Genomic DNA, 285,336 nt, shown 5'->3' on the forward strand with positions numbered 1-285,336 from the left:
CACACTGTTTCTAGACCAGAGAAATGCGCAGGGAGCTGATTCTCTGGCAAACACAGAGTGAGCTGTAAATGTATCAACTGACGCCAGTAAGTCAGCCGGATCCCACCGAAGCCGACCAGAGGTGCCCAGCGCAGCGGTGCAAAATTGATTTGAATGGGCACCAACCTACACAGAATTTCACCTTTGTTAACAAGTCCTTCCTCAGTAATTCCTCCTTCCAATGTATAAATTAACAACACAGTGTTGTTAATACAATATATAGACACTTGTGCACATACAGTATACAGACTCACATACCTTATACACAGTCATTCACATACAGTATAACCTCAAACACATACACTATAAAGTCATTCACATACAGTATACACAGTCATTCACATTACAGTATACAGAATTGGCAATCTCTCCTTAAGGAGATCACATACTGTCTGACCCTAGTCAATAGCCTTTCACACAGTCAAACTAGTTCCCTACACTGTACTGAGGAGACCCAATCAGGTCGAAAGAGTGCTGTCTACAGTTGGGAGTCTGTTCCTTCTGCAATAGATATACTGGTTTGCTTTTATCCCACGTCATGTTATTAGACTTCTTGTAGGTCATACTTGGTGTTGAGGGGGCTGCCTTTCAAGGTAGAAAAATGAGCCATTGTTTTCTATTTAACACCTTGGAAAACATATTTGCATACTTCACAGTATACACAGCCATTTACATACAGTATACACAGTAATTTCCGTACAGTATACAGACACAGTCATTCACATAAAGAATACAGAGTCATTTACATACAATATACACAGATATTCACATACAGTTTATACAATCATTCTCATACAGTATACACAGTCATTCACATACAGACAAAACTCACACATACAAAATCTTCATGAAGTCACTGCAGCTTTCAATAATACCCCCTCCCCCATCTCTATCACTATATCCCATTAACGACCAAAGGAAGCTCGATCAATGTGTAAATAGTTTGCCCCACCATACCCTTCAGCACTGATATAGAATCTCCAGCCGGCGCCATACAGTACTACACTGCTGCCAGGTAATGTGCAGGGGCGCAGGAAGTGATGCTGTAAGCAATGAGAAGTGGGCCTTACAGACATAGACACAATTGATTACTTTGCACAGCCGGGATTGCGGCTCCTAAGCCAGGTAGCAGGGTAGTATCCGAGGCTATCGCCTGCCATCGCCTATCCGTCGTCCCGGCCCTGCTCAAGACATACAATAAAAACAATACAACTAATAGAATATGGATCTCAAGATGGTATTCAATGATGTTCAACAGGCAGCAAGTTCCTTGTTATAAAGTGCAATAGTGAACGGGATAAAAGACCCATGATATCGCTCTGTGCAAATGGACTCAAATAAAGGATGATCTGGGTTATTAATAATTGCCTCGCATTTTATCAAAACCCTTCTCTCGGTTACACATTAAAAACTTGAGTGCTTAGTCCCGACACCACTGGCCCTTCTGATAACCTAATCCAATTTGTTAATGTCCCTAGATACTAGTCTATTGCAGTGATTTTCAACCTTTTTTGAGCCGCGGGACACTTTTTATACTTAGAAAATCCTGGGGCACACCACCAACCAAAATAGCACTAAAATGACACTAAAACAGTCATATTATACATATAGTTAATAATATAGATTCCAAATGTATTTTACTCACTCATTGTGAAACCTGGGCCTGTTTTGATAAACACAAAAGGGATATCCTGGCAGGAATGGTGGAAAGATGCCAGTGGCGTAACTAGGAGAGGCTGGGCCCCACAGCAGATTTCTGCAAGGGACCCCCCTTCACCTTAAAATATATATATACATATTTGTAAAATCACGCACATTTATATACTTATACACACGCATAAAGTTTTACTCTCATACACACATTAATACACTCTTACAGAGGACCTGTCACCAATAAAAAAGGCACTAGAAGCTGCTTACTAAAGTAACATAAAATCATACACATAGTATATATACACACACCATACATCATATACACACACATCTGCGGCATATACAAACACACATACAGTATTTACACATCATACATCATTTACACACAGATACATACACACATACAGTATATACACACTCAGCATATATATAAACACACATACAGTATATACACACCATGCATCATTTACTCACACAGATACAGACACACATACAGTATATACACCTCATACATCATTTACACACACATATACATACACATATATAGTATATACACATCATACATCATTTACACGCAGATACAGACACACATACAGTATATACACCTCATACATCATTTACACACAGATACAGACACACATACAGTATATACACATCATACATCATTTACACACACAGATATAGACACACACAGTATATACACATCATACATCATTTACACACACAGATATAGACACACACAGTATATACACATCATACATCATTTACACACACAGATATAGACACACACAGTATATACACATCATACATCATTTACACACACAGATATAGACACACACAGTATATACACATCATACATCATTTGCACACAGTTATAGACACACATATAGTATATACACATCATACATCATTTACATGCACATATACAGCATATACAAACACACATACAGTATATACACATCATACATCATTTACACACACAGATATAGACACACACAGTATATACACATCATACATCATTTGCACACACAGTTATAGACACACATATAGTATATACACATCATACATCATTTACATGCACATATACAGCATATACAAACACACATACAGTATATACACATCATACATCTGCAACATCCCCCACCGGGGCCTAGCCTTTTCTCGGGGCCTGGAGTCAGCCGGGGCCCGCAGTACCTGAGTGGCTGGCGGTTGCGGCCTAGGCACACTAGTGTCACGGTGCTTGGTATGGGGAGCCGGAGGGCTGTTCTACAGCCTGGCAGGTTTCCAGCAGGGTGGTGTTGGCAAGAAATGATGAGGGAGAGGCTGTTATAGCGGATCTCCCTGGGGCAACCCTTTGGTGTCTAGAGTATGAGTCTCTGTGTGGTGGACAGGGTGCCTGTGATGATGGCAGCTGTAGTAGCAGGGACCAGACGGAGGCAGAGGTTGAACAAAACAACTTACAGTTCTTTATTGGAACCGACAGGAACCGCAGCAACGTGCCTTTAACAGAATAGTGGAGTGTTGAGATGCAAGTTGGAGGAAGCCACAGGAGGTAGATCGCCAGCCTGGATGCAGAGGACAGGCTGGGAGGTAGCTGTGTCCTAATAGGAAGCTTCAGCTTGTCCTGGAGTGCTTCAGGTATCACCCTTGAAGGTAGGATGATACCCCTTTTCTCACTAACTCTTAGCTATTAGCTTCACTCTTCAGGCAGGGGCTAGGCTCACCTGCTCTTGGTCTGGTGTGCTGACTGCACTGACTCCTCTGAGTCTATAATCTGAGAGAGTGAACTCTCTCCTCACACTGCACTCTCTTCTGAGAGAGGACTAACTTCTTCTGGAAGTTTCCAGGGATCTTGTTACTCCCCTGGTCAGGTGGTGGCTACTCCTCCAATTACATCTCAGCTCACAGCTCAGCTCACAGAGACAAAGTATAACACCTGTGATTGGCTGACACATATGACATCACATAAAGCAATTAACTCCTGCCTTACCAGGCAGGATCTACCACTGCAGAGTTCATCTGTGTTATGTAGTGACATGCTGTGAGGCTAATCAGACCCAACACAGGCTGCAAGCTACATGGTGGGACGTATTCGCAACCACTCCTCTGCCTTGCATCGGGTGTTGCATACCCCCGGGGCAATTGAAAGAGCCGCCCTCGGCTTGACTACGGATTGGGGCGCAGAGGTAGATAAGGGCACTTCTGGGAAGTGCAGGCTATCGGATATGTAGGGACAAACCGCCCATGGCCCTGGAGACAGGCACCTGGGTTGGTGTCGGACTAAAGCAACGACATGTAAATGTGAGGTATGACAGTTGGTCGCTAACGCCATTAAACCGAACTGTACAGTAGGAAAGGTGTGGTGTCATGTCCTGTAATCCACTCCTTGCACCAGGGCCTGTATATTTGTTATGTAAACACTTCTTCCCTGGCGACAAATATATAGTGTGTATATGCATTACATTGGCATATGTGACACAATTAAACATTATACAAATGTATAAGTACCTGCCGACTGACATTCTTACCCTTGTATGAGTGGCATCCAGGTGCTATCTCTGTAACACCCCCGGTCCCCTAAGGACCCGCAGTTTACGGACTACCCCCACGTGCAAACCTCGGTTTGAGGGATAAGATAGCGGTCAGGGTTTTACATAGAGACGGTCCGACACAGCCAGACTACAATCTGAAAAGCCTATAAAAGGTTAGTGCAAACTACTGGCATAAATTGACAGTGTGCAAACATTTTGGTAAATTCTCATTGGCTTAGGGTACACATCTTAAAACGTTACAAACGTTACAGAGGTAGGCTACTCAGGGTAGCAGGATAAAATGTCTCTTTACCTGAAAAGGAAAAGGCATAAAAGTGCATGCAGAATGTCCATACCTAAAAGGAAGGCATTAAGTGCAATATAAAAATAAGTCAATGACATAGCAACTTTTCCTTGGAGTTGGCAAGTGTCTCACAGAAGGTCTTTAATAGTAAAGTTCATCTTCTGGGTACAGCCCTTGATGTGGGGAAAAGTGCAATAAAGATGCAAAGGGTCTCCTCTTTGTGTAGAGGGACAGAGTCCTTTGTAGGAATCTTCTGCTGTGGCAGAGGAAGGGGTGCTATCATAGCACATGACAGTAGGCAGTTCAAGGAGAGTCTCTTGACTGAGATAAATAAGGGTGAGAGTCTCAGGAAAGTCTCTGGCTCTATAGGGTTAGCGTAAATAATATTTACATATGTACACAGTATTCACAGTACCTGAAGTGGGCTACAGCCCATCAGGGGTTACTCAGTATCTTCTTCGGTGGTAAGTACTTCGGTGTCAGAAAAGCGTACCTGCCTCCTCCTTCTGTGTGACACCAGTTGGTACTCCTGCAGGTACGCAGGAGCTTTACCTTTAGTCTCCCTTTGAGACCTCCGAAGTTCCGGCCTGGAGAAGATAACAACCTCCTCTGAGTCAGGCGCTGGAGTCGGAGTCTCAGCTGCCTCTGATGCTTCAGGGGTTGCAGACACTGGAGCCGGATCATCCTCCACCGGCAGCAGTATTGGAGACTGCGGTGGGGATGATGGTCTCTCTGGGGTACCTCTTACTAAAGTGGAAACAAAACAGAGTTGAGGCACAGTCACAAGTTCTAAGAAACTGGGGGTAGGTGAACACAAGGAGGTCTGTAAGTTGGGGGTCGAGGTGAGAGGTGTAGACATAGGGGCAAAAGGACGAAGACATCTCTTCAGCCGGTTCCTATGTACCCGGAGTAGTGGACGGTCTCCTCTTGAAATCTCGTAGACTTCAGGGGAGAGACTGTCCCTAACTAGGTATGGCTCACGCTCCCAACGCCCATCTAGCTTACTGGTGGGATGGTTGTTGCGCAGCCACACTCGATCTCCTGGGGCAAGAGGCTCGGCACAGGCATTACGATCGAAGTCCCTTTTTTGTTTCTCTCGGGCCTCTTCCAACCACAGATCCACAACTTCTCTGGCATCCGCCAGGCGCCTCTGGTGTTCGTGAACCCAGTCAGTCTGGGGGAGTAAAGACTGGGAATCAGGGGACTCCATGTCCCAGGTCATATCAGCAGGGAGATGGCCGTGTCTCCAGAACATCAGATAATACGGGGTGTATCCTGTGGAGCAATGAGTGGTATTGTTGTACAGGTACACTAATTCGGGCAACAGTTTTGGCCAGTCAGCCCTTTTTGCAGGGGTCAGAGTCCTTAGCATGTTGATTAGAGTCTGATTCATCTTTTCGCAAAGCCCGTTGCCTTGGGGATGATAGGCTGTGGTCCTCAGCTTTTTGCAGCCATATAGAGTGCACAGCTCCTGGAAGACTTGGGACTCAAATGCTGTTCCTTGGTCTGTAAGGATCTGGTCCGGACAGCCATAGGGGAGGATGAAGCTCTTCCACAGGGCCGCTGCAGTGGTCCTTGCAGATAGATCTCTGACAGGTACTGCAACCACAAATTTGGTATAGTGGTCGATGATCGTGAGAGCATAACTGTGACCGGATCTGCTGGGCTCCAACTTCATATGATCCAATGCCAGGATCTCTAAGGGCCGTTGGCTCACAATGGGATGTAGAGGGGCCCTTTGAATGTGTCGCTCTCCTCGAGCGATGGCGTAGGCTGGGCATTCCCGACACCAGGCTTCGATGTCGGGCTTCATGTTGACCCAGTAGAAGCGTCTTCGGAGGGTGGCTTCCGTCTTCTGAGCGCCAAAGTGTCCGGACTGGTCATGGTACATTTCCAGTACTATCTTGGCATCCCTCCTGGGAATCACAATCTGGTACAGCCGGTCATAAGTGATAGGGTCCAGAGTTCTTCTCTTTAGCAGACCCTGATGCATGTTCAGAGTCTTTCTCTGGCGCCACAATTGAGACAGTTCTCCATCAGCTCTTCTGCGGCGGATTCTTTCAGGCACTCGCCCACTAGAAAGATAGTCCATTACTTCTCCTATGGCGCGGCTATCAGCCTGAAGACTTATCCAGAGGTCCTTTTCCGCAGGGGGCTCTGACTCTTCTTGAGGAGTAGCTGGCGCTGCCTCTGACGGTAAGGAGTAAACTCTCTGGGCATCTTGACGCACAAACCGGGCATAGAACGCTGGCATCTCCACATCTTCCCACTGAGCATCCGTGGAGGGTCGGCGTTGTCATTGGTCTTACCAGCCCGGTACTTGATGGTAAAGTTGAAGTTGGCAAGTCTGGAGGCCCACCGTTGTTCCAGTGCTCCAAGACGAGCGGTGTTCAGATGCGCCAAGGGATTATTGTCTGTGAAGACAGTGAAGAATGATGCAGCCAGGTAGTCCTTGAACTTTTCGGTCACAGCCCAGACTAACGCCAGAAACTCCAACTTGAAGGAACTGTAGTTCTGGTCGTTTTGCTCCGGCTCTCGGAGGGAACGGCTGGCGTAGGCTATGACCCTTTCAGTTCCGTTTTGGAGCTGGGATAGTACAGCCCCTAGGCCTTGCTTGCTGGCATCAGTGTATAGGGTGAAAGGCAGACTGTAGTCTGGATATCCCAACACCAGAGGCTCAGTCAACCGTTGCTTGAGCATCTGGAAGGCAGCTTCTCGTTCGGCCGTCCACTCAATGGATACTCGGGAACGTTGGCTCTCTTTTGGCAGGCCCCTTAGAAGCTCTTGCAGGAGAGCTGCCAGCTGGGCAAACTTCGGGATGAAGCGCCTGTAATAACTGGCAAATCCCAGGAAGCTTTTGATGTCCCGTACGGTTGATGGGGTAGGCCAGTCGTGGACAGCTGCAATCTTCTCTGGATCTGGCTCAATTCCATGAGCGCTCACCACATGTCCCAGGTACTTGACGCTAGGTTGTAGCAGGTGGCACTTGGATGGCTTGACCTTCAACCCATGTTGGGTCAGGATTTGGAAGACTTCAGCCAGATGGTGGAGGTGGTCTTCATAAGTCTTGGAGTAGATGATGATGTCGTCCAAATATAGCAGGACGGTCTCAAAGTTGCGATGACCCAAACATCTCTCCATCAGCCGTTGAAATGTGCCTGGGGCGTTGCATAGCCCGAACGGCATGTTATTGAACTCGAACAGGCCCATTGGGGCGGTGAAAGCCGTCTTCTCTCTGTCTTCCGGCGCCATGGCCACTTGCCAGTAGCCACTGGTCAGGTCCAGGGTAGAGAAGTAGGCAGCTGACCCTAGGGCTGCGAGGGATTCCTCGAATCGAGGCAGAGGATAGGCCTCCTTGTGGGTGATATTGTTAATCTTCCTATAGTCAACACAGAATCGAAGGGTTCCATCCTTCTTTTTCACAAGGACCAGCGGGGCAGCCCATGGGCTGTGACTTTCCTGGATAACATTGGCTGTCTTCATCTCTTGTACCAGTTTCTTCACCTCTTGGTAGCGGGCTGGAGGTATGGGCCGGTATCGCTCCTTGATAGGAGGATGAGAGCCAGTAGGGATGGTATGTTGGATCAGGGTAGTCTGCCCAAAATCCAGTGGGTGTTTGCTGAAGGCCTGGTGGTGCTTCATAACGACATCCAGGACACCTTGCACTTGGTCTGCAGGAGTAAAATCGTCGTCTCCAATATTGAGCTCAAGCCACCAGGATTGCTCGGCAGGCTCACCTTCAGCACTTTGCTTCAGTTCCAACTGTTGGGAGGCAGACAGAGAGGTTTCCACCAAGTCTTCAGGATGGACGCTGAAGAGAGTGGCTACGGCTTGGTACTTTCTCAGATCCACTGGGGAGTCTCCCACATTTAGTAATCGAATGGGTACTTGTCCTCGAGATACAGTGACTAGGCTCCTGGCGGCTAGAATGGGCAGGTCTTCATCAGCTGGTAGAGGTTCTACTATCGCCTGGTAGTCTTGACCTTGGACGCCCATGCAGGCTCGAAACCATACTAACGTCTCAGTCCCAGGTTGAAGGCGGACAGGTTGGGGATCCTTGATCCGGGCTCTGCAGATTTCTCCATTAGGGCCAGCAAACTTCTGTTGTGCCGCTAGAACCTGCATAGTCTCCTGAATTACCTTCCGGGAACCGTTGGGCATTGTTGGCAGGGAGTCGTGGAGAGCCTTCAGCCCTTCAGGGTAGCAGTTGCGGAGGACATTGGTACCCAGTACCAGGGAGAAGTTACCGTTTTCGGGCACTCGTGTCACCACTACGCCCTGTCTGGTTAACTCAGTGTCTCCAATGGTTAGCGTGGGCTCCCAGTAGCCGCGGATGGGTACGGGTTTTCCGTTCGTAGCAATAATGTTCAAGTAAGCCTTTGGAGGCTGGACTAAGGATGCTCCTCCTCGGCATTTCTTGAAGGCAGCACTCCGGAGGGTGGTCACTTGAGAGCCGGTATCAATTAAGGCCGGTAGGGTAACTCCGTTGATGGTTACATGAACCATGGGGCGAGTCCCCACGAACCTAGGCATCCAGTTAGCATCTCGGGGACTTACAGGTTCTTCCCTTGGAGGTCGTCCCTTAGCTCCAAGGGTTTGTCGTTTAACTGACGACATCCATCCTCTTCATGCCCATATTTATGGCAGTAGCTGCACCGCTGGTGGGGTTTCTTCTGACTCCAGGTGCTTAACGACTTCGCTTCTCTTGGGCGCTGTTTGGCCGGGGAGTCACGAGGGGTAGCTGACCGTACAGAGTTCTCTGGAGGTTTCTTCCTCATAGCGGAGACAGTCACTTCCAACTGGGTCAACCGATATAGTATTTTATGCAGGGTGTCCGCCAGATTAGAGACCTGTCCTGCTAAGTCAGCAACTTCCGTAGCCGCAGGAGTAGGTGATGTCGACTGCGTTGGATAGCAAGCTAGAGCAGATTCCTCCATTTCCACGGATTCAGGCTCTTTCTGCGGTCCAGTAGGCGGTCGGTCCCCTAATATGTCAATGGCAATTTCCTTAAACTCAAGAAAGGAGGCCTGGGCATGTTGAGAAGAGATGATCTTTAGTTGACACCTTTGATTTCTATCAACAAGTCCATTAATGAATTGTTCCCTCAGGGTTTGGTCAGAGGTTTCAGCGTCTTTGGGATCAAGACGGGTTATGGCTTTCCATGTCTCCTGCAGGGAGAGGGCAAAGTCTCGGAGGGACTCTTGGGGCTTCTGTCTTTTCCCGAAGAACTGCTGCTTTAACTCTGAGGCAGTACACTTGTCAAAGGTGTTGCGCAGCCTATCAAGAATTTGGACCACATTCTGACACTGTTCTCGGGGCCAAGACTTGACTTCCCAGAGAGCGGGTCCTTTCAACTGCCCGGTTAGGATGCCCACTTTCTGTTCCTCTGTGAACGGGCACAGGGCGAAGGTGGCTAACAATTTGTCTCTGAATTCAGAGAGAGTGTGTGATTCTCCCTCGTAGTGGGGTAACCAGGGGGCCCCCGGATAGTAGGGCATAGTCAGAGGCATCATGGTGGGAGTCCCAGGGACACTAGCTGTAGCAGGGCTGAAGGGACTCTCTGGAGGACTTAACATGCTCCGGTACCCTGAGGAGGGACCAGGGGACAGGACTTGCTCCAGTCCCGTATCTTCGTCCTTGGCGGACATGACTGGCCTATCTGAGGGAAGTCTGTAGGGTTACACACTGTCCGTTGCTATGGGCGATGGCTAGAATGGGACGTGGGCACTTTAAGACACAGTCACTATTCCCTGGGAAGTGAGCCAATAACCTAGCATCGGAAACAATCTCTACCCCCCTTTAACTTCCCCAGCGGTACTCACTCAGGATCAGCCGCGGTGCACGAAGGACTCCGTTCCCGATGTCCGGCAGGCAGCAGAGGCACGGTGATGCTCAGCGGTGTTCTCCTCCAGTCGCAGGACACGTGCGCCGGAACTCCGGATGAGGCGCACGCTGCTGGCAGGCTTCAGGCGCGGCCTGCGCCGAAATCCAAGATAGCCGATTAACCCTCTTCGTTGCCGGCCGCACACGCTCCAGCTCCTCCTCCACGGTACTTCGCGCCACTCGCGCAGGGGGCGGAGCCTAGCGATGACTCTGGAGTTCCCGCCAGTGAGGATTTGGCGGGCTGGAAATACTTGCTGCGCCACACGCCTCTGAGGTAAATGCTTCAGGCGCAGCAGCGCCGGATGTAGCAGAGCTGGCAAAGTTCTTTGCAGGGATTAACCTCTTGAGTGCTGGAGCGGAGCTCGACAGCACGTGGCAGCAGTATAACACAGTTCAAAGTAGTAATGCACACAATCACTTGGGCCTAAACCCGGATGGCAGCGGGGTTAGGCAGCACAGTCTTTGTAATAAAGTACAGTCTATAGTGCCAGAATAAGGCACAGAAGTATATATCCTGTGGTTTGTGACGCCACTTGCAACATCCCCCACCGGGGCCTAGCCTTTTCTCGGGGCCTGGAGTCAGCCGGGGCCCGCAGTACCTGAGTGGCTGGCGGTTGCGGCCTAGGCACGCTAGTGTCACGGTGCTTGGTATGGGGAACCGGAGGGCTGTTCTACAGCCTGGCAGGTTTCCAGCAGGGTGGTGTTGGCAAGAAATGATGAGGGAGAGGCTGCTATAGCGGATCTCCCTGGGGCAACCCTTTGGTGTCTAGAGTATGAGTCTCTGTGTGGTGGACAGGGTGCCTGTGATGATGGCAGCTGTAGTAGCAGGGACCAGACGGAGGCAGAGGTTGAACAAAACAACTTACAGTTCTTTATTGGAACCGACAGGAACCGCAGCAACGTGCCTTTAACAGAATAGTGGAGTGCTGAGATGCAAGTTGGAGGAAGCCACAAGAGGTAGATCGCCAGCCTGGATGCAGAGGGCAGGCTGGGAGGTAGCTGTGTCCTAATAGGAAGCTTCAGCTTGTCCTGGAGTGCTTCAGGTATCACCCTTGAAGGTAGGATGATACCCCTTTTCTCACTAACTCTTAGCTATTAGCTTCACTCTTCAGGCAGGGGCTAGGCTCACCTGCTCTTGGTCTGGTGTGCTGACTGCACTGACTCCTCTGAGTCTATAATCTGAGAGAGTGAACTCTCTCCTCACACTGCACTCTCTTCTGAGAGAGGACTAACTTCTTCTGGAAGTTTCCAGGGATCTTGTTACTCCCCTGGTCAGGTGGTGGCTACTCCTCCAATTACATCTCAGCTCACAGCTCAGCTCACAGTATAACACCTGTGATTGGCTGACACATATGACATCACATAAAGCAATTAACTCCTGCCTTACCAGGTAGGATCTACCACTGCAGAGTTCATCTGTGTTATGTAGTGACATGCTGTGAGGCTAATCAGACCCTACACAGGCTGCAAGCTACATGGTGGGACGTTGCATCGGCGAGGGTGTTGCACATCATTTACACACACAGATACAGACACACATACAGTATATACACATCATATATAATTTACAGACACAGTTATAGACACACATATAGTATATACACATCATACATCATTTACACGCACATATACAGCATATACATACACACATACAGTATATACACATCATATATCATTTACACACACAGATACAGACACACATACAGTATATACACATCATATATCATTTACTCACACAGATACAGACACACATACAGTATATACACCTCATACATCATTTACACACACATATACATACACATATATAGTATATACACATCATACATCATTTACACGCAGATACAGACACACATACAGTATATACACCTCATACATCATTTACACACAGATACAGACACACATACAGTATATACACATCATACATCATTTACACACAGATACAGACACACATACAGTATATACACATCATACATCATTTACACACACAGTTATAGACACACATACAGTATATACACATCATACATCATTTACACGCACATATACAGCATATACAAACACACATACAGTATATACACATCATACATCATTTACACACACAGATACAGACACACATACAGTATATACACCTCATACATCATTTACACACAGATACAGACACACATATAGTATATACACATCATACATCATTTATACACAGATACAGACACACATATAGTATATACACCTCATACATCATTTACACACAGATACAGACACACATACAGTATATACACATCATATATCATTTACAGACACAGTTATAGACACACATATAGTATATACACATCATACATCATTTACACAGATACAGACACACACACACACATACAGTATATAGACATCATACATCATTTACACAGATACAGACACACACACACATACAGTATATAGACATCATACATCATTTACACAGATACAGACACACATACAGTATATACACATCATACATCATTTACAATATATACACATCATACACACACATATATATATAGCATATACAGACACACATACAGTATATACACATCATACATCATTTACACACACATATACAGCATATACAGACACACATACAGTATATACACATCATACATCATTTACAGTATATACACATCATACATCATACACACACATATATAGCATATACAGACACACATACAGTATATACACCTCATACATCATTTACACACAGATACAGACACACATACAGTATATACACATCATATATCATTTACAGACACAGTTATAGACACACATATAGTATACACACATCATACATCAATTACACACACAGATACAGACACACATATAGTATATACACATCATACATCATTTACACACACATATATAACATATACATACACACACTTACAAATATACTTACCAGAAGATGTTTACTCTCTGCAGCCTCCTCCGATGATAGTTTGTGCTGCTCGGGAACTCCCTCCTCCTGGAGCCTAGTCTCTCTGCTCCTCAGTCCCCGGGAGCCCATAGTTCTCTGCCCGGCCTGTGTTACCTGCTGTCTCCCTGGGGCTGCTGCTTCCTCGAGGCCCCAGAGGCGCAGCAGCACTTTATCTATACAGTCCAGCAGGGAGCTGTGTCCACACAGTGCAGCAGGGAGAAGCCCGGGCATCGCTACTGCTGTATGAGCACTGGCTGGGAGAACAGTACTCTAGGGAGAAGAGCCGACTGGAGGAACTCACGGGGACTTTCAGGGTACGGACCGCCGGACCTGTGCCAATGTATGTGGCTATCATCCACCTCTGCCTGAGGCTAGAGGTGGCGCACTCCCTTCTCCTCTCTTTGGTGGATCCCAAATTGAAGTTGCGGCACAGTCAGGCGGGGGAGCGCGGGCCCCTGGACCTCCCAGGCCCCGTAGCAACCGCTACGGCTGCTACTGCTGTAGTTACGCCACTGAAAGATGCACACAAAGCTCTTCCTCAACAATTCTCAGTTTCTCCCTGTTTTTAGTATATGGTGCTGATTATTATGTGGCTCATATACTGCAAAATAAAGGGGTACAATGAGAAGTACTATGGCCATGGGGCCAGAGTACAAGTGCCAGCTCATATACTCCGCATATGAGCTGGTACTTGTAGTACTCCAGCCTCATGACTATAGTATTTCTCATTTTACATTTCTCATTGTTATATGCAGTATACTGCTGGAGTACTAAAAGTACCAGCTCATATGCTGAGTATTCAGTTCATATACTCCGGCAAAATCTCATATAGTCAGCATTATTGGTGGGCATTACCTTGGCGGTGGGCAAATGCAGGAGTCTCTCCTCTCTCAGGATGATGCGCCGGCCTCGGTGACGTCATTTTGTCGCGCTAGGTTCAAAGCTTGCGCATGTGTTATTGTACACGTCTCCTACATTGTAAGAAGCCGTGACTGCGCATCGCCGGGAAACAAAACACAGGGGGCACCATAGTTCTGGGAACTTTCCCCGCGGCACACCCGACCATGCGTCGCGGCACACTAGTGTGCCATGGCACACTGGTTGAAAATCACTGGTCTATTGTATCACCTCATTATGAAAGTAGGAGCGCTCACCCCATTCCATCTCCCCTAGGCCAGAAAACTTCCCTGGTTGTGTGGAGATATTTAAAGCATGTTTACGTAAAAGCAATGTTAGGTAGCTCGCATTCATAGTTTTCATTAACATTGAATTTACATTGCTTTTACATAAACATGATTTAAATAAACACAACTTTAACACAATTTTTAGACCACCTTTAAATCAAACGCTATATAAAAGCAATATTAGCCTGCATTCCCACACTTTTTCCCACGTTTAACGCATACGTTTAAAAACGCATTCCAACAGCTAAAGAGAGAGTTGCCTAATTAAACAGCTGTTAACACTTGCGTTTACAAAACGCTAATGTTAACACTAGCATTAACGCATGTGTTAACAATGCTTTAATAAATGCATGCATCAACGCAATGTTGACGCACACGTTAACAATGCGTTGAGTCACATTTTGTAAACGCAAGTGTTAACAGCTGTCTAATTAGGCAAATCCCTTTTCAGCTGTTGCAATGCGTTTTAATCGCATGTGCTAAACGCAATGTGTGACCGCACCCTTACACATTAACGTAAACCGTGTGTAGGTCAATGCAAATTGATCACGTTTACACTGCATTTATGTAAACGAAGTAGCCAGTAGCCAGTTTGTATGTTACGGCTCAGCCCTTTTTTTTTTTTTTTTTTTTTACCAGTGTTTCTTCCTGTGGTAATATCTTTTCAACACTTTTTGAGATTGTTTTCTCATGACACATTGTAGTTTATGTTCAATAAAAATGTTCAAAGTTTCAAATGTTCTACTTTTTATACAAAACCACAATTTTAGTTTTGTAGAAATCTTTTTCCATTTGTCTTCTTTGTATTTCCATAATTTGGTTTACGTTTTTTAACTATGTTTACCTAAGATTTATAGTTTTAGTAGCAGGCTCTCCGATTTTCAAGAGATTTGAAAAAAAATAAAGTGCCCTATATAGTGCTTATGTACTATAAACCCCCACAAGTCACACCATTTTATGAAAGTAACATCTCAAACTATTAAAATCGACATTAGGGAACTCATTAACCCTTTCATTCTTTCTCAGGAATCAAACAAAAATGAATTGGAAATGTTTACATTTTAATTTTGTATACGATTATTATAATTTAGCCCTAAAATGTACACATTCAGAAGGTATTAGAGCTAAAAATTACATCCCAAAAATGTTGGCCTTTTTTTTTTTTTACGAGTACGGCAATACCTGACATGTGGGTGTCAACTGCTGTTTTGCGTACAGTGATGTCCAGAACAGAGTTAGTGCTATTGGGTTTTTGGCAGGTCAATTTTGCTACAAATGTTTTGTGCTATAGCACACTTGAAGAGCCCTTAAAGAACCCCCAAAGATGACATAATTCACCAGAGGCGACAGGGCTTTTTACTATGAGAATGGTCAATCTGTGGAATAACCTGCCTCAGGCGCTGGTTACAGCAGGGACAGCAGAGAGCATCAAGAAGAGTCTAGATGCCTTTTTACACCTAAATAACATTGATGGTTGTGTTATATAGAATTGTTTCCCCTAAATCCCTTCCTCATGCAATCCCTTCCCTTCCTTGGTTGAACTTGATAGACAAGTGTCTTTTTTTCAACCGTATAAACTATGATACTATGAATACCCCACATGTGCCAATAACAGACAGACACAGCATGGCTGAGAAGGGAACGAGCGAAATTTTGCTTTTGGAACTCTGTTTTCACTAGTTTGGTTTGGAGTCCCATGTCATGTTAGCAGAGCCGCTGAGGTACCACTACAATAGAAACCCCCCTCAAAGAATTTATCTGGGGTTGAGTTGAGCATTTCTACCCCCAACATGCTAGCCAAAATCTAATACAAATTAAATTGTTAAAATTGCATTTTTTTCCCTCAAATATGCCATTTTAGCAACAAAAGTATTAAGACCAACTTATGCCACTGGAGACAAACACCCCAAAAATCATTCTGGTTATTCCGGGTATGTCAATACTCCATATGTGGCAATAATCTACAGGCTGGGGACACAGCAGGGCTGAGAAGGGACAAGCAAAAATTAGCTTTAAGAGCCCCCTTTTCACTAGATTGGTGTTGGGCTGCCCCTGAGGTACCACTGCAAAAGAAACCCCCAGATAAGGGACCCTAATTTGGAGAGGGCACCCCTCAAAGAATTTATCTGAGGTTGTATGAGCATTTTAACCCTTGAAATGCTGACCCAAATTTAATATAATGTGAATGGGACAGGGCAAAATTAGCTTTTCTTTTATCAAATGTGCCATTTTAGCAATGTATTCAGCCCAACTCATGCCACTGTGGACAAACACCAAAAAAATTATTCTGTGGGTTATTCTGGATATGGAAATACCTCATATGTGGCAATAATCTACAGTCTGGGTACACAGCAGGGGTCAGACATTTTACTTTTTTTTTGGCATCCTAAAGCATTTGTAGATTCCCTTAGGACCCTGTACAGTAGAAAATCCTACAAACTGACCCTATTTTGGAATTTAATGAATTTTTAGTGGTGTAGTGAACATTTTAACCCTAAAAGGTAGACCCCAAAGATAAAGCATAATGGATAGTGCCCAGTAAAAAGTATCCATTATGGCATCCTGTGCCCAGGTCACCCCAAAAAACATTATTGTTGTCCTGGGTACGGCAATAAGCCATACGTGGCAATAATCTACAGGCTGGACAGACAACAGGGCTTAGAAGAGAATGTGTAAGCTGTGAATCAGGGTAAAATGTACATGTAAATGTCCAGAGATGTATGGTATATACAAAAGCATTCCTTTATACATAGTCCTGGTTTTTTCGGAGTATGTTTTGTAATGGTGCCCTTCTGAATTGGCAACAGCTGAAGGATACCAGCAGGCTTCAGACGAGATGGCTTATTTCGGGCACAGAAAGGCTTCTCTGTGTTGGGTCGTACAAGAACTTTGGCTGAAGCAAAGGCAGACTAACTTAGTGAAGGCTGCTTCTGCTGCTGAAGGCCAGAGTCACGGGTTGGCACCCTTGTTGGTGAGCTTCACAATAGGAGACACCAGAGAGGATAAGTGCGGGATGAACTGCCGGTAGTAATTTGCAAAGCCCAGAAACCTCTGTATAACACGTAGTACTACAGGCCGATTCCATTGAAGAACAGCAGATAGCTTGGCAGCATCCATCTGAAAACCTCTGTCGGGGCAAATATAGCCGAGGAAAGGAAGACTCTGCTGTTGAAATTGGCACTTCTCAAGTTGGCACAGGATCAACGTCAGAGGCAAAGCATAATGTCAAGGCTGACAGAGGAGGAGCAAAAACGAAAACAGGTCCGGGGTCACAACGGGAAATCAGTACACGAGCATGAGGCAACAATACTACCTTTCTCAGAGGCATGAAGCACAAAGATCCAGCAGGGTGTGCAGGGAGAGTCAGGCTTAAATGGTCTTCTGGGAAATGGCCACCGTCAATAAATGGCGCGCTGGCCCTTTAAATCTTCTGAAGCCGTGACGGTTTGCGCCCTAGGAGTCAGGGATGCACGTGCATGGCCGAAGGAGCGGAGACAGGACAGGTAAGGAGCATGAGCCTGCGACCCACGATATAGAATGTATAAAACCTATGGCACCTTCTCGGGGGTTCTTCCAGGTCATTGGAAGAGGTGAAAGAGGTAAAAGGGTTCATCATCCCGCTAGAGTCAGAGGCCAGCATGTTCTATAACTCCAACATGGCATATGTTTTCAGAGACATTGTACACTGATTATGTTGCACACAGAGAGTACAGACACACCAAACAGATAGCACAGAGAACATTTTGATAAAGTGCACCAAACTATACGGACTAACCACAAAGATGGCACACAGAAAAATTAGATAATGTGCACCAAACCACATGGATAAATGGCACACAGAAAAATTTGATAATGTGCACCAAACTAATATATACGAACCGTACAAATGGCATACACAAAAATTAGATAATGTGCACCAAACTGCATGGCCGAACTGCCCAGATGGCACACAGAAAAATGAGATAACGTACACCAAACTGCATGGATGAACCGCACAGGTGGCACAAACAAAAATTATATGATGTGCACCAAACTAATACGGACGAACTGCACAGATGGCACACAGAAAATTTTGATAAAGTGCACCAAACTACATGGATGGGACGCACAGATGGCACATAAAAAAAATTAGATAATGCGCACCAAACTATATAGATGAACAGCACAAATGGTACACAGAAAATTAGATAACGTGCACTAAACTAATATGGATAAACCGCACAGATGTACTATAAAAAAACGTATGGACCACAGAGATGTGCTATAAAAATACTGCAATTGGGCAGTCCGATTTGACTGGCCAATCACAGTGATCGCCAGGGCGGGACCAATCTGATTGGCCAGGTTGAGTGGCAGGAGGTTCTGCTGCCTCCATCACATGAATTTCATCGCAATAACACCATGACACATGTGACACAGTGAGATCTGATGTACAAATATCGCTCACGTCATTCTAGTGCCTGTGCCAAACCAGTATGGTGCGAAGCGTGAAGCAGTTAACATTGCAGATTTAATCAGTATTTATGAAAACACAATGTGAACACCAAGCTTACACCACATGTCCCTAAACAGTTGTATCCAAGGACAACTATCATTTTCTAAGGAACAAAATGGTGACATGTATGAGAATTTTTTTTTTTGAGGTTAAGAATGGATTTTTGTAAGAAAGCATCTAAACCAGGATTGGAAAACAAAATAAGAGGAACAGCATCTCTATTATATGCTCTCACCCACTCCTGCTACAAAACTGAATCAGAAAACTTGCATCAGAATGAAGCCTGACAGTGATGGTTATGTGTTTGGAAACACTAAGATTTCTCACTTACTGTATATACTCGAGTATAAGCCGAGTTTTTAAGCAAAAAAAAAAATTGCTGAAATCCCCAGACTCGGCTTATACTCGAGTAAAAAAAAATGTAAAAAGGTCAATACTCACCTTTCCAATGCCCCCGCAGGTCCTCTCTTTGATCCATATTGTTTGTGCAGCCAGCACACACTATGTGCGCCGAACGGGCCTGCCACTGCCAGGCGGATCAGGGGGCAGTGGAAAGGTGAGTATTGACTTTCGTTTTATGAATTGAGCAAACTGGGGCTGACTTTATAAAGGGGCAGGGGGCTGGCTATATAGAGGGGGAATGCTGGTCAGCTATATATTGGGGCCATGGGGCTGGTAGGCTATACACTGGGAGGAGACTGTGACCAATGCATTTCCCACCCTAGGCTTATACTTGTGTCAACAGTTTACCCAGATTTTTTTGTGGTAAGTATGCTGTGACAGCCGGTTATATTGAGCCACAGCTTATACTCACAAACGGTAACTGTAGTAATTCTTGTGTATATCACAATGCTACTGATGGGGGTATACGATGGCCTTAGAGGGTATATTTTGGCCTAGGCCACTTTATACCTCGGTTATATTCTGGGCTGGGGGTATACTCTGGCCTGTTACACCGGTCAAACCTTAGTTTTCCTTTTTCCCTTACCTTTAAACACCTGATCGAAAGAGGCTCCAATCAGTCTTCTAGGTTCATTGTAGCAATAACTGCTTTGAGAACTCATCTGTATCCTCCATGGGACATAATGGTTGGCCTGTGAAGTGTTCCCGATCTGACTCCCTTAGACTTTTTTCTTTGGGGTCATCAGAAAGCAATTGTTTATGCTGTGCAGCATCTGAAACAACGGATACTGAAAGGCTGTGCAAGCTTTTCTTCTGCAGTGTTTATATCAGTGTGTCAAGAGTGACTATCCAACACAATAGGCAGTACTTTGAAAACATTTTATAAGTGGTCATAAACTTGTAAATATCTCATGAAAGAATAAAGTTACTTTAAAATCATGCACACCATTTTTCTTGTGAAATTCTCAATAAGTTTATGTGTTATATGACCCTCTTCCCATTAGGTTATAATTTTTTAATTAAGGTGTATCCATATTTATGGCCAACCCTGTATATTTACTAATATCCCAGCTACCCATTCCTGACCCTGTGTATCCCTGCCTGAGCTGCAACCATGCGTAACCCCAGTGACTTGTGGTACTCATGTTTGTTTTTCTGTTCCCTGTTACCCATTCCTGGCCTTGAGTATCTCTGCCTGAGCTGGAGCACTGTGTACCCCCAACCTGAGCCAATATATCCTATCTATTCTCCCGCCTGTTTTTGAAATCCAGTACATGTCTTGTACCCTGTTCTGAACTCACCTAGATCCTGTGTCTGTTTCCTAAAGCAGAGTAGGGAATGTCAACACAAGGTCTCTGACCATTAGGGTGTGCAGGCCTTTTAGGTAGGTGACAGGGGCTGTGGGAAAGTTTAGGGCCTTCATCCCCTTGCCCTACCATGGAAAAATTACCAACCATCATCCTGCTGTTGAGGGTGTTGAGAGTTCAGTGGTCCTCCATAAAGTCGGGCTACCATTAGAACTAATTCTGAATTTTCTGATCTCACCCAGGGCTGTTATTGCAAAGTTGTCTGTTCTCAGGAAAGATGGGTGGTCTCATTGTCTATTGCAGGGCCAGTCAGTTGCTGGGGGTAGCAGTCAAAGGGTGGATAAATTGCTAATGCTCTACTTACTCAGGGCTGGTTATTGTTTCTTATTGTTAAATGTGGTACGTCTGCATGTTTCATGTCCCACATCCCATATCTCATCATATCTGTACTTCTTATTTGTTCTTATACAGATGGAACCAGGAATATATAAAAAGTAACATTTAGTTTTCCTCACATATGCATGTTTTTATCATCAGACATGAAATCAAAATAAGGAATACCAAAATAGTTTTTTCTAGTTGCCAAATGCAAGAATGAGAGGGGGAATTTTGTAAGGCATTTTTATCAGTATCTGCAAAGTCAAAAGTTTACATATATTTCATTATGTTCTTGATATCCTTCTTACAATAAATAGTATAGATTTTGGCCAATTCCTCCCGACAGAATTGGTGTATCTGAGCCATGATTGTAGGCTTCCTTGCTGGCACCTGCCTTTTTAGTTTTGCCCATAAAATTTCAATAGGATTGAGATCAGGGCTTTGTGATGGCCATTCCAAAACATTGACTTTGTTATCATTAAAGGGGTTGTCCGTGATTCCAAAAAATTAGGAGTTGGGCTTGGGCGGGCTTTCTAAAAAGAATAAGCTGCTTACAGCCCCTTAGCAAACACAGGCATGACCTCTGTAGGCATGCCTATGATTGCTCAGGCTGGACATGAGATTCTTCAGTATAAGAGCAGGGTCACATGTCCAGCATTACTCAAAAGAGACAAGCTAGGGAGTGGTAATTGTTCATAATAGGGTCAGTGAGATGGGCAAAGACATGGGAAAAAAAGAGGTGTCTACAGGAGGTTCCTGTAAATAGGGACAGGTGGAAATCATCCAGCCTCATGGTCCCTGATTGCTAATAATAAAATTATTTAAATTTTTTTGAATCTATATAATTTTTTTTACTTTTTGATATTTATTTATTTTTTACTATTTTTCAGACTCCTTAGGGTACTTTAACTACCATACTACAGTATGGCAGTATATGGGGATTTTGGACACCATGTGTTATAATGTGCAAATGGCACATTGTATTAGATAGCCTAAAACATGATAGCCTCAGATCTTTGTGTGACCCGAGGCTGTCATGGCAATGGATCGCCGCTCCCCGATGACGTCATGGGGATCGACGATCAGAGCCGACATGGAGGCGCCCACGCGGGTGTCAGCGACGGGGGTTTGCTTTATTGTGAAGCAAGCACCTGCTTGTGAGCCCTCTTCGTACTCCCCCATGCGCAAAGAGATGTAAGGGTACCTCTTATTGCGCTATGGAGTTAAATCCACTTTATATATAATTAGTTCATTTTATTTTTACCATACTTTATTATTGTTTATGCATTTATTTCTAACTTTTACAGATTCTCATCTCATCTTAATATGAAATTTCCTTTGTAATCAAAAACATTGCAACCTCAGGTGTTTTATTTAATATTCAATGGCTTTCATGATGTAGTATCTTCTGGTCCTAAATTCTTCCTCTTACCTCAAAAAGGTGTTAGATCTTATTACTTCAGGGCATGCTTTGCAGCTAATCAAATTAAATATACCTCTGTCTATTTAGCTTTGTTCCTTCCTTTTTTGGTGTTGTTTAGTGGCTCCGGACTATGGTGCAGATTTGTTGCCATGACAACTAGGAGTATATGTAATACTTTATTGGATAAGCATTTAGACCTGACACAATAGACCTGAAATAATAGTAATTTTATCAAGAAAATACATCAACTTACAGTCACAAAAAGGCTATAATATAAATATTTAAAATTTATTAAAGTATGTAATGTACAGTTACACATTAAACAATGGCATAATCCCATATTTTACCACAAGTTTTAAATGGCAAGTGTGAGTTAAACTTGAAGATAAGTGTGTCACAATATTACAACCAAAGCATGAGGTCCATATACCAACTCATATGGCACCTTCTCATTAATAACTTCTATGGATCATGCTAGTGATTTCAAAAACATCTTATGGTATTGTACACACTTATATTTTAAAGTGATGGGTGCAAATAAAGCGACATTGTTCAATAACTTTAATAACAATAATTTTTTAAAACCTGGAGTTATCAGTTCAAAGGATAAAGGTTATATTATAAATGTATTTAATAATTCACCAATTCCTGTTTAAAGTAAATTATAGTAAAGTATATTTAAATGAAATACCTACATTCTTATAGAAACTAGATTTCTATTTTGTAAATACAACTCTGTTGCCACATGTAACATGGTCAAATGCATATCTTGTGTGGTTGGCATCATAGTTTGACACAAGTTTAAAAAGCAAATATAAGATTCACAATAGAGTCATATATAGTGGTTTATAATATCCAACAAATTAAAGAAGTAAATATTTAATACATGTTTATGGGTGCATTTGGCAATTATCCAACATGTATAAAGGTAGTAGTCCTAGTATACTGTGACATCTCTACTGAATTTCTCTAACAGCTCACATGGCAAAGTCATCAGTTCTAAAATATTTATAACTCCTGTTGAATAAAAAATAATTAGTACCTTTTTAGTAGATTTTCTAGATATATTAAGCATAACTATCAGCAGTCATATCATAACTAACATCAGTATTTACATAACACTACATAAAACAATGTAACAGAGTAATTTTCTTATGTCCTCATGACAAATATAGTCACACATTCCTGCCTCTAGACTTCAATGTTAACTGGTCACAAAAACATTATTCTAGAGTCAAACAGTAAATACTAGAGGTAACTAGAAGCATCTCTCCCACAGTAATTTGGTGAGCCTGAATGCTGAGTGAATGAGTCTGAAACAGCAAGTAAGAAATATTTGACCGGTTCAGAGCACATAGCACAGCTCTTAACTCATCACACCATAGAATTACCACCCGCTTAAGTGATAATAAAGATTTAAAAAAAATAAAAAAAAAAAAAAAAAGGGAGTTGAGCGCATTCCTGGTCCCCCTATATACCATCCCCTACATCCAACATATTGTACACAACATTCTTTTTAACATTTTCAACATTTATTCACAAAAACCTCCTAGTAAGTCCTCAAAAAGGTTGGTGTGGAGGTGGTAGAGCATGTGCATTTCTACTTTATACACCTTTACCAGAGACATAATTAACAGGAAGCACAAATTACCATACAGAGAGAACACAGTGACTGCTCACTTATTAAATGGGCCATACTTATTCTCATTAAATAACCATTAATACTGCATATTCACCTTTAACATAGAATGCATTTTATAAAGTACATTTCACTCTTTTTTCACTTTGTTAAGTCTTGACTACAGATAAGTAGACCCAAAAGTTTAGGTCTGGGGTTCTGGTGCACTCCGCACAACCTGGACATATTGCCGGATTGGTGGCTGTGCTGGGTCCTGTGAAATGCACCCAGGCTCCAGACCCGAACTTAAAAATCAATCTTGCTCATCAGTAGTGACCTTGTGCAAAAATAACCATAAATGTTTCCCCTCATAATTCTGCCCTCAATAATGGTAAATCATTTCAGAAAGTTTACTATCCCTGCAGCACATTAGCTATCTGAGGTTTAGGATGTGACAGGGGTAAAAAAAAGCTTCTCCTCAGTCATATTGGAAATGGTGTCTGGAGTTTGTAAACAAAAAGTACCTAAAGGACTTTCAGACTGACAATCTAGATCCATACATCTAATGAAGCCAAAACTTTGTGTCCTCAATTCTGTGACATGTCTAGGAGAATCAACTGACCCAGTTGCTAAGTTTGGTATTGAGTGCAGATGAATGCATATTTTATCTATTTATTTTAGATAAGACTAAGACAAAGGGTTAAAGGGTCTGAATAGCGTCTCAATGAATGGCAAGTTGCACATTTCATAAACTGTAGTGTGGCATTTATGCATTGATGACAAACCATAATGTAAAGTATTTTCTTTTAATGAATACCACTAAAAACAGGTACATGAAGAGTAGCAACACTAGTAACAGAATATTCAGGTTCAGACTAGAAAAAGGTTTGCCAAAAACATTTTACAGTAAAAATATTTTTGAAAGCAGATAATGAATATGCAGGTCTGCTATATTAATGACTACATTATTCTAAACTGGTATTTGATCATCTAAAAAATGCTTATTTTAGGTCAGAATTAAACCACTAAAAGTTAAAAAAAGCTTTGTTCTATAGCTTTTAAAGTTATTGACCAGTGAAAAGCATTGTGTCAGTAACTGTTGCTGGCTATTATTCTTCTGTTAAAATATATCACACATAGAACAAAACTGATGCTAATATATAAAAAGAGAACAAAGCTGATGCTAATATATAAAAAGAGTCTAAAACAAAACAGTCTTGGTTCTTCTCGGCAACATTCAAAGTTTTTCTAAAGCAATGTAAGAAAAAAGAAGCTATTAGCTATTTGATCTGTTACTTTAGGCAACAATGACAGTTTTCTTTAGGGCCATTTAAAACTGTTTTTAAAAGGGATATTTCATTTCCGCAAATAAAAGTTATTGTTTGTATAATGAAACGTTATACAATTTTACAATAAACATTCTTTATCAATTCCTCATTTTCTATATCATTCTGTCGTTCTATGGGAAGCTTCACTATTTACTTCCTTTGGAAAAAGACAGTTCATAGTTATGTAATGTCACACAGGTACACGGCTCCTTATAAGACACAGCATCTGTGTGACAACACATGACCATATCCTGTTTTTTATCAACAGGAAGTAAATAATGAAGCTTGAGTGACAGCAAGCAGAGATGTAGAAAACCTAGAGGAGTAGATATAGAAACTATATTAGAAAATTATATTAAAAACGTTTCGTTATACAAGCATTCACATTTATTTGCTGAAACTTGATAACTCATTTAATTTAATGCATTTCAGTCCTTTTAGAAGCCTAAAAAGCCCAGATGAATGTTGGATAACAGAGAGCATTTCATTTAATCAATGTATACATTACTTACAATAGCTTCTTTAGGGAGGTTGCATTGCACACATGATATAAAAATGAACACTAATAAGCACATTTTAACACTTACTAACTTTGTGAAACTTCAGTAACAACAAATATAAAAAGTTCTATGTAATAAGTATCATATTAAAACATACAACTAGTTGTAAAGCTGCATGGTTGCTAAAGAGTCGCTGAGATTTCAATGCGGTTATCACATAGTAAAATATGTCATTTAAAAAAATTGATATATATATATCAATTAATCAATTAATATATGTCAATTAATCTTCTACAAGGAATGGACTGCAACGCAATAGAAAGCCAAACACACAGTTTTTCAAAGATGACTTCTTATCAGCCAACAGGATCCAAGAAGGATTTTTAATTTTTATCTAGAATAGCAGAAAAGAAAAAAAACAAAAATATACATAAATGCACAATACAGTTAAATGAAAACTAAATGTAAAACATAAACTAAAGAGAGATCAATAATTCCAGAGCCTCTTGCTGCAGCCAGATTTTTTTTTTATTATTTAGTCTTTGGGGATCTGATTGCTCGTACAATATACTGCAATATAACTTTGCTGTGAGGGAGATTTATCAGAGAGCAAGACTGCTCTAGTTGCTTATGGCAACCAATCGGAGCTCAGCTTTCAAGGGCAACCTGCCTCTGCTCTCCTGTGTGTATTTGAATATTTTTCAACTGTTTTCAAACAGTTCCTGTGGTCTGCCTATAATTTTCTATTAGAACTAGTTGCATTGACAGCTTATCTATCCCTGCTCGGAATGTGTATCACTTTCAGCTAAATAGAGACTGTTAGACAAAAATATACACAAAAGAAAGTAGATACATCGAGCCAGCTCTATATCAATATCCACTTGCACAGACACAAACACAAACAATACAGGCTCTCCATGGCTACCTTCAGTTACAATGTTTCCAAAGAGAGAGAGAGAGAGAAATGTTTCTAAACACATCTAACACAATATTTAAATATGTGAAATAGCATTTACACTTTAATTGTGAAATTTTGTAAAATGTCACAACAGAGTTTTTCTTTAAGTTTTTAGTCATTGTGTTAAATGCAAACTGTCAAAATGCAACTTTAAAAAGATAAACTTTAAAATTGTGAATTCAATAAAAGTATTATCAATCTAATTGTAAACATTATTAAGACAAACTAAATAAATGTGTATTGGGTCAATGATATTTACACAAAAGGAATGACAAAACTTAAAATATTAATGCATTTGTAGGAATTGCACATCTTAAATGCTTTGCTTCAAAGTCTAATAATTTGCTAAAAAGATAATGCCAAAAAGTTAAGATATTTGACATATTAAACCTTTCAACAACTGTCATTAACCACATAAGTAGAGGGCAGAACTTAAATGGAAGTGGCAGTGACCAAGCTTGTAAGAAAACAAGCCTTCCTTTACATAAATAGTTATGGCAGTTCTTGAAAGTTAAGTGACCTTATATTTCAAATGATGGAGGTATTTAAAGAGCTTGTTTAGTGATCTCCCCTCCTTCAATGTAGAGAGAGAGTCTACTCATGGCTCCAACATTGTTTTTGAGAAGCCCTAAACTATTTTACGCAATTTTTATATCTTTCCCAGCTGGGTTTTGAACTCAAGAATCCTGGTGTCAAAGGCAGCAAAGTAGGTAAACACATTTGATTAAAGTACTGTGTATACTCGAGTATAAGCCAAGTTTTTCAGCACAAACAATGTGCTGAAAACCCCTACTCACCGTGTACTCACCTTCCGACGCCCCATCACCAGCAGGTCCTCTTCAATTGATCAATGCTCCGATATCTTCTCCGTGTCCCCACGCCGTCCGCTCGCTGACTTTCTACTTTGTGCGCTGGCACACAGTATGAGATCAGCTAGCGGCTAACGTCACGATCCCTGCAACGGACCGCACGGGGACACGGAGAAGATACTCCAGGGGGCTGCCAGGCTATACACTTCCAGGGGGCGGGCTGCCAGGCTATACACTTCCAGGGGGCGGGCTGCCAGGCTATACACTCCCAGGGGGCGGGCTGCCAGGCTATACACTCCCAGGGGGCGGGCTGCCAGGCTATACACTCCCAGGGGGCGGGCTGCCAGGCTATACACTCCCAAGAGGCGGGCTGCCAGGCTATACACTCCCAGGGGGCGGGCTGCCAGGCTAAACCCTTCCAGGGGGCGGGCTGCCAGGCTATACCCTTCCAGGGGGCGGGCTGCCAGGCTATACACTTCCAGGGGGCGGGCTGCCAGGCTATACCCTTCCAGGGGGCGGGCTGCCAGGCTATACACTTCCAGGGGGCGGGCTGCCAGGCTATACACTTCCAGGGGGCGGGCTGCCAGGCTATACACTTCCAGGGGGCTGCCAGGCTATACACTACCAGGGGGCTGGCAGGCTATACACTTCCAGTGGGCTGCCAGGCTATACACTCCAGGGGGCTGGCAAGCTATACACTACAGGGGACTGGCAGGCTATACACTACAGGGGGCTGGCAGGCTATAAACTCCAGGGGGCTATATTATACAGGGGAGGCTATGACCAATGCATTTTCCACCCTTGGCTTATACTCGAGTCATTAGATTTTCCCAGTTTTTTGTGTTAAAATTAGGGGTCACAGCTTATACTCGGGTTGGCTTATATTTGCTTACCATTTGCTTAAAAGCCTCAATAGTAAAGTTCTCTCTACCAACACAAAGTATGTGCAGAAATTTTTCACTCACTTTGATAAGGTACTAGAAAATGCAGATATATTACTCAAGAAATATTATATAAATTATACTTCATGCTAACAGACATCTCAGGGGTAGCATAAAAGTACTGGTAGGTGGAAATAGAAGGTCTCTAAACAGCTAAGTGTTAAAGAGAAGCTTGCTTACAGGAAACTAATAAGATGTTAGAATGTAAGATGACAAAATCTGAGAAAAATGATTATAAGTCAAAAACCTATTATGAGCAAACATTTCCTGCGCAAGTCCCTCTTTGAGAACACCATATGCAAAACTGGACATTTAAACAGAGAAATAACTGCTTCTAGCAAAAACTAACTTTGTTTGTCCTTCTTTGTGGGTTTCAAGTCCTTCATGGTTCAATTGTCTTAGCCTTGCCTGGACATCCTCATCTGAACAATTAACAGAAATTGGTAAATATTAGTTCAAAATAAATTTGATTATGACTACGGTGAAAGCTACAAAGGATACAAAGTCAACATGTTAGTTATCTAGAATAGCCACAGTTAGGTTAATAAATATTTGGACAAACACAACATTTTTCTAATTTCATTTCTGTACTTAAATTCAATGGGTTGAACAAAATGATTGCATAAAAAGCATTTTTTAAACACAATCTCTTCATTTTCGGGCACAAAAGTAATTGGTAAATTAAATAATTGTACATAAAGTGTTAATATCTTATACTTGGTTGAAAACCCTTTGTTTGCAATGACTGTCTGAAGTCTTGAACTCATGGGCATCACCAGATACTATATGGCAGATTTATAAAAAGTGTCCTAAGGTTAGACAGTGCAGAATTAGACTAGACAGTCTTCTTCTGCACCAGATTTATAAAAGTGTCAGTTTTTTAGTGCAAACTTCAACAGAATGATGTAATGGACAGATTAATAAATCTCCCCCGATGTTTCTTCCTTTTTAATTCTCCCCCAGAAATTTGTGCAGCGGTCATTGGTGATTCAATAATATTCTACTTCTTTACTTTAATTAACTCCTGGGTTGCTCGTGCATTCGGTTTTGGGTCACTGTAGCTGCTACAGCTACCTACAGCCACCTGACCTGCCACAGTAAAGAATGGAGGAGGTCCACTGTTTTATAGATATTGTGATGCACATTGTACAGCATAATATGTATATAACAGTACACATCTTCCTCAGTAAACAGCTGAGCCTGCAGGTCAGATGAGAAAAGTCGGGGGAGGGGACAGCAAGATTGCAGGGCTAGGCATATCTCATCTCAACATTGTGCCATCTAATTTCCCCGCGTGGTTTGAGGATACTGGGCTGCATTAGCCAATTTAAGGACAAAGTGGGGGATATTTATGAAAGTGTCTATGAATAGACCAATGCAGAGTTATACTACACAGTAGTTTTCTGCACCAGATAAATCAAGCTAGATGCCTTATTTGGAGTTTGTGAAGTCTACTTTATATCAAGCTATTAGTTGTTTGCCCTGAATTTTCTGGCATGCAGACTAGGCCATGTCCCCTTTTCCCGAGTCTGAAACTCTTCGTATGATTCTGAAACTGTCCAACACTTATCTAAAACCCTTTATAAATGTGGCACAATGCGGCACAATGCATTTTAGGTGAAGATTACTCCAGAATTCTAACATAGAAATATTGATAAATCTTCCCAAGTAAGTCTCTGAATACCTCAGAATTTAATTAGATGCTCCTGTCCATCATCAATAAACACTAGTACAGATGATGTGGTATGCTCTGAATCAAAATCTACAGTATATCACACTTTCACAATGCTTTTTTACTTTACATCATTTTGGTTGAGGTATATAATGGAGAATGTTGTTCACTTGGTTGGCTGCTGTGAAGGGGTTTCTCTTCACCATTGAAATTATTCAGCAATCAATCACAACTGATGTCTTCTGTGGGTGCCCAGGTCTTTTTGCATTGATGATTACACAGGTTTCACGAGATTTCTTTCTTTCTACAAACTGTAGATTCTGACACTGCTAATAACATTGTAGCAATTTCTTGGATGGGTTTATTCTGTTTTTGCAGCTTATTTCATCTGCATGGAGAGCCCCTTCCACCACATTTTTTCATCATGGCAAAATCTTCCACGTGCAAGTACCATACCTCAAATCAACTCCAGGCCTTTTATCTGCTTAATTGAGAATGACATAAGGAAGGAACTGCCCACACCTGCCCACTAAACAGCATTTGAATAAGCTGCCCAATTACTTAAGGAGCTGAAACTCCTAAACCCTTCATCAAATTTTAATGCTGACCTTATGTCCATTATGCAACAATAAATTGAATACGTTTCAGTCAATAGGTACATAAAAAATCTAAAATTTTCGTCAGTGTCCAAATATTTATGGACATAATTGTATATTCAATGGAAACACAATGTAAAGCAGACCTTTCTTCATCTTTACCAACCTTAACACTTTGCATTTTAGGATTCATTCCACCAATTGTGGCATGGATTCAATACTATCTCTAGTACCTACAATCAATGAAAATTTTTTGTCTCTCATAAATCATACACAACGGCTTCTAGTATTGTTAGGAGTTCCTCACGCTTCACAGTCCATCATAAAGCCAAACCAAACTACCGACGCCAAGTACCAAGTATATTTAGCAAAAATATTCTTTATATCATTATCCTTTTTATGTACAACACATATTCTGACAATGCATTTGCCTTTATGTGACTCGCAGTGTCCATATATCAATTCAATGTAATACTTTTTACTTATCTTCTGGCGTTCCGCAAAATCCAGGACACATGGGCCAACACCTACAGAACGGCATACACCTGCGACCTCCAAAATGTCACAGGTGTTTGCCATTCTGTAGGTCTTAGCCCGTGTGTGTATTACATTGAATTGATATATAAAAAATTGAATCACACAATGGCATATGCATTGTCAGAATATGTGTTGTACGTGAAATGGATAATGATATAAAGAATATTTTTGGCAAATATACCTTGTTGTGTTGTCGGTAGTTTGGTTTAGCTTTATGAATTTTTGTCTCTCTATATCCAGGAGGGCAGGTTCAAATCATCTACTCCAGATCACCTATGTGACAATAAAGAGGCTAATTAAAGAAAATCTACCATCAAAATAAAACATGATACATCAGCGGCACTTACTCATAGATCCAGGAACTGTGGTAATCTTCTTATATTTATTACCCATATCCTCCTAAAATCAATATTGGTTTAATTATGCTAATAATGAAGGTCTTACCAGAGCCCTAACCGTACTACAGATTCACTATCAGTTCCAGTGTGCAAGGATGACTTCCCCTCCTGCTCTGTGCTGAAATTTCCTCTGCTGCAGTGAAATTACAGCAGGCAGAGAGAGTGGGGGAATGCTGCGGGAGCAGAGGGGGAGGCAGTGAAACCACCTACAAAGTTGAAGCACTGAGGCACTCTTTAGCAAAATCTTCAAAGCTATTTTTAGAAGGAAGGAGACCATGTATAACAAATATAAGAAGATTATCAGACTCACAGTATATGGATCTATGAGTAAGTGCCCCTTGTTTACCATGCTTGATTTTGTTGTTAGATTTCCTTTAAAGGGAACCGGTCACCCAACCAACCTCCCTAATCCCACAAACAGCACCTTCTTCTGTATTATGTACATCCTCTGAAGGTCCTTTTTTACCAATTCTGTTTTTATTGGTTTTAATTGCATAACAAGTACACTTACATTTTTTTTTGATATATCAACATATCCACATATGTTTACATGCATTATGAATTTTGTGAAATGTTTATACATTAGGTTGTTTCTCTCTGTCCAAAGGTTCAAGCCGTGTACAAACTCTAAACTGAGAACTTAAATAACATGGGGAAGTGAGGGGGGGGGGGGGGGTTGTCAGATCTCCAGAACCTAAAAGGAATTTCTATTTTTCGCTCTACTTTTTAATTATTACTCTGATTGGCAGGTTTATTGATTTGCCTTCCCATTACATATTCCTTCCAAGGTGCCCACATGTCCTCAAAGGAGTCATGTGTACCGGATGCCCAGCTGGATAATTCCTCCATTCTATATACCTGGGTCACCTTCTCTCTCCAAACTTCCATTTGTGGTGTTTCCGGCTTTAGCCAGAATATCGGTATCAGTGTCTTTGCTGCAGCCAGTAAATGTGTGACTAGTTTATTTGCATGTAGCCTCACCCCTCCCGGGGTTAATCCCAGGCTTATAAGAGGGAGATCTATTGTGATGTTGGAAGAGCAAATTGTTCTGATTTCCCTTTGAATCTCTATCCAGAAGTTTGAGATCAAAGGGCAGCTCCACCATATGTGTTCAAAGGATCCCTTTTCTCTGTTACACCTCCAGCAGTTACCTGTAGGATGTATACCCCATTTTTGTAAACTTTCTGGCGTTTTGTACCATCTAGACAGTAATTTATAGTGATTTTCCTGCAGCCTCACACATCTGGAGAAGCCATAGGAGTGATTAAAGAGAACCCGTCATGCAAAATAACCCCCCTAAACTAAATATATTTTCATAAACTGCCATTAGAGAGCATTGCCTCTATCCCTTCATTATCCCTCTACATGCCTGTACACCTAAGCAATGAGGTCCTAAAGCTGTATGCAAATGACCTGTGAAATGTCCAATGAAGCATTAGCATATTCAAGCTGTCCACTCTATTCATGAGTGGGAGGCACAGCCACACCCCCAGTGCATGACTGACAGCCTGTATAATGGTGTGAGGCTGTATAATGATGTGCTTCCTGGTGCTGGCGCCCCCTGCAGCCTGTGTGTGCATGTGTGTGTGTTTAGCAGAGATACAGCAGCTCCAGGCAGCCATGTTACAGCAGAACATGTCAGATTCATGTGTAGCTGATGTCTGTGTCTCTCACCTGTATATTAGGAGGATGCATCATGTCAGCAGAAACAGTGCACACACACTAGCCATGCTTTACTACACATTACACACAGACATGAGCAGGGGGGGAGAGGGGAGGGGGAACAGGGGTGACATCACTGCCTCTGACCATGTGACCAGCCTCATTTAAATAATAAAGAAATGATGATTTTACAATGATTAATGTATGAAATAACTAGATAAAGGCTGGGATGGGATCCTTGTGAGCTGCTCCAACAGGTAGTGGTGACAGGACTAGTGGCAGAGACCTGATGACAGGTGTCCTTTAAGTATCCAAATTTTGTCTCTTTCTGGCAATTTAACTTTTAACTCCGCCTCCCACGCTTGCAAGTATAACGGTTCTGCCGGTGATCGGTTTGTTAACATACAATCATATATGTAAGATATAGTATTTGCCTTCACAGCTCCCACAGCACTTGCTATTTCGAAAGGCGTGGCAGCTCTAGGGGTGCCAAATTTCTTAATAAAGGCTTTACATGCCGATTGTAACTGTAGGGATATGAACTGGATTGATCCTTTGTTTTGTAATTTGGAGATCAATGACTCCTCTAAAGGGTGTAAGGTTTTCTGCAATAGTTCTTTAATTGTCAATTTCTCCAGTGCTCCCCACCATGTCGGTATATCCCCCCAATTCTGTGACAGTGTCATAGGGAGGAAACACGCTGGCATGAGAGGTGAAGGGTATGGGGAAAGTTCTGTTTTCAGATTGGCCCTATGCCAAATCTGCAGGATCTGTTTAGTGGATTCATTTACCTTCTCCAATGATTTCCCCCAAGGCGGTGGAACCCATGCTCCGCATCTTATTAAGTGACCCATCTCGCCCCCTTCTAACGTGAGAAGTGATTTCTTTCCCCCCTCATTTCTTAACGGTAGTACTCTTGCCACCTGTGCTGCCCAGAAGTATAGGTGTGTATCTGGAAGTCCCATTCCACCTCTCTGTTTTTTCCTTGTCAGCAGTGTGTGAGCTTGTCTGGGTCTCTTGCCTCTCCACAAATATTTAGAAAACATTTTACGAAGTTCCATAAAAAACTTCTTCGGTATCTGCAGGGGGAGCATAGCGATTGGGTGCATCACCCTAGGAAAAATATATGCTTTCAGCACGTTTTTCCTTCCTATCCAGGAAATCGTAGGTAGGTCGTATTCATTCAGTAGTTGCTTGACTGAGTATAATATGGGTGGGAAATTTATCCTGTATATATTTTTGGGGTCAGCTGGGAGCTTGATACCCAGATATTTTATTGCTTCTGGCTGCCACATGAACGGGGAAAGGGGTTTTACTTCTGCCACCGTCCGTGGGTCTAATGATATATTTAAAATTTCCGATTTGGTCAGATTTATTTTCAAGTTTGTCAGCTGGTTTAGTCTCTCGAAAGTGTTACATATTACTGGTAGAGCCTCTTTTGGGTTAGTGATTAGAAATACCAAGTCATCCGCAAACGCTGCCAAATGTATGATTTTTGTACCCATCTGCAGAGGGTGGATGCATGGATCTTGCCTTATGTGCTGCACTGTTGCTTCTAGGCTGAGAATAAATAATGACGGGGAAAGGGGGCACCCCTGCCTAGTGCCATTCCTAATCTGAAATGAAGGAGAAAGTACTCCATTTACTCTAACCTGAGCTGTGGGGTTTGTATACAAGGTGAGTGTAGCCTTTACAAATGCCTCTGGGAAGCCAAATTTCCTCATAGTCCCTGCCATAAATTCCCAGTCAACACGATCGAATGCTTTCTCGGCATCTGTGCCGAGAAGGATCAAAGGTGTTTTTGTCCTTCTTGCATGGTGGATGGCTCTCAACAACCTCCCTGAATTATCTTTCCCCTCCCTCCCCTTCACAAATCCCGTCTGCTCTGAGGATATAATATCTGGTAGCATAGGTTGCATTCTGCTGGCCAGTAATTTCGCCCAAATTTTTAGTTCAACGTTGAGGAGCGACATTGGCCTATAGTTGCTTGTTAACTCTGGGTCTCTACCTTCCTTATGTAGAATTGTGATGTGGGCTCTCAACATATGTGGATGCGGCAATTTCCCTTGTAAGAGGGCATTGCATGCTTCAGTCAGAAAGGGTAGCACTATCTCGCCTAGTTTTTTATAAAACGCTATCGAAAATCAGTCCGGGCCTGGACTCTTTCCACTTGGTACGGAGTCAACTATTTTTTTCACTTCCTCAACCGTAATTGGTTTCAATAGACTTTCTTTTTGTTCCTCAGATAGAGAAGGTAAAGATAAATTCTCTAAAAAGTCTCCAATCTCCCTTTCCCTAGACTCCTCCTTTCGGTCTTTTACTTCAGGTCTCAAGTTGTACAGCCCTTCATAATATTCTCGGAATACTTTCGGTGTCTTAATTCCAGAGACAAACATCTTCCCTTGAGCTTTCCTTAGAAGGGCAGACATTACCTTGCTACATCTAACTCCATGTGCGTAAAACTTATGTTTTGCTCTCATGTATATTTTTGCAGTTTGCACATTAAGTGCATCTTTGAGCTGCTCTCTTGTGTTGAGCAGTTCTTCCTTTGTCGCCAGTGCTTGCGATCTTTTGTAACACCTCTCTAACGAGGATAATTTCAGCAGTAGGTCCCTGATCTTCCCTTTCCTCTTTTTCTGAACTCTAGCCCCCATTTCCATCAATAGACCCCTTGCTAATAATTTCAGAGCTTCCCACTTCATCAAGGGTTCCAGTCCCTGTGTGCTATTTAAGTTTATCAATACGGGTAGCTTGTCTTTTAGCTCTTTTAGTAAGTCCCTGTCTCCTAGCAATGTTTCGTTCAGCCTCCACGTCCAGTCCCTGACTGGTAACTGTGGAGTGGAGATATCTATCGTGACTGGGGCATGGTCAGAAATGGAGAGGACACCTATTTCCGAAGAAATCGTAAGATTCAGGTGTCTGCTTTGCATAAAAACATAGTCTAGTCTCTGGAAGGACCCATGAGCGCCCGAATGAAAAGTAAAATCCTTAGTTTGGGGATTGTGGTATCTCCATATGTCTATTAGCTGCATATCATGTAGCGCTATCTTCGCCTTGCGCAAAGCTCTGAAGGATATAGCTGAGTGACCTGTAGAGGAGTCTAGAAGCGGGTCTAACGTGATATTGATATCCCCGCCTACTATAAGAGTGCCTTCTGAGAACTGTTTTAATACCCCTAATACGTTGCCGAGCCATATACACTGTCCTTTGTTAGTACCGTAAATTGACGCAAAAGTGTAGATTATTCCTCCTATTTCTCCTTTAGCAAAGATCGCCCTTCCCTCCGCATCTGCGTATTTGTCTTTCAGAACAAACGGTATATCTTTGTGTATTCCTATACTGGTTCCCTTAGATGCTGAAGTGGGATGACAGCTATGAAACCACTTGTCAAAAGTAGATGTGGGGAGTTTTGGTGTCTTTTTTTCTTTAAAATGGGTCTCCTGTAACAAAATTATTGAGGCTTTCATTTGCTTCAAGAGGAGAAGGAGTTGAGTTCTCTTTGCTGGGGTATTAATCCCCCTTACATGTAATTATTCTAATATCTGCCATTTAATAATCGTGTGACCTAACTCGTTGGAGCGAGTCCCTCTATACTCGTATGCTTGAGTGAGATCTGTCAAGGGAACCATAATAGGGGGTAGTGAGCATAACAAGTTGAATGAAATGAACAAGTTATAAATACAACTTTTAAAACTAGTGTTGGGTATCCTCGTGTAGCACCCATAAGGTGATCCACGTCGACCCTTTTTACCTAAGCGCCTTTCATGCGCAGGGGGTAAGAAACAACAGCCCATGGCTGAAAGCACATTCGGTACCGATGAACTCCTATTCTCTCTCCTTTCTTAGATGTAACTTTGACCTTTTAAGAACGTTCCTAGGATATTAATATCTTAACTATTACAAATAGAGGTATCTCAAACATCCCATTAGGATTATATGTAACGTTAGAACGTAAACTAAAAAACAATGTTATATACTCATGGTTTATACGAAGTCCGCTATTCGTGGAACCCTGGAAATGTCCAATCTTCCGATTATATAATAATAGCCGACCGCACATCCAGATGTCAGTTCCAGGATGTTAGCATCTTGTCTTGTCTTTGGTTTGGCTCACGTCATTCTTCTTCTCTCCTGGGAGACCTCTTCTTGTTCTTTTGTTGTTTCCATGTGCCTGTAGTATTCCACGGCTGTAATGACTTTAGTTGGGGGAGAGTGGTATCCTCCAACGTCGGCAGCCATGATTTGATGTCCAGTGGAGCCATGTCTAGGCATTTCCAGGCGTTGCCCAGATCCCTCGGGTGTCTTATGATCACATGTTTTGAGCCCTTAGTGAAGTGGAGGCCAAAAGGAAACAGCCATTTATATGGTATGTCTTGCTCCCTAAGTTTGATCAGCAACGGTCTCAGATTTCGTCGCTTGGCTAAAGTAGAAGGAGCTAGGTCTTGGAAGATGGCCAATTTTGCTCCCTCATATTGCAGCTCCTGTTCCCTTGCTTTCTGCATGATCTCCGCAGTGTCCTTATAGCTGAGCAATCCGCATACTATATCCCGGGGTGGCTCTGACGCTGCCGGTTTCGGCTTCAAGGCACGATGTACTCTTTCTATAACCACTTCCCCCGCTCTTTCTGCTCCCATCAGTGTAGTAAATATCTGGGCCATAACATCTGGCAATGCTACCGGGGCCCATGTCTCAGGAAGACCTTTTATCCTAATGTTCTTCCTCCTGCTTCGGTTCTCTTGGTCTTCTAGTAGTGACATTGTGTGATTCAGCTGCTCATCTTTCTCGCTGAGTTTCTGACGCACTGCCTCTGCGAACCCGGTGAGTTCTTCTTGGGCACATTCTAGTACTTCTACCCTGTGGCCAATATGTCGAACGTCAGTTTTTCTCTCGTTCAACTCCTGCATCACTGGTTTTAATGCTGAGGTAATAATATTCTTGAGAACAGTTCTGGACATACCGAGTACGTCTGTGTCACTCACTGTCTCGAAGCGCTCATCTTCCTCTCCCGACTGGTCTGCCACCTCAGTATCTCCAGCGGCGGGAAGCGCCATCTTGGCTCTCGGTGCTGGCGCTCCTGCTTTGTCTCCGTTGGTGCCGGATTTGGTTCTTTTATCAAGCCGAGGTGAGCTCTGATGATTACTGCGGCTACTACCTCCGTATTTTACCATTTTTTGGTGCTTAAGTCTCTTTAAAAGGAGTTCATCGGTGTCTGTGCCCGGAGCTCTCGATCTATGCTGCCATCTCGTGCAGTGGCAAGCTCCGCCCCCCCTCTGAAGGTCCTTTTAGCATGTTTCTAGGTAGCAGCATGAATGAAAAATCATCTTTTATTCTTTTGTACAATGCAGTCAGGTAGTTATGTAACCTGCCTCCTGCCTCCGGTCACTCTGCCCACTCCATGGATCCAGCATCCCAGCCCTGCTTCCTAATTGTGACGACATTCTCCAGCTATCTGGAGACCTGACACTTGTGCAGCGCACCTGTGATCTTGGAGCCAGAACTGGGAGCAAAGGTGACCAAAGCCTGCACCACTTTGCATGACATGTTAGGAGTTGCATGAGCTCTCCAGATAGACAGAAAATAACATTGCAATAAGGAGGCAGAGCTGGGGCACCAGATGCCTGAAGAGGGGAGAGCAAATTGACTGCAGAAGCCGGGGTTGCCTGATTTTTGATTCATGCTGCAACAACATTTCCAGGGGACGTGCATATTAGAGAAGAAGGGACTGTTTGTGGTCTTTGGAAGGGGGGGTTAGCATGGTGACAAGTTCCCTTTAACATAGTTTTAGGATAGTTTCAGTACCAAACATGCAAATTAGGCACTTTACTGTAAAATGTGTGGTCTGAAAATAACACCAATGCTCATTTATTGCTTCAGAACAGTGGCGGTTAGATAGAAAAGTCAAACTATTCTGTAGTCAGTGCAGTAGCAAATAGTTAGAGTTGATGGAGGTGGTGAAAGGTCCTTTTTAAGAAGAAGGTGTCATGAGAAAATGACCTGTTGCTTAAAGGGAGTCTACCATACAAAACTGCATATTAAACCGCTTCAGAGACCCTTCTCTCTAATATCCAAGAAGCCTGCTACTTCTCATATCTAGAGCAGAGGGAAGGGGCTGGAAGTACACAGAAGAGATCTCCCACAGGAGTGCACATTACTGCTCAAATTCCAGAATTGGTATATTAATGCATTACTATGGCTGCTAACAACACAAATGTATAAATGCACAGCTTCTAATGGGTGCTACCAATCACATATATGGTCAAAACTGCTGGTAGGTTCCCTTTAAATAATTTATATCAATTTGTGACATATAACATACATACATTAAAGGGAACCTGTCACCAGGAGCTCTATTTTTGGCTCCCCCCATATCCCCACAGAGAATAGTCTATACATTATCAAAGATTTTTTGTAGTGAAAAAAAAAGCATTTACTGAAAAGAAGATAACTTAGATCAAAATGTACCTGTACTGTATGCAGAGACTAGTCCCTTGGGCGTGGCTAGAAAGGATCGGATCCCTTCACCCTCGTGAAACCATGTGTCCTTTTCAAATAAAAATCCATCTCCTACTTAGCTCTGCCCCCGACGCTTCACCCCTGCGGATGTCATACATACAATGCCCAGCCGTCGTCACCTCTTCTCCCTGACCGCGTCAAGCAATTCTCGCGCCTGCGTGGTCAGCAACTGTCTTAATATGCAGCCTTACATGTGCAGATAAAGCTGACTATAGAGACGGCAGCAACGCCAGCTCCTGCATTCACTGCATAGCACTTCAGAAATATGCAATGAAAAATGTAGAAGGCGGTAATAGACACATCAGCTGCTGAAGAACCTCAATACACACCTCATCAGCTACATGGCCTCATAGTACACACCACAGCGAAATCTTGCATGAAGCTCCTGACCAAGGAAAATTCACTTCTGCAAATCCTAGTAATACAAACACCAGCTTCTGCAGAACCTAATAATAGACACCTCAGCTAATACCAATCCTCAAAATATACTTCATCTTCTACAGAAACTCATAATATACACCTCAGGTGCTGCAGAACCCCATGATACACATTTCAGGACCTGCAGAAAGCTATGATATACACAACAGCTGCTGCATAACCCATTGATACACAACTCAGCTACGGTAGAAACTCAGAATACACACCTCAGCTGCTGCAGAAAATCATAAAAGATACCTAAGCTGCTGCAGAAAATCATAATAGACACCCAAGCTGCTGCAGAAAATCATAATAGACGCCTAAGCTGCTGCAGAAAATCCTAATAGACGCCAAAGCTGCTGCAGAAAATCCTAATAGACGCCAAAGCTGCTGCAGAAAATCATAATAGATGCCTAAGCTACTGCAGAACTTCATAAGGCACACATCAGCTACTACTGAACCGGATTAAAAACACCCCAGCTCCAGCAGAATATGAAAATACACACATGAGCTACCTCATAATACACACCTCAACTTCACAATACAGGTGGTCCCCTACTTAAGAACACTCGACTTACAGACGACCCCTAGTTACAAACGGCCCTCTGGATGTTGGCAAGTTACTGTACTTTAGCCTTAGGCTACAATAAACAGCTATAACAGTTATCACCGGTGTCTGTAATGAAGATTTATTGTTAATCTTATGACAATCCAACATTTTTAAAATCCAATTGTCACAGAGACCTAAAAATATTTGGCTGGGGCTACAATTCTAAAATATACAGTTCCGACTTACATACAAATTCAACTTAAAGGAAACCTACCACTTGTAGTGGCAGGTTTCCGATGGAAATACCGGGCACCAGCTCAGGGTGAGCTGGTGCCGGAGCTTATCTTAGTTAGTGTTTTAAACCGCGGTATCGCGGTTTAAAACACTTTTTAAACGTTATAGCCGGCGCAGGCAGGTACGCGCTCGGCGCTTACCGTGCACGCGGCTCTCATTCACTTCCTATGTAGCCGCGTGCACGGTAAGCGCCGAGCGCGTACCTGCCTGCGCCGGCTATAACGTTTAAAAAGTGTTTTAAACCGCGATACCGCGGTTTAAAACACTAACTAAAATAAGCTCCGGCACCAGCTCACCCTGAGCTGGTGCCCGGTATTGTCATCGGAAACCTGCCACTACAAGTGGTAGGTTTCCTTTAAGAACAAACCTACAGGACCTATCTTGTACGTAACCCGGGGACTGCCTGTACACTTTTCGGCTTCTCACACCTCCACTTGGACAGAGCCTCTTCTCCTTTTGCCATGGTCCCTAACACCCCTTGGAGAACACACAGCTTCACTCATAAAGCTTACATTTGCTCGGCTTCGAGACCTGAAGCAGAGATCGTACAGGGGTTCCCTGTACTATATAGGCATCTTCAGTATCTGAAAAATTATACTGCTGATAATATGGCCGGAGTAGGAAAAAAAAAAAAAAAAAGAAATGCTTGAGACCCCTTTCTGCTGCTCACTGGTGGAGGCCCCAGCCTTATGCAATTTTGTCCTTGGAGTTAGGCAGCTTTTTGGTCTGGGCCATAGTGCAGCGGTGATTTGAGTATGTGGACTGATGTCTTTCCTACAGGTAACAAACTGGTGCAAGTAATGCAAGAGATGCATTAATGTGTTTTTAGACCAGTTCAGAGTAGTACTAGACAGTTATCTGCTGCACCAGATTAATCATTCTGCTGCTGGATAGTGAGTTGTACTTTGCAGCTTTTATTAAAAAAAAAACAACTCAGTGTGCATTTGTAACGCATTGTAAATTTGAGCACAGTATTACAATTTGAGCACAGCAGGACTTTAGTTATTTTATTGCCGTAGATAACAAATACATTTATACGGAAGTCTGGTTTTAAAAAATATATAATTTTCTGGACAAAATAATCAGCTGAAAGAACAATCATTAACTTAAAAGATGGAACAAAAAATAAATAAATAAAAAATCAATGAATACAGTAAAGCTTAAGGCTCTTTCACATACCCATTTTTTCGGTTTCAGTGATACTTAACCATTCTTTTCTATGTGTAATTTAAATTTCTGGATTTTATTCACTGATCTGTGGGAAAAAAGCCTTCCCTATTTTTTTATATTTGCTGTCCGTTTTCACTGAAAGTCATTTTTGTTCACAGTCAGTTTTTTTTTCCCCACTGATGATGCTGGGAAACCAGGTGTTATAACTTTTAGCCAATGTGAAAACATGTGGAACAATGGAATTTACCAGTAAAAAAAAAGCATTTTTTTTAAATTCACGTTTGCAAAAAACTGACTTTAAATTCCGTAGAAGGCATAATACCTGGTTTTACAGCATCCTCAGTGTAAATAAAACTTGAAACATTACAGCAAACGTGAAAAAATAGAGCAGGCTTTAAAAGTTTTCCACTGATCACAGATAAGTGAAACCACATAGGAAGTAATGGTTCTCTAAGACATCATTCAGGAAAAGAAAATGGATCCGTGAACAAGCCCTGACTTAAGCTGTCAGTGAAAATCACAGATTCCATGCTGAGAAAACTACCCATATGTTCAGTTTCAGCCCTTGTGTAGTTCCTTTTCTAATGAACCTAATAACTATTAATGTCCTCTCAGACTAAGGGTGCTCTATCATGCTCTATCTTTTTGCGGTGAGTGCCCCGATTCGGTGCCACGCATCGCCGCCGTGCCGCTATTGCCGTCTATGGGGACGTACATGCGACCGCATGTACGTCTCGGCAGACGGCCATGTGAATGAACCCTAAAGAAAGCATAAAGGTTAAATATCCAAAAATAAAGTGCTTATCCGCAATGTATGAGGGAACATTTGTTCCTGTTCAAATTATTTGTTTCATAACACCAATATTCTTTGTATTAAAACTTACCACATGAATGTCCTTCAATATCATCCAATAGATTTGCTGTGGAGGCTGCTGTTCCAAGACTGGAGTTATGTTAAAGATAAAACTGTCATAGATGTCATAGGCAGTTTGTTTTTTGTTCAGTTTGGTGTAAGCCATCATTCTAACTCAAGATTAGTCAGTGGTAAAACTCAGATTCTTTAACAAAATATTCCTCTACTCAGTGCCCGTTTACTACAAATAACCACAGGTTGCCCCACATTACTTCCTAAAAAAGCATTTCAATCCTGTTTATTTATTTACATCCTTCATCATCCAAACAATTACCATTTTCATACATTTACTCTGACCATTTAACATAGAGGAGTCAAAATGTTAACTTGCCACATCGTTGTTGCAAGAAGCAATCCAGGAAAATCATTGCCTGCCATTACCACTAATTTTCATTCAAGTATACTGCACCTATATGCCTGCAATCAAGTTTCTACTAGTAAATATCCTTCCCTCTGCATCCTAAAACATCTTATAGACTATAGGTATATAGTTATATAGGTAGCATCAGTTTATTCTAAGGAGTAGTTAGTTATAGAACCTTGTGCTTTCTGTTTGTGCACACGACCACATGAGAAGCGAGTCGGACGCTGTTATAGTGTGACCAATTGGTAAGGGGTTAAATATACTGTACAAAAAGATTTAATAAAAGTTCATTAGTATTATATAGTTGTATTATATAGTCAATCCAAAATTGTGCTGATAAATTTAGTTTCACAAAAAAACAAGATCCCATCTTGGTCATTATGGTCGAAAACAGGAATGAAATATAAAAAAAGACAGATAGGATCAGATTGGGGTGCTTAGGGACTACCAGTACAATTGATTCTGGGGGTCCACCTACTGCCACATAAAAATATTATCTACATTACAAGTTTAAGTGAGAAGTCCGGGACTGGTGGAGGAAGCAGAGAAATAAAGAAAAAAGTAATACCTTTTTCCTCCAGTGCACGCCTCTTGGTTTCTAGGCAATGACTGCAGTGGTGGGTTAAGTTGGGGATGTTATATGTTGGGGTGCTTTCTGCTGCTGGCTAGGCTATGGTTAAGGATGCGTCAGCGCCAAAGTTAAGAATTGGATAATGCTGACAACCTTTCTATTAACTGATGACAATAATTTCACAACCCATTCAGAGGACAGACTTCGCTCGTGACTGTGGTCACGGTAACTGAAGCTAGACATGCTGAGAGTTGTCTCAAAATCTAGATGATGAGACAGTTTTGATTAGATCCAGGTAGAATTGGAAATTTAGTAGCTGATGATCTTCTCGTTCGGGTCCAGAAGTGCATGAAGACTTATACCTGTCATGAATTTACACTCGAGAATTTTTCACCAGATGTCTTTGGCTTCTTGCAGCACATCTCCACACTGCACACTTAAAGATACCACAGTCATAACAGTATAATGGTACCTGGATTACAGATGTGTAATCTGTTTATATATACCCTGAAAAAATAATATAATTAAATACATTTATTAAGAAAATGTATTGAGTCTATCAATCCTGGCACCACATAGATGTCTCTACTCTGTGTCAGTCACTGCACCGGCTGCCCATCACCTTCCGTATTCAATTCAAATTAATCACATCATCCATGAATCTCTACACAGTGCTGCACCTCCCTACCTCTCTGCTCAGATCTCAGTCCATCTCCCAGCCCATGCTCTTCATTCCTTCAGTGATCAAACATACTTTCCTCCTTAATTGGAACCTCCGACCCATGTCTCCATGACTTCCCCTGAGCTGCACCCATTCTCTGGAATGCATTTCATCATTAAATGATATGAACTATGTGTTGGTTTTAACATGATCAAATAAAGTTGAAAAATTTCACTATGGAATAACATTTGAGAGGTCAGTAGCTGGATCAGGCTGTAATAATATTGTGCTGGAGCAATGATCCACGTGTGTACGCTTTGGAACTCCACGTGGGTGAGCTGGAATCTCTATTTTGAATTGTATATACAAAATGTATAGGGGGCACAGTATATGCATGTATAGGAGAACAGTAATTAAAAGGTGTCCCCAATACATTCAGGGACTATTCCCCCTCTTACAATTATATTCTATGGCCCCCTATACATTGGGCACCATCACATTGATATACTATGTCTCCTATACATTGGGCTCATTGATTTGTCCCTGCAGCAGTAGCCTTTTAAAAACAAGCTACAGAAATCAATTACTTAGTTGCATCTTTTGTCTTCTAGCTGCTGCTGCGGCAGTCGGGACAGAAGGGAACAGGATGTGCAGCTGTGTTATGCATGATGTCATCATCACAAGCCACCCATCCAGGGTCACAGTATGACATGTGTCGGGGAAGTCGTCCAGCCATGTCGCACTTAAAAAGTTAATGGCATCTGCTATCAATCACAAATGTCCATGACTGCCGTGGTTTGATGAGCCAGTTCCTACCACGTCAAGTACTATTATTATAACTGGCCAGGTGTGGGCTAACCCACATGGGCCATTCTGTGACAAGAGTTCCTTTTAAAATCCATTGACAAATAATCCCCAGCTTTTATTTATGTGTGAAAAGGGAATTTTACCTGCTATTTTAAGCGACGGGTATTGAGTGTTATATTACAAACATTATAGGATACACTTGGTGTTTGAGTAAATGTTTTCTTCGAGATTTTCTCATCTTTGTTTTCTCAGAAAATGATCTGGCAATCTCCAGCAATTTCTTTCTGGTTGCTGAAAAAAAAAAATAGGAATAAAGTCAGTTTCATGCCAAGAGAACAGAACATAGAAAAGAGAGATTTTGCAAAGATGCCCAGCAATGCTCTAGAACTTTCCCAGGCTGTAACACTTTATTTTTGTCTTAATGGGGATAACTCCTTTAGGCTTTTTTATAGTTCAAAAGTTGTCCTTATTTTATTTTGTTGTAAGAAGAATACCACAAACAACAAAATATGAAGTACAAAACACGGGTTGAGATAGACATCCAGCACATTTACATTTATGTGATAAAACAAACCATGATTGGGGAGCATAATTAACACATTGGACTTGATCCAGGTGCACAAACCAAAAGGAAATTCCTCTCTTTGTCCTTAGACAATGGAACAACAACACATTATAAATGGTCAGCACGCCAATGTCTGAAAAAAATCTGCATTCATCTTTATTCGTCACAATGACAGCAATAAAAGCAGTACAGACAATCTGACACATTTCTGAAAGTGTGATCTATGATTAAAGGGGTTTTCCCATCTCAGCAAAAAAAATGTTCCTGTGGGAAGATCATTTCTCAATTGCAGCCATGTTGTCCCTTAGAAACGAGATAGCGTCCTTGGATACGACCACCTCACATTTAGGCAGCAGTGGCCAGACGCTATTGAGCCCTGCCTGACCTCCCTGCTTCAGCAATCATTACCACAGGAAAGCTGTGGATTATGCAGTAACTCCCAGACATTTCCTATACAAACACCCTTTGTGTCTTTAAGCAATCCCTCCAGAATAGGTGGCTGTATCCAAGGACACAGTCTTGTTTCTAAGGGACCATATCCCTACATTTATGGGAAATTATCTTCACACAGGAACAATTTTTTTTAATACCATCTAATTCAAGAAATTTTTATATATAGCAGATTAATGAAATTGAATAAGGATGCCGAGATGAGAATACCCCTTTAAGAACCTTGATGGTCAGAAACGGCTTTTTCAAGTGCAGACCTTCTTAAACCCCTTATGGACTTAGCCAGTTTTTGCGTTAAGGCTCAGCCCTTTTTTGAAAAAATCTGACCATTGTCTCTCCCTGTGGTAATAACTTTTCAACACTTATAAATATCCCTTTGATATTTAGATGGTTTTCAGTTGAGATATTGTAGTTTATGTTAGTAGTATAATTTCGCTGATCATTTAGTTTTTTGGGGGGTAAAAATTCAATAATTTAGGAAAAATGTAAAAATTACAATTTTCAAAGTTTGAAATGTTCTACTTTTTAGACAAAAAGTCATACCGCAATTTTTTGGTTGAAACCTTTTGCCTTTTTTGTATTTCCATCATTTGTTTTACTTTTCCTGTTTTTTTTTTTTTTTTTTTACAGATGTTAGAAGGTGTGTAGATTCAGATTTTCCAGGGATTTGAAAAAAAGCTACATTTTTGGTAACCAATTTAGTTGGAAGTGCCCTATAAAGGCTTATGAACTTCTCATCTCAAACTAATCAACATTTGGGAACTCTGTTATAGCCCTTTAGTTCTTTCTCAGAAAACAAACAAAAATGGATTGAACATTTTAACATTTCAATTTTTGTACAACAATATTCTCATATAGCCCTAAATGTAAACATTCAGAAGGTACTAGAGGAAAATATACATCCTAAAATGTTTGGCCTCTTTCTTGGGTGTACGGCAATACCTGACGTGTGGATGTCAACTGCTGTTTCGCCGCACAACAATGTCCAGAACAGAGTTAGTGCTATTAGGTTTTTGCCCGGCTGATTTGGTTACAAATGTTTTGTGGTGCCACAGCATACAGTCATAGCCAAAAGTTGAGAGCCAAACAGTCATAGCCAAAAGCCAAGACAATGATACAAATGTTAATTTTTACAAAGTCTACTGCACCAGGTTTTTTAATGGAAATTTGCATATACTCTAGAACAGGGGTAGGGAACCTATGGCTCGGGAGCCAGATGTGGCTCTTTTGTTGGCTGCATCTGGCTCTCAGACAGATCTCTAATAAATAGTGATGGCTGCTGTTAGACTGATCACAGGACACAGGCAGTGATGTTACCGCTGCTCACGTCCTTTTTACGACCCACGTGCCATCGCCGCCATAGTCTAAGCCTGGGTCAAAGAGAAGAGCATGGGAGCAATGAGGAGCTGGCTGCAGGGAGCGCTGGTAACTGAATATTTTTTTTCAGCTGTAACAATCTATCTAGTGGGGGGCATGTGCTGTGGCTACCTATCTAGTGGGGGGCATGTGCTGTGGCTACCTATCTACTGAGGGTATGTGCTGTGGCTACCTATGTACTGGGAGGCATGTACTGTGACTACCTATATACTGAGAGGCATGTGCTGTGGCTACCTATTTACTTGGGGGCATGTGCTGTGGCTACCTATTTACTTGGGGGCATGTGCTGTGGCTACCTATCTACTGGGGGTATGTGCTGTGGCTACCTATGTACTGGGAGGCATGTACTGTGACTACCTATATACTGGGAGGCATGTGCTGTGACTACCTATATACTGGGAGGCATGTGCTGTGACTACCTATCTACTGGGGGGCATGTGCTGTGGCTACCTATGTACTGGGAGGCATGTACTGTGACTACCTATATACTGGGAGGCATGTGCTGTGACTACCTATATACTGGGAGGCATGTGCTGTGACTACCTATCTACTGGGGGGCATGTGCTGTGGCTACCTATTTACTTGGGGGCATGTGCTGTGGCTACTTATATACTGGAGGACATGTACTGTGACTACCTATATACTGGGAGGCATGTGCTGTGAGTGATTCACCGAGCAGCTTGTACTATACAATGATCAGGAAACACATCACATCGAGAGATATGGGGATATTTCCCTGACACTGGGGGGGCATGTGCTGTGGCTACCTATCTACTTGGGGGCATGTGCTGTGGCTACTTATATACTGGGGGACATGTGCTATGGCTACCTAGCTGGTAGCCGCCGGTCTTTATAGGAACCCGGGAAGTGAGCAGCGGCAATCAGCGGCGCACTGGCCCTTTAAATCCGTGAGTGCCGGCGTGCACGCTGGCCAGGACAGGAACCGGAAAGTGGTGTGTTGAGTGAGCTGAGAGAGGGGCATGGGTGTGCATCCGCGACACTGGGACTACCTATCTACTGGGGGGCATGTGCATATGGTACGGCTCTTACAGAATAACATTTTAAAATATGTGGCGTTCATGGCTCTCTCAGCCAAAAAGGTTCCTGACCCCTGCTCTAGAATGTTATAAAGAGTGATCAGCTTAACAGCAATTAATTGCAAAGTCAATATTTGCATAGAAAATGAACTTTTTCCCCCAAAACACATTTCAACTTCATTGCAGGCCAGCCTTAAAAGGAGCAGCTAACATCATTTCAGTGATTGCTACATTAACACAGGTGTGGGTGTTGATGAGGACAGCGAGAGGAAAGGAATGCACGGTCCAGCGAGGCTCCAAACACCGAAAATTTCTTTATTTAATGCATATTCATAAATCTAACGCTCCACTCAGAAAGGTAGATAAAAATTCCTACGCGTTTCGGACAGTTGCCCTGTCCTTAGTCACGTAATTATAATGCGTTCTCTCACTGGGCACCACATTTATGTCAAAAATCCAATATACCTTATATACTCGAGTATAAGCCTAGTTTTTCAGCACAAAAAATGTGCTGAAAAGCCCAAACTCGGCTTATACTCGAGTCAAAAAATAAATAAATCAAAACTCGCCTTTCTGGCGGCACCCGTAGATCTTCTGTGCGATCCATCCAGTATTGTTGTGCTGCACGACGGGGAAGGGGGGGGGCTATATACACTGGGGCAGGGGCTGGCAGGCTATATACACTGGGGCAGGGGCAGGCAAGCTATACACACTGGGGCAGGGGCTGGCAAGCTATACACACTGGGGCAGGGGCTGGCAAGCTATACACACTGGGGCAGGGGCTGGCAAGCTATACACACTGGGGCAGGGGCTGGCTGGCTACATATTGGAGAGGCTGTGACCAATGCATTTCCCACCATCGGCTTATACTCGAGTCAATAGGTTTTCCCAGTTTTTTGTGGTAAAATTAGGGGCCTCGGCTTATACTCGGGTCGGCTTATACTCGAGTATATACGGTAATTGTGGCGCACACCCGTTAAACTGAATGCACCAAAAAAAAAAATAATAATAATAATGGTGCACTCAGTTAAGCGTGACTGGAACGTGCAAGATGTGCCAGATTATTGAAGACCTTGTATGGATGTGCAGCCGACAAATCTGCGGCAACTGTGTGATGCCATCATGTCAATATGGACCAAAATCTCTGAGGAATGCTTCCAACGCCGTGTTGAGTCTATGCCACGAAGAATTGAGTCAGTTCTGAAGGCAAAGGGGGGGTCCAACCCGTTACTAGCATGGTGTACCTAATAAAGTGGCCGGTGAGTGTATGTCCCCCATACATGTGTGTGAATGCAGCCTAAGAAGTACAATTTGTTACACAAAAAACAGATCCCGATACAGCTCTGTGCACAGAAAAATAAAAAAGTTATGGATTTTTAAAATTGGGGTATTAAAATGGAAATGCAATAAAAAAATGGCCCGGTTTTTAAACAGGTAAATACATTTTCTTGGACTGACATAATAGTCTATAGCAAAACAGCAATAACCAACAAATGAATCAACTTTAGCAACTGGGTTTTAGCTTAGAATGTTTATCAAAATGAGAACAACAATTATACATTGTGCCAGTTATATATCAGTTATCTGTGGTTGCAAGAAATGCTCCAAGAGAATTCCAGATAAATAGTGGAGGCAGCATATTAAATAAATTCTGTTCTTGCTTCTTTTTTTTTATTAACCTCTTAACGCTCAGCGTCCGATATATCGGACGCTGAGCTCAATGACTTAGCGCTCAGCGTCCGATATATCAGACGCTGAGCCCATGCCGGTTCAGCTCAACATCTGAGCCGAACCGGCATCGGGAAACACGGGGTGCCGGCTGTGACTGATAGCCGGCACCCCAGTGTAACACCCGCGATCGGAGTTGACTCCGATCGCGGGTGCTTAACCCGTTAAATGCCGCGGTCAGCGCGACCGCGGCATCTAACATGCCTCTGGGGGTTCTTTCCCCCACGATCGGCCCCCCCGAACCGTTTTCGGGGGGCGCCGATCGTTGCTATAGCAACTCTGGGATCCGATCTGGACCCCAGAGTTACCTGCAAGAATTGCCGGTAAGATGGCGTCTGTGACGTCATCTTACTGGCACAGTGCCAGCCTATGCAAGTGTATAGGCTGACACTGATAATACTCTGCAATACATGAGTATTGCAGAATATTATCATGAAGAAGCAATCAGAAGATTGCTTGTTCATGTCCCATGGTATAAAAGTGAAAAAGTAAAAAAAAAAGTTATTCAATAAAAAAATAAAGTAATAAATCACTAAAAATGCCCAAAACCCCCAAAACATATAAAGAGACATATAACTAAAAAAAAAGTCTAAATCATAACACAAACCCCACATATATAGTATCACCGCGTCCGTAACAACCCGTAGAATAAAAGTAAATCATTATTGAACCCCCACGATAAACGCCGTAAAAAAAACTGCTATAAACCTTCCAAAAATTATGATTTTTAGCTATTCAAAAAATGCTATAAAATGTGATCAAAAAACCATGTGTACTCCGACATGATACTGGTGCAAAGTACAACATGTCCCGCAAAAAATAAGCCATCAACCAGCTCCGTAGCCAAAAAAGTAACAATGTTATGCCACTTGGAAGACGGCAACACATAAATGATAGATTTTTCCCCACATTAGGGTTTTGTTTGACAAAATTAGTAAAACGTAAGAAAATATATTCAAGTCTGGTATCCCCGTAATCGTATCGACCCATAGAATAAAGATAACATGATTATTAGTCTATACGGTGAACAGCAAAAAAAAAAAAAAGAGTAAAAAATCCAGTACAGAATTGATGCTTTTCTACTCCTGCCCTCAAAAAAAGTTCCTAAATTTTCAACAATAGGTGATACCAACCCCAAAATGGTAACAATGGAAAAAGCATCTCATCGCGCAAAAAAATGGCATCACATGGCCCAAATAACGAAAAAGCGGAAATTTTATAGCCTTCAAAAGGGGCCAATGAGGAAACTAAAATCCTGGCAGCTGCAGGGCTCTCCTTCCCTTCTGCACCTCACTGTGCGCCCATAAAACAAGTAATGGCCACATGTGGGGGGTCTTTGTACTCAGGAGAAATTGCAGAACAAATTGTATGGTGGGTTTTCTCTTTTTATATTTTGGAAATGTGTAAATTTTAGTGCTAAATGAACGTATAAGGGAACAATTTGACCATTCTAAATTTCACCTCCATTTTGATTCAATTACTATGAAGATCTCAAGGGGTTAACAATCTTCGTAAAAGCGGTTTCTGATAGCTTGAGGGGTGCAGATCTGAAAATGGGTTGGTTATATAGGGGGTTTTGATGCTAAATATGTAAAATTTCATTCAAAACTGTATTTATCCCCAAAATAGTCAATTCTGAAAATCCGGAAAAGCGATATTCTTTTTGTAAGCCGCGTGACATCAAAATAAATTATCCAGACATTTCAGAAATTATGAAAATGTAAAGTAGACAAATGGGAAATGTTATTCAGCAACTTATTTAGGTGGTAAATCTATCTGCCTGAAAACACAATGATTTTGAATTTCGAAAATGGCAAATTTTTCAAAAAATTTATCATATTTTCTTTTTTTTTGTAAATAAACGCAAAACTTATCAGGCAAAATTTACCACTAAAATGAAGTACAACATGTGGGGAAAAAACAATCTCAGAATCGTTTTGATAAGTAACAGTGTTCAAAAGTTAGAAACCATATAAATCGACGCAGGTCAGAATCCAAAAAATCGGGCTGAGCCTTAACCTGCAAAATGGCTGCGTCCTTAAGGGGTTAATCACAAGTTTGATATGATTATTCCTCAAATAAAAGACCAGATCCACTTGTTAGATAAAATATTCTCTGATTTACCAGAACAACCGACACACAACTTTTGCACTCAAGACACTTCCCTCTGCAGTTTATCATTTTTGTTTCAGTAATGAACTTTTATGCCATCCTGAGACAAATCCTTGGAAGTAAATAAAACACAATGATTTGCTATTTTCATTTCCATCCTTCATCTTATCTTTTAGGTAACTGTTTATCTGGTGCTTATTTTAAACAAACAGATGTGACAACCATGAAATCATTTTCTACTGAACTTCCTGGCAGTTTCCTTCTCAGAGAATAATTGTGTCAAAGTGTTACAGGCATGATATAGTTTTCAGATAAAATGGCTCAAAGCAACAGTACAGATGCAGCAGTAAATTTATGGGCCCACAAGCAAAGGTTTTTTTTTTTTTTTTACAGCAGACTCCTAATGCACAACTCCACTCCAAATGTCTCTATTGCTACCTTATCTGCCCTAGCTTTAAACTGTGTTGCCTTCCCATGGACATGTGTGTGCTTACCCCCAAACTCCAGGGCACCAACGTCGGTTTATGGGTAATCCACCCCTCTACATATGTCAGCAGAAGCCATTAGGTTCCAGTGTAGTTCTGTACAAGAAGCCTGCTAAAAGTTCAACATTCCTTTGTGTAAAATCAATATTGACATGCACCAGGTAAGGACCCTTGCACACATGGCCATGAGCTTCCCGTATTAAAACATTTTACTGTACAGCCACATTGACTTCAATGGTAGATATGGTCATCCATTTGAATTGCCGTATTACACACTGTACCGTGTCAGAGCTGTGTGGCCACACTGAAAAATATAAGCCACCCAGTTTCCTATGATTTGAAAAAGCATAGACATACAGAAATAAAAGAAACAGCTTTCTCTCTAAGCTCAGTGAAGGAGTGGTAATCAAAATAAAAAGTGTGTATTTCATTCTGTATTCAATTCAAACATTATTTTGGATTCAAGAAACTTAAATCATGGGGGGGGGGGGGGGGGCAGAACAAATGTCGAAAAGAGGCAAAGCCCCAGAATCAAAGACATACATAAAAAATAAATAAACATAGGCAGAATTTTTCCCTACCCTTTGACCCAGTGAACAGAGGAGAAAGGGCAAACCCGTACACCAGGGGTCAGGGAACTTTTTGGCTGAATGCCACATATTTTAAAATGTTAATCCTTAAGAGCCCTATCATATGCACATGCAACCCACATAGAAAGGTAGCCCCAGCACATGCCCCAAGTAGGTAGGTAGCCACAGCACACGCCCCCAAGTGTATATATATATATATATATATATATATATATATAGCCAGCCGGCCCCCTGTGGTCTACAGCCAGCCTGCCCCCTGTAGTATACAGCCTGCCCCCTATAGTATACAGCCTGCCCCCTGTAGTATATATATATATATATATATATATATATATATATATATATATATACACACATATATATACACTAATTTTACCACCAAAAACTGGGAAAACCTATTGACTCGAGTATAAGCCGAGGGTGTGAAATGCATTGGTCACAGACCCCCCCCAGTATATAGCCAGCACTGCCCCCTATAATATACAGCACTGCCCCCAGTAGTATACAGCACTGCCCCCAGTAGTATACAGCACTGCCCCCAGAAGTATACAGCACTGCCCCCAGAAGTATAAAGCACTGCCCCCAGAAGTATAAAGCACTGCCCCCAGTAGTATACAGCACTGCCCCCAGTAGTATACAGCACTGCCCCCAGTAGTATACAGCACTGCCCCCAGTAGTATACAGCACTGCCCCCAGTAGTATACAGCACTGCCCCCAGTAGTATACAGCACTGCCCCCAGAAGTATACAGCACTGCCCCCAGAAGTATACAGCACTGCCCCCAGTAGTATACAGCCGTGCCCCCAGTACTATACAGCCGTGCCCCCAGTAGTGTACAGCACTGCCCCCAGTAGTATACAGCACTGCCCCCTATAGTATACATATATATATATATATATATATATATATATATACACTAATTTTACCACCAAAAACTGGGAAAACCTATCGACTCGAGTATAAGCCGAGGGTGTGAAATGCATTGGTCACAGACCCCCCCCCAGTATATAGCCAGCACTGCCCCCTATAATATACAGCACTGCCCCCAGTAGTATACAGCACTGCCCCCAGAAGTATACAGCACTGCCCCCAGTAGTATACAGCACTGCCCCCAGTAGTATACAGCACTGCCCCCAGTAGTATACAGCCGTGCCCCAAGTAGTATACAGCCGTGCCCCCAGTAGTATACAGCCGTGCCCCCAGTAGTATACAGCACTGCCCCCAGTAGTATACAGCACTGCCCCCAGTAGTATACAGCACTGCCCCCAGTAGTATACAGCACTGCCCCCAGTAGTATACAGCCTGCCCCCTATAGTATACATATATATATATATATATACACTAATTTTACCACCAAAAACTGGGAAAACCTATCGACTCGAGTATAAGCCGAGGGTGTGAAATGCATTGGTCACAGACCCCCCCCCCAGTATATAGCCAGCACTGCCCCCTATAATATACAGCACTGCCCCCAGTAGTATACAGCACTGCCCCCAGAAGTATACAGCACTGCCCCCAGTAGTATACAGCACTGCCCCCAGTAGTATACAGCACTGCCCCCAGTAGTATACAGCCGTGCCCCAAGTAGTATACAGCCGTGCCCCCAGTAGTATACAGCCGTGCCCCCTGTAGTATACAGCCGTGCCCCCAGTAGTATACAGCACTGCCCCCAGTAGTATACAGCACTGCCCCCAGTAGTATACATATATATATATATATATATATATATATATATATATATATATATATATACATACACACTAATTTTACCACCAAAAACTGGGAAAACATATCGACTCGAGTATAAGCCGAGGGTGTGAAATGCATTGGTCACAACCCCCCCCCAGTATATAGCCAGCACTGCCCCCTATAATATACAGCACTGCCCCCAGAAGTATACAGCACTGCCCCCAGAAGTATACAGCACTGCCCCCAGTAGTATACAGCACTGCCCCCAGTAGTATACAGCACTGCCCCCAGTAGTATACAGCACTGCCCCCAGTAGTATACAGCACTGCCCCCAGAAGTATACAGCACTGCCCCCAGTAGTATACAGCACTGCCCCCAGTAGTATACAGCACTGCCCCCAGTAGTATACAGCACTGCCCCCAGTAGTATACAGCACTGCCCCCAGTAGTATACAGCACTGCCCCCAGTAGTATACAGCACTGCCCCCAGTAGTATACAGCCGTGCCCCCAGTAGTATACAGCCGTGCCCCCAGTAGTATACAGCCGTGCCCCCAGTAGTATACAGCACAGCAAAGAATAAAAAAATAAACTTATATACTCACCCTCCGGTGGCCCCGATGCGCAGCGCTGCTCCCCCGATGTCATCGCGGCTCCTCTTCTGGCTTCCCGGCTCCTCTTCTGGCTTCCCAGCTGCTCTTCTTGCTTCAGCGTGCTGGGCGCCGCCATTGTTCTCTCCCGGGCACGCTGAAGCAAGAAGAGCAGCCGGGAAGCCAGAAGAGGAGCCGCGATGACATCGGGGGAGCAGCGCTGCGCATCGGGGCCACCGGAGGGTGAGTATATAAGTTTATTATTTTTTTAGTCCATTTTTAATTAGTTTTTGGTAGTAGTGACTCGTGTATAAGCCGAGGGGACGTTTTTCAGCACATTTTTTTGTGCTGAAAAACTCGGCTTATACACGAGTATATACGGTACATTTCTCAACAAATGAGTTTTGTATTCTGCAAAACAAGGCAACCATAAAAAGCTATATAAATTGTAATTGTAATCGTGGTGACCTATAGAATAAAGATAACGTGATTTTTATGGTACAGTAAACGGCCTAAAAAGAAAAAACTAAAAACCATAAACCAGAATTAATGATGTTCTAACATCACCAAGAAAGAGTTAATAAAATCTCAACAATTAGCTATTGAACCCCTCTAAATCATGAACCTGAAAAGTGTCTCTCATCCCGGAAATTATAAGCCACATTATCCACGTTACAAAATAAATAAAAAATTTTTAGCATGTAAAATAAGATAATGCAACTCTGCTCTGAATGGTGCCTCCTTCCCTTCTATGCCCTGCCGTACAGCAGTTTACCACCACATATGGGGTATCGGCATACTCGGGAGAAATTGGGTATCCAACTTTGTGGAGCTTTCTGTCATTTAATCCAATTTTTAATTTTGGGCCAAAATTAATGTATTGTCCAAAAAAATTACAAATTGTCAATTTCACCTCCATTTTGCTTGTACCCCTGTAAAACACCTAAAGGGTTAACAAACTTCTTAAAGTTGGTTTCTCATACATTGACGCTTGTTGTTTCTATAATAAGGTAATTTATGTGGTTTTACTATTCTCAGGCCTCTCAAAGTCACTTGAAAACTGTAAATATGAAAAATTGCACCAACAATTCTAAGCCTCATAGCAACCTAGAAAAATGAGAGAATGGAGAAAAATCCATACCAACATAAAAGTGGACATTCAGGAAATGTTATGTATAAAGTTATTTGGGTGCTAGGACTATCTTCTTGAAAAGCAAAGAATTTAAAATTTTGAACATTTTTCTAAATTTTATGACAAATTTCTATTTATTTCATAATTTAATGTAAAAGATATCACCTAATTATTTCCACTAATTTGAAGTACAATATGTGACAAGTAAAAAATCTCAAAATTACTTGGATATGTTAAGGCATTTAATTGTTAGAATCATTTATAGTGAAACAGGGCACATTTAAAAAAAAAAAAAAAAAAAAATAAGGCTTGGTCTAAAAGCCCTAACGTGGCTTGCTCCTTAAAGTGGACCTGTCACCCCATTTATCGGCACTAGGAGCTGCTTACTAATAACACTGTGGCGGGGTACAGTGTAATCATCGGACAGCTTGCAAAGCTGTCCGATGTATTCATGAGGGGGCGATCCGAGGCGCTGCCTCTAACCCGGACCGCCCCGCTCGCTCCATAGGCCGGCATTGACTGACGCGCGCTAGGCGGCAGTCACCGCCCCTAGTCACGCCCCAACCCCATCTCAACCCCGCCTCCTCAGCTTTGCGAGCCGTCCGACAATTACACTATACCCTGCCGCAGTGGTTTCCGGTAACGCTATCACTCTAACACTGCGGTGTTTGTTCAAGCACTAGAAGCTGCTTACTTTAGTGGGGTGACAGGTCCTCTTTAAGGGTTTAATTACCAAAGGTATGTTTGAAGTAAGTTCTTTAGTTCTATCTGGTGAAAACCTCTAACACATTCAGGGCCGGATTAAGGTTGGTGGGTCCCATGGGGGAAAAAAGCTGGTGGGGGGCCCTGAAAATTGTACTTGTTAAACAAAGGGCAAACCTTTAATTAAAAAAACTGAGCTTCTGCAGAACCTAATCATAAACACTCCCCCAGTTGCAGAATATGATAATTCATTGTTTTATCAGTACAGTACCTCGAAGTACTACATGACTCAGCTGCTGCAAAACATCACAGTACAACTCCTGGAAAGCCTCATAATACAAACCTCGATTTAAATAGGTTGTCTGTGTTGGATGTGCGGTGGCCAGTAATAGTCTGCAAACAGAGACACTGAGCTACAGGAACTAAAGTAGCAGCCTTAAATGCCACAGTGGGGGAGATTTATCAAGACTTATCAAGTTTTATAGAGTGCAAGGCCAGGAATCACTATTATTTATGCAGAAAAAAAAAATCGATATTCTGCACAAAATTTACAGATCATGTCAAGCAAGGGCTGCAGCACACACATGCTCATCTGAGAATCATAGACCATATGATGGCCGCATGTCGCAAACCAAAACCAGTGTTTATTTTTGTGAAATATGGCAACCACACAGTCTGTGAAAAAGCCATGTTCATGTGAATAAGCCCCATCTTTAAAACCCCTTAAAGGCCACACCATTTTGCGTTTCCAGTTTTCACTCGCCAACTTTTATTTTTGTTTACAGAGCTATTTCTGTTTTTGTAGAGGGCTTGTTTATACTTCCTAGAGAGAGCATTAAATATTCCATGCTGTGCACTAGTTAGCTGGAAAAAATTCCAAATTCAATGAAATTGTAGAAAAACCGCATTTACACAATATTCTTGTCGACCCATTTTCAACGGCTTGCACTGTGCACATGACACCTCGGCTAATGGACCTTTATAAGGTGTCCTTTTTTGTGGGACCTGATGACATTTACATTGCTACCATTTTGGGGACTGTATGACTTTTTATTAAATGTTTTGCTGTTTCAAAATGAGGAAAATGTGCTGTTTCAGCCATTTGTGCGCCATTTTCCATTATGGGGTTTACCTCAAGGAATAACTGTTCTAGGGAAAGGGGAGTGATTATAATTTTACTACTTATTCCCCCCCCCCCCCCCCCCCAAAGTGTACTTTAACCTTTGGAGGTCTGATCATTCCTACCACACAGTACTGCAATACTATGGTATTGAAGTATATGCAGAATTTCCTAGGGATCTTTAACACTGTGCTCTGGCACATCCTGCATCCTGCCCAATGACAGGTGCCAAGGGAACAGATTGTCGCTCCCCAATGACATCACGGGAAGCGACGATCCAAACCAAAATGGTGGCATTTACCTCCTGCCAGCGCCAGGTAAATAGTTAATACACAAAATCAGTGCCAGTAGTTGGTTTTGGCTCCCGTGAGCCTCCTACATTCATCCTTAACGCCGGACCGCTCTCAAAACTCGATAGGGCAGCGGTGACTGCCGCGTGTCCCCGAGATTATGCCAACAGTTGAACGAGAGAAAAATGTGTTATATGCATCCGCGATACTATGCACACCTTTATGTATCCATATGCCTCTGATGACACAATACCCATATAATGGGAATGTAGAAACGCGTCAGTCGTAGAATGTATAGGCAGATTAGGATAACTGACCACCAATGTCTTTCAGTACCCATTCTAAAACTACTACCTGGCAGAGTGCTATCACCCGAAACAGGATGAGTGTACAGCACCACAATCATTATATAGTAGCACTTTAGTTCAGTAGTGTAGGGGGTGACAAAACAGAGTAAGATTGTGGAGATATCCATATCCTGAACTATCCCATACACATACTGAAAGCCTGAATAAATTTATGATTTAGTGGCTGAAGAGTGGCATTTATTTTAAGGTTTATAAAATTTAGATTTTAAAGTGTTCTAATTTCAGGCAGATTTACTGTATTTTCACCAGAACATAAATTTCCTATCCATTCTTTCATTTTTATGGGTATACAGTATAGAACCTGCAATGGGAAGGGAATTCAATGTAATATCTTTCTGTAAACCTACTAATGTACAAACATTAGCAACGCTGTGCCATTTTATATGAGAGGGCCAGAGATTTCTAATTTTACTCCTTAACCTCATCTGACTCCAGCATACATGAGATCAAGACTGATGTATGAAATGCCAGGTTTGATAAATCTCCCTCTTTACCCTGCTGGTTTACTGGTAGACGGGCACATTGTATGTCACCGGGTCAGTAAGACCTAGACCGTCACTAAACCTACCATAACATTTTCTACAAATTTACCACACAATAAACTTTGAATCTGAAACTGTAAAGTGTATCATATCAATAGTTTAATATGTGGATAAATGTTAATATGTATATACATAAATGAATATCTGAATCTGATGAAATCCAGCCTTTTAGTTTCTCTGGATAAGGCTGCTATTTTATTTGTAGGGTCTACACCCTAAACTTACATCAATTAAGGTTTATAACTTAATACAATTAATCAGGATGAGGCTGAGATGAGCTATGTGCATCTATTTAATTAGATTTACGGAAAGTAACTGGCTGCAAAAGAAAGTACAACATTACTGCCATCTGCTGGTTTAACTTTGCAGCTACAGTCAGAACGCTGACAAGAGCCAGATTGGTCTGTAGAATGACAATTAGTTAACAGTTGACCAAGTCAATGGCATCTCAACAGGCAATTTCTTCCATGGGGCAGGCGACTGCCCTGAGTGCCACCCTGTGGAGGAAAAGAGGCGCACCGTCAGCTGTCCACTGCCCCCAGCAAAAAAACCCCCAAAAACTCATTACTCACCTTCCAGATGCTTCCCATGGTTCCTCTTCTCTCCTCTTCTTTCGCAGCAATGCAGGCAGAGCCAGCTCCGTGAGCTTTGCCCTCTGCACACTATGGGGCTTATTTACTAAAGGTCACGGAAAGCACTTTTGTGGGACTTTAGGGATTTGCGCAGCTTCGATAGGTATTTAACAGGGTTTTGCGCTGGGATTGTGTAGCATGCGATCAGATTGTGTCGCAACTACGCTGGTTTCCATGCGACAGAAATCCGTGGGCGTGCCATCGGACGATCCGACTGATTCGGATTGAGCGCGGGATTTAAGATTCAAATTGTGTCGCAAGACAATGCATTTACATACACCAGGAAGAAGAAGGTGAACTCTGTCAGACCTGAACGGGAAAGCGACACATGCAGGATATCGGGTGCACAATATTAGTGAATCGAGGCACAGTGCATTTTTGGACATTTGTCGGACACTGCACTTTCTCTGGGGGAATGGGTAAGTAAAGGTGCCCCTATGACTTGGTGGGTTGCCGCCTCATGACGTCATAGTGTGCTCTTGGGCCGAGCGCAAGGAACTGATTCTGTTGCCACTGCTACAAAAGGAAAGGAGAGAAGAGGAGCCGCGGGGAGAACCTGGAAGGTAATTCATTAGTTTTTTTTTTTTATGACAGTGTGCTGGGGCTACCTCTATACTGGTGGGGGGAGGGGAGATAGTATGCAAGGGTTCCCTATATACATAATCTCCAATGTGATTTTCTGGATTTCTTTTTAGATTCTGGTCTAATTGAGGTATACCTATAATAAAACTTGCAAAATCAGTCTAGGATCAAATACCTATTTCCCCCACTACATATCTCTACCATACTATTTGTAATGTTCAGTAAGTGGGAAGAACATGTAGCTTAAAGGGGTTTGCCCATGAAATAAAGTTCTCAAATTTTAACCCTCTAATGATGTTTAATAATAATTCCTTTATTTAAATAGAGCCAACATATTCCACAGCGCTGCACAGAGCTTGCCAAATCAGTCCCTGTCCCCATGGACACAATAATCATCATTTTTACTCCCTTGCTTTACAATTTTACACAGTTTTATTGCTGTTTTAGCTCCTATAACTCAGTGATGGTCAATGCAAAATTCTAGAGTGTGGATGGGGACTCTCTAAGTAGACACATTGGGGGTCATTTACTAAGGGCCCGATTCGCGGTTTCCCGACGTGTTACCCGAATATTTACGATTTGCGCCGATTTTCCCTGAATTGCCCCGGGTTTTTGTCACACGCGATCGGATTGTGTTGCATCGGTGACGGAAGTCGGGGGACGTGGCCGAATGAAAACCCGACGGATTCGGAGAAACCGCCGCATTTTAAAAAAATAAAAAGTGTCGCTGGACACGCACTTACCTTCACTCGGTCCAGCTTGGTGAAGATCAGTGCATTCCGAGGAACTTCAGCGCAGCAGCGACACCTGGTGGACGTCGGAGGAACTACCTTAGTGAATCCCGGCCGGACCCGAATCCACCGCAGAGATCATTATGAACATTACCAGAGTACATGTTTATCTACACTTTTATTTAGATTCTAAACATTCACTAGTATCTGACACATAGAATAAGAGAGATGACACATAATGAGATTCATGAGATGGATATAAAATACAGTGACACTCTCCAGCACTGCTAATTCAGCTTTATCACACACACAGTTAGCTCTGCTACATGCCTCCTTCCCCTGATCTTATCTTGCCTGTAGCTTGTAGATTTACCCCGTTTGCCAGCAGGAAATGTGAAAGTCTGTATGTATGTGAGATATTGTCTTGGAATGCAGGGACCAAAACCTAGACACTGCAGTGTGATACAGATGAAGATTTTAATTAGAAGAATCTGGCAACCTACCGGGTGAAACTTTAGGCAGGATATTATCACTCTTGGGAATGACCATTTTTATTTAATACTTTGCTTCGTTCTAGTTTTAGTCTATTATTCTTTTAGAACAAAATATCAATGCTGCTTCTATGAACTCTGGTTGTAATTTTTGGGTCCTGTTTATTTCTAGTTCCCCTGGAGGTCTATCTTTGGCTTTATTTTGTTTTGCAGTTTTCTGCTTCAGGTCTGTTTATCTGCTAAAGGTGGTTCCCTTTCCTATACGATTAGTTTTTCTTCAGGTCTGCATACCTATACCTTTTTTGATAGTTCCAACTAATGTTATATGTTTTCCTTCAGTTCTGCCCGTTTTCTAAGAGGCCTGACCCAATTATATTATGCAAATCCAGTTGGCCCTTCTGTATTTTAATAAAGAGAACTTATGGTTTGAACCACGTTGACTGTCGATTTATATATGTCGTCTTGTTTTTATTGGACTTCATAAAAGCTAAATTTAATGAATTTATGAATTTAAACTTTAGCAGATTTGTTTTTCAGTACTGCAAAACTTCAGTGACGGTCTCTAAGCCATCTCTAAAATCATGTCTTATCTCTTCTTGAAACTTGTCCCTCCAATATGAAACTTATCGTCTTTCCATGGTCTACTAACCGACCTAACCCTAACCTCTCCATTTTGGTCTAGAATGTCATCATAACCCGAGGCAGCAGGCCGCTGTCTTCGGGTTGTGCTGGATTCTGACCTCTCCTTTGCACCATATATTCAATCTCTTGCTTGCTCTTGCCGGACGCAGCTTAAAAACATTTCTAGTAAACAATCACTTGTTACAACTGAAACCTCTAAAACATTAATTGTCGCACTGATTCACTCTCGTCTTGACTACTGCAACTCCCCAAACTAAACTAAACTCTCTCCTCTACAATCCCTCCACCAATCAAATGCAACAGCCAGACTTGTTTTTGTAAATGAGATAATTGTAAAAGAACATGGATCAAAATTAGAAAAAACTTTCAGATGCATATATTGGGGTTAAACTGGCACCTGGTGCTAATGTCCTTTGTTATTTGCCAAACTCTATTCAACTGGCAGCCTAAATTTTCAGTTTTCACTGATGTGCCATTGTAAAGTGACTAAAACCCTCTGGCAGCAGGTTGTCCAGGTTGCACCCTATCAGCCACAGCAAGAGAAATTGGTTGTTCCAATTTTCTGTGATTTATAGGATAGTGCATCTTTACAACATTAAACTTATTCAAATTCCCTGGAAGGCTGATCGCCCAAGAAAGAGAGGACAGGATAATGTTGAGAATCTCTTTGGGTAATGGTTTCAACACCATTTAATAGCATTAGGAATGAAAGGCCACTTTGAGGTGAATAAATCTCTCATTATTAAAAAGAATCAAAATGCTGGACTCATCTTTGCCGAGAAACATATCATGTGGACAGAGAAGTGGTTCACAGTTAATTTCAAGTTGCTTTCAAGTGATGAAACCAAGACAGCAAAAATGGACCAACGTCACAACAGGGCAGTGTGAGAGACTAGTGATATCCTGTGGCTACGGATGTGCTGAAGTCATCCAAAGCATAAAGATCTGTACACTTCCTACTGATTGGTGACTACTGGAACTTCCAGAGAATATACTGTATATACTCGAGTATAAGCACAAAAATGTGCTGAAAAAAAAAAATTTGGCTTATACTCAAGTCTATTGAAAAAGAAAAGCCAATACTCGCTTTCCGATGCCCCCCGCAGGTCTTCTTTCTTCCAGCAGCAAGTCTGTGTGTTCTGGCGGCGTACAGGCAGCTGACATCATAGTCTATAGTGCACCTGCTGCTGGAAGAAAGAAGAGAACCTGCATGGGGGGCATCAGAAAGGCGAGTAGTGAGTTTATTTTTATGTGTGTCTAGTATATTTATATGTCTCTCTTAGGGGTGGGGGGTGCGGGCTGGCAGGCTACATACTGGGGCATGAGCTTGCAGGCTACATACTGGGGCATGAGCTGGCAGGCTACATACTGGGCCATGAGCTGGCAGGCTACATACTGGGCCATGAGCTGGCAGGCTACATACTGGGCCATGAGCTGGCAGGCTACATACTGGGCCATGAGCTGGCAGACATTACTCAGATAACATGCTGTAAACACAGACCTAAATATATAATATACACAGTCACACATATACTCATTGGTTAAGAGAGTAGTATTACGTGGCAACCTAGGTGGCCAAGGGGTAGATATTGACCACGTGTGGAGAAGAGTTTCGGAAGTGCTGGGCTGCATCGTAACCTGTGTCCGTCAGTATGTAGCAGACGGAATAGCAACTGACTGTATGAAATTAATGAAAATTACAGGTTTTTGTGTACGTGCTGTCCCTGAGACTAAAATGGATGACGATTAAGTGAAAGAAAGTTTTTATTTAAATAATTTTTTCGGACAATGTGTATTGAGGACGGATACACCACAGGATGCAGTACGATCCCCTGGCTTGTCATTACATTGGCTGATATCTTACTAAACTCCCTGCACAAGGTTTACAATACCCACACTGTGCCTTCCATTTGTTATCTCTTCATCTCACCCTACTGCTCCCAGTGTATATTATTTTATACTGGACCTGATGAAGAGGATGTTCCCTCGAAACGCGTTGTCCCAAAAAATTATTTAAATAAAAACTTTCTTTCACTTGATCGTCATCCATTCTAGTCTCAAGGACAGCTTGTACACAAAAACCTGTAATTATTATGAATTTTCTACTCATATACTCACATCATACACATGTACACATACATACAACATTCAAGTACATTTGCATACTTACGTCTCCTGTTGATAAGCTGTAGTTGGACCTCTGTCTTCCCAGGAGGACATAAGAGCAGATTCACAGCCACTAGTGCAGATGTCACAGGGGGGAAATGCTCCAGCACCTTAGTGCTGGAGCACTCCTGCACTGCTGCTTCCTCACCTCCCGAAGGCCAGCTCCTGGTGTTACATTACAGGCACAGGGCCTGTAACATGTGCTCCAGGCTTGTGGGGGCCTTATGCTGCCAGGAAGAGTGTAGTACAGGCCACTTTCTGGCAGCTACACAGATGGCATGGGCTGCTGGGCAGGGCCTCCATTATGAAAGGAGGAAATGGCTAGAGGGAGGTAATACAGGGAGGTGGATCATTCCAATGCTACAGCATAGGCACTGCTCTCTGCAGAATTATTACATTTAACTCCCCTGCCTCGAGTGGGCCCTCCCAGCAGCTGTGGGCCCCAGCACTTGCCCATGTATGCCGTGTGCTGGCGCCGGCCCTGGTTTGAGTCCTTTAACACCTTGCCAATATTGTCCTCATGCAGCAAAGGGTGTATGGAGAGAGCTCACGAGCTGAGCTCTCTCCATAGACACCGGGTAATGGCTGTATAAAACAGCCAACACCCGCCTGTCTATGCCACCCGCCTGTCGATCGGTGCCAGCACCTAACTTACCTGACCGCTGCACCTAACTTACCGTTATAGGCGATCGGTTGCTATGGCAGACTAGAGTCTCATTGAGATTTGTAGGCTTGCCATGTGTAATGATTTATAATAGCCAGCAGAGGGCAGGCTATTAAAAATCATTGTTAAATAGTTATATACTGCAATACAGTAGTATTGCAGTAAATAGTATTAGCAATCGGACCCTGCAGGGTTAAATTACCCTGGAGGATCTAAAATAATGGTAAAAAAAATATTTAAAAAAATATGAAAAAAATTGTAAAAAAGTAAAAGTTTAAATCACCCCCCTTTCCCTAGAACTGATATAAATATAAATAAACAGTAAAAATCATAAACACTAAGTATCATCGCATCGCATCCCAAAAAGTCCGATCTCTCAAAATCTATTAGCAAATTTTTCCGGCATTTAACCCTGTAAGTTGAAAATGCCACTTTTTTGCCATTTTGAAAAATATAAAAAATTCTATAAAAAGTGATCAAAAGCCCATAGAGTCCTCAAAATGATAGCATTAAAAACGTCATCAAAAGCCGCAAAAAATTACATCACCCATACACTGAAGTATGAAAAAGTTATTAGTGCCAGAACATGGCAAAATGAAGAATTTTTATTTTTTTACAAAAGGTTTAAATTTTTTTAAATGTATGAAAACATTATAAAACCTATACAAATTTGGTATCCCAGATTTGGGGCGCTCAGTGAAAGCGGTAAAATCCAAGCCCACAAGAAAACGGCGCAAATGCGCTTTTCCATCATTTTAACTGCATTCTTAATTTTTTTACCGCTTCCCAGTACACGGCATGGAATGATAAATACCATCACTATGAAGTGTAATTTGTTACGCCGAAAACAAGCCCAAACAGAGCTCTGTAAATGGAAAAATAAAAAAGTTACAGATTTTTGAAGGTGGGGAGTGAAAAATGAAAATGCAAAAACTAAAAAGGGCCACGTCCTGAAGGTGTTTACAAAGAATTTGTTTTCTCCTAATATTGTGCTAAATTAACAAAGATTTCATAATACTATGTACGTAAAGGTACAGAAGCTTGTATTTCAGTGAATTGTTATTTTAGCACTGAAAAGCAATAAAAGCTGCAGATGCTGGGAAAATCCCTATGATTAAAGAGGGAAATAGGAAAGTGCTGTTCTTCGAAAAGATTTTTGTTTCCTGCAAGTATTTGTAAGTGGTTATTAACTGTTTGAATATAAGCACTGCTATGTAAGTATGAACAAATGTACACTTTGAATATGGGGTTGCTTGGAAAACATACAAAATATATAAAGTATTCAATTCTAACAAACTTAACCCCTTAATGACCGCCCTATCGGCTTTTTACGGCGGTCATTAAGGGTACTTCTTCTGACGCGACGCCTTTCTACGGCGCCGCGTCAGAAGAAGTTTTCGGGACACCGAGTTATTATAGTGCCGGGCTGTGATATCACAGCCCAGACCCGGCACTAACACCCGGGATCGGAAAAACTCAGATCCCGGGTGTTTAACCCCTTACACGCCGCGGTCAAGCATGACCGCGGCGTGCAAGTTTGTCCCCTGTGGATCGGACCCCCCCGGTGTGCTTACCGGGGGATCCGTTCCCTCCTGCCTCAGCCCCGGGTTCCGACGAGTGACCCGGGGCTGTCGGCTCCTCTCTGTGCCGGGTTCCGCCTCCTGGCAGGACCCGGCTGTGTGTAACTGAGCATGCTCAGCATGCTCAGTTACTTACAGTATCAGGGTCGGATTAAGGATGGTGGGGGCCCCTGGGCGCAAAATCTGGTGGAGGCCCCCACTAAGTGTAGCGTACACACAAGTCCTCCTGCTTCCTTCCCACTATCCCAGCAGTAACACAGCTACATACAGCCGCCTCATCCCCAGTAACACAGCTACATACAGCCGCCTCATCCCCAGTAACACAGCTACATACAGCCGCCTCATCCCCAGTAACACAGCTACATACAGCCGCCTCATCCCCAGTAACACAGCTACATACAGCCGCCCCGACCCCAGTAACACAGCTACATACAGCCGCCTCATCCCCAGTAACACAGCTACATACAGCCGCCTCACCCCCAGTAACACAGCTACATACAGCCGCCTCATCCCCAGTAACACAGCTACATACAGCCGCCTCATCCCCAGTAACACAGCTACATACAGCCGCCTCATCCCCAGTAACACAGCTACATACAGCCGCCTCATCCCCAGTAACACAGCTACATACAGCCGCCTCATCCCCAGTAACACAGCTACATACAGCCGCCTCATCCCCAGTAACACAGCTACATACAGCCGCCTCACCCCCAGTAACACAGCTACATACAGCCGCCTCATCCCCAGTAACACAGCTACATACAGCCGCCTCATCCTCAGTAACACAGCTAAATACAGCCGCCTCATCCCCAGTAACACTTCTAGATACAGCCGCCTCACCCCCAGTAACACTTCTAGATACAGCCACTTCACCCCCAGTAACACAGCTACATACAGCCGCCTCATCCTCAGTAACACAGCTACATACAGCCGCCTCATCCCCAGTAACACAGCTACATACAGCCGCCTCATCCCCAGTAACACAGCTACATACAGCCCCCTCGCCCCCAGTAACACAGCTACATACAGCCGCATCACCCTCAGTAACACAGCTACATACAGCCCCCTCGCCCCCAGTAACACAGCTACATACAGCCGCCTCACCCTCAGTAACACAGCTACATACAGCCGCCTCATCCCCAGTAACACAGCTACATACAGCCGCCTCATCCCCAGTAACACAGCTACATACAGCCGCCTCATCCCCAGTAACACAGCTACATACAGCCGCCTCATCCTCAGTAACACAGCTACATACAGCAGCCTCATCCCCAGTAACACTTCTAGATACAGCCGCCTCACCCCCAGTAACACTTCTAGATACAGCCACTTCACCCCCAGTAACACAGCTACATACAGCCGCCTCATCCTCAGTAACACAGCTACATACAGCCGCCTCATCCCCAGTAACACAGCTACATACAGCCGCCTCATCCCCAGTAACACAGCTACATACAGCCCCCTCGCCCCCAGTAACACAGCTACATACAGCCGCCTCACCCTCAGTAACACAGCTACATACAGCCGCCTCATCCCCAGTAACACAGCTACATACAGCCGCCTCACCCTCAGTAACACAGCTACATACAGCCGCCTCATCCCCAGTAACACAGCTACATACAGCCGCCTCATCCTCAGTAACACAGCTACATACAGCCACCTCATCCCCAGTAACACAGCTACATACAGCCGCCTCACCCCTGTCAAACAGCTACATACAGCCGCCTCATCCCCAGTAACACTTCTAGATACAGCCGCCTCACCCCCAGTAACACTTCTAGATACAGCCACTTCACCCCCAGTAACACAGCTACATACAGCCGCCTCATCCTCAGTAACACAGCTACATACAGCCGCCTCATCCCCAGTAACACAGCTACATACAGCCGCCTCATCCCCAGTAACACAGCTACATACAGCCGCCTCATCCTCAGTAACACAGCTACATACAGCAGCCTCATCCCCAGTAACACAGCTACATACAGCCGCCTCGCCCCAAGTAACACTTCTAGATACAGCCGCCTCACCCCCAGTAACACTTCTAGATACAGCCACTTCACCCCCAGTAACACAGCTACATACAGCCGCCTCATCCTCAGTAACACAGCTACATACAGCCGCCTCATCCCCAGTAACACAGCTACATACAGCCGCCTCATCCCCAGTAACACAGCTACATACAGCCCCCTCGCCCCCAGTAACACAGCTACATACAGCCGCCTCACCCTCAGTAACACAGCTACATACAGCCGCCTCATCCCCAGTAACACAGCTACATACAGCCGCCTCACCCTCAGTAACACAGCTACATACAGCCGCCTCATCCCCAGTAACACAGCTACATACAGCCGCCTCATCCTCAGTAACACAGCTACATACAGCCACCTCATCCCCAGTAACACAGCTACATACAGCCGCCTCACCCCTGTCAAACAGCTACATACAGCCGCCTCATCCCCAGTAACACTTCTAGATACAGCCGCCTCACCCCCAGTAACACTTCTAGATACAGCCAATTCACCCCCAGTAACACAGCTACATACAGCCGCCTCATCCTCAGTAACACAGCTACATACAGCCGCCTCATCCCCAGTAACACAGCTACATACAGCCACCTCATCCCCAGTAACACAGCTACATACAGCCGCCTCATCCTCAGTAACACAGCTACATACAGCCACCTCATCCCCAGTAACACAGCTACATACAGCCGCCTCACCCCTGTCACACAGCTACATACAGCCGCCTCGCCCCCCAGTAACACAGCTACATACAGCCGCCTCATCCCCAGTAACACCGCTACATACAGCCGCCTCATCCCCAGTAACACAGCTACATACAGCCGCCTCGCCCCCAGTGTATGTATACACTGATACATAAACGCCTTTATATACTTACACACATAAAGTTCTACACTCGAATACTTGCATATATTATCACAAGTATAGACTTATACACACACATTTGTGCACATTTATATACATTTATACACCTTAGTGATGCGACGTTTCGTCTTTTCAATCAATTGTCTTGATTGAAAAGACGAAACGTCGCATCACTAAGGTGGAATAAATTCACTTGACTTTATCTTACGGAGTCGCAATTTTTTCCTACATATATACACAGTAGATGCCTATATACGCATATACACACTGTATATACATAAATACACATATACACACTGTATATACACTGTAATACACATATGCACACTGTATATACATAAATACACATATACACACTGTATATACACTGTAATACACATATGCACACTGTATATACATAAATACACATATACACACTGTATATACACTGTAATACACATATGCACACTGTATATACACTGTAATACACATATGCACACTGTATATACATAAAAACACATATGCACACTGTATATACATAAATACACATATACACACTGTATATACACTGTAATACACATATACACACTGTATATACATAAATACACATATGCACACTGTATATACACTGTAATACACATATACACACTGTATATACATAAATACACATATGCACACTGTATATACACTGTAATACACATATGCACACTGTATATACATAAATACACATATACACACTGTATATACACTGTAATACACATATGCACACTGTATATACATAAATACACATATACACACTGTATATACACTGTAATACACATATATACACTGTATATACACATATACACACTGTATATACACATATACACACTGTATATACACTGTAATACACATATATACACTGTATATACACTGTAATACACATATATACACTGTAATACACATATATACACTGTATGTACACATATACACACTGTATATACGCATATACACACTGTATATACACTGTATATACACATACACACTGTATATACATAAATACACATATACACACTGTATATACACTGTAATACACATATATACACTGTATATACACATATACACACTGTATATACACTGTAATACACATATATACACATATACACACTGTATATACACTGTATATACACATATACACACTGTATATACACTGTATATACACACTGTATATACACATATACACACTGTATATACACTGTATATACACTGTATATACACTGTATATACACACTGTATATACACTGTATATACACACTAAATACACTGTATATACACATATACACACTGTATATACACTGTATATACACATATACACACTGTATATACACATATACACACTGTATATACACATATACACACTGTATATACACATATACACACTGTATATACACATATACACACTGTATATACACTGTATATACACATATACACACTGCATATACACATATACACACTGTATATACACATATACACACTGTATATACTTAAATACACATATACACACTGTATATACATAAATAAACACACATAAATACATATGTATATACTTACCTTTTATGATGACCGGGTGTCTGTTTGGGCGGGTGGGTGGTCTTGCCGGTGCTTGTTCGCCGGGGGGGGGGGGGGGCGAGGGTCCTTTGTTTGCTTGTTTGGCCGGGAATGGGGGGTTGGCGGTGCTTGTTCGAGCGGGGAGCGGGGGGCGGGTGGGGGTTTGAGCGCGGAGCGGTAGGGGGCGGTGGGGGTTTGAGCGCTGACCGGGGGGCGGGTGGGGGTTTGAGCGCGGAGCGGTAGGGGGCGGTGGGGGTTTGAGCGCTGACCGGGGGGCGGGTGGGGGTTTGAGCGCAGAGCCGTAGGGGGCGGTGGGGGTTTGAGCGCTGACCGGGGGGCGGGTGGGGGTTTGAGCGCGGAGCGGAAGGGGGCGGTGGGGGTTTGAGCGGGTTGCGGTGCCGAGCAGGGGGCGGGGTCGAGCGGGGGGCGGGGTCGAGCGGTGTCGCTTGTTTGTGTGGGCCGGCTCGGGTATACACGGCGCCGGGATGGGCGGGCCAGGAAGCCATCACCTGTGCCGGGGGAGGGGGGGCCTGCGCGGAGGCGTAGGCGGAGTCGCCTGTGCCGAAGTGCGGACGGCTTAGAATGCAGCAGGATGGGTGGGCGGGGAGTCCATGCAGGGGGGTGGATGAGCTGGGACGCGGCACGGTCGTTCATAGAGATGGCCGGGAGGCTGCGGACGGCATGCGGCTCATAAGGGGGTAGCGGGAGGCGCGATCTGGTGGGGGCCCCTAGGGGGGGCAAGATGGTGGGGGCCCCGGGGCTTGAGCCCCGGGAGCCCCGCCTATAATCCGGCCCTGTACAGTATACACTGCAATACAAGTGTATTGCAGTGTAAAGGCTTGAATAAGCGATCGGATGATCGCTTATTCAAGCCAAGAAGTAGAAAGTGTAAAAAAAAAGTTAAAAAAAAAAATTAAATCTTTTTATAATATAATTAAATAAATAAAATAAAAGTCCCATAATCTCCCCAGTAACACATAAAATGCAAATAAAGTAAATAAAACACAAAAACACGTACATATTTGGTATCACCGCGTTCGTATTAATCTGTACAATAAATCTAAATCAATATTGAACCCGCTCGGTGAACTACGTAAAAAAAAACTCGAAAAACTTCCCATAATATACAATTTTCCATCAAACACCATCACAAAAAATGTTCTAAAAAGTGATCAAAAAAAGTTACGTTCCCTAATATGATACGACTGAAAAGAACAACTGTTTTCGCAAAAAATAAGCCCTCAACCAGATCTGACAACAGAAAACTACAGAAGTTATGGCCCTGAAAAGTTGTCAATAGTAAAAACAATGCGATTTTCTCCAATATTGGTTTTGCTCAGGAAAATTGAGCAAAAATAAGAAAAACTATATAAATGAGGTATCACCGCAATCGTAGTGAACCAGAGAATAAAGATAAAATATTATTTTTACGTTACGGTGAGCGGGGGGGAAAAAATGCTAACAATCCAAAATAAAAATTGATGATTTTGTTTGTGTCCCCCTTGAAATAGTTAATAAAATCTCATGAATTAGCTTTAGACTCCCAAAATAAATTATCTATACATTGTAGCTCATCCCGTACATAATAATCCCTCATATGTTCGCATTACCAAAAAGAAAAAAATGTATAGGTCGTACAATGTGACAATACAAATCTGCTGTACATTGCGCCTCCATTCATTCTATACTCGGCCGTGCGCCCGTACAGCAGTCACCACCACATATGGGGTATCAGTAAACTCGGGAGGAATTGGGCATCAAGCGTTGCAGTGCGTTTCATCATTTAATTTATTCTGAAAATGTCAGTTTTGGCCTAAATGAATGTATTTTCCAAAAAAAATTCTATAGTTTCTAAATCGCAGGTCCATATTTTTTAACCCATGTGAAACACTTAAAGGGTTAATGGACTTAATAGAAGTTGTTTTACATATGTTGAGGGGTGAAGTTTCTATAGTGGGGTAATTTATGGGGTTTTACTATTATTAAGGCCTCTCAAAGTCACCTGAAAGTTGAGTTTTCCCTCAAAATGTGAGTTTTGGCAATTTTCATGAAAATAAGAAAAATCGCACCTTAAGTTCTGCGCCTCATAACATCCTAGAAAAATGACTGGAAGCATAAAATATCATCCGAACATAAAGCAGATATTCTGTAAATGTTAATTATCAAACTTTTTGGGTAGTTTTACATCTTGTCTGGAAACCAGAACATTTCAAACTTGGAAAATGAAGAATTTTTACAAACTTTTGCCAAATTTTCACTTTTTTTCAGAACGAAACGCAAAACGTATCACTTAAATTTTATAACTAACATGAAGTACAATGTGTCACGAGAAAACATTCTCAAAATCACGCGGATATGTTAAAGCGTTCCAAAGTTATAACCAATTATCGTGAGACATGTCAGATTTGAAAAATCGAGTCTGGTCATTGAGCTGAAAACTAGTGTCGGTGATAAGGGGTTAATGTAGATAGTTCATATTACCTCCCCGAATTTACCTTATATACTCGAGTATAAGCCTAGTTTTTCAGCACAAAAAATGTGCTGAAAAGCCCAAACTCGGCTTATACTCGAGTCAAAAAAATAAATAAATCAAAACTCGCCTTTCTGGCGGCACCCGTAGATCTTCTGTGCGATCCGGTATTGTTGTGCTGCACGACGGGGAAGGGGGGGGGAATATACACTGGGGCAGGGGCTGGCAGGCTATATACACTGGGGCAGGGGCAGGCAAGCTATATACACTGGGGCAGGGGCTGGCAGGCTATATACACTGGGGCAGGGGCAGGCAAGCTATACACACTGGGGCAGGGGCAGGCAAGCTATACACACTGGGGCAGGGGCTGGCTGGCTACATATTGGAGAGGCTGTGACCAATGCATTTCCCACCATCGGCTTATACTCGAGTCAATAGGTTTTCCCAGTTTTTTGTGGTAAAATTAGGGGCCTTGGCTTATACTCGGGTCGGCTTATACTCGAGTATATACGGTATCATATTTTAATTTAGTTACCCCAAATGAGTGAATAAATGCATTGCCTACTGTACATTATTTTTTGTTGGAGTTCATGTTCATAAATGTAATGGGTAAATTTAAAGCATAACAGTTTTTTTCTATAGCTGCAATAGCTTAAAACTAACATTTTTTTCAATAGACTTATTACCTTTTGTAGCTGTTTCTCTGCTATCATCTCAGCCCTCTCCCGTCAGCCTAGCATTCTGGTTGCTAAGAACGATCCACAGAATGAAAGAGAAGGGAAGAGGAGATGCAGTGTATGGACAGAGGGATCACAAAGAGGTCAGTGGATGTGAATATGCACTGAGCCAGTTCTGGTCTCTGCTCAGTAATTAGAGAAAGTAGAAGCAGTTCCCTCATCTTACTTCTGTCTGCTATATCTCCTCCATTCCTGTACTCCCTCCACCACTGGCCTGGGGGAAGGGGATGGCTTTAGCCTCTGCTGAACAGCCTGGCTGATATCAGTGTGTATAGTAGTCCAGTGGTGTAACTTGAGGCTGATGGGCCCCGGTGCAAAGTTTGTGCGAGGGCCCCGACTATAATGTATGGTTTATTGTACTAATCTTCTCATATGGGAAAGTGAGACCTTATGGGCCCCAAAGCCTCTTGGGCCAGGTTAAGACTGCACCCTCTGCACCCCCTCAAGTTACGCCCCTGCAGTAGTCATAAGTCTGTATTAGATTATCTGACTCTCTCTGTAATAGTGCATATGTGTGTATAATAATATGTGTGCTAGAACTGCTAGTGGTAGATGGGAGAGATGAGCATTATGGAAAGTGAGGGAAGCTGCTCTGACCTCAGTGCCCTTAGTGGATATCACAACCATGTACTGCCACCCACTTCAAGTGAAGCTGAATATGATTTTTAAGAAGGGCTGCTGGACACATCAGGATGCATCGCAGCTTAGTAGAAGCCAGCAGTATAAATATTGTCGGAATGATATTTAAAGGCTCTCTCCACGTACACTTTACACTTACACTTTATAGAGGTTGCCTGAATTTAAAAAAATGTTATATATCTGTTGGAGGACAAAAAACACTTCCGGCACTCCCGTTTACCCATAGTGCAGTCTGTCATTGCAGGGTCTTTGTCTGTTTAAAGAAATCAGTATTACCATCAGGTAACAGCCTGATGGAGGAGTATAAGTGATCTACCATTTTTATAGCCTCCCCACCCCCTCCCCAAGCCATATATAAGATTTTTTTCTAATATATACGACAACCCATAAATTCTATTTATTTTAAAAAAATAAAGTTTCCTTAAGCATTTTTTTATGCCCCCATAAAGGCATACAGTGGAGACGGTAGTCCACTGATTTCTACTTTAAAATATACAGTATATATTTCTTTCTAGGATCCACCTGTAGTATAAACCATTGTCAGCCAAATATTTCTATAGTATATAAAGTAAACAAAACAAATGGAACATTCATTATATATCAAACCGACCATAACCACAGATTGAACGGCATCTTAGCTGCAACATAAAATGCTACATTCACACCTAAACTTTTTATACATTCACCCTGTGTGCCAGGTAAGTTTCTGGCCGATACACTGAGCCTGTAAAGGGAGACAGGTGCATACTTTTTGCTTCTTCCTGCACAGGATGGTAAGACCCAGCAAGCTTCTCAGTGAAGGCTGGAAAAGCATATAGAGGACGGATGTAAAGTATTGCGTTCATTCCCCTCCTCCACTGAGTGTGCAATATAAGAACAGTTACATTACTAGAAAAACACTGAATTACATTACATTACTCTGAACACTTGGGAAAACAGTATTAATATAATTATTTTTATGATGTTTGAGTTTTGTGGCATATACTTACATTTGCCCATGTGTTTTAATTTATCCCTAAATAAGGCATCTTCAGATACAGCACTGTTAGAATCGCAGCCACCAGAAACCGAATGGGACACATCAGCTTTAAAATAACACAAAACAAGTTTAACATTGAAAACATCTAGTTAATGGAGACCTACTACAAATCTAGAGACTAAAATGAGTTAAAAATGTAGAAATATATATGTATACATTGTATATATATTACAGTGAGAAAATCCACAGCAGCACAGTGTCACTTACATCAGGGGGGTGAAGCAGCACTCCAAATCCAAAATGGTCAAAAACGGGGCTGAGTTTATTCTGCGAGCAGACCACCCAGAAGGCTACTTAATGCTGATGCCGGCACATAGTTTTGTTAGGCTCGGCGAACTTTAGTTTAGCTAAAAAAAACTATTTTCTTACATATTTAAATGAGCCCTCTGGTGCTACCCTGCGCCACCTTCGGGCTGGCGATGGCTTCCGATGTTTAATTATTCCTCCTTCAGGTGCCGAGAGCCATGACGTCACCAAGCTCTCGGCACCTACCGCCGGCCGGCTGTGCGAGACTTAGTGTCTGCGCATGCACGATAGGTGCCAAGAGCTTGGTGACGTCACGGCTCTCGGCACCTGAAGGAGGAATAATTAAACATCGGAAGCCACCACCAGCCCGAAGATGGCACAGGGTAGCACCGGAGGGCTCATTTAAATATGTAAGAAAATAGTTTTTTTAGCTAAACTAAAGTTCGCCGAGCCTAACAAAACTATGTGCCGGCATCAGCATTAAGTAGTCTAACAGGTGGTTTGCTCGCATGATTTCATCATGCGAGCAGTGGTAGGTTTCCTTTAAAGGAAGCCTACTACCACGGATCTACCTATTAAGGTAGATCCGGTGGCATGTTTCTCTTATCTAATATAGTAATATAGCCCTTTTAAGGGCAAATTCTTTAGTGGCCCAAATCTTTATAAATTTTATGCCCCTAATATGCTAATTTATTAAAGAGGATTTGTACACTTCTCCTTAATAGGTAGATCCATGGTGGTAGGTTTCCTTTAAGTAGAAACCTAATGTGATATTCGGCCATACTAGTAGACAATCAGCAAAACAAAATAGCTGTGGCTGAAGCCATTATATATTTTTTACCCTCGTACATTGACCAAGTCTCACAATAAAACAAAAAAAAAAAGGTTGAAAGGCCATACAATGAATATTTCTTGTGAAATGTTTACAACATGGATATTACAGAACACTTTTCTGTAACATTATGGCTATATTTTTTATAAAAAAAAACAAAAAGTGAGTGAAAATAATTATTTTATTGTGACTAGTGTTAAGGAGATTCCACAAATAATCTAGTAAAAATTTACAAAACTACTAAAATGTACACCAAAAAATGTCCAACTACGTAATACAGGAAGAAATCCCTAATTCCAGAAATAATTTAGAAGGATTAACTATACATATGTAAACACAATGAAAAAGCATTAATCTACAAGGTATGAGTGAATGCAGAAAAGCTATTGATTTTTTCCCCGGTGTCATTTGTCCTTACTTGATATTGAAGGGCAAAAACTGAAATTATTATTCGTCGCCATACCGCTAGACTTGGATTTCTTTGACTCGTATTTCAAACGATCTGTAAAACAAAAAAAACAGACTTTGGTTTTGAGCACAGTGGAAGAATAGTGTGTTCAGCACACAGGAGCAGAATATATCTATTTACCTACGGTCTTCATATTTTCAGTTTTACCAGACTGTGTTACTTTTTGAAATATTGCTATAGGAAAGCCTCGCTAGAAGGGACCCTCCCTGGATTTTATACAAAGGCTCTCATAAACAAACTCTAAGGGCACATTCACATGGCCGTCTGCGGGGACGTACATGCGGCCGCAAATTTGCGGCCGCATGTACGTCCCCATAGACGGCAATGGCGGCGCGGCGCAGATGCAGATCCGGCCCACACAGCGGAAAAAGATAGAGCATGCTCTATCTTTTGGCGTGTGTGCGGCCGTGCGCCGCTATTCTCTATGGAAGGAGGAGGGGCCGCCTCCTCCTCTCCAGCACACGGCGGTATGAATGTACCCTTACACAGGGAAGGGCCCTCATTCCTGTTGTTTCATAAGACTGTTGTTACTCTGCAATGTGTTATTTCTACATGTTCCCCAGAATCTGTAATGCACTACAGAATTTGGTGCTATATAAATAAAGTTTATTATAATTATTATTATTAACTTGACATAAATAATAACAGGAGAGAGCTTGGAATATACCCTACAGATCATCTCGGTGCTGCAGTAGCTGCTTCCTCTGCCTATGCTGACAATCCCTGTGAATCCATAGTTTGTTTTTCTGTTGGCCTCCTGGGAGGAGCTGCTGCTGCTCCCTGCTCACAGAGAAGGTGGTCATGTGACACAGCTCTCTGTGTCTATAGCAGAGCTGGATGTGTTCAGAGGATACAGACGTGTCTTGCACAGAATAGTGAGGTACACGATCTCACTTGTTCCCCATCAGTCCCTCCATCCCATTCTGTGATTCTGCATAACTTTCTCTGTATTTCTCTTCACCTCATGCTGCAGCCTTCCCTCACCTTGCAGTCAGCACTTTGCACAGATAAGTTATTAACCCTCACACAGCACAGGCTATTCACTTCATGTACTTATGATTTCTTTCACTTATTACATGTTCCCTGCTTCTTCATGTAATGGAAAGTGCCAGGCTGGCCACCATAAACACCCTGTATGTGCACTGTGCAGTGTTACATGGATTTACTTGTGGGAAACTGCTACTTTAATTTAATGTATCAAGGCATCATGGGATCTGTGGGCAATCTAACCAGACACAGCTTGACAGCATAGACAGACAGACATTAGTCTACAACCACTTCACTAGGGTAAGAAGATTTTTGTCAGAACAGAAAATGCCATAACTGTGGAAATAAAAGTGCAAGTAGCACAATATGGGCATCATTCTGTTTGTTTTTAAAGGGGGAATCACATATAATTATTTGATAAAATAATTATAACTTTACACATATGCTTTAACTACTTCACAACTGTCTTACAGCTATATACATGATAAAATCCAATATCCTATGCAGAGCGCACATCTATTGACGTCAGGGCAGTTACACACTTCAAAAGAGCTATACTGTCTGTTTTGGTAAAATTTTAAAAAGTATAATATCTCTGGATAATGCGGCTTCAGTGGCACCGAGAAACACAATCCTGGTGAGATATTTAAGAACTGTGGGACAGATCTACTTACCCGGTCCTGTCGCGACCCAGCGGTGTGTTCTCAGTGGAGGATTCGGGTCTTCCGGCGATTAATTAAGGTAGTGCGATGTCCACTAGGTATCGCTTCTGCGCTGAATTCCGTCGGAGTTCACCGAAGTTCACCAAGCTACCCTGGGTGCAGGTAAGCGCGTGTCAAGCGACACTTTTTTTTTTTTTTTTTTTTTTTTTTTTTTAACTACGGCGGTTTTTCCAAATCCGTCAGGTTTTCTTACGTAAACCCCCATTCCCGATTTCCGGCGCATGCATGCCGGCGCCGATGCACCACAATCCGATCGCGTGCGCCAAAATCCCGGGGCAATTCAGGGAAAATCGGCGCAAATCAGAACTATTCGGGTAACGCTATGGAAAAACGCGATTCGGCCCTTAGTAAATGACCCCCTGTGTTTCTAGGTAGCTCAGTTCCAAAAAAAATAGCAAGAAAGATCTGATAGTTTGCAGTAAATGCGACTGAACCTGGGGTAGAGTGATAGATTGACATCATACATCAGGTACTAATGAACCTTAATTGTGATAGGGTTAAATTAAGGGACTGTGGCCATTAATTTATGATTTTTTTTTTCCTCAGATATGCTTGTACAGATTCACAAATCATCAATAGAACCTCACTCATCAAAATCTCTGACGAACAACCATGATTTGTCAAACATCTTTTTAAATGTACCCATTAAGCATTACACAATAATCAATCAAAGAGGTTCTCTAGGTAATAGATATTGATGACCGATCCTTAGTTTATGAATATCAGACTGATGGCAGATACAATTCCCTGAACCACCACAATAAGCTATTTGTGGCTACCTCCAGTAATGCAAGTATACAGTGGAGGGAACTGGAAAAAGATTGGAAAATGCTATATCTTAACTATATCTTTTGAGATATCTAGCAGATCTACAACACCGAGGTTGTGCAGTAGTACAATCTATATACTGTATTAAAGGGAACCTGTCACCAGGAGACCCATTTTTAGCACTCCCCCAGTCCCCACAGAGCATAGTACATACGCTGCCAAAGTGTTTTTGTATAAAAAATAGGTTTTAAAGAAAAAAAGATATGTCATATTGTACCTTTCATAAGCTTCTGCTGTGTGACTAGGCAGTTGCCTTTTGGGAGGGGCTGGAAAGGAGCAGTTCCCCCCCACCTTTGGGAAATTGCTTCTCCATGTGACCTTTCAAATATATGAAAACACCCATCACTTGGCTTAGCGACGCCCCCTGCTCCTCTACAGCCAATCCCAAGTTTGGGGAGTTATTCATATATTTGAAAAGGTCACATGTTTCGTAAGGGTGGGGGGGGGGACTGCTCCTTTCCAGCCCCTCCCATTTGGCAACTGCCTAGTCACACATGCTAATGAAAGGTACAATATAACCTACAATATCTTTTTTCTGTAAAACCTATTTTTTTTATACAAAAACACTTTGGCAGTGTATGTACTATGCTCTGTGAGGACTGGGGGAGTGCTAAAAATGGGTCTCCTGGTGACAGGTTCCCTTTAAGTGGTGTCAATTAGTGGTTTGCAGAGGATATCCGAACTTTAAATAGATGCATTAAGACAAATCTAATTTGCAGTACATTCTCTGTATTGAGCAAGCAATCTTTTTTTAATGAATGGCAACACAAAACTGAGACATGCAACCATATTTAACCCCTTAAAAGACACATTCTAAAATGGCCTTCAGGACTCATTTCTTCTTTTTTCCATGCTCAACTTCCAACAGACATAACTTTTTTTTCTTTTAAATCTGTGCTTGTTTTTTGTATTTTCCAATGGGTTCCTTTTAATGGAAAAATAGAAAAGATAATTATGATTTATTACATTTTTAGAAGGCAGAAAACCCAAAAATCTCTGCATAACCAAGGTTGCCACAGAAGCTGCAATACCCATTTCACTGGGTGAGAGTTTTTTTTTTATTTTTTACACACTATATAATTACATATAGAGATATTATTTGTAGTGTTTATTTCTTAATAATACTCCACTTTTTTTTTTTTTTTACAGACCCACCGGGGGACTCTCACTTGAGATACCCTTGATCCCTCCTACAATAAAATATACAAAATAGGGACCAATGGCAAGTGGTTAATAGTGTGCTGCCTCTTACCTGGACTTATAATTGTGACCCTTGCCAAAGGATCTACGGCTTTGCACCCTAAGCAACTTGTGTTACTTTGGATTTTTTCCATTGTTTATGTATATTTATACACACAGCCCTGCTACATCCATTCATACACACACACAAACACAATCAGTACTTTTATACACTCACACAGGAATACACTGGGCACTGCTATACACACACAATGACTGGGCACTGCTACGCACAAAAAGACATACACACCTTTTCTTCTTACCCTGGGACAGGGTATCTTCCACCAGGATGAATGACTGTATGCAAATGAGCCTAAGGGGCTCCAGGCTCCATAGGTGTTAATAGAGCCTGGAGCCCCTCAGGCTCATTTGCATACAGTCTTTCATCCTGGTGGTAGATGTCCTTTGACTTCTCTGCCCCATCCCTGGCAGCATGTAGACCTTGAGTAATGAAGGTAGCATGTGATCAGTCACATGCTTCTGATATCACTCCAGGTCCTGTTCAGTCGGGACACTAGGAGAGGGAGAGAGCAGTGCGGAGGCTCTGGTCTCTGGAAGATTGGGTAAAGGCGCAATGGCAGCACCTCACCCGATCTCCATTACAGTGTTAAGGAGGGTCTGGCAGTGCTGGATCCTTCGAACTTTCAAACTAAGATGCATGCACTTTTTAGCAAGATCATTTTCTTGCTAAAAATGTGTCTTGTAGTCCGGAAAATATGGTATCTTATGGCATTTTACTTACTTATACAGAGAAAGTAAATATTTCTGAAGCTGCTATTGCCATGAAATTTTAACGAGATGACTTCTGGCAAATAAATTATACCAAAGACGTCAATATATAAGGTAATCTGCAATAATGAGAAATGACCATGGGAAAAAGAATTGAACACGATTACTGAAATGTATTAAATACTTTGTACAGAAGGTAATGGTGATGGCATCTATATTTATATACAAACTAGTCGTATGCATTGTGTACGTGTGATTTTGGTCCATTCTTTCACACAAACACTCTTCAAATCCTGAAGGTTCTGTGGGTTCTTTCTATGAACTCTTAGCTTTAGTTCTTTTTATAGATTTTCTATTGGATTCAGGTCAGGCCATTCTTGCAGCGTTATTTTCTTTCTCTGAAACCAGTGAGAGTTTTCATGGCTGTGTATTTGGGATTCTTGTCTTTCTGAAATGCACAACCTCCATTTATCTTCACCATCTCAGTAGACGGCAGCTGAATTTCAGCAGGAATGTCTCGATATAGCTATCTTTCCATCAATCATATAAACCGTACCAGTGTATTACATTGAAAAACAGACCCTCATCATGATGGAATTTTGTTGTCCCATAAAAAACAAACTTGGTGCCTCCCCATCCCAGCGCACACATTACAGTTTACCAATGTGAACAATATGACAAGTCATACACTAGAATATTAGACAGTAATGATCAGACACAGGTAGAGGAGGCAAGTGGTAATTTACAGGTGATGATTTGCTCTTTTGAGTACAGAACTTCATGGTTAGTTCTCTTGGTTGTGACTTATTGCAGTTGTATTAGTCTCCAGATGTAACTAAAAATACCAGTCAGCTACAGTATAATATCAGCTGGTTAATTGCTGCGTCAGGCACTATGCTCCCAAGGAAGGGTCGGATTCCCTAATGGACAAATGGGACATCTAATACATTCTATTTTGAGTTTAAGTAACCTTGCTGAAATGGGTTCCGCGATGGGAAACGGTCTCCAATTTAGTGAAACAATATTTGGATCTTTTTGGCCCTGGTGGATTCTCTGCATCATTTTGTTATCTAGCATAACTGGGTTGGGGATAGGAACCAATTTATGTAATCAAATCCAAGTTGTTTCACTTGCCAGAAGACGAGTTGGACATGTTTAACATGTTTCTCATGGAAGAAATTGTAGAATGTATTAAAAAAAAGGTTTAAAAAAAATGTCAGCAGAATTATGCAGACTTTTGTAGTTTACCCTCTTGTCCGATTCCAGTATCTATATTTTTTTGGCAGGAATGTAAAGTAACTGGTACAGATTTTCAGTTCACGGAAGCGGCTTGGCCATTGGGTTTTGGTCTTTGTGGTGTCTTGGGGTAAACTGGGCTTGTTGGTGCTCATCTAATGTATGTCCGATGCATGGTTGGTGCTTGAATTCCTCTTTTCTCAGCAGATCCTTAAGCCCTTAACGTCAAAGCCACTTCACCTTCCTGACATGGCCCATTTTTTCAAATCTGCCCTGTGTCACTATAAATGGTTATAACTTTGAAACGCTTTAACATATCCAAGTGATTTTAAAATTGTTTTCTCGTGACACATTGTACTTCATGTTAGTTGAAAAATTTTGGTGGTATGTTTTGCATTTATTTATGAGATTTATTTGGAAAAATTCTCGATTTTCGAACTTCAAAATGTTCTACTTTTTCCACACATAGTCATAACAGCAAGAAAACTTAATAACTAACATTCGATGAATGTCTACATTATGTGGACATGGTTTTTTATGCATACTCTTATTTTTGTAGGATGTTATGGGCCTTTGAACATTAGGTGCAATTTTTCACTGTCAGGCTTACGGGATATGGATCCACTGGACCACTGCAGACGATGACTCAAGCCACTATCTGGGACCGGATTCTAAGTGGTACCCGGTTTTCACCAGAGCCCGCCGCAAAGCGCGTTAGACAAGCTGCGGCGTGGTACCACCAGGTCGTTCCTCAGGCGTGACTTGTCTGCAGTGGCGGCCAAGGTTGAAGTACAGAAACAGCAGTCAAACTCGAGGTCACAGTCCAGGCACAGGGTCAGGGCAGGCGGCAGAGATGCAACGTCAGAGTCCAATCCGGGGTCAGCAACAGGAGGTCCAAGCAGAAGCGTACGGGAACACAGCACACACGACAGCAGCACGGAGGAACACTGGTACACAGAGGAGGTCAGGTAACACGAAGGGAGTAAGGAACGCAGGAGACACTGGAGCGCAGGAGACACTGGAGCGCAGGAGACACTGGAGCGCAGGAGACACTGGAACGCAGGCAAATCACAACAGAGCTTTCTCTAAGGCTGTGGGGCACAAAGATCCGGCAGGGTTAGATGGGAGAGGCAGATATAAATAGCCTCCTGGGAAATGACCAGCGCCAATCAATGACGCGCTGGCCCTTTAAATTTCGTAGATGTGCCGCGCGCGCGCCCTTAGGCACGGGCCGCGCGCACACGGAGCAAGGCCGGGACTCGAGAGCGGGGAGAGGCAAGACGTGCTGGCGCGAGAGGCACGGGTGAGCCCGCGACCCGCGATGTGGGTCGCGGGTCCAACTGTGACATTCACATTTTCTGAAAAAAGCAAAATACTGCTATTGAGGGACCTGCTCAGGTTTCAAGTCACTTCGAGAGGTCTAAATAAAAGTAAAACCCCATAAATTACCCCATTATAGAAACTACACCCCTCAACGTACGTAAAGCAACTTTTATGAAGTTTGTTAACCCTTTAATTGTTTCACATTTACATTTTCAAAAAATGTACAAATTCTCAGTGGATAAAATACCAAAACACTCCACAAAATTTGATACCCAATCCCACCCGCATATAACAATACCCCATATGTGGTGGTAACCTGCTGTATGGGCACACGCAGGGCATCGAAGGGAGCTGCGCCATTCAGAGCAGATTATTCCCATGTCACTTTTTATTGGTTATACAATCTATTTTTTTTGCAATTTGGACATATAAGGGCTTTGTTTTTGCGACATGAGATGCACTTTACAAATACTTCATTTTAGTGGGTCATTAGCTTATTGATGAGATTTTATTAACTCTTGAATGTATGGATGAAAAGAAAATTGTAAATTTTGGTTTAATTTCTTTTTGTATATTTTGGGGGTCGTACACCGTACACTAAAAATAGTATATTATCTTTATTCTACAGATCACTACGATTACGGTGATACCTCATTTATATAGTTTTTCTTTTATTTTTTACAATTTTACTGGAAAAAAACTAATATAGAGGAAATCTCATTTGTTTTTGCATCGCCATCTTTTCGGAGACTTAACTTTAATATTTTTGGTTTACAGAACTAGTTTAGGGCTTATTTTTTACCTGTTGAGTTGTCCTTTCAATTGGTAACATTTTGGCGCACATAACTTTTTTGATCACTTTTTAGAACATTTTTGTGAAGAGATTTTATGAAAAATGTACATTTTTGGTGAGTTTTGTTTTTACGGCGTTCACCGAGCGGGCCGATAATGTTTCTGAGTTATTGTACTGATTGTTACGGACCCGCCGATACCAAATATGTGTTTTTTTGGGGGATTTTGTGTTTTTTTGTACTTTATTACATGTGTATAGGGAATGTTTGTCCTGATCGCAGTCCCAGGGCTGCGGACCCCCTCCCCCCCCCCCAGGTAAGCGCCTCGGGGGGGGTCTGATTCTTGTGAAATGCCCCTAACATGCCGCGGTCAGCGGAAATCTCCGATCACGGGTGTTAGAGGCAGGTGTCGGCTGGAATATACAGCTGACACCCGCAGCTTCTGGCCCTGGCTCCGTTCAGGAGCTGCATTTTGCGGGAACGCACATCCCGCGATGCAGTACTATTACGTCAAATGTCGGGAAGGGGTTAATGTTACAGCAGATTTCTTGGGTTATAATGTTGCTAATAAATCAAGGAATTGATGGGCAATTCTTTGTTGAGACATCTGGTGCTACGTCTTCTCCAGCATAATGTTAATTTTAAGGCCAAGTCATGCCCTATTATCAATGGCATGTTTTTTTATTCCCTCTGTTCGCATGTGGACCCAGAGTGAACCCCAATTAGCTATGTGGGAGGAAAGCTTCCCACTTAAAAAAAAACGCTCTCTGGTCCCATCTATATGGAGTAGGCAAAGCAAAAAAGTGGCAGGAGGGCCAGATGACTGTGGCAGAGTTTGGGGCTAAAGGCAATATGTGCTGTGTTTATCTGCATAGTGCTTTTCAGACATATTACATTTTACACAGCTAGTTGGCTGTGAGTGCTTTTTGTTCCTTCAGCAAGCACTAAAGAAATAAAGAAATGGGGTAGTTCGTCATAAGGCTTGTTGTCCATTCTGTTTTCCCATTTTGTTAAAACTCTTATTTCAAAAGCCTGCGTATGCAGTGGTGTAACAAGAGTCCTGTGGGCCCTGGGGCCATATTTCTAATGGGCCTCCCCACCATTAACAATAGACTTGCAAGCATGAAAAGTTACCTTTCGTAATGCTTCTGCTTATTTTTATATTAAAATAGTGAAAGAATAACTAAATGGAACCCTTAATTCATACATATCTACGGTTAATGATGGTGAAGTGCTTCCATTCACCCCAAACATTTGATTTCCGTTATTCTCCTCCATAGTAGAAGAGGATAATGAAATACAAAGGTGATGTATACAGTATCTGGAAGCAGTTAGTCAGTCCTGCCCCCCACTATATTACAGCGCACATTAGAAATTACCAGTGTGCAGCACATGACATACCAATGCACATTTGGAGGTTACTCATTGACTAAAGTACAGATAAGACACAGGTAAAAGTGTTATCTTGTAACTTACAGATGATGAGCTTCTCTGTTCGGTACAAAAACATGGTGACTTGTCCCAGCTGCTGCATTCACACCCCCCCCCCCCCCTTTCCCCTGTGTCTTCAGCTCCGTGCAGTACATCTCTATACTGTGCAACTATGACAGTAACTTACTGTATAATGTCACCCATATAAACATACTGTGCCCCTAAATAATGCTTACACCACACCTGACCACACTGTGCTCCCCAGAAATACATTTTGGACCAAATAAAAACTTTTATTTTATGCAGTGTCCCGCGTAATTATATTACAAATCACAGGGCATCCAATTACTTTCCGCCAGCTTCTGCTTCCTTCAGTTCGGTCCGGGCCGGCGACAGTGAGGTCATGATGCAAGCCATGGCATATCTACATCTCAAAAAAAAGAAGGAGGGGCGGGACCTGCCTCCTGTCACCTCATCACAAGCGCATGGTGCTGGCCAATGACACCATATCTATCTAATATCTCATATCTATTTATCTGTGTATATCCTATCTATTTATCTGTGTATATCCTATCTATTTATCTGTGTATATCCTATCTATTTATCTGTGTATATCCTATCTATTTATCTGTGTATATCCTATCTATTTATATGTGTATATCATATCTATTTATCTGTGTCTATCCTATCTATCTGTGTCTATCCTATCTATCTGTGTCTATCCTATCTATCTGTGTCTATCCTATCTATCTGTGTCTATCCTATCTATCTGTCTGTGTATATGCTATCCATATATCTGTGTATATCCTATCAATCTATCTATCTGTGTCTATCCTATCTATCTCATATCCATCTATGTATGTACCTATCTATCTTTGTATCTACCTATCTGTCTACCTACCTAAGTAAAACTTCAGCACAGCACATGAGGGGGGGAGACTTGGAGAGACTCTCCTGCCACTTCCTGCTGTGGAATGTGAGGTGATGGGGGAGGGGTGATTATTTGTTTATACACATGTGTAGGGAAAGCTGAGGGAGAGATAAGAGTGTAGGTGTTTTGTTTCTACATTAGTTAGGGCTTCTCTCTGCACATGACAGTGTTGGAGCAGTGAGACATGAGGTAAATCAGCTATGAAGGCAGAATGTGCCTAGCAACAGCCATATGAGAGATCACTGACATCTAGGGGAAGTCTGCAGAATACAAGAAGAAGGAGCAAGATCCGGATAACTAATTCAATTGCAAAAGGGCTTATAATTACCTGCCCTACAACATAATCAAAAGTTTTTTGAAATAAGGGTTACACTTTAAACAAAGAGAATAGTGTTATACAAGTATATAACTACATGTAATATAACTGTTGATACATGGTGGAGTCTCCTGAGCTACCAGCCTCATTCTTCCTTTGTGTATCCTTCATATCCACCCTTGTTTCTATCCATCTACTCAACTATCCACACCCTATAACGTTTAGACTTCAAGTATTCATACACCATATATCCTCTTTATATACAGCATCTACATAACCCATTTATATTCATAATATACATATATATAGCTTTATATTGTCACTCCAGTAGGCTGATTCCACAATCCACTGTTCCACTCTCTTTTCCATTCTTCACATTACATCTGTTCTCTTCATACTTGAACACACCATACACTTCTACTGATCGTGTTTTACACGATTTATCCACTCCATACAACTCCCTGTTACAGATTCAGATTACCTCTCTATAAGGCTCATTTCATTACTAACCTACTTTTTCCATTATCTACACACACAGTTATTTCAAGTCTTCACGCATGCGCACCTTGTGACACCTCATACTGACCGCAATATATCCTACTAGGCACATGCAGAGTTCTCCCGAGCACCCTCGAAGCGTACACACATCACCATTGATCACACCCCTTTACAGAGTTGTGGCTTCTCCACGGTTGGCTCCAAGTATCAGTAGGCCTCTGGGCGACAGAGTCTCAGTGGCCCATTTGCAATGAACTCACGTCGGCATGCGAGTTCACTGCAAATATTACCTAGTTTATCATTCCAAACAGCTCATGGTTTTTTATATAAAGTCCACCTCACCCACTATGAATTCATTATATAAAGAACCCCTCACCCCCACTGACTCCTTATGTACAGCCTTATTTGGGCCCCGCCCCCCAGGGCCCTGCCACTTCCCCAGGTATGCCCAGTACTGGCGCCAGCCCTGGGCTTCCCATACTCGGCTCCAGACTAAGCCTCAGGCACTCAGTACACACTCATCCCCTCCCTTGATTGGTCACACCACCCCATGGGGTGTGGCTTTCTGTTTATATACTATCCTGTTCAAGGAGTTGGCCAGCGCAACTCAGGCAGCACAGATATATTTTTCATATAGTGCTACACTTCAACTCTCTCTCCTTACAGGGAACCTGTCACCACATTTGCACATATACAGCCAGTAACAGGTTCCTATAGAGCTCTATTAACTGACAGACACCCTTCTGTTAGCTAAAAATAGTTTAGCTTACATGCACATAAATCACCTTTCATCTTATATTACCTGGCATGAGAGGGGGCGTGTCCTGCCCAGCCGGCCCCTCCCATCTACTCCTCCTCATTCCTTATGCCCCCTTACTATTAGGTCTATTAGCCTTTTAACAATAAACTGTAGCTCACAGCTACTGTGATTTTATGTAATCAGATACATGGTGTAGTTTGCTATTCTTAGAAGGCTGAAAGACCTGCGGTGATGTCACTGGTCACATGTCATGAATGTCATGTCATGAAAGTAAAAAACTGAGACAATATTTCCCATCTGTACATAGAACTTTATATGTCTGTAGCCCCTAAGTGCAAGGAGGTAGAGCAGGGATTTGAAGAGACATAGAGCTGCCAGTCAGAATAATGGGGTTCACTGCCAGCCTATCAGAAAAAATGTCTCTAATTAAAGTACAGTGCCCCACTGGCAGCTAGTATTAGGTGATATGGGGAGGAATTGTAACCCTTTATCAGCAGGCATTGTTAGTCAGGGTGGTCAATTTCTGCTGACAGGTCCTCTTTCACCCTTTAACACTCTGCGCCGTAGCTCTATGGCGCAGAGGTATAGGTGATGTATGAAGAGGGCTCACGGGCTCACAGTCCTCTTCATACAAGGGTGGGGGTTGTTGCATATTGCAGCAAACCCCCACCGCTAATAACCGCGGCTATTAACCCGTCCGTTGCCGCCGGCAAAGTCGCCGGTGGCATTTAAAAGACGGAGGCGCGCGGGCTCCGCCATCTTTATTACGATCGCCGCGCCCCTGAACGGTATCGGGGGGCGGCGATCGGTTGCCATGGTAGCCTCGGGTCTTAGTTTGACCCAAGGCTGAATGGCTTCTGCAGATTCGTTACAATGAGCCAGCGGCTCATTGTAATGAATGAGCTGCAAAAATGCCATATATTGCAATACAGAAGTATTGCAGTATATGGTAGGAACGATCTGACCATCTAGGGTTAATGTACCCTAGATTGTCTAAGAATTAGTGAAAAAAAAAAGAAAAAAAAAAGTTTAAAAAAAATTAATAAAATATTAAAAATTCAAATCACCCCCCTTTCGCTAGAACTGATATAAAACATAATAAACAGTAAAAATCACAAACATATTAAGTATCGCCGCGTCCAAAAATGCCCGATTAATCAAAATATAAAAACGGTTACGGCCGGCGGTGACCTCCGAGACGGGAAATGGTGCCCAAATGTCCGAAATGCGACTTACACCTTTTTATATCACATAAAAAATGGAATAAAAAATGATCGGCTTATTTTGCAAAAAATGATACCTCACACAGCTCCGTGCACCAAAGTCTGAAAAATTTATTAGCTTCAGAAGATGGCAAAAAATTTTTTTTCTTTTTTTGTACACATTCGTTTAATTTTTGAAAATGTATTAAAACACAATAAAACCTATATAAATTTGGTATCACCGCGATCGCACCGAACCAAAGAATAAAGCTGAGGTGTTATTTGCATGTGCAGTTTTTTTTCAATTTTTCCACATTTGCAATTTTTTTCAGCTTCGCAGTACACGGCATGATAAAATAAATAACATTACGGGAAAGTAAAATTTGTTACGCACAAAATAAGCCCTCACACAGGTCTGTACACGTAAAAATGAAAAAGTTATGGATTTTTGAAGGTGGAGAGCGAGAAATGTGCGAAAAAACCCTGCGTCCATAAGGGGTTAAGTGGCTCATGGTAGGTTAACTCTATACTTATAGTGTGGGTGGTGCAAAGTTTTTCCAATATTTTCCAGTATATTTCCCAGACTCTTATCCACATATTAGATGACCGGATGGTGCCCATCTTTAATGTTTATACCAGTTCTCTCAGGTTTAATACATGTTTAGGATATGCTGTACTTCTCATGTTTTCACTGTGTAAGCTATGTATACTTGTGATCACTATGGTTGCTTGATATTCCCCAGGACATTAATTCATTAATTCATTAATTCATTTCGTGCACCTTGTGTACATTATGTACATTTTTGTAAATACACTTATACTTTATATATTTTGTTATAGTTTGACAAAGGGAAGTTTTGCTGAAACGTTACAAAATTTTCTGGTCACACTAATAAACAAGCAATTTTTTGGGTATTGGGTCCTAGCGCCCTAATGACGGCAGAGAGGACATGCAGGGTATTTTGTGATCGTATGTTCTATCATAGAATTTAAACTTAGTGTGGTACAGTGACAAGCCTATACTATTTGAATAACACAGGCCTAATCTTCTATGACAACAATGCACAACCTCATCATGGTTGATTCATTAGCGAACGGTTGCTGGAGACTTTTTTTTTTTTTTTTTTTTTTTTTTTAGAACCAATGAAAACCTATAGGATAAGCTGTGTCACCTCATGAGCTAGTAACTGAATTACCTGAGGGCTGCCCTTTAAGAAAAGTGGGCTACCATGCTTAATCAGACAATCAGTCGATTAAGGTCAAGCTGTAAATGATGCTCAAAGCCACATGTTAAAAGGTACTGAAACATTATGGCAGCATGAACTTTTTAAAGGAAATCAACCACTGCAAAAACATCAAAAAAACCTACAAATGCTCTCCTCTACATCTTGATCTCGGCGCTGTCCGTCACTAGTCTTGTCACACTGTGATCAACTAGAAAACCATCTTCTAATTAGCAGCCCAGAGTAGATATACGGCGCTCTGGGCTGCTAATTATGCACCTCCCTCTCCCATGCTCCTAGCACCTCTGTGCTGCCAATTATAAGTTTGTTTTCTAGGTGATCCCGGTGTGTCAAGACTAGCAACGAACCAACGAGCGGAGGTGAGTATTTGTGTGTTTTATTATGTTTTTATAGTTGTTGATTTCCTTTAAATTATTCATAAATTTCACCCTAAAGACAAATACCTTTTTGTGAGTAGTGTATATCTGGGCCACAGACAAGTTTGGTTTATATATATCTCCTGAAAGAAAACCTTGTAATTACATACGGCCTAATTAAATCTGCTTCCATCGGGAATTTTCTTTTTTATCTTACTGTACTTTGATCATATAACTTAACTTTTTTACCTCTTTCAAGTGCAAGGAGAAAGTCCCTGTTTCTTTGAAGCTCTCTCATGAACTCTTCATTCTGTAAGAAAAGTGCAATTCGCTCGTCTTGTAAATACTGCTTCAGCTTTCGCTCCTGGTCCACATTGCCAAGCTCTTTTTTTGAGTCTTCTTGGCGTTTTGAAGGAGGTCCACGTTTGCAGTTCTGTTAAATATGAAATTCAATGCATTATTTTATGGAACTTCTTAAAGGAAACCTGTCACTAAAGACAGAAGCCTATCACACCTACATTGCAAATCTGCCTTTCTGCCTTTTCTAAGCATTTGCATTGCAATATAATTGTGCGTTTTAACTTACCAGATAAAATCCTCTATTTTGTTGCAGAGGTTGCATTTCAAAAATAAAACATGACTTGTCTGTGCTGCTCACTCCGCAGCTCTCAGTCCCCCACTTTTGTGCTTCTATACAGCTCCTCTCTCCACCACTGATGTCTTGTGAACATTTCTCAGCTTCTTTAGGAAGACAGACGGCTCTCTCTGTGAGGCAATTAGATCATCTTTTGATGTTCCACATAGTGAAATATATCATTGCCTGCAGATGTGGCACGCTTTTCTGGCTCAGTTCCCTCTGGTAGAGACGCCTTTTCTCCTCTTTCCCACTTATTGGTGTCTGGTGTCTTATCTATACCCACCTCCTTTCTGAGCTGTTGGTGGGTCCCCCTCTGCCAGTCAGAGCTCACTGGGAAGCTCTCATTCCCTCACTAGCTGATGAAGACTGAGGGGTGGCCCAGAAGTCTCACGCCTCAGTATCACCGGCAGCCAATAATAATCAATTGAAGAAATTGGTTAATTTGAATCTACCATATAAGAATATAGTGTACAAACACTGCTGCTGCCAGGATACTCTTCCCCAGACACCCTTTTTAATGCCGTAGTCTCATAGAGTCTCTCACCCCTTTTCAATGAGTGTGTTACAATTCTTATAACGTGATACAATATAATGCTAACTGAGTAACGGGCAACCTTCCTGTACCCCTCTGCACATTGTTGACAGGAGGGATTTCTCAATTTATAGAAAGACACACCCCAGTCAGAAAAATACAGTATATTTTCATATATCAGACATTTTGGGATGTGATATATGAACTGGAAAGAAGAAAGAGGAATGTGCCGTATGACAATACAAGAGTAAACCTTTATTCAATACAAAACAAAGCAAATCTCCCAGCATAGGGATGATAGAAGACATAAAAACATTTAAAAATGTACCAAGTACATATCAAACCATATAATTGGTACTGCCAGGTAAGGCAGTCCAACAAACCATTTCCTCCACCGACAAAAAGGAGGTATAAGAACCACCCTTGATGGTATATAGGTCAAACAAATAATATCTTAGTAGGCACACAATACAAGCTCTAATACAGATAATACAGTAGTAGAAATATCACAATGGTCTTAAAAGCAATGTGCTATCCCTATTGTATCTAAAGGTAAGTCAAGAAGAGCATATATGTGAAGTGTCCATACATTACAAGTCAGTAAGACAGGTCAGGAGGCTGTGTGGGACAAAGTCCCATGCTGTCCACAGTCAGGGTGGTTCGGTCGGTGGATTGGAAAGGGAGCCCTTTTTTATTAATACTCTTGTATTGTCATACGGCACATTCCTCTTTCTTCTTTCCAGTTCATATATTGCTATATATGTGCCGATAGACATTGTATAAAGTTTAGGTTGTGCTAGGTCCCCTACATATTTTCATACATTTTGGGATGTGGCAATACCAAACATGTTAATCATTTTTACTGTTTATTTCTGTATCAATTATAGGGAAAAAGGGGTGGTTTGAATATTTAGGTTTTTTTTTACTTTTTGAAAATTATTTTTTACCCCTCCCCCCCTCCCTATGGTACTTTAACCCTATGGGGGTTTTTTTGGGTTTTTTTTTAATTTATTTTTATTTTTTAGTATTTTTTACTGCCTATTACATTCATTACATTGTATCCAGTCTATATCATAATTGTATGTATCATTTAATATTGCATATGCTCAAGTCCTTTTATTTATCAGTTGCAATATTTATGCATTTGATCTGACTGTATACTTGTAGACTTGTATCCAGTATTGTTCTAATTTCATGTATCGTCAAATATTGCATTCACATTCTTTTTTATCTGATCTACTATTTATACATTTTATCTAAGTTATTTTTATATATTGGAGTGATTCTGTATATCCCGTATGTATTTCTGATTTGGTTTCACCTTTCTATTAGCCACCACAATTTTATGCCTTTCTTTGCACCCATTTATATTTATTTATTTTGTCTGATGTTTTTTAGTGTATGTTGCCTTTTGGACCTGAGGAAGGGGACAATTCGTCCTCGAAACGCGTCATCCATAAAAATAAAGCCTTTAACACACATCTTGGACTTTACTGTTACATTTTAGCTCTAGGGGCAGCGCGCACCTATATACCTGTGTTTTTTGCACTTACTTTTCTATTGTTCCTTACACCAGCAGTGTCCCACTGCGGATCACGGGAGACGCTGCAGCCCGGCAGATTTACCACTAACCTATTCCACCAGTTCATCTGAACGCCATCAATCTTCCCATCATCTTTAGCATCAGGCGCCACGTGTTCACTCCTTTAAACTACTTAACCCTATGTTGTCTGATTGATCCTATCATACTACAATATGGCAGTATAAGTGGATTTTACCGCTGCCAGCAGCGATTGCGGGTGTTTCCAGCGGGTGTTACACTCACTTATTATGGAGAGGGCTCAGCCTGTGAACTCTCTCCATACACCTGCAGCCGATGTGTGACGTACTAATATGTCACACATTGGTAAGGGGTTAAAGAAAATCTACCATAAAAATCCAACAGGATAAACCAGGGACTCATAGATCCTTACTCCTTAATAGATACTTAGTCATAGATCCAGGCACTGTAACTGTGGTAATCCTCTTATATTTGTTATCCATAGTCTTCTTCCTTCTAATATCAACATTTAAAATAATGATAATGAGTCTAGTGGGTGTTAGCAAAGCCCCTCAGTGCTGCAGAGTCAAAGACCATTACAATGAGCAGAATGTGTCTAACCCAAACCCCTATGTTTGGCACTATGATGTGGTGGCAGTATAAGTGGCACTATAGTGTGATGGCAGTAGTTGGCACATTTTATGGCCCGATAGGGAATAAAAGTATCCTGAAGGTTCTTGCTTGAATTGCTATGAGGACCACAACACTATTACTCTTATAGGAACCTTGTGGTTTGCCATGTTTTGCTGGTGCTAGGGAGACATTATTTTGCGAGTATAAGTTTGTTACGAGGGTGCTATGATAGTCCGTTTAATCTTTGCAACTTACTTCTGAGGGTTATGCACAGACATAAGAGACATATTAGGGCAAAGAATATTTCATAAATGTCTTGGTTTGTATCCACGTAATAAATGTTGGCCCAATGCTCTATCCATGTAGGAAGACTGGTTCTGGTAACATATCTATGTAGTAAGGTTGAAGGTCCCACTCACTTTGTCCCATATAAACTTCTGACACTTATGGACCATCAGCATATACTTATTACTTATTTACTATTTTTTTAAAAATTTTCAATAGATGTCCATCAGTTATTAATCTTAAAGTAGCCTCCGCTGTGCCCCCTTTTCATTATCATATCCCATAGACATGATGACGCGGCTGGCTTTAGAGCACAGCGTCGGGCCTTTACTTATATCAGGGAAGAATTAGTAAATGCCATTATCTCGCATACTCAGTTTCCTATAGTGGTAGGATGTAGTATATATGCGGTACGCACCTCAATAAGGTCCAGGCATGCGTGATTGTGCTACAGACTCGAGATCATCAGAGTGCAACATGTAAATTTGGCGTTTTACTTCTTGAATATCCAAAGGTGGAAGGTAACCTCACAAGCTATTCACTATTCACTTTTTTTTATACAAGGTTGTACACATTATATTTATAAATCTATTCATGTTTACACTGCACTGTATAAAACACATGTGATTATAAATTGAATGATCATGTTGAACTATGTATATGATATTTTATTGTGAGTTTTGGTTTAATTGATGAACTGATGATGCAATTATGTATTTCCTTTTTATATGTGAAGCTATGAAAATTGTATTGCTCAATACTGCTGTGTGGGATATGTGAAAATTGCTCATCTGGAAGCCAAGATTCTGGTTCTAAATGAGCAAGACTCAAGCCTGCGGGCAATTGACAATATGGAGCGAAGTTTGCTGCTTCTGGAGCACAAACTCTCTGGGGAAGATGGGTTTGGGGATGGAGGTATGGAGGTGCAGATTGAGGAGGCAGCTAGTTGGGTAACACGTTGAAGGCGGGGTAGAGGGAAGAGTTGCAGGGAGTATAGTCCTGATCTGGTGCACCCCAATAAGTTTGCCAGGCTGGTGGATGAGGGGGATATATTAGCTCTGGGGTAGCAATGCTGCAGCAAGACGTAACCTCTTGCAACCAGAGGACTGTCTGCTCTAGTAAGAAGGGTAATGGGAGCACAGGCAAGGTCAGACAGGTGCTGGTAGTGGGAGATTCGATTATTAGGGGAACACACAGGGCAATCTGTCACAAAGACCATGCATAACGAACAGTGTGTTTGCTTGGTGCTCGGCATGTTGCGGATCGGATTAACAGATTACTGGGAGGGGCTGGTGAGGATCCAGCGGTCATGGTCCACATTGGCAATAATGACAAAGTAAGAGGTAGGTGGAAGGTCCTTAAAAATGATTTCAGGGATTTAGACCATAAGCTCAGGACAAGGACCTCAAAGGTATTTTTCTCCAAAATACTATCTGCACCACGTGCCACACCAGAAAGGCAGCAGGAGATAAAGGAGGTTAATTTAGTGGCTCAAAAGTTGGTGTAGGAAGTAGGGCTTTGGGTTCATGGAGAACTGGGCTGACTTTTCTGTCGACTACAGGCTCTACAGTAGGGATGGGCTGCACCTCAATGGGGAGGTTGCAGCTGTTTGGGGGAAAATATGGCTAGAAGGTTGGAGGAGTGTTTAAACTAGAGACCTGGGGGGGGGGGCAACTACACTTGTGCAGGGCAAATAGACAGTGTAGATAGAGAGCTGGCAAGAGTCACAGTCCATGGGGAGGAAGGGGGGCTGGAATAAGATTGGGGAATAAGAAGTAAAGGAATAGGGATAGGGAAAACCATGTAAAGTGTATGTACACAAATGCCAGAAGCCTCACAAACAAAATGGAGGAACTGGAACTCTTAATGTTGGAGCGCAAATATGATATAGTGGGTATCAGCGAGACATGGCTGGACAGTAGCTATGACTGGGCTGTTACTATAGATGGTTATAGTCTTTTTAGAAATGATCGTATAAATAAAAAAGGGGGAGAGGTTGTTTATATTTGAATTCTTGCCTCAAGCCTGTCCTGCAAGATGACATGTGGAGACCGTATGGGTGGAGATAAGGGGAGGAAAAAAGAATAGAATAGAGGCAGCAGAGGAAATGCTGATAATTCAAATGGATGCGGCTTCAAAGCATGGTGATGTATTTATCATGGGGGACTTCAATTACCCAGATATTGACTGGGGGGCAGAAACCTGCAGGTTTTTGTCGACAACAAAAGACAAATTACCTGTCGCAACTAGCCCTGGGGGGGGCACTGCTGGACCTTATCCTAACCAACAGACTTGACAGGGTATCAAAATTACAGGTTGGGCGGAACCTGGGTAATAGTGATCATAATATCATTGATTTTGTATTATGCTTTACTAAGAGTAATAGTGGAGGAGCAACCAACACTAAACTTCAGGAGGGCATATTTTCAGCAACTAAGGGAAAACCTTATAGGCATAAACTGGGACAATGTTCTCAAAGACAAAAGCCCCCACAAAAATGGGACTTTTTCACAAATATTCTAAAAAAAGACCTGTGAGCAAAGCCAATATGGCTAACTAGTCTTGTAACAAAAGCAATAAGCGATAAAGATAGGGCGTTTAAGGTGTAAGAATGTAGCAATGAGGTGTTACAGGATTATAGAGAAATATAAATCCTGTAAAAAGCAGATAAAGGTCGCAAAAATAGAGACAGAGTATACTTTAAAGTATATAAATGATAAGAAACTAGATCTGAGCTCCACCACATCCCCACTGTTCCTCAGCTCCAGCCCACTACAAATAGGTCCAGATTGCCCCAAAAGGGGAGGAACCCCTTGCAGCATAAAGGAGCGATATCTCTTGCAAAGCGGACAGAAATCGAAACAGTACACTTGGACCCGCCACTTTAGATGGCACCTCTAGAGTCCCTTATGATGACATCTTCTTTTTCGCGTAGAAACCCAAACGCGGGAAACTGGAGGCAAAGATTACTAGTTTCTAGCCCGTGAAGTGGCAAAATGCTTACAATCGGACTTCAGCCCTACATGGGAAGATCAGCATAAAGGTGAAAAAACAGAAACATGACTTGCACCTGACCGAGATGGAATAGAGCTTAGAAGGGGCCACTAAAAATGCTGCGGCCACAGAGTCTCCATACCATTCCTTAGAAATTCATTCCTCAAAAGTTATTGGACCGTATAGAAGACCAGGAAAAAAGGTTTGGTAAGGATACCAGAAGCCTACAGAACTGTGGGCTCTTTATGAAGATGTACTACTGAGTCAGGAAAGTGCTGGAGCTTCATAAGATGCTTCTCTGTGTCCGAGGCACATAATAGCGAAATTCCTCAACTATTCAAAGAGAACTTTCTGAAGGCGTACCCCAATTTGCAAGTCACTCTACTGCTGAAGGGACCTAGGAATGGATGTAATATGACCTCTTAAGGAGACTCTGCCATATAAACCCGCCTTTGCAGGTGTGTGGAGACATACAGATATTGATGCTTCGCTGGGAAATTATGGTTAATATGGAAATACGATTTCCAAGATAGGACAAGGAAAACATTGCCTCTTGACTACCTTGCAAGGAAGCCCATTATTTCAATCCCCTAGTGATGTTTACACAATAAAGATAATTTTTACCCCCTTACTTTACAATTATACTCAGTTTTATTGCTGGTTTGGCTCCCTTAACGGGGACTCTTTAAGCAGACACATTATGCTTCATCTACGCTGTGCTGTGAGATGCTGTGTTCTGACAATGTGGTTAGATTATCAGAGTCCAGGTTTATCTATACTTTCATTCAGCTTCTGAACATTCACTGACACATAGGAAAAAAAATGAGACAGATAAGAGATGAGAGATGATGAGATCCATGAGATGCATATGACACATTACTTTACTATCACAGGCATAACATACACAGCTCTGCTATATCTCACCTATAACACATACTGCCAGATCTGCTGTGCCTCCCCCTCCCCTGGATAAAGATCTTATCTATCTGTAGCTTTACTCTCCTCACGTGGCACTAGCAGGAAGTCTCTGTGTGAGCTCATCCAGAAATGCAAGGGTGGGGGCTAGAGGCAGAGGGCAACTCAGCACAGACAGAAGAGCAAGAATGTGAAGGAACTACAGTCCCCCTCACAAATGGATGAAGATTCTTAGATACTCAAGCACTTACACAGATCTAGTGCTACTCCAGTAAATGTACTTGATTTGTAGTTAATTGTCTGACTTTTCCTGTATGTGTAAATTGTGGGTAGGCAAAGTGTATGGCTCTCCAGCAATTAATGGTAAAGTGAGTGTTTTTAGAAAAATTTTCCACATGAGATACACTCAATTGACTTAGACAGTGAAGGATCATTAATTTGAAAGTACGGACATCATCTGGGATAATTAGTGTCTACAGCATTTATGCCCAAAACGCGGATCAACAACCTTTCTTCAACTTTATGACCACCCAACTCCTGACAGTTTGCCTATGGAGTGTGCAGAGTGTGCCACATTAATAAAAACTGGAAGTGTGCACCATTTTTGGTGCACTTTGTTCATGCTGCAGAATTGTGACGCACATCAGTAATAAATGTGGCGCAAACACCAACTAAGCACTAACACACCAAATCCAATCCAAGTCTCGGAGGACTTGTTTCACTTCTACGAGCATAAATGGTTGACCAGAAAGGAGCTAACTGCAAAATACAATTTGAAGGGCATGCAGATTTTACAACATGCACAGGTTACAAATTTCATATGGATAACTTGTCCCAGGTGAGAATGTTAATACTCCAGGGACCGTTTGATAGACTACAGTCTATGCAGGGATTTCCATGTTATACAGATCACAAAAGGCGTTGCTCACTAACGAGACTTGATGAAGCCCAGGTCGAGGGAAAAGTCATTACAGGAATGGCAAACACATAAGAATTCAGTCCTATCATAGAGTGTTATATGCCTTCAACTTCCTTCCTGAATCATCATTTGAGGGATTCCATCACTAAGAAATTTTGGGGGTTGCATACATAAAATTATGGGGAAGGGAGATTCCTATGGATCCACTTACTTATTTCATTTTGTACGGTCAGGTTGTCTCGTAGCCACCAGATGCCTGCTACAGCAATGGCAGGAACCAGAAGTCCCCTTAAATGCTAGTGTAATCCAGCAACTAAAGGAACTGTTTCATACAGAACGAATAAAGCAGGAGTGCAAAAAAAAAAATAACTAACCTCTAAGCTGTTCAAAAAATGCTGCTGTTTTTTCTGTAAAGTAGCCTGGGAGAAAAGTTATAGCTTATTTGTCCATTTAGGTTGACCCAATGGTATCTAATGACAGTTGCGTGGTGCCCTTCAGGGATGGGTGATCTGTCCCAGCTAAGATCATTATTATCCTGTTGTCTTTTTATATGCCAAATCCAACATGATAACATTCATATCTGCTTTTCTAATGCTCACAACACTTATAATTATTAATGTTCACAACACTTTTTTTCATATGTATTACTTTGTTTTTTTGTGTGTTATTGAACCAAATGTAAAACTGTCAAATGGCAGCTGTGACAATTTTTTTTTTGCCACCTGGGCGTAACCTTGTATGTTGTATTGTCTTAAAACAATAAAGCATTAAAATTATCATTATTTTTTTTTAAATGTGTAGGACTCGTGAAAAAATGTTTTAAAATAAAAAATCAATAAAAATTCCCCATAATCCCACATAATGTACATGGGCGAGCATGTGTAGCTGGCGTCCTCTGTAATATATTATATGCACAGTTTTAAAGTATATTTTGATGAAAGACACCCAATTTTAAGAACATACTACGCTATTTGTGTGAATATTTTCTTCTAGTGGTCTGCTATGGTTAATGGTGGAATCGAGGAAAGAAAACCACACTAAAAATGTACTGAATGGTGGTCTATTCCCGCTGGAAGTCGTTTGCTTACACAAATTGTGTGGAGAAATTTTCTTCTTTCTTTTGAGTAAAAAGCGGAGAAATGTCTTAAAAGGAGGAACAATCACAATATTCAGAGCTCCGGTCAGAGTGTATAACTATTTTGTCAACGCAAACAGCATGTGAATGCAAATAGCAGGTAAACACAAATGCCACCTGAACTCAAATGCGCCACAAACGCTTATTAAATGCAAAATTTTCTCCTTCTGGTAGACTCCACTGCAGAACGAGCGCACATGTATGTATATAAGCATGCTAGATGTTTCAACATGTTCATTTTCCTTTTTTACTGTAGAGACGATCAGTCTATGGTAGCAGGCCAAGTATGCACATTGTGTAACTATATGCGGTTTCCCGTGCCGTACTCATCGTGTACATTGTATCTGCAAATGCCCTTTAATAAAAGTTTATTGTTCATTTAAAAAAATGCACCACAAAGGCTGAATAAACACAAATGCAACATAAACGTGAAACAAACACCATGTAAATGGAAATGCAAAAGTCACGTGCATGCAAATGCAATGCAAACACCAGGCAAATGCAGACGTCACTTAACACTAATGTAACATGAACGCCATTTGAAGGCTATGTAAAACGCAAATGCTATGGGCGTACATGCATGCATATATACTCATAAGCGATGAAAGTGCAAAAATGGTGTAAGTGTAAACATTATGACTGTACAAATGTAATGTAAATACCTTTACATCACTTTTGGAGTAACATTGCATTTTGGGTCTACGCTCACATCACGTTCACATCATGTCACCATTTGCATTTACATCACGTTTGTGGAATATTAGCAGAATGTGTGTGAACATAGCCTCTATAGAGTAATCACAGCTCACTATTGTCCATAGTAGCTTCTCAGACATTGCCTGCTGCTGATTGGACAGGATTGGATTAGCGTAACACATTTCTCCAGCACCTCTTCTCAGAAAGAAAATAAATTACAGTGATCAGGTATCAGTACTGATATTTCCACAACCGTAGAAAGAAAATTCAAAGTGCCCCTGAATCTGTGTAGCAGCCCCTACAGTATGGTATGCTAATTTCCATATGAGAGAGGTGCTGAAATGTCCTCTTTAACACTTCTATCTGAAAAGCAGATTTTTGGTTATTTCAGTTTTGTGATGATTTATTCATGTGGGCATATGAGGTATCAAAAACCTCTACACATGTTCATCTATAACATTTAGGAGGTGTGAAGCTAAATATTTTTGGATTTTTAATACAAATTTACAATTTGAAACAAATTACATGAAGGTGCACATGTCTAAACTCCTTAATGGAATTCTGAAAATAGGGCAAGTGTCTGCTTTCAGAAAATATATGGTTTCCTGGGGTTTAGTATAATTCTTAATGCTATAACTTCAGTTTTATTTGTACATACAAAACTCTAAAAACTTTTCTTGCCATTAATGCAACACAATTTCCAGAAAGGCCTTGCAGTAAAAGGGTTAAAGCTTTTGGGTTTAATGACTCTCATATGCTTGCTTCCTGTAACTGAGGTATAGCTGGTAATCCCTGCAAGGGCTCAGAGACTCATAAACTAAAGACTTTAGTCATGAATTAATAGACTCATGCATACATGCTCTACACTATAAATCGGGATATCATGGTTAGAGAAACCCATGATACCTATATGCTGTTTAATGCACACCTGGAAGTGACAGTTATTATATGCTGTTATATGCATACATCTACACCGATGCACATGGAATGTGGTTGAATGGTCAGCTCACCTGATGGGAAGCAATCTGTCAAAAAGAAGTTCTGCTCAAATGTGCTGGCAATAGGCTATTGCCGTAAAGGAAAGTTAATTGGTGGATCCAGGCAGATGATGCGTGCATCGTGGATGGGCAGATATTAATAAAAGGCTGACGTATAGAGTGACCAATAATAGAGTCAGCATGCTACTGAGCTAGAGAGTCAGACTTGCCAGTGCTTTATTGTAAAGCTAGCCTAGGCAGTTAAGAGAATGTGCCTACAAACCAGGTCAAAGAGATGAGAATCCAATGCTGCTAGGTAGGATTAGTCTCTGATTTCTAGGAGTTCAAAGCACCTTCGAGGAGGCTCCCAAAGAAAATACAGGCGGTGATAAAAAGCGCATGGTGTTAAATAAATCATTAGATGTATGGGCCCACACTTTATTGCCCCCGGTGAATATTCACCTCTGAAACCAGCTCATATTAAGAAGATAGGAGAATTAGTATGCTGAGGAAGAAATAGAAGCAAACTGCTTAACAGATATATTTATTACCCCCGTCTGCTGATCATTTAGACAATATACAGGCATTCCCCAGGTTACCTACAAGATGGGTTCTGTAGGTTTGTTCTTAAATTGAGTTTGTATATAAGTCGGAACTGTACATTTAATCATTGTAATCCCAGCCAAATTTTTTTTTAACTCTGTAACAATTGGATTTTAAAAATGTTGTGTTGTCATAAGAACCAAGATTACCAATAAAGCTTCATTACAGACACCTGTTACAGCTGATTATCGTAGCCCAGGGCTAAAGTACAGTAAATTACCAACATCCAGAGGTATAGAGCCGTTTGTAACTAGGAATCTTCTGTAAGTCAAGTGTTCTTAAGTCGGAAACACCCACTAGAGCCCCTAAGGCTCATAAGCATCATTTTAGAAGGAAGGAGGCCATGGATAACAAAAATAAAAAGATTACCACAGTCATATTGCCAAGTGCCCCTGGTTTTCCATACTTGATTTTGATATTAGATTTCCTTGAAGAGCATGTGGACTAAAAGCCCACTCTGCAGTGGCCAAACCTCACGGGGAGCGACGGTCCTCGGAAAGATGGCGGCACCCATGAACCGCCATCTTTTTTAAACCACCGGCAATGCTGGGACCGATCGCTGGTGTTACCGGTAAGCATTTGCTGCAATATGCAGCAAAGACTTACTGTCTATGGAGAGGGCTCGGCCCGCGAGCCCTCTCCATGCACCGGGACCCAGCATGTGACGTAATACTACGTCACATGTCGGTAAGGGGTTAATCATCCAGGACAATGCTCCCTGTCACACAGCCAAATGGTTAAAGCAGTTCCTTGAAACAATGAAATGGCCAGCCCAAAGTCCTAATCTGAACCAAATAGAAAATCTGTGGAAAATCCTTTTACAGCAAATAAACCCTCAACACTAATTATGCTCATCACATTTTTTTGCAAAATAAAGGTCAATCAAGTGAGAATACATTGTTCTCTAATTTTGAGCTTTATTGTATATATATTTTACACCAAATTTGCAAATGAACTCACGCCATCTACTGGGCTACAGTGGTTATTGCAACCTACAATAACTTCATCAGCAGGAAATAGGATAACTACTACCCCTGCTGACAGTACAACAGCTTAAAACAATACATCCACCAGATCATTTGGTCCATCACAGTGAGGAATATTTACTCATTTACTCTCCAGTGAATTAGCAGTCTTAAACCATATACCACCATAGATACTATCAATATGATTGGACTATACACTGCGCAGGTGTATTAACCAATAGGGAAGCCGTAACCATGTCTGACAGGAAGTTGTCAGTGCGGGTACCCTTTAACATTGTGCTGGACGCTGCTATGTTTTTCTCCCGGGCGGCGCCTAGTATGACTCGTCATACTAGGCGCCGCCCGGGAGAGAACAATGGCGGCGCCCAGCACGATGTTAAAGAAGACAGAAGACGGGCGCTGAAGCAAGAAGAGGAGCCAGGAAGCCAGAAGAGGAGCCGCGATGACATTGGGGGAGCAGCGCTGCGCAACGGGGCCACCAGAGGGTGAGTATATAAGTTTTTTAAAGGGGTTATCCGGGTTTAAATTTTTTTTTATGGCCGGGCTGGGGAGGGCTAGTTAAACATAATAAACATGGACTTACCCCCTCCGGCGCCGCCGATGTCCCGCGCCACGGTCACTTCGATCCGTGCCCCTGTAAACAAACAGGGGCACGGAAGCAGCGCACAGGGAGCTTCCGGTCCGCGATGTGGACGGCTCCTCCCATCCGTCCCTATGTCTCAGCGTTGTAAGTGCTGGGAGATGGTGCGCATGGGAGCTTCCGGCCGGCCGGAAGCTCCCTGTGCGCCGTGTAATGAAACCGGCGCACGGAGAAGACAGGCCGCGGCGCGGGACATCGGCAGCACCGGAGGAGGTAAGTAGATGTTTATTATGTTTAAATAGCCCTCCCCAGCCCGGACATTAAAACATTTTTAAACCCGGATAACCCCTTTAATTCTGGGCTGACAGTATACTACTGGGGGCAGTCTGTATACTACTGGGGGCAGGCTGGGGTGGCTGTATACTACTGGGGGCAGGCTGTACACTACTGGGGGCAGGCTGTATACTACTGGGGGCAGGCTGTATATTATAGGGGGCTTGCTAAATACTGGGGGGGTCTGTGACCAATGCATTTAGCACCCTCTGCTTATACTGAAGTTAATAGGTTTTGTAATGTAACCAATGATTATCAATAAAGCTTCATTACAGACACTTTACAGCTGATTATTGCAATCTAGGACTATAGTAAATAATCCAGAGAGTTTAAACAGAGGTCAGTAGTGGATGGGGGAGTCCATATCTAGCATGGATAGAGTGTTTTGGAGAAAACTCCCCCTGACAAAGCACGGTGGGAGTGCACGCTTGATATACGCTCCACTCCTCCACTAAAGATCTAGTATACAGGCAGTCCCCGGATTACGTACAAGATAGGTTCTGTAGGCTTGTTCTTAAGTTGAGTTTGTATGCAAGTCGGAATTGTATACTTTATTATTATAACCCCAGTTAAACTTTTTTTGGTCACTGCGACAATTGGATTTTAAAAATGTTGGGTTGTCATAAGAACCAGACACCTGTGATAACTGTTATAGCTGTTTATTGTACCCTAGGACTAAAGTACAGCAAATTACCAAAATCCAAAGGTCCGTTTGTAACTAGGGGTCGTATGTAAGTCAGGTGTTCTTAAGTAGGGGACCGCCTGTATATTGTTGTCTGTTTTAGTTGTATCTCTTTGGAAAACTTAGCACTGGTCTTATTACCTTGCTATACATCTGCTTGATAAGTGATATATAAAAGGGGAAAATATCTGTCCCATACAGAGCTGTTATCATTTAGATGACGAGTCGTTTGACAAATGTTTTTTGCTTACTGTATATAATACTAGTCTTAAATTTGTGAAGGGTGTCCTATCCATGCCATGCAGTTTCATGGGTTGTGCCCTCCATTAGGTCCTATCCAATTTTTTCATATACTGTTGAGTTTTAATTAAAAAATGACACATTTTTAAAATTACACCTCAACTGTAGTACTGGTATTATCCCACCATCATTTTTTGTTTTGGTTTGCTAGTCTTCTTTAGAGGATCCAGACAGTCATTTGGCAACATAGTAATGTGTATGTGCCTTTTTTCTTTCTGTTGCTGAGCCCTTCAGCCCTGTATGTGAGGTATTGAACTGTACAGGCCCTCAACAACCAGAATGATTCCCTCCAGGACATTTACATCCTTTTGAGCACGTCAACAGTGACCCATGGGTAGGATGGTAAAGTCACTATAAAGGGGACGAAGAACTGCCCCTAAATAAAGGCAGGCGTTTCTATGAAAGACCAAAACAGCTGACCTTCTTTTTTATGGGGGTATGTCTAGTTCCTTATGGACTTTAGGCAAAGGCAAGTACATTAAGGGAGCAGCATACTCAATGCAATTAATTACTCTTACCTGCACACTGTCCATCTGCTGGGGTAAGATCCGAAGAAAATCATCAGGCAACTTTCCCAGTAGAGGCGGCCTCCAGTTCCTGCACAGCTTTGGTACCTGAGAGCCACTGACTGGCAACACGTCAGTCCTAATTTAAAATAAAAATAATTTTTATAACAAAAACGGATAATCAATTAACAATATTTTCGGTTTATAGGTTCAAAGGCATTACATGATGAACACAGTTATAAATTGAAGTCACATGGGATGAACATGTACTGCTGAAAATCCCTTAAAATTCAGATGTGCATAATCCTTAAAGCATAAACGTCATTTGAAATCATTTTTATATAGTGTATGGCAGGATCTTTTGAATATTTTTCTAATACACTTTATTAAAAAATTTTGCTTTGTTTGTAAATAAAACAAAAAAAATAAAGTACTCCCTCCCATAGGAATTCCAATATGTAACAGTGTGTGTGTCTATGGAGGCTGCATGAGTTCACATCTGATCTCCCGGTGTTTGGTTAAACAACTCTGGTAGTGAGGATTAATTCCTTTTACTTTCAGCTTGATGTTTGAAAATTATGCTTAAAGCATACTGCAGCAAGGGTTAACACTCACAACTCTGTAGAAAACAGGAGAGAAGAGAGAGATCTGTCTTCAATACTGTAGATGTATTTTCCCTAGCAACGTAAAAGTAACATTGTAACTAGGGGGCACTTTGCACTTTACAAACTAAGCAGAATTCGTTAATGAAGTATATTAGAAAAATGTTCACAACTGCCCCCTCCCCACTATATCAAAATAACACTCTCATAACATGGTAAGGACTACATTGTTTTTGAGAGGTGGTCTTGTTACTTATTTTAACTGCACAAGATGCTTTGTTCAATATATACTAAAACCATTACTATGTGGACGATCCTATTTATTCGCTATCAGTTTATCTTGATTCATATATCATTTGCCTCCTACTTATGTCCGGGTACGATTGTTTTGTCTGTGGATCATTATCTGTTTTTGTATTTTGTTTACCACAATGATTAAACCTATGCGCATTCTATTTTTGTATTTTATTGTGCGAATAAAGATTAATACATAATTTTTTATTGCAAATGTCTACAGTTATGCCTTTTTTTACATTTGGGTATGTAGGAGCAGTTCTTTGCCATTGGCCTGGGTGCTACTTTTTGTTGGGGGTGACATGTCATACAGCTGTATTCAGCCCCCCCCCATATCTGTTCCTAATTTTTTATATATATTGCAGTATATGGTAGATTTACTATTTACTGTAACAGTGTGCAGCTGACACACTGTTGCTGATCTGCATAAATTATAGATCCTGGAGTCTGGCTGTTACTGAGACAGATTATTGTTCCCCATTGAGTCACTAGTACTGATGAGCTTTGTCAATAGGGCATCTTTGATTGATGCCAGCATTAATCGCAGGTATGTGGTTGTGTGGAGAGGGCTCAGCTGTAAACCATTTCCATACTCCCATTACAGCCTGCCAACTACAATTATGGCAGCTTGGACCAAAATTAGAGAACAATATATGATCACTTGATTTTTTCATATATAAAACAATCTCCATTGATCAACATTTGAAGGATTTTTTTGGAAGGGGTACACCAGGTCGCCAGAACAGTGTTTTACAAATTATATAAAAATCACTATGAAACCTTTATTTTGCAAAAAATGTGATGATCATAATTGGAGAACAGCAATGACTAGCACAAAGATTATAATTATATTTTTTTATGTAATTTTGAATAAAGGCAATAAAAAGTGATCAACAAAACATATGTACTCCAGAATGATACTGTTGCAAAGTACAAAAAAACAAACCATCAACCAGCTTGGAAGACAGCGATGCAAAAATGATAGATTTTTCCCACATTAGGGTTTTATTTGGCAAATTTAGTAAAACATAAGAAAAAATATTCAAGTCTGGTATCCCAGTAATCGTATTGACCCATAGAATAAAGATAACATGATTAACATGATAACAGAATTGATGCTTTTCTACTCCTGACCTCAAAAAAAGTTCCTACATTTTCAACAATAGGGGATACCAACCCCAATATGGTAACACTGGAAAAAGCCGTCACACAGCCCCAATAACGAAAAAGCGAAAATTTTATAGCCTGCAAAATGGGCCAATGAGGAAACTAAAATCCTGGCAGCTGCAGGTCCCGCCTTCCCTTCTATGCCTCGCTCTTCCCCCATAAAACAAGTAACAGCCACATATGGGGGGGGGGGTCTCAGTACTCGGGAGAAATTGCATAACAAATTGTATGGTGGGTTTTCTCTTTTTATCTTTTGAAAATGTGTAAATTTTTAGGGCTAAATGAATGTATAACCGCTAAATTTTCACCTCCATTTTGATTCAATTACTATGAAGCTCTCAAGGGGTTAACAATCAAAATTTTGAAACTCCAATTGTCACTGTGGCAAAAAAAAATTGTCTGCAAAAACCTGCAAACAGAGGGTGTATCCTTTTGCACTTTCAAGAGGACGGGGAGTATCACCAAGTGCTCACAGGTGTAAGGATTTCCTTCAAAACACACTTGCCGCATGGACTTTTCTTTTAAACTCATACAATATATACACACACATATCAACATAGAGACACACACATAACAGCATATACAAAGCATACACACTCATACAGCATATACACACTAATAGACTCTATAAACACACATACAGTATATAGACATCACACACATAATATATACACACCATACATCACATACAAACACACACACACACACACATACACATACATACATGCACAGCATAGCATAGCATAGCATAGCTGAAGAGGAGTGCAAATCCGTAGACCCGTGGAATGGGACTCCAATATAATCCAAAAAAGACAGCAGCACTACAAATAGTGTAAAATGTTTTCTTTATTCCAGTGATTTTCAACCTTTTTTGAACTGCGGCACACTTTTTATACTTAGAAAATCCAGGGGAACACCACCAACCAAAATAGCACAAAATGACACTAAAACAGTCATATTGTACATATTGTTAACCCCTTAACGCTGAAGCCACTTTTCACCTTCCTGACACGGCCCATTTTTTCAAATCTGCCCTGTGTGACTACAAATGGTTATAACTTTGAAACGCTTTAACATATCCAAGTGATTTTAAAATTGTTTTCTCGTGACACTTTGTACTTCATGTTAGCTGAAAAATTTTGGTGGTATGTTTTGCATTTATTTATGAGAAAATCAGATATTTGGTGAAAATTTGGAAAAATTCTCGATTTTCAAACTTCAAAATGTTCTACTTTTTTCACACATAGTCATAACAGCAAAAAAATGTAATAACTAACATTAACCGAATGTCTACTTTATGTGGACATGTTTTTTTATGCATACTCTTATTTTTGTAAGATGTTATGGGCCTTTGAACATTAGGTGCGATTTTTCACATTTTCATAAAAACCGCAAAATCCTGCTACTGAGGGACCTGCTCAGGTTTCAAATCACTTTGAGAGACCTAAATAAAAGTAAAACCCCTTAAATTACCCCATTATATAAACTACACCCCTCAACGTACATAAAACAACTTTTATGAAGTTTATTAACCCTTTAATTGTTTTACAGGGGTTAAAACAAAATCGGATACAATTTTGAAAGTACATTTTTTTTGGCTAAATTAATGTGTTTTTCAAACAATGTACAAATTCTCAGTGGATAAAATACCAAAACGCTCCACAAAATTTGATACCCAATCCCTCCCGCATATAACAATCCCCCATATTTGGTGGTGACTGCTGTATGGGCATCAAAGAGAAGCTGCGCCATTCAGAGCAGATTATGCATTGTCACTTTTTATTGGCTATACAATCTTTATTTTTTTGGACATATAAGGGCTTATTTTTTGCGACATGAGATGCACTTTACAAATACTTTATTTTAGTGGGTTATTAGCTTATTGATGAGATTTTATTAACTCTTGAATGTATGGGTGAAAAGAAAATAGTCAATTTTGGTTTCCTTTCTTTTTGTTTTTTTTGGTGTTCGTACACCCTATACAAAAAATACTATATTATCTTTATTCTATAGGTCACTATGATTACGGTGATAGCTCATTTATATAGTTTTTCATTTATTTTTCCAATTTTATTGGAAAAAAAGGAATATAGAGGAAATGTCATTTGTTTTTGCATCGCCATCTTTTCGGGGACATAACTTTAATATTTTTTTGTTGACAGAGCTGGTTTAGGGCTTATTTTTTGCGGGTTGAGTTATCCTTTCAATTGATACCATTTTGGCGCACATAACTTTTTTTGATCACTTTTTAGAACATTTTTGTGAAGAGGAGGACCCGGCTCACGGAGGAGGATCGCGCAGCCCCGGGCACCGTCAGCGCGACCGCGGCGTGTTAGGGGTTAACACCCGCGATCGGAGAAATCTCCGATCGCAGGTGTTAGAGGCGGGTGTCAGCTATAATATATAGCCGACACCCGCAGCTTCTGGCCCCGTCTCCGTTCAGGAGCCAGGGCCAGAAGCTTGACGTAATAGTACTGCATTTTGCGGGAACGCACCTCCCGCCATGCAGTACTATTACGTCAAATGTCGGGAAAGGGTTAATAATATAGATTCTAAATTTATTTTTCTCACTCAGTGTGAAACCTGGGCCTGTTTCGATGAACACAAAAGGCATATGAGCTGGTACTTGTAGTACTCCAGCCTCATGACTATAGTATTTCTCATTTTACATTTCTCTGGGAAACAAAACACAGGTGGCACCATAGTTTGGGGAACTTCCCCGCGGCACACCCGACCATGTGTCGCGGCACACTGGTTGAAAATCACTGCTTTATTCCATGATGTCACGTTTTGGTGAACAAACCACCTTTTTCAATTATATGAGGTAGGCGACACGCGTCGGGTCCTTTCTTGCAGACGTAGGTTGGGTTTTTGACTTATTGTGTTTTCACCTCACTATGTGCTATATTATGTCTTATACTGCTTATTTACCAGCATCTTGATATTTTGTCTAGCAAACCCTATGGAGACAAATATAACAGTTTCACATTTATACTCATATTGATTATCGGTTGTCCTTGTCGGGACTTTATTGTAAACATTAGTTATTTTTTGGTCTCTCTGTATATATAAGCTAAATATCATAAATATCACTAATGTATGCACATAAGTATTTATATATCTTTTTATAACCCCCATACTACTGTCTGATTGTCACTGTGTTATGCCCGCTTTAGGGCTTTTTAATGGCTTTTAACTTTGTTTATGTGTTTGTCATACAATAAAAGTATTATTTTGTTGAACCCACACATATGCATCCTCCTTTCTTTCCTTTTCCTAAATTCCTATGACTTATTGGATGCAGACAAATGTTTGACTTTGACCCTACTAAGACATGATACATCTACAGAGGGTATTAACTTACCTAGTAAAAGTGGAGATTGTCTCTTCTTCACTTCATATCTCTTTTCCCAAATGACGACAGTAAGTAGCTCCTTGAAGTTCCGATCATGGTTGCAGTTGTGGTTTGCGGTTGTAATTACACTTCTGCAAGCTTAGGTGGCTAGCACAGTACTGCTGGTAATGTGGGCTCCTGGGCTGCTGGTTACTCCTTACTTGTTAAGGTAGTCTTGTCATTATTGGGGGGCTCTTGGTAGTCTGTGTGGACTGTCACTTCCTTTCCTCAGCCAGCCAAAAATTCTGTGGAGCCTTGCAGATCTGTTTTAGGGAGGCGCCTCTTCTTTCAGTCCAAGAAGCCGACATGGCCCGAGTAGAGTGAGCCTTCAGGTTAGTAGGAACCTCTTTCCCTTGTTCTATATAGCAGGTGGTGATAGCTGTTCTCAGCCATCTTGCAACCGATGTCTTGAAAGCTTTCTTCCCCTTATTCTTCCCCAGGAACTGAACAAACAGATTATGGTTTATGCGCCAAACGTCTGTGGCCTGTAAATAAGCTAAGATGGAACGCCTTACATCAAGACAATGCCACTAGGATTCCCTGCTTCTCGCAAAAGGACAGAAGAGCGATCTCCTGGTTTCTGCAGAATTTGGATACCACTTTGGGGCTGAATCTTGGATCTAAAGAATAATCTGGAAAGGGTGTCTAGGACCAAAGTGAGATCCCAGGTTGGAATCCGCTTAAGCATCTCAGGTCTGATTCTAGAAGTGGCTAAAATAAATCTCTTGACCCACCTGTGATCCGCAAGGGGGTGATTGAAAAAAAGCATGAGGGCTGAAACCTGGACCTTCAGGGTGCTGGTAGATAACCCTAGCTCCAGGCTCTTCTGCAGGAAGTCCAGAAGCTGAAAAATATGTGGGTTAGCCTGAGAAAGGGTATTATCCCTGCAAAAAGTCACAAACCTTTTCCATATCTTGTGGTATATGGTGTAGGTAACCTTTTCCCTACTTGCCTTGAGAGTAGCTACTACGATCCAAGGCCCTGAGATCCAAGGAAATGGAATCAGGATCCAAGCTGCCAGCTGAAGCTTCCCTGGGTCTGGATGGAGAATGGGTCCCTAGTACAGGAGGTCCTTTCATAGAGGCAGTATTATTGGCTGTTGTAGGGACAAAGACATTAGCAGGGGATACAAGCTTTTCTTTGGCAAGTTTGGGCAGATAAAGATCCCCCTTGCCTGATCCATGAAGATCTTTTTGAGGACCCTCGCAATCAAGGGAATAGGGGGAAAGGCGAAAGAGAGAGGTTGGTTCCATGGGTGACTAAAGGAATCCAGCTGCTCTCTCTTCTTGTTTGCCTCCAAAGAGTAGTAGAGAAGACATTTTGAGTTTTCCCTTGTGGTGAACAAGTCGATTTGAGGTCTGCCCCAGAGGCTGGTCAGCTGAAGGAAGACCTTCTTATTGATGCACCATTTGTTGGGTGAGACTTCCCTCCTGCTGAGGGTGTCTGCTTCCCTGTTTAGGGCTCCTCTCAGATAGGTGGCTGACAGGGAGAGGATTTTCTCTTCTGTACAGGAGAAAAAGGTGCGAGCTAAGGCGGAAAGGACCGGAGCCCCTGTCTTCTCAGGTAGGATGCGGCCGTGGTGTTGTCCGACAAGATGTGGACGTGGTGATCTGTTAGGTGAAGGGAATTTGCCCTCAAGGCTTCCCAAATTGCCCTTAACTCACGGTAGTTTGACAGTTTCCTTGACTGGGAAGGGGTCCAGTATCTTTGGACGAAATGAGAAGGGAAGACTGCTCACCAAACTACATTGCTTGCGTCGGTCATGATGGTGACCCACGGGAGGCAGTGCCAAGGAACTCCTTTCCCCAGGTTTTCCGCCTTTAGCCAGCATTGGAGGTCCCTGTTCACAGAGGACGGGATGGTGGTATGGTGACACACACTTTTGTCCAGGCCTGAAGACCTTCTGTTCCACAACCGGAGGATCCAACCCTGCAGGACACGAGAGTGGCTCTGGCTCCAGGCTACCGATAGAAGGCAGGCAGTAAGAAGGCCCACGATTTTAATCTCCCCCCGAGCAGATATGGAAGCCTTCCTCCTGGAGAATTTAATCTGACATCTTATGCTTGCTTTTTCCGGAGGGAGGAAAGACATCTGATGAGCAGAATTCAACAATACTCCAAGAAATTACTTGTGGGTGGAAGGTGTTAAATCTGACTTCTGTGTGTTGACTAAGAACCCCAGATCTAACAGTTTCTTTAAGGTAAGATCTCTCTGACAATTAGATCTGGTTTTTCTTTCCCCACTATTAGATCGTCTAAACATGGAATGATAGAGACATTCTGTAGCCTCAGAAAGGCCACGACCACCACCATAACCTTTGTAAACACTCTCAGAGCTGAGGGAAGGGCAAAAAAAACTGAAAATGGAGAGTAGAACCCTCTGGAGAGATGACTGAGAATCTAAGAAATCTTTGAGATAAGGGGTGAATTGGGACATGATAGTAAGCATCCCGAAGATCTATGGGGCACATAGAGAAATTGGTGTAAGTTGAGTAGCGGATCTTACCGAGTCCATATGAAACTTCCTGTAGATAATGTTGTTTAGAAGCTTCATGTTTATGATCAGCCAGTTTGATCCATTGGGCTTCCAGACCAGGAACAGTGGAGAGTAGAAACCCGACCAACCTTGCTCGTGAGGAACTGGAATCACCATGCCCAAGTGGATGAGGGATGAGACTTCCTGCCAGATAAGAGAATGAGTGGAGGGCGAGGCAGAACATAAGGGAGGAACAAATCTTGAGGGGAGGGGCACATTGAACTCTATTCTGTATTCAACCTGGATAATGTTCAGGACCAACGGTTTGATGCAATATTCGACCACTGAGGTGCAAACCCTAGGAGTCACCCCCCCTCTGGCGTGACTGGTTCTTGCCTTCCGTACTGTCAAATGGGTTGGCAAAGAGGAAGCCCCCTCCTCTTTCTCCTTTAGGGTAGCTCCAGCAACCCTGTTTACCTTTCCCACAAAAGGAATCCTTGGGATTCTTGTAGGGACGAAAGGAAGCTTTCTTGGTAACTGCCCCATTCTCAGGAAACCCATTCTTATTGGAAGCCTTCTCTAGGATGGGGTCCAATTCTGGACCAAAGACAAAACTGCCGGTGACGGGAACACTGCAGATTTTGGATCTGGCGCGTATGTCCCCTCCTCATTGATTCAGCCACAGGGCCATTCTTTTCAGTTAGGACGCCCTCCTTAGCTGCAAACCGAATAGCATCAGCTAGGAAAGCAGTAGCTGATCTCAAAAGGTGGATACTTTCAAGGAGAGCCGCTCTGGGAGTTCCCTCCCAGATGTGAGACTCTAGTTCCTTTAGCCAGAAAAAGAGAGTCCTTGCTACTGAAGTGGCGGACAAGTTGGACTTAAGGCTGAGCATGGAAGTCTCCCAGGCTTTTTTAAGAAGATCCTCAAAGGGAAGGTCCGTTTTCTTGAATACTTTAGTCATCTGGACTCCCAATCTACCAAGGGGTCCCAATCCTTAGAGACTTCCTGGTCGAAAACAAGACGTCTCCTAAAATTCTTATAAATTATGATCTTCTTCTTGGGATCTTTCCACTCCTCTGTGATCAACCCCTTTAAGGTATCATTCACTGAAAAAAACATTGCCAAGGCCCCGAGGCCGCCAAACAGCTCGTCTTCCCGAGACATAGAGGGAACCTCGTCTTCAATTTTAAGGGTCTTACGTATAGCCTTCAGGAGATTATCTAGCTCATCACCATGAAACAGGTGACGGGATTCTAGCTTCTGACCTAACTCTTGAGAATCCTGTTTCTCAGGAGCAAAAGAACATGAAGGGGAACAAGTGTCATGTGTCAGCAAAAGAACATGAAGGGGAATCAGATTCTTCTTTATCAGAGGAAGAAATGACTGCCAGTCTGGAGGGGGATCTTTCTGCGTTGCCGAAGCGACAGATGAAACCCCCTTTTCCTCTATAAAGAATTTTAATTCGTCCATGAAGGACGTCTTCTCTTCATGAATAAAATTCTCAATACAGGATCTGCATATGGTGTTCTTATATGAGTCAGGCATGGAATGAAGACACATATTACATTTCTTAGCAGCGGTCCTACTCTTCTCAGATCACTCAGACTTGCAAGTTTTTTCGGATCTTTCCGATCTGTCTACTTTACCTTTCCCCTTAGACCCTTGATCTTTCTCCTAAGGGAGTAGGTAAGGAAGATACTAACTTTACTAACATTAGAACTTGCCGTCAGCACCACTTACATGAATAGGCGGGTGGAGTAGGCCCAAGTCTGCATCATCAGCCATGATATGCCTGGGACGGCAAGGAACGTACTTTGCGTGCACACCCATAGACCTCAGATCAACAAGACTACCAGCTATATGTGTTTAAATACCTTATCAGGGAGCCCATCCCCCATGTTGGAAGTCATCACGGAGCACAAAGGATGCCTGGGAACGGAGCCCAGCGGAGTCGTGCCTCCTCGCTTAGTCCGCAACCTGCATCGCCGCTGGAGAGGACGGAACGTCGGATCGAGGGGGGGGGGGCCAGGGAAGCACAAGCTGTACGAGGACCCGGGGGAACCACGGTCTGCGGAAGCCAGCATAACCCCAGGTAAGCCTGCGACGTACCCCACCCCAACTTAGGAGGAGAGAGACCCTCTCTTGACCTGACCCCTGTAGGGACAGAAAGAACACTGGCGGGAGGATGCGGGTGGGAGGCCTTTAACCTCTCTTCTCCCTGTCCCTACAGAGGTCAAGGGGCATCCTCCAAGTGGGTCGTCATGGGAGGACATTATGGAAAATTCGAATTAAAAAAACAAAAACTTCAAATCACCCCCCTTTCCCTAGAACTGATATAAGTATAAATAAACAGTAAAAATCATAAACATATTAGGTATCGCCGTGTCCGAAAAGGCCCAATCACTGCCTATAACCCTGTAACAAAAAATAGCACCCACAGTCGAAATTGCACTTTTTGCCATTTTGAAAAATATAAATTACTATGAAAAGTGATCAAAAGGTCGTACTGTCCTAAGTATGGTAGCATTGAAAATGTCATCAAAAGTTGCACAAAATGACACCACCCACAGCTCCGTACACTGAAGTATTAAAAAGTTATTGGCACCAGAAGATGGCAAAATAAAAAAATAAAAATTTTACAGGTGGTTTTAATTTTTGTAAATGTATGGAACATAAAACCTATACAAATGTGTTATCCCCATGATCGCTCCGATCGAAAGAATAAAGTCATTTAGGGCACAGAGTGAAAGCCGTAAAATCCCAGCCCACAAGAAAACGCAGCAAATGCGGTTTTTCACCATTTTCCCTGCATTTGGAATTTTTTTCCCCGCTTCCAGTATACGGCATGGAATACTGAATATCAGCACTATGAAGGCCAATTTGTTATGCAGAAAACAAGACCTCACACAGCTCTCTACATGGAAAAATTAAAAAGAAATGGATTTTTGAAGGTGGGGAGTGAAAAATGGAAGTGAAATAAAAAACAAAAAGGGGCCAGGTGGGTTTAAAATACTAGGATCCCTGAGACGCTCGGGTGACCTAGCCTGAGTGTCCAAGGCTAATTTGCGTAACTTTTGTAACTCTATATTTCCACAGGATATAGTGTTATAATAAAGAGAAGTCCTGAGGAACACTAAACTAATGGTACATGTCCTTTTAAGCTGGAGCTCCAACAAAATATACTCTTTTTAATTCATGGAAAAATTTTGGATTGTTTAGATGTTAGTTTTGAATTCCCAGAAAAAACATGTATTTTGAATGCTTTTGAAAGCGACTCAGTAAAATGTTATGTAGTCATATGTAGACTTTACTGTATGTTACCTACTAAGGTGTTCTTTGCTCGAAATCGGATGAGTGAGATTTCTCTTAACATATCTCAATGGGAAAAATTGGTCATTAAGGTGACTAAATATGAAAAGATCTATTATAAAAATACAGGACAGTTAAAGAAGTGGGAAGATATTTGGTTTGATTGGTGTAAAGGAATGCATAGTTTAGTTAGAATTTTTTTTTTTGCCCTGGCCAGCCTTATTGATTGGTGGGATAAGAGGGTAGGGAGGAAATGAATGGAGGGGAAGAGTATTGAAAATTCAATATAAGCTATGACATTGCTTATAGGACAGAATTTGTCAGTTAACAGGGATATGTGCAATTTTTGTATATGTTATTATTGCTAATCTATCGGGCTGTTGTAATCGCGCTGTATTGGTGCAAAAGTTGATTGCATAAAAAGAAAATTTATTTCAGATCCTGTAAGGAAGGCTAGATAACTTTCTTGTTGTTTTGTACTGTATTTCTATTCATGTTTCTTTACACATGAATGCCTTTTTGAAGAGTAAAAGTTTTCTATGGAAATAAAAAAAAAAACCCTTCTCATAACTAAACAAATCTACGGTAATCATTTTACTTTTCCCTTGTAACGGAGGTCCTCTTCAACATTGCATTAAAAAATAGGCCACTTATAGCTGCACTTTAAAAGTATAAAAATGTTCAGCATTCATTACCTACTGCTCAGTGCCAAAACAGCAGTTGTGGCTTTATTGTATGTGGAATATATCACTTAAAGCGTAACTAAGCTTTCAAACTAATTTTAATTTTTTTAAAGTACAAGTCCTAATAATAATGTTTTTAACACTTTTTAGACTGTGTATATCTGTTTTGTAAGTTTGAAACATCTTGATCATATTTTATTAGGACTTCTTAGTACAATCTTGCTGCTAACATATGGGCAGCAAAGTGGCTCAGTGGTTAGCACTACAGCCTTGCAGCACTGGGGTCATGGGTTAAAATCCCGTCAAAAGTCTGCAAACAGTTTGTATGTTCTCCCAGTGTTTGCGTGGGTCTCCTCTGGGTCCTCCGGTTTCTTCCCACACTCCAAGTCATACTGGTAGATTGATTAGATTGTGAGCCCCATTGGGGGCAGGGTTTGATTTGGCAAGCTCTGTGCAGCGCTGCGGAATCTGTGTGCGCTACATAAATAAAGGAATTATAATTTAATTTATGCCTTAGTACAAGTCAATGCTGTGCTGTGATTTCAGCTGCTTGCAATGGAAAGATTTAGTTCCAAAATAAATACATGAACTTCTACAGTCTTACACCAGGTGGCAGAATCTTACGCACACACTGGAGGAAGTTTATCAACACTGCTGTGCTAATTATTGGGCCTTATTTTACTAGCACATCTGCACATTACTGCATCTTTCAGAAATATGTTGACTGACATATACACTTGCCAGTATGATTACTACTAAGTGGTCCTGAGCTACAAGTGACAGTACAAATTTAATCTATATCCTCATACGGTCAAGACTAGGGAGAGGGGGCTGCTGGAGATAAAGTGTATGCTGATATGCTGCTATGGTATAGGACCAGCAACAGTACAGGCAGTCCTGGGTTCTTTAGGTTTGTTGTTAAGTTTGTATGCAAGTCAGAACTGTATATCTTATAATTGTAACTCCAGGAAAAAACAATTTTGTCCCAGTGAATATCGGATTTTTACATTTTTTTGTTTTAATGGTACCAAGGATTAAGAATAAAGCTTCATTACAGACACCTTACAGCTGATAATTGAAGTCTGAGCCTAAAGTAAAGCATCCAAAGAGAATCACCAGTGGTCACAGGGGCAGAGGTCCGTCTGTAAATGGTCTAAATGGTACTATAGTGACGATACCTACATTTATATATGCATACCGTTCAACAGCGCAGTGAGAGTAGCTACCTTTTTTTTTTTACAGAAATGTTTTTTTTAACCCCTACACACACCAGGACGTTATAGATACTCACAGACTGAGCCGGCACCAGAAGCAGGGGCTGTCAGCTGTCTATTACAAGCATGACAGCGGTTTGTAAGGGTCTTCCCACTATGGATCGGATCCCCTGTGCCGCTTACCGGTGTATCCGATCCTCTTCTGTGCAGCCCCGAGGTCTGCCCAGTGCCCCGGGGCTGCCCGATGCCCTGAGCAGTCAGACCTCTACCGGGTCTGACTGTAAACTGTCTGCGCATGCGTCTGCACAGTTTACACTGCTCTACAATGAATAAGTATTGTAGAGCAGTGTATTGAACTTGAACCAGCGATCAGAGTATCGCTGGTTCAAGTTCAAGTATGTATAAGTAAAAAAAAAAAAATTAAAAACACTAAAAGTTTAAACATAAGAATAAATAAAAAATAAATACATAAAAATATAAGCCCCTAAAATGTCACTTTCCCATAAAAACACTTAATAAAGTATAAAAACCACACAAATACACAAACCCCCAACACACACACAGATATTTGGTATTGCCGCATCCGTAACAACCTGTATAATAAAACAGAATCATTACTGTACCAGCGCGGTAAACGCTGGAAAAAAAAAAATCGCTAAAAGTGTTCCGAAAAAAGATAATTATTAATTAATACTTTTTAAAAAATGCTCTAAAAAGTGATTTAAAAAGTGTTACTCACTCTAAAATAAGACCACTAAAAAGAACAACTCTTTACGCAAAAAAATAAGCCCTTAACCAGATTCATCAGCTGAAAAATAAAAAAGTTCTCCATATGAAAATACATAAAACCCCCACATATTTGGTATCCCTAGGTCCGTGACAATCGGCATAATAAAACAGAATCGCTATTGGACCCCCTAATGCATATGAAAAGACTGTGATGCTAAAATTAACGTTTTCGCCAAATTACTTTTTATTCAGTAAAATTTGGGACATTTTTTTAAAAAATCTATATAAATGAGGTATTTTCTTAATCCTGCCGACCCATAATATACTAATTTTATGGTATGGTAAACGGCCCAAAAAAAAAAAAAAACCAAAAAACTTCCAAAAAATTGATGATTTTCATTTCCTCCACCAACAAAGAGTTAATAGAATCTCACCAATTAGCTATAGATGCCCCAAAATTATGTAACAGAAAAAATCATCTCATGTGGTAAAAAAATATGTCCCATTAAAAAAAGAAAAAAATTATAACCTCTACAATGTGACAATACAAATCTGCTCTGGATGGCGTCTCCTTCCCTTCTATTCCCGTTCGTGCGCCCATACAGCAGGTTACCACTACATATCAGTGTATCAGGGCATCAGTGTACTGGGTATCAAAATTTGTGGAGCCTTTTTTCATTTAATCCATTTCAAATGTTTAATTTTCGATCCAAAATGAGTGTATTGTCAAAAACAACAATTTGTAGATCGCACCTTTGTTTTGTTTTAGCCCCTAAAAAACCTAAAGGGTTAAACAAACTTCTTAAAAGTGGTTTTTCATACATTGAGGGGTGTAGTTTCCATAATGTGGTAATTTACGATTCTAGCTACTATTTAGGCCAGTGATGGCAAACCTTTTAGGGACTGAGTGCCGAAACTATAAACAGAATCCACCTATTTTTCACAAAGTGCCAAATGCCAATTTAAAGTAACTAAAGCAACTCACAGGTTTCAAACATCTTGGCGTCCTGAGGACACCAATACAATAGAAAGAAGTAGAAATTTGTATTATTATTGTAGTTTCCCTCTAAAGCCCCCTTAACAGGATGAATCACAGATCTGGAGAAGGATCTATAATCATAATGTGGCATGTCCTGGGCTGGCTGTGAATGAAGGCCATAAAGTTTAAAAAAAAGTGTTTTAAACCGCGATACAGCGGTTTAAAACACTAACAAAAATAAGCTCCGGCACCAGCTCACCCTGAGCTGGTGCTCGGTAGTTCCTTTTTATACCTGCCACTTCAAGTGGTGGGTTTCCTTTAAATGAATTTGAAGTACAATGTGTCACGAGAAAACAATCTTAAAATCCCCTGGATATCTTATAGCGTTCCAAAGCTATTAGCACTTATAGCGACAAAGGGCAGGTTTAAAAAATGAGACCGTGTCCTGCAGGCTAAAATAGGCTGAGTCCTGTAGGGGTTAATTACATGCAAAGTCAGTTAAAAATGGTAGCCTCAGTTTCTACCTCTTTCCTGACTGATTGTCCTTCATGGATTCCCTGGTGCGCCCAGCCTTGAGCTGTCACTAAGTCCTCAACATCAAACGGGAACCCTGTCACTAGGTCTTTTCTCTCATAGCCCTATAAGATGCAGTGGGGGAAAAAAAATAGGTCCCTCCTCTCATTTCCATAATAAACACAATGGGGGGTGGGAGGGTTGGACAGTCCCTATCCTTAACAGAACTTTTTTTTCTAGCAAGAAAAGGATAAATATGGTGGCACTGACTATGACATCATCAGTACCTGCCATACTGGTGACATATTGGAAGCACTGCAGCACGGCACAAATGTAGGTTAAGTGACTTTATCTTACGAGGATGTTCTTTAAGTGGAATTCCATTATTGCCCACTGCTACTCACACTCTTTCCAGTGTATGAAAATTGGAATTCAACTTGGTTGGTACATCGCATTTGAGGCAGTGGGTGGTCAACTTTCCTACAGGAAAACAACCATAGCAGCAGAGGGAGCCTCAGGAATTTCAATATTTTTTCTGGAGTGTCATCCACTGCAGCTCAAGTTTCATTTTTGCTGCAGCTGCTTGGTCATACACGTAGTGTTTAGATTGTTTCTTGAAAAAATGCCACGTCATGGAGATCTTCTGTGTGCACAGTCCCTGGGAATGGTGGGCAGTAGCAACCAACGTCAGGGCTATGGGCTGGTCGATGCCCTTTTTTCTCGTGCACATCTTCTGCTGGCTACAGGCCTTGTCACCACCACCATCTATCTTCTCCAAACTTTCATTGCTTTTGATCCATGTGGGGTCTAGGATATTGTCATCACTCCTCAGTTCATCTTTCACCAAGCCCTTACAGCTGCCCTCCTAGACAATCATAACAGACTTGCAGTTTTTGTCACTGTGCTATAAGATGGTAAGGGAATACTTACAAGGTACTTTACACTGCCATGAAAAGACTACTTTAAAATTTCTAGCTGAGGAGAACATTTTTTTAGCTTCACTGTTGCCCATCTACTAACAAAAAAAGACCTTCAAAGCCAAATGCAAATAGATGAAGATGACTTCCATTGCCCATATATAAATGCCGTATATACTCGAGTATAAGCCGATGTACCTAATTTTATCACCAAAAACTGGTAAAACCTATTGACTCGAGTACAAGCCGAGGGTCGTAAATGCATTGGTCACAGCCTCCCCAGTATATAGCCAGCCCCCTGTAATATATAGCCTGCCAGCCCCCTGTAATATATAGCCTGCCAGCCCCCTGTAATAAATAGCCTGCCAGCCCCCTGTAATAAATAGCCTGCCAGCCCCCTGTAATAAATAGCCTGCCAGCCCCCTGTAATAAATAGCCTGCCAGCCCCCTGTAATATATAAGAAAATCCTATTAAAGCAAAATATGAACCATAAAGAATAATATGAGTACCAGCAATGTTGCTACAGTAAAGTAGGGCACTGAAAGTATAAAAAATGTTACGCTCGAAAAGCAAACAATTGCCAAAAAAAGAGGATAAAGTGAGCATACGTTACTAAAAAATATATAAAGTTTATTGGTATACACTAAAAATAGAACATCACATAAATCTGGGTAGTTGCATGGCAAAAGCCAACAAGGCGCTGGGCAGCGAACATTATACAATTAGGCATAGTGTTACATAACATCATAAAGTGCACAGTGCAAGGCCCAAAATAAGATCCATCCTGAATAAATAAGGGAAAATAGTTTCAGCGCGAAGAGACAGATCACAATGTCTACCTGAAAGTTAAGACGTAGTAAGGCGCATAGAGGGAGAGCTGCCCAGCACCTCCCCGACACGTGTTTCGTCCACACAGGACTTTGTCAAGGGGTCTGTCTCTTAGCGCTGCAACTAGTTTCCCTTATTTATTCAGGATGGATTTTATTTTGGGCTTTGCACTGTGCACTTTATGATGTTATGTAACACTATGCCTAATGTCCATTGTATAATGTTTGCTGCCCAGCACCTTGTTGGCTTTTGCCATGCAACTACTCTGTAATATATAGCCTGCCAGCTCCCTGTAATATATAGCCTGCCAGCCCCCTGTAATATATAGACTGCCAGCCCCCCTGTAATATATAGCCTGCCAGCCCACTGTAGCGTATAGCTTCCCCGTAAAAAAAAATAAACTGAGTACTTACCATTCTGACATCCCGGTCAGCTCCTCTTCTATCTTCATGCCGGCTGCAGATCCGCAACAGCTCCATGCGCACTGTCCGGCCGATGCACAACTGTGATGTCAGTCGCTGCTGTCATCAAAGAGCGCGCCGGCTGGGCCGTGCTCACAGAGCAGTCGCGGACCTGGCACCGGCATGAAGAAAGAAGAGCTGATGCCCATGGAGCAGTTACGGTCCTGCTGGGCACATGAAAATAGAAGAGGAGTTGCCTGGGTCGTCGGAATGGTGAGTACTCCGTTTATTTTTTTTATATACCAGAGTATATACCTGCACAATCTAACATCACGGCGCGCGCTCTTTAAAAGCCGCGGCACTAGGGATCATATCAGAGAACCCACTGGTCTCCCTAGGCTCTTACCGAGAGGTTATACACCTCACAAGCCATCCACTGCCTGGCTACCACGCACTTGCCCCCACGAGGGACAAGGTAAGATCACTTACTAAACATGTACTGAGTCTATATTGTACACACAGGTTATGATGGTCTTACACTGCATGTATTCCTTATCGCTTGTTTTCAGGCTGTTTCTTTTGCATGAACCCAACAATCCTCTGATGAGCCCAAAGGACGAAACAAGTCTTGTCGGGACATGGGATTCAGTTCTCAGCCATGACATACTTTTCATAAATCACAGGGGGTCAGAATATATACTATATTGACTCTCCTCTGACGCTATATCTGACGTTACCTGCTATAGTAGGCCAATAACAGGGCCAGTTATTGCAGGGTCAGGTTCCAGTCGGGACTGCGGTTAAAAAGGACCCCAGTTCCGAGGCTAGGCCTTCAGGGTGTGATAGACTTATAGTCCATATCAGGGATTTGTATAGGGTAACATTACACGACCACTGAGTCTTATACACCCTAAACCCTACTGGACATTATCTCTTAACTACTCTGTTTTTTCTTTGCGCATTTCTATGTGTACTCCCTACGGGTCCTTTCTGTACCCTTCTATGTCCACAAACTGACCTCCGTCGCACACTGGAGCACCAGCGTTTTGGACACCATCTTCAAAGGAGTTACACAAATGCCCCTATTGGGAGATCTGAGCGGTATTCTACTCCTGAGGTGAGCCCTCTCCTGCATTAATTTTCATTAAGCTACTCACATAGCCGAGGACACCCCAGGCCTACTCTCATACTCCCTATTTTCTCATTTACTTGTAGATTGGTCATCCCTGCCATGGAATTCTATATCCTTACAGCAAAGATTCATTTTTACGTGTCGATATTAACTTCTGTAAATAAACGCACACTCAAATAGTTTCATTAATCACTAGTTGTACTCCTTTCTTATATTACCTTAGTGATTTACTAGGGACATCTCAGTAGCCCCTCTGAGCTCTCCCACCCATAACCTTCTTGTATATACCAGAGTATAAGCCAAGTGGGGAATTTTCAGCACAAAAATTTGTGCTGAAAAACTCGGCTTATACTCGAGTGTATACAGTGGGGACTTTCTTTTTAAAATTAGGATTTATAAAACAAATATTCTATTACACAGTAACGGAGGCTACTGTACTTAGGAAAATTATAGTTAAAGGGTTTTTCCACTTTCAGCAAATAACTAATACGGTTTGTGTAAGTAATAGTTATACAATAATCCAATATACTTTCTCTATCACTTCCCCACAGGTTTCTAGATCTCTGCTTCCTGTCATTCTATAGAATGCTTGTATGTTTAGATAGAAATCTGTCAATAGTAATATGATGTCACACAGGTGCATGGCTCGTTAGTATCAGAGTAATCAGAGCTTGTGTTATAACGGCTCGTGCACCTGTGTGACATCACATGACCATGGACAGATTTCTATCAACTGGAAGTAAACATAGAAGCTTTACTTTGCAGGACAGAAAGAAATCTGGAAAACAATGAGGAATTGATACAGAAACTATATTTTAAAATTGTTTGACTTTTCATTACACAATACATAAGAATTATTTGCTGAAAGTGGACAACCCCTTAAAAGGTCTCATGCCCATGTTTTGAGGCCATGTGTTGGCTTTTTTTTTAAGTTGCTAGCACACCGTGCCATTATTTTTTATAGGCTCATGCAAGAGCTGTGCATTCCATCTGTTTGTGGTTCGTGCTATTGGACTACCCAGTTTCCACAAAAATAAGACATCCACAGAAAATAAGAACTAGTGCAATTTTTTGCAAGTTTAGAAATAAAAGCCCTCACCTGAAAATTAGACCTAATGGCAGCCATTGCAACAGCTTACCCAATGTCATATATTAATATTAGTAGATCATTAAGATTGTAACAAGAGATTGTAACAATGGTGAATAATTCATGGGATAAATCTATGACAGTTCCATTGAAAAAGCGCTATGAGCGGCTACCTGGACAGGAAGTGATCATTGAAGGAAAATGCTACTGCTATACATGAGAGACTGGGGATAATTATTGTAATAGAAATTTAGTTGCATAAATGTAGGGTTCGAAGAGTTAAGGAAGTTGTTGACATGATAGTCTTTAGGAACAAAAATATAAGACAGTCTTATTTTTGGAGAAATACAGTAGCATGCTCAATACCTGTGACATGTATACCAGCCACCTCATTTATAGACTGAAGTCCTTGTTTTTCAGTAGTTACACATTGAACAAGACTTGGGCTCTCTGTTTGAGTGTGATGCTGAAGAATGCTCTACCATGATGTCTCTTGCTAAGTGTTGTGTACCACATTAGGCTAGAATCCGCAATGGTGTAATATACTTTCTGGTCTACTCGCTCATTGTAATTGGTCTTCAACAATTTTAGCAACTTTAAAAAAAAGTTGCCCATTTTCAAACACTTTTCAAGGATGGACTGACTTTTGTACACATTTTGGAGGAAATTAGCTCAAAAAGTCAAAAACTTTACTTTAAACTCTGGCTTAAAAAGTTGCAAAGTGCAGGGCTTGATAACTTTCTCACACAGTGCGTATATATAATCGCATGTGTGGTCTTCTCAAAAGGGTTGGTCCGTTCATGGAGGAGCAAGAAGTTTTACACATATCAATTTCATATACAGGTGGTCCCCTACTTAAGAACACTCGACTTACATACGACCCCTAGTTACAAACGGACCACTGGATATTGGTAATTTATTGTACTTTAGTCCTAGGCTACAATAATCAGCTGTAACAGTTATCAAATGTGTCTAATGAAGCTTTAGTGTTAATCCTGATTCTTATAACAACACAACATTTTTAAAATCCAATTGTCACAGAGACCAAAAAAGTTCTGGCTGGGATTACAATGATAAAATATACAGTTCCGACTTGCATACAAATTCAACTTAAGGACAGACCTACAGTCCCTATCTTGTATGTAACCCGGGGACTGCCTGTATATGAAATGTATTCACATAGATTATATATATACAGGCAGTCCCCGGGTTGCGTACAAGATAGGGTCCAGAGGTTTGTTCTTAACTTGAATTTGTATGTAAGTCTGGGTCAGTGCCCAGATGTGAGGCACACACTAGCACATGTTCAGGCCATTTTGCAGACTTCATTAATGACCATATGAGTCATCGAGAGGAGGCATGGCAGAAGGTCATGTGTTCAGATGAGAACTCACCTTGTTGGAGGAAGGAGTGCAAACCCCCAAAACACTATCCCACCCTGTAAAAGTCAGTGGCATAACATGACTCACAGAACAGAGTAGTTGCATAACATGCAATGACTGTTCTCGGCATGGAAAATCAATTGCTATAAATTTCACATGTTCAGTTTTGCAAACATCAGTTTTCTCTATATGAATAAGGAACGGTTTACACTTCCAATATGGGGTTACCATCTGTTTATTGAGGCAACAATATGTTTAACAGCAATGATATTACAATATGCAATGCTTTTCTTGCATTCATAAATAACAGAACTCGTGCAAAATGCATATTCTGTTATCCATAAATGTATCATTACTTTGTGTACAGAGCTTTGTAACGTGCCATTTTTTGCGGGACAAGACAATTTCAGTAATAATTTCTTAAGAAATGTACTTTTGACAACTTATGTTTAATTTTATAAACCGAAAAAGTACAGTAGTTATACCAGCTTTATCCATCACTTTGCAAAACCACATAAAAAGACCCAAGAATTCCTGCCAAGACTCTTGGATTTCTACATAAAATAACATACCGGGGAGATGGGGTAGGTGGGGCTTGTTGATGAGGTCTATCAGACAAATGCACATCATAGGTAGGAGGTGAATACACAGGAGGAGGTTCCTCATCAGAACTGTCTGGCTCTAGAGTCCTTTCCAGAATCTGAAAAAAAAAAATTGGCAACAAAAACAAATGACATGCAGAACTTATTGTTTGTGGGTTAAGTTCAGAAATGGTAAAATGTGAAGTCTTCCTAGCGTCTAAGAAATAAAATAATTTCTCATATGATATTCTGGTTTCATTTAAAGGTAAAATCCAGTCACTACACACCATATCTTATCCACAGGATAGGTGATAACTTACTGATCAAGGGGCTCCCAGCAGTGTGTACTCAACAGGTCAAAAGAACAATTAAAAATAAAATAAAGCTACATCACAAAAATGTATAACTATCCAGGACAACATCACACATATTAGCCCCTTAACGACCTGGCCCTTTTTTGATTTTTCATTTCCATTTTTCACTCCCCATCTTCAAAAATTACTATTACTGTATATACTGGTGTATAAGACTACTTTTTAACCCCTTAAAATAATGGCTACAGTGGGGGGTCGTCTTATACGCCGGATATACGGGGGCCGCACTGTGTGAGGTGTTTTTTTCCCCCGTCAGCGCGCAGAGAGCCGCTTCCTGGGGCCGCCGCGCATGCGCGGCAGTCCGCCTCTCACAGTCATTAGAAGTGGCTTAGTACGCGCTGACAGGGCGGCGCGCTGTATGCTAATGCAGCCGCCCTGTCACAGCGGTCGGCGTCACAGAGCTGGGGGTCACAGGCGGCACTTACAGAAGCATGTTGGATCTTCATTAATATCGCAGTTTACAGTTATGATCACCAGGCACTTGCTCTCTTGTTTGTTTTGCAAAGTTTTAAGCAGACTTTTTTTCATTTGGGAGAGGGGTAGTCTTATACAGTGAGTATATACCAAATTCTATATTTTTAGGGCAGAAGTTGGGGGTCGTCTTATACGCCCAGTCGTCTTATACGCCGGCATATACGGTACTTTTTTATTTACATGTAAAGAGCTCTGTAACAGCTTGTGTCCTGTGTAACAAATTGTGCTTCATAGTGATGGCGTTTAATATTCCATGCCATGTACTGGGAAGCAGGATAAAATTCCAAATGCATTGAAAATGTTGAAAAAACGCATTTGTGCCAAACTTTTTCCTTTGGGCTTGGATTTTATGGCTTTCACTGTGCGCCCAAAATGACATGTCTACTTCATTCTTTTGGTTGGTACGATTACGGGGATACCAAATTTGTATAGGTTTTATAATGTTTTCATACATTTACAAAAATTGAAACCTCCTGTACAAAAAGAATTATAATAATTTTTTTTCCATCTTCTGGTGCTAATAACTTTTTTATGCTTTGGTGTACGGAGGTGGTGTAATTTTTTTGTGACTTTTGATGACGTTTTCAATGCTACCATTTTTAGGACTGTATGAACTTTTGATCACTTTTTATAGAATTTTATATATATTTTAAAATGGCAAAAAAGTGCCATTTTTTACTTTGGGTGCTATTTTCAGTGCTAGCACCAATCGAGGGTGTTACTGGTAAGTCTTTGCTGCAATATGCAGCCCGTGAGCCCTCTCCATGCACCGGGACCCGATGTGCGCCGTACTACTACGGCGTGCAACGGTAAGGGGTTAAATGGAAGTGGGAAGGGACTTGTTTTTAATGTGAGGTAATTTGTTTAGGTTTATAAAGTTGCCTCTGATTCCATACTCATAAATCAAACATGATCATGTGACCTTTGGGACATTAGGAAGCTTTCAATTTTATAGTACACATTATTTATCATACTTGATTTATTTACTTGTCAGCTGTACAGAAATTGTGGACTTATACATTTTTAAATATATAGATAGAATAGGAGTTGAATTTGACCAGTGCTCACACAGAAGAACCAGTTCTCCATCAGCTCTTGGAACGAATGACAATGATGCCGATGAGCTACAGACTGTAGGTTATTATATGATGAACCATTTAAGACTAAACCCGAGACTGCTCAGAATTTGTGAATTGATGTTCGGTCTTTGAAGAAAAGTGAAGGCGATACATGTTTTAGGTTATTTGAGTATATTTGATGGTGAGCTTTCGAGAATACTAGTTCTCTTTGTCAGATATGATGGTATGCATGAAACAGAAAAAGGATATTTTTAAAAAACTCTAAAACAACAGATTGATAAATACAGGGACATCTTATTTACGACGGAACGGTAATAAAAACAGTAAAAACCTGTGAGGCGAGACATAACAGCCCTGGCTCTTATCTGCTTGTTGCATCCGGGTCAGAGGTAGGAGGTCATGAAGCTGGCATGAATGTTAAGACCACTTAGTAAGGGTGTTAAATCTCCTCATTAATTTATACTCCCATTCTTTCCTTTCCCTCTGTGTCTTAAAATATCCCATTTAAATAGTAATCTGCAAGTCTTCCACAGTGTGGTCCTCTCTGGAGAAATGTTATGCATGAAACAGAAAATTCACAGCATTTTATAAACACTATACAAACTAAATTTTCTGTTTCGTGCATAACATCATGTCTGACTAAGAGAACTAGTATTCTCGAAATGGCTACGTATTTGACAAAATTTTAGGGAAAGCAGCAGAGCACAAGAAAGCATACACCTACTCCATGTCTTGATCCTGTAATTTATCCTGTTTTCTAGGAAGACCTTATGCAATTGCGAACCCTAGAGTCTTAAGGTTCCAGTTATGCGGCATCCTGAAACCAGGAGCTCTTTTACTGCTGCAGTTCAGCAGAGCACTACATTTGCATGTATTTTGAAATTGCCCTTAGTGTTGTTCTCTAGTTTCCTATAGATCCGGGGAGCATGTTGGCTCAGTAGTTAGCACTACATCCTTGCAGCACTGGGGTTCTGGGCTCAAGTCCCATCTAGGTCAACATCTGCAAAGAGTTTGTATGTTCTCTCCCTGTTTGCATGGGTTTCCACCAGGTCCTCCGTTTTTTTCCCACACTCCAAAAACATTACTGGTAGGTAGGCTGATTAGATTGTGAGACCCATTAAGACAGTGACCAATATGGCAAGCTCTGTGCACCGCTGCAGAATCTGTAGGCACCATATAAATAAAGGAATTATTATTATTATAAAGGCTACATACACATTGACGTATGCCCGCACAGCTACGCCCAGGCATACGTCAGCTGCAATGGAGAGAAGGAGGGGTGCACCGCCCATAACATGGGGAAAGATACCTTTTCCCAGTGTACTGAGAGGCACCATATTATATAAGTATGTATGGCCGTACATACGTCCCCCATATGCTTGTGTAAATGCAACCTAAGAGATAACACTCTAAATGGATGGTTGGATCTCAGGGCAATTAGTCAAATGGGAACAGGGCTCTTTGGGCGGTGTATTGCTTTCTCTAAACTTGTTAACACAATTGATATCAACTGATATTTTTGATTTTGCCGAGTTTTTCTGTAGTTCTGATATCTATGCTTCTTCCTCTGTACTTCACTGTGATATTCAGTTGACCCCTAAGTATTAATGTCCTTAAAGGAGACAATCTCTCAGGACCAAAACATCTCTCATTGATATATAAAATACAAGAGAGCCTAAAGAAGGGACATATAAGAAGAACTTAGCCTCTATCCGATTAAAAAAAGAACAAAAAAACAATACAGGCAGTCCCCGGGTTACGTATAAGATAGGGTCCGGGCTGTTTTGTTCTTAAGTTGAATTTGTATAAGTCGAAACTGTATATTTAATCATTGAAGTTCTCGACAATTTTTTTTTTTTTTGCCCCAGTGAAAATTGGAGTTTAAAAATTTTTTGGTGTAATGGGAGCAAGGGTTAACAATAAAACTTCATTACAGACACCTTACAGCTGACAGTCTGGGGCTATAGTAAAGCTTCCAGAGAGCTTCACCAGAGGTCACAGGGGGCAGAGGGGTCCGTCTGTAACTAAGGGTCGTCTGTAAGTCAGGTGTCCTTAAGTAGGGGACTGCCTTTACGCTCTTCCCCTTATTATTATTTGTTAAACCAGTTATAGATAGGAGTGGTTTTGTCCCAAGGCCCTTGTACACTTGCCAATCTCTAACCTTGTTGCTTCTGCAAAAAGTTTCCTGCACTCTTTAAAAAATAACAATAATTTGCCAATAAATTGAGTGTTTTTGATAATGGGTTCACTTACTGTAAGGGGTTAGCCTTCAAGTTGCTAGAATAACTGATTATAATAAGATTATGTACCTGCAGTTCACAAAACGATTGGATTACTGGCACCAATCCATCTCCATTTTCTATGTTCAGAGACAGAGGCAGCGGTTGCATGTACTACTTTAAAAAGTGTCTTCTGCAGCTCCATCTGCTTTTTGCCAGCAGGTTAGAGAGAAGCTCACTTCAAATGGTCAAATCTCCTGAACCCTGGCTCCTAGAAAGACAATTCTGTTGTCTTGTTAAAGAGAATACAACCTTTAATAAATATCAGGATTGTGTTTCTTTGTAAAACAGAAATGTAGATATTATAATCAAGGTCTGTATTTAAAAATCACATATTTTATAAATTTAACAGTGGATATATCCAGTTTGGTTTCACTTAGAAACACAATCCTATTAATATATTAAACAGGAGAGTCTCCCCTTTAATGGAACAGCAAAATGTGTGTTTCTAGGTAATATGGTTCAGAATATATGACCATTTAAATTTTGACACTGTAATGATGTTTATATACATACTGTCTGCACGGGGCTTTTACAAATAGGACGTATTTAGTATGGCAGTTGTGAAAGGGTTAACCTATGTGACGGTGCCCTTGGCTAGCTAAAACAACACACATATTTGAGGATTTACAAATAAAGTCTGAAAGCAAAACTGGAAAACAAACGTAACCTCTGGGGGAATGCTGTCATCAGAATCTGAACTGTCATCAAATCCGCCATCATCCAAATTCATTTGTAGTAATTGGTCAATTGTGGCATCCACTGCTCCATTGTTTGCCCTTAAAACACACTCAATGATGTCATATTCCATGTTAGGAAACATGGTTTTAAAATCCTCCATAGCTTGATTAAACTCCAATCTGCGCACAGGGCGGCTGTTGTTAAGTTCCTGACTTGAAGAGCTTCCTCTTGGATTTCCATTGCTGTTGCTTCTTCGAAATAGGCTTGTCATTTTTGACAACCGTTTCTGAAAAATGTTTCAAATTTAGAGATGTTCACCGACAGAAGGAAAAGAAGGGTCTTGGTACATGGTTCCTGTCATGAGGTTATGGTAGCCTTTTTGTTGTAATCCAGACATGGGTATTTGCTATTCATAAGCAGTTCTTTAACTTTGTACAGTATCCCAAAAGCTTTTATCTGTGGATAAAAAAGATCTATTGAAATGAATTGCAATATTCTCCCATTACACCATTTTAGACACTACTTGTTACATTGCTTTTCCATCAATAACATTGAACTACATATCAATTTGTAAAATTCAAATTAAAAATAAGCTGCAGAAATAAGAAAATGTAAAGAGATCTGTGGCACAACTGTACACACAGATTGCCACGCTAGTAACAGTGGCTTCCTCACCCACTACTGCTACGTATAAATGTAAGGGAAGAAAGTTTAATATACGATAAAGATTTTAAAAAAGGCGACCGAAACTGCTTCAGATATAAAAGATTAAAAAGTGTTTATACTGCGATACAACGGTTTATTTTTTTATTTATTTAACAAAAATGTTAGTAAGTTGTCTATATCCAAAATTCCAAACAGACAGGAGAGAGGTGTAGCTGGTATAGTGACCAAGAATACCCTGCCCAATATTTCCAATACTTCTTTCCAAAGATTTTCCAACTCCCCACATCATGTGTAGGATACCCGCTTCCTCACACCCACACCTAGGGCAAATTGAGTCTCCACGGACCCCTATTTGGTGTAGCAACTGTGGTGATCTATATGTCCTATGTAGCATGAGGAGATGGGACATTCTATAAGCCTCACTTAGAGATAAAGTGGGCACAATCTCTAGGCAATCTGACCATTGCTCATCAGATATAGGACCTATATCTCTTTCCTATTTAATGCGGCTTTTAATTTGTTCAACAGAACCACATTATAAAAAGAGATCAGTCCTTTGGTTGTAGTGGTTGTCAATGCTCTATTAAGGGCTCCACAAGGCCCTAGTATTATTGGACTTGCAGGGTTTTGAGTGTCATATACATGTCACAACTAGAGGTATTGGTAGAACCATGCCTGTGGTAGTTGATGGGTGTTACTCAAGTCCTCAAATGTTTTACACATACCGTTAGAGCATAGATCCTCTATAGTAATGACACCTTTGTTTTCCCACGGTGAAAAACCTTCTAAGCGGAAAATCTCGGGTAAAGCAGGATTTCTCCATATAGGACTAAAGGGGGTATATTTGGGGACTCCCAGAATAGCTTTCACCTTGGTCCATATCTTCTCCATTAATACCAAAGTAAGTTTCTTACTTAACTGACCACCTCCAAAGCTGGCTTCTAGGGCATGTGCTGGGGTGGGGAACCCGGTCCATGACATAATCAGTCTGCCAGCTGAGTTAACTCCCTCCTTCCTACCCCAGCCCGCAAAATGCTGAATCTGCGAGGCCAAAAAGTATAACCATGGACTAGGAATAGCAAGTCCACCATCTGTTTTACTCCGCTAAAGCGTATCTAAGCCAATCCGCCCCTGCTGTCCCTTCCAAATCAATTTGCGAAACAGCCCTGGAATTTTGTGGAAATATGACTGCGCTATCCAGACCGGAGAATTGTGTAGGATATACAAAAGCTGCGGCATTAGGACCATTTTAACTAAATTGCCTCTGTCTATCGGGGAGAGAGGTAATTTACACCACATCTGAATCTTAGTCAAAAAACGAGAAAGTAGCGGTTCTAAGTTGTCCTTTATATAATCCTTTGGTTGCTTAGTTACCATTACCCCTAAGTATTTGATCTTAGATTCCACCTGTAGAGAACCCAGAGTATAAGGGTCCCCCGGGATAGGATCAAGAGGAAGTAGGACTGATTTGTTCCAGTTAATACTGAATCCTGAGTATAATCCAAAAGTATTAATTGTATCTATTGCTCCTGTGAGGGACCTATCTGTGTCGCCAAGATATATCAACAGGTCGTCAGCATAAAGGGAGACACGTTCCTCCCTGTCTCCACCTGCAAATCCCTGCAATTCTGTGGTGTTTCTAAGTAGGGCCACTAAAGGTTCTATTGATACAGCGGTTTATGACAATAACGAAAATAAGCTCCGGCACCAACTCACCCTGAGCTGGTGCTCGGTATTTGCAGCTTACACCTACTATTTCACGTGGTAGGTTTCCTTTTAAAAAAAAACGTATGTACTCACCCTCCGGCGACCCTGATGCGCAGCGCGGCTCCCCGATGTCAGTGCGGCTCCTCCTTCTGTCTTCCACGCCTGTCTTTTTTCTTCTGTAACAGCCTGCAGGGCACGGCCATGTTTCTGCCGGCTGGGAGGAGACATGGCCGCGCCCTGCAGGCTATTACAGAAGAAAGAAGACAGGCGTGGAAGACAGAAGGAGGAGCCGCACTGACATCGGGGAGCTGCGCATCGCGGCCACCGGAGGGCAAGTACATACAGTTTTTTTTGTTTTTTTTAGTGCTGGGCTGGCTGTATACTACAGAGGGCAGGCTGGGCTGGCTGTATACTACAGGGGGCAGGCTGGGCTGGCTGTATACTACAGGGGGCAGGCTGGGCTGGCTGTATACAACAGGGGGCAGGCTGGGCTGGCTGTATACTACAGGGGGAAGGCTGGGCTGGCTGTATACTACAGGGGGCAAGCTGGGCTGGCTGTATACTACAGGGGGCAAGCTGGGCTGGCTGTATACTACAGGGGGCAAGCTGGGCTGGCTGTATACTACAGGGGGAAGGCTGGGCTGGCTGTATACTACAGGGGGCAGGCTGGGCTGGCTGTATACTACAGGGGGCAGGCTGGGCTGGCTGTATACTACAGGGGGCAGGCTGGGCTGGCTGTATACTACAGGGGGCAGGCTGGGCTGGCTGTATACTACAGGGGGCAGGCTGGGCTGGCTGTATACTACAGGAGGCAGGCTGGGCTGGCTGTATACTACAGGGGGCAGGCTGGGCTGGCTATATACTACAGGGGGCAGGCTGGGCTGGCTGTATACTACAGGGGGCAGGCTGGGCTTGCTGTATACTACTGGGGGAAGGCTGGGCTGGCTGTATACTAATGGAGGCAGGCTGGCTGTATACTACTGGGACAGGCTAGCTGTATACTATAGGGGGCTGGCTATATACTACTGGGGGCTTGCTGGCTATATATTGGGGGTGTCTGTGACCAATGCATTTCCCACCCTCAGCCCTCGAGTCAATAGGTTTTCCCAGTTTTTGGTGGTAAAATTAGGGCTCTCGCTTATACTTGGGTGGGCTCATACTCGAGTATATACGGTACATGCATTTGTAGATGAAGTTGGGGAAAGGGTGATGGAAATATGATGCACATATTTATAACATATTTTTGATTACAGAAAACCTTGTAGCCATTTATTGGCCAATTTTAAAAAGAAAATGTAATTAATAAAACTATCCTATCAAGTTATAGCATAACTAAGTCATGCTGCTGGCTTCTTCCGAGCCTGAGATATATTCCATGTTGTGAGATCAGCTCAGAGCAATGAAGCCAAAAAAGGAAAGCAGGTTTGTAATTGGCTGATCCAAAGCATGTGATGACATGTTTGTGGCATACAGTATCATATGGCAACCAGAAAGCATGGCAAATGGAGATTAACCTGGGGGCAAGGTAAAATCTCTGCTAAACAGCTGCAGATAGCCAATTATAGTAAATTAAAGAATTGCTTTTTTTGTTAAGTGCAGAGTTAGGCAAAAGTTTTTATACCTTACAGTTGTACTTTAAAGTATCACATGCCACTAAAATTTTAAATTGTAAAAATTGTTTTGATACGGTCATTTGGCCAAGAGAATCACAATTTCAAAATTGTACCTCCATTGTGTTTTAACTGCTGTGAAATACTTATAGGGGTTGTCCACTTCAGAAAATAATTTATATGGTTTGTGTAAGGAAAATTGGGCACTTTCTCTTTGGTGGACGATCACTGGTAATATCCTCTATGCATTAGGCTGTATAACAAAACTACTGCTCATGTGTTGCTTCATCCTATTGTATATTATTGCACTTGCATTGGGTTAACTTTAGTGTTTTGACTTACCTACCTTCTCTTTTCATGGCATTTACCCACATATATCTCTTCATACACTAATAAGTTTTTCCCTTTTATTTATTGTATCCCTGTCTTTATATATGGAGCTCGCATTCTACATTTTATGCTGCATCTTCGTCCACACACAGTGGGTATTTGTACCTGGATTTGTGTTTTTAATTGTTTTTAAATACTTGATTCTTTGTTTGCTCAATAAAATTATCTGACCTTCTATACACATCCTCTTTTCTCTTTCTCTATATACCGAATATACTCGTGTATAAGCAGAGTTTTTCAGCACAAAAAATGTGCTGAAAAACATCCCCTCGGCTTATACACGAGTCAATGCAGAGTAAAAAAATACTTAAAAAATAATAAACTTATATACTCACCCTCCGGTGGCCCCGATGTGCAGTGCTGCTCCCCCGATGTCCGTGCGGCTCCTCTTCTAGCTTCCGCACCAGTCTTCTTTCTTCTGCTGGGCGCCGCCATGTTTCTCCCCCGGGCGGCGCCTAGTATGACATCAGCAGCGGGGGGAAAGCTAGTGGCCGCGCCCAGCAGAGGAAAGAAGACTGGCGTGGAAGCAAGAAGAGGAGCCGCGCGGACCTCGGGGGAGCAGCGCTGCACATTAGGGCCACCGGAGGGTGACTATATAAGTTTATTTCTTTTTTTAATGCTGGGCAGGCTCGGCTGTGCTGTATACTACTGGGGGCAGACTGGGCTGTGCTGTATACTACTGGGGGCTGGCTGTATACTACTGAGGGCTGGCTGTATACTACTGGGGGCTGGCTGTATACTACTGGGGGCTGGCTGTATACTACTGGGGGCTGGCTGTATACTACTGGGGGCCGGCTGTATACTACTGGGGGCCGGCTGTATACTACTGGAGGCAAGCTGTATACTACTGGGGGCAGGCTGGGGTGGCTGTATACTACTGGGGGCAAGCTGTATACTACCGGGGGCAGGTTGTATACTACCGGGGGCAGGCTGGGCTGGCTGTATACTACTGGGGGCAGGCTGGGCTGGCTGTATACTACTGGGGGCAGGCTGGGCTTGCTGTATACTACTGGGGGCAGGCTGGGCAGGCTGTATACTACTGGGAGAAAGCTGGGCAGGCTGTATACTACTGGGGGCAAGCTGGGCAGGCTGTATACTAGTGGGGGCAAGCTGTATACTACAGGGGGCTGGCTGGCTATATACTGGGGGGGGGGGGTCTGTGACCAATGCATTTCCCACCCTCAGCTTATACTCGAGTCAATAGGTTTTCCCAGTTTTTGGTGGTAAAAGCTTATACTCGGGTCGGCTTATACTCGAGTATATACGGTACATATTTGATTCAGATGCGAATTGAGTTATTTGCTCACCCATTATCGCGTACTCGGTAAGGAAAATTTATACCGCACTGCTCCGATTACTCTGTGATACCAACAAGCCATGCACCTGAGTGAAATCACATGACCATGGACAGATTTCTATCCATTGGAAGTAAACATCAAAGCTTTCTATAGAATGACAGGAAGCAGATATATAGAAAACCATTAGGAATTGATACAGAAAGCATATTGGAAAATTGTATAACTTTTCCTTAAACCATATCACTTATTTGCTGGAAGTGGACAACCCCTTTAACCGGTTCGCGACCGCCCGCCGTGTATTCACGGCGGCGGTCGCGTCGCGCTGTATGGAGAGGGCTCATGGGCTGAGCCCTCTCCATAGCCGGTAAGTCTTTGCTGCATATTGCAGCAAAGGCTTACCGGTAACATCCGCGATCGGTGCTAGCACCGATCGCGGGTGTTTTCACAGCAGGGTGTTTTCACAGCATGGGCGCCGCCATCTTACCTGTGATCGCCGCTCCCCGTGACATCATCGGGGGGCGGCGATCCGTCTCCATGGTAGCCTCGGGTCTTCCGAAGACCCAAGGCTATTTCGTTTTAACCCCTTCATTACAATGTGCTGATAGCACATTGTAATGAATGAGGAAGAAAATCCCCATATACTGCCATACTGTAGTATGGCAGTATATGATAGGATCGATCAGACAACCTAGGGTTAAAGTACCCATTTTAAAAAGAAAATGTAATTAATAAAACTATCCTATCAAGTTATAGCATAACTAAGTCATGCTGCTGGCTTCTTTCGAGCCTGAGATATATTCCATGTTGTGAGATCAGCTCAGAGCAATGAAGCCAAAAAAGGAAAGCAGGTTTGTAATTGGCTGATCCAAAGCATGTGATGACATGTTTGTGGCATACAGTATCATATGGCAACCAGAAAGCATGGCAAATGGAGATTAACCTGGGGGCAAGGTAAAATCTCTGCTAGCTGCTAAACAGCTGCAGATAGCCAATTATAGTAAATTAAAGAATTGCTTATTTTGTTAAGTGCAGAGTTAGGCAGTATATGATAGGATCGATCAGACAACCTAGGGTTAAAGTACCCTAGGGAGTCTGAAAAATAGTATAAATAAAAATAAAAAAAGTTAAAAAAAAATTATAATAAAAAAACCTAAAATTTCAAATCACCCCCCTTTCCCTAGAACTGACATAAATATAGATAAACAGGAAAAATCATAAAACATCAGGTATCGAAGCGTCCGAAAATGCCCGATCTATCAAAATATGATAACGGTTTTTCAATGCGTTTAACCCCGTAACGGAAAATAGCGCCCAAAGTCGAAAATGGCACTTTTTTGCCATTTTGAAAAATCTAAAAAAAATCTATAAAAAGTGATCAAAAGGTCGTACAGTCCTAAAAATGATATCATTGAACATATTATCAAATTTCGCAAAAAATGACACCACCCACAGCTCCGTACACCATAGTATAAAAAAGTTATTAGCGCCAGAAGTTGGCAAAATCAAAAAAATTATTTTTGTACAGGAGGTTTTAATTTTTGTAAATGTATGAAAACATTATAAAACCTATACAAATCCCCTTAATTGTACCGACCCAAAGAATAAAGTAGACATGTAATTTGGGGTGCTCAATGAAAGACGTAATATCCAAGCCCACAAGAAAATGGCGCAAATATGTTTTTTCACCATTTTCATTGCATTTGGAATTTTTTTCCCGCTTCCGAGTACATGGCATGGAATATTTAATACCATCATTATGAAGTGCAATTTGTTACGCAGAAAACAAGTAGTCACACAGCTCTTTACGTGTAAAAATAAAAAAGTTATAGATTTTTGAAGGTGGGGAGTGAAAAATGGACAGTGAAAAAACAGGGGAGTGAAAAAACAGGAAAGGGCCCGGTCCTTAACCGGTTAAACCTCTACCACCAGAATACCTAACCCCTTCCCATTGCAGCATTTTTTGGTAAATTTTTTGCTCCCCACTTTCAAAATCGATAACTTTTAACCCCTTCCCGACATTTGACGTAATAGTACTGCATGGCGGGAGGTGCGTTCCCGCAAAATGCAGTATTATTACGTCAAGCTTCTGGCACCGGCTCCTGAACGGAGCCGGCGCCAGAAGCTGCGGGTGTCGGCTATATATTATAGCCGACACCTGCCTCTAACACCCGCGATCGGAGCATGCTCAGTGTCTTACATTACACAGTGCAATACATCTGTATTGCACTGTGTAACCTGTAAAAAAGCTTGAACAAGTGATCAGAAGATCACTTGTTCAAGCTTAGATGTCATTACCTGTAAAAAAAGTAAAAATAAATAAACGTTTTTTACAATAAAAATAAATAATAAAAGAAAGTGAAAGTCCCCCCAAACACCACATTTCCCTTTACACAAGTAATAAAGTATAAAAAACACAAAATCACGAAAAACCCCCACTTATTTGGTATCGCTGCGTCCGTAACAATCTGTACAATAAATCCTAATCATAATTGGACCCGCTCGGTGAACGTGGTAAAAAAAAAAACCCAAAAACTTGCCAAAAATTAAAACTTTTTATCAAATTGCTTTACAAAAAATGTTCTAAAAAGTGATCCGAAAAAGTTACAAGCACCAAAATGATACCAATAAAAAGAGCAACTTGTCACGCAAAATACTATAATTATGCCGCTATAAAAATGGCAATACTAAAACAAATGCAATTTTTTCTATTCTAGTTTTCCTTCAATAAAATTGGACAAATAAAAATAAAACTATATAAATGAGGTATCACCGTAATCGTAGTGATCCGTAGAATAAAGATAATATATTATTGTTATGCTACAGTGAACACCCCCCCAAAAAATGCTAAATATCCAAAACAAGAATTGATGATTTTATTTTCCTCCACACGTAAAAAGTTAATAAAATTGCTTCAATAAGCTAAAAACCCACTAAAATTAAGTTTTTTTTACAGTGCATCTCGTCTCGCAAAAAATAAGCCCTTATTTGTCTAAATTGCTTAAAAAATAAATAAAGATTGTATAGCCTATTCCCAACGAGCGTTGTTATAGAACGGTGCGGCGGGTAGTGACTTTCCAACACCGGTCAGGGTAAGACGGCGGCTGTTCACTGATCGGGGTAAGACGGCGGCTGTTCACTGATCGGGGTAAGACGGTGGTTGTTCCTGACAGCCATCCATCCTGCCCCATGGACCAGAAGGGTTACGTCCCCCCCACACACCCCCAGTTTATTATCGCTGCTATTGGCTCATCAATTCAGACAAGCCAATAGCAGTGAATTTACTTATGACGTCTGTAATACCGGTCACCATGTCTGTAGACACGGTGATCGGGGCAGGATGGCGGCTGTTCCTGACAGCCACCAATTTTGCCTTGCGGTCCAGAGGGGTTTTGTTGCCCCCCTCTGTCCATGTTTGTCGCTATTGGCTGGTCGATTTGGTCCAGCCAAAAGCAGCAATATTCGTCACAATGGGCATCGCTAAGGTGAATAAGAGCAACACTTGGCTATAATTTCCCTACTAAAACGAAGATATGGTACAAAAGCGCTGGCCGTGCACAATGTACAGATTATGGTATACAACTCTTACGAGCTGTTCCAATGTGCAGGTCCTGCCGTATCATTTCTCAGTTTTCAAGAGGAAGATATTAGGAAACTAATATTGGGACAAGAAGGACGCGGCCCCAGTATCTCTGGTTTAGATGTTCCTGTGTTTTGCCAGGACAGCATTTTCCCGGTGAATTCTGCTGCTTCTAATGGTAGGACTCAATAAAGAGTCTGTTCCAAAAGAGAAGTTAGGATGGACACTACATACTACTAAGAGACCTGCGACAACTCCAGAGTGACAAAAGTTTAGTTGGTCCCCTGGTATATTCTACCTCCTTATACGCAACACATTCACAATTCACGCCCAAGCTGTTGTGAATTAATTTCGGTAAAATGAATAATTGTAACAACTGTTAGGTCCCTTTGCTCCCTATACCCCTCCATTATTTCATAAGGGGCGCCACATAACGGGCACTGAACTTTCCAGAAATAATTGAAATTTCCATCTTGGACTCCATTGCACATCGTATTTGGAAACCACCTATATGTTCAAAATGCTCATTTCACCATGTGTATTACACTACACCACATATTACACCTTGCTATATTCCCCAAGGGGTGTACATTCAACAATTAGGGTCACTTTTCGGGTTTTCCTCTGTTTTGGTACCACTACGGCTCTCCAAATGTATCCTGACACATGTGAAGGATTTCTTGCAAATTTGGCCTCTAAAAGCAAACATCCCTCTTTTACTCTACTGTGCGCCCATAAAGCATTTTATATGCACATGTGGGGTACTTCTACACTCGGGAGAAATAGTTTTACACCTTTTTCGGGGTTATTTAATATATTATCCCTTGTGGCTTACAAAAATTAGGGGCAAAGTGACATTTATAGGAAAATTTTCACCTTTTTAATGTTTAGGGCCTAATTGGATCATTCACCTGTAGGGGCAAATACATATATTACACATTGCAAAATTCTCTAAGGGGTGTGCGTTCAAAAATTAGGGACACTTTTTGGATTCTTCTCTGTTTTATACCACTAGGGTTCTCCAAATGCATGTCAAACATTTCTGTCAAATTTGGCTTCTAAAAGGCAAACATTCCCCTTTCCTTTTACTGTGCGCCCATACAACATTTTATATACACGTGTGGGGTACTTCTACACTTGAGAGAAATAGGTTTACACATTTTGGGGGGTTATTACATTTTTTTATCCCTTGTGGCTATAAAAAAGTAGGGGTACAATGACCTTTATAAGAAAATGTTCACCTTTTATCTATTTAAGTCCTAATTAAATCAAACACCTTTACGGACAAATACACATATTACACCTTGCTTAATTCTCTAAGGGGTGTGCTTTCCAAAATGGTGATACTTGTTGGGGTTCCGCTCTGTTTTGGTACCACTACGGCTCTCTAAATGCATCCTGACACATGTAAAGGATGTCTGTCAAATTTGGCTTTAAAAGGCCAACGCCCCTCTTTCCCTTCTGAGCTTCACTGCGTACCCATACAACATTTAATTTGCATGTGTGGGGCAATTTTATACTCGGGAGAAATGCTAGTACACATTTTTTGGGGTTGTTTCATCTTTAATGCCTTATGGGATACAAAAATTAGCCGTAAAAGTGACTTTTTTGGGAAAATGTTCACCTTTTTCCTTTTAGGGACCTAATTGAAGCAAACACCTGTAGGGGAAAATACACGTATTACACCTTGCTGAATTCTCCAAAGGGTGCACTTTCCAAAATGGTGACACTTGTTGGGGTTCCCCTCTGTTTTGGTACCACTAGGGCTCTCCAAATGCATCCTGACACATGTAAAGGATGATTGTCAAATCTGACTTCTAAAAGGCCAAAGCCCCTCTTTCCCTTCTGAGCCCCACTGTGCACCCATACAACACTTTATATGCAAAAGTGGTGCAGTTCTGTGCTTAGGAGAAATAGTTTTACACATTTATGGGGTTGTTTCATCTTTTATCCCTTGTGTCTTACAAAAATTTGGGGTAAAAGTGACTTTTTTGAGAAAATTTTCACCTTTTTTCCCTTTTGGGGCCTAATTGAATCAAACACCTGTTGGGGAAAATACACAAATTACACGTTGCTAAACTCTCCAAGGGGTGTACTTTCCAAAATGGTGTCTCATGTTGGGGCTTTCCTCTGTTTTGGTACCATTATGGCTTTCCAAATGCATCCTGACACATGAAAACTTTTTCAGCCATATTTGCCCTGCAAAAACGAAACAACGCTCTTTCCATTCCAAGTGCCCCCCTGTGCCCGTACAGCAGGGTACAGTGACAAAATGGGTAATGGCATGCTCAGGAGGAATTGCCCTAAACATTGTAAAATGCATTTTCCTTTTTAACCCATTGTGAAGGTGCAAATTTTAGTGTTCAATGAATTTATAGTAAGATAAAATTACATTTCTCTAATTTCACTTTCATTTATCTTTCACCCTCATGAAACACTAATAGGGTTAACAAAATTCCCAAAGGTTGTTTTGAATATTTTGAGTGGTGTAGTTTCTAAAATGGTGTCATTTGTGGGGGTTTTCTGTCATGTAGGCCTTATAAAATCACTTCTAACTAAATTGACCCTCCAAAAGTAGGTTTTGATGACTTTCGTGAAAATCTGAAAAATTGCACCTAAAGTTATAAGCCTCCTAACATCCTAAATAAAGGAAAAGATGTTTGAAAAATGATGCCAAGTTAAAGCAGACATATGGAAAATGTTAGTTATCAAGTTATTTTAGTGATATGACCAACTTTACAAAAAGTAGAAAATTTGGAATTTGGAAAACATTGTTTTTTTCAAAATTTTTGCCAAATTTCCATTTATTTCATAAATAAATACTAAATATATTGATTAAATTTCTCAACCAGCATGAAGTACAATGTGTCACGAAAAAACAATCTCAAAATCAACTGGATATGTTAAAGCGTTCCAAAGTTATAACCACTTAAATAGGCACATGTCAGATTTTAAAAAATGGGCCGTGTCAGGAAGGTGAAAAGTGGCTTCAGCGTTAAGGGGTTAAATTTTTCTATTACAGAGCTGTGTGAGGACTTATTTTCTGCATAAGAAATTTTACTCATCAGTGACGTTATTTATTACTCCATGCCGTGTACTGGGAAGCTGGGAAAAAATATTGCAAATGTACGTCTACTTTATTCTTTGGTTCGGAACAATCACAGTGATACCAAATTTATAAACTGTGTATACTTGACTAGAAGTCGAGTTTTTCAGCACAAAACTTGGCTTATACTCAAGTTAAAAAAAAAAAAAGTCAAAACTCATCCTTCCAACGACAGACATATGACATTTTAATTGCTACCATTTTGAGCGACCTCTGGATCACTTTTAACGAAATTTTTTTCATGTGATGAAATTTGGCCGCCATTTTCCGTTAAGCGGTTCATCGCCAGGAATAAATCTTTTATATTTTCATAGATTGGGCATTTTGGGATACCCAACATTTTGTGATTTTTATTGTTTATATCTTTATATCAGTTCTTGGGAAAGGGGGGTAATTTGAATTTTTAGGGTTATTATTATTTTTTTTTAGACCCTTAGGTACTTTAACCATAGGTGGTTCGATAGTACTTACCATATACTGAGTATTGCAGTATATGGCGTATTTAGATAGGATTTATTACAATGTGCCACTGGCCATGAAGTGCCATGCAGCAAACCCCACTTCTGTATGACGAGGGCTCACCCTTTGAGCCCTCTTCATCCAGTGTTAGCAGCTCTCCGCCAGCGATAAGAGGATAAACTTGTTTTAGCTTCTTATACCCTTTTTTTTTTCTTTTTACAAAAACAGGCTTTAAGAATTACACAAATGACCCTGAAGGGCTCCAGACTCCATAGATGCTGATAGAGACCCCCAGACTCATTTGCATAATTATAAAGACCTTTTTTCTAAAAAAACAAGGGTATAGGAAGCGTACAGAAGAGTTGATCATGACAGAGTGGGCACACACCAGTATGTCAGTGTGTTTGGTTTACAATCCTTGATCCCGAAACATTTAATAAATAAGTCCTGTCTAGTTCTAACTAAAACTAATATAAAAGTTTATCTGCCTCGCTCTATTCTGCAGTCTCCAAGTCTGTGAAGCCAGGAGTTCTACACATGAGCAGCATCTCCGAGAGCTGCGTGCTAAAGGAAGGATGGTAGGAGGGATCAAGAGGGGCTACAGCGATGTGGAATAGCTGAAGCCTGCTCCAAAGTGCGGCTACTCAACATACCAGTAGCTCTTTAAAGAAAATTTGCAAAAAAATAAATTGTTTTTTACTATGTTCTCCTAGATAAAAAATGTAAACAAAATAAGGATGGGGCTGGGGCTTTTGTAAAGTCACCAACCATTGACTAACTTATTATGTAGATTCCAGATGGCAGGTTTCCTTTAACCCCTCAACACCACTCCCTTTTTCGGTTTCCATTTTTTTGTTCCCCACCCTCAAAATTCCATTACTCTATTTTTCTGTGTATAGTTGCATGAAGGCTTGATTTTTTCCGCAACAAAATTGTCGTTCCTTGTGACGCTATTTAATACTCCATACTGTGTACTGGGAAGCTGGCAAAAAAAATTCCAAATGTTGTGAAAAAAAACACACTTGAGTCAATTTCTTGTGGTCTCCGTTTTTACAACTTCTATTTTGCACACCTCAAATTCAGTATTTAAGTCGGTACATAGATACCATATTTATAGAGGTTTTATTAAATTAAAAAAAATAAAAAGCTTTAGTACAAAAAATAATCTTGATTTTTCCTTATTTTGGCTATTAACTTTTTCATACTTTTGTGTACGGACCAATGTAAGGTGTCATTTTTTGCAGGAGGAGATGATGTTTCATTGATACCATTTACTATATTTTTAGACCCCCTAGGGTACTTGAACCTTAGGAGGTCTGATCACTCCCACCTTATACTGCAATATTACTGTATTGCAGTATATGGGGATTTTGCAGTCCATCTGTATTAGATACTGCCCAGTGAGAAGCCTGGGAGTTTAACACAAACTCCCTACTGGTTGCACAATGCATCGAAATCTCGGTACTTGTGCGATACTTTCAAAGCCAGAACGGTTGAATACAAGGTTTCTGTTATGTGCGGTACTGACTTCCATAGACTCTACAGACTTCTTGTATCTGTGTGCAGAGCAGATATCGGGCAGGGAAACCTTTTGATAGATGTGTCGGGAGAGCGGCAGAGCAGGGACCACGTCATCAGGGAGACATCACCATCTGTCCATATATGGGTCTCCACATCTCCCTGGTTGATTGATTTAACCCCTTAACGATCTGCGCCGTAGGGAATGTATGAAGAGGGCTCACGGGCTGAGTCCTCTTCATACAAAAGATGGGGGTTGTTGCATATTGCAGCAAACCCCCACCGCTAATAACCGCGGTCGGTGCTTGCACCGATCACGGCTATTAACCCTTTGATTGCCACCGGCAAAGTCGCTGGCGGCATTTAAAAGACGGCGGCGCGCGGGCGCCGCCATCTTTATTCTGATCGCCGCGCCCCGAACGTCATCGGGGGATGGCGATCGGTTGCCATGGTAGCCTCGGGTCTTCGTTTGACCCGAGGCTTAATGGCTTCTGCAGATTCGTTACAATGAGACTGCAGAAATGCCATATATTGCAATACAGAAGTATTGCAGTATATGGTAGGAACGATCTGACCATCTAGGGTTAATGTACCCTAGATGGTCTAAGAATTAGTGAAAAAAAAAAGGTTTAAAAAATAAAAAAAATTTATGAAATATAAAAAATTCAAATCACCCCCCTTTCGCTAAAACTGATATAAAACATAATAAACAGTAAAAATCACAGACACATTAGGTATCGCCGCGTCCCAAAATGCCCGATCTATCAAAATATAAAAACGGTCACCTCCGAGACGGAAAATGCCGCCCAAATGTCCAAAATGCGACTTTTACACCTTTTAACATCACATAAAAAATGGAATAAAAAATTATCAAAATGTCGCACAGACCTCAAAATGGTAGCAATGCAAACGTCGGCTCATTTTGCAATAAATGACACCTCACAGCTCCGTGCACCAAAGTATGAAAAAGTTATTAGCTTCAGAAGATGGCAATTTTTTTTTTCCTTTTTGTACACATTCGTTTAATTTTTGAAAATGTATTAAAACACAATAAAATCTATATAAATTTGGTATCACCGCGATCGCACCGAACCAAAGAATAAAGCTGAGGTGTTATTTTGAGTGCACAGTCAAATTTGGAAAAACTGAGCCCACAAGAACGTGGCCTTTTTTTTTTTAAATTTTTCCACATTTGGAATTTTTTTTCAGCTTCGCAATACACGGCATGTTAAAATAAATAACATTACGGGAAAGTAAAATTTGTTACGCACAAAATAAGCCCTCACACAGGTCTGTACACGTAAAAATGAAATAGTTATGGATTTTTGAAGGTGAAGAGCGAGAAATGAGCGAAAAAACCCTGCGTCCTTAAGGGGTTAATTCAATCACATACATTTTTGGCCAGCGCCGAATTTGAACCCAGAACCTCCACACTCCACTAAGCCTCTATCCCACTAGGCTATGGGCTTAGTGGTAATCAATGGGAGGATTTTATCTAACCAAGAGCTTCACTGTTACACAGGCTCCATGCACTGGTATATAGAGAGGGATCTTCTCAGAGATTATTTTTGATAATGATTGAGATTGATGATTGAGATTGATGAATATTGATAATGATGGAGATTGATAATGATGGATATTGATAATGATGGATATTGATGATGATGTATGCTTGTATCTGTACACTAAGTCTCTTTTAATAATAATAATTCTTTATTATCTATATATAGCGCACAGATTACACAGCACTAAACAGAGCTTGCCAAATAGGTCCCTGTCTACATTGGGGCTCATAATCTAATCAACCTACCTGTAGGTTTTGGAGTGTGGGAGGAAACCCACGCAAACACTGAGAGAATATGCAAACCCTTTGCAGATGTTGACCCTGGGATTTGGACCCAGGTCCCCAGCGCTGCAAGACTGTCATGCTAACTGGCTGCCCCCTGGATTATTCAGAGCTTTAGGATCCCTAGTTTCAAGCTGTAAAATGGGAGCCACAAGAAGTTGCATTGCAGCCTTATTTTATATATAAGTCCAGGTCCTCGTGTATACGCCATGGTTCATCAGACGGTCCCTTTAATGCGCCAAAGGCAGCTGCATCTCAGTCCTCAACCAATCTTATATGGATCACGTTATGAATATCAATAACGAAGAAAATCTCTTAAAAGAAGGGCTCAGCTTGCTCTAGTGGCCTCGGAAAATGAGTTATACAGAACTCTCAGTGGGATCATTGGAAGTATTTAATGTCTGTTCTCAACAGACAGCTGGATCCCAGGACCTCCCATTGAGAAGCTAGAACTCATCTGAGGTCCTGGATCTGATCCACGGTGGGATGCTCTATAGAGACACCCAGGGAGTGTCAATGGGTGTTTCAACAGATAATGCCACCCCTTTAGCCCATTGTCTTTTGCCTGGGGGATTTAATTTATCATCACATCAAGAGCAGGAAAGGATCTTCAAGTGTGAACTAACCTCTCTCCCCAGTTAGTCCAGCAGAAGGTGCTGGAACTGAATTGCTTGTCCTTTTAGTCCTACACTTGTAATCTACACTCTAGATTATGGAAATTAAATATTAATTTGGAAAATAAAATGGATTGTTGTTTTATCACAATCCACAAATCCCTACATCCATGCCTCGGTTATATACATGCTACCCTGGGGTTGACTCATTGACTGTTACAAATTAGGCTTATATCAAACGGGTTGGTGGCAGTCTATAGTGCTGATAAGTCTCCATTTCACTGAGGCTAGTGAAAGGGCACTTGCAGCAATTCAGGGTTGTGGGTTAGTGTTGCGCCATACCGGAGCACCATTTCCCACAGCTCCCTGAACCCCTGCTTTCAGGGAGGGGGGGGGGGTCTATAAAAACAACAATGTATTAACCTTACATACCCTTTCGGGGTCCTAAAGGTCACAAAAGGCGAGATTTTATTATGAAAAATAATGTCATAGTCAATACACAAATAGTACCTCAGTACTAAAACAGCAAACTTGAAGGGACGCCATTCTGCAAGTAGTTACACAACAGCAAATGCATTATGCTCATTAATTAAAGGGTTTAAAATTGAACTTCCTCCAAAGCTGTGGTTTACTTTGCTCTTTGGGGCTTTGTTCTTAAGCAAATATATTATGACATTTTATCTTTGCCATATTCATACTTCCCGGGACCTTAGCTCAAAGATTCTTTTATGTTTACTCTATTCAATACAGACTATAGGGGAGATTTAACAAAAGTGCCAGAGCAAATGTGTTCTAGAATCTCAAGGTAACCAGGGCTCAGCTTTAAATTTCCCTGAGCATCCATTTGTCAAAAAAACTAAATTTTGCAGGGATCCCTGCTCACTGAAATTCTGAAAAACAAATACAGTATAGAACATTAAACCTGATAGTAGATTCCTTCTGCCTGCCTCTGCCCTGATCTATAATGCAATAATCCCAGAATCTAACCTGTTAAAAACTTTAGTAGCTTTAGTTCCCAGTGCCAGGCCAGACTAGTACAAGGCCCCGTGGCTTCTGCAGTTAATTTACATATTACCAACATTTTAAAATATACGTTTTAAACAAGTTGGGTTACGTTCCAGGATTATTAAATTACAGATTAGGGCAGAGGCAGGAGGAATCTACCATCACATCTATTCTGATAGTAGAATCCTCATGTAGGTTTCCCTAAGCTCTGGGAAGATAGATACGTTGAGGAATATACTGGTTTGAGAACTATACAGTACAAACCTCTATCACCCCTTAAAATGGTGATTGATAAGCATTTATACAGAACAGTCATACATAATCCTTAAGTGGTGGAGGCATGCTATGCTGAATAATTAGGCATGCTATGCTTAATTAATATCGCTAGACCTAAGTGGATTGTGGATTATTTGGGCATTGCTGGCAGCCAAATACAACATTGGACAAGTTTACCTACAAACATTTGCGACTTACAAACAATATGCTCCTTCTACTGTATTGAGCAGCATATCGATTATGATAGATCCATATTTTGCCATCTACTCTTTAGAGTAATCAAGCTGTGTCAACGTCTTTCAACAAGATGCTGTTCTCCTGTACCTTGGGAAAAATCATTATACAGGTGGTCCCCTACTTAAGGACACCCGACTTACAGACAACCCATAGTTACAGACAGACCCCTCTGACCTCTGGTGACCTCTCTGGATACATTACTATAGTCCCAGGCTGCAATGATCAGCTGTAAGGTGTCTGTAATGAAGCTTTATTGATAATCCTTGGTCCAATTACAGCAAAAAATGTTTAAACCCCAATTGTCACTGGGGCCAAAATTTTTTTTGTCTGGTTCTACAATTATAAAATATACAGTTTCGACTTACATACAAATTCAACTTAAGAACAAACCTCCAGACCCTATCTTGTACGTAACCCGGGGACTGCCTGTAGTATGATATAAATATTTACAGCATTGTATCTGATTTCCCATCAGTAACTGCCGCAACCTTGAATTTTATCTATCTATCTATAATGCCTCAGTACAAGGGCATAAGAATTATTTTTTATAAATCCATCGGTTGACAGCTACAGCAGGTGAATTGAGTGTTCACCTAAATTAAGTTGCACCCTGTCACAAGCTTACCTTCAGCTGACCTATCCGTCTATACTCCAGCTCCCTTAGGGCATGGAAGGCGCCTCTCTCCCCTTTATACGCACTCAGCTTATACTCCAGTATATTAAAAAAAAATGAACTGAGTACTCACCTTTCCAACCCCCTGGGCAGGTCCCCTTCTTACTTCATGCGCGCCGGCTCCTGGTCAGTGACAGGCCCATGTGCACAGACTATTATGTCAGCAAATGGCTGACATCGTATTGTGTGCGTTGCCGGCGTGCAGACAGCTGGTGCACGCGCATCTCCAATGTAACATGCATAGTAAGTCTGGCTTTGTTTGTCTGTTTTTTTTGGGGAGCTTTCTTGGCTCAGGTGTATCTTAGAGGTTTTTCTTTATCGATATATGTGGTGTTTGGTCTTTAGGGAATTTGCAACTTTTTAAAACAAATGTTGCAAAAAGTCTCCAAAAGTCACTTTCAATTCAAAGCGAAATTATACCAAATACCAGGGGTAGCCGTAGTTCTGTACCAAAATGTGTGACTTTTAAAAAAAAAAAAAATAATCTGTAGCTTTCACATCTGGATTCAAGAAACACTGCAGAAAAAAACTAGACATTAGCAAATTTTGAAGGGAGACGCAAACGTTTTAGGTGCAAAAAGAGTCACAAATTAGCACAAGCATCATGAAAAGTCTCAAAAATTAAAGAAAAAGGCAAGACAAAAGTTTGATACATGTACCTCAATGCTAACTTAAAGGGAACTTTTTACCAGCTGCACAGCTGGTAAACCCACAAATATACCTGATAGGGGCTATTAAGTGTTGTCAAGGCTCCCGTACTCCCTAACCCTATCCTATCCCCTAGGCAGCCCTACTTACCCGTCCACGGCACACAATCCTGGGGCATCATATGCTGATGCTGTGGACTGTACACTGCACTTGCCTACTTTGCACCAGGGGTCCCCAGTTTGTGCACCTCACCTGGCACTGCACTGATCCTCCATAGGCCCTGTGTACCCCTCTCTTGCTGGGATCCATTTATATATTATCCCTCTCGGTCCTGACTGTGGCTATGGGTAACAGGAGGAGGACGGCCTCCCTCTTTGATGGCTCCCAAAGTCTGCCACAGCTTGTGAGCTTTGAGATTACTACTGACCAGACCGCGGTGCTGGAATGCAAGTTCGCATGTGGTAGTCTAAACTTGTTACCAAAGTGGATGAGCGAGGGCAGGACTTTTTAAACTGAGAAACGACGTCCATAGAGCCAAAAACCGCATTAGAGAAACAGAGCGCAGAATATCTGAGGTCAAGGATGTGCAGAGGCCTATGCCAACCCAGATCAGCGAGCTTCAGCTTCAAATGTCTGCATCAAAGATAGAGCCGACAATCTTGAGAACCATCGACCAAGACAGAACAACATCCGGGTGGTCGGCCTCCCTGATAATGTCGAGGGGTTGGACCCTGTATCCTCCTGTACCACCAGAAACGTTTTCTCCTTTTTTCACAGTTGAAAGGGCTCATCAGGTCGCCACCCTGCCCTGGCCCACCAGGGGGCAACCCAAGACCCTTTCTGGCCCGACTGCTGCATTTCAAATCCTTTGGGCGGTCCGCACTAAGGTTGAAATTCGGTATGCTGATAATAGAGTGTCCTTTTATCCTGACATATCAGTAAGAAAGCAGAGGTCCCAGTTCACGGAAGACTGTGCTTCCCTGCGAAACAAGGGATATAAATACTCCATGATATATCCTTCAAGGCTCCGTATTGTGGATGGTCAAAAGACCCAATTCTTCACCTCTCCGAAGCCCTTCACTGGGTTGACCCGCCCCTCAGGCAGCTGCTGGGAGGCCCCCGCCTCCTGAATAATAGTGGACCGAAATCCTTTTGAGTTTACCTTTATGCTACAGACCTTGACGCATATTTGATTGTTAGAGGGACTCCTGTCCTCCTGCAGTTCCTGTGCTATTATTACCAATGGGGGACATGTACAATCACCGGCCACTTTATTAGGTACACCATGCTAGTAACGGGTTGGACCCCCTTTTGCCTTCAGAACTGCCTCAATTCTTCGTGGCATAGATTCAACAAGGTGCTGGAAGCATTCCTCAGAGATTTTGGTCCAAATTGACATGATGGCATCACACAGTTGCCGCAGATTTGTCGGCTGGACATCCATGATGCAAATCTCCCGTTCCACCACATCCCAAAGATGCTCTATTGGATTGAGATCTGGTGACTGTGGAGGCCATTTGAGTACAGTGAACTCATTGTCATGTTCAAAAAACCAGTCTGAGATTATTCCAGCTTTATGACATGGCGCATTATCCTGCTGAAGGAAGCCATCAGATGTTGGGTACATTGTGGTCATAAAGGGATGGACATGGTCAGCAACAATACTCAGGTAGGCTGTGGCGTTGCAACGATGCTCAATTGGTACCAAGGGGCCCAAAGAGTGCCAAGAAAATATTCCCCACACCATGACACCACCACCACCAGCCTGAACCGTTGATACAAGGCAGGATAGATCCATGCTTTCATGATGTTGACGCCAAATTCTGACCCTACCATCCGAATGTCGCAGCAGAAATCGAGACTCCTCAGACCAGGCAACGTTTTTCCAATCTTCTACTGTCCAATTTCGATGAGCTTGTGCAAATTGTAGCCTCAGTTTCCTGTTCTTAGTTGAAAGGAGTGGCACCCGGTGTGGTCTTCTGCTGCTGTAGCCCATCTGCCTCAAAGTTCGACGTACTGTGCGTTCAGAGATGCTCTTCTGCCTACCTTGGTTGTAACGGGTGGCGATTTGAGTCACTGTTGTCTTTCTATCAGTTCGAACCAGTCTGCCCATTCTCCTCTGACCTCTGGCATCAACAAGGCATTTCCGCCCACAGAACTGCCGCTCACTGGATGTTTTTTCTTTTTCGGACCATTCTCTGTAAACCCTAGAGATGGTTGTGCGTGAAAATCCCAGTAGATCAGCAGTTTCTGAAATACTCAGACCAGCCCTTCTGGCACCAACAACCATGCCACGTTCAAAGGCACTCAAATCACCTTTCTTCCCCATACTGATGCTCGGTTTGAACTGTAGGAGATTGTCTTGACCATGTCTACATGCCTAAATGCACTGAGTTGCCGACATGTGATTGGCTGATTAGAAATTAAGTGTTAACGAGCAGTTGGACAGGTGTACCTAATAAAGTGGCCGGTGAGTGTATATTGAATACTGCTCTTGTTTTCAAGGCTGTTTGCCTCTCTGGTCAATATGGCCTGTTGTGAGTGGTATGGTTTGGGTACCTACCCGCCTCCTCCCTCCCTTTTCCCCTCCTCTGTTCTTTAAATCTGGCTGCCTCAAAAATCCTGATGATATATATGTATTAACGGGTTAGGGTTCCGGGACAAACAGTGTAGGATTGTCTTAGGTTAGGCTGTTCTGCTACTTTGTTGGTTCGAGGATATAGGTCTATACTACTGCTATTAGGATGTTAGACAGTGGGTTTTGGGTTTTAATCTTGGGGTTGTTTACTCTGTTCTGGTAGTACTTGTCATATTTTTGGTTGTCTAGGGCTATGAAAGGATGAATGTATGGTTGCTCAAGTCTCCTTCCCCACATGCATTTCCCTTCCGCTAATATGACTTCCCTCAAAATTATGAGTTGGAATGTTAGGGGCCTCAACTTTAAATTTAAGCGAGCCTTAATCTTGGATGTCATTAAGCAGCAAGCCCCTCATATTGTGTGCATTCAAGTAACCCATCTGACAGGCAGAAGGTCCTCTCCCTGAAGCGGGCATGGATGGCCAGAAGTTACCACTCCTCATATTCTGTTTACGCCAGGGGAGTATCCATACTCCTGCCTAAACATTTTGGCTGCGACGTGGTCCTGCACCGTGCCATGTGGGAATTCATCTTCATAATAGCGTTAGTCTATTTCGCTCCTTCCTTCGACCCAGCTAACCTACACCTAGTATCCGGTAAACAGGCAGCTATGCCCCCAGGTCTGGTAATCTGCATTGGAGACTTTAATGCAGTCCCCAACCCCTCCTTAGATCGCACAAGCGGCCTAGACGAGGCCTTGGTCCACCTGGATGAGTGGCTCTTATCTCTGGATCTAACGGACATCTGGCGTAGTAAATACTCTCAGGAGAGAGAATATTCCTCTGTACACAGAAGTTTTTCTCGTATTGACCTGGCTTTTGTCTCCTTCGATATGTTACCCCATGTCAACTAAGTGTCACACTGCCTGCACTGCGCCTTGGACCACTCCGCTATGCTCAACCGTCTCCTTGCAGGTCCTCCTAGTGGCTCCTGTGGCGCTTGCACCCGGCTTGGCTTCAATTCCCAGCAGTTCAGAATGCGGTTAAGGCAGCCTATAGTGAGTTCTGGGATACGCACTCTGCACACCCTGACCCTATTCTAGTTTGGGATTCATATAAATTTTCAGTTAGGGGTGCGTTTATCTCAGGTGTAGCAGGCCATAGAAATATCCTGAATGCGCAGGAGGGGCTATCAGCTACGTTGGTTACCGCAGAGAAGCGATACCAGCACCCCACTCCGGAAAAAAAGAGAGCTTGGGCGCAAGCACAAAGGAATCATCTGGCAGCGGTAAAAGAGCGCACCAGCAGGCGCTTATTTGCCTGGGAGGCATCCATATTTGAGTTTGGAGATAACAACGGGAAGCTGCTGGCATACCTGTCAAGGGAGGAGCAGCCTTGTGCCTCGGTACCTTCAATCCTGGATGACAGCAGAACCCTGGTTACAGAACCCCTATCCATAAACGCGATGTTCCGTGAATTTTATTCTTCTCTAAGTTAGTTTTACCTAAGCCAGGTAAGGATCCCCTGCTTCCGACTCATTACCATTACCGAAAAAGTATCCATTTACGCTGATGACACACTTGTGTACCTTGGGGATGTGGGCCTCTCTCTGGTATCTCTCTGATCCCTGATTGACCATATGGGGGGTTCTCGGGTCTCCAAGTTAAAAGGACAAATCGGTCCTTTTTCCCCTATCGGCTAAAGGTGTAAACTCCCTTCCCCTCCCAGTCCCGATTCAGGTGCTGTCTAATTTTAAGTACTTAGGGGTCCAGGTATCATGCAAGATTCAGGCTTACACTGAACTAAATATTCATCCACTGATAACTGCTACTGAGTCTCACCTGAAGGCTTGGTCTACTCTCCCACTATCCCTATATGGTCGTATTAATATCTTCAAGACGATCTTCCTTCCCAAATTTCTATATTTATTCCATGCCTGTCCGATACTGCTCCCCAAGAGCTTGTTCAAGCGCATGGATGGTATTCTTTGGCCCTACTGGCAGGTGGTGCCCCACGCTTTAGTTTAGCACTGCTCCAGACAGCTCCTGATTTATACTTATATTATTTGGCCGCCCAGATGGTATACGCCCAATGGTTGATAGATATTGATAGAGGCAATGCCAGTACAGCGCTGGCTGGGTCCTTAGTGGGTTCCTATGAAGGCCTTACAAATTTACTGTATAGATACAAGTCCCCTTCTGATACTCCACTTCCTATGCGTACGGTTGCGGTGTGCTGGCGCAGGGCGCAAATCTTGGTGTGTGGGGGGACTCCCCCCCTCTCTCACCAAGGACTCCATTATGGCTCAATCCTTGGCTTTCACACTTCCTCTCCTTCCCGAGTTGTACAATGTTGTGGGCAGCAGGGGTGAAATTCATTGGTCAGCTCCTATCTGCAGATGCAGAATTACTTAGCTTTAATGAGATAAAAGATAGATATACAGTACTCGCTACTGCTAGTTTCCATTGTACACAATTACGCCATGCCTTCATGGCCTTAGCCTGACAGTGGGATTCTCCAAACTGGAAGCTTTGATGAACACCCTGGACCTCCCAAAACCCAGGTCTATGCCCTGTTGCAAGAACAAAGGTTTAGACCATTTGATAGGGCCATTGAACAATGGAGGACTGATGTCTCTGACCTATCGGAGGATGACTGGAGGGAGGTTGAACTGTCCTACTTCACATCTGTGGCGAGTGTGAGGGCTTTCCTGATTCAGTCCAAATTTCTCCACCGTGTGTATTTCACCCCTGCAAAATTATTTTGTATGGGGTAATGCCCAACTATCTAGGTTTCCGCTGTCAGGCCGAAGTTGGTTCCTTCCTGCACTGCGTGTGGTCCTGCCCTAGGATCCATATTTTCTGGTCTGAAGTGCTGGAATTCCTTAATCAACATTTTTAATTCAGTGTGTCTCCTTGGCATTATGAATGAGGCTATCAACAGCCACTACGATAAAATCTTCTTCTGGTTAACCCTGTACTACGCCCGGAACGTAGCGGTGATGTCATGGAAGGACCAGGACCCCCCCCCCCCCCAAAAAAAAACAATGGAAACTTCTCGTTAGTGTCATTTCCCACTACCGTTCCCTGTATGTTAAAGGAAACCTACCACTTGAAGTGGCAGGTTTCAGATGGAAATACCAAGCACCAGCTCAGGGTGAGCTGGTGCCGGAGCTGATTTTTGTTAGTGTTTTCAACCGCCGTATTGCCGTTTAAAACATTTTTTAAACTTTATAGCCGGCGCAGGGAGGTACGCGCTCGGCTCTTACCATGCGCGCGACCGTGCGCGCAGCTACATAGGAAGTGAAGGAGAGCCGCGCGCATGGTAAGCGCCGAGCGCGTACCTCCCTGCGCCGGCTATAAAGTTTAAAAAGTGTTTTAAACCGCAATACAGCGGTTTAAAACACTAACAAAAATCAGCTCCGGCACCAGCTTACCCTGAGCTGGTCCTCGGTATTTCCATCTGAAACCTGCCACTTCAAGTGGTAGGTTTCCTTTAACAGGAAGTGCCCCCAGAAGTTGAGCTCATCTGGTCCAGATGGTGTGTGAATCTCCATACGACTTTATAAATCCATCAGTTCTTTATGTAGTACTGTAAGGAAGGAGAAAGAGTGTATTGGTAGGTGTGTGTGACAGTCTGATTGTCTAGGTTACTTAATGTTTTAACAAGTGGACTGTCTACAATATCTAGCTTTCCCTCTTGAAGCTTGTACAATATACCACCTGTAATGTATGGGAAATGTAATACCCTGACTGCTACCTCTCGATGACAATTGCTACTCCTGTAATGTGGTGATGAGTGAGCAATAGCCAGTAATCTTTATATTTAATTTTGTTTATTATACTTGTACAAAAATTTCAAAAAACTTACAAAAATAAAATCTATAAAAAAAAAAAAAAAAAAAGTGTTGTCTTGGCATGTCCTTTTAATGCTTCAAAGCTGGCTTGACCCCGAAATATACAGTTTATATTTCAGCATCAAGCCAGCTTTGAAGCATTGTAGAGGGCAAGCCCGGAAAACCTGTAATAATAGTAATAGACCTTACACGGTATGTTTGTGGGTTTATAATCCGTGCGGCTGGTGACAGGTTTGCTTTAAGTCTGAGTTATGACATTATATCCTGGATTAAGCAGCCTTAGAATTTGTCATTAATATAGTGATGAGATCGGTCACTCAAAGTGGATAAAGTAAATGAACAGACATAGCATCCATGACTGATTCTCACAACCACCCTGATAACTGGGGAAAAGCAGGATGGTCCATGGGAAGATCATGAAGTTGGCTCTGACAAGGACCGATCTTCTGAAAGTTGGTGGCGGCGTTGAAGGCAGTTTTCAAAAGATCTTGCAGTGCTGAATGAAAGATCCATGAGATTTGGTGAATAAGCAAGGGTGAACCTGACCTGGTTATTGTAAAGTTCTGTACAGATCGGTGCAAAGGCCTTTCTTTTTCTGGTTACCTCAATAGAGTAGTCCCCAAATACGAGAAGGCCGTGGAAAACTGAGCTTCCCAGAATCATCAATACCAAATTGTTCCTCCTAGAATGATTCTCCAATTCCTCTATTTTCTTTTGTAATTAAATGGGTGAAAAAATGGGGAATTCTAGAAAGGACATACCCATACCCTATTAGTTTAATGGGGAAAAATCCAGAAACCGATTCTCAGTAAAGGGAACCTTTCAACAAGAATTCTTAGCTGTTGACAAGTTCCAATAGACAATGCTGTGCCGTTTTTATTTATTTATTTTTTTAATTCAACATCCTGAATCATTTATGCTTTTTCTATAAAACTTTATTTGACATTACTCAGCTTCTGCGGTGAGTGTGTTGAATGAATCAGAAGTACTTAAATAATTCGTAATCCTCAAAAGGCAATTTTAAAATCAGCATAGCATAGGTTACTTAAACCTGTCACCAACAAAAAGTGACATTCCTGGTGATAGGTTCTCTAAGTTAATTAGCAAAAAAAAAAAAAAATCAATGCCATGTTTTTCCAGCACATTTCAAAAATGCTCGGCTTCTAAACTGGGAAGTTTAGAGGCCAAATTGACTCAAGGTTTCCCAAATGAACATTGTTTGGAGCCTCATGTTGCTTTTAGTCTCATAACACTATGATTCTGCTACTACAGCATGGGACATATACAAAAGGCACAGATATGTGTTAAGACATCCACCACAATAAGGCCTTTAATACTTCAGGAGATGGTGGCATCTCCTGTAAAGTGGTTTGTAGATGCCAAAAGCTATCCAGTTTCAATAGATTACATTACAGTAAGGCAATGGTTTTAAAATTATGCAGCAGCAATGCTGGGTTCTATTTGTAAGCTAAAAAAGCAAAATATGAAATGTATTTTGTATTATCTGGCTGAGTGACCTAGAGCCATTCCGCAGAAAGAGTGGAATCATTGTTTCACTGAAGAAAAAAAGCAGCTGCAAAAAAGAAGCAGTTAAAGACAGTTGACATTTAGAATGCCCATTTCCTTCCTTTTTTGTTTCAGAACAAAAGACGTAGGAAATACACAGAATTTGTCTGAATTCACACAACTGTTGGGGGGACGTATATATGGCCGCAAGCTGGCGGCTGTACATACGTCCCCCATAGATGGCAATGGCCACACGGAGCGATACGGTACCGTTCCGCTCTGTACACAGGGAAAAGATAGGACATGTCCTATCTTTCCCCGTGTTACGGCTGCATGCATCGCTACTGAGAGGGGAGGGTCACCCCTCCTCCTCTCCATCGTGGCGAATGTATGCTTGCCGGGCTACGGCCAGGCGGGCATACTTTTGTGTGAATGCAGCCTAAATAAAAAAACAAGTATTCCTAAACCCAGCCAAACTCTGAGAACTGTAGATGGATCCCAACTAAAAAGTATACAGTTAAATTTTTGTGTAAATTCTACATATTTTACTGCACATTTACTCTTCTCTACTTCATATAAAAATGTTTTCTACAAAAATCAAATTGTAATAGCTTAAGTAATAGGCTGAGAGATTTTTAAACTTCTGAAGAAACTCCTGATTTTTGTTCAGCTTTTGAAGCAAGAAACATAATACTTTTTTCTATTTACCTATGTCCATAATTTCAGAACTGTCGAAAACCCACCGATTCTGGTTGGACACCCAAGAATCAAAACAACGACTAATTCTGTAGGGATAAGTTAAGGCACTTGGCATTTCTGAGTAAATAATACAATGCAAGTTACCAAATAAGGCAACAATGTGAAAACAAATCTCTGTTCCAGCCAGCTGCAGTGTGACACAGTAAACCGAAGCTATCCAAAATACATGTTAGAGAGATCAAGTTCCAGACAGATAGACATACCAGCCCAATAACAGATATTTCCTGAATGTTTGTTTTCTCCAAACACATTTTAATTCAAGTAAGTTGCATGGTCATACCACCCAAACATCTTAATTTGGTTCTGGAGGTGAGCCACACAAATTCAGTGAGTGCAGTTCTTGAACCCCTTAACGATGCATTCCGTAATAGAACGGCACGGCGGGAAGTGAATTAACGCTGTTCAAAGCCGGCACCACCGAACAGATTGGGTGTCCGTTGCATACCGCAGCTGATACCAGTGTGTAACGCCAGCAACCAGAGGGTTCTCTGATTGCGGGTGTTAACCCCCTTACACGACCGCAGAATATAAAGGGCTTTTGACATGGATCGGACCCCCCCAGCGGCGCTTACCGGTGGGGGGTCCGATTCTCAGCTTGAACACGTGATTTATTTGAAAAAAAAAAAAAATGTTAAAATAATAAAGGGTTTTTTTTAAATAAAATTAAATTCAAGAAAGTGAAAGTCTCCCAAACACCACAATTCCCTATACACAAGTAATAAAGTACAAAAACACTAAATCACAAAAAAAAAAAAAAAACACATATCTGGTATCGCCGCGTAATAAATCATTACCATAATAGGACCCGCTTGGTGAACACTGTAAACAATTAAAATAAAATGAAAACCTTGCCAAAAATGTACATTTAAACCAAATCACTTTACAAAAATGTGTTGTAAAAAGTAATCATAAAAAGTTACAAGCACCAAAATGGTATGGGCCAGCTTAGTGGTTAGCATTACAGCCCTGCAGCACTACATTACAGGGTCGACATCTGCAAAGAGTTTGTATGTTCTCTGGGTTTCCTCCGGTTTCTTCCTACACTCCAAAAACATAGTGGTAGGTTGATTAGATTCGGGGACAGGGACTGATTTTTTCAAACTCTGCGCAGTGCTGCGTTATCTGTGTGCACTATACAAATAGAGAAATTATTAATGTTACCACCGAAAAGAACAACTTGTCACGCAAAAAATAAGCCCACAACCAGCTCCGTCAACCAAAAAATGCTAAAGTTATGCCGCTGCAAAAATGCAATTTTATGTATTCTAGTTTTTCTTCAATAAAATTGGACAAATATAAATAAAACTATATAAATGAGGCATCACTATAATTGTAGTGATCCAAAGAATAAAGATAATATATTATTTTTAAGCTACAGTGCTCCCCCCCCCCCAAAAAAAAGGCTAAAAATCCGAAACAAGAATTGATCTCGTCTCCCAAAAAAATAAGCCCTTATTTGTCCAAATTGCCCAAAAAATAAATAAGACTGTATAGCCTATAAACCCCTTACCGATGTGCGCTGTCATAGTATGGTGCAGCGGGAAAAGAATTGCCAACACGGTTCAGACACAGAGATCAGGGCAAGATGCCGGCTATTCCTGACGGCCATCCATCCTGTTGCCCCCCCCCCTCCCCCTAGTTCATGATCGCTGCTATTGGCTGATTAATGCAGACAAACCAATAGCAGCAGTTGCTACGGGGCCCGGCAGGGTCATGGGCCCGTACTCGGCCGTGTGTCCCGGGCTCCTCTCTCCCTCTGGCTGTAGTTACACCCCTGTAATGAGAAGCTGTATTTAGGGGCGGGCACCGTCCTTCTGCTCTGTACACGGAGGATCTTGCCCAGGAGGGAGAGAGGGAGGGGAGGAGACAGTCTGCAGCCAATCCCTGCTCTGCCTGTCAGCAGCGCGGAAGACTCAACTTGACAGAGATGTTGGCACCTGAAGAAGCAGCAGCCTCCTCCATAGCAGCCAGGAAGCAGCCAGAGCTAAGTCCTCCCTCCCCCAGTGTCTCCTCTCACTGTTCCTTAACCCCTTAGTGTACTGTGTGTAGGAGCAGCTAAGAAGCTCCTGAGTGTCCCTTACAGACCCCTCTGCATCATCCCCTCATATCTTCCCCCACCATTTCTACATTAATATGATGTACTGCAGCAGCTGTTGTGTAGGAGTCGGTGATAAATGTGGAGCAGTCAGTGATAAATGTGGAGCAGTCAGTGATAAATGTGGAGCAGTCAGTGATAAATGTGGAGCAGTCAGTGATAAATGTGGAGCAGTCAGTGATAAATGTGGAGCAGTCAGTGATAAATGTGGAGCAGTCAGTGATAAATGTGGAGCAGTCAGTGATAAATGTGGAGCAGTCAGTGATAAATGTGGAGCAGTCAGTGATAAATGTGGTGGCTCGTGTATTGGGGGGTTCTGCAGCAGCTGGCTCATGTATTGGGGGGTTCTGCAGCAGCTGCAACTCTTACCCTGCTTTCTTGCGGCTAATGGCTACTCAGACAAGCAGTGTTTGGGTTAAACCTCCTGACTAGTCAGTGATGAGGACACATGGCCCATACACTCACAGGCCACTTTATTAGGTACACCTGTCCAACTGCTCGTTAACACTTAATTTCTAATCAGCCAATCACATGGCGGCAACTCAGTGCATTTAGGCATGTAGACATGGTCAAGACAATCTCCTGCAGTTCAAACCGAGCATCAGTATGGGGAAGAAAGGTGATTTGAGTGCCTTTGAACGTGGCATGGTTGTTGGTGCCAGAAGGGCTGGTCTGAGTATTTCAGAAACTGCTGATCTACTGGGATTTTCACGCACAACCATCTCTAGGGTTTACAGAGAATGGTCCGAAAAAGAAAAAACATCCAGTGAGCGGCAGTTCTGTGGGCGGAAATGCCTTGTATCAACAAGGTGCCAGAGGAGAATGGGCAGACTGGTTCGAGCTGATAGAAAGGCAACAGTGACTCAAATCGCCACCCGTTACAACCAAGGTAGGCAGAAGAGCATCTCTGAACGCACAGAACGTCGAACTTTGAGGCAGATGGGCTACAGCAGCAGAAGACCACACCGGGTGCCACTCCTTTCAGCTAAGAACAGGAAACTGAGGCTACAATTTGCACAAGCTCATCGAAATTGGACAGTAGAAGATTGGAAAAACGTTGCCTGGTCTGAGGAGTCTCGATTTCTGCTGCGACATTCGGATGGTAGGGTCAGAATTTGGCGTCAACAACATGAAAGCATGGATCCATCCTGCCTTGTATCAACGGTTCAGGCTGGTGGTGGTGGTGTCATGGTGTGGGGAATATTTTCTTGGCACTCTTTGGGCCCCATTGGTACCAATTGAGCATCGTTGCAACGCCACAGCCTACCTGAGTATTGTTGCTGACCATGTCCATCCCTTTATGACCACAATGTACCCAACATCTGATGGCTACTTTCAGCAGGATAATGCGCCATGTCATAAAGCTGGAATAATCTCAGACTGGTTTCTTGAACATGACAATGAGTTCACTGTACTCAAATGGCCTCCACAGTTACCAGATCTCAATCCAATAGAGCATCTTTGGGATGTGGTGGAACGGGAGATTCGCATCATTTATGTGCAGCCGACAAATCTGCGGCAACTGTGTGATGCCATCATGTCAATTTGGACCAAAATCTCTGAGGAATGCTTCCAGCACCTTGTTGAATCTATGCCACGAAGAATTGAGGCAGTTCTGAAGGCAAAAGGGGGTCCAACCCGTTACTAGCATGGTGTACCTAATAAAGTGGCCGGTGAGTGTACACTGATACCGAGCAGGAGCGGCCATACTGATGATTCTCACCACCATCAAGGGTTTCCATTATCTTCTTCCATTATGGAGAATAACAGAGACCGTCAGTAAATAGAAGCCCCTTCCCCCAGCGCCACAACTGTTACCGTTACTTATAACAGAATAACATGAGCAGCCAGCATTATTATTACAGCTATTAATACAGTAGACGGGGTATAAGGAAACCTCCTGCAGAGCTTCATCTACTGTTATACTGTTACTGTTATTCCCCTCCATTATAGAAAAAGATAGTGGAAACCCATGTAACACTGAGGACCTATGGTTGGAGGCTATTGGCTATGGGGCCCACTCATTCCTAGTTACGCCACTGCTTTGACGTCAGTAATACCGATCACCAGGTCTGTAGACACGGTGATCGGGGTAAGGTGGCAGATGTTCCTAACAGCCATCTATTTTGCTTTGCGGTCCAGAAGGGATTTGCTGTCCCCCCTTTCCATGTTTGACACTACTGGCTGGTCAATCCAGACCAGCCAATAGCAGCAATATTCGGCACAATGGCCATTGCTGGGGTGAATGAGAGCAACTCACAGCAACAATTGTTGCTGTTTAGGACAGCACCAGTCATCAGTGGAAGGGGCTGATGGCTTCATGCCATCTCCCAGAGAGCTCCGATTGACCGATCTGTGCACCCACTGCTGGATCAAGGTTACCACTTGTATGTGGATAACTTTTATCCCAGCGTTCCACTATTGCTATCCCTCAGTTCCAGCCTGCGGCACTGTAAACTGCGGAACAAAAGCGATGTCCTTGTTCTGACCACAATTCATGGGGACTCCAGCACCCTCACCCCTGTACAGGGTACCACCACTGCTTCCCCCAAGCCAGACAGCATCCTTGCTTACAATAAATACATGGGTTGGTTTGATCTGTCAGATCAAGTACTGAGACCGTACAGCACCCTACAGAAAATGAAGATATGGCCGTGTACATTGTAAAGATGATGCTGTACAACTCTTCCGTGCTGTTCCAATATGCAGGGCATGCCGGTGAATTCCGCTGCTTCTAAGGGAAAGACTCAGAAAAGAGTCTGTTCCAAAAAAGGAGTTAGGATGGACACAATATACTACCAAAAGACCTGCAAGAACACCAGATTGACAAAACTTTAGTTGGTCCCCTGGTATATTCCGCCACCTTATATGCAACACATTCGCAATTCACATCCAACCTTTGTTGTGAATTAAATGTACGTGAAAGTAATTATTGTAACAACTGTCAGGTCAATTTGATCACCTTACCCCTCGATTATTTCCTTGTGGGATTAAGTTTGCAAACTAGGGTCACTTGTTGGTTTTATTTTTTTTTTATTTAGGTTTTCTATTTCACCTCCAAGCCTCTGGATTTGTTAGCAGATCCTTCATAATTCTCCAAGTTCTTTATTTATTATTATTTATTTATATTCCGAGTGCTTTATTATTCCGGAGCCCTGCTGTATTTTCTGGCTAGCGTTTAGGATCACATGTAGGGTCTTTCTCACATCAGAAAACACGGCTTCCTAATCAGAGAGTTGACATTTCACAGTGGCACAAACTGGGCGTCACATAACGAGCAGAACATACAGGGTATCTCATAACTGGCACTGAACTTTCCAGAAATAATTCTAATTTCCATATTTAGCATCCATTGCACATCATATTCGGAAACCACCTGTATGTTCAAAATGCTCATTTCACCATGTGTATTACTCTACACCACATATTACACCTTGCTTAATTCTCTAAGGGGTGTGCATTCAACAATGAGGGTTACTTCTTTGGGTTTTTCTCTGTTTTATACCAGTAGGTAGCTCCCCAAATGCATCCTGAAACATATCAGATTTCTGTCAAATTTGGCTTCTAAAAGGCAAACAACCCATGTGCGCCAATACAACATTTTATATACACATGTGGGGTACTTCCACACTTGGGATAAATAGTTTTACACATTTTGAGGGTTATTTAATCTTATAGTTCTTGTGGCTATAAAAAAAAAAATAGGGTTAAAATTTATAGGAAGAATTTCACATTTTTCCTTTTAGGGGCCTAATTGAATCAAACACCTGTAGAGGCAAATACACGTATTGCACCATGCTAAATTCTCCAAAGGGTGTGCTTTGTAAAATGCATTTTCCTTTTTAACACATTGTGAAGGTGCAAATTTTAGTGTTCAATGAATATATTGGGGCAAATTTATCAAGCTGTCTGAACGTCAGAATATTCTTAGTTGCCCTTGGCAACCAATTACAGCTCAGCTTTCTTTTTACCAGTGCTCATGAATATTTTAAAAGGGAGCTGTGGTTGGTTGCCATGGGCAACTAAGAATATTCTGACTTTCAGACAGCTTGATAAATCTGCCCCATTGTGAGATAAAATTACATTTCTGTAATTTAACTTCCATTTATTTTTCACCCTCATGAAACGCTTGTAGGGTTAACAAACTTCCCAAATGTTGTTTTAAATATTTTGAGAGGTGCAGTTTCTAAAGGTATCATTTGTGGTGGTTTTCTTTCATTTAGGTCTTATAAAGTCACTTCTAACTAAATTGGCCCTTCAAAAATAGGTTTTGATGATTTTCTGGAAAATCTGAAAAATCACACCTTAAGTTATAAGCCTCCTAACATCCTAAAAAAAGGAAAGGATGATTGAAAATTGATGACAAGTTAAAGCAGACATATGGAAACATGAAGTACAATGTGTCACAAAAAAATCTAAAAATCACCTGGATATGTTACAGCATTCCAAAGTTATGACCACTTATAGTGACATATGTCAGATTTAAAAAAAGGGCCGTGTCAGGAAAGTGCAAAATGGCCAAGTCGTTAAAGGACACCTGTCATCAGGACTGTGTCACTTGTCCTGTCACTACTACATGTTGGAGCAGCTCACAAGGATTCCATCACAGCCTTTATCTAGTTATTTCATACATTAATCATTGTAAAATTATAATTTCTTTATTATGTAAATGAGGCTGGTCACATGGTCAAAGGCAGTGATGTCACCCCTGTTACCACACCCCTCTACTCCCCCTGCTCATGTCTGTGTGTAATGTATAGTAAAGCATTGCTAGTGTGTGTGCTGCATCTGCTGACATGCTGCATCCTCCTAATACACAGAGACACAAACATCAGCTATATGAGTACCTGACATGTTCTGGTATACACATGGCTGCAGCCTGGAGCTGATGCATCTTTCACATACACATACATATGCACTCACAGGCTGAAGGGGGCGTGGCCTAAAGCATGCACATGGAGGAGACATTACACCATTATACAGGCTGTCAGTCAAGCACTGGGGGTGTGGCTGTGCCTCCCACTCATGAATAAGTGTGTGAATTTCCCCACTGTGGGACTAATAAAGGATTATCTTATCTTATCTTAAGCTGGACAGCTTGAATATGCTAATGGCTCATTGGACATTTCACAGGTCATTTGCATACAGCTTTAGGACCTCATTGCTTAAGTTTACAGGCATGTAGAGGGACAATGAAGGGATAGAAGCAATGCTTCCTAATGGCAGTTTATGAAAATATATTTAGTTTAGGGGGTTATTTTGCCATGAGTGGGAGGTACAGCCACACCCCCAGTGCTTGACTGACTTGTATAATGGTGTAATAACTGCTCCATGTGCTTGCTGGTGGCCACGCCTCCTGCAGCCTGTGTGTTTGTGAAAGATACAACAGCTCCAGGATGCAGCCATGTTATAGCAGAACACGTCAGGTACTTGTGTGCATGGGAGGACAGCATGTCAGCGGGTAAAGCACAAACACTAGCAATGCTTTACCATACATTACACAGACATGAGCAGGGGGAGGAGAAGGGTAACAGGAGTGACATCACTGCCTCTGACCATGTGACCAGCCTTATTTACATAATAAAGAATAGATGATTTTATAATGATTAATGTATGAAATAACTAGATAAAGGCTGGGATGGATCCTTGTGAGCTGCTCCAACAGGTAGAGGTGACAGAAATAGTGACAGAGACCTGATGACAGGTGTACTTTAACCCTAGGTTATTTGATTGAACTTCCTCATTTATTACAATGCGCAAATCACACATTGTAATTAATTGGTTAAAAACAGACAGTCTCGGGTTTTTGGAAGACCCGAGGCTGTCATGGCTAGTGCTAAGCCCATAAGCCCTCTCCATACCCCCGCAGCCGGCATGTGACGTAATAGTATGTCACATGTCTGTAAGGGGTTAAATAGCAAGTTGGTCCAAAATATATCTGTAGAAATTTTTAATTCTCATAAAAAATTCTCATATTGGAGGGACACACAGAAAGCATCACGGTGTCAATAGCAAAACGAGAGTCCGCTAAGTAAAGTTTGATCTAACCCATCTTCTTTTCTGAAATACCCAGTGTTACTATAGAAAAAAAAACTTTGTCAGTGTGCACTCCATTCTCTATAGGGGACATGGTGGAACCAAAAAAGGGCTCCTGGTTACAGGTTCCCTTTAAACAGCATCTTGAACAAATTACCTAAGGACCTAAAGGAAATTCAAAAAAATGTATTAGGTAAATTATCAATAGTATCATTTAAGAAATATTTATAGAAAATGGTGGAGGGAGATTAATCGTAAAACTGAAAATGAAGGAAATTTACCTATTCCCTCAGATACTTCTTTCTACAGTTTTTTCCCTAACAACCACTTTACAAGGTCTTAAAAGGCAAAACACTCATTTATGCAACACGTAAATCAATGAAGAGCAATATCGATACTGCCTACAACGATCTGATATTTGAGGGGGAACATCTTTAAACCACCATCCCATTTTATAATGAACAGCAAATTATTGATTTAAAAGCTCATAATACGACAGCCAAACCATTTCTCCAAAATGTTAACACGTTGCTAAAAAGATATCGATATGCTTGAATGTGTCAACTACATCACCTCAAAATCTTCAACATAAAACTGAAGAATGAGTTTAAAATGCTTGAAGCGGTTACAAAAATAAATAAAAATAAAATAAACATTTTGTTTTTTTTCCCAATCTCATCATCAACCTGTTATATTTCTCACCAAAGAGATAGAGAATAAATTAATAACTTCACATTTTTTTCTAACACATCTAGCTAAATGATAACCCAGAGGATGTAACTCACAAATCATCACTACCAGACCTCCTAAACGCCTTTCTCAAGTGCTCTAGTGTTTTTACTCAAAGGGTTAAACCCCTTTCTCCTCACCAGCCCAAGCAGCACCCACTCTCTCTTTTACTGCCTGGCTTCACCCACAAATATAAACATTAATAACATCAATCCCTGCATAACAGAAACATCACAGCAGCATAAGACAAGTGACTGCTCACAGGCTCACCCTCCTCTCTGCAGCTGTGGTGCTCTCTCCTTCACTCCTCTATCTCGCTGGCCCCAGGGATCTTCTCTTGCCTGATGAACTCCTCCTCGTCGTCACCAGGGGAGGAGGGTATATTCCAGGAGCTCTTCTGCGCCTCTTACTTGATCCTAGCACTTCCTTCTCTTCACCTTCCGGCTCCTGAGTGATGACGGCTTCCTCTTCTGAGGCGTCCTTCTCCTAGCCAGACTGGCCGCCTCCCTCACACTCCTAAGACTCGAGGGGCTTCAGTTACACGTATCCTCAGTTACTCTTCACATCCTTTGTCTTCTGCTTATTCAAGCAGTTGTCTCACAAGTTGCTCTATAACTGTAGGCTGCTCGTCAGTTTGTTTGAGGTAAAATGACACGACAGCTGCTCTTTTAGAAAATGTAATAACTTTTTAACTCTTCATGATACAAACCATAACATTTATTTTCTAAAACTGGTCAACCCATTTAGGATGCAGCTGTACGTTAAAGGGGTTGTGCACTCTTGTGTAAAAAAAAAAGTTATACAGTTTTAAAATACTTTCTGTATCAATTCCTCACCTTTTTCTAGATCTTTGCTTGCTGTTCTTCTGTAGAAAGTTTCTGGGGCACATTTAAGGCTACATTTAGACAATGTATGCCCGCTGCACTGGGGACAGGAGAAGGGGATGAGCACCACTCGCCCCCGTCTCTCTCTATAGCAGTGCCGTACTTCGGATAAAGATGGGACATGTCCTATCTTTCTCTTCTGCACGTGTGGGCGCTGTGAGACCATTGCCGTGTATGGGGGACGTATATACGTCCCCCATAAGTTTGTGTGAATATAGCCTAAGAGCCATACGCCAGTTTTCTGTCAGACTTTGCACATTCTTTCTAGTGCAAACTGCTTGCGCAGGTATTTACCCCCTTAACTACGTGTACCTTAATAGTACGACAAGTGGCGGGTGGGTGCATGGAGAGGCCTCACTGGCTGAGACCTCTCCATAGCCGGTAAGTCTTTGCTGCATATTGCAGCAAACACTTACTGGTAACATCAATGATCTGTGCTATCCTGTCCACAGCTTCAAACTGATTGCGGCGCAAGGGCTCAGTTAGGATCGTCGCTCCCCATGACATCTGTGCCATGAGCGCCTCAAGTCTTCCGAAGTGACCAGACTGTCTCATTTTAACCCATTCATTACATGGGGGTCTGAAAAATAGTAAAAATAAAATACAGTTAAAAAAATATATATATAAAAAAAACCCTAAAAATTCAAATCACCCCCCTTTCCCTAGAAGTCATATAAATATAAATAAACAGTAAAAATCATAAAAACATTAGGTATCGCCGTGTCCGAAAATGCCCAATATATCAAAATATAATAACGGTTTTCACTGTATTTAACCCGGTAACAGAAAATAGCGCCCAAAGTCGAAATTGCCATTTCGAAAATATATATTTTGAAAATATAAAAAACTCTATAAAAAGTGATCAAAAGGTCATACAGTCTTACGAATGGTAGCATTGAAAACGTCATCAAAGTCGTAAAACATTACACCAGCCACAACTCCATACACTGAAGTGAGAAAAAGTTAGTAGCGCCAGAAGATGGCAAAATGAAAAATTAGTATGAAAACATTATAAAACCTATACAAATGTGTTATCCCTGTGATCTCACCAACCCAAAGAATAAAGTAGACATGTCATTTGGGGAGCACAGTGAAAGCTGTAAAATCCAAGCCCACAAGAAAACGTCGCAAATGCGTTTTTTCACCATTTTAACTGCATTTGGATTTTTTTTCCTCTTCTCAGTACACGGCATGGAATATTAAATACCATCACTATAAAGTACAATTTGTTACACAAAAAACATGCCCTTACAGAGCTCTTTACGTTTAAAAAAGTTATTGATTTTTAATGGTGGAGAGTGAATAATGGAAATGAAAAAAACAGAAAATGTTCCATAGGACCTAACTTGCTGATCAGTGGGGGTCTTAGTGCTGGGACCCCCGCAGATCGCAAAAACGGACCCCTCGCCGCTACCCAGACTAATGGAGTAGACGGCTCTTTTTTGCAACCTGTAGGCTGCTCCCCACTGATCAGCAAGTTAGGCCCTATCCCGTGGGAAAACCCCTTTATGGGGTTAAGAAGTGTCTGTGTCACATTTGTGGCACGGCTGCACTACGCATCGTGTAACAAATTAGGGGATGTTCCACTACTCAGTCAGAAGGTGCGCCAGATTTAACATGGATAGTCCAACAGATTGTGTCACACGCCCATGTTAAAGGTGCACCCAAAAAAAGAGGTGCACTCTGTGCAGAGGACGCCAGATTCATGAAGAACGTGCAACAGAAATCCTGAACCTGGCGCCTTCTGCACACCACATAGGCAAACTGCATATAGTGCAGTTTGCATTTGCAACACCCCTGCCAATGCATAGTGAAGGTGGTAGTTGTGAACAGCTCCTTCTCCATGTCAGGAGCTGTGTGGGAGACTGATCACCTCTCTAGGAGGTCTCTAAGTGCTGGAGAACTGATTAATTGCAGCTGTAGCCACTGCCTGGTAAGGCAAGAGTTAACACTGTGAGATGTTACTATTGTTGTTCTGATAAAACAAATTGGAAGCTGAGTGGAGGAATGCTATCACCTGACCAGGGAAGTATATAAACTGCAGCTAGGTGGAAGCACATTGTCTGTCTGTCTGCAGAGTCTAGTGAGAGTGAGCAGCACATGTAAGTGCTTCCACAGTCAGCGTCCTAATACCAAGAACCACAAGTGCCTCAGGGCCCTGCCTAGAACCGAGGGCAAGTTCAGAGACTTTCAGGGGTTTTCCCACAAAAGAAAATTCTCAAATTTCAATCCCCTAGCCCAGAGGTCCCCAACCGCCGGTCCGCGGACCAGGACCGGGCCGTTGGAGATTATCAGCCGGTTCGCGGTGCCGCGCCTGGTCAGTGGCGCGGCTCCCGGTACCGGTGTTCAGTGTGTAGCGCTGCTAAGCAGCAGCGCTACACACTGACGCTCAATGTAAACTGCTGCCAATTACAGAATGTGCTCCGGCAGGAGCAGGGACAACCAGGTCACGTGTGTCCAGCGCTCCTTTCCCTCCTGCTAGCTGCGAGTTGGAGGGGGAGGAGCTCTGGATGCTAATGGATATGACTTCAAGTGTTTCACCCTTATGACTTATGACTGTAGCTGTGTTCTGGTGTCGTGCGGCCCAGCAGCAGATTTTCTGGTAAGCAAATAACAGTGAAAATTCATAGCAGCAGTGGCTGTGTCCAGTAGCAGCAGTAGTCGTCATCATTATCAGTGCCCGTCTCCAGTAGCAGCAGTAGTGGTCATCATCAGTGCCCGTCTCCAGTAGCAGCCGTAGTGGTCATCATCATCAGTGCCCGTCTCCAGTAGCAGCAATAGTGGTCATCATCATCAGTGCCCGTCTCCAGTAGCAGCAGTAGTGGTCATCATCATCAGTGCCCATCTCCAGTAGCAGCAGTAGTGGTCATCATCATCAGTGCCCGTCTCCAGTAGCAGCAGTAGTGGCCATCATCATCAGTGCCCGTCTCCAGTAGCAGCAGTAGTGGTCATCATCATCAGTACCCGTCTCCAGTAGCAGCAGTAGTGGTCATCATCATCAGTGCCCGTCTCCAGTAGCAGCAGTAGTGGTCATCATCATCAGTGCCCGTCTCCAGTAGCAGCAGTAGTGGTCATCATCATCAGTGCCCGTCTCCAGTAGCAGCAGTAGTGGTCATCATCATCATCAGTGCCCGTCTCCAGTAGCAGCAGTAGTGGTCATCATCATCAGTGCCCGTCTCCAGTAGCAGCAGTAGTGGTCATCATCATCAGTGCCCGTCTCCAGTAGCAGCAGTAGTGGTCATCATCATCAGTGCCCGTCTCCAGTAGCAGCAGTAGTGGTCATCATCATCATCAGTGCCTGTCTTCAGTAGCAATAGCCATCTTTCTGTGTTAGGGGCCCACTACGCCTTCACCTCTAACCCTTGTAAAATGAGTAAAAAACAAACATCACTGAAGAGCTTCTTTGAAAAGGAAGAAAGACCCAATGAGACAGATGAAGACTCCATGACTGCTAAAAAAAAGAAAGCTGCATTTAAAAGAAAATACAATGAGTGCTACTTATATGGGTTCATCGCAGCTGGCGATTCACATGCCCCAAGCCCACTCTGTCTGATATGTGCCTGCTGCTAAGGACATTTGCCAGGAACTTTTAGGAGACATCGAGGTACAATTGTTGGAAAGGATTAATGCGTCACCATGGTACGCAATCCAGGTCGACGAGTCTACTGACGTTGACAACAAGGCAATGATGCTTGTTTATGTGCGATATATTTTTCAAGAGGATGTGCATGAGGATATGTTATGTGCATTATTGTTGCCAGCCAACACCACAGGTGCAGAACTATTCAAGTCTTTGGATGATTACATATCAGGAAACCTAAACTGGTCATTTTGTGTCGGCATATGCACAGACGGAGCAGCTGCCATGACTGGACGACTTTCAGGTTTAACTACCCGGGTCAAGGAGGTTGCGTCTGAATGCGACTCTACGCACTGTGTCATCCATAGAGAAATGCTGGCAAGCCGAAAAATGTCACCTGAACTTAACAGTGTTTTGCAAGATGTGATTAAAGTTATTAATCACATAAAAGCACATGCCCTTAACTCACGTCTGTTCGAGCAGCTCTGTGAGGAGATGGACGCGGAGCACAAACGTCTTCTCCTACACACAGAAGTCAGATGGCTTTCTAAAGGTAAAGCACTGGCCAGAGTTTTTGAGTTACGAGACCCGCTTTATAGATTTCTTTTAGAAAAAGAATCGCCACTTGCAGCACATTTCAGTAGTAAGGAATGGGTCACAAAACTTGCTTACTAATGTGACATATTCAACTTTTTGAACGAACTTAATCTGTCACTTCAGGGGAGAATGACAACTGCCTTCAAGTTGGCAGATAAAGTTGCTGCCTGAGCCTGAGCCTTCATTCTCCCAGCTGGTACATGATCACCTATCTCAGCTTTCAGAAGAGTTTGAGCACTATTTTCCGACCACAAAAGACCCACGAACTAGGAAGGAATGGATTTGCAACCCATTTGTGAACAAGCCAGGTGAATCGACCTTGTCCGTGCTTGAAGAAGACCAATTGCTTGAGATTGCAAATGATGGTAGCCTTAAAAGTATGTTTGAGACTTCAAATCTCCCAACATTCTGGATTAAAGTCCAGGCTGAATATCCTGGGATCGCCACCAAAGCACTGAAAACTCTGCTTCCTTTTCCAACATCCTATCTTTGTGAAACTGGGTTTTCTGCCATGGCAACAGCAAAAACGAGATTACGGAGTAGACTGGACATAAGGAACACACTTCGGGTTCCACTGTCTCCCATCACCCCTAGATGGGACCGTCTTGTTGCAGGAAAACAAGCCCAGTGCTCCCACTGATTCAAGGAAACAAGCCTGGTGCTCCCACTCATTCTGAACCTATGGTAAGTTGAATCACATTCTCATTATAAATGTCATAATTAGGAGCCAGGTGTTCAGCATATACAGGCAAATTTCGGGCAAAACAGTGACCGCTTGCCCAGATGTGGCCCTTCTCTCGGTTCTTCCTGGTCAAATCGGAGCTCAAAAGAAGGACATACTACGTTTTTGCTTAATTGCAGCCAGGGCGGTAATACCATGCCACTGGCGGTCCACCACATGCCCCTCCCTCGCCGAATGGGCCACAGAAATGTCTCACTTGTTCCGCATGGAGGAACTAGCTATCTTAACACCTGAAGCCCATGAAAAGTTTCTTCACGTTTGGTCTCCTTGGATGAGCTTTAGGGACTCCCAGGACTTTAAGGCCCTTTTCGAAGAGCAGGCCCCAGGATAGACTTCCCTAAAGCCTCTATAGTGGCATTTATATATAGCCTCACCGCGGAAGACGGGGAACCCCTGAAGCTTCTCCTCCCACCGTTCGGAATGCACTCCACAGGATTCCTCCTCCTTGTGTATGTCATCCTTTTTGTATCTGTCTAATTATCTGTCTTGTCGTGTTTTGTGTTTTAGTCTTAATAACATGCCCATTCCAGGCGCGCAGTTCACTGCAACTCAGGAAACGAAAAGACCATTGTACTCTTTCAGGATGTCACTAGAGACATAGGGGCAGATTTATCAAGCAGTCTGAAAGTCAGAATATTTCCAGTTGCCCATGGCAACCAAACACAGCTCAGCTTTCATTTCACCAGTGCTCATGAATATTTTAAAGGTGAGCTGTTATTGGTTGCCATGGGCAACTGGAAATATTCTGACTTTCAGACTGCTTGATAAATCTGCCCCATAATGTGTGACCTGGATATATGCCTATGTTTACCATACATTGTATTCTTTACACTGTTTATTGTAGGCTTCTGTCTACTGTTTTGTGAGTTCTTGTTCTACAATGTTCAATAAAAATGATTCAACATAAATGTCATAATTATATGATAAGTATGCACCCCTCCATAACCCCACCCCATATGACCAAAGCCCCGCCCCCGCCCCCACCGGGACATGGAAAACTGGTCTAGCTTAAAGCCGGTCCCTGGTGCAAAAAAGGTTGGGGACCACCACCCTAGCCGATGTCCCTCGGCTGCTCATTGCAAAATCCCAGGGTATGGGCGGGACCTCTGTAAGCAGACACATTACTGTTTTATCCATCTAGTTCTGTGGGGTGACAATGTGGTTACATTATCAGGGTACAGGTGTATATACTCTTTCATCTGGCTTCTGACATTGTACTAACTACGAGATAGATAGATTCTTTAGGAAAGTGTAGGCAGCACACAATGGAAAGGGGAACGGTGGGTGCAGGCACAATAGGACCAGGCCTCAGGTCCTTCACAAATAGAGCAGAGGAAAAAAGGCAGCACTCCAAAATATCCAGTATAAGGTGTAAAAAAGTGGGTTCTGTTTTATTCCATGTTTCAAGGTACAGCAACGTTTCGGTTCACTTGGAGCCTTTTTCAAGCCAAATAACAAGAGTGAACATCATATATTGTGGGGATTTGGCCCAGTAGAGACCGTGGGAGCGGGGTGCTAGGATGCAGTTCAAGACAGGGACACCAGGGTACAGTCCAAACAGGTCTCGCCTGCGTTTATTGCAGCAAAATAAAACCAGCCTTTGCATACAGGTATTTGAATAAACAAAAGAAAACCTACCCGTCAGGGTGCTAACTATACAATTCGTCCACTAGCTCACACTAAACAAAGTTCACGTGGCTGCTCCAGACACACAGGTCAGAGCTGTGTCCTCTCAGCCTCCTTCCACAGAGAGACAACCCACTCAACTCTGCTGAGTCATTTTATCCAGGCTAATTAGGCTGTTCCCATCACCTGTGTCCAAGGTGCTGGACAAACCCACCTCAGCACTAAGGCCTTGCATAGAAGCAAAACCTAGGGGAAACATACCGCCCATCCACAGTTAACCCCTTCAGTGTCTCACATACCCTCCCCCTCTGTTTGACCCTGTGGGGACGAACACTTTTGGCCATCAGACAGTGGGTACGGGATAGGGCATCGGCATTCCCATGCAATTTTCCTGCTCGATGTTCCACCGTGAATTTAAAATTCTGGAGCATTAGGAACCACCTTGTGACCCTGGCGTTCCTCTCCTTGGCCTGACTCATCCAGGTTAGGGGAGAGTGATCGGTCACCAGTGTAAACTGCCGCCCTACCAAATAATACCTCAGGGATTCCAGAGCCCATTTGATCGCCAAGCACTCCCTCTCAACTATACTATAGTTCTTTTCAGGAGGTGTGAGCTTGCGGCTCAGGAATGTTACAGGATGTTCCTCACCCTCCACTACTTGGGACAGGACAGCCCCCAAGCCCACGTCAGAAGCGTCAGTCTGCACAATAAAGGTCTTGGTGAAGTTAGGGGTGATCAGTATCGGTCCCTCACACAAAACCGTCTTAAGTCGCTGAAACGCCCCCTCAGCCTCTTCACTCCACTTTACCATCACCGCCCTGCTACCCTTAGTCAGGTCAGTCAGAGGTGCCGCTATTGTCGCAAAATCGGGGATAAATCGGCGATAATAGCCCACTATGCCCAAAAAAGCCCTCACTTGCTTCTTGCTCAAAGGTCGTGGCCACTGCTGGATCGCCTCTACTTTGTTTACTTGGGGTTTGATGACCCCTCGCCCAATACGGTACCCCAGGTAACGGGCCTCTTCCAGACCCAGTGCACACTTTTGGGGGTTCGCTGTCAGCCCTGCTGCCCTCAGGGAGTCTACCACTGCTTGTACTTTGGCTAGATGACTCTCCCAGTCGTTACTATAGACTATAATATCATCTAAGTAGGCCGAGGCATAACTCCGGTGAGGTTTTAGCACGAGATCCATTAACCTCTGGAATGTGGCGGGAGCCCCATGTAGCCCAAAGGGGAGTACCACGTACTGAAAAAGCCCATCAGGGGTAACAAAAGCGGTCTTCTCTTTAGCCCTGTCAGTCAGGGGTACCTGCCAATACCCTTTCGTCAGGTCAAGGGTGGAGAAGAACCTAGCCTGTCCAAGTCGTTCTATCAACTCGTCAACCCTGGGCATGGGATAGGAATCAAATTTGGACACCTCGTTCAACTTCCTAAAATCATTGCAGAACCGTAGGGAACCATCCGGTTTGGGAATCAACACAATAGGACTCGACCAGTCACTTTTAGACTCCTCGATAACCCCCAGGTCTAACATCTGCCTGACTTCTTCGGATATGGCAAGCCGGCGCGCTTCAGGGACCCGGTAAGGTTTTTGGTGTACCCGGATGTGGGGTTCGGTTATGATGTCATGCTTGATGACTGAAGTACGTCCCGGTAACTTAGAGAACACATCCATATTTCGGAGCACAAACTCCTTCGCTTCCTGAATCTGGGCCCTGGAGAGGGACTCCGAGATCCGTACTTCAGGCACCTTGGCAACGGGTACACCTACCTCCGGTGTCCCCTTCTTGGAGACAGACGCCTTCTCTACTCCCATGGCCATCAGGGACTCTCTTTCCCTCCATGGCTTTAGGAGGTTCACGTGGTATATCTGTTCGGGTTTCCTCCTCCCCGGCTGAGATACCCTGTAGGTTACCTTCCCCACTCTCTCCATGACCTCATATGGCCCTTGCCATTTGGCCAAGAACTTGCTCTCCACGGTGGGCACTAGAACTAGCACTCTGTCGCCTGGGTTAAAGGTCCTGAGTCTGGCTGACCTATTGTAGACCCTAGACTGGGCCTCTTGTGCCCTTGTCATGTGCTCCTTTACCAGGGGCATTACCGCCGCTATGCGGTCCTGCATAAGGGAGACGTGTTCTATCACACTACGGTGGGGGGTCCTCTCCTGCTCCCAGGTCTCCTTGGCTACATCCAAAAGCCCACGTGGAGAACGGCCATATAACAGCTCAAAGGGTGAGAAACCCGTGGAGGACTGGGGAACTTCACGTATGGCAAACATCAAATAGGGCAACAAACAATCCCAGTCCTTCCCATCTTTGCTGACCACCCTCTTAAGCATCCCCTTCAAGGTCTTATTAAACCTCTCGACCAGGCCATCTGTCTGAGGATGATACACAGAGGTGCGGAGCTGTTTTACCTGTAGTAACTTGCACATCTCCTTCATTACCCTAGACATGAATGGGGTACCCTGGTCAGTCAAGATTTCCTTGGGGAGGCCTGTGCGTGAGAACACCTGGAACAGCTCCCTAGCAATATTTTTGGAGGAGGTGTTCCTAAGTGGAACCGCCTCGGGGTACCGCGTAGCGTAGTCCAGGATAACTAGGATGTATTGGTGCCCCCTGGAGGATTTGACTATGGGGCCAACCAGATCCATTGCAATCCGTTCAAAGGGCACTTCTATGATCGGTAGCGGGACCAAAGGACTCCTGAAGTGGGAGAGCGGGGCAGTAAGTTGACACTCAGGGCAGGAGCTACAATACCGGTTTACCTCCTCCGATACCCCGGGCCAGAAAAATCGCTGCAGGATCCTCTCTCGGGTCTTCTCAGCCCCTAAGTGCCCTCCCAGCACATGTTTGTGTGCCAACTCTAGCACCAGCCTACGGTGAGATTGGGGTACTACAAGTTGCTCAACCTCCTCACCCCGTATCTGGTCGACCCTGTACAACAGTTCCCCAATAATCGCCATTCGGGGGTATATTTTATCAGCCCCTGGTATTTGGAGTACCCCATTTATCACCTTGACATTCTCCCGTGCTTTAACCAAGGTAGGGTCCTGTAGCTGTGCAGCCCCAAAATTGTCACGGGAAATCTCAAGGTCCAGCATGTCGGCCACCTCCTCGTGGCCCTCGACCTCACCAGCTAGGACCTCTAGGGGAGAGAATTCATCACATGGGGTCACCCCTACTGCTGGTGTGGGTACATCGGCCTCAAAGGGTTCAGGGGCCAAGGCCGGACATACCTGTTGTCCATTATCTGCAACAGCACCTGAGGTGGGTCTTCGTCTCCAGAGGTCCCAAAACACCGGTAAGTCTCTGCCGATAATAGCCTCATGAAAAAGGGTCCCCACCACCCCCACTTCATGGGTAACAGAACCACAAGGGGTATGTAGGTTGATGACAGCAGTGGGATATTCGCGAGTGTCCCCATGTATACACAACACTCCCACTTTCCGCCCGCTGTACAGTCCAGGATCAACCAAAGTTCCCCGCACCAGGGTGACCAGACTCCCTGAGTCTAGCAAGGCTTCCACTGTGTGACCACCGATTGTGACCATGCATACTTGGGGTTCTGCATCCGTGACTGACTCTGCCGACAGAACTGGCCGGGCAAACAGTGACACTCGCCGGGTCTGGTTGCAGTCCATTGGCTCCACTGACAGTGGACAGTTGGCAGCAATATGGCCCATTTCATGGCACCGCCAGCACTGGATACGGCCATGACCTCTGTCACGAGCCTCACTGGGTTTCTGGGTATCCACGCCCCCCAATGAACCCCCTCCCAACCTGACATGTCTCCCCTTTTCCGCAGTAGCAGTCTTACCAGCTGGTTTGGTGACCCTGTCACTGGCACTGCTTCGTGTCGGAGAGGTAAGTAGAAGGTCCTCCGTAGCCCGATACCTCTCTACAAGGGACACAAGATCCTCAGCTTTTGTGGGACCGGCCTGTCCAACCCACCGCTGGAGCCGAGAGGGCAGAGAACGGGTGAATTTGTCGAGGACCACTCTCTCTACCATCTGTGCGGGGGTGCAGTCCTCTGGTTGCAGCCACTTCCGGACAAGATGGATCAGGTCATGCATTTGGGAGCGTGGGGGTAATTTTTCTGAGTAAGCCCACTGGTGGACCCGGCTGGAGCGAACCTGAACGGTGACCCCAAGACGAGCCAGAATCTCCGCCTTTAGCTGGGGGTACTCACGGGCCTCCGTTTCACTCAGGTCGTAGTAAGCCTTCTGCGACTCGCCGGTCAGGAACGGTGCCAGGACATCTGCCCACTGCTCAGCCGGTAACTCCTCTCGCTCAGCTACTCGTTCGAACACAGTGAGATACGCCTCCACGTCGTCGGTCGTCGCCATTTTTTGTAAAGCCTTTTGTACTGCAGCCCGTGCGGAATGCTGGACAACCGGGTACCCTTGCAGACCAGTACGGAACCCCTCAGTAGTCGTCGCTTGCGGTGCTGCCATCATGCCAGAAAACTTCTCCATCATCAGCTGGAACATGGCTCGGGATTCTTCCTGCTGCTGGCGGGACCTCTCCTCCTGCAGCTGAAACATGGCTTGCTGCTGGCGGGACCTCTCCTCCTGCTGCTGGAGCATGGCTTGCTGCAGCTGCCGATTAGCCAGGGACTCTTCCTGCTGCTGCTGCCGATTAGCTCTGGCCTCCTCCTGCTGCTGGCGGGATCTCTCCTCCTGCTGCTGGAGCATGGCTTTAATAAAGTCCTCCATCTTGGCTGTATCCTGCACTTTGCCTGCTGCTTTCACCCAGGCCATGCAATGTTGCAGGATGTAGCGAGCCTTTCGGGTGTATGTCTTTTTGAACTGCCCGCATCCTCCACCATATGTGGGGATTTGGCCCAGTAGAGACCGTGGGAGCGGGGTGCTAGGATGCAGTTCAAGACAGGGACACCAGGGTACAGTCCAAACAGGTCTCGCCTGCGTTTATTGCAGCAAAATAAAACCAGCCTTTACATACAGGTATTTGAATAAACAAAAGAAAACCTACCCGTCAGGGTGCTAACTATACAATTCGTCCACTAGCTCACACTAAACAAAGTTCACGTGGCTGCTCCAGACACACAGGTCAGAGCTGTGTCCTCTCAGCCTCCTTCCACAGAGAGACAACCCACTCAACTCTGCTGAGTCATTTTATCCAGGCTAATTAGGCTGTTCCCATCACCTGTGTCCAAGGTGCTGGACAAACCCACCTCAGCACTAAGGCCTTGCATAGAAGCAAAACCTAGGGGAAACATACCGCCCATCCACAGTTAACCCCTTCAGTGTCTCACAATATATATATATATATATATATATATATATATACCCCATCCGGGTGATCATGTGATACACTTGTACCCACCCCCTAATTAGCATATTACATTATCATAGTCAAATTTCATAGTGAACAACAGGTAAAAACACACAATTTTGGAATAAAAAGTATTGCATTCAGCGTTATAAAGTGCAAGTGCATACATATTGCAGAGAATAGCGAATATATGACACCAAATGTGCTCGTGTCAATAAAGTGCTAGATCAGTGAGTAAACACAATTAGACAAAGCAATTCGAGCAAGTTTAAAATAAACACAGGGATCTCACCACCTCATCCACCATCTATGTCCGATTGCCCGCTAGCGTGTAGCTGGCTTGGCGCGCCGGTGTCTTGAGGGCTTGACATGCATTCGTGTAACGCAAGCCCGGTAATGCTCAAATGCGCATGTGCTGAAGGGTCCTGTAGTCAGGGAGATGGCTTGCGTCATTTGTAAACAAGCGATCCATTCGCTGGGTTTGTGGTAAGTTGACAGTAATGTCACAAGACAAGGTATATCCTGCCGAAAAATGTGTCAAAAGCGGTGGCTACTGGCACAGCATGGAGTATGCAGGTAAATGGCAAATGTAAATAAAGAAACTCATCAACGGGGAAGTGGATATGATATTAACCCCCGATATACGGGGAAGGCATAAACCGAAGATGTCTGTTCCCAAATGGTCCAATAAGGGCCCTCTAGGGATAAATGATGGTGGAATCGCTAAATCCCCGCGAAGTTCCGTAGGTTGGTGCGAAAATTCCCATTGGCACAAAGTGTAGCCACCAGTCTGAGTATGCAGAATAGTGAAAAATTAGCAACATTGCAAAAAGGGAGGGAGGAAAAAAAAAGGGGAAAAAAGGAGAAAATGGCGGCAAAGGATCATGAGTAGCACGGGGTATGGTGGAAAGAACTGGTGAGAGTGTTCCCGGTGTGGCTTTCTTAAGTTCATACAATCTGAAAAAACAAAGAAAGATTGTAATTAGTAATATGATAGCATATCATGTGTATAGGGTGTTTATTGTTACTAAAAAGCCTACAACAAATGTCAGATGGAGCGTATAAGGATAGCAACGGCTGGACAAGATATGCATTAGATATTACTGAGTTTGAAATCCACATTAAGTCCATTCGGACGTAAAGTATTCAAGGTAAAAATCCACTGTGATTCTTTTGTTTTGAGGATTTTTTTCTCTGTCTCTTCCCCTATGTAGGGGGGGCACATGGTCAATTAATTGAATTTTCAGATCTCTTTCGGTGTGGCCTGCTTCAGTGAAATGTTTAGATATAGGTAAGTCACGTCTGTTGTTACGAATGGTGTAACGGTGCTGATTGAACCTCGTTTTCAATTCTAAGGTTGTTTCACCTATATTTCTAAAAGGCCACAAGGGCAGCTAAGCATGTAAATGACAAAACAGCTATCACAATTCAAGTAATATTTGATTTTATACTCAACATTATTGTGAGAGAAGGAACCACCTCTGTTAATTTGTTTACAGTTTATACAGCTGCGGCACGGAAAAGAGCCTTTATTGAGTTGCCCAAAAATGCCTTTATGAGGGTCACTAGTGATCCGTTTAACTCTGAGGAGTTGGCTGTATGGTAGACTTTTAATCATGGCGCGTGGGTAGTGGCTCTCAAATCTAAGTAAGGTGTTCCTATCAGTTGGCTTCACATATAGATAAGTTTCTATGTTGGCATCCTTAAGTGACACAAGAACATCTAAAAATTGTATCTCACTTCTGGAGTGGATCAAAGTAAATTTTATAGTATTATCTATCGTGTTCAGATATGTGTGGAACTCTAGGAGTTCCTGTTGAGTGCCAGATCATAGAAGGAAGACGTCATCTATGTACCTCCACCACCGCAGGCAATGCCTGAAGTGGGTGAAGGCATAGATGGCGTCCTCCTCCAGGACCTCCATGACGATATTGGCATATGTGGGTGCCATATTGGCACCCATTGCGACCCCCATTAGCTGTAAAAAGAAATCATCACCGAATAGAAATCAATTGTTTTTCAAAATCATTTCCAACAATTCAACGATAAATGTTTGCGTGGGTAATGTGTATTCGCTGTACAGCGATACAACATCGAAAGACGCCAAGATGTTGTTGTCCGTGATTAATGTGCCTACTTCAGTGATTTTGTTAATAAAATCAGTTGTATCTTGAATGTAAGATGGCCCAGAGATAGAGAATTTCCGTAGTACCTTATCCAAAAAGGTGGCAACATTGGAGAAAAAAGAGCCCTGCCCGGACACTATTGGCCTCCCTGGGGGGGATGTGAGGTTTTTATGAATCTTTGGTAACGTATATAATACCGGAGTGGTGGGGTTTGTTATCACCAGAAACTTATACATGTCATTAGCTATAATATTGTCAGCCTTAGCTTTTTCTAATATTTGTTTGATTTTCTTGCTTAAGGTGAATTTGGGATCACCCGAGATCCTCTGGTACACTGTGGTGTCTGACAATTGCTTGTGTATTTCAGCTAGGTAAGCTCTAGTGTCCATGACGACGACAGCTCCGCCTTTGTCGGCGGGCTTGATGGTAATGTCGCCGTCATGGACCAACTCCTCTAGTGCACCTAGAGGTTAGGGTTATAAGGTTAGGATGAAGAAGGATATCATTTGCGCTCATTTGACGCAATGTGTGTATCTCATTTTTCACCGCGGACATAAACGCATCAATATGTGGTGCGTTAACGTCAGGGGTGAAATGACTCATGTTGCGTAAGTGGAACTGTTTAAGAGAAAGCTCGGTGTTGTTCGACACATCAATATTAGTTTTCACAGATTGATTACAGAAATAATGCTTAAGCTTTATGGATTTCTCATCGAAATCTTTAACTGTTGATCAAATGTCTGTGTTATCAAAGGGATTGTCTTTTTGTATCTCATCAAAACCTGATTGGTTCCAAATTGAAGTGGACTTACAACACTTTTTCAGGTCCATAAAGCTTAAGCATGTGTGTCGAACAACACCGAGCTTTCTCTTAAACAGTTCCACTTACGCAACATGAGTCATTTCACCCCTGACGTTAACGCACCACATATTGATGCGTTTATGTCCGCGGTGAAAAATGAGATACACACATTGCGTCAAATGAGCGCAAATGATAGCCTTCTTCATCCTAACCTTACACATACTGAAATAGGTGCACTAGAGGAGTTGGTCCATGATGGCGACATTACCATCAAGCCCGCCGACAAAGGCGGAGCTGTCGTCGTCATGGACACTAGTGCTTACCTAGCTGAAATACACAAGCAATTGTCAGACACCACAGTGTACCAGAGGATCTCGGGTGATCCCAAATTCACCTTAAGCAAGAAAATCAAACAAAAAAAAATTAGAAAAAGCTAAGGCTGACAATATTATAGATAATGACATGTATAAGTTTCTGGTGATACCACACCCCACCACTCCGGTATTATATACGTTACCAAAGATTCATAAAAACATCACATCCCCCCCTGGGAGGCCAATAGTGGCCAATCTCTGGGCCATCTTACATTCAAGATACAACTGATTTTATTAACAAAATCACTGAAGTAGGCACATTAATCACAGACAACACCATCTTGGCGTCTTTCGATGATGTATCGCTGTACACATCGATCAATCACGAAAGGGGTATTAATGCAGTAAGACGCAAATTGACAAACAGCGAATACACATTACCCACGCAAACATTTATCGTTAAATTGTTGGAAATGATTTTGAAAAACAATTGATTTCTATTTGGTGATGATTTCTTTTTACAGCTAATGGGGGTCGCAATGGGTGCCAATATGGCACCCACATATGCCAATATCGTCATGGAGGTCCTGGAGGAGGACGCCATCTATGCCTTCACCCACTTCAGGCATTGCCTGCGGTGGTGGAGGTACATAGATGACGTCTTCCTCCTATGGTCTGGCACTGAACAGGAACTCCTAGAGTTCCACAGATATCTGAACACGATAGATAATACTATAAAATTTACTTTGATCCACTCCAGAAGTGAGATACAATTTTTAGATGTTCTTGTGTCACTTAAGGATGCCAACATAGAAACTTATCTATATGTGAAGCCAACTGATAGGAACACCTTACTTAGATTTGAGAGCCACCACCCATACAGCCAACTCCTCAGAGTTAAACGGATCACTAGTGACCCTCATAAAGTTACCAAAAATTTGAACAACATGCTTAACAAATTTGCACAACGCGGCTACCCCCGCAGAATTATCAACAAAAATTTGGACAAGGTACAACACATTGACAGAGCCAATGCATTATCTCCCACAACTGAAAAAACAGATATGGTTAAAATTCCATTTGTATCCACTTACAGTGAATACAGTAATCCCATTGCTAAAATCATTCGTAGGCATTGGTCTAAATTATCAGGCAACCCTGCCTCTGCCCCTGAATTTAACAACCCCCCTATCTTCTCATATCGGAGATCTCAATCTGTAAGAGACCACATAGACCACACCGAAAGAGATCTGAAATTTCAATTAATTGACCATGTGCCCCCCCTACGTAGGGGAGGAGACAGAGAAAAAATCCTCAAACGAAAAGAATCACAGTGGATTTTTACCTTGAATACTTTACGTCTGAATGGACTTAATGTGGATTTCAAACTCAGTAATATCTAATGCATATCTTGTCCAGCTGTTGCTATCCTTATACGTTCCATCTGACATTTGTTGTAGGCTTTTTAGTAACAAGAAACACCCTATACACATGATATGCTATCATATTACTAATTACAACCTTTCTTTGTTTTTTCAGATTGTATGAACTTAAGAAAGCCACACCGGGAACACTCTCACCAGTTCTTTCCACCATACCCCGTCCTACTCATGATCCTTTGCCGCCATGTTCTCCTTTTTTCCCCTTTTTTTTCCTCCCTCCTCATTTTTTGCCATGTTGCTAATTTTTCACTATTCTGCATACTCAGACTGGTGGCTACACTTTGTGCCAATGGGAGTTTTTGCACCAACCTACGGAACTTCACGGGGATTTAGCAATTCCACCATCATTTATCCCTATAGGGCCCTTATTGGACCATTTGGGAACATACATCTTCAGTTTATGCCTTCCCCATATATATCGGGGGTTAATATCATATCCGCTTCCCCGTTGATGAGTTTCTTTATTTACATTTGCCATTTACCTGCATACTCCGTGCTGTGCCAGTAGCCACTGCTTTTGACACATTTTTCGGCAGGATATGCCTTGTCTTGTGACATTACTGTCAACTTACTGCAAACCCAGCGAATGGATCGCTTGTTTACAAATGACGCAAGCCGTCTCCCTGACTACAGGACCCTTCAGCACATGCGCATTTGAGCATTACTGGGCTTGTGTTCCATGAATGCGTGTCAAGCCCTTAAGACACCGGCGTGCCAAGCCAGCTACACGCTAGCGGGCAATCGGACCTTTTTTGCACATAGATGGTGGACGAGGTGGTGAGATCCCCGTGTTTATTTTAAACTTGCTCGAATTGCTTTGTCTAATTGTGTTTACTCACTGATCTAGCACTTTATTGACACAAGCACATTTGGTGTCATATATTCGCTATTCTCTGCAATATGTATGCACTGTGTGTTTTTACCTGTTGTTCACTATGGAATTTGACTATGATAATGTAATATGCTAATTACGGGGTGGGTACAAGTGTATCACATGATCACCCAGATGGGGTACATATATATGATGTTCACTCTTGTTATTTGGCTTGAAAAAGGCTCCAAGTGAGCCGAAACATTGCTGTACTTTGCTGTACCTTGAAACATGGAATGAAACAGAGCCCACTTTTTTACACCTTATACTGGATATTTTGGAGTGCTGCCTTTTTTCCTCTGCTCTAGATAGATAGATAGATAGATAGATAGATAGATAGATAGATAGATACGGGATAGAAAGATATGAGATAGATATATAGATACGAGATATATATATATACGGAGATTGATAGATAGATACCAGATAGATAGATCAATACGAGATAGATAGATACGAAATGGATAGATACGAGATAGATAGATACAAGAAAGATAGATACGAAATAGATGGATACGACATAGATAGATAGATACGAGATAAATAGATACAAGATAGATAGATACGAGATATATATAAGATAGATATAGATACGAGATAGATAGATCGATACAAGATAGATAGATACGAGATAGATACAAAATAGATACATAGATACGAGACAGATAGATACGAAATGGATAGATACAAGATAGATAATGTTAATGATCTATTCCTCTACAGCGGCCATCTTGGACCAAGAGAACCAAACAGCGGCCATTTTAAGTATTAGCCGGGGGTCATGCTGACCACTTTCCATCTAATGTCATGATTCAGCCATTTTTGTGTAACCTGCCTGTAAAAGTTTCTCCCTGACACTTGTTATAGATGATTGCCCTTCGGCATGTTCTTCTCCTTATCATGTTTTGATTAGCAAGAAGCTTCTGGAGTCATTGATAGTAAATCTGTAGCTGGGACAATATAAACATGTCTCAACAAGGGACTGAAATTGTTTTTCACATGAAGGGAAAAGATGCACAGACAGAAGGTTGGTTGTTGAGTTAAGTAGGACTGTTGGAAAAGTGCAAAGTTGATATAATGGAACATAAGGGCTGGTAGCATTGTGGTGAAAAGAAAAGTAGTAGTGAAGGTTTTGGGATGTGTCAGAGGATCTGATGATTGTACAAGTGAGAAAACTTGATCAGATTTGCAAACAGACACTTAGAGCCTCTGGCTTTGACGGACGGACCAGGACAGAGTGACAGAAATCTTTCAGAGTGCCTATTGAAGAAACAGACAGGCAATAAGGGACATTTCAAAGTTTTGATGTGGAGAGAATTTGAGAAAGAAGAGATTATATTTTCCTCCGTGGAAAAAAGGAAAATAACATGGCGTCTGGAATTTAGAAGACGACACGCCCTGCCACCCATCAGTAGTGGCCATCTTCGAACAGTTTATTTTTCAGTGGCGGCCATCTTAGGACAATTATATTCCCTTCAAGTCCCTGAAGTTAATTCCCTATGATTATACTCTGTTGGAAGCCATAAAGGCTTGTTGAGGATAATAGTTGTAGAAAACAACTGGTTTTTGTTGTGGTTTAGCAGCTGAGCATCCTGATGTCTAGTATAAACACCGGCAACAGGTGATTTCACCTAAATTCCAGATCTCTGCTTGAATTATTCTTGGAGTGTGAAGTTGTTGATTATGGTCCAGTTAAAACTTATTTGATCCTGACGATTGTAGAAAAATTACTATAAAAAGTGTCGCAATGTCTTCGGTACCTGCTTTCTGGCATTTAACCCCTTAACGACTTGGCCTTTTTTAGTTTTTTCACACCCCACCTTCAAATATCTATAACTTTTTTATTTTTTCCACATAAAGAGCTCTGTGATGGCTTATTTTCTGCGTAACAAATTGCACTTCGTAGTGACGGTATTTAATATTCCATGGCGTGTACTGGGAAGCGGGAAAAAAATTCCAAATGCAGTGAAAATGGTGAAAAAACACATTTGCGACGTTTTATTTTTTCCACATAAAGAGCTCTGTGATGGCTTATTTTCTGCGTAACAAATTGCACTTCGTAGTGACGGTATTTAATATTCCATGGCGTGTACTGGGAAGCGGGAAAAAAATTCCAAATGCAGTGAAAATGGTGAAAAAACACATTTGCGACGTTTTCTTGTGGGCTTGGATTTTACAGCTTTCACTGTGTGCCCCAAATGACAGGCCTACTTTATTCTTTGGGTTGCTACGATCACAGGGATACCACATTTGTACAGGTTTTATAATGTTTTCATACATTTAAAAAAATTAAAACCTCCTGTACAAAAATTTTTTTTTTTTATTTTGCCATCTTCTGGCGCTAATAACTTTTTCATACTTTGGTGTACGGAGCTGTGGGTGGTGTCATTTTTTGCGACTTTTGATGGCGTTTTCATTGCTGTCACTGTTAGGACTGTGCTAACTTTTGATCACTTTTTATAAAATTTTTTATATTTTCCAAAATGGCAAAAAAATGTCATTTTTGACTTTGGACGCTATTTTCCGTTACGGGGTTAAACGCAGTGAAAAACCGTTATTATATTTTGATAGATCGGACATTTTCGGACGCGGTGATACCTAATGTGTTTATGATTTTTACTGTTTATTAATATTAATATCAGTTCTAGGGAAAGGGGGGTGATTTGAATTTTTATTTTTTTTTTCATATAATTTTTTTTTTTAAAACTTTTTTTTACTTTTACTATTTTTCAGACTCCCTAGGGTACTTTATCCCTAGGTTGTCTGATCGATCCTACCATATACTGCCATACTGCAATATGGCAGTATATGGGGATTTTACTCCTCATTCATTACAATGTACTGATAGCACATTGTAATAAATGGGTTAAAACGAGACAGCTTCGGGCCTTCGTGAGACCCGATGCTGTCATGGCAACGGATCACCGCTCCCCGTGACGTCATCGGGGAGCGAAGATCCGTGCCAAGATGGGCGCCGCCATCTTATTGAAGCCTCCGGCAGCATTGCCGGCGGCGATCGCGGTGAAAGCACCCGCGATCGGTGCTAGCACCGATCGCGGGTGTTACCGGTAAGCCTTTGCTGCAATATGCTATGCTATGGAGAGGGCTCGGGCCGCGAGCCCTCTCCATGCACCGGGACCCGGCGCGCGCCGTACTAGTACGGCGAAGGGGTTAAAGTGTTTATGAGGGACAGCGATGGGCATGAATCTGCATTTTGTTATGCTTAGACCTGACAGGAAAGTGGCCTTGAAGTCTAAGATATAGCAGAATTTCTCCATAGAGCTGCTTGGAATCTGTGTTTTGTTATCACGTAGCTCACAGGCAGTGGTAATGCAGTATGCAACAACGAAAACAAAGGAAAGTTTCAGGCTCGCTCACCACCAGGTGCTCAATCCAAAGAGGGTCTCCACTCTTGTAGCAGGCAATAGGAAAAAAGCAAAGGAAGGTAGATCGGCACTCACTGGGTCCGTTTTAAAATTCTTCAGAGGTTTTATTAATCCAAGATAAGGGCAATACACATAACGGCAGGTACAAAAATAAGGTGCTGTACACAGATTACATCTTACGCGTTTCAGACCATTAGGTCCTTAATCATAGATCAATCATAGATTAAGGACCTAATGGTCTGAAACGCGTAAGATGTAATCTGTGTACAGCACCTTATTTTTGTACCTGCCGTTATGTGTATTGCCCTTATCTTGGATTAATAAAACCTCTGAAGAATTTTAAAACGGACCCAGTGAGTGCCGATCTACCTTCCTTTGCTTTTTTCGTAATGCAGTATGCCCTGTATGCCACGTAATGTGCTGTTGATGTCCCCCTGTGTACTCCACGAACAGACTAAGTGAGGACAAGCCCCCCCAGTCCTATGAGCCTTTGACATATGTCTAGATGAGATAAAGCGGAGACGTAAACGGTCATGGAAGAGTTCCACTGGAAATGTTTACAGCTTTTGGACACATGGGGTATGACCTGACAGTGTAGTGTACATCTAGTGCTGTTTTGTATCGGGTTGTTACCAATGGTATTACCGAACTAGAGACATCTCTGCCAGACTTGTGTACAGAGGGACTGATAAGACTGACAGAAAGCCAGGAAGAACAGAGACTAGTTTCACAGACCACGCCAAAGTGAGACTGTTCACAGTTCCGGAAGTCTCATCTGACAGACCCAAGTGGGCTTGCTTCAACTGTGGGGAGGAGACATTACTGAATGGACTGAAGTAAGTGGCCACATTTTAGGACATGGAGACGCCCCTGAAAGGACAGCAAATACACCCCCCCCCCAGAGTTAGCTCCTCTCATTATAGAACTGAAGTTTGACTCCTCCCCTGCTAGCCCAGTGAAGATTTAACTCTTTCCCAGTCAAGAAAAAGACCCAGAAAGAACAGCCGGATACATGTAGGATGGTCCATGACCTCCAAGCTGCCAATGAGTGTACTGAAGCCCAGTGGTTCCTACCCCACAAATCCCACACTGGTAGCAGTCCCTGAGAGTGACATATTAATCACTGATTTGGCAAATGTTTTCCTCTTTGTTCCCCTACTTAAAGATTGACAGTACCTATTTGCCTTTACCAGTTCAGTAATACAGTATCCAGTAATCCCCAGTGGCCGACTGTTATGCCCGGTTAGACTCATGAGGGGAGCCCCTCATGTGTTAGTAGCCGCAGCCAGCAATCTGCTTAGCTAGGCCAGTGAGTTGATCCCAGATCACTCAGTTACTGTATAAACCCCACATGACTTGCATAGTGTCCTCACCCAGGTACAGCCCAAGCATCTGAGCAAAGGCCAGACAGCTCAGACTCCAGTATACACTCCTGAATGGAGTATACACTCCACTGAAAATGTGCACAACTCAGAATTCTACCATTCTATCGCCAGTTTTACAGGATTCAGAGGGGGAGGGGAGAGAAGAGTGTTGAACCCAGATGTTGAATTTTTTTCTCATAAATTGCTCCAGGTCTGCAGGAGAAGACAGACGGTTCTACACTGGATATGCAGTGGTCAGTGGCACACTTAAGGTAGTACAAGCAGAACCATTGCCTCCACACAGGTCAGCGCTGGAGGTGGAGTTGATGGCACTCAGGGAAGTGCTACAGCTGGTGGAAGGTAAAAGGGCAAACATCTATACTCAAGGTGTAGTTTTGGGGTCTAAACACGACTACGAACCCATATGGAAGGCTAGAGATTTCCTCACCTCTGCAGGGACCCCTTCTAAGCACGGCACACTGATTAAAGAGCTCATGGATGCTCTCTTACTTCCACAGGAGGTGGGGATAGTAAAAGTAAAAGCACACACAATTTGGTAACTCCATAAGCCAAGGGCAAGGATGTGGCTGACAGGGTGGCGAAGGCAGCTGCACAGATGGAACCCGGAGACTGTCCTGAAGTCTCAGCGGTGAGTTCTGAGCTAAAAGGTTTGATCCACAGGTGTTCCAGTCCCTGGTGGCCCGAGTGTCATCGGAAGAGAAGGAAGTGTGGAGGAAAGCTGGAGCCCAAATGCCGATGGGACATGGATGCTGGGAGAGAGGGTGTGCCTACCCAGAGCCCTGCACCCGGCAGTAAGTCAAGTAGCCCACGGACGCACACACATATCCAAAATGGCCATGCTAGTGCTCATAAACCGCCAGTGGTTTTCCCCGAGCATTGCTACCCCTTTCACTAGACTAGTGAAATCCTGTATAGTCTGTGCCCGCCACAACCCTGGTAAGGTATAAAGACCCCACAGAAGGTGACACCCAAGCTGTTGTATCCCTTCCAGAGACTGCAGATGGATTTTATCCAGCTACCAAAAAGTGGTACATATGAATACGTGCTTGTGTGGATTGATTTCTTTCCAGGGTGGCCGGAAGCTTTTCCTATGACCAAGCCTACTGCCAGAGTTGCAGCCAAGAAGTTGGTGAGTGAGATTTTTGTGCAGGTTTGGACTTCCAGAGACCATAGAGTCCGGTCGCAGAACCCACTTCACTGGACAGGTAAAGACTCAAACCATGTCCCTCCTGAGTGTAAAACAATTCCTACACACCCCTTACCATCCCCAAGTTAGTGGTGGGATTGAAAGACTAAACGGCATTCTTAAGTTAGAGATCCGAGAGACGATTGAAGTAACAGGGAAACAGTGTCTTCCTGCTGCCCTCTATTTAGTTAGGACCATCCTTAACATAAAAATGGGATTGCCCCCTTTGAGGATACTTTTTGGCTGTGCACCCAGACTAGGCCCCTACTTCCTACAGACCCTATAGCTGATGGCAGGAAACCAGGTGGAACATGCCATACAGTTGAGCCAGCCTTGGAAAAGGTTCGCAAAAGTGTTTCTGATTCTTTTCCAGATGCAGACAGAGACCTCAGGATGCATAACCTGAAGCCTGGAGACTACGTGGTGGTAAAGAGAGAAAGAGTCTGGAGCCTCGCTATGAAAATCCTTTCCAAGTCCTAACGAAGTCTGTGACCCGCACCTGTGGGCTATACAGAAACCCTGGACCGAAGCCCGGATGGAGTAGGAGTCCCACTACCAGCCTACCCCTACTCCATAATAAGCAAGCCCAGGACGAACATTACAAAGGTACCATGTGCTTTTTATCTGTCTGTAGGGCAGAAAGCGGTTCTCCCACACGACACCTCTCACTTTCTCACAATAGATAGATACAAGATAGATAGATTCGAGATAGATCAATACGAGATAGATAAATAGAAGATAGATAGGATAGATAAAAGATTAGGAAATTTTGCTTGCCGAAATTTTTGTTTCCTGTAGTACGAAGGCAGCACTGAATGGGTTAAGCCTATGTTCTTCCAACAATTAATTAGCAATAGTGATTGGTAGGCTGACTCCCTATAAGAAAGCCCCAAGGCAATGAGCACTCGTGTTCTTAATGTAGCAATATTAACATTTATTAGGGGGGGGATTACATATGCTGCCTTCCGACTACAGGAAACAAACATTTTGGTGAGAAAATTTTCAAAATTCCTGGTCATCTGCAGGCAGCACTAATTGGGAAGTGAGAAGCAATAAAAAGAGAAAGGTTAGGGTTAACTTGAGGCAGCCGTACTAAGCACTCTTTTGCCGAAGGCTGAGCCTACCCCGGAGACTACATCCAGCCCGGGTGTTTTACGGCGGCTTTACATATCTTCTCCAGTGTAATCTTCGCCATCTCAGCCCAGAATTTTCCCTCTGACCTGACTAGGAGCAGAGAGAACCATGACCTTGTTGGCCAATAGGGTATTATGGCCAGCATAAGCGTTTTCTCTCTCTTGATCTTTTGAGGTACCTTCGTAATGAGCTGGTAGGGTAGAAACACGTACTGGAACCAGTTTTCTCAGCTGGTGTTACTTCTTGTTCACAGAAGAAAAAAAATGTGTCTCATTGCCTTGGGGCTTACTTATAGGGAGTCAGCCTGCCAATCACTATTGCTAATTAAATATCTTCTGTCCAATAGAAGAACATAGAGTTAACCCATTCAGTGCTGCCTGAGGATGACCAGGAAAGATAGATACGAAATAGACACAAGATAAATATGAGATAGATAGATACAAGATAGATAGATAGAGACGAGATAGACAGATAGATACGAGATAGAAAAGAGATAGGTAGGTAGTGTAAAAGATCTTTATCTAGGGCTTAAACCGCCCTGCAGTTGTAAGATGACTTTCTAATTAACCCTTTTTTGACCAGTACCGGGATGACCACAGAATCTGCTCAGGGGCGTGAAAAGGTGATAAAATACTACAATGCTATTGGCCATAATGAATATACCAGAACATCCTCTTTAAAACATTCTTCCAAAATGTTGATGAACTATGCACAGTTTCTTCCAGAGGCCTTGTTCTCATATAAACAGAATGTTTATACCAATTGTCCTTGTGTTAGCTCCGTATAAGTCGCAACATGGCCTTTAAGCAGAGAAGCTGCAAAAAAGATAAAGTACCAATAGCAAAGACAGTAATTTCTAAACAGGTCACACAAAATGAAGTTTGAATCATGACATGACTGGACAGTGGTCAGCATAACCTCCGGTTAAGACTAAAATGGTGTCCGCTTGCTCCAAAATGGCGCCTGTAGAGGAATATTTCTCTCACAGTAGGTAGATATATATATATGATGTCATTGGTCAGCAGCACACACTTGTGATGAGGTGACAGGAGGCAGGTCCCGCTCCTCCTTCATGCTGATTGTAGTTTTTTTGAGAGCTGGAAACCGTGGTTGCTATGGACCATTTTGCTCATATTGACGGCTACACTTTAAAGGCAGGTGGTGCATGAATGATTTTTGCTGAGGCTAATAGATAAGATGACGGATAAGGAACAATTAAAGGAATATTTAGAGTATAATAAGGGGTCTGTGGCAAGAGTGGTACTATGTGATTCCATGAAAATGTTCCTACAGGGATCTCTAGCCAGGGAAATCAAAAAGGTAAAAAGTAGATCTAGACAAATGGGATGGGACTTACAGACTAGGCTAAGGGAAGCAGATGAACAACATTTTCGGAGCAGAACACAGGAGACAAAGATGGGGTGGGTAGAAGCACAGAAACCACTGATGGCGCACATGATGGAACAGGCAGAGAATAAACTCATGTTCTTGAAGGAACAGTTCTATGCCGAGGGTGAACAAACAGGGAAGCTCCTGGCCAGGATGGCAAGTGCCCATAAAGCAAACTCATTAATTTATGGGATAAGAGATGCAGATGGAAGGGAAGTCATGGACACATAGGATATACTGGTGGTTTTAAGTACCTTTAATAGACAACTGTACTCTTCTAGAGCCGATAATTCAAGGTCACAACTGAACTCTTCCTTAAAAGGGGTAAATATGCCTAAACTGAGTGTGGAAGCAAGGGAAATGCTGGGGACCCCAATCTCTTTAGAGGAGCTGAAACAGGTGTTGGGGTGTATGGCCAATAATAAGACGCCAGGGATGAATAGTCTCCCAATAGAGGCGTTTAAAGAGTTTTGGGAAATATTAATGCTGCAGTGTCTGGAAACGATGAAAGAAAGTTTTGAACAAGGCAGCTTACCAGCTTGCTGTTACGAGGCGTTGATAGTGGTGCCCAGCTACCAGAGTCGTATAGACCAGTGTCTCTTTTAACGGCAGATATACACTCACCGGCCACTTTATTAGGTACACCTGTCCAACTGCTCATTAACAATTTCTAATCAGCCAATCACATGGCGGCAACTCAGTGCATTTAGGCATGTAGACATGGTCAAGACAATCTCCTGCAGTTCAAACCGAGCATCAGTATGGGGAAGAAAGGTGATTTGAGTGCCTTTGAACGTGGCATGGTTGTTGGTGCCAGAAGGGCTGGTCTGAGTATTTCAGAAACTGCTGATCTACTGGGATTTTCACGCACAACCATCTCTAGGGTTTACAGAGAATGGTCCGAAAAAGAAAAAAACATCCAGTGAGCGGCAGTTCTGTGGGCGGAAATGCCTTGTTGATGCCAGAGGTCAGAGGAGAATGGGCAGACTGGTTCGAGCTGATAGAAAGGCAACAGTGACTCAAATCGCCACCCGTTACAACCAAGGTAGGCAGAAGAGCATCTCTGAACGCACAGTACGTCGAACTTTGAGGCAGATGGGCTACAGCAGCAGAAGACCACACCGGGTGCCACTCCTTTCAGCTAAGAACAGGAAACTGAGGCTACAATTTGCACAAGCTCATCGAAATTGGACAGTAGAAGATTGGAAAAATGTTGCCTGGTCTGATGAGTCTCGATTTCTGCTGCGACATTCGGATGGTAGGGTCAGAATTTGGCGTCAACAACATGAAAGCATGGATCCTTCCTGCCTTGTATCAATGGTTCAGGCCGGTGGTGGTGGTGTCATGGTGTGGGGAATATTTTCTTGGCACTCTTTGGGCCCCTTGGTACCAATTGAGCATCGTTGCAACGCCACAGCCTACCTGAGTATTGTTGCTGACCATGTCCATCCCTTTATGACCACAATGTACCCAACATCTGATGGCTACTTTCAGCAGGATAATGCGCCATGTCATAAAGTTGGAATCATCTCAGACTGGTTTCTTGAACATGACAATGAGTTCACTGTACTCAAATGGCCTCCACAGTCACCAGATCTCAATCCAATAGAGAATCTTTGGGATGTGGTGGAACGGGAGATTCGCATCATGGATGTGCAGCCGACAAATCTGCGGCAACTGTTTGATGCCATCATGTCAATATGGACCAAAATCTCTGAGGAATGCTTCCAGAACCTTGGTGAATCTATGCCACGAAGAATTGAGGCAGTTCTGAAGGCAAAAGGGGGTCCAACCCGTTACTAGCATGGTGTACCTCATAAAGTGGCCGGTGAGTGTAAAATTACTAGCAAAGGTCTTGGCCAACCGGCTGGGGACAGTGGTAGGGACGGTGGTGCACCATGACCAGTCCGGGTATATCTTCTATAAGTCGACGGCAATAAACCTCTGACGACTCTTTCTGAACCTACAGGCTACAGCGGAGAATAGGGATGAAGCCATGGTGTTATCATTAGATGCCGCCAAGGCTTTTGATAGCATAGAATGGGAGTTTATATGGGCAGTACTGGGTAAGCTGGGTTTTGGCCCTAACTTCATACACTGGGTTCATATAATATATATATATATATATATATATAGCAAATGCGAGGGTGAACTGAGGTGTATCAGAACAATTTGATCTTCAAACGGGCACCCTCTGTCACCCCTTCTATTTGCACTGGCCATTGAGCCTTTGGCTTGCATGGTCTGTCAACACCCAGGTATAAAAGGGTTTAGGTAAAAAGGAGGGGGGGGGGATAGAGGATCGCACTATACGCGGACAATGTCGTATTATTCTTGTCTGATGCCTAGAATACGCTACCAGTGGTAATAGAGGTCCTAGAGGACTTCAGGCGGTACGGTGGTCTCAGGATTAACTGGACGAAATCAGCAATATTACCATTATTTTAGAACTATCTGGCACAGTTGCAGGAGGGAGGAATCCCGATCGTGGAGGTGTTTAAATACCACCAGATCGGTGCCAGACTAAATTGATCTGAACCTACCACCTATAGTAAAATAGGCACGCTCTTGGATCTAGGTCTGGAGTAAGCTACCTATAACAGCCTTAGGTCGCACAAACTTAATTAAGATGGCGTTGATGCCGCAATTCCTATATATTTGGCACAATGGATGCCAATTGGATACCAAAGTTCTGGTTCAGGAGGATCCAGAGCCTATTCAGGGACTTATGGAAACAGGGAGTCCTCAGGATAAAATTAGAAAAACTGCAACTGCCCAAAAATAACGGGGGCTGGCGGTCACGGATGCATGGGTGTATTATTTGACTGCCCAGTGTCAGCACTTTGGGGGATGGGCAAGGAGACGTGGTGTCCAGTGGTGGTTCATCATTTTGGAGATGCGCTGGAACCGGTGGCTGCACTAGAGGGTATGGAAGGTTTACAAACAGGTTATTTGCCTACTCGAGAATCTCTTAAGCGGGTGGGTGGGGACTTTAACAATGTCATTAACTCATTGGAAAATGAAAGGGGGGGGGGTGTAAGTGCTCTTTCCACAAGATGTGGCTTTCAGACCTGATTAAAGCTCTCTCTAGAGGATGTGTGACGACTATCCCATCCTCATGGCAAGAATATACATATTATTATTATTACATAATATTATGGGCCTATCACAATGGATCTGGTAGACATACAGTAAACCCCAAAGGCACTGATTATAGATGGAGGTTCCTTCCCTTCCTCGCAAAAGACAAGAACTGCATAGATATGCAACAAGGATGGTGAATCGAATACACTAGAGGGAACAGTTGTCACACTATGGACTTTTCTCTATTAGGAGGCAGGGAAGGTAGTTGTTAAGAGGTCAGATTATGGACCATGTGAAGGCTTTGAAACGGACTGCAAAAAACCCAGTAAATGTGCCAGTGAGGTCCTACCTAAAACATATACCGATTTTTTGACACATCCCACTTCCCTGTACAAGGAGGTTTGTTCCAAGGCACTGCTCTATGGGCAGAAAGGAAAGCTTTGTGCGCTCCATGTTAGGCCCCTTTCACACTTTTGTTGTAGCTCACGTCAGAGTGCATGCAAGAAAAACTGATATCTTTGCGGATTTTTGGTTGCTGAACCTGGGAGGGTGACGGAGACTTTGGAGACCTTTTATAAGCAGGTGTATTATGATACTTTCAAGTCAGACTTGCAAGGTTAAAGATTCTTGAGACCTTTTGTTACTCAAACTCACAGCAGCAGAACTATCCATCCTAAACGCCCCTATTTCGTCTGAGAAGGTCCAGAACACCATCAAATCATTACACAGGGGATTTCTACAAAATCATTCAAACACAGCTCTCACCAGTCCAACATGATTTTAGCAGGGGTCCCTTTGTCCTTAAGAGGGAAAAGACGTCATCCTGTCTAAAATCATGGCCAAAATACTAGCACAAGTCATGCCATATTTTCTTTAAATCATAACTTTCTCCCACCTAGGGGATTTTGGTGCCTTTTCAGAATTTTCGGATGAACTAATCAAAGTGTGAAATTTGTTCCTAGGCCAACACCGAGGCAACATCTCACCAGTTGTCTATCTGCGTCATTTCAGTGGCCAAATCTTAAGTTAGCTATTTGGGTATAAAGATAATATTGTCAAAAAGTAAACAGGACCTTGAGCCCTGGAAAAACCTTCCCATTTTGCTATTAGGCCGCAAGCACCTGCTCAACATGATGAACGTTTTCAAGTTACTCTTTTTTGAGGGCTGGGCAAACCAGTAGGGTGACCCACGGATTCAGAAGTTGTTGCATTCTTGTCTGAAACATGGAAAGAACTTTTATGGAAAATTAAAATTGGACCAAACCAAAGGAGGAATATGGTGTTCTGTAGCTTATAAAATATATATATAGTAAGCTATGTAAGAGAATACAATTGTTTCAAATAAGGTATCCACTTCCATAAAGATGAACAAAGAAAACTCTCTACATTTTGTTTATTGAGACAAACTAATTAAAAAGGCACAAACATGGGGCATGTGTTTACATGGACAATATAACAAACATATACATTAAAAGTGTAGGAATGTGGCTTCTTTCTGCTAAACAGAAAGTACCTAAGCTTTCATATATACAAAAGATGTACAGTTTATGTCCTACGGTATAAAAGATCAGTTATAAAATATCTTTACACTGAATTTTATTTATTGTATATATCAAGCCCCTACACTGTGAATTTTTTCTATCCAAAGTCTTCTCATATGAGAAGAGTCATCTTTTAAAGCATGCCATTTTATCTAATGTAATGGCTGTATAGGCCTTTATTTTTAGAATATGTGATCTATTTGAATCCACTGATCCCATTTGCTGCTAGCATAAAATAAAATTAATGCCGTAGAAAATAGGTTGAAATGTATAAATAAGAATTACTCTTAATTAGATAAAGTAAATGTAGAGTTTTTTTTCCTTTTTTAGTATCGCTAAACTGAATGGCTGAAACAGTTTGCAACACATTGCTTATAAAATGTGTTTGCTAATATCTACAGCAATTCAAGAATTTAATGTATATCTATACTGAAAAAAAAAAAAAAAAAAAAAAAGGTTCAGCTCACATGATGCTCTAAAGGCAGAAATCTTTTGGTTTACTACAGTACGGGTAACATTTCTGAAGGGAAATAAAGTAAAAACAAAAAATAAAAAAACAGCTGAGTGATAAATGAGGTGTTCTCAAGTGTGTAATCTGACCAAAAAGCAAGTGCTATTGGGGACAGACCAGAGGAGGCAACGTCCCACTGTCGCTAAAAGAATACTAGCAAGAACAAGGATTTGAGTATAAAAAAAATGCTAACATATTTACACATTAAACACATTTCTACAGCACACCATTAAAAAATTTCATAAAAAGAAAAAAAAAAACAAAAAAACACAAAACAAAAACCACAAATATATCTTGATATAATCTTGGCTTGTCTTGTGGGGCTCACTATCTAGTTAGTGGTTAGAAAACAAACTGTATACATTTTTTTTTTAAAGAAGACATCAGTTCCTTTTCAGCTTTCTGACCCATCAGCAATCCAATTAGGAAAACAAAACATTCAGTCCTTGTGCTTCTACACCGGTCAGATCATTTTTTTTTGTTTCTTTATGTATTATTTTTTTGGGAAAGGCATCCCATTCACTTCATGCTTGTCAATGTGCTGTTCATGGTTATAATAAAAACATTTCATCAAGCAAAACCTGCTAGTAATGCTTCAGAGAACATCCTGAGTGATTTTGATATAACCACCAGCTTCAGAAGTACATCCAACTTTTCAACCCAAAGTCATTCCGAATAATTGACTATAGATCAAGAAGATGCCTCTTATTTGCAGTTCTCCACCAAAAAGGTTGGCTAAAATACAAACCAAATACTCTCAGGTTATGCATTTAAACAATATTTACATTCCAAATGCTGAAGATTCAGGAAGCAAAAAGAGACAAAAACCTCTTGTATTCTTTTTCACTTTTTGAATTGTTCTTTTATAATACCAGGCGTTATTATTGATTTGCTCAATGTGAGGCAGGCCAGATTTCTGTATGTGCTTTCCAGCCCAGTGTAGGAAATTTCCATCTTCATATGGAATACGGTCTGCAAACGTGATTCATCACTGTGAAATGCAGAATCACATAAAGACAATTTCCTGAGCAATTTACAGGTTTCATTTACTTGGAATACTAACAGATAAGCGCACAGTGTGCCTAAACAAACATTAAACGTAGTGATTTAAAAAGGAAAAAATGTACCCAAATAATTGGCATACAAATGAAGAATAATAAAAGGAATATCTTGCTAGTGTTATTAAAATAATCAATAATCAGATAAAATACTAATACAATTTCTTAAAAAATCTGTCAAACAGTCTTCTAGCCTATATTCAGTCTTCAGTTATGGTTATCCTTTCTTCTCCTTTATCGAGTGTGGTCCAGGAAAAAAAAAAAAAAAAAAAGAAAATACTAAAAATTATCAATTTATCTCCTCCTTCTCTTGCTTGTAGAGAACTACAAAATAACTCCATAATACTGTTGTAAATTCATGTCTAAATCCGTTTTCTCTTTACCAAGGTGATGTGGATGGTAGAGCTTGAGATAAGAATGGCATACTCTCAACTGGTCTCATTGCTATATTTAACGGGGCAGCTAAAGTCATTGGTGTTGGGAGGTTCATAGGGCTTGTTATAGTGACTGGATGTGCTATGTTTACTGGAGCAGTAACTGGTGTAGGCAAATTAACTGGCGATGTCAAGGACAATGGTGAAGTCATTGAAATTGGTGTAGTTATGGTCACTGGATGTCCCAAATTCATAGATGAAGTGATATTAACAGGACTAGAGACATTGACAGGACTTCTCATAGTCATGGCTGCTGCCACAGTTACTGGGTTGGTCAAGGTTCCTGATGCTGCCACAGAGGATGTAATATTGAAGGGAGAGGTAAGTGTTACAGATGTCTGAGGTGCAGAAGAAGTTTGGCACATGTTGCTAGTATCTGGAAGAAAAAACAGAAAAGGTTTAGAAAAGCAAAATACTGCCGCAACCTTAAAACAAGGTAACAACTACCCTAGCATACATTAATCTATATATACACATAACTACTAATCACATACACTATTTAAAAGAAGACCTGAAATTAATATAAAAATATGGTGCCATTTGGCTTAGGAAGCAACTGATATGAAGACATACAATCACCTATAGAAAAGGTCCTATGATTCTGATCCACAGCACAAAAGAGTGAGTCTGAAGCTGAAATAGGAGGAAAATATATCAAAGTCTTAACAATGTTTATTTTAATACATTAAAACAACACAAACTTTACACACACATAGCCTGATTTTTCTTCATGTGCAATTATATGTACTACAATTTACTATAATAATAATAATAATAATAATAATAATAATAATAATAATAAAAGATTATAAGCAGTCCCCGGGTTATGTACAAGATAGGTTCCATAGGTTTGTTCTAAGTGGAAACTGTATATTTTACAATTGTAGATCCAGAACAATTTTTTTTTTTTTTTGCCCCAGTGACAATTGGAGTTTCAACATTTTTTGCTGTAATGGGACAAAGGAATATCAATAAAGCTTCATTATAGACACTTTACAGCTGAAGCAAGATTCAATAAGCTGCCCCCTGCAACAAACACCCACCCCTAACCGCTAGCACTGACTGTGGGTGCTGATCCCTTCAATGCGTGGGCGCCGCCAGCTTGGTTTAAATCAGTGCTCCCTGTGATGTCATCGAGGAGCGACAATCTGTCGCCATGACAGCCACGGGTCTCTATTTCTGCTCATTAGTTATAATGTGCCAGTGGAACTTTTAATAAATGATCAGTAAAATCCCCATATACTGCCATACTGTAGTATATGGTAGAATCAATCACACAACCCAGGGTTTAAGTACCCTAGGGAGGCTAACCCCCCCCCCCCCCACAAAAAAAAAAAAAACCCCTCACAAATCGCACATTGTAATAGATAGCCTAAAACATGGTAGCCTTGGATCTTTGAGTGACCCAAGGCTGTCATGGCAACGGATCGCCACTCCCCCCATGATGTCACAGGGAGCGATGATTGGTGCCAAGATGGCAGTGCCCATGCGCCGCTGATCAAAGGTTTAGCACCCGCAATCGATCACGGGTGTTAGCGACGGGTGTTTGTTTCATTGTCAAACAAACACCCTGTGAGTATGAAGAGGGCTCAGCCCGTGACCCCTCTTCATAGCCCCCCCACGCAACAAGATGTACAGATACGTCTTTTTGCACTATGGGGGTTAAAAAGCATTGCCCTTATCACTAAAATGGTTTCTTTCCATGGCTGCAATGGTACAAAAATCTGTTTGTAAACATGTACCCAAATCACCTGATGTGGGTCATTCACACTGTGCCAGTCACGCAAATTAAAAGTTATGTGCATTGCCCTTCCTCCTTGATCCTAATTGACTGGCTTTTATGATCTTACCCTGTTACATCATTAGGCACTAAAAGTCATGTGACCAGGATGACAATATCTAAGCTCCTGTGACAGCTTCCATAGGAACCGGTCACTAGCTGTATATGTAAAAATGTGGCAACTAGTTCTTTTTAAAATGTTCTCTTGAATGTAAAGTACTGGGGACAACGTTCACAGTTCACTAGATGTTTACATTACGAAAACATAATGTGTAACAATATGTGTATTTCAAATATATATTTACAAAGGACCACAAAAAAAAAAATTCAAATAATAGCCACTGGCACCAATTCCCCAGACATGTATCATGTAAATATATACAACTACAAGGACACAGCAGATGTAGTTGCCCAGAGTATCATTTACATCTGCAAATCAGCAGCAACATCCAGGGACCAAAAATAGCCCTAATTTAATTCGTGAAACACATCCAGGCCCCCAGTCACTACTGGTCATGGCACCTATGATGAGTGAACAAAAGGAGGTTTATACAACGTATGCTGTAAAAAAGACAGGATGGAGAGATGTAGAAAACTAAGTCTTTCCATTCTGATAGGCAATACAAGCATATGGGGAGCTGAGGCAGAGTACTGCATCCCTCCTCCAGGCCTGCTGAACAGAAAAATTGCTCAGCAGTAAGGGGTACCCAGTGATTTCACTTTCCATATAAGGACAGTGACATCACCCAGTATAAGAACAGAGTGGGATACATCTGCCATGCATTGTAACAAAACATTGGGAATCCGCCTGAAGTATCCTTACATAATATGGCAAAAACTAAAATGTTAACCCGGCCTAACTGTTCTTGTTATACTAGAACACAATAGAATACATCCCTTAAAAATCATGGGGTACAGTAAGCATTTAGACCTCCCAGGTGTTGCAAAGTATTGCTGAAAAGTAATACGCAGTGAATAGTACAGAGTAAAAACGATACAAGCACCTAGCATTTAAATGGTTAACACCTGCAATCTGTGAAATCGCCAGGTGCTGAGAGCATTTCAACCCTACAGTTGGTTACCCAAAGATATTGCACAATGCATGGTGCAGAGTAAAAATTTTTCTCAATTTTGCATTTTAGTTGCAAATAGCTTGTTCCCTGCCTATGCCACTGAAGACAAACACTCCAAAAATGATTAGTTGGATTCTCCTGGGTATGGGAATACCAAAAGGATGTGTCAATATTCTGTCTAGGTCAATGTAAGGGTGCAGCCACAGGTTCAGTTTTTCTGATGCAGTTTTTGAAGCCAAAAGCAGGTGTGGATCATAATGGGTGAGAACATATAATTGAGAAGTTACTCGTCCTCTATTTTAACTCCACTCCTGGTTTGTGCATCAAAAACTGGAATCTGAAAAAATAAACGTGTGGTCAAAACCTAAGGGTTCAGAAGGGTTTATGTATAATCTGGGCTTCATAACTATCTTTATAACCAACTCCAGGAAAATTCCACTTTGGCCTGCACATAAAATGTAACGCATATTCATTATATAATGCCAACTGCATGATGTGCACAGCAAGCTTCTTGTACCATACCCTAAATTTCTGCAAGGCGCTATAGGGTCTAAGCATCTGCTCCGACAAGTCAACCCCTCACATGTTTTATTGTAGTCAGGTTTGTTAGTATGAAGTTCCCATGCAGAAATTAAGACAGGGAATATGTTGTGCTCATGTATGGTTGACTCGTCCTGCATAGTGCTCATGATTCTATGTTATGCAGATTGTACAACATTGTACTAGGTTTTCTGTCTTTTTTTGGTTGGCTGCTGGGCAATAAATGAAATGATATTATTGGCTGGCCTAGCTCCGTTACGGAAACACTGATTATACACAGAATACATAAGGAACTATACGGTAATGGCTGTATTTATAAGCCGTGTGTAATCCGTATTTTACGCCGGTAAAGGCTGTATGTCCGTAAAGTTGGTCTGTGTGTAATCTTCCTTTCTCCAATTGTGCCATGTCAGTCGGAAAGGCCCAGCAACCAATGCCAAAACGTCCAGAACGGCTAGTACAACCCTCTGCAAGACATTTTTTTTTATCTTTTGTAGCAGTCTCACAGGCCGTAGCATCAAGCACCTGAAGAAAAATTGATTGTGTGCAGCGGGTCTTATTCTCTTTTCTTGTTAGTGGATGTTTGGCACATGTTTTCCATTCCTCCCATCTTTCCTTTGTGTTTGCATTATTTTTCTGTCTACAATGCTTTCTGCATTCATTTATTGCACATCCTAATGCTAAATCTATGGAGTGCCATTTTCTAATTTAGTGTCCAGGACTGCGTCCCACCTATTCAGACTACTCTGTCTCTTTTTCTTTTGCAGATGCTGAATATGTTTATCACATGCTTAGATACTGTCAGACACAGCTACTAGATCATCACCTCTGAAGAGCAGAGATGAAGCCAGAAGGACAGATTAGAATGCTGCCACATGGTAGCCGCCATAATAGTCACTTGTCCAGGGTTTGCACACTTAACGGTTTATAGGCTCCCTCACCGCAGCACATACAGTCACATTCCATAATGCTCCCAGATACTCTACAAAATGTTTTCATGCAATAGAATATTACGTTAAAAGTGGCCAACAAAATGAAAATAAAGAATTACCTTCATATTTGATTCTACAATGAACAGGAGTTTGAAGCTCATGAAGTTGTCCTATGAAAAATCCAAAAAACATGATGTCACGTGCAGAAAGGAGACCAGTCATATTCAGTTTCACTAAACATACTAAATTTAAAAAGACAGTTTCATGGCTCCTTGAACTAAAGAATAAATAAATAACAAAGGTTCCTAAAAGGAATTCATGGAAAACCTACTTGGGGACATAAATCAAGTACAGTATTCTAACCCTGCTTCAGATTGCATGTCACACTGGTACTTCCATTTAAGCAAAATCCCATGGTGGCCCAGGAAGGCCATGGATTGGCTGAAGCAGGTCCTTTGAAATCACAACAAAATGCAGGTGCCAAAAAAATTAATCCCTTCCCATCAAGGCCCTTTTTCGTTTTTGCGTTTTCATTTTTCACTCCCCACCTTTAAAAAACTAACTTTTTTATTTTTCCATGTACAGAGCTTTGTGATTGCTTGTTTTCTTCAGAGTGATGGTATTTAACCCCTTCCTGACATTTGACTTAATAGTACTTCATCGCGGGAGGTGTGTTGCATGTTGCAGTACTATTACATCAAGCTTCTGGCACAGGTTTTGTGTTTTTTTTTGTCATCTTCTGGCGCTAATAACTTTTTCATACTTCAGTGTACAGAGCTGTGGGTGGGATCATATTTTCCGACTTTTGATGTGGTTTTCAATGCTACCATTTTTAGGACTGTACAATCTTTTGATTGAATTTTTTATATTTTTCAAAGTGGCAAAAAAGTTTCTTTTTAGACTTTGGGCACTATTTTCTGTTACGGGGTTGAACGTAGTGAAAAAACTTATATTTTGATAGATCGGACATTTTCGGAAGCGGCGATATATAATGATTTTTACTCTTTATTTTGTTTATATTAGTTCTAGGGAAAGGGGGGCGATTAGAATTTTTAGGTTTTTTAAACTTAACTTTTACTATTTTTCAGACAATGTAGGGTACTTTAACCCTAGGTTGTCTGATCGATCCTACCATATACTGCCATACAACAGTATGGCAGTATATGGGCATTTTCCTCCCGATTCATTACAATGTGATAATCGACCCGAGGCCGACAAAACGAGCGTTAACCCCCCCCCCCAATGACGTCATGGGGAGCGCCAATCTTCACCAAGATGGCGGTGCCCATGGGCACCGCCATCTTTTTTTAAGCCGCCGGTGGATGGGTTAATATCCGCAATCAGTGCTAGCATTGATCGCGGGTGTTACCGGTTAGTGTTTGCTGCAATATATAGCAAAGACTAACTGGCTATGGAGAGGGCTCAGCCCATGAGTCCTCTCCATGCACCCGCACCAGATGTGTGCATACTATTATGTCACACGTCGGGAAGGGTTTAAATTACCGACACAAAGTGGGAACCTGAGCAGCACAAGTACACTTGTTTTTATTTTTGCCATGCCTCCCCATATATGGTCGGTAATTAACCCCTTAACGCTCTACGGCGCAGAGGTATAAGGAGTGTATGAAGAGGGCTCACGGTCTGAGTCCTCTTCATACAAAGGTGGGGGTTTTTGCATATTGCAGAAAACCCCCACCGCTAATAACCACGGTCGGTGCTTGCACCGAATGCGGCTATTAACCCGTCCGTTGCTGGCGGCATTTAAAAGACGGCGGCGCGCGGGCGCCGCCATCTTTGTTACGGTCGCCGCGCCCCCGAATGTCATCGCGGTCTTCGTTTGACCCGAGACTATCTGGCATCTGCAGATTCGTTACAATGAGCCAGTGGCTCATTGTAATGAATGTGCTGCAAAAATGCCATGTATTGCAATACAGAAGTATTGCAGTATATGGTAGCAGCGATCTGACCATCTAGGGTTAATGTACCCTAGATGGTCTAAAAAATAGTGGAAAAAAAAAAAAAGATGCCAGGAGATTAGCCCTTCCGTAGGCTATAAAATGTTTGCCTTTTCTTTATTGGGGCCATGTGGTGGCTTTTTTTTTTACGGGATGAGATGCTTTTTCCAGTGTTACCATTTTGGGATTGGTATCCCCCATTGTTGAAAATTTATGAATTGTGTGCTCGAATTTTTCTTTTTGTGTCAATTGTGTACTGGAATTTTTCTTTTTGTGTTCACCATATAGCCTAATAGTCATGTAATCTTTGTTCTATGGGTCAATATGATTAAGGGTATACCATACATGGATATTATTTTCTTCCGTTTTACTAAATTTACCAAATAAAACCCCAACGTCGGGAAAAATCTATAATTTTTGCATTGCCGTCTTCCAAGTGGCATAACATTTTTACTTTTTGGCTATGGAGCTGGATGATGGCTTGTTTTTTGCTGGCCATTTTGGCATACATGTTTTTTTGATCACTTTTTATTGCATTTTTTGCAAGGAACAAAGACCCCCAGAAGGCAGTTTAAAGGCCCGCAATTGGAGCCAACTCTGACCTCTGGTGTTACACTGGAATGTCGGCTATTAATTACAACCACCATCCTGTAGTATATCCCGATGCTGTCTCAGTTCCGGCAGTCTATACCATTTTATTTTACATTTTAGTTAATTGTTTTCGAGTAACATTCTCTTACAGTCAGAAAACAGAACATTATTATAGTGTTTGGTAACACAAATTTTGATATATCACGTCTGTTTTAGGTTGGCACAACTGACTGCAGTCAAATACTTGGTTTACTGCATGTTCCCAGCAGCGCCACAATAGCCTTAGGCCCTATGCACACAATCGTATAAAACCGTCCGTATATACAGCTGGAATATGGTCCCATGCATTCCAATGGGCGATACGGCCATCCATATACATGGCAGTATTGTCCACCATACAATAAGTAAGCCGTATAAAAATAGAGAATGTCCCATTTTCTACCGCATTTTCGTTCCATATGGCCCATAGAAGTCAATGGGAACGTATAAAATATGGGCTAAATACATGCTGCATACGAATGTATACGTGCAGTATCCAGAACCAGTGGGAGGTCAGCAAGCCAATAGTCAGCCATCCATCATCTGCCAGCAAACTATTTTATACGGATACAGTGCAATACTATGCTATACTGTTGCAATAAGTCCCGTATTTACAGCCAGAATACAGAAGACCAAACGATTGTGTGCATGAGGCCTTAGACCTTCATCGGAGCAATGAAAGCATATGTGCTGCCCTGTGTCTGTGTACAAGAATTTAAAAATGGTTAGGAGAACATTACAAATAACACTCCTGTCCACTGGGTGAAGGAGGACCTTGGTGTAAATAAGTTTGACTCAACAGTTTTAGATAATTTTACATTGAGAAAGCAAATCAAAATAAAGTCAGATGAGCTATGGTAATAAACATATAGACACTCCAGGTTTCCACCACTAAGTTTTTTTTTAAATAACATTACAATCTAAGTGCTGAAACTGTAGTTTAAAAATATATTAAACTGTAGTTTTAGAATTTTTTTTTTTTTAAAGTTAGAAAATGTAACTAACTGGTAAAACTGGTATTTGCTACTGAATGTGGCTATTCGATTTTTAAAACCAAAAGACAGGAGAAACAAGGATATCAGAAAGATGAGTTTGGCTTATTTTACTTTTTCCTATGCCGTTACTTATTCAGATTTCTCAATGGGCAACCTCTTTAATATACTACCATAACAAAAATTGGTATGGTATATATGGAAATATATAGGCAAAGGTGATCATCTTTGCAAAATACTCAATACATAACATTAATACAGGCAGTCCCCAGGTTACGTAAAAAGTTCTGCAGGTTTGAATTTGTATGCAAGTCGGAACAGTTTTTTTTATAATTGTAACCCCAGCCAAATTTTCTTTATTGATACCTTATGGTTTCTTTTAGATCTCTGAAAACTTCTATGTTTATTTCCAGTGAACAGAAATCTGACCCTGGTCACACGGGTGCTCGGCTCATCATATCACAGACAGTAATCACAGCTGTGTTATATAATGAGCCGTGCACCTGTGTGACCATGGTCTGATTTCTGTCCACTGGAGGTAAACATAGAAGCTTTCTAAAGAATGACAGCAAGCAGAGATCTAGAAAAGTGAAAAGAAACGATACAAGAAATAGAAAACTGGATAACTATTCACTACGCCAATCATATCAATTATTTGCTGAAACGGGAACACCCCTTTAATTGCAGACACCTTTGATACCAGTTATAGCTGTTTTTTGTAGCCTATGGCTAAAGTACAGTAAATTATCAACATCCAGATGGTCAGTGGTTATTAAGTAGGGGACCGCCTGTATAGCCAAGTTATTGTATTTGTAAATACACAGCTGCCTTGCCAAGGCAACTGTATACTTGCTAAAAAAATAAGGTGTAAAAGCATAAACCACAGTAACTATTAGACAACAAGTCCTAAAAAATTATATCTGATGGAATATAAAAAAATAAAGAAATCTTTACCTTGAAACTTTTTACCTTGCTTACAAGTATTACAGTTAATACTTTGGCTTTGGCCATGTGTCTTTAGGTGACTGGTGATGTAGGCTGGACTAAGAAGCTTTCCGCATACATTGCATGAAACCTTTCCTTCATGGCGCACCATGTGTGTCCTCAGCCTATCTTTCGTGGCAAAGGCAGCAGTACATGTCTAATAAAAACAATTAAAATGTTTATTAAAAAAACAATAGACAAATGCAGAAATACATTTAAAATAATTGTGTTTATAATATTCCAATAAAGACTTATTAAAATGTTGAACAAAAACCAAAAGAAATTAGAAGCAAACATTTTAAAATGTTAAATTCCAGCTAACTTGGGTCACAACATTTAAAGTTGTTTTGCTGGTTTAAAAATTATCCCCTATTCACAAAATAAACCATTAAAAAAAAAATAGTCTGTCTGTTTGGCCCCTAAAACCAAAGCAATTTTTACTATTTAAATGTATACAATAAAAATGAAATTACACTATAAAGAATTATTCTACACCCCATTAAACGCACTTGTCCCATTTTCAAAATCGCATATATAAAGACTTGGGCACCACAATTTATGATGTGTGAATTTCAAAAAAAAATTTTGTTTTGCACCTTCTAAGGGTTCATTCATTAGGGTATTTTGACATTAGTATGCTAATAGCTTTTTGTGCGAATACCATCCTGACCGATTGTTTTCTATAGGTCTGTGCACATGACTGATCTGCAGACCATGTGTATACAATATACCATGCCCCTTTTTTTTCCCTCACATGAAGTCCGGAGACCTCCATATAAGTCACGGGATCTGAAACAAAAAAAAAAAAAAAACACACACACACACACACACACACACACACACACACACACACACACACACACAAATACTTGTGTCAGTGCACAAATTGATCCATCAAACAACAAATATGACAATAAATTTTGTTCACTTATATGTCAATTTAAAACTGAAAAAAACAAAAGGGGGTGACAAAACCAACACATTTCGACTGGTGTGGTCTTAAACAGGGTATGATCATGATTACAACCAAACCAGTCGAAATGTGTTGCTTAGGTCACAATCTTTATGTTTTTCTTTTTTAAAATGCGAACAAAGATATACTATCATATTTGTTGGATCAATCTTTGGACCGATATTGAAGTACTGACGTCCTTTACCCTAAATGGATACTGTGCACTAGGACATTTAGAAATAATGATGTAAAATAAGTCAGTAAAGTGAGAAGAGATATAGATATAAATAGATTGTATATAATACATATGTTTATATATTTATACATAATTATATACACATGTATATATAATATTATATACATATATACACACACACACACCATTATATTTATCAAAAAGAATTTACGCTCACAAAAATGTCAAAATAAAAGCCATGCAAAACGTTTGTAATCCACAAATGTGTTGAGACACATACATACATAAAAACGCACAAAGCAAAAAGCTTCTATCAAAATCGCACACAACCCCTTTGTGAAATTTTGAACTGGCAAAATACAAAAATTACATGAAATTTTAGATTTTCCGCTTAAATATGTAAAATCCACTACTTTTAAAAAGAAAAAGTACTTTCCCAAATACAATAAGAGGTGAGGAGTTTATACATACCCTCTACGGTTCTCTGGCAACTAGAAACAATCTGTAAATCTAAGGCCGGAGCCACACGTGGCGCTTTGTCTGCGCTTGCAAACACAGACAACGCCGATGCAATCGGGCCGAGGCCCGCCCCGGTGGGCGCGACTTTGTCTGCGTTTGCAAGCGCAGACAAAGCGCCACCTGTGGCGCCGGCCTAAATTTCACCTAAGGTTGAGGCTGTTAGTATCCAGGACATATTAGATTTGTCCTTGGCCAATGAGGTGCCACCCTGTAAGGACATATTAGATACGCCAATTGCAATAAATAAAGGCCGTCAAGAAGGAAGCCTAATGTGGCTGCAGGTTTATTGCAACCAGCAATAAACAGAAAAATAGTCGTTTAAGAAAATTCTGCTTTGCAACCTAGCAACTTATCTTTCAATGCTAGCAAAAGGAAAGCTGAACTATAAGCAACTAAGAGTGTTTTAACCCTTTCATGACCCGTGACGAAATAGCACGTTACCGGTCTTCCCGAAGACCTGAGGCTGTCTCGTTTGTGCTATCAGCACATTGTAATGAATGAGTAGGAAAATCCCCATATACAGCCACACTGTTTTCTAGGATCGATCAAACAACTTAGGGTTAAAGAGTCTGAAAAATAGTAAAAGTAAAAATTAAATAAAAAGTTCTGTACACCGAAGTATAAAAATAAAAAAGTTATTCGCGCCAGAAAATGGCAAAACAAAAAAAAAATTAAAAAATTCTACACAAGCTTTTAAATTTTTTTAAATGTATGAAAACATAAAATCTGGATGAGGTCCTTAAAGGGTTAATAAATCTTCCCATTTTAAAGGGGTATCCCCACGAAGCCAAGCCCGCCCCCCCTGTGGTATGTATACAGCCAGCCCAGCCCGCCTCCCTGTGGCATGTATACAGCCAGCCGAGCCCGCCCCCCCTGTGGTATGCATACAGCCAGCCCAGCCCGCCCCCCCTGTGGTATGCATAAAAAATAATAAACTCATATACTCGCCCTACGGCGGCCCCGATGCGCAGCGGTTCCTCTTCTGGCTTCCCTACGGCTCTTTGGTCTTCTGTAACAGCCCGCAGGACGCGGCCATGTTATCTGCTGGCAGGCGCATACTATGACGCGGCCGCTGCTGATGTCACAGTATGCGCTGGTCAGGACAGCCTGCAGGCTGTTACAGAAGAAAGGAGAGGAGCCCCGGAAAAGCCAGAAGAGGAGCCATGCTGCGCATCGGGGCCGCCGGAGGGTGACTGTTTAAGTTTACTATTTTTATTGACTCGTCTATAAGAAGAGGTGAGGTTTTTCAGCATATTTTTTGTACAACATGTGAGGAAAAATTGCTTTGATAATTAAGTGTTCAAAAGTTATAATCATACAAAGCAGCGGATGCGAGAATACAAAAAATGATGGGGCTGAGCCTTAAGCTACAAAATGGTTGCATCCTGAAGGGGTTAAAGGTAAACAAAACCAAAAACAGCCTGTTGTACACAAAAAAATTTGTTCAGAAGAATTTAAAAGTTCCTGCATTCAATAATTCTACATTTGGACTAGTAAATTCTGTAAACACACAAGAAAAAAACTTTTATACAACTAATCTAAGGATTTTTCACATGGCAAGTATTTTGTATTATGTATAACCAAACACAAGGCGTGTGTCCACAATACTAAAAAGTTGAAAAAAAAAAACAAAAGAACTTTACATTATACTTTGCTATTTTGTTTAAAATACTGATGCAAAATATTGCCGAGTGAAAGTGGCCTGTGTATAAGCAAAACCCTTTGCATCTGGTACAATGACGATTTAGTGCAGTTTCCATCACATAATGAAAAATCTACAGTATATTCTAAATGGACATACCTCAAACATTCACACAAGCCAATCCTCAGCATTGTAAAATGGGGGATCAACTGCTAGCTGGTAATTTGGCACTCTATTACAGCTGGAAATAGGCTAGTCTATGAGAATTAAATTCCCAATATAATGGAACATAGCCATGCAGTATGTTGCATCAGTGATCAGACCCCTTAAAGTTTAAACACCAAAGGAGGCCTAATAAAACAATTATTATACACACACGATGTTAATACAGGCTCAGCATCAAGGGGTTAAAGCACATCCTCAGAAGCATAAAAATAGTTTGAATTATTTATAGAGACATTAAAAATAATTGATATGTTTCCTGATTCACAGATCGGAATCAGTGTTTACTTGACCAAAAGCCATAATTTGAAAATTGATTTATTTCGCTGGACAACTTCTTAAATTTGTCCAGTGCCTATTACAGAGCAAGAGATGTTCACAGATCTATATACAATATAAAACCAATATAAGAATGTAACAAAATAAAAACACTGCAATGGTAAAACGTAACAATTTCTTCTCTTACTTGGCATTTGAAGGGTCTTTCAGTTGAATGTACATGCTTCACATGACAACTTAAGTGGTCTGGTCTGTCAGAGAAAATAATGCTTAATCAATATGAGTAACAAAAAAAAAAAAAAAAACACCTTATAGACATTATACAGAACCTTCCTTAGAACAAAAGTAAAATTTAAACATTTCCCGTTTAGAAGACATTTTAGAGGAGTTTATGTGATGCCTGCTGGTTCACAAGTTTTTCTTTTTTTATTTCTTGACCAACCTGTTCCTTTACACAATGGGTCACATCTTCTATTGAGAAAAGGAGTAAGAAAGAGGGTGCACCATTAGCTACAGGAAGTATCTGATACACTGCCAATTTTCAATGTTTTCTCACCTACAAAGAATGTAGAGCTCTGAAATTTTATCGTAGGTATACTTCAACTGAGAGGTAATTTAAAAAAAAAACAACAGAAAATCACATTGTATGATATTTAATTAATTTGCATTTTATTGCATGAAATTAATATTTGATTCAAAACAGAACCTAATATTTAGTACAGAAACCTCGGTTTGCAAATACAGAGTTTAGACCTTTCCTGTATTTCTTGTTTGCACATAATGCAGCAGGGATTCTGTCCCGCCCCTCCATACAGATCTTTCCCAAATCTTTAAGATTTTGGGGCTGTTGGTGGGCAACATTGAGTTTCAGCTCCCTCTAAAAAAATTCTGATTGGATGCAGGTCTGGATACTGGCTCAGCCATTCCAGACCATGAAATACTGTTCACCAAGTCACACCTCAGTTGCCCTGGCTGTGAGTTTCAGGTCATCGTCATGCTGGAAAAACCAGCCACGACCCATCTTCAATGCTTTTCCTGAGGGAAGGAGGTTGTTAGCCAAAATCTTGCAACAAACGGACTCACATCCTTACTCCCTTCAATATGATGCAGTCGTCCTGTCCCCTTTGCAGAAGAGCAACACCCAAAGTATGTTGTTTCCGCCCCCATGCGTCACGGTTGGAACGCTGTTCTTGGGGTTGTACTGTACTCATCATTCGTTCTACAAACATGGCAATTTGAATGTATACCAAAAAGTTTTATTTTGGTCAAATCTGATCACATAACCTTCTCTCATGCCTCCTCTGGATCATCTAGATCAGTGATGGCAAACCTTTTAGATAACGAATGCCCAAACTACAACCAAAAGCCACGTATTTTTGACAACATGCCAATGCGACAATTTAAGCAGCAACTTAATACTCCCTGAACTTTCAGAGGCTTGAATTGTATAGGCACCTGAGGACACCAATACAGTAGAAAGAAGGAGAAGAAGTTTGGATCTTCATTGTAGCTTCCTTCTAGGGTCCTGGGCTGCCTGGGACTGCAAGAGGCCTTGAGTCCTGTCTGGCAAACCCTGCCCTGGGGTGATGGCAAGGGTGCCCATAGAGAGGGCTCTGAGTGCCACAGCTGGCACCCGTGCCATAGGTTCACCACCACTGATCTAGATGGTCAGTGAAGAACTTAAAACAGACTTGAGCAAGTGCTGGCGTGAGCACGGGGACGTTGCTAGCCCTGATGGTGTAATCCATGATGGTGTGTTTCTAACTGTAATCTTTAACACTGTGTTCCCAGCTGGCTTCAGGTCATTGACCAGTTCCTCCTGTGTGGTTCTGGACAGATGGTTCTGGATAGGTTTCATTTTTACATGGAACATGTTCATAGCGTTCTATAGTAGGAGGAGCTTCTGTCTCAGACCTTTTAGTTTTTATTTTAGAAATCTTGCTGTTTGTTAGATTATTAACTACTTTATTTCATGCAATAAATGAAAATGGTTTCAAAATCATAAAATGTGATTCTAGGATAAAGATTACAGACTTTGCAAGTTTTCCCACCTACAAAGAATGGTTAGGGTGTCAAATACTTATTTTCTCCTCTGTTTACATCCCGGATAAGTTCATGCTAACAAGCTTTTCAGTATGAGATCATTTTTAAAACAGAAAAGGTACATTTGGAAATATTAGAAAACTGCCCAACAATCATTTTCTAGGCAAGATACATAGTAAATAAAGTTAGAAAATGACATCAGTCCATCAAGTCTAACCTATTAAACCTACATAATACCATGTTGATCCAGAAGGAAAAAAAAAACCTGTAAGGCTGATGCCAATTGAACAAAAGTAGGGGGAAAATCCCTAATATGGTGCTGATGACTCCCTGGATCAACAAACACTACTGACAAAAAGTTTTATACCCATAAGATGTGGTATTATTTCTCTCCAGAAAGAGATCCAGGCCCCTCATGAACATGTTCAAGTTATCAGCCATCAAAACATCTTGTGACAGAGTGTTCTAGTGTCTCTCTGCTGTCTATGTAACTAATCCTTAGATTAAATCTATCAAAATAAAGCATGTTAAACCAGGGACACTTATTCATAGATCCAGGCACCATGACTGTGGTTAGCTTCTTAAACTTGTTATGCATGGCCTCCTTCCTTCTACAATAAACTTTTCAATTATGCTAATGAGCATAAAAATGCAGTTTTCAGAGAGCATACTAAAACACATTTGCTTTTGCGATAGAAAGCAGTCATGGAATCTAAAAGTATGGAAACTTTCAGGAAGCTCATCTGTAGACAGTTGGCCGTCATAGCTGGGGTCACTGATGACTACATTTTAGCAGCCTGAGTAGGGGAAAAAACCCCAAAAAACCTAAAAAATATATATTCAGTCTTTTAGGGAGCAGGTCTTAAAATACTCATTAAATCATTTGTAATCCCTTTAGTATCCAATACAAAACAAACACATGCCTGAAAAATGCTTGTATGAAAGGACTGCTACATGTTTGGGATGAGGGGAATACATATGCTGCTTAATATCTTAGTGTTTTATCGGGCAAAATCGCAAATAAAAAAAACCACATTTCAAATGTAATGGACTACATTGATGAAGACTTTCAAATCCCAACAATGTTTTGGAGGAGCAAAGCAACAAAACAGTAGATTTTGTTGATCAAAATTGCACAAAAAAATGAATCAAATCGGTCATACCTTGAAAAACCTTTCCCACAAACACTACATGTATAGGGCTTAGTTATTCCTCCTTCATGAGATCTGACATGATAGGTCATCCGGTCTTTTCTTTTAAAACGCTGGTTGCAGACTGGGCACTCAAAAGGTTTCTCATCTGAATGGGATAACTTGTGCCGGTTTAAATGGTAAACATCCCTGAAGGCCTTCCCACACATTTCACATGCATGGTTTTTCTTAACAGGTTTGCTAGGTTTCTTCACTGGCTGAGGGACAGGCATAGCTGGGATGCTTGTGCTGGCACTAGGAATTGTAGCTGAAGATGATGTTGTAACAGTCGATAGTATACCTGCTATAGTAGAAACCAAGGATGTTCTACTATTGTCTCCAGCAATAGTAGATATAAGCGGAACAACCGGAGCGGTCTGTGTCTTCTTTGGCCGTGACACCAGCTTAATTCCTGTATGGCAGGATTCATGGCGTCTTAAATGGTAACTATCTCTAAAAGCTTTGCTGCAATATGTACAAACAAAGGAAGTTTTGGGTTTTTCTTTTTTAACTACAACTTGATCTTTTACAGGTTCTGAAGAAGGTTGAGGCTGAGGTTTCTGTGTAATTGGTATAGGTAGCATAGGCTTTTGATCAGGAGGTTCAACTGGAGCTCCCAAAAGTGGCAGCAAGCTATTTTGGGTCGCCTGCTGCTGATGATGGTGATGATGATGATGATGGTGTGAAGCTTCATGAGCCTGAAACAGAATATAAAAACACAGATTAAACAATTTTCAATACAGAACAAAAACATATGACAGCAAATTCAGACAAGCTTGACATAAAACCAAAAATATTGTAACAGGTAGCATGAGAATTGTAAGTTTATCATGAGAAGAATGATTTGCCAACAGAAAAAAAACGCAATTAAATATTAAGTCCTTAAAGAGAACCCATCAGGCAAATTAACCCCATAAACTAAATATATTTTCATACACTGCCATTAGAAAGCATTGCCTCTATTCCTTCATTGTCCCTAAACTTAAAGGGGTATTCTCATCTGGGCATTCACATTCAGTTTCATTAAAATGCCATTTATAAACAATTCTTCAATTAGATGTTATGAAAAAAAAATTTCCTGTGTGAATATAATTTCTCATAAATGTAGTCATATGGTCCCTTAGAAACAAGGCTGTGTACTTGGATACGGCCACCTCTGCTGGAGGGATTGCACAAGGAAACAAAAAGTTTCTGAATATTATATGCCCGAGGAGTTACTACAGGTCCCACAGCCGTCCTGTGGTAATGATCGCTGAAGCCAGAAGGTCAGGCAAGACTCAGTAGCACATATCTGGCCACCGCTGCCAAAATGTGAGGTGGTCGTATCTGAGGAAGCCATCTCGTTTCTAAGGGACAAACATGGCTACATTTATGAGAGATTACATTCACACAGGAACATTTTTTTAATAACATACAATTGAAGAAATGTTTACATATGACAAATGAATTTAATTAAATGTAAATAATTAGATGGGAATACCCCTTTAAGCAATGAGGTCCTAAAGCTGTATGCAAATGAACTGTAAGCTGTTCAATGAGTCATCATATTCAGCTGTCCATGGAATATTAAATAGCATCACTATGAAGTGCAACTTGTTACGCAGAAAACAAGCCCTCACACAGCTCTCTATTTGGAAAGTAGTAGAAAAAAAGCTGCAACTAAGCTGCAGCTTCCTTGCAAGAAAAAAAATAATAATTCCCAAACAGATGGGTTTGATCTACTAACTGAAGTAGATCTGTTGGTAGATTCCTGCTGCCATTGTCCTTCTTAGTCTGTGTATTGCTAAGTCTTTAACCCCTTAAGGACGCAGCCATTTTACAGCTTAAGGCTCAGCCCGATTTTTTGGATTCTGACTTGCTTCGCTTTATATGGTTATAACTTTTGAACACTGTTACTTATCAAAACGATTCTGAGATTGTTTTTTCCCCACATGTTGTACTTCATTTTAGTGGTAAATTTTGGCTGATAAGTTTAGCGTTTATTTACAAAAAAAAGAAAATGTGATGAATTTTTTGAAAAATTTGCCATTTTCGAAATTCTAAATCATCACGTTTTCAGGCAGATAGATTTACCAGCTAAATAAGTTGCTGAATAACATTTCCCATTTGTCTACTTTACATTTTCATAATTTCTGAAATGTCTGGATAATTTATTTTGATGTCACGCGGCTTGCAAATAGAATATCGCTTTTCCGGATTTTCAGAATTGACTATTTTGGGGATAAATACAGTTTTGAATGAAATTTTACATATTTAGCATCAAAACCCCCTATATAACCAACCCATTTTCAAATCTGCACCCCTCAAGCTATCAGAAACAGCTTTTACGAAGATTGTTAACCCCTTGAGATCTTCATAGTAATTGAATCAAAATGGAGGTGAAATTTAGAATGGTCATATTGTTCCCTTATACGTTCAGTTAGCACCAAAATTTACACATTTCCAAAATATAAAAAGAGAAAACCCACCATACAATTTGTTCTGCAATTTCTCCTGAGTACAAAGACCCCCCACATGTGGCCGTTACTTGTTTTATGGGGGCACAGCGAGGCGCAGAAGGGAAGGAGGGCGCTGCAGCTGCCAGGAATTTAGTTTCCTCATTGGCCCCTTTTGAAGGCTATAAAATTTTCGCTTTTTCGTTATTGGGGCCATGTGACGGCATTTTTTTTGCGGGATGAGATGCTTTTTCCATTGTTACCATTTTGGGGTTGGTATCACCTATTGTTGAAAATTTAGGAACTTTTTTTGAGGGCAGGAGTAGAAAAGCATCAATTCTGTACTGGATTTTTGACTTTTTTTTTTTTGGTGTTCACTGTATAGACTAATAGTCATGTTATCTTTATTCTATGGGTCGATACGATTACGGGGATACCAGACATGAATATATTTTCTTACGTTTTACTAAATTTGTCAAACAAAACCCTAATGTGGGGAAAAATCTATAATTTTTGTATTGCCATCTTCCAAGTGGCATAACTTTGTTACGTTTTTGGCTACGGAGCTGGTTTATGGCTTGTTTTTTGCGGGACATGTTGTACTTTGCACCAGTATCATGTCTGAGTACATATGGTTTTTTGGTCGCATTTTATATCATTTTTTGTGGGATTGAAAAGGTAAAAATCATAATTTTTGGAGGGTTTATAACAGTTTTTTTTTACGGCGTTTATCGTGGGGGTTCAATAATGATTTACTTTTATTCTACGGGTTGTTACGGACGCGGTGATACTATATATGTGGGGTTTGTGTTATGATTTAGACTTTTTTTTTGAGTTATATGTCTCTTTATATGTTTTGGGGGTTTGGGGCATTTTTAGTGATTTATGACTTTATTTTTTTATTGAATAACTTTTTTTTTACTTTTTCACTTTTATACCATGGGACATGAAGAAGCAATCTTCTGATTGCTTCTTCATGATAATATTCTGCAATACTCATGTATTGCAGAGTATTATCAGTGTCAGCCTATGCACTTGCATAGGCTGGCACTTTGCCAGTAAGATGACGTCACAGACGCCATCTTACTGGCAATTCTTGCTAGTAACTCTGGGGTCCAGATCGGACCCCAGAGTTACTATAGCAACGATCGGCGCCCCCCGAAAACGGTTCGGGGGGGCCGATCGTGGGGGAAAGACCCCCCAGATACTTGTTAGATGCCGCGGTCGCGCTGACCGCGGCATCTAACGGGTTAAGCACCCGCGATCGGAGACAACTCCGATCGCGGGTGTTACACTGGGGTGCCGGCTATTAGTTACAGCCGGCACCCCGTGTTTCCCGATGCCGGTTCGGCTCTGATCCAGAGCCGAGCCGGCATAGGAGCCGTGGCGGATATATCCGCCACTGAGCGCTAAGTCACTGCGCTCCGTGGCGGATATATCCGCCGCGGAGCGCGAAGGGGTTAACTTAGCCTTATAAACGAAAATATTTATATTTCATACATGCAACTGGGACGTGTCCGAGCACTGAGATCTAAGGCTACTGTACACACCTGCCCCTCTTGCTCTGCAGCACTGTTAATTGTGTCTGCGCATTCACAGTAAATGCAGCCAGACTGCTTCTCTGGCCGCCTGTGCAGTAGCTCCTGTTCTTCCTTCATGCGGGCTGCAGGTCCACGACAGCTCCGTGCGCACAGCCGGCCGGCGCACAACTGTAATGTCAGCCACTGATGACTTCACAGAGTGAGCACAGAGCAGTTGTGGACCTGGCCCCGGCATGGAAGAAACTCATATTTGAGGATTTTGTTCTTATCTCTTGACACCATGATCTATGTCACCACGAAGAATTCCATAAGACACCTCTGAGAAGACACCGCTGTTTCTTCCTCTGGGCAAAAATCTTCACCCCGAACAGGATGCAGTTTTTTTAAATTCAAATTAGATTTTTTTATCCAAAGTTTTTAGCATCTACCTTTGAAGAATCCTGGAGTGGAAGAGACTCCACATGCAAGACAGAACCCTCATTGCCGATCTCAGGCGGCAAGGCATTTTCAGAAACAGACTGACCTGACTTATGACATTTAATACTTTCTCCCGATGAAGGGAAGAACATTGAAGGTCTGCATTCAAGAGGACTCCCATGATTATTTAACTGGTCTAAACAGGTCCGGCCAGGCGGATACTGCGCCTGAACCTACTTAGAGGCTGTCGCCAGCCTTAATGTATTTCCCACCAATGTGTTATTGCTTCTAACATTGACCTCTTAACACAATTTTTTCAAATCTGACCTGTGTCTATCAGCGGTTGTAACTTTGGAACGCTTTAAACAGGTATTCCTAAGAAGACAAGATTCTTAAATATACTCAGGATAACAAAATATCCCCGTTATTAACAAAAATACTGCATTTCACAGATAATTCCAACCTGTTGATCAGTCCTAGTGTTTACAATTTGGTTTCCCCTGGATTTGACCGTGAATCATCGCACTATGGTCGGATTCTTTTCATGAATAGCTTCTCTTGTCTCATCTCTCTTTTTCTATGTGTCAGATATTAGTAGAATGTTCAAAAGCTAAATAAAAAAGGGGATAAAATAAACGTGAACTCACCTCCTCCGTCGCTCCTGATGTCCCGCGCTGCGGTCCCTTATGCATTCCCCTGTTTGTTAAGAGGTGCACGGAAGTTGTGTTTGGGGAGCTTTTAGTCAGCAGAGGTGGCCAGCCACTAACATCGGCCAGCATTGTAGGCGCTGGGAAACGGCGACGGTTGGGAGTGGCCGACCAGAAGCTCTCCGAGTGTGGATGGACCGAAGCGCGAGACATCAGTAGCGGAGGTGGAGAGTACACGTTTATTTTATTTTTAAAAAAGCGTGTCCCTAATTTGCTATTCTTGGATAACCCCTTTAAAGAAGGCCTGTCACCTTAGTCGCTTTTCTGATATGCAAATTAGCTTTCCTGACTCATGTCTGCTGGCTTTGACTTCTCTCCAAGTCAGTGAACCAAGCCCCATTATTTTGACAGCTCTGTGTCTCTCAAATCACTGCTCTGCCTCCTTGTTCTTAGGGACGGTCTGATAATATTCTACTAGACATATAAAACACTATTTTCTTAGCAGAATTTGTGTGTCCATTTTATTTTTACAGTCTTTGCCGTTACACATTCATGTCATGTGACCAAACCATGCACACCATGATGTTCCCCAACGCCTATGGGGTTAATAAAGCAACAAAATAATAATCTTCACTCCTACTGTTAATATTGGAAGTCGCATCATGTAAAGTTGTTTTTGCACATTTATATGCATTATGTGCAATAATGCCGGACGAATAGATTAGAGTCATCAAAAGAGGTCCCCCTAACCCCTGTATAAATGGAGTCAGAGAAGCATTACTAAGAGACTGCTGTACTTTGGTTATTTTTTTAATGAAGTTCTTCCTACTAAACTCAATTCAAAACAGTGGCATATGACCCTCAAAACTGACAGTCAATTATGACAGATACAAGCAAAAAGTCAACCACTTGTGTCAGTTATAAAAGAAAAAAACAAACTGTCCTTTGACAGTTTAGAAACAAAGAAGACATTGTTGGGAACGTTACACCTTTTTAAAGAAAATCTACCATCCACCAAGGACAATAACTTCTAGATCCTTAGGCCTTTTAACTTCTAAAATCAACTTTAGAAATTATACCAAAATTCATAACTTAAAATTTGGCTAATGAGCTTTGGCAATTTTAAAAGTTGATTTGAGAAGTAATAAGGCCATGGATAACAAATCAGATTACCACTGTCACATAGCCTGGATATATGAGTAAGTGTCCCTGGTTTATCATGATGGATTTTGATGATTTTAATAAAACACGTTACCCCTGGTCCCACATATAAAGGTTCACATTATAAAAACCATCTTTTGATTTTGGTCATTTTGCGATCCACCCCCCACCGAGCACTTTATTTTTTTTGTAAAACAATACGTCTGCATACTCTATACAATACGGTAGAGTCGCCATAGAAGCGCTGAGGTGATGTTGTGTCTGAGGCGCGTAACATACTGCACGAGCAGCGATAACAGTCCGAGATAACGCAGCTCCACGAAGACTTGGAAGCGCTGCTGAGATTTATACGCCACTAAGCCCGCCTCCCCGATAATAAAGGCAGCCGAAACAAGAGGAAAATTAAGCAGAAAAAAGCAGCCCGCCATAATCTTCACTGAGGAGAGAACGGTGTTGGAGGGGGAGGGGCAGAGCAGCACGGGGTCTCTGGAATGACACGGCGCAATAATATTAACAAATAAAGTTGTGGGCAAACTCGTTCATACAATGAAATACACGATACTGTAAGAACAGTCGTGAAATCTAGGGCGTTATGTGAAAGGGTAACCCTCAGTGTGATTGAAGCGATCGAGGGACAAGAGACGACAAGACCACCAGGTCAACGCAGGACTGTTGGCCAGGTCCTATATACCGAAGCTTCACAATTGGGCCTGGGAGCGAGCGAAAAAATCCGATCGATGAGTCTCCCGCAGCTCCGAAGATTCCCTTTGTCTTCCCTCTCCTTCAAAACGTGCAGTCACTAGGACTAAAAGCAGACCGCCGCGTACAACAGCGCCGACTGGTTCACACAACCAGGCTCCTGCTCTAGGCGTGCGGCTCTGATGTCGCTGCGCGGCCGGGAAAGGAGGAGGATGTAGAAGGAGGAGGAGGTGGTGAAGGAGGGGGGGATGTTTGCTCCCGGGTGTCCCCGCTTCCCGGGGAGGGGAGAGGAGGGAGGCGGCTGCACAGCTTCCAGGGAGGGGGGAGGTCACCGTTGTCCTTGTAGTACGACTCCCGGGCACAGAAAGAAATTGTAACGTGTTTTATCCCTTACCTGAAACAAGAAAGCCGTCCAGTTGGCCTCCATGGCGATCCCGGGGAGGAAGGGAGAGGAGGAGGAGGGAAGCGCCTGCCGTAGCACAAGGGGGGAAAAAGGAAGAAGGAGGGAAAAAAAAAATAGAAAAAAAACAGCGTAGGATCCTACATGAAACCTACAACAAAGCAGCTAAAAACATGGCAGCGCCGCACAACTTCCGGTAACCTCTGGGAGAGACCATTCGGAAGGAGGAGGGGGAATGGGGAGCGGGATAGTGCGGCTTCTGCACCCTCGGTCATTGGTGAAGGGGGGGTGGGGGTGGAAACCAAATCTTCCCATCCCCCTCCCTTTCCTCCCGCCTTCGTGGATGTTGTGTACGAGACAAGCGATAGGCTAGGAGATGCTAATAATACGTAGAGTAAATAAACCTCCCTAATGAGCTGTGTTTATTTTGCGGGGGGTTTCAGTCCACGGCGGCTGAGTGCGAGAATGGAGTAAGACGGCGCCATAGGCCCTGCTGCTCTGTGCTGGAGGGAGTGAAATTACCTCATGCACAGCTGCAGCCTCAACTGACGTCTACTCCTTCTTACTCCCGCTTTATTATTAGGCTGCCATTTTCTAGACGCCTTTTGTCTTAATATGTTCTCCGCCTCTTTCTCCACCCACCCGACATGTCGTGCCCTGCAGGCAGCTTTGCTTGCCAGAGTAAGCCGCGGGTTATGTTAATGGACGGAAGAGAAAGTGAGAAGGAGGCGAGATTAGAGACTCCCTTATTGTGTGGAAGACATCCGCCTAGCTCCGTGCTGCAATGTACTCGTCGTCTTCCATAAGACGCCATTAATTGCATAGAAATTTAGTCCTTGGTGTAACTACAGTTACATCTACACGTGAAGCTAAACTTGTACCTGTACAAACAACACGGCTTAGTTGTGAAAGACAACTATAAATACTTCAGGCCTAGTTTGGTGACTTTCACAGCATTGGTAGTGCAACAATTTTGGAGCTACCACCTCAAGGAATTTATAAAGGGTTATGATAAACTCCTTAACCCCCTTCCTTTTTAAAATAAATGTATTGCATGGTGCAATTATGGGTTTATTAAAGAAAATCTACCGTCAGTTTAGTGATGTTAGATGGGTCTTTTTTTAGAAGTTCCTGAGGAACGATTTTCCCAAGACTAATTTTATTATAACTCTATAGTTCCGCGATTGTGGGATGTAGAGTTATAAAAGTTATGTCTCCTACAACAGTCACTTAACCCAATAGTGCAATATGTCATACATGTACGTCAGGAAATGCAGTCAGTTGCCGCATCTCGATATACAAGTACGTCTCCGGGATCCTCTGGCAGAGCCCTTGCGATCGCTGCAAAAGCTCATATTGTCACAGAACATAGCGGCAATACAGGTGCAAAGTGTTTGGAGACACCTGAATTTTCTCTTTGGCGTTCCTTATGTCCTTAAGGTGTTCCAAAAACCTTGTTTCGAATAGACATTCCATACATGTGATATAAATTATATTAACAGAATAACAGTTCAAAAAATGTTTAACCCTTTAACGCTCTACGGCGCAGAGGTGCGGGGAGTGTATGAAGAGGGCTCACGGCAATAAAATATAAATAAATTGCATGTTAATGTAATAAAACACAATAAAATCTATATATATTTGGTATACACATGCAGGTTTTTTCAATTTTTCCACATTTCAAAGTTTTTACCAGCTTCCCAGTACACGGCATGGAATAATAAATAACATCACAGAAAAATAAAATGTGTTACACACATAATAAGCCCTCACACAGCTCTGTACACGTAAAAATGAAAAAGTTATGCATTTTTGAAGATGGAGAGCGAGAAATTATCAAAAAAGAAAAAAAAAACCTGCGTCCTTAGGGGGTTAATAGGGAATTCTCTATTGTTTTGACTGTTCTGGAAAAGTTTTGTGTTAGTAACTATAAGGAGCAGGGGTAGTGGACCCACTGTACCACCGCGGATGATGATATAAGCCAATACCTGGGAGCAGAGTCTAAGTGGCACCCAGTTTTCACCAGAATCCACTGCAAAGTAGGCGTACAAGTCGAGGTACAGAATAGCAAGGCAGAGTCGCGAACAGGAGGTCAGGACAGGCAGCACGGAGAGGTAGAGGAAGGTTAGGCAGCACAGGAGCGAAGTCAGGAACAGACCCGGGGGTCACAACGGAAATTCAGCAGACAATCATATGGCAAAAGGGATAAAGCTTTCTCTCAAGCATGTGCTTTATGAGGCAAGAGACACACGTACCGAGCCGTGGGAGAGATGGCGCTGGAGGGGTAAGTGAGACTGCAGCAGGCATGAAGGGGCACACGGATGCTCCTGCAACCCGAGACATGGGTCGCAGGGGAACCCATGACAGTAACCCCCCTTTGGCCTCCCCCTCTTCTTGGCCTAAAAGAACCCCTGGAGAACATCATGGTCCAGAATGTTGTCTTCTGGCTCCCAAGACCTCTCCTCCGGCCCAAACCCCTTCCAGTCAACAAGAAAGACCCCTCTGACGGGCTTCATACCCAGGACCTATTTTACCTCATATCGGTGGAATCCACCTCAGGAGCAGGAGGTGGTACTTGCTGGGAGAAGTGGTTCAGGATGACAGGTTTCAGAAGGGAGACGTGGAAGGAGTTTGTGAGGCGCATGGTGGGAGGAGGACAAAGCTTATAGGCTGTAGGGTTGATGTGCTTCAGATAGCGAGGACCTGGGTTTTGGTGCGGGGGGTCCCCAGTAGAGACTGCCGCTTTTGCTTCCAGATGGACTTAAGCGAGGTCTTGAACCAATTCTTCCATGGAAGGAATATCAGAAAGCAATGACAGAGGGAGATTCAGGCGTGGATGTCGTCCATAGACAACAAAGAAGGGAGCAGCATCGGCAGATTCAGAGTCCAGAGAATTTTATGAGAATTCTACCAAAGGTAAGAGGGTAGACCAATCGTCCTGACGGGCAGAGTTAAAGTGCTGTAGATAGCAGCCTAGAGTCTGGTTGACCCTCTCCACTTGCCCATTAGTCTGCGGATGATATGCAGAAGAGAAGTCCAGCTTAATTTGCAGTTGGCTGCACTAGGAACGCCAGAACCTAGAAAAAACAAGCTCGACCCCTCGGTTCGAGACGATGTGTTGAGGAAGCCCTTGAAGCTAGCTGAAAGATGAGGGACGAAGAACAAAATGGCAAGAGGTGGAGCCGACGGAAGACCTAGCAGAGGCAGAAAGTGGAACATCTTGGAGAACCAGTCTGTTACCACCCAGATGACGGCATTACTAGAGGAAGGAGGAAGATCCGTTATAAAGTCCATGGCCACGCAAGTCCACGGGCAGCTGGGTATTGGTAAGGCCGGAGAAGACCAGCTGGCTTGAGACGAGATGGATCGTTTCGGGCACAGGAAGTGCAGGAGCCCACAAAATCCTGTATATCCTTGACCAGGTCTGGCCACCAGTAAAAACAGGAACGAGTGCAGCACCCCAGGGTTCCCAGCCACACGGAAGCAATGTCCTCTTTCGAAGAGCAGGTAGGATGTAGGTCTTGCCAGGAGGAAGCTGCTGAAGGTCCACTGGAGCAGCAACAACCATTCGTTCAGGAGGAATAACATGCCGAGGAACTGGTTCTTCCCCTATAACATCAGAGGCATGAGAGAGGGCATCAGCCTTGATGTTCCTTTCTGAAGGACAAAATCAAGAAATTGAAGCAAGACCAGCAAGCTTTTCGTGGGTTGAGGTGTTGAGCAGTCTGGAGATATGAGAGAAGAACCCACAGGTGAGTGTAATACAGCCATGAGGAAGGACGCATAGTGCGTTTGAAACGCGTTGCTGATGTATATTTTAACCTGTTACGCCAGAAAAAGTTTTATATTCGTGACCAAGGTCCGCCAATAAAGACATGGAGTTTTTAACTTTCAAGCATTGATGTCTGAATTCCTGTAGCTGGATCCAAGTCCACAAAGTAGTATACAGCAAGATTCTCCGGTCCAGGAGTGGATCTTCAGCACGGAGGACACATCCACATGCAACATTCGGTGAGCAGACTGTGTGTTTTTTACTATTTTTCTAGAAGCCTGGAACTGACTACATGTCCCAGACCTGAGCAGAACATGAATATTCAAACATGGGGAAGCTTTGCCAATTTTTTTTTGCCCCCATACGAACACCTCAAACCTGAAGAATCTACTGTGAATCAAACATAAAAAATTATGCTTTGCATTGGAATCTGAATTACTCCAGCCAGTATCTTTACCAAGCTTGTTTTGGATGACAGGGACATTGCCACACTCTTTACCAGCTGTATAACCCTTCTAATTTAATTCATTAAAACTATGGCACTGAAATTAGTGCAAAATATGAGGTTCTTCCCTCAGAAATCTTTATACTTAACCAGTTGTCACATTTTGTACATTCTATACCTTGAGGTACACCCTTGGATTCTCGGACCTCCTTCAAGAACATTTGTATAAACAAACCATTTGAAAGGGGGACAATTTCACTTATATATTCCATTTTCAATGCTCCTCCTCCGGATGTCAAGTCATGCTTTATGGAACAATGGGAGGCAGACCTTGGCTGCCAACTCTCGTTGTCAAGATGGCTACCACACTAGCAAAAGGTAGCCAACAGGTTTTGCTGACAGAGATTTCCCTTAAATGGCTACACACGGCTTACTATATACCTACCCATCTTGCTGGAATGTACCCCCACCTGCCCAAAACCTATTTCTGGGGCTGTAATGCTCCAGGCGATATGGCACATATCTGGTGGCATTGTCCTATAGTCAGTTCTCTCTGGAACAATGTTAAAGCCCTTATCCAGTCCCTATTGGGTAATGCAACACCAGTGACCCTGGGCAGCACTCTTGTTAGGTGATAGGCCGCAAAAGGTCAAAAACAAATCTTGTCGACTGATGCAATTCATAGCCCTGGCAACAAGAATACATATAACAGCGAAATGCAAATCAACTGATATGTCCTTTACAGCGGTCAAAAATAGAATTAATTTGCCGATGCTGTTTGAGAGAAATGAGGCGACCAGGACTGACACCTTTCAAACATTCAAAGGGATGTGGAATCCCTGAATCGACTCGCAAGGCTCCCCTACCCTTGAGAGGGCTTTTGTATTATCACTCTAATGGTCTCTCAGTAATTTCATGGCTCGGATGCATCATCTACCATTAATACCATCCTCACACACTACATTTACAGATATCTTGTCATAAACAATTTTATTTTCTCGCTTCTCTTCCCCTGTGTGCCTACCACACCCCCTTCCCCTTTTACTTTATTGCTCAGTTGATACAGTAAATGGCTATGTATCCAATGAGACTGTTGTATATTTGTTCCCCCTGCAAGGGGCATATGTTTTGCCTATTGAACAATAAGGTTTTGTTGAAACAACAAAAATGATTCTTCAATGATGTTAAGATGGAATTATAATGCAATGAGGGCTATATCGTGTGGGATAGATGGGTATAATGTGACTACAAAACATTGCGGCTGTCCCTTAGGTAGCCAGCCGTTAAGAGAACTAGTGGTTGTAGTAGTGATCTTATTCAGGGATCCTAATGATGATGAGATGATTGGTCTCATTGGCGGAGGAGATTTTTTTTGTGTTTTTTTGGGCAGTGTATGTAAGATGGGAATAATGGAATCTAGAGGTACAATAAAATTAGGGAGGTAGTAGTACCCCCGATGTCAATCCTTCCGTTAATACATTTTGCAATTTCAATTAAAATATCTGTGAGATCCCTCATAAATTGATTAATGTTCCTCATAGTTTGATATGCATCAAAGTTCCTGCTGTCACAAGTGCCCATGACCCATGTCCTGGCTCACAGGCACACCCGTGCCCCTCTCTGTGCATGCCGTTTCCCCGAGTTCACTCACCATTCCTGCTCCGCTAACGGTTTCCCAGCGCGCGTCCCCGCCTCCTAGGGAGCACTCGCTGGTGCCCGTAGATTTCCTGGATATGAATAGAAGCCAGCCTCTCCTAGCATTCCCCACCGGATCTTTGTGCTATATAAGCTATTTTCTTGTGCCTGTCTGCTGATTTCCCATTGTGCCCCCGGTTCCGTTCCTGACTTTGACTCCATGCTGCCAGTACTGACCTCCTGCTTTGTTCCCGACGTTGATCCCGTGCTGCCTGTCTTGACCTCCTGCATGTCCCAGACCACGATTCTGCCTAATGACTTTGTACCACACCATGGCCACCACCACGGGCAACGTCACGCCTGTTGAGCGACCTGGTGGTACACTGCCGCAGCAAGTCCACTTTGCGGCAGGCTCTGGTAAAAACCAGATGCCACTTAGACTCCACTGCCACTTGTCGGCTTACCCCATTGCTCATGGTGGTACAGAGGATCCACTCCCACAGATCCTGACAGTAAGATCCGACCATGGATCCCGCCAAGGTTCCGCAACCAGAACTGGTTGATCTCACCACCATAGTGGCCTGGCATTCTCAGCGGATTGCTGTACAAGGTCAGCAGCTAGGAAACGCTACCGCCATGCTACGGCAGCTATTGTCAGCCCGACGGCAGCATGCGGCTCCTGCGGTACCCTCTGCTACCGTATTGGCTTCGGCAAAACCCAAACTGGTTCTATCCATGCCGTCCAAATACGATGGTGATCCCGAATTTTGCAGGGGGTTCATCATGCAGTGCACTCTGCACATCAAGCTTATGCCCAAGCAGTTCATCATCACGGAGTGGTCTTAGATGGCTTTCTTAATCAGCCTTTATCTGGGAAAGCTCTAGCATGGGTTAAGCTCCTCTGGGACAGGAGAGATTTGGTCACGGCTGACTTCACCACATTCCTTGCAAAATTCCAATCCATCTTCAAGGAACCAGCCCGGGCATCATCTGCTTAGACTTCCCTGCGGAACTTACTCTAAGAGGATTCTTCTGTTGATGACTAAACGGTTTAATTCCTTAAAATTGCCATCCGAGCTGTAATCTTATGGCTGTCCGTCTAGTCTCTAATATGCCATCCTCCTCGTCTCTCAAGCCTCTGCGGGTCTTCCCGCTATTTGGACTATACTGACGTGTTTTCTGAAAAGCAAGTGGAGACACTACCACCGCATCGTCCATACGATTGTCCTATAGAGGTGCTGCCCGGGCACATCTTCTCCACCAGGTCGAGTTTACCCGCTGTTCGTGCCTGAAACTGCAGCCACGTCAGCCTATATCAAGGAGAACCTGCAGAAGGGGTTCATTCGCAAATCCGGTATCCACTGCCCTTTATCACGGAACTCTTTGAGCCAGAGGAACACTCAATAACTATGGACCTTTTTAAATTTACCAGAACACATTCTAACACAAGAACAGAGGTCAGTACTCAGTCTCGTTTTGAATTTTGTGCCCACCAGGAACTTTGATGCATTATCAAAATATGAGGGACAAAAATAAATTTGTGAGGGATCTCGCTATAAAGAAATATTTCTTTAAAAATGATGGTTCAGATACAACCTGTTAAAGATGATAAAGTCACTAATGAATTTGAAATGTATGACTTTCAAGATCAGGTTGCACTTAATGTATTGAATTCCTTAGATCAGTGGTGGCAAACCTTTTAGTAGCCGTGTGCCCAAAAAGCAACCCAAAACCCCCTTATTTATTGCGAGATGCCAACCAAAAATTAAAGCAGTAACTTATTGCTCCCTGTTCTTCAACAACTTTCAATCATATTGGCCTCCTGAGGACAGCAAAACAGTAGAAAGATGGAAAATGTTAGCTTCTTTCTGAAAGCAGCATCTTTTAAGTTGCTTAGAACTGCAGGAAGATTCTTTGTGTCCTGTCTGGTGTGCTGGAGCAATGGCCCGGGTGCCCACAGAAAGGGCTCTGAGTGCCGCCTCTGGCACCAGTGCCATAGGCTCGCCACCACTGCCTTAGATGATACGATATGCCATGTGGGTAGTTGTATGCCATACTCTGTTCAGAATACTGAATTTTATCAAGTCTAAGAAAGGATTGAATCAATGCGCCTGTTTCAGGAACGTGTGGAAAGGGATTTAAGAGAATTAATGAATAATGATAAAACAAACAAAATCCTCCCAACCTCTCTCCCGCACTGAAACAGGCTCTAAATGAAATTATGGAGTGGCATGATGTGGTCATTAGAGCGTCAGACAAGGGGGGGTTGAATTGTTATGATGGATGAAGACCAGTATTTTTCTCAGTTGTTGACCCTGTTAGTGACAACAAACATAGGATATCACTTGTACCCACTAGAGACACCAACGAGTTGAAAAACTTATCTAGAGCACCAAAGAAATCCAACATACCTACACTCATACTTCATTTCAGTCCCTAATTTTACGAAATTAAAACTATTCTTAACACAAATTTGCCATTATTAATCCGATTAATCCGACAATAGGAAATATTCTCTTTCTCCATTCATTAGTGCATTACAAACAGACACAGAAAACATGGCCGAATACTATTGGCTTCTACAAATGTGGAGCCAACAGATGTAAAACCTGCACATTTGTTACTAGCACAAAACATTTCCAGAACAGTCAAAACAATATAGAGTTTCCTATTAGACATTTCTTGAATTTTAATTTTGTTAATGTAATTTATATTATCATATGTATAGAACGCCTATTGCAGTATGCTGGACAAACTGGCAGAAAATTCAATACAAAGTTTTTGGAACACCTTAAAGATATTACGAACCCCAAAGAGAAAAATTAGGCGTGTCCAAACACATTGTCACAGTCCATGGCGGTAATACAGGTGCAATGCGAGCTTTTGCCATTGAAAAGGTTTTCTACCTAAAAGAGGAGGCAATATGATATCCCTATTGAAAAATAGGGAAGCCTATTGGCAATTTATGCTCAATAGTAGTTACCCCCAAGGCATAAATTACAGAAGTGAATTCATGCAACATTTTTAATCCTCACTACAATATTTCCTATAATAACTGTTCCACTCTGCATTATACTTGCATGCAATACTTTGTTTTTACTAATATATATTCTATGCTTGTTTTTATGTAGATCGGCATGATCCCATCTCAGGATACCCAAAGAAGCATGCTTTGGGAGGTCGACATTGGTGGCAGCGTGTGTCCGTGGAGCATCTGGGGATGGTGTCACCAGGGGCGGACTGGCCATAGACTTTACCGGGAGACTTCCCGGTGGGCCGGTGCCCTGAGCAGCTGATGGGGCCGGTCCCTTCCTCCGCTTGGCCCCTCCTCCTCTCCCTCACTACATGTGTTGAGCTGTCGGGCACATCACTTCCTATGTACAGGCTCCTGCACTGCCCTCCCTCCCTGATGCATCCATATGATAAATTAACCTTATGATATGGATGCACAGCAGGGGTGGCAGTGCAGGAGCCTGTTCTCCCTGCAGATGTCAGCCCTAGCGCTGGGCTCCTCACAGGCCCAGCCCTGCACATTACACAGAGCCAGGAGGCCACGCCCCCACAGCACAGCCCGGGCCTGGCAGCATGGAGGAAGAGGTGAGTGCTGGAGGGGTGGAAGGGGGGATGGTGCCTGCTGTGTGTGTGTGTGTGTGGGGGAGATGGGGCTGGCGCATGCTGTGTATGTGTATGGGAGATGGGGCTGGTGCATGCTGTGTGTATGGGAGATGGGGCTGGTGCAGGCTGTGTGTGTGTATGGGAGATGGGGCTGGTGCCTGCTGTGTATGTGTATGGGAGATGGGGCTGGCGCATGCTGTGTATGTGTATGGGAGATGGTGCTGGTGCTTGCTGCTGTGTGTATGGGAGATGGGGCTGGTGCCTGCTGTGTGTGTGTATGGGAGATGGGGCTGGCGCATGCTGTGTATGTGTATTGGAGATGGGGCTGGCGCATGCTGTGTATGTGTATGTGAGATGGTGCTGGTGCATGCTGTGTATGTGTATGGGAGATGGTGCTGGTGCATGCTGTGTATGTGTATGGGAGATGGTGCTGGTGCATGCTGTGTATGTGTATGTGAGATGGTGCTGGTGCATGCTGTGTGTGTGTATATGGGAGATGGGGCTGGTGCATGCTGTGTATGTGTATGGGAGATGGGGCTGGTGCATGCTGTGTATGTGTATGGGAGATGGGGCTGGTGCGTGCTGTGTATGTGTATGGGAGATGGTGCTGGTGCCTGCTGTGTATGTGTATGGGAGATGGTGCTGGTGCATGCTGTGTATGTGTATGTGAGATGGTGCTGGTGCATGCTGTGTATATGGGAGATGGGGCTGGTGCATGCTGTGTATGTGTATGGGAGATGGGGCTGGTGCGTGCTGTGTATGTGTATGGGAGATGGTGCTGGTGCATGCTGTGTGTGTGTATATGGGAGATGGGGCTGGCGCATGCTGTGTATGTGTATGGGAGATGGGGCTGGTGCGTGCTGTGTATGTGTATGGGAGATGGGGCTGGTGTGTGCTGTGTATGTGTATGGGAGATGGGGCTGGCACATGCTGTGTATGTGTATGGGAGATGGGGCTGGCACATGCTGTGTATGTGTATGGGAGATGGCGCTGGTGCATGCTGTGTATGTGTATGGGAGATGGGGCTGGTGCATGCTGTGTATGTGTATGGGAGATGGGGCTGGTGCATGCTGTGTATGTGTATGGGAGATGGGGCTGGTGCATGCTGTGTATGTGTATGGGAGATGGGGCTGGTGCATGCTGTGTATGTGTATGGGAGATGGGGCTGGTGCATGCTGTGTATGTGTATGGGAGATGGGGCTGGTGCATGCTGTGTATGTGTATGGGAGATGGGGCTGGTGCATGCTGTGTATGTGAGATGGTGCTGGTGCATGCTGTGTATGTGTATGTGAGATGGTGCGGGTGCATGCTGTGTATGTGTATATGGGAGATGGGGCTGGTGCATGCTGTGTATGTGTATGGGAGATGGGGCTGGCACATGCTGTGTATGGGAGATGGCGCTGGTGCATGCTGTGTATGTGTATGGGAGATGGGGCTGGCACATGCTGTGTATGTGTATGGGAGATGGGGCTGGTGCGTGCTGTGTATGTGTATGGGAGATGGGGCTGGTGCATGCTGTGTATGTGTATGGGAGATGGTGCTGGCACATGCTGTGTATGTGTATGGGAGATGGGGCTGGTGCGTGCTGTGTATGTGTATGGGAGATGGGGCTGGTGCATGCTGTGTGTGTGTATGAGAGATGATGCTGGTGCTTGCTGCTGTGTGTGTGGGAGATGGCGCTGGCGCATGCTGTGTATGTGTATGGGAGATGGGGCTGGTGTGTGCTGTGTATGTGTATGGGAGATGGGGCTGGTGCTTGCTGTGTATGGGAGATGGGGCTGGCGCATGCTGTGTATGTGTATGGGAGATGGCGCTGGTGCATGCTGTGTATGTGTATGGGAGATGGTGCTGGTGCATGCTATGTATGTGTATGGGAGACGGGGCTGGTGCATGCTGTGTATGTGTATGGGAGATGGTGCTGGTGCATGCTATGTATGTGTATGGGAGACGGGGCTGGTGCATGCTGTGTATGTGTATGGGAGATGGGGCTGGTGCATGCTGTGTATGTGTATGGGAGATGGTGCTGGTGCATGCTGTGTATGTGTATGGGAGACGGGGCTGGTGCATGCTGTGTATGTGTATGGGAGATGGGGCTGGCACATGCTGTGTATGTGTATGGGAGATGGGGCTGGTGCATGCTGTGTATGTGTATGGGAGATGGGGCTGGTGCATGCTATGTATGTGTATGGGAGACGGGGCTGGTGCATGCTGTGTATGTGTATGGGAGATGGGGCTGGCACATGCTGTGTATGTGTATGGGAGATGGCGCTGGTGCATGCTGTGTATGTGTATGGGAGATGGCGCTGGTGCATGCTGTGTATGGGAGATGGCGCTGGTGCATGCTGTGTATGTGTATGGGAGATGGGGCTGGCACATGCTGTGTATGTGTATGGGAGATGGGGCTGGTGCTTGCTGTGTATGTGTATGGGAGATGGGGCTGGTGCATGCTGTGTATGTGTATGTGAGATGGTGCTGGTGCATGCTGTGTGTGTGTATATGGGAGATGGGGCTGGTGCATGCTGTGTATGTGTATGGGAGATGGGGCTGGTGCGTGCTGTGTATGTGTATGGGAGATGGGGCTGGTGCATGCTGTGTGTGTGTATGAGAGATGATGCTGGTGCTTGCTGCTGTGTGTATGGGAGATGGGGCTGGTGCCTGCTGTGTATGGGAGATGGGGCTGGTGCCTGCTGTGTATGGGAGATGGGGCTGGTGCCTGCTGTGTATGGGAGGTGGGGCTGGTGCCTGCTGTGTGTGTGTATGGGAGATGGGGCTGGTGCCTGCTGTGTATGTGTATGGGAGATGGGGCTGGTGCATGCTGTGTATGTGTATGGGAGATGGCGCTGGTGCATGCTGTGTATGTGTATGTGAGATGGTGCTGGTGCATGCTGCTGTGTGTATGGGAGATGGTGCTGGTGCTTGCTGCTGTGTGTATGGGAGATGGGGCTGGTGCCTGCTGTGTGTGTGTATGGGAGATGGGGCTGGTGCCTGCTGTGTGTGTGTATGGGAGATGGGGCTGGTGCATGCTGTGTATGTGTATGGGAGATGGCGCTGGTGCATGCTGTGTATGTGTATGAGAGATGGGGCTGGTGCATGCTGTGTGTGTGTATGGGAGATGGAGCTGGTGCATGCTGTGTATGTGTATGGGAGATGGGGCTGGTGCATGCTGTGTATGTGTATGGGAGATGGGGCTGGTGCCTGCTGTGTATGGGAGATGGTGCTGGTGCATGCTGTGTATGGGAGATGGCGCTGGTGCATGCTGTGTATGTGTATGGGAGATGGGGCTGGCACATGCTGTGTATGTGTATGGGAGATGGGGCTGGTGCATGCTGTGTATGTGTATGGGAGATGGGGCTGGTGCTTGCTGTGTATGGGAGATGGGGCTGGTGCATGCTGTGTATGTGTATGGGAGATGGGGCTGGCGCATGCTGTGTATGTGTATGGGAGATGGTGCTGGTGCATGCTGTGTGTGTGTATATGGGAGATGGTGCTGGTGCATGCTGTGTATGTGTATGGGAGATGGCGCTGGTGCATGCTGTGTATGTGTATGGGAGATGGCGCTGGTGCGTGCTGTGTATGTGTATGGGAGATGGTGCTGGTGCATGCTGTGTATGTGTATGGGAGATGGCGCTGGTGCATGCTGTGTATGTGTATGGGAGATGGCGCTGGTGCATGCTGTGTATGTGTATGGGAGATGGGGCTGGTGCATGCTGTGTATGTGTATGGGAGATGGTGCTGGTGCCTGCTGTATGTGTGTGTATGTGTGGGGAGATGGCGCTGGTGCCTGCTGTGTATGTGTATGGGAGATGGCGCTGGTGCATGCTGTGTATGTGTATGGGAGATGGTGCTGGTGCCTGCTGTGTGTGTGTGGGGGGGGGGGGATGGTGCTGGTGCCTGCTGTGTGTGTGTGTGTGGGGGGGGGGAGAGATGGGGCTGGTGCCTGCTGTATGTGTGTGTGTGGGGAGATGGTGCTGGTGCATGCTGTGTATGTGTATGGGAGATGGCGCTGGTGCATGCTGTGTATGTGTATGGGAGATGGTGCTGGTGCCTGCTGTGTGTGTGTGTGTGTGTGTGGGGAGATGGTGCTGGTGCCTGCTGTGTGTGTGTGTGTGGGGGGAGATGGGGCTGGTGCCTGCTGTATGTGTGTGTGTGTGTGTGGGGAGATGGTGCTGGTGCCTGCTGTGTGTGTGTGTGTGTGTGGGGAGATGGTGCTGGTGCCTGCTGTGTGTGTGTGTGTGTGTGTGGGGAGATGGTGCTGGTGCCTGCTGTGTGTGTGTGTGTGTGTGTGGGGAGATGGTGCTGGTGCCTGCTGTGTGTGTGTGTGTGTGGGGAGATGGTGCTGGTGCCTGCTGTGTGTGTGTGTGTGTGGGGAGATGGTGCTGGTGCCTGCTGTGTGTGTGTGTGTGTGGGGAGATGGTGCTGGTGCCTGCTGTGTGTGTGTGTGTGGGGAGATGGTGCTGGTGCCTGCTGTGTGTGTGTGGGGGGGGGGGGGGGAGATGGGGCTGGTGCCTGCTGTATGTGTGTGTGTGTGTGGGGAGATGGTGCTGGTGCCTGCTGTGTGTGTGTGTGTGTGGGGAGATGGTGCTGGTGCCTGCTGTGTGTGTGTGTGGGGGGAGGGGTCACATGTTGCATGTTGGCCTGGGTTTTTATTGTGTTTGAAACGCAGTAATGTAATTAGGCAAATCACCTCTCAGCTGTTGTAATGCGTTTCAAACACAATGAAAACCCAGGCCAACATGCAACGTGTGAACGCGCCCTTAGCGTTTTAATTCCGTTTTGTAACTGAATCAAAACGCATCGTGGCGGGCCACGGCCGATCGCATATGCGTTTCTATGCAAACGTATATGATTGGCAATCAGCGCATATTGTGTAAATGCGGGACACCGGATGCTCATTGTGATGCATGCATTTACGTACAAACACATATGCGATCCACCCCAGTGCGTGTGGCATCACCCTTATTGTCACTTATGGTTAGTTGACTCCGCCTACTTGTGATGGCCACGCCTAAAGTAAATTGGCCCTGCCTATATCATGGGGCCGCTTTTAATCTTTTTCCAGGGCCACTTTAAATTCCCAGTCCGCCCCTGGGTGTCACTGCCGATCGCCTGTTGTATCTAGAGAAGGGCCGAATGCCGATCACATGTCATGTGACTTATACATCAGGTCCTGATTGTTACCATGCCGATGTAAACAAATTCCCACTGTGGATTGTATACGCTTGTTTCTTATGAGATTTTTTAACATTTGTACAGTGTCATTCTTAAATACTTTCAAACATTTTGTATGTTTATTTGATATTTTGTATTAGTGGCTGATGTCAGTAGATGTGGGCAGATCCTCAGTGGGTTGAAGCAAGTTTATTCCACCAGCCCACATTTACTGATTTAGTAATGAATAAGAGCACATGTAGTGCTCGAAACTTGTTGACTATATATATTGGGTTTTTTGAACAATGCTTTTAATGCTTCAATAACTGCCAATAAAGAAACCATTTCTATTTGACCCAGAGCTGGATCAGAAAAAGTATTTCTTCGTTCATCGTTTTTTCTACAATGTCTGCTAAATGTGTATCAATCTAGCTATGAGCTTGGATCTCTGCCTAACACCATGAGAGAGGCAGCCATTGTGGTAATGCTGAAGCTGGGAAAGGATGGACGATTGGCTGAATCCTACAGGCCAATATCTCTCCTACCGGTGGATGTAAAACTCTTACCCAGGTGATTGATGAATCTGGTCACTCATTTAGTACATGGGGATCAATCAGGCTTTATGCCTGCCAGATCCACTGCTTTAAATTTGCGCCATCTCGTCTTCAATCTGCAGTTGATGCCCGACAATCCAGGAGAGAGAGTGGTGCTCTCACTCAACGCGGAGAAAGCCTTTGATAGAGTAGAGTAAGAGTACCTATGGGAAGTATTGGACAGGATGGGGTTTGGCCCTGTGCAAAAGAAAAAAAAAAAAAGGGTAAAAGTACTGTATACATCCCTCCGAGCATGTGTAAAGGCGAATGAGGTAATATCTGAGCCATTTGAGTTAGAGAGGGGAACCAGACAGGCTTGTTATTCACCATGGCGGTGGAACCCTTGGCCCAGTTGCTCCGGGATACAGAACTAGTGCAGGGCTTTGTTTATGGACAAAAGACCAAAAAAATTGCCCTCTTTGCTGACAATATTTTAATGTTTCTAGAAAACTTGGGTAACTCCCTAACTAACACTACAGCAATTATCAAAACCTTTAAAGACTACTCTGGGCTCCAGATTAACCTGAGCAAGTCTTTCGTCCTACCATTAGACCCTTTAACTGAAGAATCGGCGGTGCAATTTACACAGCCATAAGTAGTAAGGGAAGTACTTAGGGGTCCAGGTGTTGGCTGTCTCTCAATATACTCCCTCAGCTTACCAAATTCACTACTAAGATAAATGTGTAGTGTAAACTTCCACTCTTGGTAATTAGTAGGACGAACCTTACCAAAATGGTTTTAATACCACAGCTATTATACATCATTCACAACTCTCCGATCTGGATCCCCCAAAAAATACTTTTATAAATTTCAGGCAGTGCATGTAAACTCATTGCTGACCTCTGGTGACTCCCACCCCACTTTTTTCAGCACTGGAGGCAAAATTTCCCACTATAGATTTGATGGTGAAAGTCTGGGGAAAAGCAAAACAACTCCTTAATATTACTGGCTATTTCTCCTTTACTCCACTGTGGCATAACCCACAATTGCCAAAAATCTTTCAACTGAAAGGATTCAGTTCCTGGGAAGGATGAAGCATTCGTTAGGTAGCTCAGCTAGATGATGTGGTGTTTTTAAGGCCTTTTCAGATTTATAATCAACTTCCAAGTACCTCATAGCCAATTTTACAAATATCTGCAATTGCGTTACGCATGGAAATCACAATCTGAACAATTGGCAATACCAATAGTTTCTTCAGCTACAGTCAACATGCTGGCCACTCAGGGTGCAGCCTCAGGTCTTATTTCTATGCTCTAATATATTCTCCAAGGACGGAACAATAAAGAGTATCTTTTCTTAACACCTTCACAACCAAGGACAAACTATATTGTCCTGGTACTGCGAAGGGTGTATGGAGAGAGCTCACGGATGACACCCGCCTGTAACTGCCACGGTTGGTGCTGGCACCGTTCGCACAGTTAACCTGTTAAGTGCCGCGGTCAAACCCGACCGCGGCACCCAAATTACCTTTACATGGGCGCCGCAATCTTGGATGGCCGATCGCCGCCCTGTCATCGGCCTGTGATCCGTTGCCATGGCAGCCTACAGTCTCAATGAGACTTGTAGGCTTGCCAGGTGTAATGATCTCTAATAGCCAGCAGAGGGTAGATAACCAGTAACATTGCTATATACTGCAAAACAGTAGTATATAGCAATGCAGTATATAGTGTTAGAAATCGGACCCTGCAGGGTTAATTTACCCTGAAGGATCTAAAATAATGGTTAAAAAAAAAAAGATCACTTATAAAAGCAAATAAACAGCAAGAATCATAAACATGTTTGGTATCATCACGTCCCAAAATGTCCGATCTAAAAAAAATTCTATAAAATTCTATAAAAAATTCTATAAAAAGTGATCAAAAGGCCGAACAGTCCTCAAAATGATAGCAATAAAAACGTCATCAAATGTCACAGAAAAAATTACACCACCCCTAGCCCCTGGCACTGAAGTATGAAAACGTTACTTAGTTAAGAATTAGTTAAGAATTTTTTTTTGTATGGAAGGTTTTAATTTTTTTTAAATGTATGAAAACATTATAAAACCTATACAAATTTGGTATCCTTGTGATTGTACCAAACCAAAGAATAAAGTAAACATGTGATTTGGGGAGCTCAGTGAAAGCTGTAAAATCCAAGCCCACAAGAATATGGGGCAAATGCATATTTTCATCATTTTCACTGCATTCAGAATTTTTTTCCTGCTTCCCAGTACACAGCATGGAATAATAAATACCATCACTATGAAGTGCAATTTGTTACACAGAAAATAAGCCATCACAGAGCTCTGTACATGGAAAAATAAATAAAGTTACAGATTTTTGAAGGTGGGGAGTGAAAAATAAAAATGCAAAAACAAAAAAGGGCCACGTACTTAAGGTGTTAAAGAGCAAGCGTCATTTCAAAAAAAATTTTGATATGTTGTAGGGCAGGCAATTTTAAGCCCTTTTGAAATTGTATTAGTTACCCGAAGCTTGCTCCTTCCTCTTGTATTCTGCAACCTTCCCCCTGTTGTCAGTGACTCTTTATATACTCTGTTGCTAGGCACATTCTGTCTTCACTGGGCTGCTGACTACGGAAGGAGAGACACACCCCCTCTCTGCTATCAGCTGTTTACCTCATAGCTCACTGCTCCAGCGCTCAGTCATATGCTGCCAGGAGCTCTAACTAATGTAGTAACCAAACAATTACACTATCTCTCCTTTAGCTTACCCTACACTTGTATATAAACAAATAATCCACACAGACACAAGATGCAGAGCGATCATAATCCGGCCTCCCCCACACTCCACAGCAGGAAATGGCAGGAGAGACTTTCCAAGTCTTCATGCCGTCCCCTCCTCATGTGCTGTGCTTAAGTTTTACATAGATAAATATGACTAGAAATATGGTTTAATTGGTCAGCAGCAAGTGCTTGTGGTGAGGTGACAGGAGGCAGGTCCCACCCCTCCTTGCTGATTGTAGTTCTTTAGAGAGCTGGAAACCATTGTTGCTATGGGCCAAAAAAAGGCACTAAATCAGGACCGAGAGGCAAAATCCTTTGAGGAATAATTCCCAGGGACACCTGGAGCAGAATTATGTATTTCAGGTTTTTTTTGCTGCTCCGAATGACACATTAAACAAACATGGTGGCAGGATATTGGCCCAGTCTCAGAGAAACAGCGAGACGATTCTGGCAGCAACCCCAACAAATTTCCACTAGTGAAGCATTAAGAATTTCCCAACTATATCCAATCCATAGAGTGTATAGAACCCTGGCCTTTGTTTATATGATTGGCGTTAGAGCAAATGCTGACCTCCTAGATGTCACTTAGGTCCTGCTGACCATATACATATGTTCTGGGAATGTGGGGCACTTGAAAGTTTTTGGAAGGATGTATTAGATCTCCCGCATTCTATTACATTCTAATACAGTATGTATTGGTTTGTAGAAGAGCTTCCAGAAGATGAACATGCAAAAATTACCATCCAACTTTTTCTTATCAGGCGAGGAAGCTGATAGCTTCCAGATGCTTAAACTCAAAACCCCCTACTGTAAGAGAATTTCAGGACAAAATGGCTATGGCCTTCCTTGCATTCTTCATTCAATCGGCCAGTAATTTTCATTCTGGACAATGTCAGACAGCAAAACGGGTAAATGCTCCTGCTCTAAACACAATATTACAAAGTTATGGCCAAAACACGCACAACAGTCACAGGTCTGTGAAAGAGACTGGAAGATTAGTGGATCAAAATTACACCAGAGCAGTGTGAGAGATTAATGATGTCCTTAGAAGTGCTGAAGTCATTCAACGCAAAGGCCTCTACACTTTTATTTTGATATACAGGCGGTCCCCCATTTAAAGACACCAGACTTACAGACTACCCATAGTTACAGACAGACCCCTCTGACCTCTGGTGAAGCTCTCTGGATGTTACTATAGTCCCAGATTGCAATGATCAGCTGTAAGGTGTCTGTAGCTTGGGAAACAGCTTCTCCATGTGACCTTTTCAAATATATGAAAACACCCATCACTGGGCTAAGCGACGCCCCCTGCTCCTCTGCAGCCAATCACGAGTGTTGGGAGTTATTCATATATTTGAAAAGGTCATGTTTCCCAAGGGTGGGGGGAACTGCTCCTCTCCAGCCACTCCAAACTGGCAACTGCCTAGTCACACAGCAGATGCTAATGAAAGGTACAATATAACATATTTTTTTTTCTGTAAAACCTATTTTTTATACAAAAACACTTTGGCAGTGTATGTACTATGCTCTGTGGGTACTGGGGGAGTGCTAAAAATGGGTCTCCTGGTGACAGGTTCCCTTTAAATACACTCAGGATAAAATAACATTCTCTAATTCACTGTTATTAACAAAAGTACAGCATTTTACAGATATAATTTAAACCTGTCTTTATCATTCCTGGTGTATGCAATTTTGGCTGCCCCGGGAGCCAACCTTAAATCAGAAGTCTAGGGTTGGGCAGGACAGCTGGTTCTCCTGTCTGATGGCACGTTGCTAGAGAGGTAAAAGATCCGAGACATGGGCCCCAGTGGTGTGTCCCATTCATCCCAAAGAACTTTTTCAGCAGAGGAGGCATATGCCTTTCTTGCCTCCGATACTGATTCAGAAGAGGAGGATGCCACATTCCTCTATTTCTCATCCTCCTCCTCATGCGGTGATGAGGGGCCCTCCAGAAGGTGCCCCAGGGCATCGGTTGAGGTTGTTCCCCAGCCCCCAAGTGACCCTCAATGACCACAATTCATAAAGACACCAGCACCCCCACTCATGTATGAGGTACCACTACCTCTGCCCCAAGCCAGACTGCATCCTGGCTTATAATAAGTACATGGGTGGGGTAGATCTTTCAGATCAGGTGCTGAAGCCGTACAATGCTCTACGGAAAACAAAGATCTGGTACAAAAAGCTGGCCGTGCACATTGTACAGATGGCACTGTATAATTCCTATGTGCTATACGAATGTGCAGGTCATGTTGGATCATTTATTTGCTTTCAAGAGGCAGTGATCAAGGCCCTCCTATTTGGTCATCAAGAAGGACCCAGTACTTCTGATGTCCCCCGTATTGTACCAGGGCAACATTTCCCTGGTGAGGTACCCCAAACTGGAGGACGAGGAAGGACACAAAAAAGTATGTTACAAAATGGGGAAAAGAAAGGACACAATTTATCAATGTGACACCTGTCCTGAAAAACCTGGCATCTGCATGAAAGAATGCTTTAGAATCTATCATTCACCTGCATTTCAGTTATAATTTATTTACCCTGGTTACCACCTCCTTATACCCATCTGCCCGGGTACCTTCCACCACCAAAAACCCATCCTTACACTACTTGTTCCCTTCCACGTCCTGCTGTGTGTCCCTACAGAAGTTTATGTCCACATGTGGGGTATTTCCGTGTTCAGGAGAAATTGTTGAACAATTTCTGTGGAACAATTTCTCTTTTTTCCCCTTGTGGATGTCAAAAATTTGGGGAAAAATGTAATTTTTGATGGAAAAATATTCATTTTTTCATGTTTCAGACCAAATTTTTGAACTCCTGTGGGGTTCAAATACTCATTATACACCTTGATAAAATCTCTGAACGGTGTAGTTTCCAAATAGGGGTCCTTTAGGATGTTTTTCACTGTTATGGTACTTCAGGGGCTCTCTAAATGCATCATTGCCACTGAAAACTATTTTGGTCCAAATTGCCTTCAAAAAGCCACAGGGTGATTCTTCCCTTCCACGTCCTGCTGTGTGTCCCTACAGAAGTATATATATCCACATGTGGGGTATTTCCGTGTTCAGGAGAAATTGTTGAACAATTTCTGTGGAGCAATTTTTCCTTTTGCCCCTTGTGGATGCAAAAAAATTGGGGAAAAAGGGAATTTTTGATGGAAAAATTCATTTTTTCATGTTTCAGCCCAAATTTTTGAACTCCTATGGGGTCCAAATACTCATTATACACCCTGATAAAAACTCTGAAGGGTGTAGTTTCCAAAATCGGGTAATTTTGGGGGGATTTTCACTGTAATGGTACTTCAGGGGCTCTCCAAATGTATCATGGCAACATAAAAGTATTCCAGCTAAATCTACTATGCAAAAAACCTGGTCGTGCTCCTTCCTTTCTATGCCCTGCTGTGTGCCAGTACAACAGTATACCACCACATATTGAGTGTTGGCATATTTAGAAGAAATTGGGTATTAATTTCTGTGGAGCATTTTGGTATTTTATCCACTGAGGATGTGTAGATTTTTTTGAAAAATACATTCATTTAGCTATAAAAAAATTAAATTTGAAAATTGTACATGATTTTGTTTCAACTCCAGTGAAACCATTAAAGGGTTAACAACTTTCATAAAAGTTGTTTTACATTCTTTGAGGCGTACAGTTTCTAAAATGGGGTCATTAAAGGGGGTTTTCTCTTATTTAGGCCTCTCATCGTCACATCATACTTATCTAGTCTTGCAAAACATAGATTTTGTCGATTTTCACAAAAATCTGAAAAATCACTTGTATAGTTATAAGCCTCCTATCTTCCAAAAAAAAGTATAATATGCTTAAAAAAATCATGCTAACGTAAAGAAGACTAGGTTAAAGTTAGTTATTAAGTTATTTGGGGGATATGACAATCTGCTTGAAAAGTAGAAATTTCCAAAGTTTGAAAATAGCATTTTTCAAAATTTTCACCAAATTTCCATTTTTTTCATAACCAAACGCAAAAGTTAGCACCCAAATTTTTCAACTAACATAAAGTACAATGTGTCACGAAAAAACAATCTCAAAATCAGCGGGTTATGTTAAAGCGTTCCAAAGTTATCAGGAAGGTGAAAAGTGGCTTCAGCGCCAAGGGGTTAACGGATGCACTACGTATCCTCATCTCTTTGCAATATGTAATTTGTTATTTAAAATTTTACTTCCCTTAGCAGAAAAATACTGTTGACACACACTCCAAGGAAGGAAGCAGCACGAGTGCTGCTTCCTTCCTTGGAGTTTGTATGCATATGGGATCCCGAGTCAGTTCCTTGAAGCCTGCACCCACATTGGATTTAATCCGGTTATCCACAGTGCTGCTCCTTCTACCTATTTAGTTGACATACACTGTAATGATGTATTAACCCCTTAACGCTCTGCGCCGTAGCTGTACGGCGCAGAGTTGCACGGGCTGTATGAAGAGTGCTCACGGGCCGAGTCCTCTTCATGCAAGGGTGGGGGTTGTTGCATATTGCAGCAAACACCAACAGCTGATAACCGTGGTCGCTGCTTGCATCGATCGAGGCTATTAACTCCTCCGTGGCTGCCGGCATTTAAAAGATGGTGGCACCCATGCACCGCCATCTTGGATCAGATTGTCGCTCCCCAGAACGTCATCGGGGGATGGCAATCGGTTGCCATGACAGCCTTGGGTCTACGCCAGACCTGAGGCTGCATGGTTTCTGCAGTTTCATTACAATGAGCCAGTGACTCATTGTAACGTATACTGTGCAGAAATGCCATATACCACAATACAGTAGTATTGCAGAATATGGTAGGAATGATCAGACCATCTATGGTTAATGTACGCTAGAGGGTCTATTAAAAAAAAAAAAAAAAAAATCACAAAAAAAGTTTAGATGTTAACCTAAAAGTTCAAACCCCTTTCCCTAGAACGTACATAAAACGTAATAAACAGTAAGAGTCTGACACAGGTATCGCCACGTCCCAAAATGACACCTAACACAGCTCCGTACAAAGTATGAAAAAATTATAAGCGTCAGAAGATTGCGTAATTTTTTTCTTTTTTTGTACACATAATTTTTGAAGATGTATTAAAAAACAATATAAAACCTATATAAATTTGGTAGCAACGCGACCGTACCGAACCAAAGAATAAAGTATAGGTGTTATTTGGAGCGCACAGTGAAAGAATAAAGTGAGTTAATTTTTTCCCCAATTTTTCCACATTTGGAATTTTTTCCAGCTTCCCAATACACGGCATGGAATAATAAATAATGTGACGGAGAAGTAAAATTTGTTACGCATAAAATAAGCCCTCACACAGTGAATAGAAAAATGAAAAGTTAAGGATTTTTGAATGGGGAGAGCAAGAAATGAGCAAAAAAAACCTGTGTCCTTAAGGGGTTAAATTGTGACTGGCCCTTTAATCAGGCCATTGATCTTCTCTGCATGAAGACCCAGGACAGAATATGGCCGCTGGTCACATGTCCTGCACCTGTTTTTTGGCGGTAAAAATTAATTATTTTAGAAAAATGTTACATTTTCTAAATTTCATGTTTGTTTTTTTTGTAGAAAACTTTTGCAATTTGTCTATTACCATAATTTTTTTTACATTTGCTTATTTAAGAATTTTAGGTTTAGTTTTAGTAGCAAGTTCTCAAATAGCACCTCCTCCACTACTCCTAATTGTGTTATCACTTACCTTGCGCCCTCAAAAAATTCCTATTAAGTCACATGGGTTGGGCTCCTTAGCTCGCAATACCCAACTTTGTGCTCCTGTACAGTGGGAAAAGGAGGAGCTGTACAGGAGCACAAAGGTGGGAGCCAAGAACTGAGGAGTAAGAAGCACTAGGCATCACCTTGTCCCAAAATTCCCCATTTATAAAAATTGTTCTTCCCAGCAGTGAACCCTCTTAAAGGGGTTATGCCACCATGTTGAATATATTTATTTTAAATTAATGATGTTCATATAGTTATTATTGCCATTAGAATCTATTAAAAATCATGCTCCCTTATTGTATTGTTATCTTTGACCTTGTGTACAACTCCCTCTACTGGTTGCTCTGTCCGACCTCTGAGTTTCCTCTTCAGGCGGATCATGCGCAGAGGAGTCCTAGCAGGCATGTTGCTTCTACAGTAGATCCCTCCGCCAGCCGGCCTCATCACTTGTCTCTGCAGGAAGCAGGTGACATACCAGCTAGAGTGGCTTCATACTCATTATCAGTATTTCACCCCTTATGTGAGATGGGAGAATCCTCTGGCTCTCTGCATCTCCATGTAATGACTTCCTCTGCTCCGATCATAAGCCCCGCCCACCAGTCCTCACCGCAACATGTGTAAGGTAAATGCACATGTGCAACTATGTGTGATGTGCAGGTATTATTTAGTACAGACTGCTGACAGTCCTGTCACATTACCTTAAATAGCAGCTTTGAGATTCAGAAGGACCCATCCAGTCCACAGCAGGTAAATGAACAGGCCGGGGGAGCTGTTTCTAGGTCAGCTGCCAGTCCATTTATATGGTGAATATGAGGCACTGTACACCTATGCTTTCAGTGCCATTGACAAGATTGGGCTGTGAAACCGACCATAGGTTCTTTTATAGAGGCTTTCAGCAATTGTACACTCAATATCTGCCAAAAGCAAATTGAGGCACATTTACTAAGGGCCGGCACCAGTTTTCTTTCTGGCTTTGCACTTTCTTTCTAAAAAAAAAAACTGCTTGCACAGGTATTTAAGAAGGGTCCACGCCACACGGCCCTTTTAAGGCGTGGCTGCACTATTAACAACAAAAGGGAACACACATATATTATTTAGTATATTAGTGCCATAGTAAAAATAAACTGTCAAAAAACAAATTAACCCCTACGCGACTCAGCCTCTTTTGGCCTGAAGGACGCGGCCCCATTCTTCAAATCTGGCCCGTGTCACTATAAGTGGTTATTGCTTTGGAACGCTATGAGATATCCAAGGGATTTTGAGATTGTTTTCTCGTGACACATTGTACTTCAAATTAGTTTAAAAATTTGGATGAAATCTTTTGCGTTTAGTGATGAAAAAAAACAAAATTTGGCAAAAATTTTGAAAAATTCTTTATTTTCAATGTTCTAAATTCTCTACTTTTGATGCAGATAGTCATAGCACCCAAATAAATTCATAACTTACATTTCCCAAATGTCTGCTTTATGTTGGCATGGTTTTTTAAGATTCCACATATTTTACTAGAATGTTATGAGGCTCAGAATTTAGGTATCATTTTCCACATTTTTTGTAAAATCACCAAAACCTGTATTTAGATGGACCTGCTCAACTTCTAATTGACACTGAGAGGCCTAAATAATAGCAAGACTCGTAAATTACCCCATTGTGGAAACTACACCCCTCAAGGTATGAAAAACCACTTTTAAGAAGTTTGTTAACGCTTTACGTGTTTTATAGGGGTTAAAACAAAATGGAGGTGCAGTCTGCAAATTGTAATATTTTTTCACAATACACCCATTTTGGGTGGAAAATTAAACATTTACAATGGATTAAATGAAAAAAGGCTCCACAAAGTTTGTTACCCAATCTCTCCCGAGTACACAGATACTCTATATGTGGTGGTAACCTGCTGTATGGGCGCACGGCCGGGCATAGAAGGGAAGGAGGCGCCATGCAGATCAGATTTTCTATGTCGCATGGTACAGGCTATAATTTTTTTCTTTTTTTTTAATGTGGACCTATAGGGGCTTATTTCTTTTGCCACATGAGATGCACTTTTTTGGTACGTAATTTGGGGGACTCTATAGGCTAATTGGTGAGATTTTATTAACTCTTTGTTGGTGGAGGAAATGAAAATCATCACTTTTCAGGAAGATTTTTATGGGGTTTTTTTTGGCCGTTTACCATACCATAAAAATAGTATATTATTTTTATTCTATGGGTCGCCACGATTACAAAAAGACCTCATTTATATAGATTTTTTATTTTTTCCCATTTTTACTGAATAAAAAGTAATTTGGCAAAAATGTTGTTAATTTTAGCATCACCGTCTTTCATATACATAACGTTTTTATTTTTCGCCTCACAAATCTGTTTAATGGCTTATTTTTTGCGAGAAGGATTGTTCTTTTTAGTGGTCTTATTTTAGAGTGCATAACATTTTTTAAATCACTTTTTAGAGCATTTTTTATAGGGTATTAATTGAAAATGATCTTTTTTTCTGGAGCTTTTTTGTTTTTTTTTTTACCGGGGTTCACTTTTCGGATCTAATAATGTTTCTGTTTTATTATGCAGATTGTTACGGACGCAGGGATACCAAATATGTGGGGGTTTTGTGTATTTTATTCAATTGTACTGAATAAAAACCAATTTGGAGAAAATCTTGTTCAGTTTAGCATCACCATCTTTTCATATGCATAACTTTTTTATTTTTCGGCTGACAAATATAGTTAGGGGCTTATTTTTTGCGAGAAGAGTTGTTCCTTTTAGTGGGCTTATTTTGGAGTGCATAACATTTTTTAAATTACTTTTTAGAGCATTTTTTTTATAGGGTATTAATTAAAAATGATCTTTTTTCGGAACGTTTTTGCGTTTTTTTTCTACGGCGTGTACCGTGCGGGTCCAGTAACGATTCTGTTTTATTATACAGATTGTTACGGACGCAGCAATACCAAATATGCGGGGGGTTTTTGTGTTTTTTATACTTTATTAAGTGTTTTTATAGGAAAGTGACATTTTAGGGGCTTATATTTGAATGCATTTATTTTTTATTTATTCTAATTTATTAACTTTAGTGTTTTTGACTTTTTTTTACTTATACATACTTGAACTTGAACCAGTGATACTCTGATCACTGGTTCAAGTTCAATACACTGCTCTACAATACTATTTTATTGTAGAGCAGTGTAATCTGTCTGGCATGCTCGCGCATGCTCAGACAGTTTACAGTCAGACCCGGAAGGGGTCTGACTGCCAGGGAGACCGGGCAGCTCCGGGGCACATGCCAGTCCTCGGAGCTGCCCAGAAGTGGATCGGATCCCCCGATAAGCGGCACGGGGGATCCGATCCACAGCGCAAAAACCCTTACACGTCGCGGTCATGCTTGACCGCGGCGTGTAAGGGGTTAACACCCGCGATCGGAGCCGGCTCCGATCGCGGGTGTTAGCGCAGGCTGTCAGCTGTACTAGACAGCTGACAGCCGCTGCTTCTTGTACCGGCTCCGTTCGTGAGCCGGTGCCAGAAGCAGGACGTCATAGAACGTCCCCGTGCGCTAAGCATCTAGCCCCGGGGACGTACTATAACGTCCTGGTGCGCCTAGGGGTTAAAAGTAAATTAAAAAATAGCTTCTTAGAATAAAAGAAAGTCCAAGGCAGCTCTGTCCAAGCTCCTGATTAGGCGAGTGCAGCACCCACTGGCCTCTTGTAGATACATGACGGCAGCATGCACTCCTAAGGGCACGTTCACACGTTGCGTTTTCATTTAGTTTAAAAATACATTACAACAGTTGAGGAGAGGGATTTGCCTAATTACATTACTGTTAACATTTGCATTTACAAAACACATTGTAAACGCGATGTTAATGTATGTGTTAACACATATGTTAACGTAGTGTTAACACATGTAAATCGTAACGTAATTAGGCAAATCATGGCTCAGCTGTTGTAATGCATTTTAAACGCAATGAAAACACAACCAAAACACAACGTGTGAGTGCACCCTCAGGAATGCTGCCTGCCTTTCTTCATTTAAATAGAAGATTATGAGATATCAGCTGCTGTGGTAATCATGTTTTTATTGCTGTAATAGCAAATCTTGGAACGGTTTAAGTTTTTTAACTGCTTTGAAAAATTATAGCTGAACTGTGGGTGGTTGTTATGGGCAACATAGACAGTTTCATTGTAAAAAACTTTATTAATGGTGCCCATATAAATATATATTTTAGGTAAACGTTATTGGATTTATCAGAAGTGCCTGAGAGCAAAACTGTTCTTGTTACTAATGGCAACCAATCGGATCTCAGCTTTCAGTTTCCTCAGTTTGTAAAATAAAACTTGATCTCTGATTGGTTGCCATGAGCAACTAGAACAGTTTTCTTCTCACAATTGTGATAAATCTCCGCCTTAGCTAAGAAGGGAAAGGGGAAAGTGTGTCCGGGCTTTGGCAGAGAACATGCAGCATTTCCATGATATTTACTGTAATCCTGATGTAGTGGGATCGGTAAGTACAGGGACTATTTGAAACAGCAGGGGGAAGAAGACTGCAAGCAGTGTTGTCAAGGTGGGATATGGCCACTGAGAGAGAAGAACTTGCAAAGGATTATGGGTAAAACTGCCTCCTAGTGGCTGTGCACATGCCTTCTTGGCCCCTCCCACATTTGTTTCTGTGAGACACACAATAGAGGTCAAACAAGCACCAAGATAACAAATAAAAACACATTTTTTACTACAGTTAACCATTGTTTAGATTTCTCTGAATATGTAGTGCTTTTCGGGTGATTTTAACCCCTTAACGCTCTGCGCCGTAGCTCTACGGCGCAGAGGTATAAGGGATGTATGAAGAGGGCTCACGGGCTGAGTCCTCTTCATACAGAGGTGGGGGTTTTTGCATTTTGCACAAAACCCCCACCGCTAATAACCGCGGTCGGTGCTTGCACCGATCGCGGCTATTAACCCTCTAAACGCCGCCCGCAAAGTCGCGGGCGGCGTTTAAAAGACGGCGGCGCGCGGGCGCCGCCATCTTTTTTTTGATCGCCACGCCCCCGAACGTCATCGGGGGGGCGGCGATCGGTTACCATGGTAGCCTCGGGTCTTCTTTTGACACGAGGCTACATGGTTTATGCAGGTTCGTTACAATGAGCCAGTGGCTCATTGTAATGTATGACCTGCAAAAATGCCATATATTGCAATACTGTAGTATTGCAGTATATGGTAGGAGCGATCTGACCATCTAGGGTTAATGTACCCTAGATGGTCTAAAAAATAGTGAAAAAAAAAAGAAAAAAAAAAGTTTAAAAAATAAAAAAAATTAATAAAATATTAAAAGTTCAAATCACCCCCCTTTCCCTAGAACGGATATAAAACATAACAAACAGTAAAAATCACAGACATATTAGGTATCGCCGCGTCCCAAAATGCCCGATCTATCAAAATATAAAAACGGTTACGGCCGGCGGTGACCTCCGAGGCGGGAAATGGCGCCCAAATGTCCGAAATGCGACTTTTACACCTTTTTACATGACATAAAAAATGAAATAAAAAATGATCAAAATGTCGCACAGACCTCAAAATGGTAGCAATGAAAACGTCGCCTCATTTCGCAAAAAATGACCCCTCACACATTTCCGTGCGCCAAAGTATGAAAAAGTTATTAGCGTCAGAAGATGGCAAAAAATTTTTTTTCTTTTTTGTACACATTCGTTTAATTTTTGAAAATGTATTAAAACACAACAAAACCTATATAAATTTGGTATCACCGCGATCGCACCGAACCAAAGAATAAAGTAGGCATGTTATTTGGAGCGAAGAGTGAAAGTCGTAAAAACTGAGCCCACAAGAACGTGACGCATGTGCGTTTTTTTTTCAATTTTTCCACATTTGGAATTTTTTTTCAGCTTCGCAGTACACGGCATGTTAAAATAAATAACATTACAGGAAAGTAAAATTTGTTACGCACAAAATAAGCCCTCACACGGGTCTGTACACGTAAAAATGAAAAAGTTATGGATTTTTGAAGTTGGAGAGCAAGAAATTAGCCGAAAAACCCTCCGTCCTTAAGGGGTTAAAAAGAAAGTTAGGTCATGGCATAACCCCTTTAACTGAAAAATATGCTCCAATGTCTGGAATCGACACTTTTTTGCTGTTTCACAAGACAAAAACAATTCAATAAAAACTGGTCTAAAGGTTGCACAGTTGCCAAAAAGGTAGCAATGAAAACTAGGCCAGCTTGTCCAGGAAAAAATGACACCGTAGCCCACTCTGTACCCCTAAGTATGAAAAAGTTAGAATATGGTAAAAGTATTTTATTGGTACAAAAGGCTTTTATATAGATTTTACAAAAAAATTAAACACCTAATAAAACCTAAATAAATTCGTACTGAACCAAAGAATACATTAGATGCGCTATTTGGAGTGCACAGAAAAAAAGAGCCCACAAGAAAATGGCGCAAATGTGGGTTGTCAATTTTACCACATTTGGAGTTATATTGGCACTTCCCTGTACACAGCCTGAAATATAAAACATCACTAGGAAGTACAATAAAGTATGCAGAAAACAAGCCCGCGTACAGCTCTGTACACAGAAAAATAAGAAGTTGATCTTTGAAAAGTGGGGAGTGTTAAACAGAAATTAACAAATTGAAAAGCTCATCAGTGCAAGGGGTTAAAGTGTCCCCTATACCATATGATAAGAAGTTTACAAATTCTCTAAGGATAAAGGTTTGTGGTACCGGAGGCCAAATTCACATGTGGCATTTTGTTTGCATTTGGAAATGCAATCCAAAGGCTCCACTCATGATCACATGTAATCACAGGTAACAATGTGTTTCCAACACGTAATGCAATGCAATCTTACCTCAGCATGCAATCGCAGGTGGAGCCTTTGGATTGAGTTTCAAAACGCAACCAAAATGTGGAACTCAGATTAATTGAGATTAATGGAGCAGAATGGTCACACTCAGCCATCTGCGCCATTAGTTTGAGTGACGAAACCCTCGTTTTCGCTGTGTATGGGTCGGGGAGGAGTGTCTCAGCACTCAGGATAGGGCCTAACTTTAGTTCGTGGGAAAACCCCTCTGTGTTTCTTGGAATGCCCCATTACTCTGACGCATTCTGTCCTCAAATTTGTTCATCGCAGTCCACTATGAGCACCTGGTTACAATACACAGGTAGCTCCAAATGTGGACACTCACAGTAACATATGTCAGTCAGTAATAAGTCTTACAATTACAAAGTCCCACCTAAATTGTGGGACTTTGCACCTCTGCAACAATCTGCACAGAGGTTGCCCTATATCTCAAATATTACCTCTAAAAATACACTTACCATGAGTAGGTCTTTCCAAGCAGTTTAGGCTTACTCATAACAGTACCTTGACAGGGCTACAAATCATTCCCATAGAACAGGTGCCACACTCCTCGAAGATGCGGAGACTGAACTAGGAGCCTGTGAATGCGCAATACTTTCTGGATACAAGTTAGGTTTTTGATCTCTGGCTGGTATGAATTTTTAAAGTGACCCAATGTACTTAAATTAACCATAAAATATGTATATATTATCCTGTAATTAATACATTCCTTTTTGTGAATGTGCTTTTCTAATACGCACTTTGCGACTAGATTACAGATGTACTTTGCCCTTTCCCAAGATTTTCAGATTCTCTCAAATACTCTGCACCTTGTCTTATGCTTTTAGACTACTACTAAGGATTCATTTGTCCGAAACAAGTCAACCTTTTCAGACAGTGTTTTTAACCTTTATTCATTGTAGTAGAAAAACAAAGTGATATTTTAAGAATTGAGAAACTTTCTTTACTGGATTTCAGATTCCCCTTGGAACATCTGTATATGCATCTCAAAGCTGGTCCCCATACTGCTTTCCATGTACCTACCCAAAGAAAACCCATGCCGAACATGGAAGGGAGGTGAGCTGAATTGATATTTTTCCAATTCCCAGAATACCCCTTTTAGCACAGAAACCAGGGGTGTAAAGATTTCTTGTATAAATACCATATTTTTCGAACTATAAGGCGCACAAAAAAAAAAATCCTTTGATTTTCTCAGAAATCAAAGGTGCGCCTTATGAAGCGTACACAGACAACAGCTGCCTTGAACTGTGCACAGGTCTGCCATCTGCTGGTCATCAATCGTTATAATCAGGTGCGCCTTATATATGAACCTAGATGTATTAGCAGGCATTTGTTGATGGTGCACCTTATAGTCCAAAAAATACTGTTGTCATCTATTAATATATATGCCCAAGTTATCTGTATTACTGAAAACTTGATACACCACGGAAAAATTGTGAGTATTAGTACCCCCTGATAAATTATTAGTGCAACCTCTGGACCATTGCAATCTTCTAAATCTAGTTGCAATCACACCCATAATAATCTATTTCACAAGTCCCTTAAAAAAAAAAAAAAAAAAAAAAAAAAAAAAAAGTATATGCCTCCTGTGTTACCAGTGTCTAATCCACCTGCACCAATTGTAGTTCAAGGTAGCAAGGGCCCTCATGTTCTCAGTCTTAAAATATTTAAATGCCAGAAGCCTTCTGTATATGGTGGCCCACTGCTACAAGTCCAAGCTGGTGAATCTGTTTTCGGTTTGTTGCCCAGTACCAATTATTATGATGAATTATAATCTATGCTTGGAAATGGAGAGGAAATTTCAGAATCAGTAGAACCATGCCCAAAGAAATTGAAATGAGTAATGGTTGGAGATGGGGGAAATGAAACCTATTCATTGTATCCTGCCCAAACTAAAAATCTAGAAAAGTGTCAAAATGCTGAAAAAAGTTAGAAATATGCTTTTCATATCATAGAGAAAGTTTTATATGTACACATGCATTGACATTTTCTAAAACACATACCAAAGGGGATTTGAAAAATATGAGGTTTGTGTGGTGACCTGCATTTCAATGAAAATATGCTTTCCAATTTGAAATCATTCATAAGAAGTAATGTTACACACAAATGCAGACACTTAATCATGTGTTTATTAAGTATATGCAAACAAGTTTGTCAAAGCAGATTGAAATCTTATTGGGAAAAAACCTACAATGCAAACTTAGAAACATTTTACCAATTTAACAAAAACCCCCACCCCCATATTATCCCTTTTTATTACCATCTATCCGTGATGTATCCTTCCCAGGAGATGGCTCCATCTTGCCTCCTCTGATTTTTTTTTTTTTAAACAACCAGAAGGAAAAAAAAAAAAAAAAAAATTTGCAATCCTTCTTGCATTCTAAGAGCTTCAATAAAATAAAAAAACTATATAGCCAATTGCAGAAAGAAAAAACTCCACATGAATGAGGTTATGGTGGGGCAGGAATCCACTCCTATGTTCTTGTTATCTGATCCCGCTCCATGAATCCTGGTAATGCATTCTCCCTATCCTATTCACTCCTTCCTATGATTTGAATCCAATGATCCAGTTCCAGGATTGGGATCCAGTGAGCCCTCTCCAATCCAAACCTTTACAACCAGCAAAACCAAAAAAAGAGGCAGAGTTAGATATCAACATAGGTTTCTGGGAACTGATCAGTTACATGTGCATCTTAAGAAAAAATGGCACAGATAACCATAACATTCCCCAAACTAATAAATTTTGTGGCACTATGTAGGCTTGGAAAACAACTGCAGGATTGGTACAGTCTTAACCACATACCTGAAGGATCGTCAACTTTTTGCCAAAATCAAATAAGATTAACATAATTCTAACATTTGGACAAGTTCATAAACATTACCTCATTCATAAGGCTTCATGTCCTGGTGCAGTCAGAAATTTTGAACCCCAACTAACAACTTAAAAATTATCTACAATGCCTTTAATTTGGTTCATTAGAAACATCAAGACCAGGGCATGGAGCCTCAGTTTTCTTTTTATTGGTTATATACTTGTAGCAAAACCACCGTTATAAAAGAATCTAGGTTCAAACCGACTGTGGACCTGTGCAATTTTAAAAATGAAATTCCCTTAGAAAAAATGATCACTATATGGCCCATTGGGGCCTGGCAAAAAGTTATAAGCAGCCCAAAGACATCCTTGAAAAATAAACTCATTTTTTTCCCTATTTTTACAAGGGGCAGTCCAGCTGTGCATACATATATTGGCCCAAATAGTCAAGTTTATTCAGTGTTTATTTTTATCTACACTGCCTAAACAAAATCCCTCATATGCCCATCACAGATAATCGTGTGGAGACAGGCCCAGGAATAGGCTAGCACACAGGCTAACAGTAAGAGCATTTGTTAAAGGACATCTACCACCAAAATGAAGGATTGTAAACCAAGCACACTTACATACTGGTTTGTGACCCCTGCTCTTCCTTTAGCTTTTTATGCACTTGCTTTTTAGGATAAAAATGCTTTAAAAATTGTGCGAATCAGTCGGAGTGGCTCCAGGCCTCATTAATACCTATAGACCCGAAGTCCCTCAAATTAATTTGCATAATTTTAAATGCTATGTTTACACTACATCATCCTGGTTTTAGATGTCCTTTAAGCATACACTTAAAATGATGGCGAGGAACTCCCAGGTAAAACATCTTTTTTAATTAATTGCTTGGCCCATTAACTACAATGTACTTGACTGTTATCCTCACATATAGCCACTGATGTCAACATTGTATTAAGGAAGCCGACATATCCTTCCATACCTACAGCTTGCTCTCCTGTCAGCAAATATAGACCGCCGTTTTCAGCAACGAAATTCATTTTACTTAATAGACCATAGAAGCTTCTACTTAAATTAAGCTAAAACAGTCGTTTAATTTGGGGTGGGGAGCGGCCCATCAGCAATTAAATTTAATAGGTTAAACTATTTTATGACTGGACCACCCCTTAAAAAAAGGCTTACTGCATAAAAGAGCTAGAAAGTCTCTACTGCTATAGGCTTTTTTTACTAGACAGGGGAAGGATAGAAACCCTCCAGTATCCCAAATTTAAATGGAACAAAAAATAAAAAAAATTCTAATTGGCATTTGAAACCTTCATAATTGACAATGACCTTTAAAGTCAAGGTAGTTTTTGCCTTATATTTATGATTGCAACCCTACCCAGAGGGGGAAAAAAAAAGTAATCAAAAACATTGACAATCAGCGTGCTACCTACAGGTGCAAATTTACACAAATAGCAGGACTGTAGGTAGGACACCGATTCAAAGCATCTGCCAATGTATAACAATCTACACAAATAGAGTTTGAAATGTATTTTAATCAACATTAAAAATAGCAATATTTACTAGTCACAAAGAGGACATGCAGCGTTAGCAGTACTGATATTATACTCTACAAATTAGCAAGTCCACAAAACAAATTGTATTGTGTGTGGTACATTTGCTTACAAATTATCAACATTTAAGCAACACACTTGTGGTCTGTCTTAACTATAGCATAACTTCAATACTGCCAATTTCATCTCACAACAGCACTTGGAGTCATACCATGGCCTCCATATTTGATTTGATCCTCCTCAAGCCTCCATTTGACAATCCTAAAATGATTGAAATGTCCTCCATTATCCTTTAATCCATCTCTTCAGATATGTCTACAGAAAGACACATGAAAAGGCAAGGTAAAATAAGTTTTCCCCACAAAGAAAAAAAAAAAGTTAGAAAGTTTATACCACAGCCTCCCCAGACCTATTATGAACCATCACAGTTAACACACTGGCTCTGGTGCTTCTGAAGAGTGGTGGACCAATACTGCCTACAGCCTTTAAAATACACCTCTAAGCATGACTTACTTGAGCAGGAATACATGTAGGCATTACGATCAGCCTTCCTAATCTACACAAAAGGCTTAACACTTCAAAACTTTAATAAAACAGTGAATATATATATAATAAAAAAAAAAAAAAGAAAAAAAGAAATTAGAAAGGAAAAAGAAATGCAAGACTAACTAAGTTTACAATGCATGGGTCTACAAAAATGTATATATATAAAAAAACGACTGTCAACTATTTATGTACGTGAACGGGATCTGCTGTGACGGGGAGAATAGCGAGGGGATCCACGGCTTCTTCTTGGAGAGTAGCTGCGGCTGCGACTGTTGCTTCTACTACGGCTCCTGCTACGACTACGACTGCGAGAACGAGATCTTCCATAGCTTGGACTTCTTGGACCATCAACTTTTACCCGAATGTAGGCAGTTTCTCCCTATTAAACAGATAGAACCTGGGATTGAACAAGCCAAGCTTAACCTGCTTTGCATTTCAGGCAAGACGCAACTCTACATTTGAATGTAGATGATGACTCCACGTTCTGTTGCGCTTCACTTACCTCCTGACAATAAAGTTAATCATCAACAGTCATGCAGCAAATAAGGGATGCAGAGAAATATACCTACCTCATGTGACCTAAATTTAGTGTTATCCAGTTTCCGCACAGCATAGGTCATATCTTCTTTTCTCACAAATTCCACGACACCAGTACCATCCCGGTAAACATCAGCATAACATACATCACCTGCCTCACGCATGTGATCCTTCAGATCCTGCCAGCTTCCACTTGGAGGCAGTCCTGAAATGGTTAAATTTTAAACATTAGGAAGTCATTTTAGCAGAGGGGAAGCATTAAACATGCAAATTAATCAAATCAGAAATACTCAATTTCACACAATTTTAAACACATTCAGCATGCACAGGAAAGCCTGCTGCATACACACTACTCCATAGACTTCTACAGTGAGACATAGCCCAAAATAGGTTATTTTACAGATTGAAACAGGATGGAATGGCCTAGTAGACTACACTAGTTATTCTTTAACCCCTTTCCGCCGATGCCCTTTTTTCATTTTTACGTTTTAATTTTTCATGCCTCAGTTCAACTCAAAATATTAAACAGTTCTTCCCTATGCCGGTTAGTGATGGATAGACAGTCTCAAACCTTCACTGAAGTACTTAAAGGGATTGTTCAGCAAATAATTGCTTTTGTTTGTTTAAGGAAGAGTTATACAATTTCCAATAAACTTTCTGTACCAATTCCTCAGTTTTCTAGTTCTTTGCTTGCTGTTCTTTTAGGGAAAGCTTCTATGTTTACTTTCAGTGGATAGAAAGCTGTCCATGGTCATGTGATGGATACAGATGCATGTTCCATTAGCATTACAAAGAGCAATCAGACTTGTAATACAAGCTGTGGACCTGTGACATCAAATGACCATGGACAGATTTCTAACCACTGGAAGTAAACAGACTTTGTATAGCCGGACAGCAAGCAGAGATAAAAAAAAAAAAGCTTGCTCCATTTAGTTTCTAAAGTACACATTGAAATTCTTATGCATTTCTTCCCAGTATAAGTGATCAGACCACGTGCACTTTCACATAGCACACTTGTATTCTCTGCAGGCATCCCCTTTAAAAACTGGTTTATATGTTTAGGCAAGGAGCAGTACAATAAGGGAGAGTCAGTTTTGACTAGGACAATTAAGTCTTTTCTAGGATTACATATTTCTTTCAGTTTATCATGGTTAAAATATAAGAAATAAAACTGCCTAGCTTGGCAGTCCTGTGAGGTTGCAGCAATCTTAATTTAATGTGACTGTGCATCAACAAGCATAACAAATGTACAGTGATTGGTTAGCACTAAAGAAACCCTCCTTACTTTAATAACTGGGGTCTCTTAAGCAACAAGCATCATAAAGTGTCAGTGACACAATCTTATTCTGTGCGAGTTATCATGCTGGATGGTGTGTTTGGAGCAATTTTTAAGTGTGAAGCAGTATTTTACACCTACGACTAATTGTTCTAGGTAAGGGCCAAATTTTCTGATGCCCTGGGGTTAGGTCAGGCCCCCCTCTTAAAGACAAGTTGAAAAACTGACAGAAAATCTTATAAAAACCTATCAGTACCAAGTATTGTATTTCAGGTGCAAATTACAGAATTCTGGCATAGACAGGTTGATAGATGCGCACCCCCCTACTCTTGCAAAATGCAAACATACCTGATACTACTACTCTGTACTCTGAGCGCCTGGATGGAGGCCCATATCTCCCCCGGGGTGCTCCTCCTCCTCCTCCACCACCTCCTCCTCCTCCACCACCGCCGCCGCCTCCTCCTCCTCCTCCTCCACCACCTCTTCCTCCTGCCCCTCGACCACTTCGTGGGAATTCAACGCGTAGACGGTAGCCATCATAATCATATCCATCACGTCCATACACCGCATCCTCTGCATCTCTTGGGAGGGAAAAAAAAAAAAGTTGAATTTTCATTTGCAAATTTCATTCCTTTATTTATATAGCCCACACAGATTACACAGTTAAGTCGGTCCCTGTCCCTAATGGGGCTCACAATCTAATCAACCTACCAGTATGTATTGGAGAGTGTGGGAGGCCGCCCTAGGAGTGTACATTGTGTTACTGGCATGGATATGAAAACATTAGCAGAGGCATTGTGATTATATCTGAGTAAAGCACACAAATGTGTGGATTGAAGAAGAAACCTACTACTCACATATACAGGGAAGTATAATAATCCATGCAAATAGAGTTCAGCGAGTTATGAGGTGCTGTACTATACATGCAAGAGAAAACTGTGTGGCTAAAATTAAGGCACATCTGCAGGTCCTTCCAGCATATACATTTCATGGTATATCACTCCATGCAAAGTGAGATCAGGCATGTGATAAAGTGTGCACCTTTACCTCATCCATCCCATAATACCAGCTAATCTACAGTTTCCATTTAACCTTCACCAGAAAGGCGGATTCAATGCAATTTAAAAACGGAAGCGTGAATTATATGTAGGAAGCTTATGTGTTATATCGTTAAGGAAATGTAAGGATTTGCTCGAGAGAAGCAGTATCTAGAGTCTATCTGCATGGACTGGATACAACCTCGATACCCAGAACAAGGAGCACAAAAGAACAAGCACGTACTCGGGGGAACAATGGCGCCTTAGCTTAGCGCACGTGCTAATGGTTGCAAGCCCCATCCCCCACCATCAACAAAGCAGCGCAGGCCGCGGCATCCCCTCCGACCCCAATACTGGTCACCAGTCAGGAAACGTTCTCAATTTATTACCTGGGATCCTCGAACTCCACGAAGGCGAAGGGAGGGCCACCTCGTCTATTTTTCAGGTCGATGTCCCGGATGGCACCGTACTTATAGAACACGTCCTCAATGTCCTTGGTTCGGATGTCAGGAGGCAGATTCCCCACATAAATGCGGCAATCATTATTGCCCGCCGGCCCCCTAATCACGCCACCACCTGACATCTCCAGCTTGACAGATTTTAAGGAAAACGATTTACGAGAAAATTAGAAGCGAAGGCTTCTCTTAAGCAGTCAGCTTGTGAATGAACTACACAAAATGGCGTCTCCTAGATTTTTTTTTTTCAGCTCTTCCTAAGAACGCCGCCTCGCGCAGTGATATCTATACCCTGTGAAGGGACGTGCAGAGTAACCTTCCGCCAGGAAAAGTAGGAAGGAAACGAAATGTGCCCGCGAAAAATAAGAAAGAAATCGAAGCGCAAAGACTATATATATATGGGTAACCAGGGAGCGGCGCTTTCGCCACTCCCAGAAGGCGGCGCGACTAACAATGTACACGTGACCTAACCTCACATGGCCAACCTCTTATTGCATTGGCGGGAATGGTTTACTAAGGAAATTGTGCTTCCAAAGGGCTTTGTGTCTGGAGACGCCATTATGCGATTAACTTTACAATGTAGGCAGATCTGTACGGTGTGTGGAAATATATCATTATTTAGAAACTTTACAGAAATATGAAACTACAGTGTTGTGTTGGCTCCAAAAAAAGCTTGGGTTTCTCAAAAAAAAGCTGAGGACATGTTCACTTGCTTAGGCTTTTACACCCAATTCAAGTGCACCTGGGAGTTGTTGCTTGTGGGTGCAGATGCGTTTAGAGCTTGTGACGATCAGGTTAAGGGGGGAAAGCATGTATTTATTTTTTTTTTTAAATGTGGTTATGTATGCAAAACACAATGCTTAAAGTGATTTAATGCAATACATCTGTGTCTTTTGGTATTTATAAATCAAGAATCCTGTTTGAGGATGTGGTCCCAGATAACACTAGCGCTGCATCTTCAAACACCGCTCTAGCATATGGGGGTGCGTTACATCACGTTTTGTTGCTTTTTGGACACATCTGGAAAAAACGCTTCCATTCCTGTTCCATTTAAATGCATGTGTTTGCATTCCCAATGTCTCTGTTGCGTTTTTACCCGTATTACGGTTTTTAACCCCTTAAGGATGCAGGGTTTTTTCGCTCATTTCTCGCTCTCCACCTTCAAAAATCCATAACTTTTTCATTTTTACGTGTACAGACCTGTGTGAGGGCTTATTTTGTGCGTAACAAATTTTACTTTCCCATAATGTTATTTATTTTAACATGCCGTGTACTGCGAAGCTGAAATAAAATTCCAAATGTGGAAAAAATTTTAAAAACCGGAACGTGGGTCACGTTCTTGTGGGCTCAGTTTTTACGACTTTCAGGGCGCTGTCCCACGTTGCGTTTTGGCTGCGTTTGATAGCTGCGTTTTGGTTAGCGTCTTTGATCGTTGCACAGTAATGCAGTAATGGTTTTCGGTTGTGTTTCTCATCTGCTGTTCGCTCATAGCGTTTACATGTTCCGTTTGCGTTAGATGACTGCGTTGTTCTCTTTAATTAGCTGCGTTTGTAGCTTGCGTTAGGGCCTTTGCGGTCGCTATGTGCGTGTGTGCTGTGCGCTTACGTGCTGCGTTTGATGTCTTTGGGTGCGTCTCGTCTGTCATTGCGTTTGTTTCCCGCCCAATTCTGCTCATGCGCAGTGTCTCTGAAGAGGAGCTGGTTTTTCGTTCTGCCGTGATTTGATTTTGAAAATGGCGGCGTATCATCGTCTCGGCCTGGATGCATCTAAAATTATTTGTCTTGTAAGTGTGTTTTCCCTCTTATCCTTCGTGACTTGTTCTTCCTGCCTTTTTTACAGTACTTTGGTATTTATTCGTGTTTTTGGTGCCATTATTATTTTTGAAAATGTCTGGAGCTTGGTTCTTTTTTTTTTTTTTGCTTTAAAATTTAACTTTATGTTTCCTAGTGGTTTCTGTGCAATAAATTTATTTTTTAATGTCTGTAACATGCTTTTAGTTCTTTTGGCTTCTTTGTGTTTTCTGGGCCCTCATTATTATCTTCAATTCCTTGCCCAGGCTTTTTTTGGGGGGGTTTAAATCTTTACTTTATGATTTGTAGTGGTTTCAAATTACATAATCCCCTTCTGGCGTCTTGATCCTCGTTCTGTCTTCCTGATGCTCGTCACAGTTTTTTAATTTTTTTTTGGGGGTGGGGGGGGGCAGTAGCAGCTGGCTGATCCGCAGACATGTGAGCTGTTGGCCATGTGTGCGTGCAACGGCATATTGCATAGTATGCGCCTGTCGGCAAATTGCATGGACGCATCTATGATGGCTGTTAGGGCGAAATGAAGACAGATGGCGACCATGGAAGAGCTTCATGGATGCCAGAAGTAGCCTTTTTTATGGTTTTATAAATTTACAGGCTACTTCATACTAAAGCGGTCTGGTGGACTGTATACTTTTGTGGCATGGTTGGCGTGAAACTTAAGGGGGCTTGCTTGCTGGATACTGGGTGCTGGCTATATACTACTGTGGGATGGCTGGCTAGATATTATAGGGGGCTTGCAGGCTATATACTACAGGAACTTGAAAGGAAGATAATAGTGGGGGCTGTCTACTTTCTCCTGGGGGCTGGCTGCCTATTTACTACAGGGGACTTGCTTGCTATATACTGTGAGGCAGTGAACAATGCATTTCCCATCCTTTTTTTTTCCTCTTGTCAATAGTTTATCAAGATTTCTTCTGGCAAAATTATGTGGCTCTGCTTTTAATCTTTTCGACTTTGACTTCAGTATATACAGTATAAGTGCTCCTTTACAAGGCTGTCTATGTGGACGTACATGCGGCATTAAAATTTCGGCTGCATGCACGTACCCACTTGCAGCACGCCAGCGATACGATGCCACACATGTGTGGTACCGATTGGGCACACACAACGGGCATGCTCTATCTTTCTGTGAGTGTGCGGTCGTGCGTTGCTGTTTTCTATGGATGGAGGAAGGGCCATCTCCTCCCCCTCTCCCGCACACGGCGTTAGGCCTGCATGGCGGGCCAAATGTGTGTTAGGCCTCTTGCACACTAGCGTTGCGTTTCACGTCAGGGTGCAATGCGTGAAAAACTGACGTTTTTGCTGCGTTTTTGTTTCATTTTTGTTCGCGTTTTTTTGCGTTTTCGGTGCGTTTTTCACGCGCGTTTTTTTAAGTCAATGGGACTTTTTCAAAGGGACCAAGGTTCGGGAATAAAATGTTTTATTTAATTGAAAAATAATGTCTTCTGATAAGTTGCAAACATCTGCGATCTATTCTTCACTGTTCCGCGCGCGTATATTATCTCCCGACAAGTTAGCAGATGTGAAGAACAGTGAAGAATAGAATAAAAACAGTGAACACAGGATCATTTAAGATAAAAACACAGTGCAGAACACAGTGCAGAATAGATTACAGATGTTCGGCACATCTGCTTACTTGTCGGGAGATACGCGCGGAGCGGTGCGAACAAAATAGCATGTGAAGAACAATATATATGTGTGAAGAAGACATTGCAGATGTTTCCATACATCTGCAATGTCTTCTTCACACATATATATTGTTCTTCACATGCTATTTTGTTCGCACCGCTCCGCGCGTATCTCCCGACAAGTAAGCAGATGTGCCGAACATCTGTAATCTATTCTGCACTGTTCTGCACTGTGTTTTTATCTTAAATGATCCTGTGTTCACTGTGTTCACTGTGTTCACTGTGTTCACTGTGTTCACTGTGTTCACTGTGTTCACTGTGTTCACTGTGTTCACTGTTTTTATTCTATTCTTCACTGTTCTTCATTGTGTTTTTTTAATTAAATGATCGTTCGCGAGCAGGGGAAATACTGTTATACTGGTCACCTAGCAACCCTTACGTTTAAAACGCATTGCACTCGCATTGCACTTGCGATGTTTGCGAGTGCAATGCGTTTTTGATACGTCCCCATAGACTTGAATGGGGCGTGAAAAATGCGCGTGAATCGCAAAAATAGAGCATGCTGCGATTTTGACGCGCGTGCAAACGAACGCAAGCACGCGCGTTGAAAACCACGCAAATGGAGAAAGACCCATTGAATACAATGGGACAGAGTGCAATGCGAGTTCTGAGCGTCAAATGCACGCGCAGAACTCGCGCGTGAAAAACGCCAGTGGAGAAGGGGCCTTATTCTCCCCTAATTTTTTTTTTTTTTAAATAAATTTATTCATTGAAAAACGGAACCTTTTTACACAAGCAAATTAAGGGATAATTTTTTTTATCGTTAATTTGTGTTTGTTTATTTTAGGTGCATGAGCGACCCATAATCTGGGATATTCAACATAAGGAGCATTTCATTTAAATACCAAGTTGAAAGACAAAGCGTGGATGGAAATTTTTAAGGAGATCCATACAAATTGGCAAACTATGGATGTCCGTGAAATTAAACGTCTTGGTAAGTTGCACATTTAATCATTTTATCAAAAAAATCCTAATCAGACCCCCCCAAAAAACAAGACTCCCTTATGGGGGACATATATACGGGCAATATATGTCTGCCATAGAGGGCAATGGGCGTGCAACGCCATACATTATCAGTACGGTGCTGAACACTTGCGTTCCCGTTCCGCTACATACAAAGTGTTAGGACATATACTAGTTGACATCACAATACGGTGCAGTGCAATGTATCGCGACATGGACATGGATCCATGTCGTCCCACCAGCTCCTTTTCCAAACGTTTCTAATGTACGCCCTTGTTTACACTCTAAGGTGTGCATACATTATGTGCCTGTTTGGTAAGCTTTTTTTAAAAAATTCTTCGAAATCATGCATTGTGAGCCGCTTTCTGAGATTTGTTTTCTTTGATTGTCTAATATCCTTTTTAAAAATTTTTATCTGTAATAAAAGATTCTACATTAATGTTTCAAATGCATATGTTTATCTCGACACAGATGCTGATATTCGCAATCGGTGGCGTTCAATGAGGGATCGTTTTCGTAAAGATCACTCCATGTATGAGAAAAGTGGGTCCTCGCCATGCAAAATTAAAAAATATATTCATTATGATGAATTACTGTTTTTGGCACCTTCACGTACATTGCGCAAGTAAGTTTGCTTTACATTTTCTTGTTTTAAAATACTAAAATTATCATAACAAACACAATACACTGTCGTTTAAATTTGTAGAACACTGTATTCAATTTGCCTCTCTAAAATTGATCGAATTGTAAAATTAATAGTTTGGACACAAAAAGCCTGCCTAACGTAGAGCACATATCTGTCTTTCTAATGCAAAGTGTTTTGCCAAATTAATATAATTATTCTAAAGTCATTTTTTGTAACACAGTGGGGGTCATTTAGTAAGGGCCCTTGTCACATTTTTCCTGCGGGTTTCAAGAATAATTCTTTTTAGCTGTGTTTTACCATGAATTGCCCCGCGCTTTTTGCACACGCGCTCGGATTGGGTCGCATTGGCACAGGGTTGCATGCAACGGAAATCGGGGGGCGTTGCCCTTAGAAAACCCGACGGATTATGAAAAAAAAATGCTTTTTTAAAAAAAAAATGCATAAACCTTCCCTGCACTCAAGATAGGACGTTGAACTCCGATGCAATCTGTCGGACTTCAGCGCAGCAGCGACACCTGGTGGACATCGGGCGCACTGCCTTAGTGTATCGCTGGAATACCCGAATCCGCCACAGAGAATGCGCTACTGGATCGCGAATGGACAGGGGTAAGTAAATGACCCACAATGTTCGTTTTTGCAACTTATGTTCAAAAATGCTTACTGACATTCGCTTACCAGTGTTGATGCTACCTCAACAAATATCATTAGTGGGTTTTTTTTTCAAAAAAACATGCATCACATTGAATTTGTTCAATGTGTAATCTTGTTCCTTTCAACATGATGTATTAAGTGTGAAACATCCCAAATGTCTGTTAAATCCTTCTACTGAAGATGTGCTGTTTTTTTAAATGGATATCTTTTTTGCTTGCTGATCAAAATTTGCTGGGCATTTTTTTTGGTCTTGCAAAGTCCATTGAAAATATAGCCTTTTCCTTTGTTTTTGATGTACTGTACAAAGAGTTCATAATATATTGGCATTCCCCAGGTTACATACAAAATAGGGTCTGTCGGTTTGTTCTTAAGTTAAATTTGTATGTAAGTCGGAACTGTAGATTGTATCATTGTAATCCCAGTCAGAACTTTTTAGGTCTCAGTGACAATTGGATTTTAAAAATATTGGGTTGTCATAAGAATCAATATTAACACTAAATCTTCATTACAGACACCTGTGATAACTGTTATAGCTGCTTATTGTAGTCTAGGACTAAAGTTCAAACAATTACCAATATCCAGAGGTCCGTTTGTAACTAGGGGTTGTATGCAAGTCGAGTGTTCTTAAGTAGGGGACCGCCTGAACATTACATTTTTAAAAAAGTATGTTAAAATGAAGCAAACAGACTACGTCTCTCAACTAATTCACATTTATTTATTGGTTGTGTATTTTCCAAAAAATTTTAAGTGTGGATTTTTAGTGCTAGTTATTGCATTATGCCATGTTCCCACGGCCTTAGCGGGCTGTAGAACTCGGATATTCTTCACAAATAGGCCTTATACAGGCGTGCGCCACTGTATGCAGACGAAATCAAGATGAATTTTCATCTCTTTTGTAATGTGGATTGGACTTTACAACCCCACAACTAGGTTTTTCTTAAAAAAACGGTAAAAACTAATCTTTAGACTCTAAAAAAATTTTTAATTAAAAAAATATATATATATTTTTAAAAGGCATTTCTTTAAAATAATAATATGTTTTTGTTTAAAAAAAATATGAATAGGACACACGGAAACATTCCACATGCTGAGCCAAGCACTAGCCAAGAAAATGTGGACCATGAACACAGCTCCGATGATCCAATGGAAGAAAATCAAGAAGCCGAGATGAAGGGGAGTATTTTACCCGAAATGTCTCCACCTGTCATTGTTGAACCACCAACTAGACCCTCAAATGTTACCACCCAACGTCAACAACGTGCCACTACTCGCAAAGCAACAAATGCACCAGCCATTGAGAACGAGGCAGTTTCTTTCTTACAAAGGGTGAGCAGGGAGGATGCCTATGATGGTTTTGGTAGGGTAACTGCTGGGGAGTGCCGACGTTTACCAGAAAATAAACGCAACATATACATGACTTTTGCGGTTAATTTGGCCCAGATTATGCTTGATTGTCATGTAATTCCAGGGATAGATGTACTAGTAACAACTATTCGCACAGTTCTACCTCCACGACATGAAGTAGCATCACATCCTGATACCCAACATGTCCAAAGAGATATGACACATTATTCATCACATCAGTCAAGTCAAGCCTCACATTTAGAGCAGAGGGAACCAATGCAGTCTGCCAATCTCCTTGGCCAAAACACACAGCCTAGTTTATTGCAGATGCTACGTGATGAGCCAGAGGTTTGGAGTGTTTCAAATCCACCTTCTCCGTTACAAACGGTAACTGCTCTACCACCCTCTACTTTTGATATTTAGAATTTCTTTTTTCTTTATGCTAACATTTGCTTAGTTGAAAGATGTTTACATTTTTTGGTTGCATTTAAATTCATGTGCATTTTTGAAAATTTACATATGATGGGCCGACGAGAAATGTGTAATTTTTGCAGCAGTTTTTTGACAAAGAAATTTAGATTAATCTTTTGGCATCAGACACTGTGGCCTTGCCAGTCTCAACATACAATTGTATGTTTTTTTTTGCGCACAAATGAAACCTTTTTTTTTTTTTCTTTTTTCTTTTAATTAAAATTTACAAAAATGGCAAATGGGATGCTCAAGGGTGCCATCCAAAATATCTTATCCAAAATTGTATTTTTTTTTTTACAAATGTAAGTGTTTTAATGTGAATACATTGTTGGTCTTTTTTTCGGTCCCAAATTAGGCCTTAAAATTGCATTCTTTTTACAGGCTTAAGCATTCTTTAAAATTTAAAATTTTGAAATTTTTGTTTAAATGGGAATGTCTTGGTTCAAATGATTCAAATGTGAAACAGTTATTTAGCTGCTTATTGTACAACATTTTTGAGATTATTTTTAAGTTGCTATGAGTGTTTGTTTAAGGGAGAGTGTTGATATATGCAAACAAGTGCATAGCATTGTCTACTTTTTTCATATTTTAACAAAAAAGTTCAAAGTGTACCATTTGAAAGGACGTTACACAGTTAACTGTTTATTCTCAAATAAATATGTTAATTTTCTTCGATTAACAACAGTCCTACAGTTTCATTTTTAAAATATTTGTTATTCCACCAAACTTTTTATTTGAAAAATGATGGCTTTGATCAGCCCTAGCAACGGCCAAATGTTGACATAACATTGGCCCACCACCGCACAACAGCGGCAGGGTCCGCGCATACGTCTGCAAAGATGTTTTGAAACAAGCATTGAAAGGAAAAAAAGAAGACCTTGCACATGTGCTGCTCAAATATGCCGAGCAACTTGCTCACAAGAGCGTGATGTCATCAGGCCTTGTGCAGTAGCTTCACTAATGCTTTTAGATAAAGGTGAATTAGCAGTGGCGGGGTGCAAAAGTGAAAGCCTGCAAGACAGCTTGTACTATCCATTGAGGTTGGCAACATATGACAAGTAATATTATTTCCACTTCGTCCCCCATGACGGCCCACCTTGAGGATGCCCCTTGACCTCTGTAGGGACAGGAAGAAGAGAGGTTAAATTCCCCTCCCCGCATCCTCCCACCAGTGTTCTTCCTGTCCCTACCGAGGCAGGTCAAAGAGAGGTGCCCTCTCTCCTCCAGGTGGGGGGGGGGGACGAAGCGTTACTTACGGGTGATGCCGTCCACGGCGAAATCCCGGCGGCCCCGGCTCTCGGTCGATCCAGGGGTCCTCCTTGTAGCTGTCCAGGGGTCCGTTTGACTGGCCGCTGCGCTGCAATACCGATTACACACGCGCGCGGCCGAAGAAAACTACATTTCCCAGCAGCCCGTAGTCTGGTGACGACTTCCGGCCGCGACCGGAAGTGACGCGGAAAACCCGCAAAGCATCACTGGGAGTCGTGGGACGCGGACCACAGCCACTTCTAAGGGGGATGGGCTCCCCATTAAGGTATTTAAAGCAGGTAGATCACTATGATCTGAGGTCTAGTTGTTTATGTGACGACGGCTCCAGTATCTGCGTCTAAATCTTCTGCTGTCTACTATGACTGATGAAGGGGTCTAAGGGGAAAGGCAAGGAGGAGAAGGGGGATAAGGCTAGCAGGCCTGAAAGACCCGAGAAATCGGATAAAACCAGGACCAGGAAATGTAACATGTGTAACCACTCTATGCCAGATTCGTATAAAAAGCCAATCTGTAAAGTGTGTATTGATAACTTCATGCGAGAGGAGAAAACATCCTTCCTAGACGAGCTTAAAGGGTTCATAGAAGAGAAAGTGGTCTCATCTATTGCCGCAGCTACATCTAGGGCTCCCCCATGTAAAAAGCCCAGATTAGAACCCGGGTCATCACCATCTGAGGCAGGAAGTGATTCGGAGACTCCTTCTTGTTCTATAATAGAGACGGAAGACTCCTTAAACCCTCAGGATTTTATAAAATCTGCTGAATCCAGACATCTCTTCCCAATAGACGAATTGGATAATTTACTGAAGGCCATCAGACAGACCTTAGAAATTGAGGATGTGGTCGTACCCCAATCTAAAGAGGACGAGCTGTTTGGTGCGTTAAAAGCAAAGCGCCAGAGGGTGTTTCCCTTAAATGACACTCTCAAAGAATTAGTGTCTGAAGAATGGAAGGAACCGGGAAAAAAGGATCCTTATATCAAAAAACTTTAGGAAGAGATTAGTCTTTGAGCCTGAAGACTCTAAATTATGGGATTCCTGTCCTAAAGTGGACGTGCAGGTTACTAAAATAGTAAGGAAGACAGACCTGCCGTTTGAGGACGCAGCGCAGCTTAGAGACCCCATGGACAGAAAATCTGATTCTCTGCTGAAAAAAGCTTGGGAGACATCCATGTGGGGCTTAAAATCAAATTTAACAGTCACTTCAGTTGCGAGGAATCTTCTGTATTGGCTGAACGAGCTTGAATCTCATATTAAAGAAGGAACTCCCAGAACTACAATCTTAGAAAATTTCCCTCTACTAAAATCAGCAACGGCTTTCTTAGCAGACGCGGCAGCTGAAGGTGTACGGTTCTCTTCAAAAGAAGGAGCTCTGACAAATGCTTCAAGAAGGGCGCTGTGGCTGAAGCAGTGGAATGGGGATATCCGTTCAAAAACAAAGTTATGTGGTCTTCCCTTTTCAGGAGAATTTGTCTTTGGCCCAGAACTTGATACCATCTTGTAAAGGGCATCAGATAAGAGAGAGGGTTTCCCGGAGAATAAGCCAATACCCAGGAAGCAGCCCTTTCGGGATTTTAAAGGCCAAAAGGAGGAAAACAAAGATAAGGGGAAAAGGGGTCGCTGGAGCTACCCGAAAGGGGGAAAAGGTAAAGGGTTTCTCTTTTCAACATCATCCGATCCCAACAGAAACAAGAAGCAGTGACGCCATAGTAGGAGGAAGATTATTGAAGTTCATAGAGGAATGGTTAAAAATCACCTCAAATCCTTGGGTTCTAGACATCCTTCTTCAGGGATACAAGATAGACTTCAAGAAACTTCCTCCTACAAATTACCTACCACCCTCTCCCCATACATCAGAAATGTCCCACTATCTTATCTGGCAAGAAATATCCTCCTTATTGTCTTCCGGAGTTATTACCCAGGTTCCTCAGGAACAAGAAAAACAAGGGTTTTATTCTTCTCTTTTTCTTGTAAAGAAGCCGAACGGATCGAACAGGCTGATAATCAACCTAAAGCAACTCAACGACTTCATATTTCAATCATTTTATTAGGATTTTAAAGATTACATCAAATAAACACATAAAGATAACGAACATAACAGCTATATATAAATTAATACATTAACGGTAGGTGTCCGCACAGGAATGCCAGGAAAGGCTTTAATGATGCATGTTGTAGAGATGGTATTGTCCTCATCAGCTCTCAGTCTGGGTGGAAGCAATAGTGTAGAGTCACAGGTTGTAGCCCAGTGTATGAGGGTGACCATATCTATGTATCCATCAGGATGGAACTCATGTGAATGAGAGCTTATCACCCATAGTAACTGCGGGATATGGAAGGGAGGTAGCAGCCACTGCCTCAGACTCTGTGTTCCACTATTCCAGTGCCATCATCGCTACATTTGTTGGAGTACCTGAGTTAGAGGCCTCCCGACGATATAAGGAAGATTCTGTGGAACTTAGACACCTATTAACAAATTGTCAGGACATGGGGAGGACATTTTACAAGAAATACAGGGATAAGACTAGGGACATACGAAGTGTCAGCGCCTAAGAGGTCTCTGAATCTCTGGGATTCCCGAAAGACCACCCAAGGCTGCCACAATTGTATATGCTTCTCTGTGGTGCCGAGGGTGTCCGCCATCAGCTCCTCCATACGAAAAATGGCCATGAGCTCCTGTGCCCACTCAGAGATAGACGGTGGAGTATTAGTGCGCCACTTACGAGGGATGGTTGTGCGGGCCGCTATGAAAAAAAACCTCAATAGGGAACCCTTCTGTTTTCTTTATGGTGCCCGGAAGTCAACGACTTCATCGTCTACAACAGGTTCAGGATGGAGTCGGTAAGGTCTGCCACCCACATTATCCACCAAAATGCTGTAATGTGCACTATAGACCTAAAAGACGCATATTCACCCGTCTTCACAAAAGTTCCTAAGGTTCTCTGTTCTTTCTCCGGGGGTTTCCACGTTACATTTTCAGTTTTGTGCACTCCCTTTCGGCATCTCCTCAGCCCCCAGAACCTTCACCAAGGTGATGATAGAGGTGGTGACGTTCCTAAGACAGCAGGACATACTGATTGTACCATATCTAGACGACCTGCTGGTTATTGGACGAGACAAACAGAACCTAATTTCCTCAAGGGATGTTACAATAGGAACTTTAGAAAGACTGGGCTGGATCGTAAATTACCAAAAATCTGATTTATCACCAGTCACAGTAAAGAACTTCCTGGGAGTGAATTTAAACTCATGGCTGCAAATGTCATTCCTTCCACAGGAGAAGGGGACTCGCATCAGAGAGGAGTTAAGAAGATTCCGAAGAAAGTCTCTTATCTCCATCAGGGGTGCTATGGAGGTCCTAGGACTATTAACAGCCTGCATCTCCTCAGTGGCCTGGTGCCAAGCCCATACTCGAGCTCTCCAGAAATGGGTCCTAAGGTCCTGGAACAGGAGTTCGGAAGGACTGGACAAAAAAGTATCGATCCCCTCTTCATTCAAGGAAGATCTCAAGTGGTGGCTGATAGACACAAATCTAGACAGGGGAATCTTCTGGAGGAACAGTCCGTATATCACCATACAGACAGATGCAAGCAAGAGCGGTTGGGGAGCAGTGCTTCCTCAAAAGTTGACGCAGGGTTCCTGGACAGAGGAGATCTCCAGAAGGTCGTCCAACTACCGAGAACTGAGGGCGGTTTGGGAGGTACTCAGCTCAAACACTGCTCAACTAGCGGGGCACCACCTGTTGATACTGTCCGACAATACCACGACAGTATCCTACCTGAAGAGGCAAGGGGGAACCAGATCCCCATTACTGATGTCCTTAACAAGACAAATATTTTTGTGGGCAGAGGACCATGTCCTATCAATCTCGGCTACCCATCTAAAGGAAACAGAGAACACAACGGTGGATTTCCTCAGCCGAAGGAAAATACTTCCCAACGAGTGGTGCATAAAAGAAGAGATATTCCAGTACCTGTCTTCTCTTTGGGGGAAACCTCAAATAGATTTATTTGCAACAAGAAAAAACACCAAGTGTCAACACTTTTTTTCCTTGGAAAAAGGAGAGACAAGAAATCGTCTGGATGCATTCTCCCACTCTTGGAACACCACTCTTGCCTACGCCTTCCCCCCCTATTCCCCTGATTGCCAGAGTATTAGAAAAAATTTATCTAGAGAAGACGCAGACCATATTTGTGTGCCCAAATTGGCCCAAAAAGAGCTGGTACCCGATTCTGAAGCGGATGACCACTCAGGATCCAGTCATGCTACCAGTATCAGAAGATCTCCTGGTACAGGGCCCAATATCTCATCCAAATCCGGGAAGACTCCAGTTATCAGCGTGGATCCTGAATCGGACTATATGAAGTCCCAAGGACTCTCCTCTGCTGTTATAAACACCCTGAAGGCAAGTAGAAAACCTGTCACTTTTGCCATTTACCACAAGATTTGGGAAAAAATTTTCTTTTTGTGCAGATAAACCACCATGTCAATCTAACCCCAATGTCTTGCAGGTTCTTGACTTCCTTCAAAAGGGTTTGGAGTTGGGACTTTCCACAAGTACTCTAAAGGTCCAAGTATCAGCCCTAAGTGCTTTCTTCGACCAACCCCTCATCGAGCACAGGTGGGTGAAAAGATTCATTCTAGCAGCCTCTAGATTAAAACCCCAGGTCCTTAAAAGGACTTCTTCATGGGATCTTTCTTTGGTCTTAAATGCTTTAATTAAGGAGCCTTTTGAACCAATTTCTTCTGCTAGTGTAAAAAACCTGACACTAAAAACGGTATTCCTCCCATACACGTCTCCAGGACTTCTCCCGAGTTGCACCAATTCTCTGGAATGCCCTTCCCCAGACTCTGAGACTAATACCCACCCTCCAAAGCTTCAAACGTGCTCTTAAAACCCATCTCTTTAGGCAAGCCTATAACACTCATTAACTGCATGAAATGTCAACTCTCCCTTTACTAATCCATCCTATGTCCTATCTCCCATCTGTTATCTGGCAAACAACTGATATATACCAAGCTCCAGGCTTCTCTGCAGTCTTTTTCACCTAGGACCCTGTAAATAAGATGGCGACTGATGGCTGGTTCAAGCAGCAACATCGTTGTTTAGTAAATTATTTATTAAATTATTTTATATTGTTCCCTTATAAAGAATGGCTGGACCATTTTACAACCTCTTGTGTCACCCCCTCATCCTCATAGTCTGTAAGCTCTTGTGAGCAGGGCCCTCACTCCTATTGTTCCATATGACTGTTTGTTCTTTGTAATGTAATATAGTTGTATATGTCCCCTATGATTTGTAAAGCGCTACGGAATTTGATGGCGCTATATAAATAAAGATTATTATTATTATTATTATTATTATTATTATTATTATTCCTGGTAGCAATCACCTCAGCAAGGAGACTAGGTGAACTTCAGGCAATTTCTATTAAGGAACCCTATATGAGGGTTCTTGATGATAGAATTATTCTTATGCTGGACCCAAATTTCATCCCAAAGGTGGTCTCGGAGTTCCACAGAGGTCAGGAGATCATATTACCTTCTTTCTGCAAGAATCCGTCCTCAGAGAGAGAACGCGAATGGCACACTCTAGATGGGAAAAATAAGGGGAGGAAGGCGTCCAAGGCAACCATCGCTAGATGGCTAAGGATGGCGATATCTTCCTGTTATGGCATCCAAGAGATTCCAGTTCCATCAGGGATAAGGGCACATTCCACAAGAGCTGTATCCACCTCCTGGGCAGAGAAAAGAGGGGCCTCCCTAGAACAAATCTGCAAAACAGCAACTTGGACTTCCTCCTCTACCTTCTCTAAACACTATAGACTTGACTTGCCCTCCTCGAAGGATCTGTCCTTCGGGAGAAAGGTGCTTCAAGCAGTGATCCCTCCCTAAAAGACTACTCATATTGTAAGTCTCCAGGTGGGCCGTCATGGGGGACGAAGTGGAAAGAATGAATTAGTTACTCACCGGTAATTCCATTTCCATTAGTCCACCATGACGGCCTATAGTTTCCCTCCCTTGCTTGTTCATTATGTGGTATTCACAATGATAAAACTGTATGTGATCGAAACATATAAATAAATCATTGTTGCATCTTCCTCAGTGTGGTTATTTTGAAGTCACTGGTGGGAGGATGCGGGGAGGGGAATTTAACCTCTCTTCTTCCTGTCCCTACAGAGGTCAAGGGGCATCCTCCAGGTGGGCCGTCATGGTGGACTAATGGAAATGGAATTACCGGTGAGTAACTTATTCATTCTTTACACATGCTAGGGGGACAGTATGTCCAATAATTATTATATTATGGGCATATTTATACTAAAACTTGATGACCAAAATTGAAATGATATTTGTTGATATTTTAACTGAACATTTTATAAATAATGGAATGAGATGTGTGGAGACATTTTAAACCTTTCTGGACCTGGCCCTTTTTTGTTTCTTCATTTTCATTTTTTACTCCCCATGATCAAAAATCCATAACTTTTTTATTTTTCCAGGTACAGAGCTGTGTGACGGCTTATTTTCTGCGTAACAAATTGCACTTCATAGAGATGGTATTGAATATTCCATGCCGTGTACTAGGAAGCGGGAAAAAAATTCCATTTGCAGTGAATTTGGGGAAAAAAAAAGCATTTCTGCTGTCTTCTTGTGGGCTTGGATCTTAGGGATTTCACTGTGCGCCCTAAATGACATCTCTACTTTATTCTTTGGGTCTGTGCAATTACAGGGATACCAAATTTATATAGGTTTTATAATGTTTTCATTCATTTTTAAAAATTAAAACCTCCTGTACAAAAAATTTTTGGGGGATTTTGTCATCTTCGGGCGCTAATAACTTTTTTATACTTTGGTGTACAGAGCTGTGGGTGGTCTCGTTTTTTGCGGATTTTGATGGCGTTTACAATGTTATCAATTTTAGGACTGTTTGACCTTGTGATCACTTTTTTTAGAAATTTTTAATTTTTTAAAATCTCAAAAAAAATGCCATTTTCGACTTTGGGCGCGATTTTCCGTTACGAGATTAAACGCAATGAAAAACCATTATCATATTTTGATAGATCGGGCATTTTTGGACGCGACGATACCTAATGTGTTTTTTTTATTTTTACTGTTTATTTATATCAGTTCTAGGGAAAGGGGGTTGATTTGAGTTTTTAGGGGTTTTTTTAAACATTTTTTTTTTTTTTTACATTTATTTTATTTTTTGTATTTTTCAGACTCCCAAGGGTACTTGAACCCTAGGTTGTCTGATCGATCCTATCATATACTGCCATACTACATTATGGCAGTATATGTGTATTTTACTACTCATACATTACAATGTGCTGATAGCACATTGTAATGCATGGGTTAACCCGAAGTAGCCTCGGGTCTTCGTGAGACCCGAGGTTACCATGGCGACGGATCGCCGCTCCTCGATGACGTCACGGGGAGCGGCGCCCATGCGCCGCAATCCTTTTGAAGCCACCAGGAGCTTTGCCGGCGATGATCAGCTGGAAAACAACCGCGATCGCGGGTGTTACCGGTAAGCCTTTGCTGCAATGTGCAGCAAAGACTTACCGGCTATGGAGAGGGCTCAGCGCGTGAGCCCTCTCCATGCACCCGCGGCCGACCCGTGACGTGCTATTACATCATGGGTCGTGAATGGGTTTAAAAAAAATATATACTTGAGTCGGAGGGCAAACAAAGCCGGGGACAATATATTGACTTGTGTCTTTGTTGTGGATCAATTTTGTTACATTGTTTACATTTTTCATTAAACGTTGAGGTCATGCTGTAAAAATGGATGTTAGCTCAAAACAAATAAAAATATATATATATACATTCTTTTAAAAAAAAAATAAACATTTTTTTTGTATAAAAAAAAAATTTAAGTCTGAAGTCAAAACATAAAAACTAAGTTTCTGGTCATGAAATTTAAAAAAAAAAAAAAAAAATCAAGAATCATCTTGCCATGGTACATATCCATCTTCTGAAACAAAAAATTGGTAAAGCAATCCCTAACCCGCCACCCAGACACGACAGAACAATTACATGTTGATCGTGTATTTACAGTAACACATTCTTGGTGGGGCACACTTTCTACAAAACTTGATATGGGTTTGTTAATGAAATTATGCATAACGCAACACGCTTTAACCACATCATCCACTGTACTAATTTTTAAGCACATTACAGTGCGTAGTATCCGCCACTGATTGGTCAAAAGACCAAATGCACATTCAACCACACGCCTTGCGCGAGATAAGCGTGTATTAAAAATTCTTTTACTTGTAGTTAAACCACGGTTGCAAAAGGGACGCATCAAATGCGACTTAATCCCAAAAGCTTCATCAGCTATGAAAACAAAAGGTAAGGGAGGTGTATTTGGGGAAAGGGGCTGTGGATTGGGAATTTCTAAATGAGAATTCAGAAATCTGTGACCCATGTGGCTGCTCTCAAGAATACGTGCATCATTTGTGCTCCCATACGAGCCCATCTCAATACATATAAAATTTAAATTGCTATCTGCAATGGCCATTAAAACTAAAGAAAAATTTTTTTTATAATTATAATATTGAGAGCCAGAATTTGGCGGCTGGATCACACGCACATGCTTTCCATCAATTGCACCAATACAATT

The 285,336-nt window shown here is 42.2% G+C and overlaps 4 protein-coding genes across 12 annotated transcripts; 1 reads left to right on the forward strand and 3 right to left on the reverse strand.

The window, feature by feature from the left end:
- Positions 1-22,804: 22,804 nt before the first annotated feature.
- CUEDC1 (CUE domain containing 1) lies at positions 22,805-173,097 on the reverse strand. Of its 2 annotated transcripts, none has more exons than XM_072137113.1 (11): positions 172,840-173,097; positions 135,372-135,838; positions 130,487-130,614; positions 108,819-108,945; positions 93,803-93,986; positions 78,910-78,993; positions 77,364-77,459; positions 46,014-46,107; positions 43,385-43,443; positions 29,041-29,113; positions 22,805-26,377 (listed from the first exon to the last, which is right to left on the reverse strand). In XM_072137113.1, exons 2-11 carry the CDS (start codon positions 135,651-135,653, stop codon positions 26,374-26,376), a joined length of 1,131 nt encoding a protein of 376 aa, XP_071993214.1. In that variant the 5' UTR covers positions 135,654-135,838; positions 172,840-173,097; the 3' UTR covers positions 22,805-26,373. The 2 variants fall into 2 exon arrangements, with proteins under 2 accessions (XP_071993214.1, XP_071993216.1); XM_072137115.1 differs by having other exon boundaries at positions 172,832-173,097.
- A 30,694-nt stretch (positions 173,098-203,791) lies between these two features.
- On the reverse strand, positions 203,792-229,688 carry VEZF1 (vascular endothelial zinc finger 1). 2 transcript variants are annotated; one of them, XM_072137117.1, is made up of 7 exons: positions 229,183-229,688; positions 221,862-222,586; positions 218,843-218,906; positions 214,816-215,002; positions 210,404-210,454; positions 206,539-206,592; positions 203,792-206,335 (listed from the first exon to the last, which is right to left on the reverse strand). In XM_072137117.1, exons 1-7 carry the CDS (start codon positions 229,213-229,215, stop codon positions 205,905-205,907), a joined length of 1,545 nt encoding a protein of 514 aa, XP_071993218.1. In that variant the 5' UTR covers positions 229,216-229,688; the 3' UTR covers positions 203,792-205,904. The 2 variants fall into 2 exon arrangements, with proteins under 2 accessions (XP_071993218.1, XP_071993217.1); XM_072137116.1 differs by lacking the exon at positions 229,183-229,688 and adding an exon at positions 228,301-228,973.
- A 32,078-nt stretch (positions 229,689-261,766) lies between these two features.
- On the reverse strand, positions 261,767-268,002 carry SRSF1 (serine and arginine rich splicing factor 1). Of its 5 annotated transcripts, XR_011853258.1 has the most exons (6): positions 267,809-268,002; positions 266,731-266,963; positions 265,139-265,311; positions 264,762-264,948; positions 264,235-264,338; positions 261,767-262,265 (listed from the first exon to the last, which is right to left on the reverse strand). XR_011853258.1 is itself a non-coding variant. In XM_072137121.1 (5 exons), exons 1-5 carry the CDS (start codon positions 268,000-268,002, stop codon positions 264,316-264,318), a joined length of 810 nt encoding a protein of 269 aa, XP_071993222.1. In that variant the 3' UTR covers positions 261,767-264,315. The 5 variants fall into 5 exon arrangements, 3 of the variants coding, with proteins under 3 accessions (XP_071993222.1, XP_071993223.1, XP_071993225.1); XR_011853259.1 differs by lacking the exon at positions 264,762-264,948; XM_072137121.1 differs by having other exon boundaries at positions 261,767-264,338.
- A 300-nt stretch (positions 268,003-268,302) lies between these two features.
- LOC140118790 (uncharacterized) lies at positions 268,303-276,065 on the forward strand. 3 transcript variants are annotated; one of them, XM_072137119.1, is made up of 4 exons: positions 268,303-268,470; positions 272,158-272,304; positions 272,805-272,958; positions 274,695-276,065. In XM_072137119.1, the coding sequence occupies exons 2-4, from the start codon at positions 272,238-272,240 to the stop codon at positions 275,395-275,397; spliced, it is 924 nt and encodes a 307-aa protein (XP_071993220.1). In that variant the 5' UTR covers positions 268,303-268,470; positions 272,158-272,237; the 3' UTR covers positions 275,398-276,065. The 3 variants fall into 3 exon arrangements, with proteins under 3 accessions (XP_071993220.1, XP_071993219.1, XP_071993221.1); XM_072137118.1 differs by having other exon boundaries at positions 268,303-268,453; XM_072137120.1 differs by lacking the exon at positions 268,303-268,470 and adding an exon at positions 268,811-268,857.
- The last annotated feature ends 9,271 nt before the right edge of the window (positions 276,066-285,336 follow it).

This window comes from Engystomops pustulosus, chromosome 2 (assembly GCF_040894005.1).
Source record: "Engystomops pustulosus chromosome 2, aEngPut4.maternal, whole genome shotgun sequence".
Lineage (NCBI taxonomy): Eukaryota > Metazoa > Chordata > Amphibia > Anura > Leptodactylidae > Engystomops > Engystomops pustulosus.

Bases quoted from the DNA above. Each gene is read 5' to 3' on its own strand.
- VEZF1 (XM_072137116.1), bottom strand. From the start codon at position 228,366: ATGTTACGCGCCTCAGACACAACATCACCTCAGCGCTTCTATGGCGAC. The intron at 218,907-221,861 runs GTATGACCGATT...TTTCTCTGACAG, and splicing joins TGTGGGAAAGGTTTTTCAAG to ACCAGACCACTTAAGTTGTC. The intron at 210,455-214,815 runs GTAAAGATTTCT...GATTTTTCATAG, and splicing joins GCAAGGTAAAAAGTTTCAAG to GACAACTTCATGAGCTTCAA.
- CUEDC1 (XM_072137113.1), bottom strand. From the start codon at position 135,653: ATGACAAGCCTATTTCGAAGAAGCAACAGCAATGGAAATCCAAGAGGA. The intron at 46,108-77,363 runs GTAAGTATATGC...TTTTTTTTTCAG, and splicing joins ATTAAAACACATGGGCAAAT to CAACCAGAAAGAAATTGCTG. The intron at 43,444-46,013 runs GTATCCTATAAT...ACATAACTCCAG, and splicing joins CATTTACTCAAACACCAAGT to TCTTGGAACAGCAGCCTCCA.
- SRSF1 (XM_072137121.1), bottom strand. From the start codon at position 268,002: ATGTCAGGTGGTGGCGTGATTAGGGGGCCGGCGGGCAATAATGATTGC. The intron at 265,312-266,730 runs GTATGTTTGCAT...TAACCATTTCAG, and splicing joins GTACAGAGTAGTAGTATCAG to GACTGCCTCCAAGTGGAAGC. The intron at 264,339-264,761 runs GTACATAAATAG...GTCTTTCTGTAG, and splicing joins TCACAGCAGATCCCGTTCAC to ACATATCTGAAGAGATGGAT.
- LOC140118790 (XM_072137119.1), top strand. From the start codon at position 272,238: ATGGAAATTTTTAAGGAGATCCATACAAATTGGCAAACTATGGATGTC. The intron at 272,305-272,804 runs GTAAGTTGCACA...ATCTCGACACAG, and splicing joins CCGTGAAATTAAACGTCTTG to ATGCTGATATTCGCAATCGG. The intron at 272,959-274,694 runs GTAAGTTTGCTT...AAATATGAATAG, and splicing joins CCTTCACGTACATTGCGCAA to GACACACGGAAACATTCCAC.